Source organism: Semicossyphus pulcher, unplaced genomic scaffold (assembly GCF_022749685.1).
Source record: "Semicossyphus pulcher isolate SPU_LCO1_2020_fin unplaced genomic scaffold, fSemPul1.0.p SCAF_13, whole genome shotgun sequence".
Classification (NCBI taxonomy): domain Eukaryota; kingdom Metazoa; phylum Chordata; class Actinopteri; order Labriformes; family Labridae; genus Semicossyphus; species Semicossyphus pulcher.
The window spans coordinates 12,882,549-13,126,341 of NW_027211637.1; the positions used below are offsets into that span (position 1 = coordinate 12,882,549).

At 41.2% G+C, this 243,793-nt stretch overlaps 7 protein-coding genes across 10 annotated transcripts; 2 read left to right on the top strand and 5 right to left on the bottom strand.

Annotated features, from left to right (window-relative positions):
• Positions 1-11,281: 11,281 nt before the first annotated feature.
• Positions 11,282-14,025, bottom strand: LOC138590160 (chymotrypsin-like elastase family member 2A). Of its 2 annotated transcripts, none has more exons than XM_069660736.1 (8): positions 13,980-14,025; positions 13,687-13,775; positions 13,510-13,607; positions 12,976-13,095; positions 12,691-12,827; positions 12,069-12,214; positions 11,802-11,954; positions 11,282-11,368 (listed from the first exon to the last, which is right to left on the bottom strand). In XM_069660736.1, exons 1-8 carry the CDS (start codon positions 14,014-14,016, stop codon positions 11,351-11,353), a joined length of 798 nt encoding a protein of 265 aa, XP_069516837.1. In that variant the 5' UTR covers positions 14,017-14,025; the 3' UTR covers positions 11,282-11,350. The 2 variants fall into 2 exon arrangements, with proteins under 2 accessions (XP_069516837.1, XP_069516838.1); XM_069660737.1 differs by having other exon boundaries at positions 12,976-13,098.
• Positions 14,026-15,234: 1,209 nt separating this feature from the next.
• LOC138589353 (chymotrypsin-like elastase family member 2A) lies at positions 15,235-18,234 on the top strand. Its single transcript, XM_069659616.1, has 9 exons — positions 15,235-15,274; positions 15,408-15,496; positions 15,924-16,021; positions 16,373-16,495; positions 16,615-16,751; positions 17,198-17,343; positions 17,715-17,904; positions 18,064-18,120; positions 18,224-18,234. Exons 1-9 carry the CDS (start codon positions 15,235-15,237, stop codon positions 18,232-18,234), a joined length of 891 nt encoding a protein of 296 aa, XP_069515717.1.
• A 296-nt stretch (positions 18,235-18,530) lies between these two features.
• On the top strand, positions 18,531-21,397 carry LOC138590161 (chymotrypsin-like elastase family member 2A). Its single transcript, XM_069660738.1, has 8 exons — positions 18,531-18,570; positions 18,828-18,916; positions 19,122-19,219; positions 19,891-20,013; positions 20,188-20,324; positions 20,813-20,958; positions 21,065-21,217; positions 21,341-21,397. The coding sequence occupies exons 1-8, from the start codon at positions 18,531-18,533 to the stop codon at positions 21,356-21,358; spliced, it is 804 nt and encodes a 267-aa protein (XP_069516839.1). The 3' UTR covers positions 21,359-21,397.
• A 306-nt stretch (positions 21,398-21,703) lies between these two features.
• On the bottom strand, positions 21,704-27,339 carry tmem51a (transmembrane protein 51a). The gene is made up of 3 exons (XM_069660357.1): positions 27,195-27,339; positions 25,143-25,598; positions 21,704-24,533 (listed from the first exon to the last, which is right to left on the bottom strand). Exons 2-3 carry the CDS (start codon positions 25,547-25,549, stop codon positions 24,128-24,130), a joined length of 813 nt encoding a protein of 270 aa, XP_069516458.1. The 5' UTR covers positions 25,550-25,598; positions 27,195-27,339; the 3' UTR covers positions 21,704-24,127.
• A 3,463-nt stretch (positions 27,340-30,802) lies between these two features.
• On the bottom strand, positions 30,803-35,303 carry kazna (kazrin, periplakin interacting protein a). Its single transcript, XM_069660123.1, has 7 exons — positions 34,920-35,303; positions 34,678-34,796; positions 33,334-33,565; positions 33,113-33,214; positions 32,373-32,539; positions 32,036-32,177; positions 30,803-31,770 (listed from the first exon to the last, which is right to left on the bottom strand). Exons 1-7 carry the CDS (start codon positions 35,019-35,021, stop codon positions 31,612-31,614), a joined length of 1,023 nt encoding a protein of 340 aa, XP_069516224.1. The 5' UTR covers positions 35,022-35,303; the 3' UTR covers positions 30,803-31,611.
• A 4,163-nt stretch (positions 35,304-39,466) lies between these two features.
• On the bottom strand, positions 39,467-206,900 carry LOC138589710 (kazrin-like). Of its 2 annotated transcripts, XM_069660121.1 has the most exons (10): positions 206,849-206,900; positions 161,453-161,639; positions 89,854-89,961; positions 58,097-58,288; positions 45,990-46,126; positions 45,266-45,436; positions 44,892-44,975; positions 43,682-43,871; positions 42,515-42,651; positions 39,467-42,158 (listed from the first exon to the last, which is right to left on the bottom strand). In XM_069660121.1, the coding sequence occupies exons 1-10, from the start codon at positions 206,894-206,896 to the stop codon at positions 41,988-41,990; spliced, it is 1,425 nt and encodes a 474-aa protein (XP_069516222.1). In that variant the 5' UTR covers positions 206,897-206,900; the 3' UTR covers positions 39,467-41,987. The 2 variants fall into 2 exon arrangements, with proteins under 2 accessions (XP_069516222.1, XP_069516223.1); XM_069660122.1 differs by lacking the exon at positions 44,892-44,975.
• A 25,834-nt stretch (positions 206,901-232,734) lies between these two features.
• prdm2a (PR domain containing 2, with ZNF domain a) lies at positions 232,735-241,002 on the bottom strand. 2 transcript variants are annotated; one of them, XM_069660711.1, is made up of 5 exons: positions 240,915-241,002; positions 239,373-239,432; positions 238,842-239,130; positions 234,845-236,630; positions 232,735-234,616 (listed from the first exon to the last, which is right to left on the bottom strand). In XM_069660711.1, the coding sequence occupies exons 3-4, from the start codon at positions 239,059-239,061 to the stop codon at positions 234,877-234,879; spliced, it is 1,974 nt and encodes a 657-aa protein (XP_069516812.1). In that variant the 5' UTR covers positions 239,062-239,130; positions 239,373-239,432; positions 240,915-241,002; the 3' UTR covers positions 232,735-234,616; positions 234,845-234,876. The 2 variants fall into 2 exon arrangements, with proteins under 2 accessions (XP_069516812.1, XP_069516811.1); XM_069660710.1 differs by having other exon boundaries at positions 234,845-239,130.
• Between the last annotated feature and the right edge of the window lie 2,791 nt (positions 241,003-243,793).

Below are 243,793 nucleotides of genomic sequence, written 5' to 3' on the forward strand. Positions count from 1 at the left end.
AGGGCCACTGAACAGCTTCTGCTCTGTGCTGTGTTTAGACTCCTTTTACCAACAGCAAACCCACAAGGACCAGGGAGCCCTGACTAAGACCCTGGTGGCAGAGAGTAGCACCTAAAATTTATTATAATTATATACTGATTAATACTTTCAGTTATTAATACAATAAATTGATGGATTAATGGAAATATACAGGCAATTTTAAAACGTGTGTAACAGTGAACTGACTCGGCCAAATATGTTGCATTTACAGTTGGATCAACTGTACTTGAACTTGAAAGGTCCACACAAAGGCCGTGCCCTCAAAGTTCATCACAGCATCCAATTCACACTCAAATGTTTTGCCCACACCCCGAGGCCATCAACATGTGTAGCCTTCAGTACTCCTCTAACCCAGGACACGGTAACAGATGGGCGAGGGTCAAAGCCAAGTCAGAGAGAGCCATCCAGGAATTCTTCAGAGTGCCAAAAAACTTCTCATCGGAGCACAGGAGAGGCGAAGAGGTTACATTTGTTCAACATTACAGCTTGCTGGGTTCAGAGCGTGGACTGGTAATCTCACACCTGCTGGTGTCTGAGGCTGTGCAAGCCATCGCTGCTAAAAAGGCTATTTTATGTCAAAGAAAATGTATTTTCCCGGCAGCACAGATTTTTTTCTTTGTACGGAAAAAACAACAGCCATGTTAACGCATCATATTACTAAACATACTGCATCTGATTGGGACAAATAAGTAATAAGTAATGACATGAAAGAAGCTGTCATGGTTATTCCTAATGATTAGGTACAGTATATATAAAAGAATATCCCAGTAACAAGAAAATAATAGTGCGAAATGTAGCTGTATGTCACCAGAACTAAGTGGACTTACTAAAGGTAACCTCATAAACGTGTTTGTCACAAATCACATGATATCTGAATGACAGAATAAGGGTCTCCAGTTCTATATTTAAGTCTCTCAACTATAATGAAGATTTTTACATAATACTGCCCTAAATGAATTCAGACTCAAGAGCGCTGATTTGATTATAAAATAAATAAACTCCACCTGATAAATGACCTACATGATTTTTTTTTTCCTTTGTGATTTAGGTTTAAATTTTTTTATTCTTTTTGGTGAAATAAGGCTTCGAGCAGAGTGTGGCAGGGCTACAAAACAGTGATCTGTCGCCATCTTGTGGCATGAGAGAACAAATTTCAGACTCAAATCTACCATTGAACCCCAGCTAGGTTTTGTAAAAGGACTTGCTTTCTGGTGTCAAGATTTTATGGAAAGGGACACACAAGTATTTACTAAGAAACACTGTATGTATGATAAATTATGTGCATTTTTCTCTCTATGAAAGTCAACAAGCAAATCAAAGCTTAACTTGGGCGGCTGTCGAAAAATCCAAAAAGTTACCCCCCCATCTCTTTTCCGAACCACTTTTCCTTGACCTCGAATGTAAAACGTCATGAGGTCAAGGACAGGTGTGAGGAGAATTCAAAAGGAGTGAGGAAAAGACGGCCGCAGTGCTCAGCGAATCCGAATGTACAGATATGACTGATGTCATGTGCTTCTGCCGAACAAACAACTAGAGCGCATCTATGGCCCGGTGCTTTCTTGCCGTGTTGATCCGTTAAGTCATAGAAATGTGGCGAACAGGTGATAAATCTGACCTCATTAAGATGTTTACAGTGTTTGAAGCAGTACGACCTGCCAGGATGAGGCTTTTAGCAGCAAGAGTCTGAGGACCTGAGAACACCTTAAGTGTTCATATATCTATACGTGACTTCAAACTTCTGCAGCCTGTTTAAGATTAAGAAATATTAAATTAATCATTTTATGAATGTTTTTTAAAATCTTTTATTGTATTTATATTGCAGGATCATATTCTGTTTTGTTTGTCTTATTTGTAAAACAACCTCATTCTATCTTGTATTATCTTTTACCTTGTTTGTATTAACATTACTGTAGTCTACACTTGTTCATGAGCCTGTAAGTATGTGAAGCACACAAAAGTGCAGTCTAACACACTCCATCATCACAGATGAATATTTATTTATTTATTAAATTCATGACGAGCAAAATAACAATCAAGTTTTAGATATAAAGCTCATCAATATCATCAAAACAGAAGAAACAACACTTCATAGAGGCACATGGGTTTTGAGCTTTAAACAGCATTAATCTATATTAAATAAAGTAGAGATACAAATACAGTTTGATTGATTGATTGGAAGTGGGAATTAAATAAAAAGGAAAATAAGTGAAATGTCATATTTTGAATATTTCCTCTTGTATTTATCCACATGAATCATAAGTTTTATTGTATGAAAATAAATAAATGTCATGTTGATGACAAGTTTTATGACCGCCGAGCGGTGCATCTATTTAAATGTTGCTGCCGCAAGGAATTGTGGGTAATGATTTCAAAGCTCATTTTATCCATCACATATTTATGAAAGATAATACGCTGTCTTCGATTTAAGTTTATGACCTACTTCATTAAAAGAAAGCATCTCACTTTACAACTGCAGGTTCACGTTCACAAACAAAGATCTCCCCAAAACAAAACTTCCAAGTCCCAAGTGCTTTAAAAATTCACATATCAAAGTCCTGACTGACAAACCTTTAATAGCTACCAGAAAGAAAGAATGGCTAATTGAAAGCATGAACCATCTTCCCAGCAGTGTTTGTTACTACAAATAAACTGAACAAGGGTTAAAATCCTTCTACATTAGCACCCACTTGTCTTAACAACAGTTAAGGTCACTCATGTGGGACGGCTGTGGCTCAGAGGTAGAGTCGGTCGTCTCTCAATCAGAAGGTTGGGGGGTTCGATCCCTGACTGCTACAGTCACATGTCGAAGTGTCCTTGGACAAGACACTAAACCCCAAATTGCTCCAGATTTCAGACGGTGTATGAATGTGCATAGAATCCTAATTGGAGATGGCACTTAGGCCTTTGCCATAAATGTGTAAATAAGTTAATGTGACATGTAGTGTGAAAGAGCTTTGAGTGGTTGGAAGACTAGGAAAGCACTATACAAGTACAGTCCATTTACCATTCATCAAAGCTCTGTTGGCAAATTGATCAGGCTAATAATGTATTTCTTTTACAATTGATGTTCAAGCATAACTTGATACATTACAATATGTATAACAGAGATTGTGTGAAACGTATAACCAACCAAGGTGAAAGCTTTTGATGTTACACATAAACACAATGGAAGTTACCTGAAAACATAAGAAGAAGGGCGAAGAAGGCATGAAATATACTGCTGCTTATCTGACTGCCATGACTTGTTTTTCTGTGTTGCTAATGATAATTAACATGCAAATGAGCCCTGGGAGCAGAAAGGGAGCACAGTTGTTCTCTGTTAATAATTACAGGGGAACATCGTGGTTATTAATGAGATCGTTCCAGATATAAGACAGGACAGTAATTGGGGTTGTGACTAAAGAACCCGTAACACAGAAAAATAGTATTTGAAATTGGGTATATAATAACGGTTTCTGTTCATTTTATGTGTGTCTGTTCCCAGGGGACGTTGGATCATAGAAGACATGGAACATTATCAGAATCTGAATTATTGCTCTTCTGCGTTCCGAATTTTTAAAAGCCGTGTCGTCCTTAATTCTTTACTGGATGAAACGTAAGATCAAGTTAGTTTTTTGTTTTAATTTCTTTATTAATGAGTGCAGGTTTAACATTTCAGTTCTGGAAACTGTCTGAACATACCCTAGCAACGCTCTTTATAGGGACGGCCTGCTATCGAGAAATTGCAGACCATTGCTACGCATAACTGGCCAATCAGAATCAAGTACAACGTTAGTTTGTGGTTTGTGTTAGGCTAATGCTAGCTCACTTTCAACATCGCCCTATGCAAACTGCAAGACATATCTAAATAAATTGTAGCCTCAACTAATGTTTAATGTTAGGGAGCTGACTAGCTGACATCCCCAACTCTGTTGAATTTTCCCTGTGGCTCCCTGTGTTTCCCGTTTCTGTTGGATTTTTGGTTGTACCTTTTTGTTGGACTTTATGTTGGACTTTAGTGGACTCTTAAACAGTAAGCCTTTGTTTTTGCCTGTTTTTGTGTTTTAATAAATAACAATTAGTCTGCACCTGGGTCCTCTACCTTTTTGTTTAAACCATAACCCTGACAGAGACATGTATTTAAAGGAAAGGAAGGCAGAGAAGGAGAAAAGGAGTGGGCCAGAAGGAGGCAGTCGGAAGATGTGGGAATATATGGCAATTATGTCATTTCTGGAGCCACATGTCAAGGAGAGGGCAACAATATCCAACTAGAAAATGAAATTTCTGAATAAATTGCGTTGTGAATGCTGACTGCTGAATAGCTGACACTAAACTGCTAATGCTGTACTTAACTTTATTGATCCCGTGTAATTATCTTTAAAGGGGCTATATGTAAGATTTTACTCATCAATCACATATCATTTTTTATTGCCAATGTGTGAAGGGATACTAGGAATACTAGGAGTACTAGGAGGAACTGATAAATTGAGACCTTCCCCAACTTCCTCCATTGGCCCTAACAACCTCTGGGCTGATTTTTATGTAAAGCACTCAGGACGTTTTTTCCGGGAACGAGGATGTGGCGTATCTGCACGTTCGCGAGTACCTCTGCCGAGAGCTCATTCTACGCCACTACAGTCAACACTGTGCAATACGAGACAACACCAGCTGTGAAATGCAGATGTATAATGCCAACAAACGACAGCACCCACAACGACACCAACACAAATTACACATATGAAGAAAAACAAAAATAAGTTAGTGAAGCACGCCTGACCAAACAGGAATGTGATCGACGTCAGGGGGAAAACTAGAGTCAACATCGGCAGGGCATGCGAATCATGGGGATCAAAACAGACCCTAATTGTTGTCATAGAAACAAAACCCGCGTGCAACGTTCTCTCAACGGGTACAGCGTATTTTCTCTCACAGCACAAGTGCTTCATCCCAGCTTTCCCCAGCCACCCTGCCCTGCCTGGCTAATGTTAGCTAATGCGTGTGAATTTGCCGTTTGGTTACGAAGCACAATGCCAGATCCATGCAGTGTAGTTATGTTAGAGCTAGTTGGCTAACCTTAGCATGCTCGCTAACGTTATGGCAACCAAAATAGTATCTGAGTGTGTATGTCAGTGTTGTCAGTCTAGCTTGACAAGTAACTTCGCTACCTAACATGATACTAACTGAGGTATTATGACAAACAGTGTTTTTGGACAACATGATGCCGGTCAACATGATACCGGTCAATGAACACGTCTCGTCAGTGAGAAGTAAACGGAGCCGGGGAGTTCCGAGACTGAGCATGCAGGCAAAACCCTGGATGACCGTGTCGCTAGGAATGAGGATTTTCTGAAAGTTACATATAGCACCTTTGAAGGTGTCTGTTTGTTACTAATTTTAATTCTACTGGATTATTATGATTTGGCAATATTGTATTAATATTAACACTAAGCCAGCCCTTGCTCTCTGAACTCTATTTTATTTTATAATTTTTTTTGTATTATCTGGAAGACACCATGCTCTACGGTAGCATAGCAAATGCTAGCATTACAGCATCCAACAAGCTGGCTTACAGTGTTGTCACCGAAACTAGCGTCAGAGTTACGTTAGAATCAGTCAATATAAAAGCCAACCAACACTCACAGGGATATTTTTTGTAGAAGGTAGCGTTACATCTACCTGTACAAGGAGTTCAAAGCAATGCCGCTGCAGAGGAGCAGCAGCTGCCCTACCCAGACCTGGCCCTAGTTGTTTTCTGCTGCTTAAGACAAACAACAAGACTCCACTATTGGTCTCTGAGAATTACCCACTGCCCATATCCTTTGCTTCTGCCTGACAGACACCTAATGACATATACAGCCAGCTCATAAGCTGAACTAGATGTCATAACACTATGTGTGGATTTCTGATTTTATGTGAAGGACTTTGTAATATGATCTGTGGTCTGTTTTGAACTTAACCTTTTCCTCTGCATGGCTGGATTGTTTGTTGATACTGGTAGCCCTGCTCACCTGTGTGAATCTGTGCATGTACAAGCCCCATCAAAAGCACAATGATTACATGGAGGTTAGTATGACCTCCTACCATATGGGGGCACTGGCAGTTAAATAACCATTTACTAGCAGAAAAAAAAGCAGTTAGTTATACACTGAAGTTGCAGAGGGCCAAATGACACTGTCAATTTTTTAACTGTACTTTTTTATCTCTATGAACGGCCAGGTTTTAGAGGCATTGATCTTTGCATTCTTCATGATGGAAATGCTCATCAAGATATTGGACCCGGGAGTCTTCGGTTATCTTCAGAACAACTGGAACAAATCTGACTTCCTTATCAACTCTGGAGAGTGAGTATCTCTCAGGGCCTTCTCTCATGCTGACAAATGGCTCTATTTGCTCTGTCCTCTGCAGATAGACAAGTGCAGTTAATGTTGAAAATCCTAGTCTTTAGTTTCTCTGAGGTTAGAGATAAAAATGTCATTCTTGAACAAACACAGCTCTTAGTTTCAAAGCAGAAAAACAAAACAGTTTGGACAACAATTTTTTTGACTACTTTTTAGAGATGGTATTTCCCAAAAAGATTTTTGTGCCATCCGTTTTCATATTCAGTGTTGGTGATTATTTTTGTACGTGAAAGAAAATAAAATAAAACTCTTCTTCCGACTTCTGTCTGCAACTATCCCTTCAGGGTGTTGGACTATGTTCTGGCCTACTACGGCATTTGCTTGCAAATCTTTCAGGCATTCAGGCCAATGCGACTGTTCGGCAGAATACCAAGTAAGTCCATATTTGAACATTTGCTACTTTGCACTCCTCAACAGATTTCAATTTCAGAGATCTCCGTTGTCTTCCAATTGTGTTCAGGTGCCTCCTTTTGACTTTCAGGAAAGGCTGAAAGGCTGTTAAATGGTGGGGCGTAATAGAGACAACGGTTTTTGCCTGTGTGTGAAAGTGTTTTTCAAAATTGAAGGGGTCATCTTCTGTTCATTTGTGTAGGTATGCAAGTCTTGGTGGGGGTGCTTGCAGACACCGTGCCCATGCTTGGTATTATCCTCTTCTTCAACGTGTTGGTCATCCACATCTTCTCCATCGTGGGAGTCCAGCTGTGTGCGGGGCAGCTTCGCAACCGCTGCTTCCAGGGAGAGGATATTTCTACATAAGGAAAGGACTACTCTTCTAGTGTATGCATTTTTTTCCCTACCATTTTCCTTTAAACTAGACTTCCTCTAAACTATGCAACAACAAAAATGGCCTCCAGGTAATTTTTTACATTAAAAGGAAACATTTTAAAAGAGCAAATCCTCAAAGAGAAGCTTGAAACAGAAAATTCCTGGCATTTTTAATTCATTGATCTCCAAATCATATTCTGTCAATTTGCTAATAGATTAACATAGTAATTGTTACTGCAATATTATGATTTGTTGTATTTGCTATATGACCAACCTTCCTTAAAGGACCAGTTTGCTGATTTTCAACCTCAGTCCTATCATGCTATTATGGGAGCTAATGCCATTATGGTAGGAAAAAATGCAATTTCGCTCTGTGCCTTTGGAGGACGCTATTCGCTTCGCCAATGGGCCCTGGAAAACCTCCACCACCTTACAGAGAGGATGGGGAAACCTGCTCATTGGCTGCTCCCTACCATTCATCAGCTGCAAATGTGTTAGAGCCTACAATGGTTGGAAACGGCGCAAACAACTTTGTCAACTGGAACCTGTACTACAACATCTGTCGCGCCGGGGACAAAAATCCTCACATGGAAGTCATCAATTTTGACAACATTGGCTTCTCCTGGATAGCCATATTCCAGGTAAGAAGGGCTTATACAAGTAAAAAAAAAAACATAATACACTTGATTATGGACAGAGAGAGAACCTTGAATAACTAAAGTACTGTAAGTTATCAACATTTTTTTCATCAAAGCCTTATTTAATTCCTACAAGTGTTTACAGAGAAATATTACTGTTAATAGTATTGCATAACAAGCTTATGTTTGAACTTGTGATGCACATGGATTACAAACTGAAGAAAGAACTGACAACTGAATTGGTTATTAGTGATTTTCACCTGAGTTTTGAGAATGCAGAACTCAGACATCATCTGTCATTTCATTAAAACATGGACTTGTCTGACCTGACCTTTTCTTATTGTCTATCTTTCTATGAATGTATGATGTATCATCACAAAGTCTTCATCTTAAAGCTGCTCGCTCTCAAGTGGGACTATTTTAAGGACCGAGACAACGTCTTTGACTTTGTCATCGTTATCGTCAGGTAAAATGAGTTTTTATGCCTCTGCACCAGTAACAGCTGTGGCCGGAGGTGTTGTGTTTTTTTTGTCAATTTTCATTCCATTTGCAATCTCATTTAGCAGACGCTTTTGTCTTAAGCGACGTACATCTGAGAGTTAATACAAATTATATACGATAAGTTCTTATTCTTTTTCCCTTTATTGCATGAAAGCTAAAGTTTTTCCAGACTTTGGTTTTGAACTGGGAGGGTGCAGCTCGAATCTCCGCGCCTACCACATCATCCGCCATGTTTTCTCTTTCTTTAAGAAGATATGACAAATATGTTTCTCATATGACATCGCCATTGTGCCATCTGCTGGATAAAAGCGGGATTTGATGTGATGTAAAACGGTTATAAACTTTAACTTGTCTAGTTGGCGTAGGGATTGTACCGTTAGGCTGTAATTCTAGTTCTTGTTTCTAGTTTTGTTGGTGACCATGACACACAACAACTGTTAAGGTAAATGTTTTTGGTTTTTTTTCAGTTTGTGGGAGGTCATTGGTACATTGCTGCATTAGCTCCATGAACGAGAACTCCGGTCATGTTAATGAGTGATTAGCTTTCATTAACACGAGGACTGAACGGAGAAATGCTATAAATGAGTGTTTAATTTTGCATTCAAGATATATGGGGCAAAGTGTGCTAAAATAATAAAGTAAAAATGCACCTTATATTGATTGGGTTAAAAAAGTTGTACTGTTGTCATTATGTGGCAACACAATTTAACAGCAAGCCACACTGTCCAATAAATGCAGAAGAGTCAGGGAACATCTTAGTTGTGCCTTTTAATAAGATGCCTTTGTTGTCACATTTATGAGTCAACAGTGAAACTGTAGAAAAACGTGAACGGTTCAATTGTGAAATGACAAGGTATCTATGGCTTACTGCATCATACTACATGCATTTTAAACCAAAAATGTTTTTATTTTGACTATAGATTTGTATTAAATTATAATATTGCACTTGCACCTAGTTCTCACAACAGCATATATTCTATTTTAGCTAGGGTAGCTCCATTCATGTTACATCTCAGCAATAACAATAAATGTCCAACAAAGTTCACAAAAGCATTCTCCTCAGAAATATCAACAAATATGATTAGAATATAAGGGTAACATAACATAGAAACTTGGAGACGATGCTTTCACGAGCTTAAACGAAAGGATGGCAACGGATGAGATGCGTGTCTGCTCCTAAGTCTGCATGAGGAGAAAATGGCCGCCTTCGGGTAAACTACTTTCTGTTTAGACAAGTAACTTCCGGCTCTAACAAAACCACCACTAGGAGGTGCTAAAACACTTTTAAAAGGACTGAAAAGCTTGAGGCAGGACAAAGGTGACTACTTATTTCATATTTTGGTTAACATGCAACTCAATTTGAGCGTATCTTTTAGTAAAATAAACAGTGAAATTCATAGTTAAATAAATAGTAGCATAAAGTTAATTCATATTTAACAACAAGTAAATGGGGCTCTCTGTATCAACTGTCCACAATAGACAGTTCTGAAACACTTAGCCTAACAATGTTAAGCACAACAATTGCAAAAAAAATGTGAGAATAGAGAAAATCTCTTTATCCAGTTAAAAAACGAACTGATGAACCCGTTCTCTGTAAACAGTTAAACAAAAAGCAATATTCAATCAGGCCTGTGTCAAAACATGGTAGACCCAAGTGCAAACAAGGAACTTTAACAACTTTAACAACAGGCTCATGTGTGTTGAATGCCTGCATTGGGTGATCTCATCTAATTGTACTATGTCAATGACGTATTTATTTTTAACAACAATGGAAAAAATATTAAGTCGTCCTTTGATAAATTAAAAAACTGAGTGCGATCTAGTAATTTTAAGTCATTCACAGCCCTGTCCCGTTGGTTGAGAGTGTGTATATTAACCATTTATTTTTTAATGTGTTAAACAGACTGCCGTCTTTGGAGCATGTCTGTGATCACTGTGGGTCACAGAGCGGTGACGCTGCACCACTGGAACAGGAGGAGCGCATGCTGTGGGATTTCCTCCTTGTAAAGTGAGTGCTTACATCCGTTGAGTGAATCTTGCTAACTTCTAATCACTTCCCTGGGATAAATGTTGCCCGACTTCTAAACTTTGGCTGAAGTGGTGCTGGTAATTCCAGCAGAACGCGGGTTCAGCAGAACGTGAGATGTTTTCTGTCCACGGCAAAGACGCAAAACCAAATGACTATCTCCTCTCCAGCAATCTCCCCTGATTACAAGTGAGTGTTTTATTTGCCTTCACTGTCACTGCGGAAAAAAATCATTAATCTGCTTGGTGTGGTGCGCGAAAGTGGATCATAATTTTTACGTCACACGATTGGCTGGAGTAATCGGCACTTTGAAAGGTGATCGGCCGATCACCAATCCCCTAATTAGAGCCTACATCGGCCGATTTTCATTGGCGTCCGATTGATCGGTGCATCCCTACTTGAAATGTTTCAGGCTTCAGGTCTTGTCGTTTTATTCAGTCTTTTTCCTTAGTGTCAAAATTTCCTTCATGTTAGTTCAAGTTCCATAAAAAATACTAAGAACAAAGTGCAAATTAAATCAACTATTCCTCAGTCAGATTCCATATGACATGTTTCCTACCACCCCTTGGAACGGCAAATTATCCACAAATGCAAACTTCAGAACTTCCAAAATAAGTTTACAGGTACAAAAATGTATTATGTAAAAAGTACCACTACAGATACAAAACCTGTATTCAAGGGCACCTTTTCAATGACATAAAGGCTATTCTTCTCTTCGTCCTCCTTGTTTTCAAAATAAGTTTAGGACCAGTTCACATTAAAAAAAAAGAACGCACTATTTTTGACAAATAAAATCCAGAAAATGCAACTCTAGTTAGATTCTTGTTGTTATATGTTGCATGAATGTGAACAATGGCATGGAGGACATGTGATAAACTAATTGACACACAGATACCTTTTTTTGTCTGATTCAGAAAACACAGAAGACACTGTATGCTCCACTAAATGTTTTTTATTTGATGGTCATGTGAAAAAACCTGCAATGACTTTAACCAATCCACACCTTAGTTGCTGGTCATCACCTGAAAAAGTGGAAAGAATGAGGAGAATGTTTTAAAATGCTCCACCAGGGGGCTGCAGAGAACATTTACACTGAGTAGTAGTAATGTACTGAGTAGTTCAAATATATTTAATTCCAATTCTGTGGTATTTCAGAACTTGTATATCTTCTAACTTTTTGTGAAAAATTAGAGAAAATAAGAAATTAAAAATGCAAAAATACATCTTTCTTCTCTTGAATTTCAATAATACCTATTTTGTCTATTTAGAGCCATATAATAAGCAGCAATAAATATCTGTACAACTACTATCAGTAGTTTAAAGTGATTAATCTGTAAATTCAGTAAAAAATAAGTGGCACTTGTTTTATCTGCCTGAGCAGAAAATAAACAAATGTATCTAGTGTATCGAGCTCTTTTGGAAGAACATTTTACAACACGATTCTTTATCACTTACGTTGTTGATCCAGGGGATGTAGCCGCTGACCCTGGTGAAGACAGAGGGCTTCTTGGGGTAGTTGCAGCCCATGCTAGAGCCGAAGCTCACCACACCGTGGACCTCCCAGGAGCCATCAGAGCTCTTACAGTTCAGGGGACCGCCAGAGTCTCCCTAAAGGGGAACAGAGACCAGTGTGTTATATGACACAAAACAAGTTAGATCTGACATTTTACTGGAACTGTTAAATATTAAATACGGTGGTAAAGTAAAATGAATCAGACTCACGTTGCAGCTAGCCAGCTGACCATCTCCTCCAGCACAGACCATTTGGGTGGTGACCAGGCTGCCCCACCAGTCAGACCTGCTGCAGGTGGCGTGTCCAACCACGGGGAGGAGGGCCTGCTGCAGGATGTCAGCAATAGGACCGCCGGCTTTATACAACAAAACAAAACAAAACGGGGCATTCAGACTCAGGTCTGCAGAAAGGTAAAGTCTTTTCTAAAACAAGGCCTCATTTCTATTTAAAAAGTTGTTAAAAAACAGTTTATAAAGATCAGAACGTTTGGGAGGGATTAACTGAGATTATATGTCCTGTCCACTGTATGAGTCTGTATACATTGTTTGCATCTTATCAGTGCATAGAATTTTTGACTTATTCAGTGGTGAAATGATGAGAAAGTGTAATTGTTTCTATAGTGGGGTAAGGGCCATGTTAAGCTGCAAAAATAGCTGTAACTCTTCAAGCGATGCAGAGTTAACATTAAAATGTTATTCAAAATTATCTCTGACTGGAATCAACCACTTAATCTCCACTTAATGGTATTTCAGATGATTATTATGAATTTTTTGAGTCCTGTTTAACTGAAGGGACAGTAATGATGTCGGTCTTGATTGACAGTTAACTCACTCCAGAGACGACCCCAGCCGGTGACGTAGCAGGGAGCTCCATGATTCTGGAGATCTCCATTGTTGGGAAGACAGGCAGGCATGATGGAGTCAGACAATTTGACAGGGGTCGCCAGCTTGATCAGCGCGATGTCGTTACTAGAGCGTGAAAGCAAATAGTTTGGGTTTAAAAAAATAAAATAACACATCTACAGGTGTCACAAGCAGTAAAGACACGTATGAAACATTGAAACCAGAAAAAGTCGGTATTCTTTCCTACAAGACGAAGAGTCAAGACTGAACCCACCGGATTCTGTAGGAATCCCAGTTCTCGTGGACGACGATCTTGCCGGGGCTGATGGCGATGGAGCCGGCTTCGTTGCTCTTCAGATTGTGTTTGCCCAGGAAAACTCTGTAGGTGCGGCTACTGCTCAGCCACAAAGAAAAGAGGTTCAGAGATGCTTTTATCTGGGATCTATTTAAGAACGCTTATTAGAAAAAAGCTTAAAACGAGTAGCTATGCAGTTACCTCTACTACCATTATATTGCTATGAGATACTGTTGCTAACACACAGTATTCTTTTAACTCTCAAAGAGTTTAAAATGAACCCCAGTTGAAAATCATTAAAATTCCTCTTAAATGATTTAATTGAATAAAAATAAGACGATGACCACAGCTCTTAAATGACTGAACTGATTAAACTGAATTGTTATTTAAACTGTTTGTATTTTGTTTGCTAAGTATTCTTTTCTAAAAATAACACAATGACCACCGCAGGCCTTGCTCTCTTTGTGCTCTGTGCCTCATGTTGATTTAAGATGCTTTAAGTTTTTGCCTCACCCGATGCAGTGAGCAGCAGTGAGGACCCACTGGTCGGAGATCAGGGTGCCACCGCAAGTGTGGTAGAAGTTGCTGCCACTCTTGTACTGCAGAGACACCTGAGGAGGACCAAGACAGCATATAAATATTTTAAACACAAGACTAAGAATTAAAGAAAGAGGTCTTAAAGCGGCATACCTGCCAGGGCCAACTGTTCTCACGGACATCGTCTCCACCGACCACCCTGCTGACGACGGGAGGGTAGGTGGGCAGACCACACCCGTAGGCTACGGAACAACATTACAGAATACGGTGATTCAGGATGTGTTAAATTTAGCAGTGATATTAGCAGTTATAATATAAGGCAAACATGTGAATTTGATAAACTCAGTGAACTGAATGCTTCATATCAAATTCCAAAAGCATTTCATGTAAAAAGAGTGTTGACTGTATGAAGCAACACATTTTATCAGAACAGTATCAGAGCTTACCACCAGCGACAAACAAAGCCAAGATCACGAACATCATTGTGACTGTCTTCAGTAAAGGTTCAGGGGGACATGCTCCTCCTTATATACTCAGCTGAAATGTGTTGCTTAACATTTCCCTCAGAGCAGCCAGGAAAAGTTGTTTGGAAAAAATAATTCAGCCTTGGAGATAAGTAACCACAGATATCCCCAAATACACCTTATCTCCCCAGCTCAACCTCTGTGTGAACCTCACAGGTGTCTCACTGTGACCTAGCCTGATCAGGTCTTTCACTGGCAATAAGAAATTATATTCACTCTCTATGGTCACATATTTACTCATACTTCAAACTTTAGTTTCAAGTCTTTTCGCATTGGAGACGGTCTCTGGTCTGGGCAACAAATATGCTGCTTTAAATGTATCTAACCGTATATGTTTGTTAACAATCTCAAAGAAATGTAAAATATGTAATAAAGAGTATAAGAAATATTGGTGAATAAGTAGCCTGTATACAACAAAGCATGTTTATTCAGTTAATGCCAGATCAGTGTTTTATCGGCAGTTTAGACACATAAAGCACTAAAGCAGCAAATAACATTGTTTTGCAGATGTAAATATTGGAATAAGATATAATTTAACACTCATGTTATTTTTTTGCAATGGGGAAATTGATAAACATAAGTCATGAAGAAAATCTGAAGTGTTATAAAGTCGCAATTTAGTTAAAAATGTCGTAAATTTGAAGCACTAACATGGTGGTTTCTAAGCTGATAACACTGCACTTATGAAAGCATAACATGTTGGGTTTTTTTTGCACCACTCAAACTTTTTATTCTGAAAAAAAAAGTAATGCAGCCGTTTATACAAATTGGTCAGCAAATATTGTAACCAAACCTTGCTGCTCAAGTTGTGCAGTTCAGTCAAAGGAAACATTCAGTGATACCATGAACATTTCAGCTTCTACAGGAGGCATTCATTTGTAAAGGTGTTCAGAGTAAGGAGGACTACACTTGATAAGGACTACAAGCTCTCTGATATAATATATAAAAAACCCTTCACTCCATCGAGCTGTTCAACAAACAGGTCCAACAAATACTTGACATTAGAACACGCTGGCCTTGGCCTTGAATTCCAGGGCATTTTCATATTAATTTAGCTCCACCCAACCATGGGTTTGTCAAAGGGAAAACATTCCCAGAATGTGTACCAGTTTTTGTAGGTTGCATAACCTCATGGAAGGTATAAATATGTCTGAAAGTTAACTGTAGCGATACGGACATGATGAAGTTTGTGGTTTTCGCTCTCTTTGTTGCTGGTGGTAAGAATCTTTCACACACGGCACTGATGCATCCATCATGTTCACACACAGTATTTTCCTAGAAACCGAATTCAGGTTATCAGTTGTTCGCATTCGCAATTTTAAAGAGTCTGTCTCTGTCTGTTCCCCTCAGCCTACGGGTGCGGCGTGCCCACCTTCCCCCCTGTGGTGACCAGGGTGGTTGGAGGAGAGGATGTCAGTCCCAACAGCTGGCCCTGGCAGGTAAATCAGGCTTCTCTAACAAAACAAGAAATCAAGTCTGTAAATGATTTTCAGACTGCAGACTTTAAGAAAGTGGAGTAGATAACAGGCTATAATAGGCTTAGACTTGTAAGTAGACATATAAATCATACAATGTTCAGCAATGTGAAGTCAGAGATGATAAAAATGGTAATTATTAAAGAGGAAAAGTAAGAAATGCTTATTTAAAAACACTTTTAAAAGTGCTTGACACAAGGCAAAAGAATGCATACGTTAAAATATGATGTATACAACATATATAAACCAGTACAGTATCAGATCAGTGCAATAAGTTGCCCCAATTTTAATGAAGGAAATAAAAGTGCAGGAAAGAACAGAGACGATTAAACACACAGGAATAAAGGAGAGTTTCATGTAAAAGCTGATTGTGTTCGTGTGTGTGTTTTAGATTTCCCTGCAGTACAACAGAGAGGGAGAGTGGAGACACACCTGTGGAGGTACTCTGATCTCTGACCAGTGGGTCCTCACTGCTGCTCACTGCATCAGGTATGAAACTGTGGAGCCCAATACAATTCATGGCTATTATTAGGCTATTATCAGTGCAGCACTGACACAAATATTTATATAAGAAATCAGAAAGAGGGAGAATCAAGGGACCAAAGTTCCAATAAAAGTGTATTGTATGGGAAAACTATTCATAAGATTGCACACTGTCGGGTAAATATTCTCAACCCACAAGCACATTTCTTCACTTTTTCCCTTTTAGGACTTAACTGTAGATTAAGAGGCTTGTTAGGAGGACCATATTTCCATATAGAATCCACAAAACATTGTAAGGTTAGGACCCAACTAACCTAACCTTCAGTGCGTCATATTCTTCTATCTGTCAATTTGCAGCACCGGCAGGGAGTACAGAGTGGCTATGGGAAAGCACAACCTGGTACAGACAGAGGAGAATGCTGTGTTCATGGGCACCGCCAACATCGTTGTGCATGAGAAGTGGAACCCCCTGTTTATCCGGTAAAAATTGACTTGGCTTTGAAATGTGAGACTTCACACAAGAGGGCCAAAGATAAACATTAGAGGCGATAACAGCAGCTGGACTGTGATGAATCGAAATATGTGTGTTTTGTCACCAGCAATGACATCGCCCTGATCAAGCTGGAGTCCCCCGTCAGCTTCTCTGACACCATCATGGCTGCCTGTCTCCCAGCCGCTGGCTTCATCCTCCCTCATAATGAGTCCTGCTACGTCACCGGATGGGGTCGCCTCTACAGTGGGTACACAATCTCCTCCCTCTCTTTAAGACTAAGTCTGTTCCTTGAATTTCTCACTTGAAATATCTTGACGTTGATATTTTTAAAGTGGTGTGCAAAAATCTGTCCATAAAAACTATGTAAATATGGTAGTTGCAGCAACACATAATTTAGTGCAGGTTTAATTAAAAATTATACAAACTGTTAAATAGATTAGTAAATGGTATCATCTTGTGGACTTTTAATTGATAATCAACAGCTACTAAGGTGTATGTACTGTACAACATCTACATGTTGCAGATGTGACTGGATGGATGGAAAATACTTGTTTGCCTTATCCTTTTAACAAGATGACTTTCCTCAAAGCATCAGTCTGATGAAACAACTGTCTGGATAAAACTATGTTTCTTACCAGTCTTGCACCTGAGCTGAACCGGAGCCTGTGTGCTCTCTCTCCTCCTCACAGCCGGAGGTCCCATCGCTGACAACCTGCAGCAGGCCCTCCTGCCCGTGGTGGACTATGCTACCTGCAGCAAGTCGGACTGGTGGGGCTTCCAGGTGAAGGACACCATGGTCTGTGCGGGTGGAGATGGAGTCGTGTCTGGCTGCAACGTGAGTCTAAAATAAATAACAAGCTTTTGGAAATTGTGATTGGCATTTTGTATGACTCTTTTTGACATATTTCAGACCAAACATTTCAGCCAATAATTGAGAAAATACAGTACCATGTTAATGGTAGTAATGTTACACTTACAAACAGAAAATGCTCTGTTCCTTCATTATAGTCCTTTAAATGGGATTCCTTGTTTGATGTATGCTATTCACCCAGAAGTGTGAATAACTATCGTTCTAAAGAATAAACTGTGAATACCGTTTAGTGTCTGTAAGGTGTCATACAAAACATTTGTTGTCTTTCATTGACAAGAAGTTACTGTTACTGGTGGAATTTGCCCACTGATCACGTTTTCTCTCACATGACTCAGGGCGACTCAGGCGGCCCTCTGAACTGTCAGAACAGCGACGGGGCCTGGGAGGTTCACGGCATCGTCAGCTTTGGCTCCGGGCTCAAGTGCAATTTCTACAAGAAGCCGACTGTCTTCACCCAAGTCAGCTCCTACTCCGACTGGATCAGCTCTGTAAGCTCTGAACCTCACACTCAGTGTCTTCATGAAAGTCATGAAAACTGTTTTTCATGTGTGTTATTTCATTTGGGTTTAAATAAGGGTTCAAATAGTTTTAAAAAATGTGATCATTTACAAATTATTTTGTGTTTTATTGCTGAAAACAGGACACTGTGCTAAGTCTAACTTGTCTCTATCATCTCTTCCACAGACAATGCTGGCCTATTGAGGGGACAGGCTTTGAACGTCAAGACCAAGATGTGCACATGTAAAATAAATAAAATATGGAATTATAAAATAAAGAAATAAATTGTTTGGGGTTTTTTTGGACACATTTTTTTCAATTTGTGCCTTACTTGCTGGATTGGTAGTTTCCCAGTAGAAGTTATCTTGAATATTTTGGTACTTTAATTCTGACAAATATATAATAACAATAAAAGGTGTATCAATGATACTGATATTGGAGAAAGGGATTAAATGTTCCCCAATGGCAGCAGTGATGGGAAAGTCCTATCACCCACCACATGCTGTGTCCTCAGTCTCCACCACTTGTTTGTCTTTCTGCACGTGTCCGCCAGGTTTCCCAGAAAGAGTCTATATACAGGACTTGGAAACATACAGTATAAATACAAGCCTGTTCTTAACAAGTTTTAGGCACACCCAACATATTCTACAGTTATGAGGAGCCTGGTGGTTCTCACTTTTGTGGTAGCTACTGGTAAGACAGTTTGCATCTTCTCACATAAGTTACTTGAAACTCATTAGCTGTTATATAACCCAGAAGAAATTCCATATGTCTTGTAAAGAGTACCAATAACAATCACAATTTTCTTTTAAAACACAAGAACTTTCTAGGAGTCTCTGAATGCAGATGTTTATTATTGCCTGTAAGCTTGCAAGCGTAATATAATAAACTCATTTTTCATGCCTAGCCTGGTGCGAAAATGCTAATATACATAACTATCCTTGTCCCAGCCTACGGATGTGGTCTTCCCACTTTCCCTCCTGTGCTGAGCAGGGTGGTGGCAGGAGAGGACGTCAGGCCCCACAGCTGGCCCTGGCAGGTAAGATCTGCTTCAAATTTTTAGAGCAGCACAAACACTACATTATTATTATACCATTTTAACACATTTACTCTCTGAATTTTCTCCAGTATAAACTTTGATAATGACTCCTCACCTGGGCAGATGAAGAGTGATTAAAGATGAAATGTAATGGTAGTGTTTGATGTGACATTTCAAAGTGTTTTAATGCAAACTGTCCTGACAGATTTCGCTCCAGTCAGACAGCAGTGGGCGCTGGAGGCACGTCTGTGGAGGAAGCCTCATCTCTTCTGACTGGGTCCTCACTGCTGCACACTGTATCAAGTATGTTAAACTCAACACTAGGGGGAAGTCTATCTGTGCTATTAAAATAACAAACAGCTGTTCCTGTTGAAAGGCCTACAAACACAGGATTGCAATGCTTCTGAATTGTATATGTATATAGAACCATACAAACTAATATATATAATATAATATATATAAATAATGGTTGCCCTACAGATCATTATTTAATTGTCTGCTTAAACTAAAATAGTAATTAAGAACTTTGCTACTGTTTATCATAGAGTTATCCTCAATAAGGTCACCTTATGAAAGCATATATAGGTTAGTTACCATGCAAAACCAAAAGGTCTGTAACAGGAAATAGCTCTCTAACAAACAGGAAATGATCAATTTTTCTTTAAATGAGACTGTAAGAGCTGTGTAGGAACACAAGAAGAGTGAAGTTCTTCGAGTGGCACGCAGAGATGTTTAAATTTCATTAAGAGATTTTGTAGTCAGAAAGAAACCCTGCTTACACACAATAGGAGATCCTAAATATTACAGCTTTAGAGCTGTTTGGTCACCTCAAACACCATGCATTACCTCTACAAGGCTACCATGCAAACGCAATCCACCCTCTACTTAATCACAGTTTAGTCCACACCGGCAGAGAAGTCAATACTACTTTCTGAATCCACCATGGAAACACTGTGTCATCTGCTGTCCCACAGTGACCGCTACAACTACAGAGTGGAGCTGGGTAAACACAGCCTGCAGACGAGTGAGCAGGGCTCAATGGCTCTGACGGCAGCTAAAATCATTACTCATGAGGATTACAACATCCTGCTCAGCCGGTAAGAGCAACAGCCACCCACACAGCTCAATATCACCTCACGAGTCCAGGTGAAGAGCACACTCAGCACTCCTCTATGTGTAAACACAGTTACAGTGATTACATAACTTGTATAGAATAGACTCAGCAAAAACTGAACAAAGCAGAAAATGTGTTGTTTTTGTTAATTTTGCAGTAATGACATCGCCCTGATCAAGCTATCTTCCCCTGTCACCTTCTCTGATACCATCATGCCCGCCTGCATCCCAGACGAGGGCGTCGTCCTGCCCCATGGTGCTCCCTGCTACGTCACCGGCTGGGGTCGCCTCTCCAGTGAGTGAGCACACCTCAGCTGAACAAATCACTGAGGAAATGCAGTAGACATTTCTACTTTGGACTTTGAATTCCTGCTTTATTATGTCTAGACAGTGTTTGTGCATCTATCAGTTCAGAATGAATCATGTTTTAAAATGGGAAAATCACAGCTGACTCAGGAAGGCTTGATCAGACACAATAACAAACCCTGCTTTTACTAGATTTCATATTACATTGTGCAAATGTCAAACATATAGACAGGTACAAGTGTGTTTAAACTCAGTGAGATGTATAATTAGTTGACTATTGTGCATCTAAATCGATCATGAGGCCTTCCATGTATAGTGCTTGTTATACCATTACTGTAAGGTATTAAAATCACCCTTCCAACTCCCTATCCTGCAGACCATATGTGTCTGATCTCCATTATCTCCATCCAGCACCCCACCTGTTCCTCAAGCCAAATCTTGTTTCTCACTTAAGTTAAGAGCGTTTTTTCCTCTCAGCCGATGGTCCCCCTGCTGACACCCTGCAGCAGGCTCTCCTGCCCGTGGTCGGCCGTGATACCTGCTCACAGTCCGACTGGTGGAGCGTCCTGGCAACAGACAAGATGGTGTGTGCCGGAGGTGACGGCATCACAGCTGGTTGTAATGTGAGTTCACACAGGGTGGGGTTATTTGTAGTCCGACAAACGATGTTATCGATGGTTGCCATACATCTTTAGTGTCTGTACCTAAGCTGCAATCCAATGTGTGTAGGGAGACTCTGGCGGCCCCCTGAATTGTCAGAACCCTGATGGCTCCTGGGACGTCCACGGCGTGGTGAGCTTCGGTTCTGGTCAGGGCTGTAACGTCTTTCAGAAGCCCACCGTATTTACAAAAGTCAACTCCTACATAAACTGGATGAACACAGTAAGGGACATTTTCATTTGTGCATACCTTGCCAGCATTAACAATGAAACCTGAAGTGAACAAAAGCTCCGCTTTAAAAACAGGAAGTGTAACATAATTGTGCTTTTTGTTTTTACTCTACAGGTTATGACCAACAACTGAAGAATATTGTCAGGTGCTGTTGACAGCACTGTTTAGTGCTGCAAACATTTGAAAAGCCAGTTTGTTATTATAAAGTATAAGCCCTTTCCATGTCTTAAAAGTACAAATGCGTTTAACAACTAGTTAGCATTTAGATGTTATTCTCACTTCAGCTTTCAATATAGTAGCTAAATATTAACCTTGAGTTGTTGAACAGCAACAAAAGTATGTCTTTAAAATGTTCAGAGAATTCTGACAAACCAGTCAACATGGAATTAAATGCACAATTATTCAGTTAACAGCAAAATAAACTTCTTAAAGACAAAAAATTATCTTTTATTTCTCATAAAATATTCATGAGATACATTTGTTTTCACTCTTCTGAAAAAACTCATTTACAAAAAGCAAACTGGAGTTATCATAGAAAAGCACAGTTTCACAGTACATAAGAAAGGAATACAGGTTTAGTAATAATGAAATGATACATGACACTGATAACAGACAGCTTCTGTGTTTTTGTAAAAGTGATTGCTAAATCAAAACACTCAATGTTTTGCCAATGTAAAACGTTTGGACTGCATTGTAATACAATTATTCATGTTGTTAAACTGGTCCTTTGGTAATGTGGTCCAACAACCAAGTCAGAAAGTGTGAACATAACTGTTGTGGATTCTAATGACAGACCTGAAGTGACTCGGTGACCCTGTTACCTTTCGACAGAAAACCTGGACATACACATAATATGGTCAGCAGATATTGACGAAGAAATTCTTTTGCATTAACTCCACTGATGTTTTACTTAAAACACAGTGAAGAGGTGGGTTATGAGGTCACTAATAAAAAGTGCCTTTTGCCCAACCAAACAAAAGAGGGAAAATCTCTGTTGTGCAATATGTTTTTTATGTTTTATGAACAACTGATACACTACAATCTGATTCCAGCTGTTTATATTCAAATAAGTCTAAGCTGAAGAATGAAGGAGAGTCTTTTGACAGGAATTGATAAAGTAGTTTAAGTGATGGAACTCAAACTATTTCCCTGAACAGAGCTTAGAGCGGTCTTTCTTCTCTGCTCATTCTCTGCATATTTCTAAATGACAGCAGGGCTGCAGCAGGTCAAGTTGTGGTTGGAGGAATGAAAGAGAGATGAGCAAGCGAGTGAGCAATAGTTGCTGTTATTGTGGCGCAGCTGCACAGTCAAAGAGTCTTTCTGTTGGATATCTAGAGTAAGAACCAATAAAATGCCCCGAGGGAAGCGGAGACTACACTAACTGCCTTCACAGCTCAACAGTTTTCACCATGGCTACAGGGCAAAGGCTTCAACTATTCACAGGCTTCTTCCATCACGCTCTCACACTTCTCTACTCAGTGTTTGGAAGAGGAAGCAACACTGCATCGGAAGAGCAACTTTGGAGCTCAGGTTCAGTCATATGTCTTTTGACATTATTTAGGAAGAGCAACAATGTCGCACAAAGGCACTTAAGTGTTTCTCAGTGAATAAAAGTGAAGGGCTAACTCAGGGCCAATTCAGAATTACATTTAGAAGTTAGCCAAAAACATTATTGCAATGGTATGCTAAATTCTGTTCTGTGGATACAAGTTGTAGCTAGCCAGCTGTTGCTAACTCAGTAGCCATTAAATTGATAAGACTATGGCATATCAGGGCTGTGTTTAGGGGGCCTGTTCTGCTAAAATTGTGCCCTCAGTCTAGTACTAAAGGAAGTTTAAGGTAAGTAAAGATACTATTTCATAGCAACCAAATGACACCAAATGCTATACTGTTGTATTAAACATTTCAGTGCTTTGATATTATGAATAAAATTAAAGACATTTAACAACAACAACTACATTTATAATTAGGATATTTTTAGAGTGACTATGGCTAAGAGCTGTAACTGTTAAATGATAACAAAGCTTTGCTAAAAACAGAAGCTCTAAATGGTGCTTTCCCTTAAGAACCCAGTCTAAGAATATGGGATGAAAACCCTGGTTCAACATTGCAGATTTTTTCCCCAGACAAATTACTTGGTAAAAACCTGTGACCCAAAGGCTAGTTAACATTTAACCAACACAGAGCCTTCCTCTCAGTAAGAACAAATGTAGACTCTTTCCAACAGCAATCAACAATATCCAAACTGTCTTTCTTTGCTGCAAATCTTCGGAGGACAGGGACAGGCAGTACTGTGGCCGGTGAGGAAAGCTAGTAGTAGTAATGTAAAGCCTCCGAAGGTGAAACGCTGCCTAAACAGCAGCTACTTGTAAAAAATGAGTGCTTTGCACATATCTATTTAAGACTGCTCGCAAATCCTCACTATGACCGCCCAATGATATCCCATGATCTCTTCCAACGTCAACTCACGTGTACAGTCAGCAAACAGTGAAGGTTGGGCACATAAACATAATGCACAAACAGAGAAGTACTTCGAATAGTTTCCCTAATGTCAGAGTGTGCTTTTAACCCAATGAGCCACAGTGTGACAGAATCTGTCACGGTGAGGACGAATCCAGCAACCCTGCTCTTCATGATCTGTCTGTATCTGTTTCAGAGATGCAGTGAGATCCAATATTTAAAAAAAAATAAAGGTTTCTCTGTTCAGTGCTTTGGATTGATGTGGCGTAAGTGATTACTTGAACAGATAATGTGTCTCATAACAAAGTGCCACAACGAATGTTTTGCAAGAGGAACCATCTTCAAGTCTTGGCTTTACAATGCAGATCAAGATCCACAAAAGGTGATCATGGTGGATTTCCAGTATTTCAGTAGATTGTTTTAAACATGATCATCTTGATCTTAAATTGGAGGCACTTTATCCTCATACTGCGGCGGTGGGGTGAGGGGTTCTATACTCATTCCAGCTGCTGGCTGACAGTTATCAATGTTTTTCATGTGCAGCTTCTCTGATTTAATCCTGCGGATCTTGATCGGGAGAAGCTTGCGGTTATTTTTTCCAGGTTTCCGATTCGATGCGGAAGCAGCTGCAGCAGGAGCACCAGAAGCAAGAGCAGGCTGTGATCCAGCAGGCGTGACCTCTGACCCCTCGCATTCATACTGTATTCCATCCACTTGGACCAGGTCATCATAGGAAGGTAGCTGGGAGGTGCTTGGGCGAAGGTTGCTCTGACGGACAGGGTACTGGCCACTGCCTACTGCCTCTTCATAGGAAGGTACAGCGTAACGCTGGGCTTGTTCCTCGGCACTGCAGACATTTATAGAAAAGTACAGATATCAATCATAAACATAAAACTGCCAGGATGGGCACTGGAGCTTATAAGTGGGGGAGATTGTAGATTTAAATATGGCAGAATTCTCATGTTTCATGTAAAGTGTATTGCATGCTTTACCACAATTTACCTGCTTTGATTTCTCTCAAATATGCCCTAGCAAGCCTGATAGCTTTCTACCAATAGTTATGATGACATTTAATCACAAAATTAGCCAACAAAGATGTTACTAAATAGATAATGTACATGTGTTAGCTCCTTCAATACAAAAGGCTGCTTTTAGGCTGCCAAATGGTCATCTAAGATATCACAACTTCAAGGCCATGGTTTAAGCATGGATTATCTATCAAATCACTGAATATAATTGTGTTACGTCATTCTCTCTAACAGTGGCCTTTATAACCACTGTTAAGATTTTCTGGTAGAAAGAATAGTATTCCAAATAAATAAAATAAATCCCCCAGTAGATATTGGTAAATGATTTAATGATTTAATCAGTGTTAAGCTCACAAACATAACAAGAAGTAAAAGGCATCACTTTGGTAAACAATGTATTTATTCCTAAGTTCCAAATGTTTACTTACACTTCTCTGTCCTCCTGCTGCCTAGCTGCCACTCCTCCGCGGTTCTGAGCCTGCTGCAGCCTCAGCTGCTCCCGCTGTTTGTTTCTCATTCCCAGACACAGGGACAGCAGCAGCATGAACACCCCGGACCCCACCAGGACAAAGGCGATGGAAGATGCTTTATTTTTCCTGCCACCAGTATCTCCATGTGATCCTGAACTACTGCTGTTGTTTCCGGCTGCATCTGCAGGTACCACGCTCCACACGATCATCACAATGCCGAGGGCGACGAGCCCAACCCCCAGAGCACATAGTGCATACTGGGACCCTGAGTTTCCACTGTTTTCATTGCTGTTGTTATTGTTATTGTTATTGTTACTCCCGCCAGTGCCTCCTCCACCAAGGTGTCCGTCCACACTAGAACGCATATTCTTAGTCCCTAATCTTCAGTCAGAATAACTTCAGCGAGGTCAAAAACTGTAGAGAGAAATGCATATGAGGTGAGATACAAGCTAATAAGCTTAAAATAATAATCTAATTGTCCAATACAGTCGTTCCTGGCCTTTCTGTAAAATACCACTCAAACTGAAAATACACAAAATACTGTTATGAACAGGTTTCTCTTCCCATCTGTGAAGAAATTCACTAACACTGTAAGGATTGTTCTTTATGAGAGACCAAGCCCATTTTAAAGGGAAAATGACAGAACATAAAAATCACTGTAGTAAAAATACCTTTATAGAGGAATGGGTGGGCTGTAAGGTAAAGGTTTACAGCAGCCTTGCCTTTAAAGCCACTCATTCCACAACACATTACAAGAGTAGATAAGGATGGTTATGGCCACTGTTAATCATTGGCCTCAAGAAATATTACAATATCTTGGCTATACATAATACAGATTTTAACAACATTTTTCTTAACGTTACTTAATATGGAGTAAAACTAAATCCAAAATGATACATTATTATCTTAGCATCTATTAAACTGTAGGCCTACAAAGTGAAACGACGCAAGAGAGGCAATGAGCATAACCAATGATCATACTGTAAGTCTCATGTATAGGCCTACTAAGCACATGCCTTTGATCATAAGGATACTCAGTAGTGCAGCAGGCTATAACTTATTTTAAATCTCTACTAGATCTGACAGTACATGAATGCAGGGGACAATACATTAGCTCAGACTACTGTCCAAGAAATTAAATACAACCTCTGTGACCATTCAAGAATGTCATCATGAAATAGTCATAGCAGAGATTTGCACTAACATACACCAACTAACTTTGTCAATGTCTAGTCTGTTAACATGTCTAAACATGCTGGCAGTGAGGGGGACAGCCTAAAGTAGGTAAACCCAGCCTCATTATACGAGCACCCTCTCAGTAAAGAATGCATGGCATGAAACTGAATTAAACTCATCATGACAGCTGGGCACAGACTAACTGGCCTGCTAGCTTAGCATACACATACATCCACTCACAAGCTTGGTACAGCTGAGCAATCCAGAGGTGCAAAGGGGATTTTATGTAAAGATGTCACAGACCAAGGGCGTGTGTGGGGCTTGTTAAAGTCCAGCCTTAAGTTTATATTTTACCAGAAGGTGGGTTTTACAGTAAGCAAATGAGACATTAACTTCCTTACTCATAAAACCTCTACTTTACAAAGCTATGTCCAACATGTTGTAAGTTTGATCTTGTGCTTGAAGTGGAATTTAGCCACAGTCGGAAATAGTTTAGCCAGCTGTTTACAGACGCCATTAAAATTAGTTTTTTTCTCTCGTTTATTCTGTAGTTCGAAGGTAACGCTTCACATACAGTAGACTGTGACATTTTGGGTGTGTAAGTGTAGCGGTTGACCCTGCTTGAGCATTCAAGTCACAAAGTAAACGACCGTTGTTTGATGAGCACGAGCAGCGTCCGTTAAACACAGGGCGGGTTGCTTACGTTGACTCCGTTACGATACGTAATGCAATGCACCGTTTCAGGAATTAAAACTTTAAAAAACTTCAACAATTAAGTAACTTTAGGTAACATTTTAGCAATATTTTAGCGAACGAGTATTGACTTGCACTCACCTTTGCATCTTTTCACAATAAGTAACTCTTCGCTGGGTCTTTTCAAAGTTTGGAGGTGAAGAGTTTATTCTCAAACTGTGCCGACACTGACAGCAGTTTCTGTGGCCTAATATGTTGACAAATAGCTTTTAAGGGTCAGACAGGAACTTTTCTCTGAGACGGATAGGCCCAGACTGAGAGACAGAGCAGGAGGGAGGGGTCTCAACGCTGCACTTCCAGTTTCATTAACCCTTTCGTTCTCGGCCCTAATGAGTGATGAAAAGAAAGTATGTGAGAAGGTATTTTACGTATTTTACCTTCGCTATTTGACTGCGGCCCCGTTTTCTTCTGTCTTCGGCATCTTTTAGACGGAATTACAAGTTATTGCTTGTCTCAGAACACGCTACATAATTTCTATTGAGTCCATTTTTCTTGTACTGGTCCCTTTATTTGTGCTGAGAGCTAAACTGCCGGGAAAATTCACTGCAACCGTTAAGATTTATATGTTAAGATAAGTAAACCTAATAATAATGATAATGAACTATCCTGGAAAGAAGTGAATGATACAGCACCAAAGGTTTAATGTTTGATACAGTGTATTCAGAACATTTTTAATGAGATGGTTCAAATTATGCTAAGCTACATGCACCACATGCCAGCTGAGCACACAGTTGTGGCAGTCATGTAGGCCACAGGGAGTATACAATTAAACATATAAAGAACAGGCTAAAGTTTGTAATAATACATTATAAACAACAATAGTCCCTTTTCAAACAAGATTTACTTAACCGCCTGTCTTGTCAAAGTAGGTAAAGTACGGGTGTTGCTAATAGTAAATCATGACAGTTTGCCAGCTTTCAAGCACAATATCAGGACCCTAAACAGGAAGCAGCTAAATGGAATTCAGCCATTGGTCATTTTACCTTTGCCTGTTAAATTAAGTCATAAATCTAATGTGAAAATGCATTTTTGGAAGTTTTCCTAGTGTGAATGTCATTGACATATGGTGTCGATATTTTGGCATTACTTGGCATCTGTTAGAGGTTCCCAGCAGCAACAGAATGACAATTTGGGATGCAGCCTTTTTCAGTTATGGCCCAAAACTGTGTAATTCACCACCCAGAGACATCAGGAAAGCCAATTCGCTAGATATCTTTAACAGCTCTAAACCTTATCTCATTACATTGGCCTTTGACCAGCTATGATTTTCCTTCTTTTAATATGTTCCTGCACATATTTCTAAATGTTGTGGCTAAATGTTGAAGGGGTTCAAAGAGATCTTGTGGAAACAAAGGGGGGAGATTGCTTGGAGAATAGATAACAGTAACTTTCACTTGATTACCACAATAAGAAACATTTATAATTTATGTGTCAAATCTTACCACAGCGTGTTTGAAAAAATGTGTTATGTCCACACAACGTTATGTGACTATCTGTCTTATACCATGGATACCAACTGTCACAGACTCATTGCAGTTTCTTTACCTCCCCATACAGGACACAATCACAGGTCAATCAGTTTTTAGCAGCCTTATTTGATTAGATTTTCACTTCCTCTTTGTAAATTTACCACCTACTCACTCTCACCCCTTTCAAGTCGTTCACACAGAACTTACCAACTGCTTCCCTGTTACTGTGTCCTCCTCTGTAACAGGCAGCCACAAACAGGACTGGACTATTTTACAATAATGACAAAACCAGCCTTTACCCTGACCACTCTCTGTATTGTTCCATTTAGTTAGGCAACACTGTTGTTCTGGGCTCTTGGGAGGTTTTCTTCCTCCTACATTTTTGTCGGGTTCCTCTGTATTAACACACACACATCCACACACACACACACACACACACAAGCGCACACCAACACAAAGGGAAAGATATAACCCCAGCGAACAAGCCCTTGATTACACCTGGAAGTCTGGCCTGAGCTCTTATCACTGTCAGCCTTTAATCGCAGTAAGTGATGTGTGGGCAGCTACAAAGGAAAGATGTTGCAGTAAAATATAGATAAACGAGTGTTGCCTTATAGCCGTAAGTGTGGCAAGTTAACTAGGGCTACTAGTATGATATGTAGCATTAGATTACTATGGGTGAGGTGCATTTCCCTACAAATAAACCCACACATAACTCTAATAAACTTACCCTCTCTGGATTTTGTTGCAAAGTCATTCACCTCCACAGAACATGTCATTATTGATCTTGGGTTTATGGCTGCTACATTTGGATTTCCCCACTAAATGTTTCTATAATGAGTACTTTCAGTTCATTTCTGTCTGACATGCCTTCCCTCATCATACCGCTGATATCCCAGAGTACAAAGGGGCAGCATATTATGGATGGCATGTGTTATATTTTCCAACCATGTGTGGATTACCAGGAAGGCTTTAGGTGGAACAGTGTTGCTAGATAGTAATCAGAGGGTAGCTGTCTCATTGCTTTGTCATCGTTAGCTCGCCACAACGGCCGAGACACTGTGAGTAAAAGAGGATGTTGGTTGTGGAGTTCAAGCCATTACGCCATGCTGTATTGCGTAGTGGATGCTTGAGTTAACATGCCCAGCAGAGCAAAGAAAGGGGGAAATGGAGTGATTCAGCAAAATACTGACGCACCAAAATACTATTGAGAAATCGGTCGTGTGTATAACCACACTAAGGCAATCACTCAGTTCAATATTTACATTTACATCATAGAGGGGATTGTGAATGACTCGCCACCCCTTATGCAAATTAGCTCTGGGTCGTTTCACTCACAAGTAATGGGTTAATGAGTATAATCTAATTCCCACCCCCTGTTGTCATCCTTTATTCCTTTATTGATAAATCTACACCTCCATCATTCCCTTTTTTGTCACACAGTCAGGGATCCTCTCATTCTTACACTTCCTACTCGCTCCAAATGTATCAGTTGGTAAATGTTTGCACTTATTTAACCTACTTTCTATGCAACTAGCAGACTTAATAGCAACCTGACAGACACAGAACCCTTGATATTAAGACCTTATAAAGTTCCTATGCTTTCTTGTTAGCAAATAATTACCTGTTCAAACGTCTAGCAGAGACAGTGCCCCATTATCACTTTAATTTAAATATTCTCTTCCCCTCCAGCTCGGGTTTGGCATCCATCAACTCCTCTGCTGCTTCATGTGTGACTAGTTAGCTAGTTGCTAACCTTGCTGTTTGGTCATGGACAGGTAGGCTCCAGTAGGTTTAGTGGATCTTTGTTGTAAAAACATGGTTTGTGAGAGCTGTGCACAGAACAGTACAGTATATCTGTGTGTAAAGTAAACAAAACACTGAACTTTAAAATGTTTAAAAGCCGTGTAGAGCTGCAGAGTTGGCTGATAACTCTGTACTCTTTCAATTGTGAGTAATCCCTTTCACATTACTTACTAGTTTTCTTAACAGAGAAGTAAAGATATGCTTGTTACTATGCTTTATTCTATTTTCATAGACTAAATGCTCCGCCTCCTCATCGCCTTATTTCATCCCCTTATTTTCCTGATTATTCTAGTATATGCAGTTTTTTGATGTCTCAGGAGGAGGTAGGGGATTGGACTTGATTAGTTTTGTTTAATGGAATATAATCCCCAAGTAGGGGATTGTAGTTATTCAATTTCACAATACATATTCAGATTATTTTAAAATGGGTTTTATTGAATTTTCTGCTGGAGATGGGGGTCACAGGACTCTCAAATATGAGATGTCATCTTTATTTCATTCATATGACATATATGCATCCACACACCTTCCATGGACATACAGCTCTGCAGTCATCTTTTGTTTGCATTGTTCAAATATTTTTCATGTTTACTGCACAGTATAAAACATCGGAAGAGGGTGCTACATTTGTTTAGACACAACTGTGTGAGTGTGCAAGATGAAAAATGACTATCAAACATAGACTCTCGAATTTAAAATTCAATTCAAGTCTTTTTTTTTTTTTGTCCGTTTTCCTCAGCTACATTGACAAGGCATCACAAACAGAACTGAATGAAACAAGTACAATTTACACTGATATGACTTTTTCTTCATTTCTTCATCAAGTACCCTGTATGTCTTTTTTTCAAAATCTGATCGCATAGAAACAGACTGTCAATAGTGACGAGTCATCAAAAACAATATGCCAAATCACATCCCGGTTCACAAGGAAACATTTACACACACAGAATAGAAAAATAATCATCTAGCTTGAATCCTTCGTCACTTGATTCTGGCGCTGGAGAGGGGAAATTACTTTCATCAAAAACATCAAAATACATCTGCCCACAAAGTGTCTCACAGAGTTTTTTTTAAAACCAGGAAACTTGTAAAAAAGAATCCTGTCCCATTTAAAAAGTGCAAACTGTCCTGTAAAGGCTCATCATTAGAAAAAATAACCATCACACGGAAGACAAATGTCCATGATGTAACTGATGTCTGGTGTTTGTCGCACCCTGATGACCTCACACGTTGGTGACCTCGATGCTGGTGTAACCGCGGATCGGGCTTCCCTCGGTTCTGGGCGGAGTCTGGTCTCCAACTTCACGAGGCAGGGAGCCATAGCTGCCATGGCAACTCAGGTCCCGCCCATTGCGTGCTTTGGGGCTGAACCCTGCTGGAGGCTGGAACACAAACAAAAATACACTTAAAAAAGCCCCCCCATCATGTTAGAAATACTCTCTGTGTGGGGTAATTTAAGCTCTTTTTCTATTTATCAGCTTAGATGTGATTTTAGATGGAAGTTTTATTCAGACTGCTGCAATAGAGGTTGCTTGTATGCACCGTTACACATTCGACAATATCGAACATCCTGTTTTGTCAATTTTGTATTGTGTAACATTTGTGTGATGTCAACTGCTCATGACTATGTCCAGTTTTTTTCCATACTTTGACTGCCCTCCGTCTTAGCGAGCCTTCATCATCAGTGTTTCGGCCTGCAGAGCTGGGGGGTCTACCTAGGGAGTTCTGGCGAAGGAGGGTTGGTGGTGTTCCCAGGCCGAGACCCTCGTAATCCTGCTTGGCATCCGTCCTGCAGGTCAAATGTAAAAGGGCAGAAAGTTGGGGACAGGTGCAAAGAGCATTAAAAAGACACTAGTATAACCTTTGTTCAACATTCACAGACTGGTCCTTTTATGTAAATCATTCTTTTTAATCTACTTAGAAATTAACAGGATTTACAGTTAACGAAACTAAAGTCTGTCTTAATGTGAATGTGTCCTCTCACCTGGCCGGGCCAATCAGCGTTTTCATCTCCTCAACAAGGTGTCGACGAACCATGTGCTTGTTGCTGGGGATGCCCAGTGCTGATGCCATGGTGTCAGTGTTAAAAGTTGGGTCGAGCACCATGACAGCACCATGAACACCGCTGCTTAAAAGATTTTCAGCAAACTCCTGTACAGGTGGATGAAAAGAAGGCAAAAGAGTGACTTCTTTCATTCATAACACCAAATGAGGCAATGATTTCAACAGCCTGTCAGGAATGATGTCATATTTGCTCTGAGGTAAAGAACATATTCATGTATTTGTTGATGTCACTTTAAATTCACACTCCCTGAGGATATTAACAGGATGTCAGTCCAGTCAGGCCTTATCTCTGCACACCCTTGATGTGGTCCTGCCTTATAATGGGAACATGTTTTCCTGTGCCAACACAGTGGACAATGTACACCAAGGATGTTCATATTTCACCAGCTTAGAAGTGCAATAACAAAGGCCTTCAATCACTCTGTGCAGATAGGGAGCGCTGAGTATACATAAGAGCCTCAGTTATCTACAATACCATGTGATACAGTTAAAGATCAATACGTTACTATATTTGGATTATTAATATTTAAACAAAATATTTGCTTTGTGAAACAGCTGAAGGGCAACTTTTGCTTGACAATTATTCATCTACAGTTTCTGTTTATAAAAGAAAACCTAGTTTGAAAAGAAGTACGAGGTGTTTATTTTAAACGGGTTCACCTTCAAGTCGATGTCTTTGATCCATTTGACGACCCGGTGAGAGGTCCATACCAAAGGATCCACGTTCTGATGCTCGCACTGTACCCGGCGAGCCTGCAGTGCCTGGAAACCATATTTTAAAAAAACACTTTTATACAACAGATCCAACCTGCTGCTAAAGAATATCAAAGCATGTTCAAAGTGTTTCTCTGCCTCAGGACGTGGTGCAGATTCTTACTTACCTCCTTGTCGAAATTGAGTAAGTGCAGCAGTTCGATCCCCAGCAGCAAGCTGACCTGGTGGAACTTCTTGGTGATGTTGAGGTGACGTTCGAGGTCTCGACGAGTCAGGGAGTTCAGCATGCGCCCATCTACCAAGTGGTTGTGAAAGGCCTGAGAGTACTGAGGCAAACCGATATCGCTTAACCAGGCCTTGGCCACCCAGTGGTGGTCCATGTCTGCAGCTTTGGAGAGCCTGCAGACAAACAGAGAAACCATTGCTCAAACGGTAACTTACAGAACACACATTTACTCACCTACTCTTTGTGGTATTGATCTGTGGCTTGGCTTTATGGATCGGAAAAGTCTGTTGGTCCTCTCTAATATCTTGTTTACATTCAAGCTCCACAGACTTCAGCAAGGTTTGTGTTTTATTTATTTTTTTAAACTATTGTATGGATTGCAAGCAAATTTGGCTCAGAAGTTCGTGTTACTTTAAGCATGTATTGTAATAACTATGATGATGCCTTAACTTTCAATAGGCCGCAATAAGATCAAATTGCCAATTAATCAAAAACTAGTCAGCAGCAATTTAGATTAAAAAATGACAAAATGTTTACTGATTGGTTTTGTTATTCTTTTATGATAGTAAACTGGACTGGACTGAGCCAAAAAGGCTGCTTGAATATTTTCAACCTAAGATTTATAAAAGTTCTGATTAGACTTAATTACAATTTCATGATAAATTGTTAAATGAGAAGTTATCATTAGATTAATTTTTTTAGCAAGTCCTTTTAAGGTGCAGCGTGTAAAATCACATTCAAAAAACATCCAGAAAAAGCGTCTCTGAAACACAGGACAGAACTTCAACAGGGACTATTTATTTATCACAGACAGTGACTCTGGAAAGGCACTTACAGTTGAATACTTAAAGGTGCATATGTAAATGCTTTAAGTGTGCATTACTATTAAAACGCCTGTCACATTAAACCCAAACGACAGTAGCAGCTTCGCAAAATACTACAAATATTACATTTTTATTTTTGGTGAACTGATCCTTTAATTAATTTATTTGATGATTGTTGTTCATGTAGGCGGGAACACATATAAACAGCTCATTTCTGTTTGAACAGTAGTTATCAGTTCTGTGTTGTTGGATTATTTCAGATTAGTTGTATTTTTAGTGGAACTGTTGCATTTTTTTTAACATCTCTCTATTTAATACCAATATTAAGGACTCTAGAGACATAAGGAATGATGATGCCACTGTACATTTATAAATGTTGTTACCATAAATCACCAGCAGATGGCCCCCTTACACCACACAACACACAGTTTATGCAAGCATTCTAAGCTTTCCTTCCTCACCCTCTGCCGTTCTCAGCATCTCTGTAATCCTCAATGGCCAGGCGGAGTTTGCGGCGATGCATGATGCTGCTGACACCTAAACCCAGCTCCAGGTCTTCATCTGTCAGCCCAAGTAAGACCTGCAAATGGCAAAATAGACGGATACACTTTACTGCGTTTAAATGTTCCATAAACAGACACCAGGTGAATTCAGAATAGTGCACTGAGTCCACCTGCATCATTATCACTAGATTTCATCCTACCTTTCCACTCTTGACATTTTCTGAGCAGGTGCGGATGTACATGGGCATCGCCATGACAACCTCCAACCAGGCCTGTACAGTGCCCGCCCTCCACAGGGACATGGGCGTGGTCCTGGCCAGCTCCACCTGCTGAAGGCGGTCCAGCTGGTCCTCCGAGCCGTCCGACAGGCTGAGGCTGTGACGGGTTGGGCTGGAGAGGCTGTCCGAGTCTGGGTGAGGGAAGGGGGAAGGGAGGGGGGAGGAGATGTGGGTGATGTAGTTGAGGGAGTGAGTGAAGGCAGAGGTGGTAGTGGGTATAGTGAGCAATGAAAAAACAAAATGTTAATAACATACTGCAACAAATTAAAATCCGTGTAGCAGAAAATCGTCCCAGTGGGGGGGGGGGGGAGGTAGCCTAACTACATGGTGAGTGATTTCTTAAAAACAAACACACTTTAAGCTTTTGGCTGCACGACAACAAGCCAATCTTGTGCCAGCGATGCAGTGAACAAGTTGCTGCTTTTATAAACAAGCTCCTCACTTAAGAAGTCCATTAACCAGGCATCTGTTTGAGCTGCTGAATTAACATGACTCATCTGTCTAAATTATCCTGCAGCAACAGCTCGATGAAAACAGGACGACTGCCATTTGGAGAATCTCAAATTATGTTATGTTCAGATACATTATGATGACATGAAATTTGCTTCACATTATGATCATTTTCTGTGGCTAAATTCTGTCTAAAAACGGTATTATATCATTTAAATGCTCCTTTAATTACTCCCTTTGGTCGTGTAATGCTTGCTCATTATGTTCCCAAGTCGGGCCAAATGTTTCCTGTTTAGAAATTTCTGAAGATTTCAGTGTCTTGTGAAATCAGGCCAGGATAATATTAGCTAACGACCAAGTTCACTTTCAGTTCACTGGGAGGCATTTCTCTGTCTTAACCAGCAGGGGGCAACCTAGTACCAGCTTTAGGATCAGCAGTTGGTAAAGCAACACTTCCACTTTTAATAGTGAATTGTTATTGTTCTGATAGCTCTGAACACATGCTTGTGTCGAGTATAATGTTACATTTTGTTTATATAAATATTTTTTAAATAAGTATACTATTGTAAAAAGAAATGCATGTTTATTAACTATTTGGGTTTCATGACCTACTGTTAAGTTTTCTGTTTTGGTTGGAATATAGCTCTTTGCTACCTAAATGGTTTCCTTTAACTTGAACTTGTGAATTGATCATTTGTTTTGGATCATGTCTTCAACATTAAGTTTGCTTATGTTATGTTAACTTAGTCAGGAGGCTGTTGTTGGTGATTTATTAATTTGTTTATTAGTTTACTTATTGTGATCACACATGTTGGTTGGCTGCAAACACGCAGTTGGCCAGCCCCTGTTCACAAACTGTTTGCCTGATGAAGGTCGAGTACCAAAACGTTGCAAGCAACCGGACCGTGTGCGGGAGTTACTTGATATTTTGACTGAATTTTTCCTCTCCTACGCACCTGGCCTATGAAAAGGATGTGCTAAATGTTTTTCTACAGACAGAATGCCCAGCATACAAATAACCCTGCCTGTGCATCAATGCTTAATTTTATTCAATTGAATAACAAAAATATCATACATAAAAGTCACCGGTCTCATCTAGTACTTTCTGAAAACATCAGCATATAAACGGACTGAAAGCCATGAAAGCTAAATTGTTCAGGGCTCCCCAGAAGCTAATGAGCCTCGGACAAATTGTTGGACAATTTACTTGCAAAAAATCAATTATGTTAGAAAAAACAGGTAAAAAAGAATGATGCTCTCCTTAGGAATCATAAAGTTTGAGCCAAAAGCATAAAAAATAATAAAATCCACTGGTTCTTTGTTTCCTCTGTGTCTCCTTCTCTTTGTGTCTCTTTATCTCCAGCCAATGCAAAGTACTTCCTACCAGGCTCTACTGTGCCATGTGTGTTTATTCAAAAAGAGTGAGGATTGAATGATTGTAGGTTTCAAATAAACATTCCTATTATACTCCACCTCAGTGACTCATCTCAAGCTGGATGCTTTTATGTGCCCTTCTAAGAGCTATGTATAAACTGAAGGTGCACTTGTAATTCTAAGTGACCCCCTAAGAGCAATCCATATCAAGGTGAATAAATGTGCTATTTGGACAGGAGTGCACTCTCGTCCAGACACAAGGTCTGTTTTTTCACTGCAGACAGAGTCCTCTCAAAGGCAGCCACATTAAGAGCTGCAGAGTGGACTGTCTGACATGCAGTTGAAGGCTAAACTGTTGGAGACTGGACACTCTGACCTAACAGTGAGCTCCCCCTGTGGTGCTGACTCTCTCACTTCTTCTTAAAAGACACTGAAAGAGGAGTGGGTCGGGAGAAAATCCAACATCTATTTGGTAGTGTCACTGTGAAGCGTTTGTGTTCTTTATCTGAGGCCATGGGTGTTAGGTTTGTTAGGTGTAAACACTGATGGATCGTTAATCCTTTTGTCTGGGGAGAGTAGCAGAATGTAAACTTCACTAAGGACACAGGAGACTTGTGTAAGCAATCAGTCCTAAATGTGCCATTCAGTAGCTCGTGTCATGGATGTTACTGCTACAATACAGCAACATTTCTGATGGTGTCATGCTCCTGATGGGAAATTGAAGAGCAGATAGTTTTGTATTAAAGATGTACATGATACATTTGTAAGATTTTTTTTTTTAGATTTTCTCATGGTAGGATAGATTTAAAGCTACAGTGAGGATCTTTCGGTTTGTGTCGATTTTGGCACCCCCTGTGGAGAAAGCCGTGCCTCTAATCTCTTTGCTGATAGACGTTTTCAGGAGGGGCGCTGTTGTGGTTCCCTGAGCCAATCACAGCCTATAGGTGAGTGTGGGAGTGGTTCAAATTAGCAACTGGGCCCCATTCAGGCCGGCGAACATGGCGAAAGAGTGATGCAGAGTTGGCCTTCTTTCTGTTGGACAGGTAGGTGCCTCAATCCGGGTAGGACAAGCTAACCGGCGGTTAGCAAGTTGGGCAAAGGTAACCGGCGGTTAGTACGCTAGCACAAAGGTAACTGTGAAGGAAAATTCCTTCTTATTATACCTTTACGTGGTGCTTTTTAACAAAAAATCTCATCCTGCTTTCTTTAACAATCATATATACCCACTCACTTTAATTTTTTGCCCTGGGAAATGTAAACAAAGGCAGCATGCAGTTAATCGCTTCGTTTGACACCTAACCCCCGCCAGCAGTTCCAGGCATTGAAAATAACTATATAGAAAAAATCAATCTTGTTGCTGATGGTTTGGTTTGCTTTTGTAGGTCATGCAGAATAATCAGAATTAATTTCCAACTGTTTCTAACCAGCAAAAATATCCTCACAGGAGCTTTAAGATTATTATTTATAACCAACTAAAACCTCATCTTTTAATAATAATATGTACCATTATGAAACATTTTCAACCAATTCTAGAGTGGCCTCCCGACTGCTCAGCTATGTTCTCTGCTGCCTTTGCTACAGACCGTGCTGAGTGTATTGTGAAAAATAAAGACACAAAGTTCTATAAAATGTTTCCAAATTGTCTTATGTTGAAAATAATTGCCCCAAAAAACGCTATATCTGTCAGCCGACTTATGTATCAGTCGGGTTCTAGAAAATACATGCATTTGCTTTCTTGCTGAGAAATTAGAAGCTTGTTTCTCTTATTTCTGTATGATAAAATGAAGCTATATCTAGTCCAGCTCAGCTAGTATTTCCAGTTTCTGCTATAGCTAAGCTAAGCAGACAAGAAAGCAATTTACTGTATTTCTTAAAATGTAAAACGACTCCTTTGACTGCTAAATGCAAGCTGTTATTGTTGTAGCGATATTTGGACATTGTGAGTCTGTGAAGTCTATATGAAGTATATGTTGAACGAATAATTGTAAGTCATAGAAAGTTCCATGAAGAGACTGCAGCTCAGGAGGGTGATGTTGGAGTTATATCAATAAACAAAGGGAAAATAAATCCTCTTTGCTCACAAATCAAAACCACATGATAGCACACAATTGATTTTGTCAGTTTTCATCAGAATCAGTTTGAACTTGAAGAAGTGCTAAATTCAAAGGTCATTTTGTCATGTTGTTTGAGGGTTATCAGGCATCTGCAAACACAGCTCGCAACCCAGCAGATCGTTTTCTCAAATGCAATTGGGACTGGTGTACCTTGGTCTCATCGAGTCTGATTGATCACTTCTTGGGTCACTTCACTGTGTTGAGAGTCCGGTGGAGGTCGGAGAAGAGGGGTCGGTGTTAGAGGTCAGGGGTCAAATCAAGCAGAACATTATTGACACCATGTGCTGACACATATGAGTTGTGTTCCAACAATCTGACATGGCTTCCTTTCCCCTCTATCGCCTGATTGATGATTTCAGTATCACAGGAAGAATATTTCTGAATGAATAAGGATTTAATATCGTCAAAGAGAGGAAAGGAGGCCATTTGGAAGCGTTTGGGATGCAGTCCTCTCACAGATGGACTCGCAGGGCTGAGGGAGGCTCACGCATATGTTAAAAATGGCAGCCCCCCCAGCATAGAGGGACCAATCAGGATTAGAGCCATACCACAACAAATGAACACATACACACACAGACATTAACACAGGGAAAGAGAGGACAGCCACATGGAAATTCAACGTTATTCATTTTATTTTAAAATAATCTTATTCTTCTCATTTAGTTATTTTGAGCGAGATTTTTGTTGCCATGCCTTTAAAAGTTAAAAGCTACTATCCACTTCTAAACATCTCAGGGCCTCACAATAGAAGTCCTCCACTGAGGCCTACATCTTTAACTTTAAATAAAACTCTTTAATAATAATATTAATTTGATTTCTGTAATGTTGTCTCATTTACAAAAAGTAAAATATTTGTGGAAAATAAAAAAACAAAGAGACCGTGGCTCAAACATATAAATCATACATGTTTTTCATTTGATATGTTTTCCCCCAGCAGACGAGGATCATAACTGTTGGTTAAATGTAAAAATAAAAATAGCCTAGGTTTTCATACATTTCATTGCATGTTTAATGAAATAAACTGGAGCTGTTGTTCTTATACATACATTTTAATACATAATGACTTAATTTTGAATTACCTCGGTGATTCACCTCTAAATCCAATATCTGCAAGCCCAAATGTAGGTTGAGCTAAGGGTTAAGCGATAATCCCCTCGCTGCCTACAAGGACGCTCTTTTTTGACGAGCGCTGTGCTTAAATACAGCTCCAATGTAATCTGTGACTCTATAGTGTTCCAGATGAGGCGGACAAATACCCAGTGTTAGTTTAATATCAGGGAGAGAAAAGATTTCCTGGGGGTGGCAGTGCAGACTCCGGCTCAATTCAATGAAAGGGCGAAAAATAATCCAATGACTGTAGTTATTCTTTTGCTTGGAGAAATGCTATTAACCTTTGGCACAAAGTTAATTGCTTTTTTCAGCAATCGCCTGAACTCTGCATCTGAATTTTGTGGTGAGTTCATGGGGTCATGGGAAAAGGCATGCATTTACGTCACTTCAACCTGCTGCTAAATTCTGATTTCTAACCTCCTGAGTTGGCACTTTGTATTGTTGTAACAGTTCACTAAATGTCTGCTCCGTGCTCAGGCCTCTAAATTTGAGCTCTTTTATGCTATAATGACCACCAGTCTTGTATCTATTATGTTAGCGCAATTCATGTGTATGCTATCACAAATTTTGTGATAACAGCTTTCTTTTTTAGACCAACTTCTCCCAGAATAAATTTACTCCTAACAGCCTTTTAAGTATCATAAAGGAGAGCTACGAGCTGCAGAACGACAATGGTTCAAAGCCTCATGAATAAGTGCAATAATTCCTTGATTATCTAAAGTGAAGCGCTGGAATTTCTTTGTGTCTGTTGACCTGCGACCTTTTATATTTCAAATGCTACTCTGCATAAAGATCCATGTAGGTGAAGACTAAAAATGTTCTGTGTTTAATTCGGGATGTAAGCTCTTGAACATAAATCAGAGTGTTTTCTGAATAACAAATCTAACACCTTCCTTTGAAAAGGAGGAAGTCGTGAATAAATATCATGAAATCAGTAACTGACCTCTCTTTTTTTAAACAGATCTCCTCGACAACATACCCAGAGCAAAAACATTTCTGTTTAGTTGGGTTTTGTTCAACATGCATTTGGGAGCTGGGGCTATGTGCATGCATGTCACACATGTACCTTAAACATGTACCTTCTATCTTAACAGATAGAAAACACATTCTCTACATTTCCTGTTTGGCTTCATGTTGTCGGGGAACAAACTGTTCAGCACAGAAAGTTTGTTCCTCACTTAGCAGCGTCTTTGAAGTCTCATTTGAGCAAACATCAAGGGATGCGCAGTTTTCTTGGTGGTTTGAGGGATGTTTTGTACAAACCGAATTAGAGGAGGTTTAGAGGAGTCTGCATGTTGCCGACAGGAAACTGTTCTCATCATGGCAGTGTGGAAGGAGGGGGATGGACCAGGCAGGACAATCAACAGGGAGGAGTTTAAGTTAAAAGGTAGTGAGAGGAGGGGAGTACATGTCCAAAATAACAAAAGGCATTCAGGACAAGGAGACATTTACACGCACAAAGTGCACATCAACTGTTGTTATTTACAAGTACAGCAGTCCTTCAAGTTTCCAGTTTAGTGAAAACAAAAAGTCAAAGTGTAAAGAACAATTAAAAGATCCGATAACACAGCTGTTTTGGAGGGCAGATCCAATAGAACATATCCACATGGTCGCTGTGTCACACCGTCCACTCTATTTACAGGACTGTACATAAATACAGGTGCAATTTGCTCGTTAAGGATTACACTTCAGCGAAGCAAGACCCGCCTCCGGCTTCTGACATGGCCTCTGACCATGGACGACACACACATGCACACACTCCCACACGCATACACACGTAAGTATGCATGCATGTGAGGCTGCACAGGCACACACATTATTATACCTATACACACTGACATCAAACACACACCCATCCTCTCACACGCGCGCTTCAACACAATGCTGTCTTCTGATAATTGCCACAAAGGCTCTCCAGGTGGCTCGCTCGGACATGTGTGCTTTACCAGTCTGCATCTTCCTCTATGTAATAATCAGGCGTTGAAGTACCATCAAACAAACCAGGGTCGAGGGATTTGCGTTGCTTTCCTCGGGCAAAGACGCGCGACAGCGAGCCCAGCCCCATCTTCTCTTTCTTCTTCTTACGCTTCGCCTCCTCCAGATCTTCTAGGGACTGAAGGAAGAAAGAGAGAGCGGAGGAGAGGAGAAGATGAAGAGATGGGCAAAGGAACAGAGAGATGCAAAGGCAGAGAAGTCAGTGAAGGGATGCAAAGTGGGCGATAAAGACCAGCAAAGATAAAGATCACAACACAGAGGGGAAGTGACACTTGACATGCTGCCAGGCATGCACTTATTCAACAACCACAACTGGTTTTCATGTAAATCCAAGTTACAGCTGCAGAGTGAATACACAACATGACAAAGTGCGTGGGAGAGACATGAATTCAGCCAGAACGATGGCGGAAGGAAACAAGAGCGGCCCGGGAGCAGGAGAGCCGGCAGTTACTACAAAGTGATTGCAGCTCTTACATTGCAGAGGGAGTGAGTCCGATGGCGTGGTGAGTTGATGTCGCTGGGTGTGGATGACCGGTCTCCCTCCAATGCCGAGGCGTCAGAGATGATGGAGGGCTGACGCGAGTGGCACGGGCTCACCCGCACGGCAGCCACTAAACGGGGCGAGAGGGAGAAGAGAAAAGGCTTGTTTTCTTTGGGGTGTGTTTGGGCACCAATAGAAGCTTACAGGGATAATCGGAGTCTTCTCGACAATGCCACAACAGCCTTCAATATAAATATATACTTCAAAAGTCCCTGACCAAAGCCGGAAATTATTTGCAATCATCTGCAGTTGCTAAGCAACAGTGAAAACAGCTTCACAGAGGTTGAGCGAGTATGCGTGTGTGCGCGCCAGTGCGACTGATACATACAGTACAACCAGTTGAATAGCAATGTGGGGTTTGTGAGGAATTAAGTGTCCGTCTGTTCCTTCCTCCAGATGTCTCCAACCCGGGTCGACAACCTGTTTCAACCCATTCCTGCTCTTGAAACAAGCTGAGAGGCGCAGGAAGTACAGATTTTGCTATTACTGGTTTAGATCTGTTTCCTCTCATGTTGTTGGAAGAATAGGTAGAAGCTCTTAGGCTAACAGCGAAAGTGCAGACTGTAAGGGGGGAGAATATGTTGCCTGAAGACTATTTACTTCATAATAACAATATTTCTTACATGATAATGATAATAATTACAATACTGGTTTCCTTTTTTGTATGTTGCTCACTTAAATCATCATAATCACCATAAAGCTCTATCCCTTAAAACCTGGTAAAGTTACGGAACAACAGCCAAAATTCATTATTTCTCCTACATTTCTTAGTCTAAAAATACACTGAACACGACAGAAACAGCTCTGAAAAGCCAACTGATCCTCAACTGCCACCATTCTTAGATACAGGAGACACATTTCTTGCCGGCAAACACATACAGGAGCTGTAAAGCCAAAAATACATTCGCTGTAACTTCTGCAGAAAGCGCATGAAATGTCACGATCAGAGCATCATCAGAGGCCAACAATGTGGTCGTACTGAGCAGATGGCTGAAGGGAATGTGTGTAAGCAGTTCCACATGAGCATGCAGAGGGTAAAAGACGGTAACCCCCCACCCCGTTGCGCGAGTCAGTTCATGATGATGAGGGTGTTACCGTACCTTGTCTGTCAGTGGGATGTCCCGTGTGGACATAGAGTGTCTGCTGACTCTGTCTGATGGCAGCGGTCAGGGGAAGGTCGGCCTGCATCACCCACTCCTGGTTGTTGCCGTTTACGACTGTTTCCGTGGGCATGGCCAGAGAGTGGCGCTTGGGCACGTCCTTGGTCAGGGTGGCTAGTGACTGTTTGGCCTTTAGAAGACAGATAGATGCAATCAGTCACAAAAAAACATCCTGGGGAAACATTTCAGTTTCTAAGTTTGTGTTTTTTCCATCCCTGTTCTGTCTGTTGTTCTGTTCGCATATGTCATGTGCGCACAAATGTACATGTCGTGTTTTGCAACAAGAATCAGACAGCAGGTCTCTGAGTGCATGCGGACATGTGAGTTCTCCCCAGGGCTCCTCGTGTGGTCCTCTCATGAAAAATGCAGCTGTTTTCATGTTCGTCTTTTGTTGTGTGAAATCTCTTGTTACCGCTTCTGAGAGCCCGGAGAAAAACACAGACAGAATATCTGGAGGAGGTGTTGCTCTTTGCTTCCTTTCAGGCATGGAAGTTAGCTATTGGTGTGGTGTAAAAATGGAGAAACTGAAAGTTTTGCAAAATATGTTAGATGTGATTTTTATCTGTAGAGCTTCATCATAAAGCACATTTTACGGCCTTGCAGCAGGAACAACATCGAGCTTTCAAGCCTTGTTTGCTCAAGTGTATTTACTTCAGTCAAACGTTTTCTTTGTGTTTTTCTCTCATCATCCTGACATATTGGAGTTTTATAAATGCTTGAAACCTTATCATTTTGGGAATCATCATGCCAAGCGACGGCAGGCTGCAAATCAACACCAGCACAATCAGCTTCATTGCAATCATCTACCAGCGGTCAAACGATTATCAATCACAGTGTTTGACATGCAAAACAGAGTCCAATCGCAAACCTTGGGAGTAATCATTAGTTGTCAGAATATTGATGTGTATTTCCCCAGGCATTTCTTTGCTCAATTAGACTTAAAACATTCATATCAATCACAGTGGGGAATCTGTGGGATCACTCATGTTAGGATCACTTGAATCAGTCAGGGTCGGTTGAGGGTTAGTCAAAAAAACGTGCAGCTCAGGAGGTGCTTTCATAAACCACAATTACGTCACAGGTAGGAAAGATTTCCAGGGAGCGGGGAGGTCAAGAAAGGTCAAAATTTAAAGCTGGGGGCTCGTCTTACCGCCATGACCCTAGGAGAGTAGTCCCTGTCCGCAACCCGCTCAAACACCCGGAACTCCACTCTCTGATTGACACAGTTACTCATCTGGGGGGTTGGAGACATGAGGGATGGCTATGCTGTACATTTAAAGGATTTTGGTGCTTGATATTATGCAGTGTAGCCAAAAGAGTGCAAACAGCATTCAATGGAACTTGTATGTATTGCAATTGTTTGGCATAAATGTCTTATTTCCAAGTGTTCTTGTCAGTAGCTGGATACATTGAGTGTCATTGTTTTATTTCTGTATTCAAGCTCCTTTATTGGTGACAATTTCTAAGTTATTCTTCATACACAAAGGTGCCTTCTACATTTGACAGTCTATCTCTCTGACTCACCATGGCCAGTTCAGCCTCCAGCTCCTTGATGCGGTTCTCCTTGAGGTCGAGCTGGGAGCGCAGCATCCCCGTGTGCTCCGTCGCTTCCTTGGTCTGCCGCCGCAGGTCCCACTTTTCCCTCTCCAGCATGTCCTTCTCTTTTGCCAGTGCCTTCACCGCGTCCTCGCTCTCCTAGTACACACAGAGATCCTGATGGAGCGATTCACATAGCAGGCATACCTTTGACGACAGCCTTTTAAGACCTGCCGTATATGTAACTTTGCAGATTGTATGACATGCCATTTAATGTCTGTGCTTGGTCATTACAACATATAATACAACAGTAATACACATAACCAGAACATTTAATCCTGATGCTAACAGTTACCTCTTATTGGCAGTAATCTAAGCATACAAGCTCCAAGCTATATGCAGAGAGTCTAAAAATGTGGCTATGTTTAAGTGAATATGGACATGTATGCTGCACACAACCAAATAATATTCTTCTCCACACATTTCACTTTAAAGATCACATCCAAAAAACAACACAAGCGCTGTCTGTTTTACAAAACCATCTGAAGGTCTGAACCAAACCCCCTTTATGCTGTCCTGTTGTTGCTATGACATACAATATGTTTTCCTAACAAATGCTTTTATGCTCGGCGCGCCCGACCGAGCGGCTGCAAAAAATCACTTTTTATGGATCCTTTTGTGCATGCACTTGGTCAGATCATTGGCATCATACTTTTCTGTGCTGCTCATAGTTGCGTATGAAGTCTCGGAGCTGCTCCTCCCGGCTCTCCAGTGTGGCATAAAGCTGCTGCATCTGGTTCACCAGGTCCGCTTTCTCCGCCTTCAGACGCTTGCGGTCCGACTTCATGGCTGTAAGGAAGAGAAGAGAGAAAAAGAAAGAGAGAGAGAGAGACAGAGAGCGGAGGGTTGGTAGTTTGCATCAGAGAACTAGCAACATTTGGTCGTACAATGTTTTTGTGTGTTAAAGAGAAGACATATACGAAAAGAAAAAAAGACAATGGGTAAGGTAACGCATTGGTTTGGGGTTAAGGCATATAATTTATCAGAAAAATAAAGTGAACAGTTGTTTAAAGACATAAAATGCTCTGCTTCAAATAATAAATTGTGTCTGATATGTTTTTTTTGCAAAATATGTTTAATTACAGTCGTAAACAAAACACATCTCTGCCATCGTTTGGTGGCAACTTGTTGAAACGTAGCTAGCTTGAAATTTAGTGATTAGTAGTAACGTTAACTTTAGTAGTCAGTAGTGCGTTTGCAAAAATTACGACAGCGGTCACAGCTGGCTCGCACATCGCCAAAGTGGTTGCCATAGGTTGCACACAATGATATGCATAGCGTCAACCGGTCCATTAACGGGATTGGCTCCTTAGGTTTGTGACGTCTCAAACCTGCCAATCTGAAAACATGTTGTTCAGCCTGTCCTTGGTACACTGCAGTTTAAAAGCAGACAGGCCCAGCCATGGAGATGACTGCTGATGTTGTCCCTGATACGTCTTGTCGCACATGAAAAACACCACATGGAGATGTTTCACTGGAGGGGGTCTTTAATGAATGTCTATGTCATGAGTTATTCTGTTTTAGCCTTGTATTTAATTTATATTCCTTGTTCAAAGATCATTTCCTGTTTGACTTTGTCACATCCCTTGTGTTGATCCACTTCCTGCCTTTGTGTGTTTACCCGCTTGTTTGATTAGGTGCTCTGCCCTTATTGTTTTCACCTGCTCCTTGATTGTCTCACCTGTGCTTTATTACCCTCACTTTCCCAGTGTATTTACTCTTTGTCTTCCCCTGTCTCTGTGCCAGTTTGTCATTTGTCAAACCTCCCTTGTTTTTTCCCTGTGGACTCGTGTGGATTTGTCCTTGTGTTTTCGCCTGTTTCAGATGGATTTTAAGTGCGACTTTTGTTGGATTTTGTTACCCGGACTCTTTAAAAGTAAGCCTTTTGTTTTTGCCTTGTTTTTTTGTCTTTTGTGTTTAAATAAATATTCTTAGTCTGCATGTGGGTCCTCTCCCTTTTTGTTAATCCTCCAAACGTGACACATACTGAGGATACTGAGGAGTGATTTCAGCAAAACCCTCACACATACAGACGTATTAACTACAGAAATGTAAGGAAAATTACTGCAAAGGGTTCATGTGATCAGACCTTGCATCTGCTTGAGGACAATTGTATTGTATTTTAATATATTTATTATTACATATCATGTTATTAAGCGCGCTCACATATTAAGCGTGTCAGTAAAAACATTAAACACACCTGCTGTTGCCGGTCTGATGTGGCGTGGCTGCGTGCTGATAAAGAGGTGAATCACACATGAACCCTCCTGTCAATCTCCTCTCCGTTAGAAGCTGGCTCGCTCTTTTCATCTATCTCTCTGCCACACACTCTCTCTAATCCCCCGGCACCTCACCCACGCATCATGATAAAGAATGTGGCTCAGTGTAGTTATTCACAGAATGTCTAATTTTCTCAAAGACAACGTACCCCTCTTTTTCTCTCCTCTGCATCTGCCTCCTGCTCTCCCTGGATTTTCTCTTCCTCTTCATGCAAGCCTGTTTTCCAGAAATCTGCTGAAAGCCGTCTCTCCCTCCAGCTATCTTTCCAAGCTGACAATTTATTCTTTATTTACATTTTATGTATTCTCGCTGTGTCTGTCCACTTTTGTCTCCTTCACTTTAAAATCCATCACGTCCGCTCTCACCGTTTCATGACATCAAACGCTTCTCTGTCTCCCTTTTGATGCTTCTTATCATACATTCACCTTTTATTTTCACTCGTCTTATTTCCCTCCTCGAGCCAGCTGTATGTCATTAATTAACTTATATCACATCCTCGTTAATTGCTTGACATTCGCAAGTTGCATCTGGGGAGCCGGCTCAGGCGAAGTGGAATGGAAGGATGGATTCACCCTGTCGTTTCCTGCTCTTCATTTCTCTCCTGTCACCCTTTCATACGTCTCCTTTTTGCTCAGGAATCCTAAAGCAAAAGGGATATTCAAGCCAAACTAGCCGGCAAACCAAGACAAGAAACATCCCTTATTGGCCAAGAGAAACAGGAAACCTCCCAGCACCTGCCTCAGGAAGTGAAATCAAAGCCGTCTTTGAGATGAGCCAAAAATGCTGCTGCAGCCTCACATCCTGCACCTGCGACCGTTTGGCAACATGGACCACGGTGTCAGATACAAGAAAGCTCTCTCTGTGCCTCGCTAAAAGGCTCCATTCAGATCATTTTAACACTGTTTCCTAACATGTATAATCATGAACAAACACTTATAGTCCTGTGGCTCATTACAGTCACGTTGCACTTAAGAATTTACAGTGGATGCGATGGGGAAGCAAGAGCAAATCCTTCTGCTGACTGACAGCCTTATAAACGACTTAGATTCTCTGTGGCTCAGTCCAAGCCTCCAAGAGTTATTACCAGATGAAACAAGAGGGAACCACCTGGGAAGCGTACACAGCTGAAGCTAATGTGAGTTGCGCTGGAGGAGGAGGAAGACACGGAGAGGAAGCTGTTGGAGAGGCTTCAATTCAGAGTCTTTTCACGGAGGTATTATATCCATGCGAGCAGCTATTATCTTTCTTGCCACGCATTTTAGTAATACGTTTTGCAGTATTTCAATACTTTTTAGATTAAATCGACTTTTCCTCTTTGTCTAAACAGACCACAAGCAGTTGTTTTGTACCAAAATGTGTTTGGCTGCATGAAAAATCAGACACTAAAAGCTTCTCCAGCCTTAGTACGCAGAAGATGAGCGGATCAGGACGTGCTGAACAACTATTCTCCATCAACAGTTCTGGGCACTGTTCCCACTGCAAAAAGTTGAAAACAAAAACACCTGCCTGTATCTTCTCACACATTCTGTTAAATCTGCATAAGTACTTTTTTTTTTTTGGCTCAGCACTTTCAGGCTCTTCCGCTGCCAAGGCCCTTGTGTAGTAAAGTAGTTTAATGTGAGCACATATTACTGTAGTGGGCTGAAAGCATTCATCCGCTGCACTCTGCTGTGACACCTTGCTACTGGAGGGCTAAGATTGGCAGCCATGAGAGAGTCAACTCATCAGCTGTTACACAGGAACACCGGTCTCCTCAGGGAGTTCCTGCTGGATGGAGGCACGCTTGTGTTAAAATAACTTGAAGGAATAGTTGGAAATCCACTTAGGTGGATAGAGACTGATGCCAATCTCCTGTCGCAATGATAAATATTAAGTCATAGCAAGTGGCTAGTTACGTTAGCTTGCCTTATATTTAGAAAAACTGCAGTCTCTGTTGATTGTGCGCCAGCCTCATGGTTACGTATAGCCTTTAGTCATTTCAGAGTTAATAATAGGGACTTTTAACTCGCCTAAAAAATATATTTTCTCCATTGTTTTTACCAATGCCTGGTTGTAGTGCTATGCTCCAGTCAGACGGTGGCTGTAGCGCATTTCACGGCACACACATTAACGTGAAATTAAAACCAACAGAGCAAATCAGTCTCTCTCTCTTCTTGTTTGCGCGCACAGGGGGAGGGGGCGATCTTGGAATAGTAGTTGAATAGTTCCCAGTGAAAATCGAATAGTATTTTTGCTTAAATGCCCATCCCTAGTTAATAAACAAGATAAAATGTGTTAACTATGAGCTTTAGAACTACTGGCCTGATACACTGAAAAGCTATGCTAACCAGCTGCTAGCTGTAGCTTCGCATTTAGCATAAAGGTATAACAATGGTATCGATCCTCTCCTGTTACTGTCGTCAGAAAAGTGAATGTACATACAAAATGTTTGACTATTCAGTTAAATATGAATGAATATAAAGGCTAAAGAAGATATAGTGAAATGTACATATTTACTGCAAATACAGCAGAAGAAGAAGTAATAACTGGATTTATGGTGCTCTATAAAGCAAAGGGGAGACAACATGGGAAGATGGTGAGCACGTTACTAACAGATCAGCTGTATAATTATTTCAATTATTCCTACTTGTGTTGAGCTTTTTAAATCATTTGAATAGCATTTGATTTGTAATTTGGTTTCCACTTAATAGCAGTATTAGGGTCAGGATGTTTTCCACTCACTGCTTTATGATGTGAGCGTGTTTGGACAGTAAAGGGTTAGATTATATTGTTGAGAAGAAGATATTTCTCTACTGTATGTTTTCAAACTTTCTTTTTGTCCTGCTGTGAAAACATGTCGCCGCAGGAATCCCTTTATTTGGAGGGGACATGAATTTAAGTTGGACCAGAGCTGCTGTTGTGTTTACAGCTTCCTTTCAAACCTACAGGGGGGCCACTGTCTGACTCTCAAAGGAGAGATTTCTGTTGAACTATCACTTTAAAACACTACAGGAATATGAATATTTTATATCACGTTAGCTAACCAAGAACAAACACTAACAAGGCACAAATACTTTCTTACTGTAAGAAGGACTTTCAGGTATTTTTTCTCAGAACTTTTTACCTTTACACTCTTCGTTTTAACACAAATATCTTTACTTTTGTAGGCATTACATTTGAAAGCAGGGAATTATAATCTTAAAATCAAGTATCTGTACTTCTAAGGGAGTTAAAAATCTGTGTAGTAATGCCACCCCTGCTGTGTTAAGCTTTTACATCCCATCTTATACCTCCTTCTGGTTTAGTAATATCAGAAGATCCCAGCCATGATTTCTGCTAAATGGATGGATTTCTAAAAGAATTAAAACATTACAAAAAAACCAAGGGTGATGGATTTAACGCTCAAAGAAAATGCACATCTAATATATTTGAATCAATTAAACATTGACTGCTATCCAAGCCAGTGCAGTAGATCCTTCACGGCATACTACAGGATCACAGAGAGAGACTCACTGATCAGCGACCCCTTCCAAAATGATTTTGTTCCATTAATGAATGGAACCACTTCACACTGACATTACTCCGTATAACTTCAGTCCTAAAGAGAAGGGACAGGCTTTTAGTCGGCTCTTAACATAATTATTTGGGGAGAGAACAAAAGAGACGTCGGCTCATTGGAGGGAATCCAGTGTTCACGGTTTGGATTTTAAATCTGCCAGCTGAATAATGAAGTACGAGTGCGGAGCAGCACAGTGTACTCACCTCCTCAGTAAGAACTAAGTCGTGGGTTATACGAGGTTCATATCGTCATTGGTGCTATTTAACACTGATATTCAAACACCTTAATAAACGCTAATTAATATTTAATCATAAATCTACAAACCTCAGTGACATTTGACCCTTGTTATAGGTTTAAGCACCACCCATGAGCTAGCCATTAAAAATAGATCAAACGCTGCTCGCTAATAGGTGATATGGAGGGGCGTGTGTGTACGAGCTATTTAAACAGCAGAGCCGACACATTAGGGAATAAAGAGGAGAATCACGCTTTGATCCCATAACAGCAGCTCATTACTCGGGCCCTCTGTCTTCACTGCGTCAAAACAAAGCGGACGCTGTGAAAGGCTGAGTGTATAGCTGTTCAGGTGCGAGCTGTGAAACACACCGGTAACAGGAGAGAGCAAAGAGTAAGTCAGCTGTAACACGCACTCTTGATACAATAGTTCCACCACAACGTCTCTCTGTTTGAGGTATAACGGATCGCCACCAGGGGCCACTGTAATCCAAACACATGTTCACGCTTCACATCTGAATAGATTGAGTAGCAAATTGAGGAGCGAAAGCATCCTCATTACCTGTTATGATGAAGCAGCTGCCGGTTTTGGGGAAATAAATCAGAAAACACACCAGCCAGCAAGGTTCCCATTAAAAAAGCCATAACCAAAAGACAGCACTAAAAACTCTGCAATTACTTTAATGTGTCAGGTAAAGCCGCCTGATGAGAGGAGTGTGTGTGCCTGTGTGTGTTTAAATGCCTAAAGAAGAAAGAGGCCTTGTAGTGAAGGACAGAGCTGCTTTCTGAGTACGGTGTAGCGTGAAATGACACTAAACAGAGCAGGCAGACTGCGCTTTGATGATACATAGCTGCTTTCATTTGAGCTCGGGATTGACTGGGAGTCCCTCAGTGATAGTAATTATCCAACATGGAAATAGCTAATTAAAAACAGCAAAGGGGGCAAGCTTTACTTTGAGAAATTCATTTAAACAACTTTGACGGGAAGTCCAAATAAGAGTCGGGGAACCTTTGGACAACTTTCAGGAACAGACCAACTGATAGCCAAGGACTGGACCTTTAGTTGAGGCTTTGGAGATTGCCAGGGCACATTCAGTTTATAGTCATTTGTGTACTTAAAGGCAGGGGGGAAGAAATGACTCAAAGAAGCAGTTATGGGGTTGGACAGAGTGCCCACGGGCATCATAACAAACCTGCAATTGTGAGAGGTTGGCCATTACCCACATTAGCAATTATAGTGCTCACAGAATGATGTCTGGCACCCATCGGGAGGGAGCTCAGGCCTTAACAGTGACACAGTGTGGGCATCACAACATACACATGCAGAGAGGAAGACACAGGAAGAGACAGTGAGGGGGGGGAAATGATGAATAGCTGCAAAGAAAACAGACTGAAAAGTAGTGTTGCTCCCTGTGTTCTCCATTTTGTATTCATAGGCAACAGAAAATCTGCATATAATTTAGCCACAAAGCGTCTGAAGTGAGGGAGGAGTGGCAACACAGTTTGTGTGAACCATTCTCAAAGTAAACAGGTATTATCATAAGCGGCCGAGAGCAGAGGAGGGGGATGATGCATTAGGTTCAAGCTACTTCATCACTCCGGCATTTTGCTTTCTCATCCAAAGCAGAACACGACACGCAGTTACTCTGCTTTGCAATAATTGTTGGTAGCACTTTAGTAAAAACCCCCATGGTGCTTAAGTTCTCCAAACATTATTCTCTTTCTTTTAGGAAAACACACCCGGAGCATCTGGTAGGATGTTCACAATATGCCGGCCCTGCGAAAACCGAGGGAAATCAAATAGAATCGACATCTTGCATCCCAACAACAGGCAGGCAGTATACGGAAATTGCTGTAGTTAATGAGGTTTGCGCTGAAACATTTGGCCCGTGTGTTTTATTTGTATTAGAGGCCACTTTAAAAACAGCTATTTCCAAACTCCAACAACTAATGAATGTTGAGAGCTCCAGGAACATCAGAAATATACACAACCAGGTATCTGTTTCTCTATCGGAGTGATGCAGTATGAACAAGTTTATCAAATTTGTATATGCGTCAAATGCAAGGGGCTAAGGATTCCCTGTTATACTGAAAACTATTTCCTGTTATTTCATGAAGTAACAAAAGTTATCTTTCCCACAGGAAGACAAATTCATCAAGTTAATAAGATAAAATAACGGCCTTAAAGTGGTAATCTTGAAGATCTAAGTTTAGTTCTCTTTGGCGGCACCTATGGTGATAAATGGTAATTGCGGGAGGGATGGATTTTCACCTATTTTGAAGTTGTATCTGTAGTCATCGATCTATTCTTTGTTTGTTCAGCCATAGTAGATTACTGTTTACTCGCAACACGAGACCGGAAAAGCAGCCGCTTAGCTCCGCCTACCCTCTCTGGCAGATCAACCACTGCTTGCTGATGGAAAACGCGTCACTAAATGGGCGCTGCCTGTGATTTTTTTTCGTGAAAGTCGCACCAGACACCCAGTCCATAATACTACAAATGCAAAGGCTTTCATCAGTGGGCCATAGGCTCAATCACCATTGTGTTACCTCATTAAGCGATAGATAGTGACTTAACAGACATTAATTTGAAAATCTTCGAGATTATCACTTCAATAGGCTTGAAATTCTTGAGAAATTGTTTGTGGATTTGAGCTTCTGAAATCACCTTTCAAAGAGAGACAAAGGGGAAGCGACAATTTCATCTTTCCGAAACAGACAATCCAACATCACATCCACTTTAATCAGAAAATTACAGAGGTATTAAAGTACAGCTTCCATCATTTCTTCTGTATTGCAGTCAACACCACAAACGCCTTTAAGAAAAGACAAAATGTGTGCACTGTAATCCCCATTTCGTACGCTTCACTGCGTCTCATCTTTCGGTATGACAGCCAGCTCTTCGCCGTGCCCTTTCAGGTGGCCACTCCAAACCGGTATAAACACTTCTGACTTTGGACGTGGGCTGACTTGGATGTTGTGGATGACCTTTTAAAGCTGTTTTTCAGGCACAGATGTGACGCATTGTATTCCAGAAACTTGTTGAAATCTGCCTCAGATGTCTTTGTACACCTGGCCCACAGTGCACTATCACTGCGCTACTTTTTAAACCTGTACTTACTAACTATGCATTAGAAGAAGAAAAAGCATTCAGTCAGTATTTGCTGATATTTTTTGCTTCCTCACCTCCAGCCCAAGCGTCTTACTGTGACATTCGGTTATTACTAACTGCCTTTTTTTATTCTCTCTTTATCGTCCTTCATGGCTTGCAGGCCTTTTTGTCCATATATTAATGTTCAGAAAATAAACATGACTTTTCTGGACTTTAACGATGTCAGAGTTACATTCTCGCATGCTTTTCTCTTCAAAACAAACCCACACATTGCAATAATGACCAGTCCTGTCCAGTTCAACACAAATGCATGTGGTGAAAGTTGTTAAAAAAGCACCACAACCAGGAAAATGAGATGGCAAATGTGTTTCCACTCCTTGCTTGGAAACAACTGTAAATATTGCCGCGGAAAAGCCTCTATGGCTGCAGCTCACCACATGCAAACAGAGCAAAAAGCGAGCTCATACTGTTGCTGGCCTTTCATAGCTGTCTTAAGAAATAGTATCCTTGGAGATGAAGTGTGACAACCGTGGACTAACAAAAGGGCTGCGAGTCAGCCACTGCTGCACGGGCCAGTTCATGTGGAAAATAACAATAAAAAATATAAATAATTCAGAAATCTGGCTGCTTTCGCCACTGAATGCAAATGTATTGTTTTCATAGGTTACTCTTAGACCTAAAGGTCTACTTGAAGCACAACTTCTGCACTGTTGAGCAAAATAAGTTTAAGAAATGACAACAGTAGTTCACAGCAGCTTCCTCTGCCTCTCTGAAGCGACTCCCACCGAATCAAGCTTGAAAATGACAAGAGCCAATTTCCTGTTGCCCTCCCACATACCCCGTCTTAATTGCAGACCAAATCCTCCCTGCTTAACGTTCTGGACATTGTAATCCAACCAAGTCCTTCTTTATAAAGCTTTCATTAGACACTGATTGCTGTCAGTGCCTGCTGGGCTTGGTAGGCTTTGGCCTCCATTAACAGGCCTGACTCATACATATGTCTGTACGAGCCTGCGTGCAGCCTGTTCAGACAGCCAAACATCCAGCAGCAGAAGAGATAAGTATTTATTTGATGTGTGCTCTATTGTACTCTGCCCCAGTCCATTTTGTTTTTGTTCTTTTCTCCCGAAAAAACGCGTAGGCTGCAAGTGTCAAGTGAAATGTCGCAGCAACAAAATCCCCTGACAGCATGTCATGCGTTTGTCTGATACCAAACGGTGGTTTTGTGCTCTGCCTCGTTCCATGGGCGATAATTCATTGCAAAGAATGATTCAGTGCCACGCTGATGACATCTCTGCTTGATGCCCTGCAATCCTCTGTGCACCGCCTGGCAGAACTTGTTCATTACTTCACCCTGTGCAAAGTCTGTTTGAAGCGTAATGTAAGTGTAGTGCCATTTCACACAGTGTCACGCATAAAGCAGATACCGTGGCTGTCGGTCATCAACAGAGGAGTCTGTGTTATACATCTGTACTTGATTACGTCTGAGAGGATTGAGTGTCATATTAAGACAATAATCAAGATGCTCTCTTGTCCTAACAAACCTTTCATAGCAGCTGAGTTATAAACTTTGCCTTTTTATTAAACTATTACTCAACATATTTGTCCTATCAGTGCCAAAGAATAAAACATTAACATCAAGCAGCATTCATTTCAAGCCTTCAGCCTTCAAACATGAAAGCTTTACTTACACAGAGATGTTTAATTATTTTCCAAGTAAAGCAATAAATCTTCATAAAAAAAAGTGAAGTCAGGATAAAAGTCTAACTAATAAAAAACATTTACCTTTGACATCTGTGAAGAATGTTTCTCAACTTCACTGAGACCTTTCAATGCCTCGCTCAGTAATCAAACATTCAAGGTGTGTGGCACAATGAAAGATCTGCTTATTACTGTCTTGAATATATATTTTATTTTTTATCATATTCTTCATTGACAAACATGGGATTTCAAGGTTTTTGCTTTTGATTCAAATCTGTTGCGCATAAAGGCTCAAGGAACTCACAGCATTCAGTCACTTTCTCTTCTTAAAGCTCCTGTGAGGAACTCAGTTTGTGTCGATTCTGGCGCCCCCTGTGGACAAAGACCTATGGTCTCTTTGCTGATCTTGTCCTGTACATGTGTAACCCCGGACTTCCACTGGTTGCGTGTCCGTTGCGTAACAGCTATGCTGCGGTTGGACTCCGCATTGCCGCACAGCTGGAGCCGCGAGACCAAGGAGTTCCCGCAGTAATTACAGAATCATGTGCGATCGTGCGACACAATACGACATATGTGCTATAAAAACAATTACAAACACACGTGAGGTTATTGTTCCTAATAGAAGGATTTGAAAAAGGGTGGACTCGCTTGGATTTGTCTCTTTTTTTAGTTTTTTACAGCTTCCACCAAGTAACATATTCATAAAAAAATGCGCTTAATTAATTTTGTTGATGCAGTTAAGTGAAATGCGACTTGGCGTCAACATGGAGTATTTTATTCTGAAAATTAAGCGGCCGAAATGATGCGCAGTGCTCCGCCATCCTGCAGAAATAGAAGCCCTGCGTATCTCCAGCGGAGAGCTCCGGACTGCCGGAGCTGTGACACAGCAGAGACGCTGCGCAGCAGGGCAGGTGGAAGCACTCTCGTTGACTAAAGTGCCATAATGGAGCGGAAACGGACCAAACACGCATCTGGTGGAATTTAGCCACAAGTCATGTTGTCTGGTGAAAAATCTTCTCATGCTTTCTTTCATGATTTAAACATATCACTTATCGAGAATCTTTGCTGTGAAAAATGTAAACAAAGGCTGTTTTGCCCAGCAGTTACAGGCACTGAAAATATCTACAAAGAAATAATCAATCTTGTCACTATAGGTCTTGCTTACTTTTGTAGGTCATATAGATGCATCAGTATTAATTTTGGTCTGTTTCATAACCACCAAAAAACTCCTCACAGGAGCTTTAAGTTCTGAACAACAGAAGTAGTCTGAAGTCTGCAGCTCTGGTAATGTATATGACGCGCTTTTGATGTGTAAATTGTAATAAGCACAAAAAAGAGAAATGAACAAAGACCTGAAGGGTCTGTTCTGATGATACAGTGGAGCGCCTGCCGTACATTGTACTGTAAGTTGTAATGGAGCAGCGGGATTGTCCTGCAGCATACAGCAGCTTTTTAAAAAAAAATAAAGTCAAAGCATCAGTGTCTCAACCTGGGAAGCCACTCCATCCCTCAAGTGGAACACATGCTAATGGACTATAATGCAGCTAATGGGCAGCATTAACCACATTGTTAAAGGCACTCATGTTAACAATGTGGTAACAAGAAAAAATGCACTGGTTGCAAGCACCGGGAGTGAAATGATTACAGGATGTCTGAGCAGGAACGCTGCAATTTCACTCTGCTTTGCCTGTATCAGTACAGCGACTTTGTTGTTTTCACCAAATTTCTCAATTGAGATAAATGCAAAAAAGGTTGACATCATTTGTCTTTATTCATTACTGTGAGTGTTACTGTAACAGTACTTGGCCTTGCAGCATCGTAGTCCATCATTTATTATGATAACCATGTTTTAACAGACCACACACAGCTTCTTTGTCACTGGCGAGTTCTTTACCTTGCAGAGCCTCCTTGGCTCGGTCCAGCTCCTGCTCCTTCTGGGCCAGCTGCACGCGCAGCTCGGTGGCGGAGAGCACGTCGGCCGAGCAGCCTCCCTGGGTCTCCTCCAGGTCCTTACTCAACATGTCCTTCATCTGCCGCAGCAGGTGCACCTCCTCTTGGAGCTGGGCCACCTCCTCGCGCAGCAGGACTACAACACAAAGAGCAAACAGGGAGATTTAGCTGATACCAAAACATGGCACAATATATTATCAGGCAAAACTGTGTGTCAGAAAGCCAACATGCAAATGTGATTCTTGTAGCTAGAGAAGGGCCATGTGCATACTGATTCCATCTGACAGAGGTGGGTTAGCTTTGAGCAGCTACATGAATGCAGGAACATTTACGTCTGAAATGCAAAGTCGATTTAAAATCACTGTAGGAGGTTATGGTTCCGTTTGTAATTGAGATAACTGCAGTGCCAAATTACCACGGGTAAAACGCCACACAGGGGTAATGTGGGGTCCAGTAGATGAGGAAAGACATGATAGTGATATTATAATGGAATAGGCTTTGAAGCTGTGTGTTGGACCTGCTCTGCGTTGGCAGGAACAGGGTGTATGCATTTAAAATTCAGTGACTTGTGCTTTGAGTTCCTCTCGGCATTGTCACAAAGGAGCAAACAATAAAATGAAAACAGCAGCAGAGACGAATAGATTTTTCCTCACAATTTGACTCCCTGAAAATGTTTCAGAGTGTTTTGAAAGTAGCAGCAGAGAGAGAACTCCTCGCTTTAAAAAAAAAGACTTTGTTACACTTCAGTTTCTCACATCAAACCTCCAGAGAAATATTTAATCCAAAAATATTCCTTTTCTTACACACTGAATGTGCTGTTTTAGGTGGAGCATATGGAGAGTAATTTATATAAGGATGGGAAGAGTCATTCTGCTCAATTTCATGCGTCCTCAGGGCAGAGGGTGTCAAGTGCCTGGCATAAATCACACTTCATACTCTCATATCCCAGCTCCAATATTACTTTCAGAAAAAACAAAATCAATCAGAGATGAATGGGAGAAGTGGGAACGGGGGACTGACAAAGTACAGTAAAAGGAAAGGACAGATTAAAGACAGAATACAGGATTGCTCTTTAGGCTGTTTAATAAAGGGCGAGGTGAAAATGTATAATAAGGATCAACATGGAGAACTGGAAGTGGATCCAGCAGTGTGAGCTAATTCGGTAAATGCTTTGCATTCAGTGGAAATAATCCTCTCATACAGTGCATTTGCATTTACTGCCCATTAAATGCGTGTGCTCTCTTTCACCATTATTGCACCAGCATCCATAAGATGAAAACATGTGCAAATGATCGTTTAGAAAACATTAAGCTACATTAGCAGGACAGATTTTCAGGCCTAAAATTAGCAACAATTGAATGGGAAATTGACGTGTTGTTGTGGTTGTATGTTGCTGGCTAACACTTACTACACTAAATGAAGCACGTATCTTTAATTCTACCATGACACTAACAGTTCATTCCTCAGTCCTCTTACCGCATCTTCCCCTCCTGCAACCATAACTGTGATTGATTTGATACAAGAGGGAACTAGTGACTGTTCAACGCTACAACAAACTATAAAGCAGGGTATGTGGTGTTCGCAGCCTTGCTCAGCATCACACGGATCACTTCAGCTCTCACCTTTCCTCCCCTGAAACTAAAATGAACCTTTAACACCAGTTCACTGCTCGTACAACGTGCACCTGCTTCCCGGGGCTTCTGCACCCTTTAATTTGTGTTCACTGACTAAATGTAAGTGGCTGAGAAAAAGGGGGCCGCCCGCTAAATAACGAAAATGAAATGTAAAAGAGGTTATTAGGAGACGGGTCGAGAGAAAAATGTAGGCGCGTGGAGTGTCATTACACAGAGGTATACTTAATGGACCCAATAATAGAACCACATTTTACAGAGCAACTCAAGCAGCAACACGGCTATTGGCAGAGCAAAGAGCTGGCCTGTTCTAGAAACAACCCGCTGCATGATACAGTTCATTGGTGTTTAAAAATCCTATAATAGACACAGACTCGATTGCTTATTCATTAAGTTTGCATATATTGATTGTGCAAAGGCAGCGACGGAGGGAGTCATAAATAAAGAGCAAGGACACTGAAAACGTGTCTTTTGTCTTTAATAGTCAATAAAAACTGACTCTCTTTCCTTATAATCCTTATAAAAAATATCTCCTTGTTTTTTATGAGAACTCGAGCCTCAAATGTTTAACATTTTGCAGATAAGATCGGAACAAACCTTTGAGTGCAAAATATATATATTAAACACTGCATACGCGAGCCCTATGTGCTGCTCATTGGGTTTTTTAATTGATTTTGATGTAGGCGTACACACATCATTACCTCCCACAGCAAGTTATGAATACTAAAAGTTTTATACACAAAATGATTGAACCTCTGCAACAAAGAGGAAACGTTTTATTGAAAACTACAAAGGTGTTCTTTTGCACACACAACTCTGAAAGAAAACCATTTCATCAAGGTAAATTGGCTGACAGAGGAAGCTGTCTGTTTACCGCTCACAGTACAGAGTAAAAACAGGAAAATAACAGAGCAACTAAGAGTTACACAAACATACAAGACTCTCTGTAACCTGACCAGACATAATTCATTTGAATGTGTTATGTAAAGCACTTTAAATTACCTGCAATTGTTAACAAAATGTGGTATATTCACAAACTTGCTTTTTCACACTCACCCTTTCAAACACACATTCACACACTGATGGCAGAGGCTGCTGCGTAAAGTGCCCAATTGTCAGTCACACACCGTTGGCTATGCCACCGGGAGCAATTTGGGGTTCAGTGTCTTGCCCAAGAACATTTTGACATGTAGACTGTAGCAGCCAGGGATCGAACCGCCAATCTTCCGATTGACAGATGACACATTACTCTGGGAGACACTTGTAGAAAGTGACTGCATTTAACCGCTACAGGGGAGCATGAGAGAGACAGTTGATGTCCTCAAATTGTCTGTGAATCCTCTACAAACATTTATCAACAGGTTTAGTTGAATGTGTTTCTGGTGTGGCAGTATGAAACCAGGTTTGGATGTGTTTTTACTATAATATACCATGTTTTTGTTTTTTGGGGCTTTTTGGCTTTATTCATAGGACAGCTGAAGAGAGACAGGAAATGTGGGGAGGAGAGAGAGGGGAGAGACATGATGCACCAAATGATCAGCAGACCAGGAGCCTGTGATCAGTGTGTCGAGGACTGTGCTTCTGTACATGGGGCGCCTGCTATACCAACTGAGTTAAACCAGTGCCCCTATAACATACCATATTCACAGAGTAAGTGTTATAGTGTCACAAAAACTCGGAACAGGTATTAGTTACACACATGTAAGTTACAGTATGTAACTGACCTGTGCTCAGTCAAATCCCTGCCTTCAAACTTGCACCTCTACTAAGACCACTGAGGACACAATTGTTTCAAAATAAAACCTAATTAAAATAAGTAAAATAGATTTTACATCTTCATAATGCTGCATTTTGATTTAAATTAAACCCTCAGTGACTCAATTGTGTGTCATAGCGCTGAATAAGACAACCAAGTAAGGCGCAACGCAAACTGTTTGCAGAGATCAAACTGCTTGCAAGAGGACCCTCAACATCTGTGATAGCAACTGCAAGATTAACTGTCTAAGTATGCCACGGTAGTTATTCGAGGGGGGAAACAGATATGTTACTGTCTTCTCTGGCTTCCTGCAGGGCGAGCACACTCCTGGAGCACTCTAGATAAGACTGGCAGAGGTTGGAGGGAGGCTGGGGTGGAGGGGAGTGAAGACAGCCTCCTATTTTTCAATGTCCGCATCGTCTCTAGGTTGGCAAGAGGCACGAGCTGTATGCATGCGCTGCATCTCTAATGACAGAGTGAGAGCCTCCTGATAAGTGCAATCTCTGCTGCTCTGCCCTCCAGGACTCGGTGCAGCTAATTCCCATGGAGATTCCTCCCTGCAACGCTTGTGTCATGGAAAGTCTGACACTCATTATTAAGCACGCTAATGTATGTAGTCATCAACACATTTTTTTATATTGTGCAAAGTAATCAACAAATTGAAACAAATTCTGTAACCCTGAGCGAGAGGAAAAGACTATAAATAAGTTCAATAAGTCTCTATATGTTTGTCAGATTGTGTGTTCACCACACTGAGCCACAGTCAAACATTTCACATCTGTACCAGGGCTGCTGCTTTTAGCTGCACTCCTCCTCAACTGTCCACAAAAAACGCCCGTCCTTAATTACTCCTCTACTCCACCAGACACAAAAAAAGCGAAGCCAAATACAAAAAGAGACGTTTCCTTCAGCGACCAGGACTCTGGGCACACAGGAAGTTCGACAACACAGTCCTGCGTTGTGGTTTGCAGTGCTGTGAGTCTGCTGGTTGCCATCACAACCTCAGTGCTAGCAGGGATGAGAGGATGTATCAGGGTCGGATGTTTGCTTCCTCTGTGCTGTTAGCTCAGCCTGCAGCACCACCTGTTCCCCACTGTCTGGCGGAGGCAGCTGATTTTTTTTTTTTGGTTCTAACAGATATTCTTTAAAACAGATATTTTTACCTTCCATTCAAAAAAAAAAAGAAAAAAAAAGTTGTTTCCATGACCTTTGTGTTAAAAAATATATATCTTGTCCACAGATAAAAAATGAGATTCGACTACAGCTATAACGTTAGAGTGTAAAGCCAAGGGGAGCTACAGAACCAGGAGAAAAGTCTCTGTATGTTCAAGGCTGAAACAAACCCTTTGATACTGTCACAACGTTCTCTCAAATCCCCTGTATGATATTAATATAATAAAAATATTGGTTTTAGTGACACCTAAAAGTGGCACAGCAAAATTCATCAGCATGTTTTTGTGAATAAGTGGTGGTAGATGCTTACTGTTACAACTTGTCAAACTTAATGTGTCTTGCTCATAGACTGTATAAAAAGATGGACGACATGACAGCTCCCTAAAAGTGAAGCCAAAACATGTTGAGCCCCCCCCCCCCTGCTGACTGGCTGCAGTATAGGTCATAAAGCCCGCCTCCTCCATGTTAACAGATGGGACATGAGTCAAACTACAAAATCAAAATACACGCCAAAAACATTTTTCCCAAACATGGTTTCTGTCATTATAGCTAGTTCTTCTCATGCTGATATACCTCCAAGTGTTTATTTTTTTTGACAAGTTGACTTTTAATTAGTTATTTGATGCTATGAAAATGATGATTGACAGCTCTGTTGACAAATACGGCTCCTGCTGGCGATCTGTTCTGGATTAGCAGAGTAGAGGAGGAACGGCGAGAGGAAACGTAACTAAAACAATCACTCATTGAAGTTTACATATCTGTGAACGTTAGCCTCAGACCAACACAAAGAAGCTGTTCTGCTGTTAAATACGCCGATGTGCGGGATCTTTGCCGTTTTTTTCGGTAATTTATGTGTGTGTTTTGGTTAGTGGAAGCGGCAATGGCGGCTCCACCCGCCGATCTCTACTGCGCAGCTCTGGCTCCAAATGACATCACCAGCGCAAGACGGCAGCGCCCACCATGGGGGGTATTTCGGCTTCAATTTCGAACAATGAGAGCAGAGGGAGACGCGTTGTCCATCTATATATACAGTCACTGATCTTGCCCCATCTGACTTCTATTTATCATTATTTTTCTCCTAGAGATCAACAATACACTTTGTAACCAGAAGAATCTTAAAAAAAATCCCCTCATCCACACACTAACACAACCTGATTTAGCACCAGGGTATCTGAGAAGCACTCAAATTGTCTCTTTTCAGTCTAAAGGTACTAAAACATATTGTAGAAGAGCTGACAGTACAGCAGAGTGAAATCAAATAACATATTTAAATAAAATGAAGCAAATACAACAAGAGGTGACACAGTAATTTATCATCATAAACACTCTTGTATTGTAGCATTTAATGAAAGTTAATAGAGAAGCAAATGTATAAACTGAGAGCATCTAATATCCCAGCTAAAGCATTAGCAGTGCGGCTAGTAAACACATTAGCTTGGTGTTGCATTTTCTGGTTCTAAAACACAGAAGTCCACAAAATAGTGAACAGAGAGTTCTTTAAATAGCCCGGGTCTAATGTGTTTCTCTGACTGAAGTCTTATGCAACGTTGAAGTACCACAGGGATTAAACTGAGGCTAATGACAACTGATCTCGTCTCCGACTCGATCTGCAGGAAATATGTGCATTCATTGACCCTCCCTCCATCTCAGCCTCCGTTCCGTTCCCATTCTCTAAACGGGCTCGCCTCTAGTTATTATGATTCATCGAAACAGTAAATAAAATCTCCATCCTCGGCCACTGATGTAAATGGCTGCTTAAATGTGTTCATTTGCATAATAGCGGCCATGCATCAGCTGACGTGCAGTTGGTGCCGGTGATTTATGAATCTGATCAGTGTCATTTTCTATTTGTATGATTTAAGCAAAATGGCTGAAACCGTCTTCCTAAATAATCCGGCAGCCTTTGTGTAACAGCTTCGGTACGGTGGAAACAGGTCATAAAATCGTTTCAAAATATCAGCTCTTCTCTGGGGACACAGAATCTGTCATCCTATCTGCTGGATTTAATGGTGCAAAAAAGAGATTAAACTTTCCAAGTGAAAAATAGACTTTTTTTCTCAGAAATGACAAAGGCTTCTTCCTGCTGTGTACCAGAACTTTTCAGAGCAGAAGCTTTCACCTTACGTCTTGAAATCTGCATGTTTTTTTGGTCCACAAAGAACATTCAGACATTTCAGATCTCATAAATACATGTCTCTCTGAGCCCCCCTTTTGATGATGATCCTACTTGTCAATATGGGTGCCTTTTTCTGTCTGAGTGTCTACATCAGTGCCTCCCACCCAAACAGAAGGACTCAAACGAAAGTTGCAAAAGATCCAAGGATCTGTCAGAGAGTCCAGTGGCCACGAGGCAGCTGAAATTGGACTTGGCTGGAGCGGGATTGGAGGTTGAAAATTGATGGGGAGTGACAGTATGTGTCTGGAGGGGAGAAATTTTTAGATTGGTTCTCCCTTCTCAGGCTGGAAAGATGGGGTGGAGTTCAATTTTTTGCCTGATACTGGAGACAAAATCAATTAACGGGCCTATTGTTCCCACCGAAGTTTTGTTCAGCCAGCTGGCAGAGTGAGGACATACAGCACAGGCTCACAGTAAGGAGCAGAACAGGCTGTCCTTCTCCACAATACATACTTTACAATGGGAGCACTGTATGCAGACCGCGCAACAATCTACAAATAATAGAGCAGACACAAAACCTGTCACCGTAAATCATGATAGGAAATTTCTTCCACATAAGAACTGTGATTTGGGAACATTATGTGTATGTTCTGCTTCCATTACTTCGGTTTAATATCCCTTGGACACAATCAACACCTCACGACACGGCAAACAAGCTGCAAGGCTACACAACCGATTCCCTCCGAACATACATCCTCATGAAGAATGTCAAAGGACAACGCTGTAAAGAAGTGCAGCAGCAGCCGGGCTCCGACATCATTTATCCATTAAATGTGTAATGTGAAAAAGGAACAGCCCAATTCAGGAATGTGTTGAATAAAAAAGGGAATAAAAGAGCAATCGGGGTCAAGAATGCGAGCAGCGAGTGCTTTCATGACGGGAGGCCGCAGCCCACATCCTCTTATTTGTTTTGGACTTAACAACTCATCCGCGGCCCTGCTTGAATAATTACATTCAAACAGATTCTAAGACCCATTCAGAGGTGCCATGCTGGGTTAAAAGCTTAACCCTTCACAGTTCTCGTTTGGTTATACTTCAATTAAACAAAATATTAATTTTAGCACATTTTAAATCATTCTTCTTTAACTGTAAGATGCACGTAAAGGCATCAAACTCTCCTCAACATATGTCAACTTCTATTTTGGGTCAAATTCCTTTCATCTGTAAAGACATACATTGTGTTCTCACCTTCTTACATGCACATGCTAATCTGTGATATTACTGGGGTCATCTGGTTTGGACTCTCTGCGTTCCCTGTTGCCTCATACTTAGAGACATAGCAACCGAGCCAGCACTTCACCAGCTAGACTCAGGAAATCCATGAGAATCAGCAGTGTTATTCCACAGGAGCTACATGCAAGAGAGCCCTCAGGCTATTGCAACCCCGCCAACATATATTTCATTTCCATGTAATGAGTGTTCCCAATGAATTTCATTGATTTAATTCACAGATTCAGAACATTGACACAGGCAGGTGTTGAAAATGTCTATGCACTCAGTAATGTTATGGATGCCTCACAGAAATAAAGTTTATTTAAAGGTATTAACTGTCAGTAGGATTATTATTTAAACTCAGCAGAAATACTCCATCCGAAACATTCTCCTACACACGCGCGCTCAGATAGTTCTATGTGCACACGGCCACACGTTACTGAATGCATGATGGGATACTGATTAATGTTTGCCCTTTGCAGGCATGTACACAAACAGCAGCCATTATCTGACCTTTCACTCCCAAAGGATTCTGTTTGTCCTCAGGACACAAAAACTCACCGGACAAACTGGATTATAAATGATGTTAAACTTGGAAACTTTTCTACTTTGCCCTTCTGAAAGGACCACACCACTGATGTCAACCTTTTTACTACAAGATATATACAGTATATATACATGAAAACATTTACATTTTTTCTGTTGTTAGGTTCATTGGTGACTCTAAACTCTAAAATTGCCCATAGGTGGGAATGTGAGCGTAAAAGTCGTCTGTGTATGTGTCAATTCTGTGATTGACTGGTGATCAGTCCAGGGTGTATGACACCCAATGACAGCTGGGATCCGCTCCAGCCCCTCTGCAACCCTGAACAGGATAACCTTTATAGATAATGGATGGATAGATGTTAATCCACATAGATGATAATCGTAATATGTGTATGTTATTGTTATTATTGGTGTTGCTGTCTGTATGTCTTCCTCTGTCTCTATCTCTCTGGTAAAAGTTTCCCCTTGCTGTTCTTGCCATGTACTTTCTCATGGTGGATTTAATCAGGTCTCTGTAAATAAATGATGGTAAATGTACTCTACTTATATAGCGCTTTTCTAGTCTTTGCGACCACTCAAAGCTGCTTTTCCACTACATGTCACATTCACCCATTCACACACACATTCATACACTGATGGCAGAGGCTGCTACCTAAAGTAGCCCAACTGTCAATCACTTATCACATTCATAACTGTTGGCTATGCCACCCGGAGCAATTTGGGGTTCAGTGTCTTGCCCAAGGACACTTCGACATGTAGACTGAGGGAGCTGGGGATCGAACCTCCGACCTTACGATTGAAAGATGACAAACTCTACCACTGAGCCACAGTTGCCCAAAAAAGTTGTCTAATCATGCAGTGGAATACATTTCAACAACTAAATTAAACGTAAATATTTAAAATAAACTATGTATATCAATGAATTTGATATTGGACAACACTACCCTACTTTTTATTAAAGAAAGTGCATCAATACCAATGATTCCACTCTATTGTTTTCCTGACTCATCGCAGTAGTTACTGCTCTGCTCCAAATGTAGCTGTATGTGTTGGATTTCTCAGCTTTTCTGTGTCGTTTCAACCAGCTGACTTTGCAACGAGCTGATTGGCTGTTGTAATGTGTATTCTAAATATTCTAAAACTAGCCGATGACTTTACAAGCTAAGTCGCTGGCAGTGATATCAGATAAAACGGTTTCCTCTCATTGCAAATGGTTTTAAATGTGCCATAGCTGTCTTAAAAGGGTCTCTAGCACAGGATTGCGGATGTGTGTGGGGGAGGATCTGAGCCCCGCCCTTGGTGAAACACCACCACAGAGACCAGAAGACAGAAGCAGTGTGCCTGTAGGTGATGCCAAAACAGATTTATAATGTTAGGGAAAATTGATTTGAGTTTTCTTAACAAATTCTGCCATTGTGTTATTTTTTTTCCGCATCAGGGAAATCATAGGGTACTGTAGTTTGTGGGACTGAAGTGTAGTCGACTTATGTATGTAATCCATCACGGTGAAACGTGCATGTGCCTTAATTTTGTTCAAAGTGCTGCTCATTGATTTTCACACCGTGAGCATCAATCAGCAAATATTAACAGTTGCCTTCATTTCTGTCCCCAAAAACTGGACAGGATACATTTGAAAATGGTCAGCATAGCTAAACACAAACGTTGACTTTGAGGTGACTGGCTGCCTCAGATTTCAGCTTTTTCATAATATTCTGGAGTTAAACAGAAAAAGGAGTGACCGTCATGGGTACAGGCGAGGTGTAAAAATCTACCAGAAGGGCAGCTGAGGTGAAACACGTCACTTTAACATTGCAGGTCCTTTTGAAAGTGAACGCTCATGTGCACTGTCCCCCAGCTCATTCAGGAGGGGTTGAAATATATTTCATAGTCTTTTATGAGCTGCTGGAGTCATTAATAAAAGTCAGAGTGTGTGTCTGTCTCTCTGTCTCTCACACGCACACACTCATCTTTATGGCCCATTGATAGTGAATTCATCAGTGGCTCATGACGGTAGCAACGCCTAAGCTCTGACTGATGAAGGCTGCCTGCAGTGTCTGCTCGGTCTGGGAGTGCTTGGCTCTGGATTAGCTAGTCAATTCTCATGAGCAGAACAATCTCCCTGCGTCGCCCGAGGAGACGACAGGGTCACGCCTGATGAAAAGGGGAAAAAAAGAAAAAAAATACACACACCTAGCCTTGGGGCACTCCATCATAGAAATCAGGATCTAATACAGTGTATTAACAGAGACAGTGATGAAGAGAGATTGGTATTCAGGGTAACACACGCGGGGATGGATTGCAATTTATTGATGAGCGCCACCAGTGCGAAGTCAAGCCTCCAGTCCCCGTGGTCTTTAGCCTCAAATAAACTCATGATTGCTCGGAAGAGGGGGGTTATAAAGAGGAGACTATGAAGATGTCACTGAAACTTAAAGCATGCTAGAATAAGCAATGGATTTTTTAAGTCTGCAAGAGAGAGAACTCCCGTACCTGATGAGGCTTTAAGGACTGAAACGTTGTATTTCTAATCAAGTTTACTGCAAGTAAAAGGACGGTGTGCAAGAGTTCTCTCGTCTTGTGCTTTGAATATTTCCTCCTACGCACCTGTCTACAAGAAACTTAAGGTGTAAATGGTTCATTACAGTCAATCTTTGAGTCGTTAAAATGTCAGAGAATGCCTAATCATTTTCACGATCAAAAGTTGATGTCTTAGATATTTTTGCTTTGCCTGACTTGACAGAGAAAATCAGAACCCCGAGACATGCAAAGATTTCTTCCTACTAAACGAGTATCAGTTAATCAATTTATTATTTAGACCCTGGTGAGGTTTCCCAGGCATGCCCTGATGCCGCCACTCCATACGCTACATCCAGAATATGAGGCCGTCACCGTTAATTCACATCAAAGGCATTTAAATGGGGATGTCACTCACTGCATGACTCCCTCCCTTCCAGTCAGCCAGTGTCGATCAAGAAGTCTATGCTTTAACATCACAGAATCTGACATCCACATGCTGGCAAGCCTATTTCATGCTTCAGGTCCTTGGAGTAATGGGGGCTGAACTTGTGCGAGAGTGGGGTTAGAACAGAGCTCGACAGCGAGCGAAAAAAACGGATCAAAGAGAGAGATAGGCAGTAATCTCAGCCGCATTCCACCACAATCTGCGTCCACTGGCTTAAGACCCTCTCCAGTGTCTGCGGATGGTATCAGCCACGCTCGCCAGAACTTACATCGCTGTTCGCTGAAAGAAGCAAACATGCAAACAGAGCTCTCTTTTATACATACATACATACAGTTACTTTCAGAAAAAAAGGTGTGTTTTTTCTTTGGTGGACAAACCATAAAAGATTTACAACCATCTTCATTTTAAGTGTCCTTTTAGAGAGTTACATAAGCAGCCCTCTCTCATTCTCACAGCCTGTACTCGTGCAGAACTGACAGTAATCCATCCAAACACAGTGTTTGTTTTTAAGTCTGTCTCCCGTCTATGATGCAAAGAACGCCAAACAGATAGATTACTGTCTCCTCGGGCTGCAGATGGGCAGATACACGGGACAGATTTTCACATTTCTCCGGCATTGAGATTAGCAGCGGAGTTTCCACGAAACTAGAAGCGGCTCTGCTCAGGTCGTGAGGGACGGACAGCCGGGTGGACGATAAGATTGCTGCTAGATACAATGATGGATGGATGGACCTATTATAATACAAGCGGGGATGCCGTGACTGCAAATGAGCCAAAATGGCAACCCGTCCACAGATTTGATAATGACCAGGCTGGAAACTATCCTCCTTCAGATATTAGCTCCGTGCTATTTATCCACCTCCATTATTTTGTGTTAGCAGACATTCCAATGCTGCTCGAATAAACACAGAGCCAATTCCAAGACACTGTAATTGCAGAATCATGCACTATTTGCTTATTATGGATAACTACTTATGTGCGCATTGCTGTGTGCGTGGTGTAATAATAAATTGGTGTTTCGCTAAGGTGATTCCTGCAGATAGAAGCTGCTGTTTGTGGTTGTATTCTACACAGCTTATACATGAAGGAAACATGATGAGCATGTTAATTGGTTGCATCCGGGCAGGCAATTATTGCTGCCGCGGTTATGCTTGATTAGCTGGTATTATAACGTGAATAAGAACATGTCATTCTCTCAGTCATAATATGAAATGAGAATACAGAAGCTATTAGCATTTAGCTTGTTTTGTAACATCTATTTCCGTCCATTATATTTTTACACCTTGTCAACACTGTGCTATTATGTTTACCTTATTTTCCTCTGCAGTTCCTATCAAGCATATTGCAAATAAATATGCTGCTATTTTCAGAGAATAGTCTTGTTGTGCATGAGTGGGAGTCAAGCAGATAACAAAGTAACAATTTGTGATGCAACAGCATCAATGAATAAGTTCTGTTTCCAAGATATTTCTGTGAAAACATTCAAATTCAACAGATTCATCTTATTAGGTGGATGAACTGATTACCTGAGACAGATAGCTCGGAAGATGTGTGTGTGTGTCCATGCTTGTGTGACAAAGCAGGTGTCTGTGAGCGTGTGTGTGTGTGCATATAGTTGAGAAATGACCTTTGGTGCTGAAGGCTAACAGTGCTGTTATTTTTAGTCCGGGCCAAATGGAAGGGCACACACTGTGTCACTATGGATATTTCATCAAACCGTAGATGAGTCCACACACACACACACACACACACACACACACACACACACACACACACACACACACACACACACACACACACACACACACACACACACACACACACACACACACACACACACACACACACACACACACACACATAATGTACCTGTGTAAGGTGGCTTCTACCACTGTGATGAAACCCTGTGCTGCTTCAAATCAACCGTAAGCAAACATCAACAAACAAGCTCTGTTGCCAGAAACAAACACTGTCAACTAGAAAGGGCAAGACAGGACGACAATCATTTCGCAGAGAATTTAGAGTATGCCAGGGTTTCCCCACACATAGACTTTACTTGGGCGGGCCGCTGAGCAATCTCCCCTCATTCTAGCCCCTCCCCTACCTGTTCCTTCTGATATCGTGGGGAGGTTTCGCCTAATGAAAGTCGCACATGCTCCGCAAAGACACACAGAGAGACGCACACGCGTGTATCGGTGCGTACCATAGACTGTATAAAAAGATGAACATGACAGCTCCCTAAAAGTGAAGCCAAAACATGTCGAGCGCCCCCTGCTGACTGGCTGCAGTATAGGTCATAAAGCCCGCCTCCTCCATGTTAACAGATGGGACATGAGTCAGACTATAAAATCAAAATACACGTCAAATACATTTTTCTCAAAAATGGTTCCTGTCATTATAGTTAGTTCTTATCATGCTGATTTACGTCCAAGGTCTCATTTTTCGGACAAGTTTATTTTAAATTAGTTATTTGATGCTGTTCAAAGGATGACTGACAGCTCTATTGACAAATACGGCTTCTGCAGCCGATCAGTTCCGGATTAGCAGAGTAGAGGAGGAACGACGAGAGGAAACAAAACTGATACCATAACCCTACCACTAACTATCACTCAAGTCAAGTTCCCATATCTGTGAACATTAGCCTCAGACCAACACAAAGAAGCTGTTCTGCTGTTAAACATGCCGCCGTGCAGGATCCTTGCTGTTTTTCCGGTGAGTTAAATGTGTGTTTGGATTAGCGGAAGTGGCTACTGCTACTGATCTCTACTGCGCAGACTCTGGCTCCAAATGACGTCACCATCCATCGCAAGATAGCAGCACCCGTCATGGGGGTTATTTTGGCATCACTTTCATACAGTGAGAGCAGTCATTGGTGAACTGAAGTGCGTGAACTGACGTGGCTGAAAATTCGGCCCCATTCATTGTGTATTGCAAATGGCCGATTTGCTCCTGAAAAGCATGCTGGGATATGTGTACCAGCAAAGCGGCACCTCTTTCTAACAGCTTTACTCCCTCATTATGGTGTAATCATGCATTTAAAGAAATCCATGATACATTATTTAGTAAATAAACCTTGCAGGGCGTTGGTTTGATTGAAAAGACTCAATTTGCCCCAGTAAGTGACAAGTGAGGCTGGGCGGACGTGTGTGTAGACAAATTGGTCGCGTATAGTCAGTCTGCACCGTATTGCGTTGAAGACCTGCAAACGGTGGATATTTTTCAAGCACAGACCAGGTAAAGCAACTCACCTTCTCTTTATTGTGTAATTGTTTCCTGACTTTGGTTGTAGCTTCGAATTCTATGAAAGAAAGCGGCAGCTATGCTGAGAGTGTAACACACGTAACTTGACCAATGCATCCAGCAAAGTTGTTTACATTAGAGCACTCTGTTCTGATTGATTCAGCAACTGTATTGCCTATTTCTCGTCTGAAATTTATTCACAATCAGATTTCAGTCTGCGGCTGAGGAGAAATTAGTTTTATTTCATGGTACAGAGTGCAGTGGTGACATCTAGTGGCTGAATCTCAAATTAAGATCCCTTAAACACGTAAACAAAAGTCCTTGTTTGTGTTGTTGTTCAACACATTCATTTCAGTTGATATCCCCCTTTTAATTCACATGGTTTTGTCCTGTATTTGTTACAGAGAATGTTATGTGAAATTGATAGAAATATTGAATAAATCGAAATATTGTTAACGGTCACATGTTACCATTTTTGGTCTTTCTGCCGGTAAAGTGCATTTCAGACCTGTGGGAAACACTGTATGGAAACCTGGTGTCTTCTTGCGATTCTCAATAAGATTCTGCGACTGAAATAAGCAGCAAATGGTTGTGGAGTTACATTTGTTCCAATTTTCCAAAATGAGTATGCAGTCTGCCGACCGTTTCGGAAAATAGAGCTGTAAGACTGAAAAGTCTGTCAAGGGAAATGTGGGATACGTTCAATGACTCACAGACTGCGAGATCTGTCATCCATCCGTGTATATTTGATGAGATGCAGAGGAGAAATGGACAATATGCGAGTAGAAAGAAAGCAAAGAAAGCAGCCAAATTAATCTGAGATTTCTGTCATTAGAGTACCTCTGATTGGGCACAGGTCGTTCAGACAGAGGGAGATAGATAGAACATAATAAAGGCAAAACAGTCCATCCTCAATAAACCACAAAAATATGAAAGTAGGGGATAATCTTGCTAATCATTGCTCACGATTATTACAGTTGCTTTACCAGATTCCGACAGGCAGCTGATTATCTTTAACTCGCTCCAAATTGTCTTCTGTGTGTGCCACAACGGGAGGAAACTAGCGGGCACCCAAGGGAGCTGCTTGCTGCATTCACCTGCAGCACAGTCTCTGAAAGAAGGCAATTACGCAGCCAGGCCCAATCTCAGCCGCTCCTGCAATTACGCTGTCAAACTGAGCCGCGTGGAAACACAGGTGCTTCCATGTGTTGAGTGACACACATGCACAGATGGACACACACATGCATCTGGGTGCATATTTAAAGCAGGTACGTGCATATAGCCCTGACCTGATCCTGAGTGGGTGTCACATCAGTCACACAGTAACAGGCTGTTCAGTGGAAATCAGCTTCAGTTTTATGGCCTGGTTCACAGGAGGTGTTGATCTGAAGGGTTAAGCATTCTCTGACATCACGTCACTCATCTGAAAACACTGCTTTCTCTCTGAGTGACAGCCGTGAGACATAAAGGAGCAAAGTAATCTGAACTGATTTGGGGTGTCTGTTCTTGATTGACAGCCTGAGAAACTGGGGCTTGATGTGAATTGAACACAGAGGAGAGAAAAAACAGATCATTTTTCCATTATTCTGCTTGGAAATCATCAACAAAAGCAGCAGCTGTGATTATACATTATCTGCTGCTATGGTTACAAGAAGTAATGGCTGCATGGCTAATGTTGTCTACTGTCAGTTTGCAATAGCAGGACATAAATGACCTCAGCGGTAAACACAGAGCCTGTCACAGAAATGTGAGACTGGAAGACGTAACTGTGCACAATTGCAACTACATAACCACGCCTGGATAGTAAGGGTTAGGCAAAGACAGCCATCCATAGCCTCCGGGTGTTTGTTTTGCTTTGACACCACTAATTGTGTCACAACCACACCTTGAGGTTAAGCTTGAAGGATTTCATATGACGTGCTAGAAAAACATACTCACTTTGACTTCTTTTGTGGCGCATTTCTAGGTTTCTACAAAGTTTGGAGTTTGGAGTTTGTACAAAAAGAGCCAGAAAACACAGGTTTTATCTGTGCTATGTGAACTTTTACCTCTGTGTTTGGGCTATTTTAAGCCTGAGGTTGAAGGACAGGTGAAGTACCAGCATGGAGATAAAATGCAGGTGTTTAGAGGCAAAATAGCAGAAAAGAATACCCACAGCTGTTCCCACAATCGCAACATTTCTCAGCTGCTGAAATGTAATGCTTTTCAGTTAAAAAAGAGTCAAACCAGTCTGGCCTACGCAGCAAAAGAATCCTGTGTGAATGTAAGCGTGCATTCAGGCAGCCAACAACCCCAGACCACAGTGTTTACAATAGAAACAGAACACAAAGCCCTCTTTACTTGACCATAAAAACACTGTTGTCGGGAGACAAAGTCGTAGTACAAATCCTAAAGACTGATCTAGTCTTTGACAGGAAGCAAAACCCCCACAGATCCTACTCGCAACAAAAAGTGGAATTAACAGTGACGCATCTGTCCTGAAACAACTAGGAATACAGCACATAGCAGCCCTATTTTCTGGATTTGGAGGTCAATGGTTCGATCCCTACATTTACAGTCTTTACAAGCTCACTTCTTGCAAGTCAGCTGGTCAGTCTCATCTGAAACTAACATTAAATACAGCCGACTGCAGAATAATCAATTATTAGTGGAGTCTCTGCCCCCTGGTTCAGATAATAACAACTGCTCAGAGGTCAGTGCAGGTTAAAGTCTCCCAACGGCTCAGCGACAAGACAGGTGACTCACTTTCAAACATGACACCTGCCAAGACGTGAACATGTCGCTCCTCAAACTCGCAGCACACCAACATTATCTCCCCTACATGTCCAGAAAGACACTGAACAAGCCACTGTCCCCTTTTCACTGTAAAACATTTAAACATACAGGACTGAAACTTGCATCATACGATGGTCAGGTAAGGCACAGTGTGACAGCTCTCTCTCACTCACCAGACTTTCCCTGCTCCCCGTCTGACTTCATCCCCTCGTCCGAGGGGAGTTTTCCGGAGAATTCCAGGATCTGTCAGGTGTGTGCCGTAGACTTTCAGGACAGACACAAAGACAAAATCCCCCAAAAATCCTCCGTTTTCAATCAGTCCTCACTCAAAAAACAAGCATTTTTTATAATTCTCCCACTAAATCCAGGTTCAGTTGACACCAGGAAATACATCCAGGAGCTGCCGCTGCGTCTTTCCCTCTCTCAGCGTACCTGTTCAAAGTGCCTCCCACAGGTTCAATGATACAGTACACTCAGCCCCTCCCCCTCTGCTCAAATGGTTTTCTGGGTAAGGAGGAGGAGGAGCTCGGCGAGGCTGTCAGTAGGATTTTCCCACATTACTCAAACATACACACAGACATGTATGCACACACACATAAGAGGAGGAGCCCTGCCTAGGTGTTGGCTTGCAGTCAGGTGAGCGTTAATGTGTGTGTAGTCTAACACCAGCAGGCAGCACAGCAACAGGTCTGCCAGCTGTTGCCTTGCCTGAGGGTCTTGGTAACCTGATATCTTTAAAACACAGCAAAGGGTATTGTGGAAACCTTGACCACTGCAGAGGGAAACAAGAAAAAAACAGTTTAAACTGGTTTATGCATGCATTTATAATCAGCCAGGAAAAAAACATAAGATTAATGTTTGTTTTCTTCGAAGGCCAATGGTCTGCGTTTGTGAGTAACGTGGACAAATTACATTGAGGGACTTATACAGAGCAATAAAGCTCGAGCATGCAATAATGTGTAGATTACAAGCGACAAACATAGGATACACACAGGATGTTGTTGTAATTTTGTGGATTATAATACAGCTCTCTTCATAATTAAAAGACACCGGCTGTGTTTACATTTCATTGCAAAAGTGATCTTTTAAAGCCTTTTACATTTTACCTTAATTACAACTTTTTTATGTCTCTGATCGGTAAGGAAACTAAGCAAACAAACTTCCACTATAAGTCCTATTTGTTCACACGATCTCTGCATGCATGTTTTAATCAGCTACCGCTGCAGTGTCATGTAGCTGGAGGCGGGCAGGTGAATGAAGGATTGATGATGTGCGAGTGGTCCGACTGAAGAAGCTCTGATTTTAAACAAAGGTGATAAGCCTCTGCATTAATGAAGCTCTATTCATCTGCCTGCAAGGACAAAGATAAAACCTTTTATAAAAGCAGAATGGTGAGTCAGACTATAAATGTTATCCCTGCAACTAAAGTGCCCGTACAGAATTAGTCATAAAAAAGCCAAAACACCAGTAAAAAGACTCATCAAGGTATTGAATTGAAGTTATTTGCTTTTATCCTTGTAGTAATTTATTTAAAGCAGCGTTCTCTTTAAATGCAAGTGTGAAAATAATAAATAATTTATATGCTATCAGGTAATTAAGTCGCATTCAAATGGAAAAAATTATCCATATGTGAATTACTTTATATTTACACACAGCCGGTGTGCCGCTGCAAAGATAAAACGAGCCCACACTTTACTGTAGCAGCAGCAGCAGCCTTCAGCGGCCTCCTGGTGGTCTGTGCCGAGTACAAATTCTCTCAAGCTCCATTAATCAACGAGGCCACTTTAGACTCAACCTTACACAATGATTCTTTTAGAAACCACTGCCATCAGAGTGTGGTATAACAAAGCGGTTTAAATTTAATTAAACTCGAGAATTGTTAATGTATTTATTAATTAATCTACGATCACTAACTGCTGAACTTTTCCTAATTACAAGGCTCGTTGAAGCCTCCATAACTCTACACTGACCAGAAGTGCATGTTAGAGGTTCAACAAGGGCAAATCACAAAACAGTAGACTTGCATATTCATTTGATGGTTTAATATTAAGCTTTTATTGGTTCAGACGTAAGAGGCCTTTCTGTGTGTTTGCATGTTCTCCCCGTGCATGTGTTGGCTCTCTCTGGTTACTCCTGCTTCCTAACACAGTCCAAAGACATGCTCATTAGGTTCAGTGGTAACTCTAAAGCTCCTGTGAGCGTGATTGTGAGCGTGTCAGCCCTGTTATTGACTGGCGATCACTCCAGGGCGTACCTGGCCCTATGATGGCTGGGATAGGCTCCAATACCATCGACCCTGAACAGGATAAGCTGTATAGATAATGGATGGATGGATGGTATCAAAAGGGCATGTGTACTTTTCAGGGATCCAACATGGTGATAATCATTCAACGCACCATTTCTCTCTCCAAGACAAGAAGCTAACAAACAATCTCTTCTTGTCTATTGTGTCCATGCATAACGGGCAAAGTGAGGAAAAGGAATACTGCCATACTCAAAGGGGAGTTTGTGCCCCTCAACTGATACACAGATTAACATCTTAAAGGAGCAATTAGCCCCTGGAAAAAGCCACTCTCAGTCAAAAATTGGCGCCATAGCTGTGGAGAAAGTTGTACAAGGAGCTTGTGGTTTCGGCCATTCTACATTCCTACAACACCCAGCGTGCATTGCGCCCCTCCCTCTGAAAGGAACGGCCCAGCGAGAGACACTGGAATGAAATACCGTTTTCCAGTCAAGGACAATGATCACTGCAGGCAACGGCTCAGAGCGGTACAGAATCTGAAATACGACCAGAATATACCAGTGGATCGTCTAAAAAATCTTCAGGTCTGCAGTCTACATTTCAAACCTGACGATTTTGAACGAGACATGACATCGGAGGCGGTTGGCCTAGACTGAGGAAGTGTAGTTTAGCTAGCTCCCTGGCCTCCGCCAGATGATGCATTTTACGTAGTATGGTGGATGTTTTCCAGGGCCATAGGAGAAGCGGATAGGGTCATCCAAAGGCACAGAGCGAAATTGCATTTTATTCTACCATAATGGCATTGACATAATGGCATGATAGGACTGAGGTTGAAAAAAAGGGCAAACTGGCCCTTTAAGGCAAAGGCACAATATACGACTAGCTTGTTTTTTTAGGCCAGGGAACAATGTAAGACTCTGTGTTGAGTTTATGATGATTACCTTTCATGATAATCACCAAAGGATGCTCAGCAGATCACAGAAATAATTGTTTGTACTGCACAGTTGAAATCCACTACAAACCTTTGTTGGACCTTATTTTCCTCTTGCTGTCACAAGGCCATCTCATGAAATAGTAGCATATGCCTTTTAATGCCACTGAAGAGCCGGGCTGCAGTACTTATATGAGCCATAAAGAACATTGTGTGCCTCCGTCTGGTACCCAATGGCTTAAGATAACAAATCTAAGGATGAGAGATGACTCAGCTATTTCCCCATTCTGGAGAAAAGAAAGAGAATGTGAGGAAAATAAAACCGTGTCATTTATCACGTGGAGCAGTGGGTTGTAAAGTTATTTAAGGAATCATGCTGGTAAAACTGTAACTGGAGTGCATGAATGATGATTGCAGTGCACTTCCCCAGATGCTAATCTGGAAGAAAGTGGTGTTATGACAAAGGACTTTTTCCTTCTAAAACAAGGTTATATTAGCAGCATAACACCGTTACTATCAATCTGGGCTAGCAAGCTTTAAACTGTGCAAAAGTAAGAGAAGCCTCTACACTTAACAAAAACAGTAACTTACAAGCAATACACCTGGAGCACATTAACAAAAACCATCTTTGCTGGCAGGCTACATCATATCAATTATGCTACTCTAGCTCCAGACATGTTGAGACATGCTAGCTGGAGTGTAAGGTAACCAGGAAGTGGTCCAGCTGCAGCTACAGCTCAGACACTTATGAAGATAAAGTGCTAATCAGCAGGCCTGTTGGGTTTCCTAATTAAAAGAATGTACTTGGCATGCGCTGGCTATTTACACTGCATTAAGACAGCATCAAATCACACAACAGGGAGAGGGGAACAACAGGAAATTAGCTTCCCGATACACACACGGCTTGGAGTGCATGATGATACTGTGGAAAGATAAGATTTACATGAAAAAGGGAGTTCACGTGAACGTGCTGATGCTCGCTTTTATGAAAGAAGCACACACGCGTTTCTTACTTCTGGGTTGTCTGGAGGTGATGAGCTGAGAGCACTATTCCTTAAATGAAAATCAATGGAAGCAGCCTCTCTCTCTCTCTCTCTCTCTCTCCTCTCTCCTCTCTCTCTGTTTCTCTGCAGTCAGTTTACACAATACCTAAAAGGACAGCAGCACCATCTCATACTGCCAAGAAAACGTCAACCTTTCAGTGTTTATGTGAGAAAGAGATGAGAGTAAAACAGAGACAATGAGAAAAAGATTAGAAATCAATTCGACTTGTGTGTGTGTGTGTGTGTGTGTGTAGATGTGGAGGCTTGAATGGAAGCAGAGGGTCAACTTTTCATCACTGCAGCTCTTTTCTGTGCCTTGTAAAAAAGAAAGGTGGTGTCCATCCGTTTAATGCCCGTCTCCAGCACCGCCTAACTGCCCATTGTTACAACACACAATGCATGTGTTAATGGACACCCTCTCCTCCATAAATTCACACTTTTTCCTGTTCCCATGATTTCTTTCCCGACGCTTCAGCTTGCGTAGCAGAACCTTGAAATAACCCTGCACAAAAGATCAGCCCACGACTCACAAAGTGTGAACTAGAAGGGGAAAAAATATTCAGTGAGCTGTGAAGAGTAGAGAGGAAGAATGGTCCGGACCAGGAATATATTATTACCTACACCACAAAAGAAATGGAGGGAAATGTCCCAGGCATGTAGTGGTAATAGCAGCCCGAGTCATTGTGAAACACTGTGAAGGGTGAACCATCTCTGGATCACTTACTGCACAAAGCTGCTCTGATGTTCTCAGTTGCTTGAATTTTCGAGCACATTGCACTTCGAGGCAGATGTTTTCCTTCAGCTGTCAAAGGCAGAAGCACTTTTGTGCTCTTTATGATGCAGTGATGCTTATATTTAAATGCACACTGTAGACATATCGTCAAAATGCTATTGGTGTGGGTGGTTTATATAGGCACCAGTGAGAAGAATATGTAATATAAATGAGGAAGTCTTGTTTAAGTAGTACATCCATGAGTATGAGGGCTTATAGGTGTCAAAACATTAAGAACTCTGGAAATAAGTATTTCCAGAAATCAATCATCTTCCCTCAACTCCTGCATGCTAAATTGCAACTTCACTTTGTACTTGCACATAGACTCATCAGCCACTTTATTAGGTACACCTTTCTAGTGCCGGGTTGGACCCCCTTTTGCCTTCAGAATTGCCTTAATTCTTCGTGGCATGGATTCAACAAGGTGGTGGAAACATTCCTCTGATATTTTGGTCCATATCCCAGTAGATCAGCAGTTTCTGAAATACTCAGATCAGCCCATCTGGCACCAACAACCATGCCACGTTCAAAGTCACTAAAAGGAGCAATTTGCCCATGGAAAAAGCCACTGTCAGTCAAAGCTGGTGGTCTCTGTAATCGATGGAAGCATTTGAAATTGGCGCCATAGCTATGGAGAAAGTTGTACAAACACCCATTTCGCCCATTTCTACATTCCTGCAACACCCAGCGTGCATTGCGCCCCTCCTTCTGAAAGGAACGGAGTGAAATACTACAGTTTCGCTGCAGGCAAGGGCTCAGAGCGGTACAGAATATGAAATACGATGAGACTAAACTGGTGGATCGAAAATCTTCGGGTGTGCAGTCAACATTTTAAACCTGACGATTTTGAATGAGACACGACATCAGAGGTGAGTGTCCAAGACTGAGGAAGTATAGTTTAGCAAGCTCTCTGGCCTCCACCAGATGATGTGTTTTACGTAGTCTGGAGGAGGCTTTTCAGGGCCCCCTAGTGGCCCCCTAATGGCATTAGCTCCCCATGATAGCATTATTTAAATCACCTTTCATCCCCATTCTGATGCTTGGTTTGAACTTCAGCAGATCGTCTTGACCATGTCTACATGCCTAAATGCATTGCGTTGTTGCCACGTGATTGGCTGATTAGATATTTGAGTTAACGAGCAGTTGAACAGGTGTACCTAATAGCTCAGTTGGTTGAGCAGGTGCCCCATGTCTACAGTCCTCGACGCACTGATCGAAGGTCTCCCGGTCTGCCGATCCATTTGGTGCATTTGGTGTCTTCCCCCACTCTCTACTCCCCACATTTCCTGTCTCTCTTCAGCTGCCCTATACAGTAAAGGCAAAATGCCAAAACAATAGTTTAAAAAAAAAATTAATTAATTAATTAATTAATTAATAAATAAAGTGGCCGGTGAGTGTATTTGGTTGGTCAATGCAGTGTGTTGCCAGAAGATGTTGAATTTGGGTGCTGAAAAAGTAGGCCGATGCTTTTTGCTTGACAACCCTACTGTTTTTTTTTAACCTCTGCCAGGACACACTTTGCAGTCTTATGACATGACACAGTTCTGTTTGTAAATCTTCCTATGGCATGAGACAAGTAGCAAAACTACAGAGACATGTGACTGCTGCATTTTTGAAGTTATGACATGTCAGAGCATACTTTACTAAGTGTGTCACCAGCAGGTAGCTGCAGCAGTTTGAAGAGGAATGTTGAGCACCCAGATTTGACCTTCAAGAAGATGTCATTTCCTCTCCCATAACCCCTTTCACCCCCCTCACCTTTTTTCTCTTTCACCTCAGGCAAAGCACATATATAAGTGGAGGGTGGGTCAAAGTGAAAATGTCAACTTTAAGTCTGTTTGAAATGAGACCTAAGGGGGTGCAACCGTATATTGTTGATCTACTGTGAGTCTTAAAAGGAGTCTGTTTGGCTGCATTCATGCACTTTTGCCTGACTGTCTGGATTCCTCAGTCAACTACTGGCCATACTACACTTATACAGCCCCATGCACTCAAGCAGACTGGCTCCTTCCATGTTTGTCTCCACCAGCGGATGTTATTTGCCTCTCTTCTCTCCCACCTTCCAACATCCATGTTCAGTAGTCAGTGCAAAGGAACCGCCATCCACCAGGTGCCACTCAGCTCCCCTACAGATCTGCCAGCCCCAACAGCTACCGTCCCTCTCCACCATCACCTCCGCTGCCAACTCTTTCCTGCCAGACGCCAGCTCAGATTAGCTGCCCGTGGGTCTTTTTAACAGCCATTTGAAGGGCAGGCTGAAGGTATTACATCCAGTGACCGGTTGTACTTGTTGGCTGTTCGCCTCGTGTCAAGACTCCAAGGTGGAATTCAGAAATAGAAAATACACCTCTAGTAGCACCTTGGCGAAGTGCTGCACATAGGTGTTAATCCAAAACCTAATGAGGTGTTGGTCTTCTCTGAATATTTTGGAATGCTTTCTTAGACTGCAACACAAACATGAAGTGACAGAGAATATAGAGAAGTGTTTCATCCTGTGTTGAAGGGTGCTTTATTTTGGAATACCCTGTAGTGTAAAACAGCTCTCAGCTCATTCTTCATTTTAGCAGCACATTACAAACCTGCATCACTGCATGAGCCTGTAAAGCTCATGCATCATATTTGCATTAGACCCTAAAATAATGAAGCCCATACATGTAATTTTGCATCCAGCTGCAAACCGACCCAGTGATTACTGAAGGTCATGGCCAAGCAAAGCAAACAGAACTACTCCATTGCTAATAAGCACAAAACCCCATCCAGTAGAACAAACTTACTGTAATAGGCCCTTTACAAGCCTTTAAACACATGTGCTGGATGAGCAAGCTCCCTCCAGAATACCAGTTAGACTAAAAGCTGGTCTACACTTAATAATCAGGATGGACTTGGCAAAAAGCTTACCTCATAACAGCTTCCTTAACTGCTGGTGTCCAACAGACAGTTGGATTTAATTCAATTTAAAGGCATTTTTGGCATCAAAGTTTGGCCAGAGCATCAAAGGGCAAAATAAGCAAATAAACCAAAACATTAAAAATAGCAAAAGTCAGTTCATGGCGTTCGGTTGGGGATTGCAGATCATTAAGACGAGGTTTGAATTTCTAGTTTTAATGGGAAATATTTAAATACATACATTAAGAATTTAAGTTATAATCTCCAAGATCTCAGTTTCGTTCTCTTCGGTGGCACCAATGGCGACAAAACGGTAATTGCGGGCAGCACACCTTTGGAGGTTTTCCGGGCACGTCCAACTGGGAGGAGACCCCAGGGCAGACCCAGAGCTCGCTGGAGGGATTATATATCCCGTCTGGCCTGGGAACGCCTCGGAATCCCTCAGGAGGAACTCGAAAAGGTTGCTGGGGAGAGGGACGCCTAGGTCACCTTACTGAGTAGGCTGCCACCGCGACCTGGCCCCAGATAAGCGGAAGATAATGGATGGATGGATGGATGGATGGACGGACACTTCCCAGATATCCAGACAGTGTTGCGTGTGTGACGTCCACGGTTGGCTCCGGTTATAACTCCATGATTTTCCTCGCTAAGACTGTTTGCCTTCATCTGAGCATCGAATATGTTTCTTTTTCTTTGGATTTCCACTTATTTTTGAAGTCGTATCTGTAGTCATCGATCTTTTCTTTGTTTGTTCAGCCATAGTAGATTACTGTTAACACTTGCAGAGACCGGAAAAGCAGCCGCTTATCCGCCTACCCTCTCTGGCAGACCAACCACTGCTGGGTGATGGAAAACGCGTCACTAACTGGGCGCTGCTTGCGAAGACGCCACAGACACTCAGTCCATCATTCTACAAATGCAAAGGCTTTCATCAGTGGGCCATTGGCTGAGACATAATATGGACACTTACAAGGTATTAAGTACTAATTATATTTTTGCTACAAATATATTTGGTGAAATCTTTTGTGAGATCTTGCTGAGCTATCAGACTGCCGTCTCAGAATGCATATTTTTTTGGCCCATTTGCAGAAGAGAGTAATGAGCTAAAAATAAGAATTTCAGACTGTCTGGGACCCAGCAATTTACGATGCATTGATACTACACTTCACACACATGCACTGCTTAGCAACTGTCAGTGCAATACAATGAATGAAGAGACGTAGCGTGTGCTGGACTGATGTTTTCTTAGAATTATTTTTAGACCTGCATTTGTAGTATGAAAATGTGTTAGGGTACGTAAAAGAGCCTTGGTTGATTGGTTAAACAGTACAGCTCCAGATCTAAATTTAGACCTTCATGTAGTAAGTAGTTAAAAGTCACTCTTTGGATGCTAGTGTTTTTGTGCACATAGGTGTTGTTTTTGTATTCCAAGGTGGTGAGACCTGAACGGATTCTAGCACTGTCATCTCTAGTTAAGTCTTTCTAATCTAAACCTCTTGAAAATCTACTTTTTGACTTTATGACCTTTGCGTCGCTCTTGTCTGCTGCCTTCTTTAATGAAGCACTTAGAAAGTGACAAACGCTGCAGATAATCAGACTGCTGCTCTGACCCCCTAGTCAACTTCAACGTCTCAGAAGCCTTTCACAAAAAGGCCAGCGGACAGAGGTACTCAAGCACACGGGAGACAACATTTTCCATTAATATTTCAGAGAATTATGAGATTTCAGGAGATCACATGTGGATACACGGTGTGAAACTAGCATTACATGTCTGATGATGATAATGCCACCTGCGATCATTAGTCTGTATTACCTTTTGTCTTCTTCTCCTCTTAGCAGACTGGCTGGATTATGTTAATTATCTGCAGGATTTTGATCACAAAATGAGCAAAATCACTACCAAATCTGATTTTGACAACACAAAAAATATCCAGTCATTTAATTCTGGCATAATTAAATTGAGTGTTGCTGAAAAAAGCTACTGCCATTGTGTCTGAGAATTTCTGAGCAGCTATTTTTGATGTGTCTAAATTACTGTAGAGAGGTCTTGATATTGTTGCTGGAGGCAATTTAAGTGCCACTTTCCCAGTGGCTATAAGAGGGCGTCGGTGGGGGCAGGTGTTTTGGAAAGTGTCAGCACATGAGAGAAATGGAAGTGCCCAGCAGAGACCACTCCACACATCCACCCACACCCACAAATACACCTTCTAATTCTCCCTTCCTTAATTCTTTTGTCTCTCCTCTTCACGGTGCTCTTCAGTTTTTTTACCCTCTTCCTCTCTGTCTCTCCTTCCCCCCTAATCCTATTTTTTCCCTGGCCGTCCTGTTTGAACTCTTTGTTCTGACCTTCCTATTAAAACCAGCCTGCATGCCAGAATTGTCACCCACCTAGTGACATCATTGCCAGTTAATGTGCAGAAGCAGCACCTGTCTCCATAATGATACAGTGCTCACTGCTGTTTGTTTCCCCTCTCCTTCCCTGTCTCTCTCTGTCTCTCTCTCTCTCGCTGCAGACCTGAGATGAATTTGCTGATAACACACCCCCTGACTTCCCTGCTCTCATTCTGATGAAACTTGTGGGTATACACTTGGCCTTGGCCACTGCAGTGGTTGTTAGTGTGTGCGTACTCGTCTTTCCTGAGTCTGCACATTTACAGGACCCAGGAAACAACCACAGTTCTCCAGCTGGCAGCTGCTTTGGGCTGAAGGGGAGTGTGTTAGGATGCACAAATGTGTCAATTTAAAGATGTGCATGAATACAAATTATTGACCTCATTATGCACTGTATCTGCTCTCTTGACCTTCAAACAACTCTGAAAGAATACAAATGTACACAATTGAAATCAGATCTTTTCGAATGTTTTCCAACTATCTAAATTGATCTTTGCTAAACCCTTACCCCCCACAGCGATTGTCCAATCACAGCCTAAGCAACCGTATCCAGGCATGGCAAGTCAGTAAAGCCTGCACTTGGTGAGGCGGTGTGTGGATAAGGCTCTAAAAAAGATACTACACAGTTTAGAATTTGGAGGGTGGTGAATTTTCCTCATCCTTTCCAAAACCAAACACGAGAGCGAAAGTGAACGATATGAATGAAGCAGTGTGTTGTTCTTCTCTAAAGCAGGCTGAAATCGATAGCATTTCTGGCTAACTAGCTTACTAGTTAGCTATACAAACATTGCCTCCTAACCCAACAAGCACATCACTTGCTAGGTTAAACTTTGAGGGGTTACAATATTACTTCTTAAAAGCCCTGTTCACGTCCTGCATAACCATTGTGTTAGTATTTTCTTCTGTGTGAAAGCCCGTCATGGATGTTCACTCCAGCAACTCTAGCTAACCTTATTCAAGATAGCAGTGTGTTAGCTAAGCATACTCTTACTGAAGCATTAAAGTGCATAAGTATGCTAAAGCTAAGCAGCCCAAGAGTGTAAGTGAGAATAAAAAGTCTTACATTTTCCCATATCCAAAGTTAATAATTCTAGAGTCATAGCTCAACAGTGTGACACAATAACAGAGACGTTTATTTTCATGATTTCTGCATAAAACAACAACTCGTGAAAATGCTAGCTTTTCCACCAGGTGCAAGTATCTTTAGCCTCAATCTTTTAGTATGAACATATCATGTATATAGCTATTAATGACAAATTAGAGGCCCTTCAACAGAGCCAGTAGTAAACATTCAGAAAAAATCCAGCCAGGCTGTTCTCACCAATCTGATGGAGCTAACTACTAATTCTGCCACCAACTGTCTGTCTATTCACTTGTTTGTTAGCTAGAAATGAGAAGACTGCTTCAAGTGGCAAGTATTCGGTAACAAATAGCTTTACATAAGTGGCAACCGTAACCAGGGGGCTGACATGGCAAAGGGACAATTAGACGGACACCTGCAACAAAAAGCTGACCAAGATGGAAGGAGTAGGCTACTGAGGTTTTTCACTTAAGTAAAGCAGGAATACCACAATGAATAAAACAAACAAACAAAAAATACTTGCTGAAGTAAAAGTAAGAAGTACCGTAAAAAACGGAATATAAGACGCAGTCTGTTTTTCAATTAATCAAATCAATCAAATTTTATTTGCATAGTGCCAAATTATAACCAAAGTTATCTCGAGACTTTACAAAAAGAGCAGGTCTAGACCGTACTCTTTGTTATGTTATTTAAAGAGAGGCCCAACATGAATCACCATGAGTATCACTTAGCAACATTCGGCACATTGGCAAGGAAAAACTTCCTTTTAACAGGCAGAAACCTCGAGCAGAACCAGACTCATGTTGAACAGCCATCTGACTCAATTGGATGGGCCCAAAAGTGGGGGTATGCCAGAGGGGAAAAAAGCTTTCTACAGCTATGTATTCATAAAAACATGTATACAAGTTATTTTAACACCATTTCAATTTATTTTCATTTGAAACAAATTCAAAACACTCACAAATTACAGCCTACCATCTGTTTTTCGCCATGTCGAATTTGCAATCCTGCTACTAATGCCGTAGCTAGCAGCCTACGTTAACGCTGATTGTTGAGAGGGTAGCGGCTGCACTGGCTGTCATGATGTCGCATGTCTGTGACGACGCATGTCCAAGTCGAAGCGTTAGCTAGCTCATAGCACCATCGTCTGGGTAAAAAACTGTAACAAAATAAAATACCTCTCTGGGCAGTTGATACTGGATATTGGTCACACCGGTATAGGATGCAGCCCACTTTTCATACACCGAATTTTACAGCAAAATGCACATATAATATCAACAATAAAATTACTCATTCTGTAAAATCTATTGATTCTCATGAAAGCAAAACAACTTTATAAAAGGTTTGGTACTTTAATTGATGACATTGCAACAGTTAAGAATTCATGTTTTTACATGCAAAATCTGGAGCAGGAAAGTTCAGTTCAAACTAGTAAGTCGCTATATGCCTCAGAATAATGTAGTGACGTGAAGAGTACACCTTTTCCCTCTAGAATCAAGTGTACAAGTTGTCATTAAATGAACATTACATTCAATTACCTAACACACCATTGCTCGTTAGTACCACATGTGGCAAGTTTTTTTTTCACACAAAAATCATAGTAACCAAAAAGCTAGGAAGAAAAGTCCCTATTGTCTTTCACACAACGACCTGTTAGCACTCTCAGTATCATCACATCGACAGACGGTAATAGGACAGAAGAGACAACTGGCAGCCAAATAGACCTCTAAGCAGGACACTCTAATGAGGAAAGGGCCCCTGGGGGCTCCCTGACTGACACTTGAGATCCATACTGGAGCTGGCAGCCTTACAGGATCCACATTTGTACTGGTGCCACTGTTAGCTGCTTTGATCCTATCAACAAGTCTACAAGAACTCCTTGAAAGAAGCTTTTGTCATGAAAGGGACATGGAGACAGACTACAGATAAACTGCTGTAACTGTGTTTGTCTGGAGAGCTGCTGACGCTAACGTGAGACCAGTCTGACCACACAGTGAGAGAGTCGGGAATAACTGAAGATTTTAAGGGTGGGATGGTTAGAGACTAAACACTAACAGCAGGATTATAAACACAGATGACAGCTGGTTCAAGAGCCTTAAAGACAAAATATGTCCAATTTGAATGTGGTTGTTGAAGAATTAACCCCAAAATTTGATAAAATAACGATGATAGTTCACAAGAAAACAGACTGAACTTTAAATTACACCTTTTTGTAACAACATTATATTGCTTTTAATTCTTGCACCAGCTATTATCCCGTTCCCTTTAAACATGTTTAAGCAATGATATTACACTAACACCTCAAGACACCACAGCTGTTGCTTCATCCTTCCTACAAGAAATAATTATTTACTCAGTGTATTATATATAATGTATTATACATTTCTGATCTGCTGGTTCTTTCAAGAAAGCAACAAGAAGCCAAATGCACACTGCACATCTACATAAACAACCAGCGGTCAGTTACTGGTGTGTTCCTGCTTCAGCACCATCGTCTGAACAGATTAAATAAAGAGTCAGCCTTTGTAACAGTAGAGAAGCTGTCAATGATGATTTTTAAAAACACTTGCTGGGTTCATTAGCAGCTGCTAGCTAGAATAACATGTAATGAATGACCATTCCTCCGATGACAGGTGCAAGCAACAGGGCTGAGAAGGGAGAGGAATAGATGGTCGCAGAGGGGCCACTATCCTCTATTCTTGTTATCTCCCCATTAGGGAAGTCCTGGTTTTGTATAACTCGTTATCTCAAAGGCGAGCTCTTGTGGGTTTTATATTCGCTGGTGCAAGCATGTGTGTGTATTCTGCACAATTGCACTTGTCGCATGTCACAACATCCTTTCAAGTTACCCAGCTCTGGTTCAACAGAACGGGTCAGGTCTTACCTTTGTCCAGGGAAGCATCCGGAGAGTTGAAGTCCATTAAACTGCTGATTTCAGTCTTGTAGCAGAGGTCAGTGGCCGGCGGCTTCTGCCTCGGCTGAGAAGCGGGATCTGGGAATAACACAAATGACAAACAAGGTTTACTTGTCAGACAACTGACATGAGAAGGGATTTAGAACGGTAACAAAGACAAGGAAGTTTGACTTTGTCTTTGTCAAATTACGATTTACAATTTAACTACTGTGTTTGGATTATGTTTGTTAAAGCATGAAGAACTCACTCCTTGCACTGTACTAACTCCACAGTAGCTTAGCATTCACCAGCACAGCTACAGTCTCTGAGACGAGCGGGAACACAAGCTTAAACACATGCAGGCGCACAAACACAGTCGCAACTTTGAGAGACTGCAGAATATAAATATTAGCATTTTTATGACCTGAGTGAAATTTGATTTCTGGTGAGGTTCAGTGGTTTCTAATAAAGTTTTGGCCAGCCTCACTAGTAGTGAATGCATACTGAATGCATACTGAATGCATCGCTCCAGGTCAGCTCACATAAAAGTGTTCGCTAAAATGGCTTTGAAGCTTCGGCTTGTGCAGTCCACTTCTGCCATCCTCCTCGTCCAGCCCACAGACGCGTGGAGAGTTTTATTCATAAGTTAAGTTTGCAAAAGGTCACACAAATGTTACAAGTGCCACTTTTTGAAGAAAAGTTGTGTGTGGTTGGAAAAAATCAACACACAGTTAAATTCCAGCAAAATCTCTTTCACATCACTCTTTAACCCCGGCCTCTTCCTCCTCCTCCTCCTCCTCCTCCTCGTCTTTCTTTCATCAGTATACCACCCACCTGCTAAGAAGCTGTTACTGGTTGAATTATTTGCTCTAATTGAGCACAGATGTGTCTGGGTGAAGAGCTTGAGGTCTAGGGCCCGAGCTGTTATTATGGTGAGATTAGTCATCACACTTGTCGAGATGGACTTTATAGAACTACAAATAACAGCGCGGCTGCCTGTCCCCCAGCAAAGGTGAGCGCACAAGGGCTGCTTTTTAAAACTGTACATAACACTCTGCCACCCAACACCTTGTAAAAGTGTAATTTTTCAAACTTGCCCACAGTGCAGCCTTTGGCACCAGGAACACAGTTGTCACTTCTCTGAATAATGTAAAAATTCACAGCGCATACTTATCTGCTTTAGCTTCAAGCTGCTGCCCAGTAGCCTCATGAAAATGTTTTATCTTCCCTGCACCATGCCCTTGACAGGCCCCTCACCAACATCGAGAAACTTACCAAGGGAAAAGAGGCAGAGAGGGGTGGATTAAATGAAATGAGGAATAAATAAACCATGATGGTCGCTTGATGTGGATGGAGAGGAGGAGTTGAAAGGAGGAGAGCAGGGGAGTGTGCTACATACTGAGCTCAGGTTAGACTTGACATTTTGATAACTCTATATGCAGTGAAGTCAGGCGGAAACTTATAAAGAACTTTGAGAAATGGCCACTTAAACCTAAATGAAAACTGCATTAAAATGTCAGTGGAACATGTTTTCCTATTAGCTCCTGCTGAAGCCGTCGCACTTGATTAAAGCGTCATTGTGTCAATGGAACATTAATGTGATATTGTTACCGATACAACAACCTATTAGTAAGTAATCATTGTCTAATCAATTTCACATTAGTTATTCAGCCCTTTATTTTTTAAATAATGTAATGACAAAACCAACGACATCATGGAGAGATGGATGTTTTTCTCCACTGAAACCCACTGATAAGTTTTAGATAATATATCTTAAGTGGGGTACACTGAAGCGGGCAGATTTTGGGCCCGATTCCCCCCTTCCAACAACATATTAAACATGCTTAATATTTTCAATCTGTTATCCTGTTGTGTGAGGGGAACCCCAATGATAGCCGAGCACGCAGTCTGTGAATTGTCTCGTAGAACGAAACAGAAGGCAGTGGGGAAGCAAGCTGACTGAAGAACTAAGCACAACCACCGCCGCCATGACGACACAAGCAAGCGGGGAGCATAAAGTTACAGCCCGTGTTCACGCCGTCTCGACCACTTCATCCACAGTTTTTTCTTTTTTGTCCAAAAACTATCATTGCCCGTCGTCCACAATGTTTGTTTACTCTAAAGTCTTGCTCGACCGTGAGAGTTTTGCGAGATTTCCAGTCGGACTCTGGTTGTACGTGAATCTGTTAGTGTGTGGTGTGCTGTTTTTGCGTAATCATTGCTCTACGCACACTATAGGAGCAGAACTGTTAAATCTATGATGATATATTATCATGTGCTGGGTCTCTAACGTTTTCAACATCTGTTAAGATTTGAAAAATCTTTTAGTGTGGGCCAGGCATTACAGAAAAATGGATGTTTAAGATACAACGAGAAGTCAGAAATCATGTTGGGTCTACATTTTTTTTAAGCTTTTTGTATGAGATGTTTTGTTTTTAACAATACGAGGTAAGATAGAGAATGTCAGACTGATAGACTTAATAATGGTTCAGCTCTAAGTGATGTCTGATGTGATGTGTGTTTTTGTCAATGTCTAAAAAATGTGTCCTTGAATTCCGTTTTCAGGTCGGTAATTGTGATGTTTTCACTGTCTATGCTTCTTAATCAAAGAGCCTGTAATCACTTGGATTTAGTAAAGTCCAGGTGCCTCGGAATGATCTATACATCATCACCTCAGCACAATAAAGTCCAAGAACTAGTACAGACAGTGTGTGGGAGAGTAAGTCTGCATGAGTGTCTGATAATACAGAGGAGCTGTAGAAACAATCAAAAACATAATCTCTTCTGTGGCTCCGGCTCCGTGCCTTTCCTACCTGCTGCACTGCACCTGGAATGAGAGTGAAGCTTTCTGTAAATCTTTTGTTGTTTAAAACGCGTTTGGGGTGATCTATGAAGGATTTAAGATAAGAGCATCATTTCCGCTCGCTGCTTCCATCTTTCCTCACATGCCAGCAGGAATACTATCAGACAAAACTCCTCCATCATCTCGCTGCATGTTTGGGTGTCTGCCCGCACAGAGATTTCATTCTGGCACATAATCAGAGAATCTGTATGTTTGCAAGTGAAAGGATGCATTCATTATACGCTGTGATTAAAAGAGAAGAGGTTGGTATAGAAAGATGTCTGAGAGCTAAATTGCAGAACACATTCCAGGTATCTGAAGCTACAGAGAAAAGAGAGGGCTAATGGGGGAATACACTGATATTTACATCACTTGTATTAGCCCTATCCTTTCTGTTTCCGTGCTTTCAGTTGTTTGTTCTTTGAAAAGTTTATGTTCACACAATAGCTGAGAGAGACTGAAGAAATCTTAGATATACAGCTTTCATAAGGAAACAATGAACTGCACAGCAGCAGAAACAGCCTTTTTAAACGCTGATGAGGATTTATCACACTTTCTGGCTTTTCCTCACAATCAAGCTTCCTCTCTTCACTTTATCAATAATAAGCTGTTTATCCAGCCGAGAACACAACTGAGGGAAAAGGTAATTCTGCTGTGATGGAATAAAAAACGATTTTGCCCCGGGACTAAAACAACTGTTGTACACTATGCGGCTGTGTAATGATGTAATTATCCAAATCACTGTATCTTGCCAAACATGGTCTACTTGCACTGAAAGAAATGTGGTTGCAGCAAATGTTAGACGGTTACACGAGACTTAAAACAGCTCCTGCTCAGAGGACAAACAACTTTAATCTGGGTATTAGTCCTTCTCATCATATCTAGAAAATAATTTCCCCTCCACCTTTTTGTGTCTATATCTCAATTTTTACAATTTATTGCATCGATACCACAAATAAATGCAGAAGACACAGTGAGGGACACATCAGGGAGGCTGTGACATCATGACATCACACATCCTATTTGGTTCAGTTCTATTTGTGTATTGCATATCTTTCAGCATCTGTGTATATGTTATTTATATATATTACACGGCTGTGTTAAATACTTGATTCTGATTGGTTAATTACGTCATTCTAAGGTCTGTTATTGAGAAATAACAGACCGTTGTTATGAAGAACAGAACGTTGCTAGGCATGCGGCTCTAATCACACGATCCAGAGGACAAACAGCAATCATATCAATCTGCCGAAAGAAGTCGAGGTTCCATTCCTTGATAACAACCTGCTCACTACACATTATCCCTCACGTGCGGATGCTTTTCCGATCTCTGCAAGCGTTGCAAGTAAACAGTAATCTACTATGGCTGCACAAACAAAGAAAAAGATGGATGACTACAGATACAACTTTAAAAATAAGTGAAAATCCAAAGAAAAAGACACAAATTCGATGCTCAGATGAAGGCAAAAAGAGAGTTACAACCGTTACAACTGGAGCCGACCGTGGACGCCACACACGCAACACTCTCTGGATATCTGGGAAGTGTGCTCGTTAATTACCGTTCATCACCATGGGTACCGCCAAAGAGAACAAAACAGAGATCTTCGAAATTACCACTTTAAGGGTATGATAATCTGAGTTAAACATAAATCAGAATAATTTAATGCAGGGTGCTGTAATGCTTGAAACCTTTTGGTCACTTTAAAATGGTAAATAAACTTCCGTCCCTCTGTGACCATGAAATCTGTTGTCTTTTTGAAGGCTACAACAGATGTGTTGTCTTCAGTGACCCTACCTGACTGCTGAGTCCTTTGGGAGTCTGATGCAAAACTTTACAATGTTCCAGTAAAACTTAAATGGATGCTCAGCCTTAGTCGACAAGAACCCTTTTTGTTCTTTCGTCTCAGCGGGGATGAAACACAAAATCGTTGTCAGCGAGGGATGCATCTCCCAAAATAAACTATTCCCTCAAAATAAAGGCAGCCGAGCCGTCTTTGACTCACCGACTCGGATATTTACTTTAAACTACAGACTTTATTGTTTTTGTTTTTAGAGAACTCGACACTTTCTTGTGGGTATCAAAATACTTCGTAGTCCGTCAAAAAATAATCCTTGAAACTGAGGGAAATATGCAGGCGCAGAGCCTCAAAAGCACTTTGTTGCTGTCAAAACTTTAGTGCGAATGTTATTATTGCTGTTACTGTGAATGCCACTGAAAATAGGTCTCATTAAAATTTTATGCTTCCCAGTGAACTTTATGACTGACTGTGGCATCATCTCCTGAAAACTGAGCAGAGGTTAGAAATATTACAATTTATTAACATAAGCCTGAATGTTCGTCTGTTTCTCATATACAGTGTAATAATGACCTTTGCAGGCATTATATCAAGGCCACTTAGCTGCTACGGCTCGCAGTTGTTGGCACAAACTAGCAAAACATTCCTCTTCTCTCTTTTCCTCTCTGTTTGGCCCTGACAAGTTCAGCCGCTCAGGGTGACATTAACCTACTAAAAGGATAACAGACTTCATCACGGGGAAGACCTTGATACCCTTACACTGCAGAAAGAGACTCCAACGCTCTGTTAAAGTAGAAAGACTGAATAAAACTACCAGTTAGAACGCAGCACTCTACGTTCACCCAGAGTTTACAGGTTTGCAGAGGTTATTGTGTTGCAGTAATTCAACAGTAACAGCTGACATGAGCTAAACGCTGTGAAGTTATGATATTAACTTTCCATATCGTAAGCCTCTTTTGGTTGAGTGTTCTAAAGGGAGGATCGAGGAGAATTACTCGTCTCTATGGTCGTACAGTTCACTCTCTCTGTTCCTCACCTTCCTGTCACCACCCCTCTCCCCTGAGTCCTCTCTTCTTCCGTAGCTGACTGACTCCACCACTCCAGCGTCACCTCTCCTCATTTTTTATCCTTCCTCTGTCACCGTTTTAATGGGGTTCCCCAAGCTCTTCTCTCTACTAAGCAGGCTATATTTTATCTGCTGGCACAGCGCAGGAGAAGACGACGGCTGGAACAAAAGAAGGCCCTAATGAGTAGTGGAGGTGATTAAGGAATGAATAGGCCGTGTTGCTGGAACCTTCACCGAGCCGCCCGTGTTCCCCGGCTCGGTCTGCAATCTGCAGATAGGCACTGCCTCTCTTTTCTTACATCTGCCACCCGCCTTTAATTGCACTGACATTCTGCTGTCTCGAGGCTGCCGGACTTGTGATAAAGCTTGCGTATTCATGCATTAATCAACACCAGCCAGGATGGGCCTTTCCCTCTTTGCATCACCTGCCTCAAGACCCCAATTCAAGGTGCCCTAAAAATATTCTGCAAATAAACTAATGGACCAAGAGTGTGATTGTGTGGAGCTAGCTCTTAGCGTTAGCTCTTAGCCGCCCCTCCTAACCATCCCCATTCTCAAGACGACTCGTTGTCAATTCATATTGTAATGACAGTCTACTGAATGGACCAGTCTGTCCATTCAAAAGGAATAAGAAGGCCGGGGACGTTATTAGCCGGTGTAAGGAGGGCATGGGATAAAATGAGCTGCGGCCTGAGAGACTTAAACGGAGGAGAAGCGAGCTTTTGTTAGTGCGTGAATGTCATTTCCACTGTGGCCATCAGAGGACTGAACACTAGCTAGTGTATGCAGTGAAAAATGGCCCATTTGCTGAGCTGCATGACAGACAGGAGACAGGTGCCTGCGAGTAAGGTTTAAAATGGCCCGAGCATGGCCACTTCAACAAGGAATTTATCACTGGAATCAAAGCACTTCAGGAGATGGAGAGCCGTGTGACAGCTCAGATCAGGAAACTGAAGGGTGATGAAACTTGCCGCCTCTGACAGCACGCTGCATTCAGATTTCATTTTATAGGCTTTAAATAATACATGGATTCAACATCCCAAGTATGTTTTTATCTTTACTGATACTTTGAGAGATTCTGAGTGAATACGTTGACGTGTTAGCAGTTAGAGGCTGAGACATATTCATTTACATTTTGTTGCTGGAAAATCTAAAGTTTTAGAATGAAAAGGAGAAGTTAGTAAATGTCAACTAAATATCAGCACTGCTGTGATTCGGTCGTAGGTAATGTTAATTAACGGTATTCAGAACACCTGGCTAAGACGGAGTGATACACACAGTGGAAAGTCCCAGTTATATCAGCACTCATGGAATGCCTCTTGATCGGATTACTTAGTTGTAATTAAACTTTTGCATAATAAGAAATAAGCCTTTATTTATTGCCGAGAATGGTTGAGATGATCCATAACATCCTCTTATTACAGGGCTGTGTTACATACTTGCTTCTGATTGGTTAATTGCGGCATTCTGAGGTCTGCCCTTTCTCGATAGCAGACCGTTGCTATGAAGAACAGACCGTTACTAGGGACGCAGGTCTAATCACACAATCCAGAGGACTAACTGTAATCATATCAATGAGCCGAAAGAAGTCCGGTAAATTTGAGGTCGGTCTGTTTACAGAGGGAAAAAAGAAGAAGAGAAAACAGCGGAAAGAAAGCAATAAAGGTTAATAGACGCAAAAATTGTAGACTGACTGACTACAACTGCATTAATTTAATTCATTCAAACCATAGTCTTCCTGAGACTCAGCACTACACAACATTACTTTAACAAACCGTGTTCTGATAGAAAACAGACGAACTGTACATATGTAATGAAAAATCTGCCTCGAGAATAAAGCTGAAAATATCTGAATATTTATCCAAAAGCAATTATGCAAAAAAAAAAAAGAAGGTAAAATTGAAAGTAAATCCTCTTCAGCACTCCTTAGTATAAGGAGGAGCGGTTCAGAATAACTTAAATAAATACCATCACTACAAATGTGTTTCATGAGCAGCTTTTAGAAGCAATTATGACTCAAAGGCAGAGTAAAATTATTCAAGTGTAGTATTCTCCAAAGGACCGTGAGAGGCTGATGTTCTTTTCTATCCCATTGTCTTGGCAGAGCATAATAGACGATGTGTTGCGTGCATTGTTTGCAGCTTATCTCTCAGTGCTGCTGAGTGTAATACTCTATACTGTGGTATTCTGCAAGCATTTCATAACATTACATCTAAAAGCCACTTATATTCCTAAGTTTTTGGGTTGAAGATGTAATATTATACTTTTGGTACTTTAATGTGTTTCTAATTGAGCCTCCTGCTTTAGAAGGCAGGTCAGACAGGAAAAGGTTCAGTCTAGTGGAACCACTTAAATGTGTAAAACTGTGATGAAATATTGCGTGAACAAGGATAAAGTCCAGATTAACTGAAAGGTGTGCCAGTGAATCAATCTATCCATTTTTATATACCCCCAAATAAAAACAAAAGTCATGACACTTTACATATAGAGTAGGTCTGGACAGTTATCTGTATAATAATGTTTGTGTGTCTGGATTGAACTAAAACTTGATGTTACATGTAAAATATGATTTAAACAAGTCTTCATGAGCTTGAAGACTTGCACAACTTACAAGGCTGTCATCACTGGATGTTTTTAAGGTGCTCTTGAAGAACTTGGAGGCAGACACATCTGGCTGAAGATGTTCTGCTTGAGATATTTATTGACTGGTTTCACTTGTTTTTTTATTGTATTATAGTCACATATTCCGTGTTATGTTTGTATGGCTGCTCATTGTTTGTCTGAAACTTTGTTAATGTGTGCTGCCGGTCTTGGCCAGGACACTCTTGAAAAAGAGATTTTTATCTCAAGAGTTTTTTTCCCTGGTTAAATAAAGGTTAAGTAAAAAAATAAAATACAGTCAATAGTCAGTTTTATCACAAAAGTGCAAATTTCAATGCTGTTGTTATTTTTCTGTTCCTAGTCAGAAATAGGAAGTAGTTGGCAAAACTAACAGCAAAATATTTCTATTGTATGTACACAATGGAAGCTATTCGAGGTGTGTTTCACAGCAAACACTCTTAAACTGTGTGAGAAAGTTAAATTAGAACCCCCACCATGAACACACTAAATAGCTCCATCTTTAAAAACTGCATAGAAAATGCTTTCTTTTTATCCCAATACCATGAATTAAAAAAGTACAACGTCTGTGAGATATTTGAAATGTTAAATGGACTGTACTTATATGCACTTATATAATGGAATGTACTTCCAACCACTTTACACTACATGTCACATTCACACACACTGATGGTAAAGTGCCAATCTCCAATCAGTATCTATGCCCATTCATAGGGAGAAATTTGGGGGTTCAATGTCTTACCCAAGGACACTTGGACATGTGACAGTACTCAGGGAACGAACCCCCAACCTTCTGAGTGAGTGATGACCAACTCTACCGCTGAGCCACAGCTGCTCGAATGAATGAAAGTATGCAGACTTATTAAAGATCACATGTATTCCTTGAGAACCAGAGAGGGTTCTCTCGCTCTCTCTCTCTGTGCCTGTCTCCAGCAGACCATGTGGTTCTCAGTACAGCTTTCTTGCAGCAGTCGAACAATCAGCTAGTTGAGGGGTAGAGTGAGGGGAAGTTTTCCACTAATCATTCTCAGATGGAGTGATTCTCTCTACATTTTCTCTCGGACTAATGAAAAAAGAAAAAGATGTAATAAAAGTACCGTGGGGCATTGCAGAGTTCATGAAAAAGGGAGGTCAGAGGAACCTTTGACCATCAAATATAATCAGTTCATCCTTCAGTCCAAGTGAATATTTGTGCAGAATTTGAATATTAATTCAAGACATTCCTGAGATGAAGCTTTCACAGGAGTAAGACAGGAATAATTGCCAGAAAAACTGATGATTGATTGAGTTATTCAAATGAAATTTTTGGACGGATCACAGTTGTCTTGAGCTTTGACCTTGGACCAAAAAATACTAATAAGATCTTCCCTGAGTTCAAGTGGAGGCTTGTGCCAGATTTGAAGATTCCTTTAAGGCTTTCCTGTGATATCGTGTTCACAGGAATGAGACTACCAGACAGACGGATGGATATTGCCTCTGGCCGCGGTTGTCACAGCGCAGATAGATTTAAATCTGTCCAATACTGAGGCCTAACAACAGAATTCGAGGAGGACCTCGCTGTTTAGCTGCTGCTGTGTAAGGAGCCATTTGTGGCTGATTGTGCCGCTTTAAAGCTCAGCCAGTATTAGCACATATCATTTAAAATAATAAGTATAATTCATCTTATTTGAGCACTCGTCCATGAATCCACAGCCTGTGTTTATAAATTCCGCGGTCACAAAATGCAACTCTGCGTCAGCCTCTCCTTAAAAATGATGAAGTCTGTTCACATGGTGGAGGGCGGCAGGGAATCTTCTCCGAGGCTAAGTTGGAAGTGGACAGACAGAAGGAAGTGAGCAAGTGAAAGAGATTAAATGAGAGCGCATATGTCGAGTGAGAACGTGAGAGACGGGAGCTAAGAGAGAGAAACAGAGCGTAATAGTGCCAAATGATCATGTAGGAGGAAGGTTAAGAGGGAGAGATGGCAGGGAATAAAGACAGTAATTGATGAAGTTTCATCTCGTCAATCAAGAAATATTGTAATTGCAGAGTGCGTGGGAATGATTGAAGGCGCTCAGCTAAAAGAGATAAAAACTTAAGAAAAGAAAGATCACAATAGAAAAGACGTTAAAAAAAAACTAACAAATTCTCTCATATTTATCTTCAAAGAGAGAAATCAGACTTTTACTTGAAAAAGGATTAATAGTCCTAACAGGCCTTTATTTCCACACCTTTATTAAGAAGCCTCCTTATTTTAATACTCTGTCATCTATTCATTACTTCAAATTAATTCTATGTTACAGTTCCTGGTTCTGCATCTCTGTTGAAACGCAATGCTTCCTGCTATTTCAAATGAAAAGCCTCCCACCAGCTCAAACAGTATTACCCTTCCCATTTTAACCCATCGCTTTCATCCAACTGAACTCATACCGACAAAGTCTGCCTGGAACCTGGGCATTAGCTGGTCATAATTGACGACCAGCTAACCTTTAAGGTTCACTTGGCCTCGATTGCTCGGTCATGTCGATATGCCCTGTGCAACATCAGGCAGATCAGACCCTACCTGTCAGAGGATGCAATACAACTGCTGGTACAGGCTCTCTTGATATCACACATTGACTACTGCAACTCCCTACTGACCTTCCTGCATGCACATTCAAACCTCTGCAGATGACCCAGAATGCAGCAGCGAGACTGGTTTTCAATCAACAAAAAACGGCACATCACTCCACTGTTCAAATCCCTCCACTGGCTCCCAGTCACCACAGTGCACTGCCTTTTAGCACCAGTGTCTGATTGCACTTGAAGGTGTTTGTTGGCACTTATTGACTTTGTTCCCTCCTGTCTCGATCGTTGCTTGGGCTGTATTAACTCTCAGATACGCCGCTTTGGACAAAAGCATCTGCTAAATGAAAGTGTAACAGATTAAAATGTAATGAAATTATGGAACAGTACAATTGATTGTAGTGAATTAGTGACAGAGCCGAGAAACTCAGCAAAATATGAGAATATGAGATACACAGTTTGTGCACATAAGAGTGAGGTGATACAGGAAATGTGCTAACTCTAATGGTTAGTTAGTTAGTAGCTCTCAACTTAGCAGCTGGGAAAACGCACACACACACACACACAGACACACACACACACACACTCACACAATCTTCCCATTATGACAAAAAGCAGCCACTCCTCCGGAACTCATCCCAGGCAGTAACAAGTCCTCTATCCCTCTCTGATGAGAGGCTATCAGCTGAGGGTCTTCTCTGTTCCACTTTCTCCCTTCACTCTGAGACTCACTAACACCTGACAAATACCCGTCTCTGTTTCCTCACTTTCTCTTTCATCCGCTGGCTGTACATCATTTCTCTCACAGCCTCTTCCTCTCCAATGGATCCCTGCTCCCACCTTTAAATCTCAGCTCGCTCCCCGTCTGCTGGTCTGTCTGCTTCCCTTCACCTTCTGCCCATTCAGCCTTTCCTGACCTCACTCTCAGTTTATCTCTGCAGACGTTTGCTGACTTTTCTGCCTTCTTCTCATTGGCTAAATGTAGGATACCATAATGGGGTGAAATTGAAGCAGATTGAACCACAGAGGCTTGTAGGAGGCCATTCTGCTGCGCCTCCTAACACACAATGAAGCATGCACACAAATCGTGTTTCAGTCCGTTTATCTCCAACCTTTCACACTCCCTCTGTCTCATGCATTTTTTGGCAAATGAGTCGAGCATTAAAAGCCAATATTGAGTGATGACAGTTAACTGCCATCCAGGCACAATAGCAACACCAACCCAATATGTGAACGAGACAGGAAGAGAAAAGCTGGCAGAGTGATGGACTCCGTGATGTGTGAGCCTTTTATTCATGATGCTCATCTGCAGAGAGAGAGAGATAGAGAGCACTGTGTGGTAAATGTGGTCAAATGCAGAGTTTGTGGACAACAGAGAACTTTCAACGGCCCGTGACACTGTTGCTAATGACAACCACATCTGTGTTTCCGCTTGTTCTTTTCCTGCATGCAACACAGCGTTCATTAAATGCCCCCTAATCTCTAAATTGACTGCTGTGTTTGCAAAAAGACACACGCATTATTGCATAAGAGGTAAAATAAATGGAAGCAAAGTAGGTCTAAATATGGATAAAAAAGCAACTAATTCATATTTCTTGAACTCAAAACCTCATTTGCATTCTGCTAGCATTTTTTCTAATATAAAACCACCACATGGGTGAGTTTTTTTAGACATTTAAAAAGTTAATTTAAGTCGAATTTGAAGAATGTAGAATGTATTCGTCTTCTCGTTTTGTTTTCCTTTCACTCAACTTGTGGTTCTTAACTACTTAGTCGACAAGATTGCAAAGCATTTTTCTAAATTGTCCACATTTTGCTTCGTGTTGGTTTACAGGTCAACAAGCAACAGTGAACACAACAGCTGTGCACAGACAGTGTGTTTAAACCAGTGTGTTCCCACTGCTGCTCATCACATCTGAACGAGTGGAACAGATGGGACTGGGTCACTTCTCTGGTAAAACTGTTTCTGCAGTGGATTTATCGCTAAACTGTGTCCAAGTGTACGCACATGGTTATATTTGTTTTTGTTTAAAACTCATGCAAGCTCACAGGTAGAAGTTCTATGCAATCAAGCAGCATTTTTATACAGCATTTGGTCCTTAACACGTGTGCTGTGTGTTTTACTGAACGTCCAACATGCAGCTACATAATACAGAGAATTACTGATGTACTTTATTGCTTTTAACAGACATGCTCATTTATAGACTGCTTACTACCATATTTTATACAAGATTTTATACACCTTTATTACTTTTTTTATACGAAATTGTATAAAAACTGTCTGATATCTAAGCATATCTAATATCAAAACTTCTGCCCTGCCAGCTTCGGGCACTGTTTTTGTTTGGATTGGACTGTAAGTGAAGCACACCATGAGATGACAGGGAAAACCGAGGAACACCCAGAAAAACTGGGCTGGAAACGTCTTCTTCTTCCCACTGATGTGGCTGAATCTTTGGAAAGGGGATTTAGTGCCATATTGAAGACATTAAACCGCCTGCTGTGTAATTTCCCTTAAAGTGGTGAGTCTGGACATGTCCAGGCAGAGCATGCGGTTATTGTCCAACAGGGAGTTTTAAACTCGGCTAAGCACTGCATGTTTGAATGATGATTAACCATTTGGAAGTGTATACTTCTATTCATCCAAATCTGTGTATTGCTAACGTTAGCCAAAGGGGGTACTGTTAAAGTCGGTGTATAAGACGCACTTTTACCGGTGCGGCCAATATACCAGTATAAAATGCAGAGTTATGTTATTGTGTTACCGTATTTTACCCAGACGAGGACGCTATCCGGTTATTAAGTGGTGTTTTATTTTGAAATTACCGGATGCTCTAAACTGTATTCGTGTCTGACTTCCTCTTTGGAATGGTCTGCTCTGTTCAGCTTGAGGTTCCAGCGCGAGACGGGCAGAATTTGTAGCTGAGATGAAAAAGAGCCGCCAACGTTTTATTGATCAGTGGGAAAGCGGCTACATATATTCCAGATTTTACGGTAAATGTTATGTTGTAATTGTTGCTATATAATTATTTGTATCAAAATGTTTGAACAGGGCATTAAACATTTGTCTCACTATTAACGCCATACTCTGGCTCAGTGCTCCTTTGATCCTTAGACACCACAGGTCAGAGGTCACTGACAGTAGTTGGAGTTTGCTGTTATTGTGAATTCATTCAGTTTAATTACAGCTATCTGTGAGCTTTTATGCAAACATAAAAAAAGAGTCAAATTAAATCAAAATCTGAGGCATCAAAGAACTCAGACTGAGAAATAATAAAGCTGGATTAGGGCAGATTCCTCCGTGCTGTGGGGGATGCATTTTGTCCATACACACAACAGAGGTATGCACTTCTGAATTGGACTTTTCTGTCTAATTAAGGCTGCTTTGAAGGCAACACAGGAGTCTCTCCATCCAGGGATTATGATGCTTCAGCATACATGTGTGTCTGAGTGGATTTGTCTGGCACGTGGTGTGATAGATGAGCCGCAGTGATGCCCGGAAGCAGGTACAAATGTTGCCAATTATAAGACATGTGAATGTCACATGTCACCGTGTGAAAACTGACAAGGAACAGAGGAAATGGAGAGCGAGATAGAACAAAGTCAGATGGAAGTATGTAGACTGATAGATGCCTTGTTCATCCCCCTTGTGGAAAAAAGTATGGAGGAAAGGTGCATGTTTCATGTGTGTGTACTGTAACGCGTGTACCATGGTTTTACTTTGATAAGTGTGTATTGTGTTAACCTAAGAAACCACTCTGTACCACAGAATGATGTGAGGTAAGTGGGCTAAATGAAGCCTGATTTCCACAGGATCCCGCCTGGCTTCTAAAGGATCCGTGTCTGCTGCATTCCGTGTGCGCCGTGGTTCTGGTCCATTGGACGGTGTGCGCCCTACCCCACAGGAGGCGTTTCTGGTCCACAACGCAGCAGAGCGCTGGCCCAAGCAGCTGGATTTTGCGGGATCACGGGAGAACTACAGAATCACGTGGGATGTGTGAAATCACGCGATAACATCATGTTAAAACAGAGCAACACATACACAACAGTTCAGTTTGCACCTCTGAGGTTGATTATCTGCTCATTTGGATATCATTCAGTGATTTTAGCACTTCTACAATGGGTGAGTACACGGTGATAGGATACATGTTAATAGGATATAAAAACCGGAGTCTGTACATGGTGTTCTTTTTTGAAATGACCGGATGCTCTATGCTGTATTCGTGTCTGACTTCCTCTTTGGAACGATCTGCTCTTTTCAGTTTGACACGAGCTTGAAGCGGCCTTCGTCAAAAATAGACTCAGCACGTATCTTTAGCGGAGCAGAGCGGAGAGACGCGTCGGAGACAGAACACGGCGCTTGCTGTGGAAACCCGAGCATAGACGAGAGTGGGCGCGATCAACTCCAGAGGTCGCGGCGCACACAGATCCTGTGGAATCCAGGCTTGAGTGGGATCTAATTTTTTATCAATTCAACAAAATGTTTATGCATGCATGTCTGCACATGTAAGGTAGAAAAACAGAGGTATGTGTCATCTTGACACCATAATATATAATAACATGCTCTCATCTCATGTACTCTGTAGCAGTGTTCTCAGAATAACGGGTTGATGTCAGGTGATGTCTGCTGCCCTGTGAGCTGTTGTTGAGAAGATTTAAGTTTTATATTTGAGTTTAAAAACTTGATTAAAATGTAGTTATGTAAAGCAAAGCACAAATTGGCTCTGATTGGATTAAATCAATTAGAGAAACCATTTCATACAGAATAAACAGCAGCAGGGCGTAATTACAACAATGACCTTTTTTTTCTCCACAAGACTCTTTTCTGCAAACAAGTGTATATATACGGTAAAAGCGACATATAATTGTTTATAAAATCAAATTCCAGCATTGTTCCACTCCACTTCACAGTCTGAAGGAAGCGAGCTGGACTGGTCAGATCCTTAAGTTTGTCTTGCTTACATAAATAGATTCTGTGTCAAGATGTTCATCAAATTGGTCTCTGAAGTAAGGAAGCACGCACCACCTCTGAGAGAGCAGAAAGCTGTGCAGATCAAACAGGCAACAAATCAAACAGGTTACCAAAGTTCCATGAAGCTCACGGAGCATGACGGCGCCCAGTGCTACACTACTTATTCAATAAGTCACACAGCAAAACAAATTGCCAGTAAACCATCGCTTACCCTCCCTTCAAGGCCAACCGACTGTCAGACATAAACCTCGGCGGGCTCTGAGGCATGTTACACATCGAGTAAAATCTTTTCACAAGTCAGCACTTCAGCCATCGACGGGGGAAAATCCAGCATCATGAATACCAAATGATGGTGGTGGTACTCCCTCACAGTCCTGTTATGGATTGCGAGTCATGCTGTACATTGGTACAGACAGTTTATGTGCAGCCTTAGAGCTCATAGGTATCAATGTGCTTGTTATTGTAATAGTTGTGGTCACCTTACACTAGCAAGGTTATAAGTCATATTAAGTGTTTCTGATAGGTGCAAAGGAGGAGACGAGGTTTTGCTGGGAAATACACAAACACTCCTACACACAACCTGACTGCCATTAAAACACTCATGAGCAGAAAAAAACAAATACAGCAACTCTTCACTGTAACCTTGCTCAGGTGTGAGGTTCAATCCAGTGAGATGAAATATTCAGAAATATTAAAAAAACAACGCTGCACACGTGTTGGCAGCTGAGACGAGAGCGGGTCAAGGGGTTCAGATCCCAGTGCGGTGTGGGAAATGTTGGTGTGCAAAGTGAACACGTTCCTCCTCCATCAACAGTTACAGCTGAGGTTGTGTTCGACAAGCCACTTAACCCCTCGCTGCTCCAGTGGAGAGGTTCAACAGCCAACTGTGGATAGCTGAGGAAGCACTGGGCTGCTCCCAGATGCTTGTAGACGAGGGGAAGTGTAAGAGTGGGAAACAGGAAGAGGCCAGGAATGAACTAATGTATCTGGGGAGACATGCCTGCATACTTTTTTCTTTATTTTATTAATTAATTATTTTTACATTATTATCTATATTTTTTTACTTAAATTTTTGGTGGTTGGAATGTAACTCATTATATACTTTATTATTATCAAGACGCCCTGATAGCACAGATAGACTCAAAAGGTTAATATATCCCATTGGCCTGTGTTCATTATTAATGTGGGCTGACTTGACATAAAAAATTAAAGCGATCAGATGAATATTATGAATGAATTGGGTCATGGGTATAAACTGTCCAGCTGGATTTAAATGATGACTAATTTGGCTGCCTTATTCAGCCTTTATCTTCTGACTCACTTACTCCAGAACACACACAAACACGCATAGAACCACAAGCACACACACGAAGAAATATTGACTTAAAAGTTTGCCCATAACCACACCGCATCTCCAGGTGCTCGTGTGACGACTGTTGGGTTCTATAAAGCCTAACAAACCCTCTTCATCACTCCACCAAAGCACTCAGCAGCAGCAGCAGCAGCCGTCCAGGTGTGCCTTAGAGCTTTATCGATCGACTAATGGGGGAAAGAGGGGGCTGGAGGGGGGTCGGTCTGGGGAAGGCTCGGCAGGGGGCAGCAGGCTGGGACGGTCAACAGTCAGCGCAAATCGGCGTCTGAGCTTCAGCAGCGTTCTCATGCATGATGGATCAATCCTCACACAGCGTGGCCACCAACGCCGCTGACATTTTGCTTTTATACGTCTGTGTTTATATTGAAAAACAGATAAAAGTGTAAATAAATCTGCCTATTCAAACACAAATACTCCATGTTCCTTTGGATTTATTTGCTAATGTGTGAAAGCAACTAAGAGGTCAACGCCCAAAGTTAAGTTCTCCAATCCCAAAGAGGAAGTGGAAGAAAAGTTAATGTGTAACTTTTTTCTGCTTTGAGGGAACAGGCGAGGGCGTCTGGGTCACTGCAGGTCCGTGGCTAACAAGCTCCTAAGAGACATATTGGTTGGGGGGTTGGCACTGGAGCGGTCACATTAGTCAATGTGCCATGAGAGAACGGAGTGGAAAACTCAGTGGCTGTAAAACCCTTCCTTCCAGCAAGACGAATGTACAACAAGACCGGGCATTAACCCTTTACTCTGTGGCTTCCATTGTCCCAATATAACCCTTAAACAGCGCTATGCTTATGTCTTTGTACGAGCGTTGACAGAGTAATGGCTTCCAGAGGGGTAAAAATATACATTATTACAGCAGCCCATTATACATGCAACTCGACTGACTTCTCTTTGTGTGAGCAGACGATTGGCTGTAGGGCTCAGGCCTTTAGATGAATATGTCCCAATCACAGAAACATGTGACATTTTCAACCCAAATTAATCATGACTATTATTCACATCTCGGGTTTTAAAAGGCAAATAGTGATTCATTCCATAACCCACAAGGAAAATTCTCTGCTCAGAAAATGTGGGCTAACAGTCTGACTTACTAATAGGGTTTATATTTAAATGGGCCATATGCATAGGTTTCGCAGTTTTGGGTGTTTATTGTTCACAGTGAAAAAGTGAAAACTGCATAATTCCGTTTTTTCCAGAATCACTTTTTTAAAAAGGTTGCCTCTGACATGGGCCGTTCAGAACAGCTGCAGGTTTCTACATAGAACCTTGCTTAAATCAACCAATCGTCATTCACCTCAGGCTGCCTTCTTGCACTAGCTTGTAGTCAAGTCGTTGTCAAGATTTTCAACTTACCATTCCAATACCTCCTGGCGATTCTTGCTCGTACATATAAGGCCGAATAACCGATCCTAGAGCAGCCATGTTTTCTACAACTTTGGAGTGACAGTGCAGTGTGGCCGCTCCCCCACGTGTGTGATCCTACGCGGTCACTCTAAATACTGTCAGCCAATCATGGCTAAGGTCTAACCTTTGAATGGCAAAAAGGCTTGTTCGTTTCAGGAGGAAGGAGAGGCTCCGAAAAATAATTAAATTCAAATATGTATGCAATTTTTAAAAAGAAACAAACTTTACCGACATGATTCATTTCATAGCTAAAATATGTCCCCTTTAAACACACTGCAAACACCTAATATTTACTGTTAGTGTAGTTGGGAGTTGTGGGATCATTAAGAAAATACAAATCCTTGAAACAGACAAACTTAACACAGAGTTGTAAAAGATATTAGGTCATTGGAATAACTTAACTGAATAATGTCGCTTTTCAACATTCAGTGGACTCATGTCGTATTGATTTATTCATGTTATCGTTTTACAATGCGTGTACAATTTGACACTAATAACCACACCAATTTCCCAGTTTGGGATCAATAAAGTCCATCCATTCATCCTTTTATAACTGATTGCTTTATGTGATTTCTACCTTATACCACACACCAGATAACATTACTTTATGTTGTTCTGGGCCGACACTGAGTCATATATTCATGCTTGGTATATACTCTATATTAACATCAACAGAGAACCCATTTGATATTTGATATCTGATCTGCCCACTCTAAAGTGTGACCATGTATCATTTAACAGCTGCGAGTACCACAGTGTGCTTGATCATATTTTGGATTTTTATGTGCCTACATCTGAGTGAGTGAGGCTGTTAAATTGCCAAACCTAATACAGTAAAATGTTCATCATTCATGCCATCCAGGAGTCATATAAGAGGAAGGAGAAGAAAGCAGGTGGCTCGTTGTGCAATGTAAACCAGAACAATGTAAAAAGACAAATAATACTATAGAAAATTAGATACTGACTGACAACAAAAAACATCTGAACTCCTCACTTTTATCTTGCGTACAATACATTGTGACACAATGGCAATTAAAAGCAGTTGCAGGGGTCGTATGCAGTATAATTAGGCCCAACTAATGTAATACATGACACAAAGCTGCATGCCTATAATAAATACACGTCTCTAAAGACATGTTACCAATGGAGAAGTCATTAACAATAAGAAATGTCATTTACAAGAGAGAAAGAGCATGAAATTCAAGACCGCTGCTTGGAAGTGAAGGAAATTAGATCATTAGCTGTTTGGCATGAAGGCATACATCACACCAGCACACACAGGTTAACCAACTGTCTGAACGGCTTAAACATAAGAAAATGTTGACTGGGTTTATGCAGTTATAAGTGCAGACATCACACACCACACGCGCACCATCAGACACAACCTCCAATCACAAACGGGCCTAATTGTTGTCGGTGGGAGGCCTTTTCAGCATTTACTGTCACATTTTCCTTTTGGCTTTTCAAATGTACAGATAGCCGCAGAGAGGATTGCAGCACAGGACGGTGCCAGCACGCTCGGTGATGTAAGCTGTCACTGCAATGTGTTGCTAGGCAAAGAAGTGGAGGGAGTTTGTAAGTGGTGCAGTTACTGGGTGTTGACATTTCTGTCTGCCTGCCACCAACAAGAAGTGCTGTTTTGAGTAAACACTGCCAGCAACAGCAGGAGACAGACAGGCAAAGGTTAGTGATCTTTGTGACATGACACTGCCAGCTTTTTCACCCTGCCAAGAACCTCTTTTGCTATATTTGCCCCCGTGCTATTCTACAACTGTCCTTGTCAAGCTGCTGCTGTGTCCTGCCAATTATTTGACTCATTTCAGCCACAGCTGACATGTAAGTGACGAAGAAGCTCAGGGCTGTCTCACCGATAACCACTTGTAGCTACACATTTTATGTTTCAATCTGCCTATTTGCACACTAATGAGACTAGCATTAGCTTACACTGAACCAATAATGAGAGATACGGAAAAGATTAGTCAAATAACCAATTAGGGGCGGCTGTGGCTCAGTGGAAGAGTTGGTTGTCTCCCAATCAGAAGGTTGGTGGTTCGATCCCCAGTCTACATGTCGAAGTGTCCTTGAGCAAGACACTGAACTCCAAATTGGACTTACTGGGGTATGAATGAGTGTGAATGGTTCAATGGTGATTGGAGATCGCCACTTTACATAGTAGCCTCTGCCAACAGTGTGTGAATGGGTGAATGTGACATAGTGTAAAGAAGACTAGAAAAGTGCTATATAACTGCAGTCCATGCAGTCCATGGCTGGTTAGCGCTGTCACCTCATAGCTAGACTCTCAAGTCCCGGTTGCGCCACAGGGGCAACAGGGCCTCTCCTTGTGCATGATCTGGCTTCCCCAGACTTATTGGTGTCTCTAAAATTGCCCCTAGGTGTGAATGTGAGCACGAAGGGTTGTCCCCCTGCGACCCTTAAAGGTTAAGGAGTATAGATAATGGATGGATGGAACTTGTGGTCCATGTCATCCTGCTTCCTGTTAGCAATGATTCGTATCAGCTTTACATTTTGATATTTGGGATTCGGACTGCTGGACCAATAAAAACAAGCATTTCTAATAAATATCTTTGGGTTGCAGGAAACTGTGATGAACATTTTTTAAATCAATTTCCTACATAACCCATTAATACCAGAAATAATGGAAAGATTTAATTACAACGATAGTAATGATTAATTCTGTGACATTTCAGGAAAATACACAGTCATGACAGCCGGCCTTGTTCTTTGACCGACTCCAACAAAACCTCACATTTAAAACTAGCTGGAACATTTTGGATATTGAACATATAGAAGTTGTGCTGGGAAGTCTTTTGGCAACTTATCGGTGGGAATAAAAGAAGAAAACCTCCAAACAATAAAGACAGATCTTTTGTTAATGAAATCTGCACAAACACAGAAAAGGACAATCCTCTTAGGACTTAAAACACACAGGATATATTCACCCTTTCAGCTAACAGACATTTAAAACAGAGAGTGTTATAGAGGTGTGACATCAGGGAGCCGACTGAATGGACTTGATCTCGTCCTATATTTAAAATAGCTCAGTGGAGCAGCCAATCTGGCAGTTTGGTCACAGGTCACCTACAGCAGCGTCTTAGCTAAATTAAGGAGCCCTCTCGGTTAAAAACAGCGTGTTGTAATGGATACTACGCTGCAGCATCTCTACTGAGGTCAGTGTCATTTACACAGACTACATACTGGAGTGTGTGGGAGGTATGCGCTTGTGCTTTTTGTGAATAAAGAAGCCTCTTGTGTTGAAGATGGCATTTTCAAGCATGTTTTTGAAAGAGAAAAATTAGCTCAATCTCACTAAATAACTTTGAAACGATGAGTAGGACATATTTGGTCAAGGTTACAGAGCAGGCAAATCGCCCTCTTTGTGCTCTCCAGCTCTGTGGCCTTCATTTAGTAACACAAGTCTGTTTCTACCCTCACTACACCTGTGTCCTAGATGGTAGCCCTAAATATGTCCGGTGAATAAGCCCACAGCACCTAACGCAGAGCCACAAGAGACATCCCTTCGTCTCCCTACAGTCCATCTTTCTACCCCGTCTTTCCTCAGGTACCACTCTATAGCTGCATTCTGGGAAGTGTAGTTGTCTAGTTTGTGCCCCCCAGCATAGCGAAGGAAGCCACAAATAGTGAAAACATCTGTGTGTCTTTGTAAACAAGCTAAGGGTCTGACCCGGCATCATTAATCCCTCCGCAGAAGGTTGGAAGGCCTGGAGGCTCTCCTGCCCCACAAACTGTCTCTTTTTAGGTCTGTCGTACTCTCTGTTACTGTGTCACTTTGCCGCCCTCCCTCTTTAGATCTTGTTCTCCTTTACCGTGTCGCCGGCTGTCTCTCCACCTCTCCGGCTTTAGAAGTGAATCCTGTGAATCGTCGCTCTCTGCCACTCCGGGCTCTCCTTCACTTCAAGGATACTCTTCCAACAAGTCAGCATTTTGTGGCAGTCAGGGGTTTCTGTCTGTTTTTTGTTTCCTGTCTGTTCACCCTTGCCAGGAGATGATGTCTTTCACTGTCTAACCGTCCTTGTGTCTTAGATAGTTTCTTTTGTCTTAAGTTGTTGGGGTAAAACTTGGGTGTACAGATTAGGTTAGTTAGGTGGATGTTTCCCAACATGCGTTCTTTATTTTATTTTCTGTATGACATACAGTAATGATTCCGTTCATCCAATGATTGACTAATGATTGACTAGTTAGATCTAGATACACTTTTCATTCATTCAAGGCACATATGCGATGCCATTAAAATAAGTGAACTACAACTTGAGCTGCGTACTATTACCATTTAAATACATATTCTGTACCTGCCCATGAGGTAAATGGAGTAATGGTTATGTTAAATAGGATCCGTTCCTCAGAGGCTCGACAGCAGCTTCACTTCAGACTTGTGGATTAATGAAGGGCTTTGATTCCAGTTCAATGGGTGATTTCAGAGCAGCCGTAGCTCGAATTCCCTTTTCATCAGCTCATCATCTTCACACAAAACATTAAACCTTGTCAGCAGAGGCATTGTGCTGCCTTCAGGTTCAGGCTGTACTTTAAGGAAAGTTTTTCCCTTGGGGATCAAAGTAAAAAAAAACATTTTTACATTTTTTCAAACTCAGATTTTCACAGTATTTCTCAAGATATTTTCAGATCATGATTTGGTTATTTACCTTTTGTTTACCCACTAATGATACAGTATGAACACCTTGAAATTTCTGCTATATGCTATACGGTAGGGGTGGGACAAAATATCGAAACGGCAATATATCGTCGTCCTGACTCGTGGAATTATTGCTAGTCTAGCGCAAAATATCAATAATTAAATTTACAAATATTTGGCGCTCTCAACAGGTTTCCCTGCGATTTTGACTCACCGTGTCACTACATCATTACTCCTCGTGGTGGCGCTTATGACATGAATGAGGGTAACATGAATGGAAATTAATTCGCAGAAGAAGAAGAAGTTGACAGCAGGATGAAAGAAGAAGAAAGTGTGATAATGTGAACAGCGGTGAAAAGAATTTAGATGCGTGAGCCACTTTCAAATCCAAAGTCCTAATTTGTTTTTACAGTTTTCCTGTAGTTCTGCTAATTTAATTTACAGGCTGAAAACATTGTTTAATCTCAGTTTGTGTCAAACTCTGTGAAACAGACACTAAATTGCAGTGAATAAGGACATTAATCCTGCACTTTACCCTTTTAGGGGCATGTTGTATTCTTCAGTTAGTCAGATATCGTGACGTCTTGCAACGTATGAATTATCGCAGAATCGCTGTATCGTGATATTGTTATCGTGGGCCATGTATCGCATCATATCATATTGTGAGTTGCCCGGCAATTCTCACTCCTACTGTACAGTCTTATAAAATATCATTTACAACTCCAGCTTATTATGAAACAGAAGGGTTGAGGTCAAAATGTGTGGTGTTTTCCAGTGTACTGCATCAAACCACATGTTGTTGAGTTTAGTCACAACACCACATAATATTAACAACCCAACTTTCTGACACAGTTTCAACAAAAACTGTTCATTATGGGCTAAGCTAATCTATGATTGCATGAGCCTTTAATTTTAAAGTGATAATAATAGTGGCAGAATGGGCAAAGAAAACAAACAGTGAGTTTGTCCAGACAAAACATAAATTAACTCTATTTAACGCATTAGAAATTCAACATGCCGCAGTGACACATGTTGTCACACATGTTTAATGGACATGCTTCATCTGATCATTATTTTTTTCTATAAATTGTGGTTCATAAAATAACGAAAAATGTGTATTTTTCACAACAAAATGCTTTCAAATTTCCCAGAATACCAAAATATAAAGTTTTCCATAATGTAAGAAAATAACTACTTTAAAATATATAAAACAGACCCATAGATGTGGCTGTCTGAATTTCAACACATTTGGGGTGTAATACACCTTTAAACAGCCTTCATTTATAGTATCCTTTTCCTTTGTTTCACCTCTCCATCTGACTGGCATCTTGAGTTCTCATATCTCTTCTCCTTCCTCTGACTCTGTTTCAACTGATCCTCCATTGTCCCTTCTGTCCACCGTCTCTTATTACGCCTATGTCCTCCCTCACTAAACAGGAACAGGCTGTCCCATCCGGCGTGTGTGTGCTCGTGTCAGGCAGGTTACCACACAAATTAGAGGATGATAGCTTCCCCCTCCTCCTCTCACTTCTTTTCCCAAAAGCCATGCAAAAACTGCAATTAGCCCAAATCAAATGATGGACGCCAAATGAAAAATCTCAGCAGACTACTTCCACAGTTGCCCTGCCAAAGGATGACAGTGTGCATAACAACACTTCAATCGCTGATATACTTACACTATCCTGTGCCAGCTAATGATTCCCCAACAAACTCTGTTAATAACCCGAGCACATCTCATCGTGCATGCCCTGACAGTGAATTCCAAAGTGGAAAGTGTGAGAGATTTACAGACAAAACCGACTTTGTACCTCCTCATCCTCAGCAAGTCATCATTTAGACAAACGGATGACAGTTTACTCCACTTCAGGAGATGTAACGACTGAAAAGAAAAGCCTGACTGAGCTTGTCGAAAGTCAATCTGACGTCTCGTGTGAAGATTCTAATTACGCCGGTGCCAGCTGACACCTTTTCACAAAGAGGGGGAGAGACAGAGGGTGTCCGGAGACAGATGATTTGATGAATAAAGCTCTGTAAACTGTATACCAGCTTTCAAGATGGTTCATAATGGGGCAAAAAAGGGCCTTTTATCTGTTAAGCATCAAAATCCAACATCTCGGTCGGAGAACTCTTTTTATCTGTTACAAAAAGATCTATAAAGTAACTATGAAGTTAGATTGTAGAAACAGCTGGTTGCAGCCAACAAAAGGCCGCCATGTTAAATTGGGGGCAAGCTGTTGGAGAAAAAAAAGTGTTATTTCAGGAAAAACAAATGTGTCTGATCATTCTCTCAAGCAAATAAATTAGCATTTATCTCCTAAACCAGTCACACTGTTGTTTTTCTTGCTAATGCTCTCCTGACAGTTGAAGGATTTGTGATGTTTTTTGAAGAGATACGTAGCACTGACAAGAACAAGGACATCAGTACAAAAAGAAGAAGCAGGAAGCTGAGCTAAATTCTAATGGCTTTAAGCTAATCTGCTCACAATGAGAAAGCTCATGTAAAGTAATAATCTCAAAGATTTTAATTTAAATAAATATCTGTTAAGTCACTATCTATTGCCAGATGAGGTAACACAATGGTGATTGAGCCTATGGCCCACTGATGAAAGCTTTTGCTGTATTATGGACTGGGTGTCTGTGGCGACTTTCGCAGAAATAAATCACAAGCGGCGCCCAGTTAGTGACGTGTTTTCCATCACCCAGCAGTGGTTGGTCTGCCAGAGAGGGTAGGCGGAGCTAACGCAACGTAAAGCATCTGTTTTTCCGGTCTCTGAAACAACTTCAACAAGACTAGGTCAAAACCCAGTATGTGGCTGAATGCATCAGGTCAATGTGCGCTTTTGTGGGCAATGTGTTACAAGGACTGTCCTTATGAGGCTGATGACAACATGTTTGAAAGCAGGTGCGCACTGTGGACGTAGGTGAGGACAGCGGCGGAGCAGCCCCGCCTACTCCCTGAACAAAGTATCCAGGGCCGTATAGACAGAGAGTCGCGTCAGTGGAGTTCCAATATGCTCCGTGATTCGCCAATGTGATGTCGCAACTCTATCTCTCTATGGCTCTGAAAGTACCGTCACTCACTCAGTCAGTCAGTCAGTCAGTCAGCTACTCAGTCAGTCACCTACAGACCCATGTGTAGGGCTGACCCCTTGCTATTACAATTTCCTCTGAATTTGGCATGAATATGGAAATCAAGTTCAAGTAGCATATCAGAACCAAATCTTTTCTAGTCTTCAAGACCTCTCTTTTACACTATTGTCACATTCACAAAGGCAATGGTTACCATGCCAATTTCCAATCAGGATCTATGCACATTCATTCACTGATTTGGGAGCACTTGTTTGGTCTTGCCGAGGGACTCTTCCACATGTAGGCTGTAGCAGTCAGGGATCGAACCACCAACCTTTCGATTGAGAGACGACCAACTCTAATGTGGTGGACAAACTGACAAACAACCAACCTTTCTTTGGAGCTACACACACACACACACTCACACACTGTGGCTATAAATCATGAGCACCATTATCCATGTAGCACAGTATAAAATATGTTGGTACACCGCTGTTTACTGAAACAACGTGATATATTAGGAGCCAGTTAGGGAGTAAATGCATGATTACGTTTTGATGTGAAAAATGAACACAGCTCCTCAGTTTAAAAGAACACATTATCATCACACGATCCCGATCACTTTAGGTGATTACAAGAATGATGACAGAGAAGAATAAGTACAAAGGACTCATGGCTGAGTAGGCTGAGGGTTATTAGGGGGGAGAACAGTGAGTAACCCTAAACCTGTATAGGTGACTCTTTTTTCACAATCTCAGATACAGTATACTGCTGGAGTGATTTTGCCCAGAGAGCATCAGCAGGTAACCAGGAAATCTGGAGTCTGCGAGTTCAGTGCCCAGCTTTGTTGTAACAGTGTGCCATTTGAGTCAATCACGTATCAGAGCGTGACTTAAGGCTAAGGCTCTGAGGTGAAATCAAAGCGGAGCAACTGTGCCATTTTTCAAAGTGGAGTAGAGGTCAAAGCTCCGTGTCTGACCCGGGACAATCCTATCATCGCCTCAGCTGCTGCCACAAATCGATGAGTTCAGGGTGAGGGGAAATTTGGGCAAAGCATAGAGAAAGAAACTGTATTGATACACCTTTTGCATGACGCTAAATAGTAAATGCTGTTGCCATATTACAGGCGGGTATATCAGAGGATGCTGATTAACTTGATATCAATATCTTTTCATACAAGCATGTGTCGCAGATGGAAGGGCGAAGGACGTTAAAAAACAAGCTGAAGTAAGAGGAGCAACAGACAAGAACATTAATTAAGAGAATTCAGAAACACAACAGCACAAGCATAAAGTAAATACCTGAAGCTGACATTTGGAGAGAGGGAAGAGGAGAATACAAAAGCACATTCCTATGAGAAAGAAATCCCCAAGGGGAGAGACAGCTTGAAGGAGAGAGGGGAAAATGAGAAGAGGACAGAAAGTCACTCCAAACACTCTGTTGTCTTCAGAGGATGTAAAGATGAATCATCTTACATCACAAAACCATTGACAGTGTCTGATAAACATGGAGCTGCTTTATATTTCTGAAAAACAAACAGGGCTCCAGAGGGTTTCATTAGAGAAACAAACAGCAGAACACTGCGACTGACGTGAAGGTTAGAATGTCTGACTTTGCCAAAGCAGCTCAATAACTGGAAATTTCCATCATCAAATAAAAACCTCCACCTTGCACAGAGGTTAAAATGACAAAGCCTTCGGATTATGCACTACTTCCCTACTTTGCTGGAGCATTGTTTCACCGGTTCGTTGGTATTAATCACATTATGAAACTGTATATGCCGGAGCAAACACAGTTTACGTTTCCTCAGTAATCCCAGAACAAAAATGGATTTACCGGAACCCAAAGCTCGCTCTCACTGTGTGTTTGATTTGCCGAATATCAGCGATTTGTTCTTCCCGGAGAGATAGCATTGAGGTAATCAAACAATAATTTGTAACATAACTCTGCCTGTTTGTATTTCATTTCCAAATTCATTAGGCGGCAAATATGTTCAGCAAATTGCTTCTGGCAATACCAACAAAGATTGTCACTCAGAGTTACACCTTCACTCCTGACAGACAGAAGAAAACACTTTCAGCCTTGAAGCCGTAAATTATTTGCAGAACTCAGGTTTGACAGTTAACTTGGTGTGAATATTGGCGCCACGGTTGCTGAAGATTGCCTTTGTTTGCCCCAGTTTGCTTGTTAAAAGGATGGCGGTGCAGGCAGTGTGAAGGGCCGGATACATGCATGGGAAACCAACCAGCTCTGCAAAGGTGGGACAATGGCTGCCTGATACACGCTATCTTTTAATGGGGTTATAATCAAATGCTTTTTATCCACTGCCACTAGTGAAGCGGAGTAATGTGACACTTTGCCGATCAATACCAACACAGGCAAGCTACGCATGGAAGATACATGTATCGGATTTAATTAGTCATGTGCCAACTTCGGTAGTCCAGAGAGATTAGCACAAGTTTGATAACAGGATCAATAAATTAAATAGTCACCATAGCAACATACTGTATCTGTTGTATAGTGTATGATTATGAACTCATGGCTCTCCCTCTCAGCATACCGTAGCTGTAACAAGCAGCCTCGTAGATCCATCAGCACCAAATGTAAGAGTCTGTGTTGGCTGCTGAAGCCGTTTCAGACTATAATAACGATGGGATGGGGTGAAAGTAGAAGAGAGCAGTTATGCTTTATGAGATACATTATGCACTTACACAATAATAAAACAAACTGAAGCTGCTCGCTCACAGTCCACAAGGTGGTTCATACTGTTTGGAGGCCAAAAAATGGGATTAAAGTGAAATCACTCAACAGGACAGCGTGAGCGGCTAAAAACTGCAGGTTGGCTATGAAACAGGAACTGTAAAAAGTGTGTGTACTGTACTGATTGTCACAGTAAATGTAGGTCACAAATATTTAATAGCTATGGCTTCTTAGCCAATGAGAATGCAGGCTACATTGGACCATCTAAGCCTTCTAATGTCTTCTAGATACACTCACAAATAAATTATTGTGACAAAAAGAGGACAGGTCAAACTGCTGAATTCACATCATGCATCATCATTAATGGTAAATGTCAGCTAATGCTATTAAATATTTACCCCATGCACGTGTCACATTTAAATGCATGGCTTTCTTCCTTTATGTGCACCTTGCAGCCGCTAATTTCGAACAGTCATCTGTTTCAATAAGGCAGCCGGCATGTCCCTTGGTGGGGGAGGTAATGTTTGCAGAGAAGACCCAGCTGCAGGCCAGATCAGAGCCATTGATTTGGCCCTCAGCTCGACAGGGCAGTTCGGCTCCCAGAGGAGAGATGGCACAAGGGCAACGGCAGGCCTCAGCTGGCCTCTTGGCCCCCTGCATTAATAATTAGTCCAATTAGAAAGAAGATGTCCAGATGCTCGTCTGGTTACGTAACGTTTCATCCCTCCCTGCTTGTGCCCCCATGTCGAACTTAACTCACAGGCACTTGGGGTTTAGATGCTGCATATTCTGAGGATGCCATTTGCAGTGGATTTATTCTAATGGTCTATTTAATTCACATGGTTTGGCACATATTAATTCAGCCCCTCTATCAGCCAGTTTAAGTGAGAATAAAAACAGATTACCTGCTGCTTCGCAGCCGGTTTCTCATCACAGGTGGGAGGAGATGGACACAAAGTCCTTCAAGTTTAACTCTCAAATGTCTTTTCTGCTAAAAAACGACTCCAAATTCCCTGAATGCCGGATCTTAGAGAATGTGAAATGGGGTTGTTTATGACTGTTTCTGCGGAGGGTAAGGTCCCCTTCTAACTTCAGACACACTTTTTGAAGTAGGATTCCTCCTGTGTTGGGAGGCTGAGACGGTGGCAGTGTTTACATTTTCTATACATCCTTCTTTTTGCCTCACAGGAAGCCACATCAAAAGCCCTTTACAGCCAAAACATATTTTTACATGCTTCAGAGGACCAGCAAAAATACTTCTCTGATACTGCGGAATGCTATAAAGCACCTGTGCAACAGCAGGATTACAGATCTGCCTGTAGAAGCAGGTTGATTTACTGAAGTTTGAAGCGATTTTTGCATTAAGTTCATGCATGCCTCAGTTTAACATCTGCTCTGCTAGTACAGAGGGAAGGCAAGACATCATTGTGTACATAATAAAGTGTAATCTTCAATCATCTGTTCACAATCGTGCACCCTACTGGTTCATCCTCTTAACAATACCTCCATGCTGTTAGGCTCCACACAACAAAAGACATTCTTATACCACAGCCCATTCGTACTTTTAACACTCATCTTTCTGTGCATCAAAATCTAATGAGACAGTTGATTTTAAGTGTCGCAGGCTTATTCTGATGTTTTAGTGTTGAAATGATTTTGAACTGGTGGTCAGACATAAAATGCGGAAAACACAATATTGATATCCATTATCTATACCACTTAAGCCGCTTTCCCACTGGTCAAAAAACCCACTAACACCCGGCTTTTTTGCTTAATGGTAAAGGCTACAATCAGCATTCAGATCCGGGTCAAATAACTCTGCAGTAGACCCCGGCAATTATCGCCTCGGCTCCGATCGGCATTGATGGGAACACAAAACCTGTGTCAACACGCTAATCTCCGCCCCCTCTCCAGCGCGATGCTATGCTTCATCGGTAACTTCTGCGACTTATCTCAGCTACAAATTCCGCCAGTCTCTGTCCGAACAGCGCTTGAACATCCATCCAAATTTCAGCACCGAGTTTGATAAACAGACTGATGAGTAATAGATACAATAAAGACCTAACCACGGTAACATCTTCACTGTTTACTAAACCTGTCTCCAGCGCGTTTGTGATGTCAGGCGGTGACGCAGCAGAAAAGAAACCGACAGGAACCTACTCCACTGTCAATGGGAACAGAGACAATCAGCATTTACAAGTGGGTCTTTCCGGGTCTGAAAAACCTGGGAAAGGAATAATATTCTGTTCAGCACGAGGCGGTGTACACCCTGGACAGGTCACCAGTCAATCACAGCGCTAACACGTAAAGACAGTCAACCGTTCCCACTCACATCTACACCTACGAGCAATTGCAGACTCACCAATTAATCTAACAAGCATGTCTTTGGATTGCGGAAAGACGCCAGGGTAGTCGGAGGAGCCCACGCATGCACAGGGAGAACATGCAAACTCCAAACAGAAAGGCCCCCATGGCCAAACCAGGATTCCAACCAAGCTTTGAGGCTACATGGCTAACCACTGCACCGTGCAGACACAATACTGATATGCATATATATATATATATATATATATATATATTTAAAAAAATGGGCCCCCATATTTTTTTGCACTCTGCAGCCTGTGACTGCATGTCTGAACTAATTTCAGCCATCACTGTGTCATGGCACTCTTCTTAAAATGATTTGGGTTCTGATAGCGGTATATATGTGCAGCAGTACTTCTCCAGCCTGATCCCAGCATTAGCCCTTCATTCGTCTGATGTCTGCAGCCTTCTCCATGTAAGCTCTGATTAATCCATTCGTTACACCCGGGCCCTAATTTGCACAGCACTTCCCTCAAGTGCAATTTGCGCCTACTTTTCAAAAACTGAAACATGAAGGCTAGATCAAAAACAAAACTCTTGTTTAGTGAAGGGAAAGATGCAGCCAGTATAGATCAGTGTTTATCTTTGATGTGAGGTGTTTATTCCTTTTCCCGTTGAAAACATGAAAACTGTACTCCGGGCCAGGTTTATGCTTTAAAAAGCGTCGGCCTCTGTATTTTCACTCCAAGACTTGGGAGTGATGAAAGGCCTGTTTTCATTAGTGGCAGCTGATTCTCTCTCAGCTTATTGGGGTGATGTTTGTTATCTTGTCGGAGACAGGCGGCTGGAGGATCAGATGGGCTGCCTGTCAACTGATATGCAGATTGCCGCCTTTCTGTCCAGTAACAATGGCTTTTTGACTGATTAACTAATCATCAAGTCTCAGCTTGACTACTATAAGAATAAAAAGGATTTTCCCTCTAAGGTTTTGAAATCATACTTGGACTATGATAGCTCTTAAAGCCTATATACACACTCCATATGGCTGATATAAGCTATCGTTGCTACTTAAAGGCTAATTTGTGTAAAACTTGCCTGTTTCTTTTTGACTGTTTTAAACAGATGATAATATCTGAGAGTCAGCGTACATGCAATCACCAGTCCTACCCTGGAAAATTCGCTCTACAACTTGACTCGTGCAATATTTCAGTTTGGCTTTTTTTCAAAATTAAATGTCAACCGACTTGACTCCGAACTTCTAGTGCTTTGAAAAAAACGTCCTTCAGCTCCAAACCAACATCAAGGTCAATAATAATATACAGTTTGTTTGAAAACACCATCAAATTATAAAAAAGGCTTCTGTTTTCCACTCAGGAAAGGGGCCTATTCAGACATATTTGGCTTCATCCCACCACCTCTTATCCTTCATGTGTGGCAGCAATTCATGTGAAGCATCTTTTGACAGCTTGTGCATAAAATCCAAGCACTTGGCTCTCTGCAAAGTGTTATGAAAAACAGCCTCCTTTCAGTATTTAACATATTCTAGTGGAAGCTACCAAAGGGACCTGAGAAGAGTTAAGACGGGCGGAAGCATTGGCACGTCCCCGGTGCATGGTATCATTAATGCTTGGCTGCAGCATTGGCAGCTGGGTATTGATGGTCCATTTCAGGATGTGACTGGGGAGTTGTGGTGAGGCGGGGGTAGCTGTTTCTGTGCTAATGTGATTCAAACACGCCCTTTTTATAATGGGGCTTGTCCCGGTGCCAGGGGAAGTGTGTGGCATAAACTAGTGGGTGATTACGTTAAACAAATGACTGCCTCATTAGCCAGACCCCCAGAGTGTCGCACGCATGTATACAAACAGAGACACACACACTCGCGCTGTCCTATGATTTCGCTCTCCCTCAAACACACACACACACACAGTCAAACATTTACACTGACATAAGCATTAGGTTGGCTTTGTACACAGAAAAGGGCAGCACACAAAGGCAATACTCAGGAGGGTACAAGCTCCATCCAATAGACTAATTAACATCTCCCAATTACACCAGCCAGCCCTCTATGGTGCTCCAGTTAGCTTTGGATGATACTACACAATACAACAGAATGTGTCACTATGAACGTCCATGTCCAAACAAACATCTGAGCCGCTCCCCTAAAGCCAAGCTAATGACTGCAATTAGCATCATTAGATTCCGAGCTCGAGCCTCAGCTGGTGGAAAGTTGGACGGACATTTTGTTGTTCTGGACACTCGGCTCACTGTGTGAAAATAAGGCGGAAATGATTCAGCTTGTTGTTTATGCAACAGAATAATGAGAGAGGCCAGAAGATAACTCAGGTCCGTAATTACTTAACCTGATTTGCCCTGAACTGTCTACCTCACACTGCGGGAATCAAAGCACACGGCTCTGAGGTGCAAGGCCAAGCGGGAAAGGACAAGTAAGGCTACAACTGCTTTGATTATTGATAATGGAGATGGTAAGATGGTTAAGAAAAACAATATAAGCACATTTGATGGACCAGCAAATACTTGACCATTAATTGATATGGCTGTGAATAAAATAAGTCCATCATGGTACATGGTAAACAGGCTGCATTCATATGGCACTTTTCTAGTCTTCAGACCACTCTAAGTCCTTCACACTACATGCAACATTCCCTCTTTCACACACACACATTCATACACTGATGGCCTAGGCTAAGTGCCAATCTGCCCACCAGGATCTAACTAACCACATCCACACACAGTCACACACAGATGGCTCTGCCCTCAGGAGCAATTTGGGATTCAGTGTCAATTTGGGATTCAGTTCTGGGTTCAGCGTCTTGCCCAAGGACACTTCGACATTTAGATTGCAGCAGGCGGGGATGGAACCGCCATCCTTCCAATTTAGGAACTACCAACTCTGGCCACTGAGCCACAGCCGCCCCATCATCTTAATAAAATATTTGAAAACAACTCTATAAACTGACTAACCAGTTTTTTAACCAACCAACCAGCCAGCCAACATAATTTTACTACTGTAGTATTACTTTCCTCTTTGCATTGACCTGACTTCTTTTTAGGCTATTTATTTATTTTGTTTTAAGAACACAATGAAATGACAATCAACATATTTGTGTTTGCTAACAGAAATAAATACAATTCAATGGAATAAAACCTAAATATTCACAATGAAAAAAATTACAAAAAGACAATTATAAGGAAGAGTTAGACAGAATAAATGTCAGTGTTTAACCCAGCATGTGATTAAAGGCTGCCATATTTTAAAGATTCTGGTGTCAGGCATGTAATTAGCAAATCTGATGTTTTCTTTCCATTTCTTTCTTTATGCAAAAAGATAAGATTAAAATACAGAAGAAGTAGACATTTACCCATATAAATGCACAGGTGGGATTTAAAGGAACCTAACATTGAAATTTAAAGCACCTGCAAAGTCTTTTAAAATTCAAGAGCTTTAAAGGTATAAGTAGTAGGATTTTCCTAGTAAAAATAAGAGACCATTCCCTCTGCATTTATTCTGTTGTTTCTTGTATAGGTGAGTTTGGGAGTGGTTCAAATGAACAACTGGACCCCATTCAGGCTGGCGAACATGGCGAAAGAGCAATGCAGAGTTGGCCTTCTTTCTGTTGGGCAGGTAGGTGCCTCAAACCGGGTAGGACAACCGGATAAGGATAAACGGCGGTTAGCATGCTAGCACAACAGTTACCACAGGTTAGCATGCTAGCGCAAAGGTAATACTTTATACCTTTAAAGTATTCAGTGTTTAAATTTCCAACCTGTTATTTAATGTGTCATAACACATAAATGTTTAAATATGGAACGAAATGTAACTTGGCTCACAGCTAGCTTTACCTTAGAATGAAAAGCACACCTCCAAAGTGCTTCGGTGTCCTGGTGTGGCCACTCTGCTTCGGTCTTCTGATCATGTAAATGTGATGGGTATTTCTGCACTCTGAGCACAGTTATTAGGCCTTAAAACTGTGGGTGGTGGCAAGCTTTCAAACATAAGGCCCTGGGAGGCCACATTAAGCACTGGGTGGATACCCAGAAACGCCACAGTGAGCTCGCTGACCGGCGGAGAGGAACAGCACTGATCTTATTCAGAAAAAAATGAGGTGAGTGTAGAAGGGAGGAGGGCAGCCTTTGCCCGCAGGGACGCTGGTCTCAGTACAAGCACTCCAGCATCTGCCACCTGACCATTATCTAAATAATGCATGGTGCTTGTGTGAAGTCTGTCACAACTGGCGTCATATTGGTTACCAATGCTGAGTAGTGTGAAAAGCCAAGTCAGCAAATGCACTGGAGCACAGGAGCACGGAAAACATTCAGAAAGCAACACAAACACACATGCAGAGAGTGGTTTCATAGGGGCTTATAGGGAAAGCTTGCAGACATCCACAGATTAAAAAAGGTTCTTGAGATTATGTGGAAAAGCGTGGGCAGATTAAACCCGCCAGCAAGAATGCGACCAAAGTTTATGAGCAGTTCATCCGTCAATCTCAATCCCAGAGGCGGGATTAAACAGTGTCTATATCAGAACAAGAGAGTCGGGATGTGTCGGGATGCATATTTGTGTCTATATCTGTTTGTTTAACAGCTCACTCAGGCCCTTGAACATTAAACAGCAGGATAGACGTGCAGTCTATCCGCATCTCTGCCGGCCCAAAAGTCACTATGACCCAGGGCTCCCTCTCCCTTCAGGAGCATTTCCCATCAGAAGCCTGTTACACCGCAAAGGCCATTTTCCTCCCAGAATAGCAAATCTGGGGAAATGTAATCTTTGAAGCCTCGGCTAAAATAGCCTGACAAAGCCATTTTCTGGCAGAGCAACAGAAGGGAAAGCTCAGACACCGGAGCTAAATTTCAAATGACTCACTTTTTGGCCAAATGGGGGAAAAAAAAGACTTTTAGATTATCGGTTTGACATTACTGTAATATTGGTCGAGAGGAGCGCGGGGCTTGTTGAGAACATAAAAGTCTCTGGCTGAGTTTCAAAGTCAAGAAAACAGTTGGTTTGTTATTATGGGGACATGAACCACTAATGTTTTAACAGCAAGCAGCCCAGCCAGTGTCATAACCAGGTCACAAGTCTGATTTGTTTTGATTATTTCTGCCAATAATGTGTTTATTTGATGCCTCACTCTCCTGCAGGACTCCATAGTGGCCTCCCCTGCCAATCATCCCACCCCCATCGCTTTCATCAACACTCCCATGTTCTGGATAATTTACAATTGGGTAAGGCCTAATCATTTGGACATGGGAGTTGATTCGATTTAACCTTGGTTTAACTGGGAGAGCCTCCCGAGACACTGACAGGAGGTTCACAGAGCGGACGTGAATGGTTAAGAGACTGACAGAGGAGCGGTGGGAATTTAATAACCACCATCAGCTGCTCTCCCAATCTGGCACAGTGAAGGCACGAGACGACAAGCCCGCTGCTGCCACAGGAAGAGGACCCAGCTTTGTCTACAAATACACATGTACACTTACACATGCACAAACACAGACAAGAGGACACAACAAAAGAGCACATGTGCAAACAGGTACGGACAGCCATCTGCACCCACAGACATCCAGCTTCATCGGAGCGGCATCATTAGGCAAACCATCTGCTCAGGACGTTTGAGTTTGTCCGATCTGCACGATGTGGTCCTCATTCATCATTCAGTAACATGACTGTATGAAGCTTTCACTTGTTTTCCTCAGACATGAATGAACAATTGTTCTCTTTGACTGAGACAAACAAGTAAAAACTAGATTTTGATTGAGGGATGTAGGAGGATGCAGGTCTGCTCTGCCAAACCATGAGCATACCTACTATCCCACAGACCCCACCATGTGCGCCGCGGTTCTGGTCCATCAGGCGGCGCACGCCCTACCCCACAGGCAGCGTCTCTGGACCGCAGCGGAGTGCTTGCCCAAACAGCTGGAATCCGGGAATTGCGAAATCACGCGATAACATCAATGATGGAGCAAAGAGAGGCAGAGCAACACACAAACAACAGTTCAGTTTGCACCTCTGAGGTTGATTATCTGCTCATTTGGATATCATTTCGTGATTTTTGTGCTTCTGTCATGAGTACACTACTTAATGAAAAACGACTTAAAAACGGGATTCTGTACATGGTGTTTTATTTTGAAATGACCGGATGCTCTATGCTGTTTTCGTGTCTGACTTCCTGTTGGAACGACCTGCTCTGTTCAGCTTGACGTGTGCTTGAAGTGGCCTCCGTCAAAAATAGTCTCGGCGCGCATCTTTAGCGGAACGCGACGCGTGCTGTGGAAACCCGAGTATTGACTACAGTGGGCGCGATGAACTCTGGAGGTCGCAGCGCAGCGGACACGGATCCTGTGGAGTATGCGGGTTAATCCTGAACTCAACTCTAAAATCACATAGCACAATGAGCTCACAGCGGACTACAACTGACCCTCTGAATCCAGGCAGCAGATTGTGTCGACATGAAGCAGCAGTAGTCAAAAATAACAACTGGCTGAAATCATCCAACCAAATGTCTCTGCATAAAAGACTGTACGTTGTGTGTCTTCATACACAGAGAGTCTCTTTGGACGTCAAGAGTTCTGGACATGAAAGGGAACAAACGCTGAAAACCAAACAAACAAACTCTTTTCATGTCAGAAGATAAGTAAAGAACAGTGAACATGATGTCTCTCGAGACTTTCAAGTCAATATTCCTCTTGAGGCATCGTAATTTTTTTCAGTACATCCCTTTGAGGGTTTTTTTTTGGTGCTCATGCAGTTTTTGCACAGCACGTTCAGCGACAACAAGTCCGTCCCAGAAATGTCAACGTGCCAAAACGAGACTGCGGGATCACAGTTAATTTTTCGCTTGGTAATTCCTAAAGCCTGTAGCGACACTGGAAAGGAGGTTGCAGTATGAGTAAATTGAGTTGGGCAACAGAATGGGTTCAGAAGATGACAACCTCTGAAAGCTTTGAGACGAAAGTGGATTTTAAGTGTCACAATTCAATTTGCCAAATGTACTGAGCCTTACCTATTAGTTTAGAGTCTTCTGTGTAAATAGATGAGGGACGGGCAGATGTGTCTGACATCACAGTGGTTTGAATAAAGAGTAGAGAAAACATTTATATCATCTTTTCTCCAGTAAAAAATTAAGCAAGATTAACATTTGGTTGTTACTCCTGCAGAATCCAACCCCTCAAGTCAAGAGCAATCTCAGCATCAAGCAGTGACTCAGCCAATTAGGTCAGTTACTGTAGTTCCCTTTCATCCGCACAAAGTAGTGGAGGATTAATGTGGCAGATCACTGTTATCTATTCTAATGACACAGGTTTCATTGGTTCATAACTGACTATCAGCATTAGGCCATCTGGCCTGATAATGTACCGTACAGCGAGGGTGCATGTCCCGGCGTAATACCTTTGCTTGTTCCATCTACAACAACTCACTGTGCCACATCTGGAGCGCTGCGATCCATGTCGCTTCCAACGAGAGATTCTGCTTAAAATGTAGACGTAAAAGTGTTTGTTTTCTCTCTTAAGTACAATATTTTCAATCTGAATTTTTCAGATCACATGGTTGATTTTATAGAAGAAATAGTTCCGCTGCTGCCAGACTCTTCAGGGGAAAATATTAAGATTTATACATATAGAATACACCTGCAGAGGCACCTGTCCTCTATTTCTCACTGTAGAAAAGACATCCTAATAATCTCCCTCCTGCAGGGCACAGTGAACTTCTCCCCCTGCACTATTTCCATTTGCAGTGCAGTTTGCCCCAGGAAAACTACAAAAAAAAAAGCACATTGGCTGCTGACTGTAGTATATATGTGTGTCTGTTAGCCATTACCTCCACTGGTCCCCATTCTCCCAGGTTCAGGGCTGATGCATATCCAACGTGGCAGCCGGTCGCCGACACTGCGCCGGGATGAATAGTTCGTCATCCCTGCCTCCCTCTCTCCACTCTGCTCTCTGCCTCTTGCCAGAGCTGTTTGCTCAGCTGTTCCCCTCTCTGACCGCATTTATCCCAGATGAGCGGCACAGCTTACCCCGCTAATCTGTGTGTGAGTGTGTCTGTGCGCCTGAAAGTGTGTGTGTGTGTGTGTCCGTTCCAGGCATCCTCTCATTGGCCCCCTGATCACCATCTGAAGACACGCCCTGATCGAGGGGCACACACACAAACACACACACACACGCAGGAGACAAATGCAGCGCTCACGGGACGGGGACTGTGCTTTTAGTGGAGCTCATTTGCAGCATATTCACGGAACAAAAAATGTCACAGCACATATTGGTCACATGAATCCTCTAGTCAATGATGTTTACTCCACCAGTGCCTCTCTCTGACTTCACTCAGGCTACAATAATAGTCCCTAAACAGGGTGACAGCAGGGAACGTGCATGCTGATGCTTGATTAAAGCGTTGACATCCACCTGAATATTGAGTATTATTAGTGTCACAATTTATTCTCCAACATGTCCCCCATCCCGATGCTAAGGCAATAAAACTATCCAGAATGGGGGAAGAGGGTCTCAGCCTCATTATACAAACCTGTTTTATTTAAGTGAGTGTTTGTTTACATGGTGAAATAATGATGACAGAAAACAATGAGAGTTGCGCACAGGGAAAAACGGTTTAAGGCAATTTCAGAAGATGTGATATTGGAAATGTTTCCAAAAGGTATTATAAGCAGCGTAATGGGGCGCATGGAAAGTCAAGATTTAAGCGGATAACAGTGTTCTCAATTGGCTCCCAAACTGAGATTCTGTGCATAAGAGACTGTATACCATGTCATGCTGCAAATAGTTTTATGCACTTTTATTGTGTAGCCTCCTGGGAGCAGCAGCACCTTCATCTATCTATTGCCGAATAAGGTAACATAGTGTTTGGCCCGCTGCCACAGAGTTATTGCCGCCGCTGCTTCAGTTACGTATCCTGAAGTTCGCCCGCTCTCCTCGTTGTAGAAGAGCACTGAAACAGTGACAGGAGTCACTGGACGTCAATCACACGTGAAGTCGTGGCAAAAGAATGTCCGCTCAGCATCGCTGACCGCTGATCAGACGCTCTATGTCCACACAGAATAATGCAGCTCTATTATGCAATGTAAACAATCCACGTGCCTATGTCAGCTGTGTGCTTAATATAAAACTTTCAGCTCCCTGGCGATCTCCCTGCAGCCAGCTGCCACAATACTGTACTAACATAAGTACACTGTTCATAAATGCATTGATTGTTACTGTTTATAAATCTTATAAAAGGTGCAGATGTCATTTGGTAACAATCGATCGTTTAAGACGCTACGTCATTACTAACGTCCCTCGTCCCTCGTGCCCATGTGCGCTGTGAGACCTGAATTGTGAGAGAAAATATTGAACTTTTGCGACTTAAACAGACTGCTGATTAAGACAGTCAACAAAGCAGACAGAGAGACAGACAGAAAGATAGGGGGGCGGGGCCAGAAGCTGTGCAGAGAGCAGAGGTGAAGGTGTGTTGGGGGGGCTGAAGCAAAGCAAAGTGATCAAATTAAAGTAGATTGTGAATTAATACTTAATAAGGTGAAGAAGAGAGTACAATTAAAGTGTTAGAAATAACCGTCTAGAAAGAGGGTGATCCAAAGTGAGTAAGTCTAAATGTGATGTGCTTCTCACAGAAGTCATTGATATGTTCTATTAATTTCGATTAATTAATTACAAAGCCTGTAATAAATGAGATTATTTTTTTAATCACCTGACGGCAATAGTTTTGAAATGATGTGCGCATGCACACATACCTGGGTGGTACAACAAAATCCTCTGCCCCTGCTGCTGAAAATATCCCAGAGGAAACACTGGGTAACATGGTGATGATTGAGCCTATGGCCCACTGATGAGAGCCTTTGCATTTGCAGTATTATGGACTGGGGGTCTGGTAGTGACTTTTGCAAAAAAAAATCATAAGCGGCGCCCAGTGACACGTTTTCCATCACCCAGCAGTGGTTGGTCTGCCAGAGGGGGTAGGCGGAGCTAAGCGGCTGCTTTTTCGGTCTCTGCAAGTGTTGCGAATAAATAGTAATCTACTATGGCTGAACAAACAAAGAAAAGATTGATGACTACAGATACAACTTCAAAAATAAGTGAAAATCCAAAGAAAAAGAAACAAATTTGACACTCAGATGAAGGCAAACAGTCTAAAAAGGAACGCGATCGTCAGCGAGGAAAACCAAGAGTTACCACCGTGAGCCAACGGTGAACGTCACACATGCAACACTGTTTGGATATCTGGGAAGTGTGCTCCCGCAATTACCGTTTATCGCCAAAGGTGCCACCAAAGAGAACGAAACTGAGATCTTCGAGATTACCACTTTAAATCATCGGGCACCTCAGGTGCTCAGTGACCTTGTGGTTTCACTTAGAGTATCAGGCTCTGTAAACATATACTGAGTAAACATTAAATAAATAAATAGAATATTCAGTGGAATGACTTCAAAAGCATTCAACTGGACGCACTTTCACCTTAACTTGTACCCGCAGAGCTACATCTGTTCACTTTCATTTGCATGTTACATTGACTTTGCTTGAGCGCCACCTCTAAATGTCTTCACACCGTGTAACAGCTGAACAGCTGCATCCATTAGAGTTTTAGAATTCTGGCTGTGCGCCAACCTAAAGATGTCTGAAGAATATTTTCGTCCAGCCTAGTGTGTACATGTTTACAGTATCAGTGTAGTATCTGAGTGGAGCGGTTATTTCCCACAGGGGATGAAGGGGATTAAGAGAAGCTGTATCTTAATGAAAACATTTTAATTTAGAAGTTATTCTTATTTTATGAGATAAGTACCTGTTTTTTATTAAGAAAATGTATCGTGTTGTGTCCTACTAAGTGCATTTAACATCCAGAATGTAGGTTAAATGTTTAAGGAAAGTTTTAAACACTATTTTCTTATGGCCAAGAAGGAATAAATGAAATCATTTCTGTCTGTGATAATGTAGTACAGTGTGTTGTACACATGGAGACCCCTATAGAACCTGTTTTTAACTTGTGAACATGGCTGGTCATGCTTAAATATATTTAACAACGAGCTTTTGCACTGTCGGCCTTTTGTCAACAAAACCAAAGACAGCAGATGCCCTGCTTGGCTGATGGCAACACTGAAAGTTCCCCAGTTGAGTGTCTCTCACAAACTGTCTGAATGTTTATTGCGGTCTGAAAGTACGCCGTATGTTCATTATAAAAAGATAATTTCACATGTATTAAAAAAAGACAACAGGAATTCAGTTTTATCGACTGTGGTTTTAAAGCTGAGTACAGGAAACACTGCAGCTTGTTTTATGAGTTGAAATATGAACCCTGCATTGTGTCCTGTTCCTCAAGCTGACTTTACTGCCTGAATACATTGACAACTAATGGCAAGCTATCCCATTCAGAGTCCCTCATATCCATGTTGTGTAATAATTAAGCATTTTTGAGAGTGTGCTACAAACACAGCACATGCTTTCATAGTTAAGCCATACAGTCTGAGTCTTCCAGTCCACTGACTGCATGGTTGGCTGCGGCTAACGAGGAAGTGGCCAGACATGAGCAGCTGCTGTTGTGGTTGAACCAATCCCCAGCTACCTATTTATCTGCCAGTGTGAGTGTCTGTGTGTGTGTCTGTGTACATGTGTGCTCAGAAAGAGAATATGAAGCATGCAGTCGTATTTGAGCAACTTCACCAAGTTTTGCAACCGCACTTCACTATTGCACAGAACAGAAAAACCATTCACTCTTTACAATGTATCTTATCTATATGCCCATATATACATATATATGTACACTCGCTATCTCAGTAGGCCAACACACATGAAGCATTCCAATCCAAGTGTGTTCAAACATGCAAACTATAGCAAAACACTATCATACATCTACATCTATACAGTACTTTTCTATTGCCCTAACTCTTTCATCAGGCTCCAACAACCTCCCAATCACAAGGTGAAATCTCCACCACCCACCTCCAACAGACTCCCTGCAAAGTGAAACAAATAACCCCTGTGGCCGCTCTTAGAGGAAGCGCTCTGTTCGCCCTGACTGAGATTTATGCGACGGACGACAGAAAAGAACAGTGGGCAGCTTGGGAGCCTAAATGCAGGCTTTGTTTTTCTAGACACTGGCTGTTTTGCGATCCATCATGTGAGCGAGGGCGAGGTGAGACCGGGCTGCTTCTGCGACTCCAAGGCCTCCCACACAGTCAGAGGTGAAAATGGTACTCTAGTCCTTCTAAACAAAACAATCAAGAAAAATAATAATCCAAATTACATAGCCGCCGCAGAGTTCCAAGGAAATCCTTCATTTCTATCACATAGAAAGTAAAACAATTTCATATTTTTTTATTTCTCAAACAATGGCTCAGTTGTATAATTATATAATATTGCTGAAAAATAATAAAAAATAAATGTGGGAATAAATGAGTTCATTTTGAGAATATTTTTTTGGACACATCTCCCTCAGAGTGGAGCTTGTGTTTTATCAGCTGAACAGCACTGAAGGAAGATTGATTTTTAAAATGAAAATGCTTTATTCAGTGCTTTTACCAATTTCATCTTTACTAAAGTTTGCATTCTCTGTTAGCACAGCACTTTTGATGTTGCTCATCATCATGTGATTAATTACCTGGAAGTAGTATTGATGCGGTGGTTAGCGCTGTCGCCTCACAGCTAGAAGGTTCCTAGGTCGAATCCTGGTTCAGACATAGTCTCCCTTTCTGAGTGGAGTTTGCATGTTCTCCCTGTGCATGCGGGTGTTCCCTTCAGGTACTCCAGCTTCCTCCCACAGTCTAAGTCATGCTCGTTAGGTTCATTGGTGACTAAGTTGCTGGAAGGTGCAAATATGAGTTATCTGTCTCTTTGAGTGTCAGCCCTGTGATTGAATGGCGTTCAGGGTTTACCCTGCCTCTTGCCCAATGACACCTGGGATAGGCTCCAGCCACCGGGACCCTGAACAGGATAAACGGTATAGATAATGGATGGATAGTATTCTTTTTGCGGCTCTAAACCATGGATTGTATAAAAACATGGACAAGATGACAGCTCCCTTAAAGTGAAGCCAAACATTCCGAGCTCCCCCTGCTGACTGGCTGCAGTATAGGTCAGAAAGCCCGCCTCCTCCATGTTAACAGATGGGAAATGGATCAACTATAAAATCAAAATACACAAAAATTAATTTTTCTGTCATTATAGTTGGTCCTTATCATGCTGATTTACTTCCAAGTGTTCATGGTTAGCGGAAGTGGCTACAGCGGCTCTATATGGCGTCGCCATCGCAAGCTGAAAGGGCCCACCCCAGGGTCTAATTTGGCATCAATTTCATACAATTGGAGCAGATGGAGACGCGTTGTCCATCTACATATACAGAGTGCTCTAAACAGTAACATTGGTTGCCGATGGCAGCCATTATATTTCCATTGCGGCAGCACAGCAGACCTTGCTGTGAACGCTACTTTTTTTGGCAAGGCTAAGAAGAATATATTTACAGTTAAACAGGGAGATTTTCTCAAGGACAAATGCGTAACAGTATTGGAACAGATGAGTAGCTGATTCCCGATATTGATCTCTGGCTGTATTGGAGGCATTTCTGATACATGTAACGGTATCAAAAAAACTTCAAGATATACATGTATGTTACTGTAGTAGGAATCCATATGCTACAAATAAAGCCACTTCTAATATTATGTATTCCCCATACTACCTATTTTCCGTACTACTATATATGGTTAAAAATACAGACATTATATTCCCTTAGTTTTGTGCCCTGTAATGCCATTGTTTTCACACTGTCCACCCAAATTGAGTTCGAAACCTACATGTAAAAACAGACAACAATAATCCTGCATGCTCATGATCACATTTTTGAACTGTTACCTGCACTCAATCATAGAAGAACAAAGATAAAGATCAATTTGGCCCAAAGCAGAAACCTAAGAGAATCAGAATGCAGTTAGCAGCTTCAGCAGAGTGAACACGGAGAGCTGGATAAACCAGTGATTCAAAAACTTCTCTCAAATGTGCCAATCCTTCATAGTGATTTTAGCTTTTTTGTCTCACAGCAGCCCGCCGCCACACACTGCTATTTTGTCTCAACATGTCTCTCGAGCTCACTCTGGACCATTGCCGCATTTAATAGCTTTTCCCTGCAGATATACAGTCGATCTCCTTCAAATTGCACCATATACTGTACCACAATTTTCTCTGGCTTGTGCTATACTTTGACATTACATCGTCTGAGTGAAACAATCGAATTCACACATGAGCGTAGAGTCTGGAGAAACAGCAAAAAAGGAGAAGAAAAAAAAAGGCAGTCAAATAGAAAAACATTCATCATCTGAGCTGTCCATGATGAAAGACAGAGCAGGAGGAAAGATCGCCCCGTGTGATGAATTGATGTATTTGTGAGATGTTGTGTGGGCTGGATTCAGAGGGGACTTTATTGTTCGGTTCATCAGAGAATTCCTCTCTGAATACTTTTGTATTTCATTGTAGTGAAAATGAGGGATCTGGGTCTTATTTTGTGTGTTTAAATTCTGAATGCAGAGATGCTCAGAGCAGAATAACGTGCCTCTGAGGGATCTTAGAGGCTGTCCTGAGATTTAAAGAAGGAAATGTGGATGCTCTTCAGTTCCAGTATCTACAGCTGCTGTTCGACAAGTTGCAATCCACTCAGAACATGTAAACATTCACATTAATCAGAGCTGACGATCATTCAAAAAGTCTGCAGGACAGTGGCTGTTCATTTTCAGCGCGACGCTGAGGCTTCTTGTCTGTCCGAGTATGCAGAGCGCTCCATCTTTTTAAGAATCCCCACCGCTAATAATGCTATATTGAGATGCAATGGCCAGCTCTCAGTTTTAATGGTGACTGATGGAGGGCACGGACGCATTATTGCTCGCCGTTCATCAAGTTAACTTTGCACATTAGGAAGTTGAATGAGTTTCCAGGAGATTCTATCAGCGGCAATTAAAGGATGAGCTGGGATTTGAAGGTGGGGGTTCGAGTGGGTTAACCCTTTGTCCTGAGTGGTGGGTCCGTAGCCGGTATGTGATTATGGTGTTTTATGTGAAATTGTACCATGGGATCTGGCTTAAAATATCACATAGATACATTGCGGTTTCAAGCAATACTATAACTATAACAAGCACCATAACCCAATGACCAAAAACAGCTAAGCAGAGCCGTACACTGGATTTAAGATGTTTTTTTATTCGCTCCTTCGTCCCCTCTGTGCATCCCTGCCTTCAATCTCCTCCCCGAACGTTACTTACTTTCTGTCTCAGCTTTCCATCTCCCCCATTTCTCTTTTTCAATTTCCGGCCTCCTCGTCTCCCCTCTCCTCCCTTAGCTGCACTGCAGATTGCAGTAAACCCAGAAAATCCTCTTCATCACACAGTGCAAATACCATCTGTATTGGGTTTGCCCTCAGCCCCAATTAATGTTGAGATATGTGCCCTGTAGCATCTGGGACAGCGTTCGGACACGCTAACTTGTGTGCTGCGCAACACGGCATGTCATCTACCTGCACATGCACAAGGCTGAAATGTTGCAAATGCTGCCAAATGTTTTAGTTACACAGCTTGTGCACAATGTGTGAAATAGAAACTGTCTAGTCTCATCACACTAGTCTCAAAGCGGTTGTAACTTAGACAAAAACATTTTGTCTGACCTTTACAGAACGGATGTGAAAGTGCTGTGCACTAATTAATCCCTAAAGCCGATGTGACCTTTCATGATTTGTTATTTTATAATTATTGGACTACATGCTATTCATAAAAATAACTTTAATACATATTGCAACAAAGTTTGAAGAACACAAAAACTTTCCAAATATTGGAAGTTTGTTTTTTGGATGGTTTTCATGGGAATACATTGGAAAGAAAGTGTCGACTTGTGGATTAACTGAACTTTTTAATAGTTGGAGCAGCCGATTAGAGCAACTGGATCTTCGATTTAAAAAAGGTTTACTTATGATGCTGATAAGAACATTACTATAGCATTGCACTCTCCAAAAAGTTAAAAAATATCAGTCTTGGAAACCATCGGCTATCGTCTCAGACGATCTAGCCTCTGGGGACTACGGTGAACATGTCGGGCTAGTTTGGTTTAGCCAGCGTTTAGTGCTCACTTCAAAAGTGAAGCGAATTTCCCCACTCTAGATACGTCTGCAAAATAAACAGCGTTATTTCATGTTTCATTAAATCCCACGGAGAAGCGCCTGATCATCTGTTTCTGGTGAGTCTCAGTTTCACTGTAAATAGTACACAGAGGCTGCACTCTGGCTAACTACAGCGGTATGAACCTGAAAAAGAACTTGTGATTTAATTTAATTTAATTTTTAACAGGTCTTACTTTTGCCGAAATTACAACATCATGACGCAGATTAGTAAAAAGTAAAAATTAAGTTTCATCAAGTCTGTTCTGAAGAGGAGAAGACAACTGCTTTTAAAATGCTCATGTGTTGAACAGAGGTCAGATCGATCATTTCTGATGCATTGGAGGAAGTCAGGAAATCTGAACGGCTTTCTTGACACAGCGTCAGGCAAATTTGTCTCAAGTTGAATTTTTGATCTAGAACTGACTGTAAACTTGTTAGGTTGTTTTTCCTACATACGCCGCAGCCTGCTGATACGTGATTGGTCAATAATACTCGGACTACAAGCGTACTATAATCAGAAACCAGAACTAAAAGTCCCCGCCCCTGCCTAGAGATTCTACATTTCTCTGTAGAATCGAGTAAATAGAGATCAGCATTATAGAAATGTAACTTTTAAGACAGACGGTTGTCTAGTATTATTGCGCAGTTCAGCAAGAGACAAGAAAGGCTTGTTTATTTCTGTTTAGTTCCCATGTTTAGTCTACACTGTAGTAGAAACACTCTGGTTGTAACTTGGCTACAATGACCACTGTGTTGTTATGTCTCCCGCTTTGAACACAGCAGTTCCAAACACGACCTGAAGTCCGCTCAGAGCTCACAGTGCCAGAGAGGCTGTCTTGACAACCAAATGTGACAAAAGCACCCACCTGTGCTTTGCGTGTGGGCAGGTGTCCCTGTATGTAATTAGCCAACTAGTAATGACTTGTGACTCTGCAGCAGAAGCAACTGTGGAAGCGAGTGAGAGTGAATGAGTCAGAGCTCAAAGGCATAAATAAACAACCAAGCAGCTTTGTTCCCTCGCCTAGAATTAAGAACATTAATAATTAAATTGAACAATAAAAGGAGGTGGCCCGCAGGAGGAGGAGAGGGGGAGAAGAAGAAAGAACAGTACGCAGCAGAAGAACAAAGAGGGCATTTAATAACACAAAACGTAACGAGACGAAGCTGAAAATTATGACTTAATATGAACCTTAGAGCTGCGTATAACAAAGGAACACACACGGAACAAGTTCGAGGAAATGTAAGGAGCTGTTTATCACTGCCTCGGAAATAAAACAGGTTTAGAATTTAAACTTAAACACATGGATGGTGGAAGTTAAAGGTTGCATGTGAGAAAAAACAAAGTGAGCTGGGTGGTAAGTGACGGTGAGGGTGGTCTTGTGAGTCTAATAAAAAGGTTGTGCATGAAAAAGATGACAAAAAAAAAACTCCAACGACATCCTCAAAGACTGCGGCGTGTCTCTGTGGTCGCAGATGCTGAAACAGACCTCTGGAAGCGTTGACCTTGGCATTGTTTACTCAAGCCGAGGGCCTTCAAAGACACCAGGCTGCAGGCAGTGCCAGCAACTTTACCTCAGTCTCCATGGAGACGGTGTGCTTGTGACTGGGAACTTTCCAGGCTCATTACCAGATGAGGCTGTGGGTTCTACCTCGCTGCCTCGCTTTATTTGCTCCCATTCCACTCATGGATCCACGGAAATACAAGAGAGGGAGGCAAACAGAGAGAGACAAACAGAGAGGGAGAGAGAAGCAGAGAGGGGAGGTCTGAAAGTTAGGAGGAGAAAATCTTGCCGTGATGAAACTGCAAGTCACAGAGGGACCCGAGGAGAGGACAACAAAGGAGAGACATGAGAACGTAGAAGAAAAGAGGAAGAGAGAAAGGTTAACATACAAGAAGGATGAAAGACTGAAGGCGATGTTTCTTAAATGTCGACCATCCACAGAGCTCCAGAGCGGCCGGCAGAGTCCTAATGGTCTGTTTGGAGAGAGGGGGCGGACGGCAGAGCATCCCTCAGTAGAACGGAGGCCTTACTAAACTAAGGGTCACATTCATAGCCCATGCTGAAATGTTTAGAAGTCTTCCTCTTGGTAAATCATGATAAGCCACATTTTAATGAGCTTTGAAACATCTGCTAATGACCTCTCTCACACTGTTTCCATCTTTCAGACATCACAAACACCCCGGAAACTGAAATGCACTCAAACTTTGCAGAGCATAAGCAGCACTATAGATCTGTGCGCCTCGTCAGATGAAAGGCCGAGGAGCGAGAGGCCTTGAAAAAACAGAAGGAAGATGAAGGAGGCAAGAGGACGAACAGCCACTTGGCCACTGACACAGACCAACCGCATGAAGTGAGTCAGACTAATGGAGCGGAAAATAGAAGAATCATGAGCCTCTTATCTCTCCACTAATCACAGTCAGAACAGCAAAACTAAGAGGAGATAACAGGGGGGAGGAAAAAGACGGAGGGGAAGAAAAGGGAGAGCAGAGAAAAGCTTGAGGGGTTCTATAATCTTCATCCTTGCCAATCACAGCCAAGAACCCTTCTTACTTTTATCAGCAATCCTAAATACTTCCCATCATTAGCAGGCTAGCTCGTTCGCTATTGCTATCATTCTCCTGGGCGCCTCTCTATCTGCAATCCAGTCAGACAGCTCCATTTAGCGTGGCCAGCCTTACAGGGCCGACATTCCTTCCCTCCCCGTGCCCACAAGTACTCTGGACTCCAGTTTGGTTTTGATCTATTTCTGGCCCTCCGCTGCCTCTCCTCTCATCAGTTCTTCTCATCTCAGCCTCGTTGAGCGGCCACAGCAGAATCCTAATGAGCAGAGGAAACTCGCAATTCTTCTTTCAGCGCCCTCAGCGAGCACGCTGCCACGGACTCCTATCTTACATCTACATACACGCCGTCACCGAGCTTCCACATAAGTGTTACCGCACCTCCAGCGAGAGGACACAATTAAGCTGGCAGGATTCATTTTATCAAGCTGTTAAGATCTTGAAAGGGTTAGAGCAGTTGGTAGCGGAGTGGTAACAGTGTATGCCGCGTAACCGCAACGTGGACGCTTGGCTTCCAGCCAGTGACCTTTGTTGCATGTCACACCACCCCTTCTGTCTCCCTGTTTCCTGTTTTCATATTCGCTTGAAAATGTTCCAATAAGGGCAAAAATGCAAAAAAAAGATCTTAAAAGGGCTGCGTGCACTCCTGCTGAGGCGTGGGCACGAGCTTTGATAGTGTGATCATGGCGCTGTGATAACTGGTGCTGGATTGGAGGCAAATGCTTAGAAAGTGACTTTAATCTTCAAGCAACGCTGTGATCCGGGGCAGCAAGGCAAAGCCCTCAGCAGCCTAAAGAGTGAGAGATTGGTGTAAAGAGATCAGGGAGTCTATAAGGCCGCGCCACTAATGAGGTTATTTTTATCAGAAGTGAGCGTTTTGCATCATAATTAACCTGAAATTATGTCAACAGGCTGAGACTGCACAGAACAAGCTGCCTTTATTTAACTTCAGTATATTAATTCTGCATACAATTAGATAAATATAAATAAAGTTGAACATCAACTTACTGTACAATGAACACTAACACTAAACTGTAGTATTTTCCAGTGTAACAGCGTGACTTTAGAACGGCAGCATGAATACAAACACTGTTAAACAGCCACAAAGTTTCTTGTCTCATTAGAGTTTGAGAGAGGAAAATTGGACATCTCGCCTTTGCTCTTTCCACTGCATGGTCACCAATCAGTTTCCTTTTTCACAGCCACTGCATACTAACCTGCCTCCTGCTGCTGATTTAAATCAGGAACTATCTGATCAAAGATAAAGTAAATGTAAGTAAGGGTGCTTTTACTCCTAAAGTCCGTTTGCTTGATCCAAATCAAAGACCAGATTGGTACAATGTTGCATTTTCCCTCGAGTTTGGTTTGTGTTCAGACGGCAGCTTTTACCAGCAGACCAAAAGTTTTGATGCGTGAAGGTACTGCTCTCTGATTGGTCAGAATTACCACATGGGAAAACAAAGAGAGAGAGAGAGAGCAATCACTCCTCAATCACACTCAACACGATCGCATAGTTTAATGTGTTATTGGAGTTTATTTACTTAAAACCGACATTGTTCGACAGTTCGCTTAATTCCATTCTCCTTTAGTTTATCAACACTTTTAACAGTTTGAATATCTCTGTATTCTTGTGCGTTTCCACAAGCATTTCTGAATTTTTTTTTCAGTATTTCTATAAGAGCCCTCACCTCGTCGCTCCCCACGTCTGTCCTCTACTCATCTTGTTGCCTGTCTGTCTTGGCAACATCCACTAACTACCCACAATGCACAGCTTCTTGGTTTGCCTCCTATATTAGGTCCTACCTTAAGTCCGTTTATGTTCTCACCTGAATTAAACCGGACCGTGGTTCATTTGGAAATGGGCCGAGTCCCATCTTATCTGGTGGACCATGGTCTGGTGGTGGAGTTTGAATGCGCGTTCTCACCTGTCCAACAAACAACACTTTTGGAGTAAAGTCCAGAGCGATGCACAGCAAACTGAATCTACAACTTTAAATGTCAAAAGCGCTCCTTACCATATAACTATTTATTCTTCTCTGACCAGCTGTAGATATTATTGGCCAGGGTAACTAAAAAAGCATTTATTTCTCCTGTAAAACCCACAATTCTTTATTAATTTAACTTTAATTTAAATATACTTTGATGCAATTTTGTTCTGGAAGTGTAGTGTATGTTTCTCACTCTCATGAGGATACAGCACTGATTAAATTACAGTGCTGATATTATCAAAAGTTCATAGCCTAAGGAAAAGACTGATGTAAGTACTGTAACATTCATAAACTCTGCACCACACTGACAGTGAGACTTTGTGCAGCAGATATACCAAAAAGCAAGAACTCTAAGAGGCCGACAATCAATGAATCAATGATACACTTTGGCATCCTGGTGTGCAGCATAAGCCGGGGAATCGCCCTCTGACACCCTGAGCAGCAGAGCAATATCTGAGCGCTAAGCCTGATGTAAGTCAATGTAGCGGAGGGAGACAGACACAGCACAGGCTGGCACGTCACCCCTGACAAAGATCGATTGTCTAAGAGACTTTATTCCTCCTCACAAGCCGTTTCAGCCAAAACCGAGAGCCGCCTATCCATCCATTCAGTCAAGTTATATATGCAAAGGGAAAACATTGATCGCATTACAGGCTGCAGAATTAGAGCGCGTTAAAAGGTTGGGAGCTTTGGCAATCCATCAGTGAATTTTGGAGCGAACAATTAAAGTTTGTGTTATGGATTATGGAAGGAAAGCCAAGATGCTGTTTGGTGTTCTGAAGGATATGTAATGTTACATAAGCAGCTTATTGCTTTGGATCCAGATACACACAGATGTCAATCTCAGGGATGTTATTACAATAAAGAGACATGGATTTAAACATAGATACAGGCACATGCATGCAACATCATATTCCTTGGAGTCTAAAGCCTTTCTGTATTTTAATCACAGTACTGATAATAAATTCCAGGGTATTAGGACTTTAAATTTGGGGATGTACGATATTGGATTTTTATGCTGACTGACGATTTCGATACCTATATATTAGGCTTGTTTTTTTCCACCTTATTGCAGAGAACATGAAGTCTCCCCTGTACTGGAAGTGATATCATGCCTACTCTTATTGTAGTGGCCAAAAACTGCCACACATCTTGCACCCTTCTTCACGCTTGACAGAAAAAGGCGTACAAAAGGTCACGTGTCCAATCACTCACATTTCTGAGCGCACCTGAATGCAGCATCCCTCCGAAATACGGCAGTGAGGGAGACATGTCCGGACTTGTTTACCACACCTACTACATTTTATCATACGTGCGCCCATGAATATGTAAGTTAGATTTGCACTGATGTTTATGTTACACTCTGTTAGCGTCGGCTTTTGCCGTGAGTGTATTTTCGGCGTGTTTGATGTTGTTAAGTCCGGTAAAATGACGAGAATGTGTGAGCTGCCGAAGCCGATATGACATATCTACCAATGCTGATATGTAATTTAAAGCCTTTATCTGCAGATACGGATAATGTGCTGATAATATCCCTCTTTAAATTAGTTAGCAACATATTTACTGACTGAAGACCTCTCATGAAAATAATATACACAGTCCTGGCAACATCTTTATTAGAAGGAAATCACTGGAGGGGATACGTGCACTTGTTGCATGATCTCTTTGGCTTGACTTTTCAAATATGTGTGATCATATTCAACTGTAATAGAGCATTGCACTATACACTACACAAGAGAGGGTAGTAGAGCTACAGGATAAGATATATTGTTTTAGCATCAAATGATTTAACTTGTAGATTCATGACAGCGTGCCTTTAAGGTTTGATTTTAAAAATGCAGTTAAGCAAGAAATCATGGAGCAAGAATGCAAACTTTCATGGCAAAGAGGATGGTAAGGAATCAACCAGAGTGATAAGAATGAAAGATTTGACCCTCACTGTAGGAATAGTGCAACTTTTTGGAAAACAAACTTATCAGGACCTCCACAGGGAGCCCTGATGTGTCTTAGGCCAATTAGAGCGTTTGGCTGAAAATCCCTATTAAAGGATTAAGATTACTGTCCAATATACATGCAGTAGAAGTACGAAGGAGACACAGTAGGGATAGAGTTGAGCAGTAGTAGGTAAGTAGCCCAGTAGGTTATAAATAAAGTTGTTTTTTCTATATCCATTATATTATCCATGAATCTGTTCAACGGTGGCATCAGTTTCCTTTCAAGGTAACGGCCTTGTAGGATCCGACAGCACGAAGCAGTCGCATTGTGCTTTATGGCCCGTTAGAGGAATCAATTCTGTCTACACAGCCAGCCACATCAATTAATGGCCACAAAGCATGCCAACACATGGATCACTCACTACATAAAGCACATGGCCCAGCATGGCTCTGTGCGTGTACCGCCTTTGTCTGTGTGCACGTACATGTGCGTAAGGCCTTAAGCGATCCTGAGATGCTCAGCATCGTAACTCATCATGTTGTCGTACCTTTCTTCCCTGAATACATTATCGGGAACTCTGCAGGATGAGCAAGTTGTGTTTCGCTCACCCACACACTTTTTTAAAAAACTATATAACCTGTATTTTTCTTTGGCTAGGTGGATTGTGCAAGCATTTCTTTACAAAGTGCATCTTTGATAAGTAAAAGTGTTCCCCTGGGGCCGGCTGAGTCAAAGATTCCTCTTGATATTCCCTGAAAGATGACAAACCCTCCTGCACAGAATGCTTTTTTTTTTTCAAACAGGAGACTGGTAGAAAGAAACCTCCCTCACATATCTGCTGCCTACCATCACTTCCAAGCACTTCTCATGCCAGAGGAACAAGACCAAAAAGGTTGGGAGTAACTGACACAGGGGGAAAGCGAAAACCTCGCTCTCCCTCTCAACTTCCTTCTGAACTCTGGCTGAACTCTGCTTGTTTGGATGGTTGATACGAGACAAAGCCTCTTTGCTCGGGAGAGTTGAAGTGTCATGACTACTTCTAGAGTGACGGAGCAGCTGGCAGTACCTGTCCCTGTGTTGTGACTGAGATAAGAGACAACCTCTTAAGTACAACTAGGACGTGCCATAACATTTTAAAGGCTTTTTCACATTTTCATGACTTGTGCTTAAGTTAGTAATTTAAAGCTTTTTTTGGTGTCTGACTGCGGGGAAATGCAACAGGAAGAGGTCAGGTAAGGGACAAAAATATATCTGTACATGAAAGCTAGCAAGCTACAGCAGAGATGTAGCACAAACACTTCATAGTATAACTATGCACCATAAGTTAATTAGGCAGGGGCAGACAATCCTCACGTCTTCAATCTATCCTAAATTCCAATGAACATTAAAAATCTGAACAAGTTTCAGTCTCACATGAAGCCTGACATTGTTCAACAATGGCCCAAAAAGAGGAGGTCAGAGACTTCCTTTGGGGGACTGTTTACAAAAGACACATTTGCTTCTGTTCCTTTTCCTCTATTGATCAGACATCTGCCTCGCTTCCTGCTGATAATGATTCAATGGGCCTTTAAACAGGCACGGTGACGCATTGATCACTTTCCAATGACTAAGTGAGGACATCACAGCCTCAGTTTGGAGGTCATGCGGTCTGTGGTAAAGGGTCATGTGGGCTCAATGGGAGTCAGAGGATGCCTTCAGATGCATCGACCCCAAACTAACACAGAGGCCGTTCACATCGGCTGCTTCGTGATGCGCTGCAGTTTAGTTAATCAATGGCAGTTAAATTCAATTAACAATGCAGAGAGCAAGTTGCCTTCAACATATCATCTAACATCCTCATACTTACTGTGTAATGTTTTCATTACCTAATGAAAGTTGCCCTACATTAAGCTGCAGAGATGGTTATGCAGTGTGGCTCTGATCAATACAATGAAAGACGATGACAGGACAGATCCTTAAGTGGAAAAGGCAAATGCAGATCTCCGTCTGCCAACAATCAACCGAGACCCGGCCTGTTTCTATTTTTTGTCAAGCCAATAAATCAATTTCAATCAACAAAGTCGTGCATATGTGACGAAAAGAGGTTAGTCTTTGCAACTCAGGAGTAGGGCTGTCACGGTAACCGCATGACCGCAATAGCGCGGTAATGTGATGCCAACCCAGGCCAGACCCAGTGACCTGGCTGTCAGCGCACCACACCACCACGGCGCAGACGAGCTCGTGTGCAGTCTCGCGACATGCCGCTACAACAAAAAATAGCCCGACACCACAGATTAGGGCTCAGTGGTAGAGTCGGTTGTCTCTCAGTCGGAAGGTTGGTGGTTCGATCCCTGACTGCTACATTCACATGTTGAAGTGTCCTTGGGCGAGACACTGAACCCCAAATTGCTCCCGGTGGCAAAGCCATCGTGTATGAATGGGCATGGATCTGATTGGAGATTGGCACTCAGACCTTTGCCATCAGTGTGTGAATGGGTGAATGAAACATGTAGTGTAAAAGCAGATTAGAGTGGTTGCAAGACTAGAAAAGAGCTACATAAGTGCAGTCCATTTACCATTTCATTTCAACAATTAAGGATAAGAACTTAGTCGTGTTTAATGAACTTGTGTTTGCACCGCTCATGCTATGTCCACTCATGTTGATGACGTTTAACCGTCTGGGGGACGCGCTGTAGTTAAATAAAAAAAAAATACGCGGCTGTAAACCGCCGAACCGCATAGGGGCGTTAGTGTTTCACCGCGGTTAGAAACATTTAGTAGTGTGACAGCCTGAATCCTCATTGACAACACACCACGGGCCGGCGTTTCTGAGGTGAAACCACCTGCAAGAAATCTGTAAGTGCTTTCCTTTTTTAAATTAGAATTTTGCGTCAACTCGCTAATGAAGGTCCAACATTATGCAGAGTAATAAATGCACACCTGCAGTTTCTTTGACAGTTAGCCACCTGCTTTTAGCTTTGAGTGGTGTGATAACTTCCTAACAGCGAGGTACACTTTGAAAATGATCACTTTGACTTATAGTGACCTATACACAAAATTAGATTGCCGAACATAAAGTTTACAACACTATCCATTAGAGAGCACTTGTAGTCCAACAGCTTCACAACATAACACTAATTGAACTGCATGTAGGCAATTTTATGTCGCCAAATTTTCTTTGACAAACATGTTTCTTGGTAATGTTGTCGAGAGAACACCTCCTCTACCTTCAGGCAACACTTTTGTGTTTTCTAAACAGTCACTCTGCAGATTGCTGTGTGCTGTATGGTCTGTTTTTCTGAGGGAACAAACAGTGCAGCCAATCTGACACAGCATGTCTGCGGGCATTTTCAGAGCAGAAATGCATCAGCAGGTAGAACCTGACTTTCAAGTCATTTTTCAGACTCGGTAACAGGAGCAGAAAGGCAAAAAATAATTTATGACGGGAAAAAACTAATGAGGTGGAGAGTGGAGAGTATGCCCAGACAGACATATGTGTAGAAATAGCAGCAGTATTATTTTAGCCTTGTTATAGAAAGGCAGGTCCTCTCCTATCTCTCATACACACACACACACACAACAAAGAAACAATCCCATCACTCATTACTCTGTGCGTCTGTGTGTCTGTCTGCTCACATCCATTAACGTAAGCAATGCCTCCTCTCCTTCAGCATGATGCCAGGGTTGGAAGGAGACACACATCTGCTCTCCGCCACCCTCCTCCCTCCCACCCTGTGCCCACTCCTCCCACTGTGCCAGTCCTCCTCATATGTCAGCCTCACACTGGCACTGCCCTTCCTATCCACTGGAGGCTTTATCCAATTTGTCAGGGCTGGCATACACACCGCTCAAGATGCATCCCTCTCTCCTCCGCCACACATGTCCAGTCCCTTTCCCATCGTGCCGCTCTGAGACGGCCCCGTCTGTTCCAGTGGGCATTACGCTACCTGATGACGGGGCCCACCTGCCACCACAGTGACATCCAGGCTTTCCCAATCTGCCTCTCCAACCCAGCAGGCACCAGCTGGCCCGACCGCCTGCATGCTGGTAGATGGACCACTGTGGGCTGGACGATCACTCATGTTTCAGCCAACAGCCAGGTCTGACTAACCGACCAGAACAAACACAGACACAGCATTGTGTGATTGTTGATATGCCAATTAGAAAAGACAACCATAGGTAACAAGAGCTGGACGACGAGAAAGCAGAGTTCTGAATCAGTGCCTTTGTTATTTTAATTTGTTTGTGGCTCTTCCAAACAAAAGGATTCATTGGGGTACACTTCTGGGAACTCAGAGTAAAAAATGTGTCAAACTTAACTTTAATTTATCATGTGGATAATTGGCTTTACCTAAACAGATGTTAGACAAGATAATAATACCGTAAATGCACACAGCCTTCTTCGTCACTCCACATCAGGTTTCCATCGTCATGCTTTGACAGCTTATCCTCAGTAAGAGCAGCACTCTCTAACTTTCATTACTCTGAATTACTAGGCCCTTTTACTAACTCTAATCTATCTTGGGTTTAACACCAACTAAAATGATTATGTTGTGTCAGTACTCACTGTTCTTTTGCTGTTGATCGCTAGCCACACTCACAGGTGCTCATTTGGTTTTAACAAAAGTATCCACTCAGAATCAGAATCATTGGCTTCGTACATACTGCACGCTGGGGCTGCACGATATTGGAAAAAAGTGACATTGCGATAACTTAAAAATACAGGAAATTATACCCAATAAATGGAGTGTTTTCATGTCCACAAACAGTTAAAAGTTATACTTTTTATTTAAGTCTATTTTTTTCTAACAAGGCAAACCTACTTTTATCACACAGAGTGCACAGGTGGAGCGACGCGTTTCTTTATAAAATAAATACAAACAGACTTGTGGTCTGCAGTTGTGTTACTTATACAGTCATCTACCATTTCTAACAAGGTTCAAATCTATGATTAATCAGCGTGATCGGCCACTTGATGGTAACTTTTGGAAACGAATGCTCAGCGTCTCCTACTTCCCGTCAGCACACACAACCTCACACCTTGTGTGCGCTGCAAGTGTAGCTGCTAAAAGTAAACACTCCGCGGTAACCGGTCCTTTTATATAGGCACAGCGTTAACCAGCAACGGAAAGAGCGAGGTGCTGTTGATAACTGGAATATCCTCAATTATGAGCCACCTCACGTAACAGCGATCATCTACATGATCTGTGACAGCAGCGGCGCCGCGTGCATGTTTACAGTTTACAGGCAGGTGACTCACAGACTCTGCAGCTCGGCGGTCACTTCACTCAGTGCTCTGGTGAAAGGGCTGCACTAATGTGAAATCAGACAGACCTTTTCTGTTAATTTTCATGGAAAACAAGTTTTCGTTTTGCACCATGCAACAATAAAATAGCAGCTTGACATGGTGCAGTTAATTTGCCTCACAATCGCACATCCTGCAATGTGACTATTGCACATGCGCACATCACAATTGCGATTGTTAAACGGTATATCGTGCAGCCCTACTGCACGCACATACAAGGAATTTGACTCTGGTTTAATGTGCCTTCCATGTACAGACACGTTATCAAACACGCTCAAGATGAGAGTGACAAGGTAACACAAAGATTTAACATTAAATGACTATGTACATACACATTAAACTATTAAAGTACTATTTAAAAGCCAACAGATATAAATAGATTTTTAACATAATAAAACACAACAACAACAACATTTGCAGACAGTGAGACAATAGTGCAATGTTGAGTGATGATAGTGCTAGAATAAATATGACAAAATAGGTTAACAGGTAGGTTTAAATACAGGAGGTAGATATGATGTGATCAATGTGTCATCCATATAAAGATCGACATCCACTCGTATATCTGGCCTCAAATACAGGCGAGAGTCATACAAGACAACTGTACTCCCCAAATCTTCCAACCTGAAACTCCATAAAAGCCTTTATAAAGTCAGCATATTGAAACCAGTAAATGAATTAGCCTAAATGACATAAAACACATCACTGTTGGAGGGAAAGTGTTATTAGTATGCCTCGATGGTGAACTTATCTTGAACTGACACCATCAACAAGATTTAAGGGCATCATTCCAAACAGCATGTCGAGTACAAAATGTGGGAGGTGGGAGGAGTGTTTTAATCTCAAATAGCTACGTTAGTGTCTGCTGTGCATGAGTACCTCTACACTCCCGCAGATCCTTCTCTGTAAACACTAAACGTCACTTGTTTGGGCCAAGAACATAACATCCTGTGTGCTGTTGCAAGAGCGATGGAGCAATTTCAAGGCAATGTCTGACAAAATCTTTGAGACACCTTCACAGCTCCCCTGACTGGTCCTTGTGAGCTGGTGGAAGCTGTTTGACACATGAGTTGTGGCTTTGCAGAATCACTGATCCGAGGTCCCACTCTATTTGTCAGCTCCTAAATGGTCGCAGTGGGATGTGTGCAAGGAGAAATCTGACCCAGGACCGGTGCATATGTCTGGAAAATGCTCGGAGGCAAGCCAAAGCCTCTGCAGAGCTATGCAGTAATTCTATTCTGCTATACCTATGCCTAAAATACCCTTATCATCTCGGGTTGCACACACAACGTACCCCCCAGCTAGGATCCAAAATTAACACCCTGTTGTGGAAGGCGACCAAAAGAAGATGAATATTGCTCTGTATTCAATGTCATTAAATTATTTCCATTCATGGAACAGTATATAAATGTTTAATAAGTAATGCTTCCTGGGAGGTTTTATAGTCAGTAGGCCCTACAATCAAGCAAAGGCCTTTTTTGACACACACGTTAATGTGAGACCTGCAGAGAAAAAGAAGGATGACGTCAAGATCCACACCGTCTCCACACACTGCTGCAGCACTTTGTAACGGTGAAACAGAAAGTATACTGCGCCGCATCAGCTTCACTCAAGCAGAACAGAGGAGAGGAACAGCCAAACTCTCATCCTTTCAATCTAGCCCTTCCAGAAATGTGATATGAACACGGAAAATGTCATTTCATCATTGCTTCTGCCACAGCTGATCGTCTGACGGCACCTCATTGTGAATAATTGCTGACAAAATCTTAGGAAGCCCCGCAGTGGACCCTCCTCCTCCTCCTCCTCCTCCTCCTCCTCGGTCCTCTCCTCTTACCCCATTCCCCGTCACATCACATCATTCAAAAATCACTTGGGGGGGCTCGGTGCGTGAGGAGCACACACTTCCCTCATCTCCTATCTCAGCCTATTAGGAGCCATTCTCTCGGGCAACAGAGCGGACCTATCGGCTTCCACTTTGCAGATTTCTACACCAGAATCCAATCGGATGTAATTGCGGCAAAGCTGCGCATAGATTCAGTTGTTCTAATGTGTCATTTTATTTCCCTTCTCATCACTTGATTACAGGCAACATATTGGTTCCGAATGATTCTTGCCCACATTATCTGGAGGAGCAAGTTTGTTCTAATATGTTTGAGCTGGGCCCTGTGGCAAACATGTAAAATACAGTCCATCTAGAGACTAATGCAGGGGTTGTAGGGAATGCTGAATGAAAACAATGATGCCCACCACCCACTATCACCCACTAATGAACCTTTCCATCACATTAATGAGAGTGTTAATCATTGTACACAGTGGTGTATCCACATGGTGCCCCATCCATTATACTGGCCTGTCACCTTCATGAGGCTGCAGAATGTGTCAAATGTCTTTCTGTGTGAAAAGTGACATTTTTGTTCTACCTAAGCACTTCTCTCACCCTCTGCTTCCTCAGTTTGCACTTCATGGCACCTGAATATGTGCAATGTCACTGATTACCGAGCGCCCTCGCTCATGCCATCTGCCGCCGTGCATGAGAGTGCTGTTAGCATCAGTTTTCAGGAAAGGCAGGCTGAAGGACAGAGGGCAACATTCATTTACATACCCGAGAGCCACTCAGACTCATTAATGCATACGGTAACCAACCCAAAACATCAAATATGGACTACAGACCTGACCTACACAAATGCAATGAAGGGCATCAAATTGTCTGTTCAAAAAGAGGACAGATAATATGTGTGTAGTCGTGAGGGCGCAAGTTAATTAGTGGTAGAGATGTGATGTCAAACAAAGACACTGCTGTCTGGAAGAGATTTTCCTCCTCTGCCCAACACCTTTGACAAGGCCACAGAGAAGTGTGTGTGTACGGCAGCGCTGTGAATACACAGCTCAAATGTGGGATACACAGACGTAAGAGAGGCCACACCATATATTTAACTTCATCCTACATTGTCATCAATCAAAATCACAAGGTTCTCTCACTCAGTTGATGACTACATGTGTATGTAAATGAATGACCTTTAAACATACGGTAACAGACTAACATCACTCATCATTAACATGCTTTATAGGCAAGTAATTACTACCTTCAGCCACATGTTCAGGTTTCAGCCTTATTAATTATACCGACATGGGTCGTTCCATTTGAAAAACAACCTCCAGTGGGCTGTGATTCCGTCTAAGCTTGGGATTCATTAGGAAAGTTACCGCCGATGACGCCAGGAGAGGAGCTAAATGAAGTTTGCCAAAGGCAATTGCTGCGTTTCCAGTTTTTGTTGCACTTTTGAGGACTGCCTTGATGACTAGCCATCTGTTGGGTGACTTTGTCAAATAAATGTCTATAAAACGTGCTATAAACATGAAACCTGAGGAGGACTATCATTTTTCCTCACACAAGTCATTAAGTTTCTCATTGCAATAGACAGAGAGGGAGTCACAAGCCATCTCCATTGACGGAAAACACTAATGAGATTTGGTGCCATTTCACAGCTTGTGGTAATTCATTGCAGTCTTTTATGACTGTATTACCCCGCAATATCTTTGCTGTCTTTTTGTTTCTTTGTTTTTCAGTCTCTCAGCCTGCATTCTGCACCAAAATGCCTCTCTGAGCGACAGCAGCTTTACACCTATCACTCTCAATCAAATCAATGATAGGGAGTGCGAAAGGGTACAATGGTAATGGCATGTTGGGAAATGTCAGGTTTTCCAGACATCGTCTGAGCAGACAAAAGACAGCAGGAAAATGCAATGATGGGGAAACCTATAATCTACATGAGGCGTTCTACACCTGAATGATTCTTCTGGGATTTGACAGAACTACAACTTACAAGTCAGAGAAGACAATGGTGGAAGTTATGTTTTTGCCCCAGAGCTTTTTACAGGCAGTGAAGAAATGTTTAGTGCTTTGGTATCTGCAAATGTGTCGGGGGTTTCCAAAAATGTTCCCATACATATGACAAACATTGTGGGGCAGTCATATGTCATTCAGAAGTTGCTATATTTAATCATATTTATTTGGATGTATTTTATGTTGATATTGCCTTCAAACCACAATGTACATAACTAAATAAATATGAATGCAAACACCCGAGCACTGAAATCATCTCTCAAAAAGACAGCGTGCTTCAATCTACTCAGGGAGAAGCCAAAGATCCCTTTTGCATACGTTAACTTAATTGAAGATGATGGAGCATAATGTGACAGTCTGTTGACATATTCAAATAGCCGATGTATAAAAAGTGTCTTTCCAAATTATTCAAATCAAGTCTTTCATTCATGAATGAACTGTCAGTCTTTGCTTATAAAACAGCTGCCTTTGAAGAGATCATCTGCAAGTGATTTCTTATGAATTAAATGTAAAAAAAAATAGTTTAGCAGACAGATAAGACTGGAATTAAGTAATTTAACAGTTTAATGTTTAATGTACTGTACACTAGCAGGTAGTAATAGGTATACAGAGTAGTTGCATTTTTGTTGTACTTTTTTATATTATGTTGGTTGAAAAAAGGCTGTTAATTGAAGGCATTGTAGAGAGAATGTGTTCTTCTTATGCAAACTGCACAGATGTCAATTAAATCAATTTGATTGGTTAAAAAAAATGGGTCGCTATCCATCATTGAGGAGTTGGTGTTGGGTCCTGAGGCTAGACCAGTCGAGAACCACTGCTCTAACACACCTGATTTGAATGATCTGCTCGTTATCGACCACCTGAAGCGTCTCAGGGGATTGATAATGAGCAAAACATTCCAATCACGTGTGTTAGAGTACGGAGAAACCTAATACATGCAGGAAGGGAGCTCTCCAGGAACAGGGTTGGAGACCCCTGCGCTAAACATTAACATATGAATGAACTTTTACTCCTTTAAACATACTTTATGTTACACATTTTACTTAGAATAATTATGCAAGTTTTTGAAAGAAATAGTAATTCTTCTTGTGTTAAATATTCTCATACTCTTTCACCTCTTCTTCTATATAAATATAGTTGTTATAGCGGGGATTAGAAGTGCATGTCACACGTGTCATGCTGCAATCTGGAGGAAAACAAATGTCAGTGCTCTTCCTGATGTTAATGAAGCATTTTCTGTTCGAATAGTGTCTCTAATTTACCGACAACTGGATGTTCGCTGTAAACACAATAACTGGAGCCCTGTAGAGCAGAGAGGATCTGCACTCACGCATGAAAATTGTAATCATAGGGCAACGTAATTTCACTAAATACCATGTCACCCTAGTAAGCCTAAGGTGTGATCAGGCAAGTCAATGTTGGAGACAGGTAGTGTGTGTGTGTTTGTTTCACAGCATGTAAAAGAGACATTGGCAATCTTCTAAAGTAGTTTTTGACCTGTCTGCTCACAGGTACAGGGAGAGGGCCGGAGTTTGCTGGCCCTCTCCCAATTTAAGGTGCCAATGGGTTCAGGTGGAGAAAAGCTCTTTCTAACACTTTGAAAATCCTCTATTGATGAATGAATGGCCTTTACAACACGGCATCGATCTGAAAGCTGCATGTGTGGATCAAGTCTGAGAGAGAGAGGTGCGTGACAGCTGACTTGCTTTAAAGAGCTTAAGAAATAGAGGTTAAACATAAAAACATCCAATATGACATGCTGTGCAGATTCTGGTTCAGAGTAATGGTTTTCATTCTAACTCAAGCCCTTGCTAATAGTTTTGAAAGCATAAGTAGTCCTGTCATGTCTCCATTCCTCTCCTCTTCACCTCCAAAGGAGCAACTTCTTAAGCAAACAGCCTCCTGATATTCTTAATCCTTTTTAATATCTAATGTCAATGACCGAGAAGGCTTTCCGTGAACAGAATTACAGAGCACCATCTAACTGTGGTCAGAGCCTGTCTGCTCATTAATGATGCAGAGAGACACCAAATCCTTCATGCCAAACGATATAATAGACCTAACTCCCTCCTGACCTTCTGGATAACCCTTTCTTCAAGATTCATCCATTTCTGTATTTTTAATTATCACGAGGATAAAATCCCGTGCGTTACTTGAATCATCGCCCCAAACTCGCTCAAAACTTTTTGATGAGCTTCACACAGAAAAGCCTGCTCTTTGTGTTCAGGCAGTAATGTGGTCAATAATTTTGTGAATGCTTGACAAACCGCACTTAGCTCAAACACTTCCACCCTCGACTACAAGAATGGATGAGTCATTAAATACGAAAGGGCTGACCTTCTCTCATAACCTTTGAATACTGAATATATAAACACTATCATCCCTCATGAGAGGCGGTTAGAATACAATCAGCTGCTGCAAACTTCAGGGATTATTCACATTCTGCAGAGCTCTTTTCATTAAACCATGTCACCCTACATGTTTAAACACTATGACTGTAAAGCAGATCGAATCACTCTTTTGTTACAACTCCATTACAGATGGACGTCTATAAGCCTTCTCTGTTGGTGAAGGATTTTCTGAGGGTCATGATCAGTACTAGTACATTATACTGTATATCTAGGTCAGATCATTTCAAGCTGACACTGATGCTAACTGACATTAGCATGACACAGTTAGCAATCCTTGAAGAAGTTTGCAGAAAACAGCAGTTAATATTGAGAATTCTGCTCTGTTGTGATCTCTCTCTGCCTGACAACTTTTCAGGTGATTTCACCGTTGCAGACAATTTTCCAATGTGGTCATAAAACTCAGTCCCAGCTTTTACATCATTCTTAGTCCCAGCTTTTACATCATTCTTTTTCCCATCTTGACATTCTGATAAAATCAAACATGTTTAATAGTATTTTAAGTTCTTAGTCTCGGCTAATGCAATTAGTGAAGTTCAGTGACGTGAAAATTGTCAACAACCGATAAGAGCGCTTTCTGCAGCATCAAACCGGAAGCAGCTAACTGGGTAGACATAAACATGGAGGGGAGGCGCAAGACATTGCACACACAAGAGCTGTTTACTTAAAGGTATAATAAGTAGGATTTTCCTTGAAAAATAAAATATAGACTTTTACAAATATAATATAATTTAAATCATCACTTATGGGCCTCTGTACATCTGTGTTGGTGAGTGTGTGTGCAGACCCACGTGAGACCCTTCCCTCTGCATCTATTCTGTTGTTTTGCTTTGTATGGGATGTTTTCAGGAGGGGTGGTGTTGTGGTTACCTGAGCCAATCACAGCCTATAGGTGAGTGTGGGAGTGATTCAAATCAGCAACTGGGCCCCATTCAGACCAGCAAACATGGCGAAAGAGCGATGCAGAGCTGGCCTTCTTTCTGTTGGACAGGTAGGTGCCTCAAACTGGTTAGCATGCTAGCGCACAGGTGGGTTGTTCCCACCTCGCACGAGAGAGTAAAAGTGAGCTTCTGGTGATGAAGAGCCCAGGAGGAGGGGCCCAGTTTGAATGTGTAGTTGACAAAATGAAAGGAAAAATCCTGCTTATTATACCTTTAACTAAAATTATTTTTTCAATGGATTTTTAAATACTTTCAACTTATTTATAGTTATTTGTAGTTTAATGTGGTGCTTGGTATTCTAACCATAGTATTATATACGTTGTAACATGTGTCCCCATAGGCTGTTACAATCACCCTTTCATGTGGAGATAGATCTCACAACTGTGTTCTAGTGTTTCAATCAAAAAAAGCATTTCTGACTGTTAATATACAAAACACAGATAGTTGCCTAAAGTGGTGTCCCATTAATCAGAGGGATTTAAAGTGATGAGATTAAAACCAAAAATTGTTACAATTGCCCTCAGTCTCCCCTAGAAGTAGTCCCCAAATGTAAACCGTGAGCGGACTGCACTGATGGAGCGCTTTTCTAGTTTTCCGACCACTCAAACTGCTTTCTGCTTTTAGATGTTACTGCTAACATTCACACCAACATTCAGACACTGATGGCAGAGGTTGCCATTTACAGTGCCAAGCTGCCCATCAATATTGAACACATTCACACACATACACACTGATGGCTATGCGTTTGGGAGCAATTTTTGGTTCACTGTCTTGCCCAAGGACACCTCAAACTACCAACTCGAGGATGAGCAGCTCTACCTCTTAGCCACAGCTGCCCCACAATGCCCCTTGTTTCTAGTTTCACTACAAGGCATTGAACTAAAGGTTTGTCACGATAATGGGAGGAAATATGGAACAGTTGTGGAATGTGGAATGGTTGAACAGAAGCAGAAATGTTACACTAATAGCATTGTAGATAGCAAGCAACTAGCAGAGCCAGGTCATCTTCATTAGCAATTACAGCATGATAAACTCTTTTTAATTGAAAAGATTGAAAGCATTAATGTTAAATTGGTATTAATTATATGGTTATATGTATTTTAATCTATTTTGCACTGGGCTTAAAAGCAGTGATTAAACTGCTGATAACATCTTAGATCATGTGATGAACTCTGAACCATCTCCATGACAACAGAGCCAATTTCTTCCACTGATAAACACAGAGAGATGCAGCTGAAAGCTCTGACAAAGCCTGTAAGTGGACCCTGTCAAACTGCTAATGACTATGTTTACGATATGTCCAAGTCTGTCAGAATGAATCGGCTGCAGCCTGGTAAATTACAAGTGTAAAGGAATGTAACAAAAGAAATACAGAATCTTGTGTTTGTGTAGCTGTATTTTACATATTCCTTATAAAGAACAGTTTTGTGTTGCTGGTTACACTGCTGTGACATTAAAACAAACCTGAGGATGTCACCATCTCTAACACTGTAGATTAGCACTGCATACACTAATGTTGAATACAAAAATACAACCAAGCAGTTAAATGTAAACACCTACATTTGTGTAGTTACTTTAAAATAGCTCTGCGTTGGTTGCGCCACATTTAATCAAGGTAACAAGAGCAGATCTGGTGTATGTATTAAAGGTTTGACACAAACTGGAGACTGCAGGCAGAGGAGATTTTCCACCTGTATGCACCTCTGTTAAATGAGCTGTGAGAAGCATTTTATTATAAGAGGCAATTAGAATAAAAAGCCTCTTGTCTACCAGGACCATTACCGAAGACTTTACTGAAAGCCCAAAATACCGGTAAATAAAGGTAGCCAAAACAAAATACACGGCTGATATATGAACTAGAATGAGCTGGATGTGGCAGCCCCACAGCACCACAACACAGCTAAATTTACTTCATTTAAGTCCAGGGGGAAGCTCATGAACCACCACAAGAGGATAGCAGCGAGCTTAAAGAATAGGAAGATAGTTTACGAGACAGATGTCGAGACTTGATCGCGTTACGGGCTGGGCAATAAAACGATTTTGATAGGGCAGGGTGATAAAAATAACGGCGATAAAAAATGATTTATTAATATGACTCGACCAAACAGCAGTTTGAGCTGCCGGAGAGAAAAGTTGATGATTTCCATATGAGAAAGCGACAGTGGAAGTGAACTCCTGTTGTTTTCAAAATTGTTTTGAGTTTTCTTTTAAATAGTAGAACAAAAATGACCAATTATATGGAAGAGAGAGGCAGCTCAGCAAGCAGCCCCCTCACCGCACATTCTGTGTCCATCAAAGAGCGTTGGAGAGACACTGATTTTTAACCTGAAGCTGGTTTTTATTACTGCTTTTGTTTGAAAAGGAGGAAGCTCTGCGTGTCATTTGGCTCCCGCTAAAAAAGCTTGTGAATAAACACAAAGGCAATCGTTACCTAAGATCAAGCGATGATTGAAACAAGCAGGGCTAACCTTAGCAGCAGATCAGTTTCCTGCCCCCTCCTTACATAGAAATCAACTCATTTTTGCATTAATAAAGATTTTACTGGTTTTAATTACCAGGTTCATTTGTTTTTAAGAGGAGGAGACCTTGGCGTGTAATAAAACTCCTGTTAAAAACCTTATGAAGAATGACCACTGAAGGGATCCTAACCAAATACCTTGAAACAACCTGAGATACTGTAACCAGCAGCTCACAGCCACCACCTGAAGTATGTCCACCGAAGAGCTTTGAAGAGAGACACTGATTTCTAACAGGAAACTGTTTTTTCAGTGTATTGAGTGTAACTCAATTGAGTGTAACTCAATACACTGAATAAAGCGGTTTCGTTTTAAAATCAGTGTCTCTTCAAAGCTCTTCAACAGAAACAGTTTTCGGTCTGCAAGCTGTCTGGTGTCTTCAGGCCTCCAGCATGCAGAGATAGTCCACCAGCAGCATTATAGCATTATACGCATATCATGATTAATAGCTGTTTTTGTAAATATGGAAAACATATTCTGATCATATTTTTCATCAACATCCCCCGGCCCTACTTGTGTGCGCATGTGTTTTAGAAAAACAATTGCCTGCATACTGTTTACTTCCCCACACAAAAAGGAAATTACATGAAGTATTCCCACTTATTCACAACACAGCTCGTGTTGGGATGAATGTAACATGCAAATACAAACCCCCAGGCAGTAGAAAAGCAATTAAGGTAAGCTATCCTGCTAGCAAGGTTAGCGCTGCTGGAAGTGTAGTGCCAGGTAGCTCCCCCCAAAGACAACTTCCCCCAGGACTCCCACTCTGCCGGCTGCGCAATGAACCAGCGACCCCCAGCACACACCTCCCTTTCCAACACAACCGCTGGTGATAAATTACCTAATCCCCCCTATCCCCAGCCGTTTCTATTGTACACCCTGGGCTTGTAAAGAACAGCTAGCAGGAGGAAGGGGGTGAGAACAGGCAGTGGGAGGTGGGTGTGTGATGAAAAAAAAAAGACTTATTGACAGAGACACAATGACAGTAAAGATATACAGCCCAAACAAAGGCAGGAACCAGCAACCGTAATTTTAGTATCATAGGGACACGTGTGTGTGCCATGTTTGATGTTGGAAAAAGGCGCACTCAGAAACACTTAGCACAGTATTCGAGACAATTACCAGAGAAAAAATCCATCCAGAGAGAGATCTCCACATAGGCAGCAGTTTTTCAAAGTATGTCATTTCAGACTCAGTGTGAACATTGTAAGAATGGACCAGTCGGAAAGTCTTTTTCTGCCATCTCTGTTATGTAAATGTGGTATTTATGAGGGTCTTATGAATCCTTCTTGTAGATGAATGAGATTCCACCAGTGAACATGCACATCGCAGGCGTAATTTCAGTTGAGCAGAGCAGCAGCTACAAGCGAAATGACATCAGTGCTCAAACCCTCCCGGAGGAATGCTTGTCGTCACTCACACTGGCACACACACTGCTATGGAAACAGCAGGAGTGTTAGCGTGCATCAGGGTTAAAGGGATACCGCAAGGCACAAACACACACACACACAGTGAAAGGAATAACTGCAACACAAAGCGACAGGGGCAGTCCATTGAAAACAATGCTGACACATGATGGAACTGTCCCTGACCAGCTGTGTGAGGCGGCCTGTGTTCACATTTTCCTCTTTAAAAAAACACCCATCAGGGGTCAACTGAGGACTAAATGACAGTCTGTCATCGCAAAGGAAAAGTTATCCAACAGTGTTTCCCCGTGGATGTGGGAGAGGAAACACAGCAGACCTTTCCCAGAGCTTGATCTCGGAAGTATCTGAGAGATATGCGGTTTCAAATCTGCCGGAGCCAAGATGGAACATATCCTATCAGACAGCTCAGTGGACCAGCTGACTGCTATGGAAACAGCGAGAGTGTGAGAGTATGTGAGTGCCAAAAGTTGAAAGGACATGACAAGCATGGGCACGCATACCAACACATGCTAATGCAGCCACCAATGCTTATGCATGCAAAAAGACACATGTATATGTCAAACTGAGTGTTAAAAAAGTTGGAAAAGGGCAAACAGTGCAGCTGCAGCTTCACTGACACACACGCATACAGACACACACACACACAGGCACACAGAGGACAGCATTCTACAGACTGGGCAGCCATTCAAACAGCTCTCGGTAACAGTAACCCACAGCAACCCCTTAAACCTGCCCCCTTTCCCTTCCTCCTCAAGAGACACAGATCCGTTGCCCAGTTAAGGGAGAAGCGAATGAGCGAGCAGACAGACAGAGTGCCCGAGAGTGAAAGGAGGTTGTAACTTTACCCACTCTGCCCTTACTAAAGTGCAGCACTACCCCCCTCTTAAAGGTTCAAGAGGTTAATTATTCAACATGAGAAGGGATTTGTGGGGGAACTGAGAGTGGACGCAAGCCAGCAGAAACCTCCCGGCTCTTTTGTCCAACTCATTCACTCGCTCACTGACTTTTAAAAATGCACTCCCATGGACAGAGGCATGAACTCTCTCTTACACCCATACACACGTGAAACACAAAGACACACTTGGGAACACTTTGCAAGACTCGACACAGCTGCATCAGAGTGAACTCATCCTGCTACACATGTTCAACGCTACTCTCTCTCCACTCTCTGGAAAGGTTCTCCTACCGTTGTGGTTGTGCTGCAGGGTCTCCAGCATGCCGGCAGATTCGGATGCCCCCAGCTCGGCCAGTCTGCGGCTGGTGGCGCTCAGCTCCGAGCGCAGGTTGGTCACCTCCTGGCTGGCCGACTGAATGGCCCCATCGATGCGCTGAGCCAACTGCTTGTTGTCATCCATCATTTTCAGGATTTTTGCCTGAGGAGGAGAGGGGAATCCAGACAAGGTGTCATGCTGATAAGTTGACCATTTCCTGTAGAGGAAGGTGTCCCCGAATAAATCCCTCCTCTTTCCCTCCTCTGTCTGTTCCTGTTCCCTCTTTAAGAGAAAGCCAAGTTAAATCCTCAGAGCAGTTTGTCCTCTCCCTTAAACAGAGGCATCCGGCTCAGGGGGGAAACGGTGGTGTATATGTGGTGTCAGTGTGCGATCATGCCTGTGTGTGTATGTGTGTGTACGAGTTCCGTAACAGTATGAGCGCGCCTGTGTTTATGTGTGTTTGTGTGTGTGTGTGTGTAATAGAGCCCGCACTGCCTCTGTGAAATGTGCTCCCTGCAGCTGACTGTTGAAAGGACACAGAGCATTGAGAGATGACAAGCACCTTTTTAAATGGACTGTACCATTTGGAGAGAACGTAAGGGGGGGAGGGAGCCAAACCATCTGAGCACATGGAAGTCAGAGGTCCTGGGCACAGCTGTCTCCTGCAGATACTGCTGTAAGGATCTGGGATTTTGTGTTTAACTGAACTGACACACAAGGAATGTCACTAAGCCTGTGAAAAGGACTTCAATGAAACACTGCAGCTTTTTTTCTCTGTGTGCTGCATGCACCTCCCTCCATGGACTCCTGGGCAAAGGAAGGAAATCATTAGTTTGACAAAGAAGCAGTTGTGGGTTAAAAACAATAATGGTTATGCAAACAAAGCTTTCATCACAGTATCAGAGGGAGGTATTCCTTCCTGCAGTAAAATACATTTTTAAAGCACCGCTGTAAAGTTCAACAAGTTTAACATCCTGGCTTACTTGTCTGGCTTAATCTGATGAATCTGAAGGTTTACATATGGGCATGCATTCAACAATGCACTTAAATCCTGCAGCGACTGCCATTAAACTTAACATGTTGAGATCCATGGACAACAATAATGTTGATGTGACGAGTTGATTAATCAGTTTGGTGAGGTGCAATATGTTTTTTCATTAAAACAAACGAACAAACACTAGTTTGTTCCAGTATTTTAAATGTGAGGTCTATATGTTTAGAATTAAGACATTTTGTTTTTGGGTGGACAAAAAAAAAAATGTAAAGATAGAATCTCGAAGTTCTCTGTTTCGTTCTATTTGACAGCACCTAGTGGCCATAAATAGGAATTGCGGGCGCAAACGTCCCAATTTAGCCAGACGTCTAGCTTTCTTTGGATTCACTTATTTTTGAAGTTGTATCTGTAGTCAGCGGTCTTTTCTTTGTTTGTTCAGCCATAGTAAATTACTGTTTACTCGCAACACTTGCAGAGACCGGAAAAGCAGCCGCTTAGCTCCGCCTACCCTCTCAGACCAACCACTGCTGGCTGATGGAAAACGCGTCACTAACTGGGCGCCTCTTGTGATTTTTTCCGCGAATGTAGCCAGAGACACCCCATTCATAAAAATACGACATACTGTAAATGTTTAGGCTTTCATCAGTGGGCCATAGGCTCAATCACCATTGTGTTACCTCATTCGGCGATAGATAGTGACTTAACAGACATTTATTTAAATAGAAAACTTCTGCTGGCTCTGGGAAATTGTGATGGGTACAACTATTTTCTATCCTTGCATAGATTGAAAAATGTGTCTAAAGATTAACAGTTGTGATCAAACCCAAAAAGATGCTCATTTTTATGTTAAGAAGGCTCTGGGTAGCTGAGCACCGTGAAATGAGGTAATTAAGAAGCATGAGCTGTTTAATATTGACTTTAGGAAAAGAGTGGATGTTTCTCACTCATACTTACTAACAAGACTAAAAGCAGGGTTGGAAATGTAACCAGAGACAATGTAATGCATCTTTCAGTATCTCTTTCATCTAAACCTACCTAAGTTCTGCTCTTCTAGTCTCCCTCTTTCCTTCCTTTAAAGTCGAGTAAAAGGCTAAAAATAGCCTATAGGCATCAGAAACACTGTCAGCTACCTGTCTACATATAAGGCAAATGGAACATTGATGTTTCTTCTTCACTATGCAGCTCCACACAGGGGTACTGCTGAAAGTGCAGTCTGGGTGTGTAAAAAGGTTGCTTTTGTTGTAGTTATAGCAATGCTGGCCAATAACATTACTTGGAAATGTCAAATATACCCTGGAAATCAAATAAGAGGGAGATGGATACTCGCAAGCTTATGGGATAAAAATGGATTTGGTGATGAATCCAAAGTAACTCAGGAGAGACTGAGACTGCAGAGCTGACAGAAGATGTTCTTCAGCAAGCATTAAGTAAAAGTGATATTAACAGGACTTAAAACTGTGTTTTTTTTCTTGTATATGATGCATCATCTTAGTATGTTTGTATATGTGTATGCAAATATTCAATCAATTAATATTTATTTATATAGCGCTAAATCATAACCAAAGTTATGAGAGACCCAACATGAATCCACCATGAGCAGCACTTAGCAACATTTTTCAACAGTGTGAAGGAAAAACTTCCTTTTAACAGGCAGAAACCTCGAGCAGAACCAGGCTCACGTTGAACAGCCATCTGCCTCGACTGGATGGGCCAAAAAGTGGATGCCGATGCGGGATAGAGACAAACAAACAACATATGTTGTTGTCTATCTTTTGCCCGTTTTGAACAATATTTGCTATTTCACAAGAGATTTCTGTATTTGTGATTCGTCTGTGCTGTTCTCGCTTATTTCAAGGGGGCAGGGAAAGTATTGGGAAGATGATGCAATCTATAAAATTTAACAACATGAGAATCTGATAACAACTGTGTGTCACAGAGACAACAATGCCAATCAAATCTGATCCGATTACAGTTGCTTTAAATAATATCTTAGGATTCTTTTTCCTAACATTGACTTTAATTGTTGGTCAACTGGTCATGAATATTAACTGAAATGCAAAACAGGAATATTTGAAGTTTCATTTACTATTTGTAAGAATTATAATATTTCTTGGCAACTGTAACCCACTGAACTCTACCTGAACAGCACCAAACAGCAGACAGAAAAAGTTGCCATCGAGCTGTTGGATATGATTTAACATTTAAGAGACAAAAAGCCAAATATTTTTTCAGGGGGTTGGTGGAGACCAAAGCTGAGCTAAAAATGTGCATTCATTTTTGACTTACATTGGCCAAGTTGCCCCACACACAACTGTTGATAAATGCTTTGGGTGTTTTGTGCCTGCTGGATTGGTGAATAGGAAACTGTCATGTACTTAAAGGTATAATCTTGAACTTTTTCATGTCTTTGAAGTCACTATCACTTAATGAGTTCAAATTCGAAATTCGACTCTCAGATGAAGGCAAACGAAAGCGAGGAAAATCAAGAGTTAGAACTGTGACAAAGGGAGCCAGCCGTAGATGTCTGGTTAAAGTGGGAAGTGTGCTCCCACAATTACAGAGTGTCGCCAGTGGATGGCGCTCAAGAGCACTAAACTGAAATATTCCAGATTGTATCTTCAATGTGAAAGATTTTAATTTTTACAGCTTGATGCGCTGCACCATGGTGGCCATAAAATCAAATAAGGAACATTTAACATACAAAACAAAGCACTCTGTTTTGGAGTTCTTCTCTTCACAAACCACAGGACCAGTACAAATCAATATCAACAGTTAAGTGTCTGGTAAAAGAAATGCTAAATACACAATACTGCTACATCATCGAGCGCTGGAGGAAAAAGTTCTATAGGAAGGAAACGACTCTGCTCAATAACCACTCTCACAGCCCAGAAAAGATGTTTTGACAGCATCGTCTCTAATTGTGGGTTGTAAAAAATAAGCACTTCAGATTAAAAACTCTGTCTAGTTGTCTTTGGGCCCTAGTTCCCACCCAACACCCCCACTCAGTCCTGAAGTTCTCAGCTATAATCCGACATTCGGGTGTCAAAGCATGCCCACTCACTCAGCAGTACAGCTGTGTTGTTATTGTTTCTCAAGGTTATGTGAACTAAGACCCCCGACCCATCGTGCGTGTGGTAAGCAGAACAGCCACCACGCTGCAGCAGCCCTGGCAGAGAGCAACTGCTGTGTACTCGCAGAAAATGTTACCGTAGCCTCAGGCACTATGAGTCTGTGTGTGGGCCTAATATTGAGGGCCACACTGTTGTTTCAAATAAAACTTTCTGACTGTCCGCTACAGTATGCAGGCAAGGGGACAGGAAACAATACACACACATTCCACCCGTTCATCCATCTGCCCAGACACAAGTCACCCCTCCCGCTCTGTAAATGAACATCATGTTGTTATTTATAGACGACCCTGCTGCTGTATATGATACATTAGTCACAGGGGAGGGCGGGCACAGACACACTAATACTGTATACTCATTTACACACACACATACACAAGAGGAGGTAATAATCCCAAAATCCTTTGATGTCCATTAATGAAATTCTTCTCTTGTTAGGTGTCATAACAGCCTATTAGAGCCATGTTGGATAAGCAGGGATATATTTTATATTCTACATTATGTATCCCGTCAGAAAACCTGCATATACTCTATGTTTGTATACACATTTATCTAGGGCTGCCACCTAAAAGAAAACTCTCTGACTCTGGAAGAACCTGTTTAGGTGAATCAATGCACTTAGTTATAAATAACCAGTAACATTAACCCCACTGGTAAATGTGAACCTAAATTTCACAATTGACCAGTCTCAGATCCCACCGGCTACAGTCTGACGATGATGGAGCCTCTGGGGAACATTGAACATGTCGGGCGTGTAGCCAGTGGTTAGCGATAAACGACTTCCAGTCAAGACTTCCTTTTCCGCGTGCTGCCTTGTTTACAGAAAAGGAAACCGTTTTTCTTGTGATTAACTTTAATTAACGGGTCTTACCTTTGCAGAATTTTCAACATCATGATGCAGATTTATAAAAAGTATAGATGAAGCTTTTTCAGGTCTGTCCTGAAGAGGAAAAGAACGCTACTTTTAAAATGCTCATTTGTTGATCTCATGCATTTGAGGAGGTCGGGAAATCTGAACACTGAATGGCTTTCGTGACAGTGTCAAGGGAATTTGTCTCAAGGTGAATTTTAGATCTAGAGCGGATTGTTAGCTGAACTTGCTGAAGATGTCTGTTTAAAGAGATGAATAAGAAGCTAAATCATCCTCAGATAGCCGCTGATGGGAGCCCGGATGTCTTTACGGCGCATTACGCTCCGCCTGCTTTTGTCCTCCACACGGACTGTTTTTCCTGCATACGCCGCAGCCTGCTGATAAGTGATTGGTCAATATTACTCGGGCTACAAGCATAGAGCAAACAGAAACCAGAACACTTGCCATCTCTAAAATCCACGTCCCTGCCTACAGATTCTGCATTTCTATATAGAATCTGTAAATAGAGATTAAAAATTATGTGACTTACCTGGAAAAAAACAAATTAGAGATTTTATGAGTAGGACCAAATCTGATGTCTGATTTTGGTTCCTAGAACTAAGGTTGAGAATAAAAATCGTATGAACTTATCTTCTCAAGTCTGCTCACCAACCAAAACAAGAAAAAAAGCACAAAGCAGATCCGTTCAGACTGCGCCTGCCATTAGTTATTTTTGTATTAATTTACATGATTTACTCAGACAGCACATTGTAATGTTTTGTGTGTTGTTTTGAGCTGTTGGTTCTTAATTTATTCCCCATCTTACAACTCAACATCTACGGGTGGTTGTGGCTTATTGTGATTAAAGCTGCAAACTTGAACATGAGTTGTAAACTTGATTCATGTCTGTATGTACATCAACATTAATGACCTGTCTCAGTGAAGTGAATGAGGGCCCACTGGCTACAGAGGATCAGTAATCAGTGGGCGTGCAGTGGGTTGGATTAGCATAAGAATTGAGACAGTGGGGAGTGGGATCAGTGCTCTCTGACCATTCCTCATTGTGCCACAGCTCAGAGTCCGTCCACACTGTAGCTCTTTTGCAGCCAAGTCACCAGATTTAACTTTAAATCATGCAAAAAAGCTGCAGCACTGAGGTCTGTATACAGTAGCTTTTAAGCCTCACTAATTAAATTTTACTTACTATGGCAGAACTTTGTTGCTTAGCAATAACAGTCAAGTACTTTATACATTGGGATGGTATTTGTTGCCTGGCAACCATTGGCGTTAAAGAACTCCAGGAAATGTAAACATCTTTCACTAGTTCAAAGTTTGCCAGTGTTTGCTTTGCTTTGTCTTGTGTTTTTAAGCCAGTCTCATTGTTGTGTTTCTATCCAAAGCATAACATGAAAAACGACCATGTTCTGAAGATAATGCACAAATTGTAACTGTAAAAAAGAGGCATTGTTTATCTTCCCACAGGACACTTAGTTGTATTATTTAAGAAGAAGCTGCCTTTTGTTCCTTATGAAGCAACAATAGCACTTTTCCCTCCTGTCGGCTCCTCCCATTACTACTGGTTACTACCTCCGACGCCGGCTCAGCAGTGGACCAACTTCCCCCCTGTATTAAGCCTCTGTACTATTTACGCAGACAGTGAGGCATAACAGAGGTGTAACAGTCCCTTCTTGAACAGGCCGTATAAAAGTGGCTAATGTTTCTCCTGTTTACAGTGGCACATGTGTGCAGAAGTGTTATTTCCATATGCCTTAGGTTTGTCAGACCTGTCAGCAGGTGAGGATGGGCAAATTATTTTTTTTATGTAGAGTCTCCAAAAAATATTAAAGACAGTCAGCTAGGACTGTGATACCTAATTTTCTTTCTTCCCCGAAGTTAAGCTTCTTTACTCAAAGCACATGCCATGCATGCAGAGGACAAACAGAAACGTGACTCTGTGTGTGTGTGAAACTAAAGAATAAATTGAGCATGCATCTTTCATAAGGGCAGAAACATAAACTGTATAAAAAGATGGACAACAGCTGACTGGCTGCAGTATAGGTCATAAAGCCCGCCTCCTCCATGTTGTGAGATGGGACTAGAGTCAAACTATAAAAATCAAAATACACGCTAAATAAATGTTTCTCAAACATGGTTTCTGTCATTATAGTTAGTTCTTATGTTGATTTACACCCATGTGTTCATTTTTCTTTTCAAGTTTATTTTTAATTAGTTATTTGATGCTGTCAAAAGGATGATTGACAGCTCTGTTGACAAATACGGCTCCTGCAGCCGATCTGTTCCGGATTGGCAGAGTAGAGGAGGAACGGCGAAAGGAAATGTAACTAAAACAACCATGGAAGTTCCCATACCCACCGATCTCTACTGCACAGCTCTGGCTCCAAATGATGTCACCATCGCAAGATGGTAGCGCCTATCACAGGGCTATTCATCCATACTTACAGTCATTGGGCAGAAACATTAAGTACAATCGAAATATGATTTTCCCTGAGATGCTTTGCACTGAAATGCATTTTGGCATTTGCTCTGCCTCTAAGTAAGGGTTGCTCCTGTGCACACAGTCTAAGTCAAATACAATGTAAAGACTCCTACACCACTTTCAGTGTTTAGTGATTCAGACAATGCCCCTGCAATGCAGAACTTATGGGCTGCACCAAAATCACCTGCTCATTGATAGTATCAGGAAAGGCCAGCCAGTGAGCTGAAAAAGATGCTGTAATGCAGGGCCGTGCTCATGTGGATTCTTAGGTTGCTTGGCTTTTATTTTTTCAGGCAAACGGAAATGGTTTAATGTCTCTCGAGGTGTAATGGAATGGGGTTTTTGTAGCTGAACGCTATCTACATCTCTTATCCAGATCATCTTATCTTACGGAGAGAATGGGGCTCAGCAAAAGTCCTCCTCTGCAGAGTCAGAACTCACAGTACACACAAACAACAAACACACCGTGGTGGTGGGGGGGGAACAGAGGGGGGGCATTGTGGGAAAAACACATGTGGAGAAAGAACTGAGAACAGAGAGATGTAAGTGAACAGCATCATAACATTTACCAGGTCTGTGTCATTTCTGTCCACTGTTGTGAAGAAACTCTTACATCCTGTCCCTTGTGCCTCGTGGGTAGAGGCTGCAGACAGCACCCAAAGGAGAGAGACGGAACATGCCCTCTGGCTCCTTTTACAAATAGAGAGCTGACATTGGGGCAACAGATCCTGCATGACAGAATCATCAGTAACTATTGTGTCTCCTCCTTGTATGAGTCACGTCTAGAACCAAACAGAGAAGTATTTACAAAGAGAGAGTTTTTGTTTTTCAGTTTCATAACCGAGCCTGATACTCGAGACATCTTTGTTTGCTCTTGCTTGGTTATGACTTTGTTGACCTGTGTTGTTTATATTTGAAAAAAATGGTCTTACTGGATTTAAAGTCAATCTTACAGTAACAATAAACTGCATGTGATGAATTAGCTCACACGTCCCATATACAGAGGCTCAGTCCTCTATGAGGCGCGTGTCATCCCCACTCTCTCTTCCCCTGTTCAGACACTACCCACTGTCCTCTCTCTCAGTAAAGGCATTAAAAAAAGGCCAAAAACAACTTTTAAAAAAGGAAAAAAAAAGTTTGTGACAGAGGAAAACAAGAGCTTTGCAGACCTACTCCCATGCAATATAGTAACTTGGCAACTACCCTCTGGTCCTCCTCTATCCAGCTGCCTCACAATAAAATCAATAGAGGCCTGCAAAACAGACAACTTGAAAATGTTTCAGTGTCTTAGTAATTCATCTGTATGTACAGTAAGTTCAGTTCACATTTAGTAAAAGTGTACAAGACTTGAGTTATTCCAACAAAGACCAACATTGATAATGAGGCGGAATCCACAGGCTTTACTCATACAACACACCCAGATGACTCAACTTCAATGTGACCGCATGCTGCTTTGTGCCAAAGTTTCCTTAAAGCAGTCTTACAAACCATAATCGAGTTCACTATCGCAATTATGCAAAAAAAATATATATTTCTGCAAAGAGGTAGAGGGCAAGATACTGTGTAACGCAAGGAGAGCTGAGAATGAGCATGCTCCTCCGGGGTGGGTCAAACCAAGACAAAGAACAGACAAGAGTCTTATGAAAACAAAGTGATGTTCACTGCACTAATCTGTTTATATTCCACCCTCCTCCTGCCTCGCTGTTTAAACTAACTGAAAAAGGATAACACTGAGCAGCTGGAGGATAGCAGAGAGACAGATCTGAGCAGTGGCAACTGTCTGTCTAACCCCCGGGGAACTCCATACACAGTTGTGTAACTTAAAGGGTCACCAGTGTGACACAAAGTGTTTGTCCAAATTGGCTGATATCCTGACGTGTTACTGAAGGAGATATATTTCACATCTTTATCTCTGAAGATAAACGCAGTGAGGAACTAGCCAGGCAACATTGCGGAACATTTAACAGCTAAACAGCCAGATATCTTTCTCAGGAGTTAAAGACAAATTCCAGTGCTAAAAGCAGAGTTACTACTGGACAACTCAAATGGTTGCTAATGTGTCTGTAAATACGCATTTTGTTTACTTGTTCTCGTTAACAACTTTCTAAGAAATATGTCAATATTGTTCTTTCAGCCTGTTCTACTGCCCCCATGTGGCCAAATAAATAATGCAGGTTTAGATATTTTTTTTATCATCTTGTAATTAAATGTTGGGGTTTGACAGGATTTTGTTAAATTTTTATCCATATTCGAATCTGCTCGTCTTTCCTGAAACATTTTGTATTTTTATTATGATCTAAATACCGTAAAATCTGGAATATAGGAGGCAGTCTGTTTTAGGGGGGTATGCCAGAGGGGGAAAAAAAATTCTGCGGCTATTTATTATTAAAAATGTGTATACACTTTATTTCAACACTGTTTCAATTTATTTTCATTTGAAACGCATTCAAAACACACACATAGCCTACCATCTGTTTTCATCATTTTTGCAATCCTGCTAGCTAACAGTGTGATAGTTGTGCTCAGCCTTCAATAACATTGAATAATAAACCTCTTTCATTAGCTACTTTCTCCAAATGCTGAGTTATCATATTGATTAAGTAATGTTTTAGAGTTTTCTTTTTCGCTCATCTTTCCCTTCCTTGCTGCCAGATTATTTTTCTATCCTAAAGACTCTAGAGTCTATAAATCTAGCTCACTGAGATGAACGAGTCATGTCTGGTAGCACACTTGCTCCCAGTCAAAGGATGTCGATGCCTCAGCTGTCCTTCCCACCATCAGCACTGTGTGTACTGCAGGGTAAGAAATAAAATACACAGATGCAGCCTGGTAAACACAGTTTGTTGACACACACAGATAAGTTTTCCATTCTGTCTGACAAGGGCGGAGAGGTTAGAGGTGTGGAAGTGTGCTATTGGAACATCCTGTGTCCTCGTCCCAGCTCTCCCAATTCCTCTAATCTCTCCTTCCATTCACGCTAAGCTCTCCCTCACATCCTCCGCCTTCCACATGGCCGCTGTCAGCGTGAGGCAGATCCAGACAGAGATGGCAAACAAACATCTTTTCTGTAGGCAGGCCAAACAGCCAAATGGACCCTGGCTCCGTGGTAAACGCTCCAGGCTAATCTCAGACACATTCAGGTTTGCGGGCTTTGATGGGAATTTTGATACATGCTTCTTTGAAGTGAGACAAACCAGGAACAAAGATCTAACACGGGTTTATAGGCAGAAGAGGTAAATGCTTTCATGTCGGCTTCAATATGGTTGTGTGATATTATCGATCGTCCTTCCGCTGAAGGTTGTGAAGATTGTGTTTGTGTTAGAGATGATGGAAGTGGATTTTGTGCCCTGGCAGATATCATAACCTTCAAACACAAGACCCAATATTAAAAAACCTTTATACTCGCACAAGGTAAAGGAGGATTTATTAACAATTCCTAATACATTTTAAAGGTCATTTTTCATCATGGACTCATCTTGGACATTTTTAGTAAATATAGCAGGATGCTACCGTGATTAAATACTAAAATCTATTTGTCTTGTAAAATCCAACATTATTACTACACAAGGGGTCGGCCATCGGTCTATTATTCATATACTGTATTGGTTTGAATGTAAGACTTTTTTTCCCCTTGACATACATCTGAAAAAGAGGGATCGTCTTATATATTATATATACACACCAGTAGACAGTGCCACTTATTTGCAAAGCGAGTGTACCCCTCATGACTGAGGCCAACCATCACTCTCAGCTACAGGGCCAGGGGGATGAAAGATGGAGAAACACTGTGATCGTCCGCAACGAAGAGGTGCATAAGTAGGCCAAGTTAACCAACAACTGAGGCAGAGTTATGATACTAATTTTAAGATAATTGTTGTCACTGAGTGTAATGTCCGAAGATGGCGAGTCCAAAAAGATCACAGGACACCATAGCGGTAGCCACAGAGCTCTGTGCCCCGTCCTCCTGCACTCTCAGCGGGCTTAGCCTGACCCTCTGCACCTTGGTTAAGCTCCTGGGAGTCCCCCAGGACAGGGCCTGCTCTCCCTGGCCCGGTTAAAAGCCGCAACGGGACACCGTACCGACGCATCTTATAAATGCTAACAGTCTTACCTAACAGATGATAACAGAGAAAATCGTACCGTGGTCTTCAAAAGCGGCCACTTCCAAGAAACTGACAGGAGAGTGTGTGAGTATGTCACTGAAAAACAGAACGAAGGTATGCCCGTTACCAGAGCTGTCATCCAGGTGTTTCAAGACTGCTCTACAAATAGACCTCACTTCAATGGTTAATGATTTATTGAAAATTTGAAAGGCTCTTATCATTTATATGTGATATTTTAATCTTAAAGATATTGAAAATGGATTTTATTTAGTAGGTAAAATAAGATTGTTGTCTTGAAAAGGGGGGGTCATCTTACAATCAGGGACCAATATGATTAACGTTTATAAGCTACATACGTTTGAACCAGGACCTCCAGTATTTGGATCAAGTAACTCATGAAAAACAAGGCGTGTCAAATGAAGAAGACTGCAGCTATTATTATAATGTGTCAAATACATATTTAATCAAGATTTAAGTATGAGCATCACAATAGACTTGGATTGTGGTTAAAAAACTCGGATCAGGATCACGGCCAAAAACGCTGGACTGGTACATCCTTTGTCAATATAAAGGAGAGGACGTTAAATTGCTATAAAATGTTTCAAACTAAACAGTTTGCTGACATCAGAGGACTACAGTTTCTTTCAATTCAAAATTAAATCATAAAACACAGTATCAGAAAAAAAACCTCATTAGCATTATAACTGTGTTTTTTGCCGCCCCCGTAAATTAGTTCAAAGACGACTTTAGTCAGTAGGTACGAAATGTGTGAAGCTTGGTGATATTAAAGTCTCTTTTCACATCCACACACAGATGTTTGCAAAACAACAAGAACAAAAAAGGCTTTTCACACACCAAATGGTAGAGACGCTGAACAAAGACTCAAAATGCAGTTCACGACTGCCGTTAAAATGAGTCCTTAACAATGTCATTGGCTGGTGGCCTGAAGAGCTCACAGATGGTCCATTTTTCCCGCTGAAAGGGAGTGTGTGCTCGCACGTCTGATGCTCTTAGTGTTCTGTGAACTATAAACCCTGCGTAGGTGTGTGCTGTTTCAGTAAGTGTAGTTAATTTCACGTGTGTATGCGTATGCATGAATGTCTGTCTTTGTGTGAGACCGAGAGAGAGAGAGAATAATTATGTGTTTCAGGTTGAGGGGCAGCTCCTGTCTCTTCTGCTCAGTATTCAGCAGCTGTCGTCTCTGTGACGAGGATTGAGAGAAGCTCTGTTTAGGTGCTGTAGGGGGGTTGAAGCTGGCTCGCTTGATGCATCCTTTCAAAAGCACTTTCCCTCAAAGGCACACCACATGGATGACAAGTTTCTCTACACTACAGCAACAAAGGTGGTCAAAAATACCAAAAATATATTCTTACACATGTAGCAATATGAGCTAAAGAGATTCATACTACAGAATGCCTCCTTGAAAGATGCAGGTTAGAGCTATTAAAATAACCAACATCACCTCCACCCACTAAAAAGAAATAAAAATGATATTTTGCTGAGAATTGGACTGATAAACTTGTAATTAAATCCCCCAGCTAAAAAGAGAACATTTGTTAAAGGTGTTTTTTCCCTTAGCCCGTTGTATCTGTAGTTTCAGCATTGCATATGTTTGAATCATGACATGAGTAACACCCAGAGTGCTGCGGTCAAAGGAATACTCCTTGCTGCGAGTTTGTTTTAACAGTCTGCTAATTTGCTACGCTGCTTTCTTTTTATAATTCAGGACAAGTACAGCAGTGAGTTTGCAAGGTCTGCGGATGACTCAGCAAGTTCTGAAGTAACCTTAGTGGGAAGCAGTGCTAACTTTAGCCAGCTAAGCTAACTAGCTTCCATGTACAGAGTAGAAAACAAACTACACACCTTGACTAGTCCTCCTAAATGTTAATTAGGCATGTAAATGTAAAGCAACACACAGGAGTTTATAGCTATTGCTACGTTGGCTGAGCTTGTAATTGTGTTGTATCTATGTACAACAACAAGACGTCTCTAGTCAGTAGCAATCCAGCGCATGTCTCCAACCACCCAGACTCACACAAAACTGTGTGCTTCAACAGTATTGTCCTTGGAAATGTGAAAAGAGCTGTATCATCATCTGTATTTGTACTTCGTAACACAAAACTCAGTTTGGCTAAGCAGACACTGCTTTGCAATGCTTTATTGAACAATGTATGCGACGTAACGTAAACAACGTTTGGTAAAATCCCCAGTTTCAGTTCAAGTAAATAAGGGCTCCATAGGACAGAGTCAGGTAGGACTGTCGAAGGGGAATGTATGGTCGAAGTGAGGGCTGCACAATATATCATTCAAGCATTGGCATTGCGATATGTGCATGTGCAATAGTTACATTACAGGATGTGGGACGTCAGGCAAACAAACTGAGATATGTCATGCTGTATTCTTTTGTTGCTTGATGCAAAAGAAAAAGTTTCTCGTTTTCCATGACTAGTCTAAAAGAAAAGTTAATCAGAAACCACATAAGGGTAGCCCTTCACCAGTGCACAAAATGAGCTGACCGCAGTGCATGTACAGTCTGCGAGTCGCCTGCTTGTAAACATGTGCAAAACGCTGCTGCTGTCACGGGTAATGTTGGCGGGAAGATCGAGGCAAGTGTTCACTTAGGATTGGCTGCTTTTGCGTGAGTGTATTCCCACTATCACTGGAAACTTTTCCCAGTACTGCTTAAGCCCTTGCCTCACTACTTGTCCATGCAGGGGTCAGAGTCACTAGCAGAGGGCTGAAGAAAGTGTGGTAAAAGTTGGAGGGCAGTTTTGTTTTGCCAGACTGAAAATAGAAGACAATAGATTTACCGTCCCAAAAAATAAAAAGTACGATTGTTCATACTGAATTGTTTGTTCTGATATCAAGCAGCCCTAATAGAAGCCATTGTTCAGGGGGAAATGTACTCATTTGATGGATTTAAAGAATGTTTTATCGTATCCTTTGGCCACTTTAGGTTCAATTACTTTATGTTTTTCCCCACTTTAGTGTATATTATTTGAAGGTATATTTTGTGAACTCTGAAAATAATCTATATACATTTTTCTGGGCTGACATGGTGGACTGGATATGTGGACAAAGGAAAATCCTTGGTTAATCTAATATTGGTACAAATATGTTGAGGTAAAACTGCAAAACTAATGAACATGATGATATTTCACTCACAATCCACATGATTAAATCAGTCAAACCAACATCAATTAAGAAGGTATGGCAGCAACAGTCTGCAAAGACACAAATTAAAACACTGAAATGATGTTGGGTTAACAGTTAATACACATATCTGGATTCAGTTCAGTGCTGATGAGATGATCAAGAGGAGAATACTAAACTTCATTTTATAAATGACTGCTATTCATTTCAGTAACTAATGATGTTTACACTTGATTCATTTGCAGCAGAATTAAGTAGGCTCTCATTGTCGTTGTGATTACAGAGAGGAAACAGGAACCAGTTAAAGGAGTGGGGAGAAAAGCCCTGAACGCACCGGGGAGAATCAGCTTCTCCATCATTCCTGGCATTTTACTTTGTGCCTCGCCTCAAAATATGCAGATTTTTGCAAATGAACTCATTACCTCCAGTATTAAATTAGTGAAGAGCGCTTGCCAACAGCCTAAGAGCTGATTATGGGAACAATGGGATGAGGACACCTATGGGTGCTTTGTGATTACAGCATGAGCTGAGCAGGCTGGGATAAGCCAAAAGCAGCACCTGTTTTGTACGAGGTAAAGTGTTAATGTGTTGTTGAAGTCATATTTCTAAAATAAACATCCCTTCCGTCACAGACCCTTAATGAGATCCTTGGTGGGCTTGATAATAAACTAAATATTGCAATATCTGCTGTTTGTCAGCTAAACAGCCATCCTTTATTATTGAAAGAACATACACTTGTTTTAAACATGGACGGAGCAGCTGGTGGTCTAAAACATTTTTTCAGCACAGAGCAGCAACATTTAGAAATTATTAATGTATTCCTCTCTATTGGTCGATGCAGGGAGGCGATCGATGGGTCACAGCCCTGAGAAGTGAACGGCCATGCTGTACACGCTTACATAACACTGTCCCACCTGCTGGTATGAAATCACCGTAGTAGATAAACAGATTTACTGGTTGCAGCTTTACAGTAGAAGGCACCGAGTTTGTTGGAATAGACATGCAGAGACTTGTACACAACACTAGACCTGCCTGGTCCAATGTGGTAAAACACTGTAGTGTATTAACTAGAGGACAATAGGCTAGAGCAGGGGTTCTCAAACTTTTTCGGGCCAGGGACCCCTTACAGGGGAGAACATTTTCCAAGGACCCCCTCATAATCGTAACACCGATTAAGCATTAGGCGGACCACCATTTGCACTCTTAGATGCCATTGGAACTAGTCTATTTGTATTGTAAAACCTATAAACCTAAATACTTCAGACCCGTTTCATAGGGATAAACAGAAAAACATTTCAATTTGAATCATGTTAAACCCCTTATATACTTATAAACAGAGGGTCATTTGACAGAATTTATACTGTGGTCCTAAATGGTCCTCATCTGTAGACATGCAGTTTTTAATGACACAGCACAATTTTATAATTTATTATAAATGTATTATACTTATTTCGCAGACCCCCAGAGGTCCTAGGACCCCACTTTGAGAACCACTGGGCTCAAGGAGGAGACTAACAAGTCAACTCCAAAACCCACCAGAAGCCGGAATGGAAGATTAAGACTGGGCTGGGGGTAGGACTGTCACTTTATAATAAAAATGTACAGTGTATTAGCTTGTGATCCAGCTGAGGGGGTTCTTTAAAAATTCACAATGTGAATGCCCTATCAACCTATCAGTAAACTAATATTATGTATCAGCAAAATATGATTTAGTTTGCTTTGAAAATAGGATTCAAGCTAGCCAAGCAGTTCTGAATGCATGTGGATCTCAACATCAAAACATATGAAAAGGGTTGTACATCATATTTGGCGCAGACAATATCAAATATTAGGCTGCGTATTGACTTTGTTCAAAGCAGCTGTCTGACTCTACATCAACAAAAAAATCTGAGCAGCTGAGGCACCAAAGACAAGCGTGGCAATGTTCAACAAAAAGATCTTGTCTGACTGCCTCCTGTTCAGATTTAGAAAGCCTCTTGTCGGAAATCTCATAAAAAAATCCTTAACCTATACATAGCAAGATTTCCATGCTGGGACATGCAGTACGTATTTTTATTACTTGTATTTTGGTGGGTTTAGTACAGCTAATGAAAAGTTAGCATTCAATTGATGGATGAATTTGGACAGGTGTAATGTATTGTTAAGCACTGGGGAGGGCATTGGAATACATCTGAATATTTGAGGACAAACTACGAGCCCTAGCTTAGGGTTAGCAGCTCCAACTCGTATAATGCACACATCAGAAAAATTGATGGGGGGAAAAAAAACAGCCTTATAGGGTTGTCATGACAGCAACTGGATCCAAAGACTGAGGACCAGAGAGGGCAGAGGGGTTACGTCAATGCTATATGTTCCTTAGGGAATACCAATGCCAAGGTGAGTTGGTATGTACTAACGTGTCCATTTTAGAAGTCGAATCAACCAGTCTCTACAGGGAACTATTCATTATTTTAGTACTGTTCTACATGACAGGATGTAATGGATCACCCTGTACAATACTGTACTATGTTTGAAATGAAGCAGGAAGTTAGGAAGAGTAAATTTTATTTATCTCAAGGTGAAGATTTTCACAGTGTAAGAAAATTAAATAAGTTATGTGTCGTAAACCGTATAATTTTTGGGGGGTGGCAAGTCAGAAAGTGAAAGTGACATATAGTGCTGTCATGGAAACGTGTCTCACAATCAATCAAAAGTTCAGAGTGATTCTCTTTATTAAAATCAAATCTCAGTTACGGTTTCACAGACTCAAACATCTGCACCAGGTGTGAAGGACTGCCCTGAGGAAATTTTGTGACAAACAGATTAATACAGGTTTCATTCCTAGCAGCTCTGCCTGTAAAGGTTACTCACATATGGATGCTGTAAGTAATCCCCCCTGTCTATGCAGAGCCAGATAAAAGGTCATCACTGTTTGATCCAGAGCTGACAGAGCGGCACATGGCACAACATCCTCCAGCACTGTAGCTGGGTTTGAAAGCAGATGCAGAAAATGGATGCGTTTATCGGGAAGTGAAGGATGAGCTCAGAAGTGTGATAAGTTAAAAAAAAATGTTTTGCAGAGACTAATCTGAGTTTTGCCAATAGGGAGATGAAGTCACAGTGTTTGAGGATGCCTTACAGTTGTTACCAGTCTAGTCCAGAGTTGGTGGTGCGGATTAGTTCACTAGCTGTTTATCCAAATATGATTTTCTAACTCAGTGAGCACAGTGAGCTCCGCTGTGAAGTCAATTATAACAAGAAAAAGTGGAGTCTTAAAGAAGTGAGATAAGAAGGTGGGGCACATATTAACATTCAGCTTCCCAGTTGTGTGTATGTATATGTTTTAGTGTCTGAATGTGGCTCTCCTTCAATGTCAGAGGAGTCAAATGTGAGGAAAGTGCAGAGGATATAAAACTGCACCATTTGAGGATCATTTCTCACAGTTAGGGAGGCAACGATTAGAGATTTAGATTACAGTCTGAGGAATAATCACTATTATCACAATTTTTATGCATTAATTAATTTCACAACATTACTAATGTACACATGTAATGACATGAACATTCTTTAGAAATTGTATCGTGTTATTTATGGCTGCCTTTTGAAACAGAAACACAGAAATCAAATAACAGGTAAGCAAAAAGTCTTATCTTTGGCTTTTGAATGGGAAACACAGATGATAAAATATCTAGTTGGCTTTTTGACTTAAACTGTTGCTGCCCCTTGAAGCATAAATAATACTTGACAGACTATTTAACAGTGATAATAAAGAACGAAACAGTGATAATAAAGAACGAAACTAATCTTACACGTTGCCCGAGAAAATACTGACTTCTTTTAAGTTAACGTTAAAATGATTGAGAACACCTCTCATGCAGTGTTTTTAATAACTGAATTGCAATTAATTAAATCCCATAGTATAGTGCTGAAGTCTACAAGCTCCTGATGTCATGTTAGTGTTTAACACCTGGTATAGTAACCTGCAATGCCTAGCGTTTACTCCACATTGATGGTAGAATGTAACGTTAAACGGACTGTAGCCCTTGAGGACTATTTTGTGTTCCACAGACTACATGCTGCTTTACTGCTGTTTGTTTACGTTGTACTGAAAGTCCAACTTTCACTGCTACGCCATTGATTGTAAGTGACACGTTTATATTTCATTCCCTACCAAATCAATGTTTCATCGTAATAGCCTCCATGTCTATTGATAAACACTGCACATTAAGCTGGTGCACCAACACAGGTGTCAGGTGTGGCCCCTTTTTGACAGTGAAAACTGTAACACCGTTTTAAAGCGCAGTTAAAGAGACAGTTTAACGATTTTCAACCTCAGTCCTATCATGCTATTATGGGGAGCGTGGACGCCCGCATCAATGTCATGTCTCGTTCAAAATCGAAAGGTCTGAAATGTAGACTGCAGACCTGAAGATTTTTTAGACGATCCACCGGTATATTCTCGTCGTATTTCGGATTCTGTACCGCTCTGAGCCATTGCCTGCAGCGAAACATTAGCATTTCACTCGCCGTTCCTTTCAGAGGGAGGGGTGCAGTGCACGCTGGGTGTTGTAGGAATGTAGAATGGGTGAAACCACAAGCTGTTTGTACAACTTTCTCCACAGCTATGGCGCCAATTTCAAATATTATTGCTTCTATCCATTACAGAGAACACCAGCTTTGGCTTTTTCCAGGGGCCAACTGCTCCTTTAAGAGTGAAACCGGGCTAATCGCTGAATCCCTACTTACAATATCGTTGTATTGAAAGTCTGGCATGTGCCACCTGAATAATTACATTCTTTTCCAGTGCTAGTACATATTAATACAATGATTGTTGTATATTATATTTATTGACATATTTCCTGCATAAAACAATGATAAATAAGAAAGTGTCATGAGTTTTTAACTGATGCATTACAATTGGGCATAAAAAATCTAAGAAAATAATAAAAAAAAAGAATCTGTTTTTATGTGACAAATATCCAAAGTAATTTTAAAAAGCTGTGAATCCACACATGTACGGCAGAATATTCAGACACACAAAATGGCTATTGTGCACAATTCCCATAGTTCTACTTATTTCATATCAGTAGGACAACACTCACAGGTGGACCTCAAAGGCTCAAGAGTGATCAATCAGGATGAGAGGTCTGGAGGAAGAATTACCATGATTTATGGCCCTACTCACTGTTATTTACTACTCGTGTCAAAAGCAGCCGCGTAGAAGCTAACTCGTGGGAGCACCCCGATGAGGGCAGAGGAAATCAAAGATAGCTAAAGTGTAATTATCTGAGGGGGAGCGAAGAAGAGGAAGTGGGAGAGAGGGAGGGAAATAAACAGTATTGAAATCCTATCCTTAAGTCCATATAAGAGTGTCTACAGCCAAACACAATGGTTCAATAAATGCGTCAGACACATGGTGGAGAAACACTGTGAACAAACATATTTCAAACAATGCCTCCTTGTTAATTTTGACAGACGGAAAGAATGTTGAATAAGAAATCAGCAGTAATGTGTGTGACGCACTCCTTCTTTTTCTGTTGTCTCCAAAAAGGCAGAAGAAAGGAATGGAAGCGTACTCAGCAGGGCTCAGTCAAGTGAATGATCAATATTCACAAACACTCTTCTGTGATGAGTCATTCAACTAATGATACCGCCCCGATGCTCTGCTGCTGCAAAATTCAAGCTATTCTTATTCTAAACTTAATACGCACCCACGGCAAACATAATGAATATTTCATGACAGTGGCACACATTCTGGCATCAGAGCGGCGTCTGACTGTGTCGCTCTCTTTCTCGACATTTAAACTGGGAGAATTTGTCAACATCATTTAAAGTGCTGAGGCAGAATCTCACAGTTCTACATGATTGATGAGGGTAAAGAGGAAAAATGTCAGCAGGGACACTTTTGTAGCTCCTTTGTCTTTAGTGATATGCACCGAGAAATGTCCAATGAACTTGCACGTTTTATTGCATGTGTTTTTTGTTGGATTGTAATGTACTAGTGAAATACACAGTGAGGCTAAATTAATTATTTTGTAATTCAAAGTCTTGAATGACAATCTAGAAAAACATAGTCCATCCTTTCTGAACCGTAACAACCACCGCTGTGCGATGCATCAAAGAGAGGCAGGTTCTTTCATTACAGCGTTTCTGTTTACATACTGTGACCGTCTGACCTTTTCAAACAGAGCCACAGCACTGCAAACACAGGGAGGAAGTCAGACGTAGAAAGTCTGACCTTTTTTTTAATAAGGCCGGAGCTCAGCCTCGTGGTGAAGTTATCAGACTTTTCCAGCAAAATTAATATGAATGGACATCAATCAGAAACAACTCTGCATACTTTCTCTCCCCTGATTGAAGCTAGGTAATCGACCCCTGCAGAACCTCACACGGATCGTGCTAATTCCACCTTAGCTGGGGTCATTTCCATTTCCTCAAGTTAATTAATACACAAAACGTATTAATTCATCCTGCAGTATTTATTGCAAAATGTCAATCACTTTCCTGCACAATTCATCAGCTCATGTTTTGCATATGTGTAATTTCTAATATAGTATCTTGAATTGAAATGTAAATTACTGCAAGCCATTAATATCCATATTCAAACCATGGGAGACCCCTCGCTCACCTTATTTGATAATGAATGGCGCTGTATTCACAGAGAGGTCACACTGCAGCTAAATGACTGAGGACAGATTCTGCAGTGCTGTGCAACATTACCCAGCTCTCTCCAGGTGAGCACTCTTACTGTGGATTTTTCATGCTTAATGCTTCATGCTGAACACTCACTCTACAAATATAGCAATTAGCAAACAGTAAGCAAAAATAATCAACCACCTGCTGCATTTTCAGATCAATATGGTTCTAGGCAGAGGCTTTGCAGTAGCATTTTTTAACTGCATTGCAGATGTGCCAACAAGAGACTTCATACTGCAGGAAAATGACAGCATTCTTTCAACAAGCACGTAACAACCCATTTTTACGATCAATGCCAAAGCAGGACGAGTTGTTCAAACTAAACAAGGGCTCTTTCAGTTTAGTGGTTTGTTTGATTGCCATATGAGTGCTTCACCAGGAGGCACCCAAAGTCAGGACAACATTCAGACACATCATGCACATACAAACGGAACATGTACCCCACAAGGCTTTTGATATACAATTGTATCTACATATATATAAATATTTCTTATAATATGTAATAAGTATAATATTGTATTTTATTAGTTTCATTCAAAAATTGCAGGATGACATCAGTTCCCAACAGATATTAATGCACACAGACGGCAGTGTAAGGTTACGGTATAGTGCTGAAGTGGTAAGTGGAGGATCAATACCCTCTTAAACATGTGAATGAACCCAATTAATTCTAAACACCTTTTAGCACAGTGGTGTAAATATTTGAGTGGTTTGAAGAGTAGAAAAGTGCTCTGTGTACAGTCCATGTACCATTTACCACCAGCTGAAGTTTAGCCATCACTCATTCAGGTTGATTAGCCCTCTGGCGTGCTACTTAACATTAACTGTGGACTGTTGTGATAACATAACACCCTATTTAATATTGATAAGGAGAGCTTTTCAACCTCTAAATCATAGTTTTTCAACCTCTAAATCAAAGATAATGGTTTACAAAACACTGATTTCCGTTTAAAATTTCCAGGTTGGGTTGGTTGCAAAGGAAAAACTGTTCCTTCTAAGAAGAAAAAATTGCAGAAAGCAGTAATTGAGTGATTCAATCACTAATTTACTCGATTGAGGTGCTTAAGTATTGTAAAAGTTAAAGTTGCTGATCTGTGTGAAGAAGTAAAGTAGCTAAATGACGATGACCCAACAACCTGCTAAAATAAAAGCTAATAAAAGCCGTAGTTAAAAAGGGTAAAGTACTTCGTAAGAGGCAGTTAATCAGTCCATTTATTCTTGACCCTCCTGCTTTTTGTGGCACCCAGAATTTATTTGGGCTTTAATGACGCCAATGACAACATTGGTGATGGCGGTGTAATACTAGACGACGAAAATATGTATTTTAAATAAAAACGTTTCTCTCTTTTCTTTTATTTGGGGGGGGGCGGGGCTCTCATCATGACAGGTGCTTTTCCATGTTCATTTCATGTTTTTTGCTTAAGTAGCCTACAAGTATGATGTAACAGTTACTGATTGAAGCAAAGCACAGAACTTGAGTGAATGTTACTTTCCACCTCTGATTCTAGAAAAGCCATGATGTTAGCTAATGCTAGCTATTTTAGCTTAAAGGTGGGTCAACTCTAACAGTTTGCAGTGTTATTTATGTGGCAATGCTCTGTGAGCCGGTGGCTACTGTGGCGTATGCACCTGCTATATGGAACTAAGTTCCCCTGTCATTCAGGGCTAGTAGCTGGACGCCTCACAGTTATGGTTTATCTGCTGCAGCTGCAGATTATCTAACTGGATTCATGGCAAACTCTGACATGCCGCAGGAATCATTCCTTCCATGACGGGAGAAATACACGTATAAGATTGCTACCAAAATAAAAGCTTACCATTGCCAAAGATAATTAGAGGACTTCTCAAGCAGACGCAATGTAGCATTCAAGATCAAGCTCTGCGTAGTCCATACAAATACCAAAGAAATTGAATACTACACTGTTGCGACATGACTCACATTAATGTCCTCTTTAACTTTGGCTTTTCTTTTTAAGTAATTTGATGTCACTCCTCTCGCCTTTTTTCTTCCCCACATTGATTGCACACATGGCCTCTGGATTTCAATAAAATGATCCTACTGATCTGTTGTAGCGATGGAGAAGTTTAATCCCAGAGGAAGTTGTGTGGTGTACTTGTAACACAGTGGAATATTGATTTGGGTCAACATTCAGTTTCATACTGACAGTCAACACAGATTTCCACTCCTGTAATTTCAAAAAACCTTCAGTAACATGAATGCATGCTGGTCTTTTCTTTTGCTTTGCATGGCTGGCCATGACACAAAATCAAATCCCAGATCAAAGCAAGCGTTTCTGCATCGTAATCCAAACATCACTCATCTTCCCAGATGTCTTACTTAAAGACTAGGATTTAAAAAGAACTGTGCTGTCCCGCAACAGTGAAGGGACAAATATATGCTCTGTCATGGACATTGATATCAGTGGGCTCCATGTGTCTTTTTTTCTAAGCTTTAATTCCACAGACACAATGTGTGAGCAGGAGCATGACAGCTGTATCCACCCATACTGTCCTCCAACCACAAGGCTTTAAGGAGAGGACATAACACAAAAAGTGGTTCATAATGGACCGTATGTGTTAGTTGGGGTTACCTGGATTCACATTGCGGCTGGGACTGGTTACTATAACAGGAGTATGAGTTTATTTACAGTATATAAAGGTGCACTTATACTGCACAGTAATTGTAACACTTACTTAAAGAGTATCTTAATTAAAAAAGGTGCAGGATTTGCTTGATGAGAATTCAGGGGAAAAAATGCATGGGCCAATAACATACGAGAGAAAAACTAGGCCAGCTGACAGAATGTACATCAATATTACAAAGATGGATTATTACCCTGATATAGCAAATTGCCTACTTGCTTCAGGATATTGCTGTGACTGCTCCACGCTGAGGTCTTGCTGCTGTTACACAGAGAGATATGAGCCATCTGCAGCAGCTTTCAACCTGGCAGCACGTCCTTGTCACACAAACCATCTAATAACTCGTGCCAGATCGTCAGATGCTGCACAATATTACCTCCATCCAAAAGTGTTCCCCCGGGAGCGACACCCAATCAAACTCGCTTGTCTTTTACCATCCAAATCATGTTATACTAATAATGTTACACACTCAAACAGGCTTACAGGATTACAACCTTCTCTGGAACCTCGAATCTGTGCTAAAAACAAACATGAAAAGGATTTGTAAGAAGAGTATTTCAGTACATGTGTATGAGACACTTATCACGTAAAAGTAAAAGCATTCCAGCAAATCAAATCTCGCTTTAATTCTAAAAGCCCATCTGAAATCCTATCTTCCACATTAATGAGGAATATTCATAAATGCAGATACAGTCGCAGAAATGTGGTGCATTAAGCCAATTTGTGTGTCCCCGCGTGAATATACAGAGCTCATCTGAATAATGTCCAGGTACCAAGGGGAGGCAGCTGGGTAGTTACTATCGATAATGCAAATAATGTTTATGTAGCAGTCCAAATGTGATGATATGAGTTTTCTTTTTCTCCGTTCCTTATTACAGATACCAGCAACGCTTGTTTAGCTGTTGCCAAAAGCCTCGGGGGAAGAGGACACAATTGCCTGCAGAGAAAGTGAGAGTCATTTGTTCTAATTTAATATTTATCTATTGGAGGAGGCTGTGTTATCAGAAGGAGCTAAATTGAAAGACGCCCAAGCGTGCCCAGAGAGAGTCAGCAGAAAAATACAGAAAAACCGCCAGCGCTGATGACCCTTACACACAAACAGAAAAAACGATATGGGAGAGACAGGGACATTGTGTGTGTGTGTGTGTGTGTGTGTGTGTGTGTGTGTGTGTGTAAGAGAGATTGTTTGGGAGCAAGAGAAAGATGCAGACTTTGCACATATGATGATTACAGCAGGGCTTGAACATTTTCCAAGACTATCAGTATACATTTTGAAACTGAACCAGCATACTAAGACTTTAATGGTTTAGTTTATTGGGTGTAACAAACTGAAACCTGTCACATATCTTGACGAACCATGGGCTCTCTGAAACACTGCTTTGTTTCTCATGATTTTTGCAAAGGCCACTGTATTTTGTTTGCCTCTGGTACCACAGGTCTTTGGTCATGAAAGTATTTCTCAAGTCAGACTCAAAGCTCACTGAACCACTGCTCCATGTAGTAACGTCACAGGCTACCAGCAGCTGTCCTCACTGAACTCCCGCAATAAGATATGTGAATCATTGTTCTGCCCAGGGACTTAGAAATCAATTTAAGCTATGACAAGTGCACTTAAATGCAAATCCGGTCTACTATCCAGGTTAGTCCTTTGGTAATGCCTCAATGAAATTAGAAGACATGCACATGCAGTGGAACTATATGCAAAGAAGCGGAGCTGTTATCTGTTTGCTTGGGCAGCAATGTGTTCATCTTGAGTGTGAAAGATTCATAGGATGGCTCAGCAGAGCTCATGGGAAACCAAAAACGTAATCCCATTTACTCTGGTATTTAACCACGAGGAGATCTATCCTGTCTACTTTAACAGTCTGTAATCGCTGCCCAAGATCAAAGACAAGACTGATATGACTCTGAGTTAGACAGAATACTTACAGCATCTTCCAAAGCAGAAGCTGGTAAAAAGTGAGCAGAACAGCTCAGACCACTTGTTTTTAAGGGTGCTTTTTATCTATTTGGAATGTGGAGTTTTAGTCTTCAGCTATTTCCAGCTGCCTTGAGTGTCATTGTGGTGTCATAGTTGTGAGAGGCTTGAAAGACAAAAAAATACCAAATGGCTTCTTAAATGCTTAAGAGAATATGATTTTAACTATGAGTCAGGAATGTGTTGCATTAAGACTGAATGAATGAATGATCTTAATAATTATTATAACGTTTTGGTCCGAATATAAGACAACCCTAATTATAAGACGGGACCTTAATCAATACACAGCGAAAACAACCGTATGAGCCGAGACGAAGAAACGGAGAGTGAGCCAGGGGGAGAGAGGGGCAGTTTTTATTATAAATAAAATTAAGCAGGAACCCCAATAAGGAGCCTGTTAATGACTTTATTGATCAAATCACTTCCTGGAAAAGTTACAAATAAAGTTAAAAAAAATAACAACAACAACGGCCCCGCAAAACACTTCAAAATAAAAGCATTGTGTACAAACGAGGGGAGTCAGAATTCCAGATCAGGCTTTTACTTTGAAGAAGCACAAGTGCTGACCTACTTTACTCTCAATGCCTGTGACTTTTACTACAGGAAGAGATGTTAATATTGCTGTCAGAGATCAATAGAATTCAACCACACGCCGTGAACCGTCACGCCAGCATTGTGAAGACTCATCTGTTTTTATGCATTTCAAATGAAAATTAACACGTCACGCAGCCGTCACGCACGCGCCACGCTTCAAGTGTTGCCCACAAAAGAGCACATTGACCTGATGCGGTCAGCCACATGCTAGGTTTTGACCTAGTCTTGTTGAAGATGAAATGGTTTTTTTAAAGAAAATTTTATTTTACCTTTTATAAATAAAATCATGTTTTCTATATATTTTAGATTCAATTGTCACAATAAGAAAATTAAGCATCAAAGTGAGGTCTATTTATAGAGCAGTCTTGAAACAGCTGGATGACAGCATACCTTCGTTCTGTTTTTCAGTAACATACTCACACACTCTCCTGGCAATCTCTTAGAACAGACCACGTACAATTTTCTGTTTCCATCTGTTAGGTAAAATAGTTTTTTAAGATTAATTAAAATTATTACCCCGCCTCCGTTGTTGGTTAACTTGGCCTACTTTTAAGCAGTTTGTTCCGGACAACCACAGTGTCTCTCCATCTTTTATCCCCCTGGCACTGTGTGTGACGGCTTGCTTCAGTCACGAGGAGTACACTCGCTTTACAGATAAGTGGTGCCGTCTACTGTTGTGAACGTACTGCATATTGGACTTTAAAACGCAAGACCCAGAATATAAAACAACCCCTAAAAACCTTTTTTATATTCGGACCAATAGAGTATTGAAGTTTTTGTTGTTGCGGTGAGATGATACTGGACTACATTTTGCAAGCGGTGGTTTCATTTTGTTTTCTTATTTGGATGGATGGCCGATTTGTCATGAGGATAATACCTCCATTCAGTCGACTGCCATTGACCTCAAGGTCTAGGAACATAGAAGAATCTAAATTAGAGACATGAGATGTACAATGTCATATAGTTCTGTGTATGATTGGATGAGCAAACAAGAAGCAAACCTTTTATTTTTCAATCTTCTATAATATATACTGTCGTGTGGATGGCGAATTGAAAGGAATGGAATTCTAATTAAGTTTCCCCAATGGCAAGGTTTTTTTGTTTTTCTATGGTTGAAGATTATAAAACTGTAAGTCTGGTTACTAAACACTGACTTATTTTCTGTGTCGTGCCTTCATCGCAGGCTCCCTATGTGTTTCAAAAGACAGGTTGTATTGGAGAATTCAATCCACACAATAATGGAGAAAAGAAATCTAATTAATTAAGGACAATTAAAACCCAAAGTTAAAGCATTGCACTGGCTTTTCTTATCTCAAGTCCTCCAACAAGATCCAATAAGCTTTTCCCACAGCTGCACTACACAGATTAATTCCTTAAAACTGTTAAAATGGAGAGGGCTGGCCAAAATTCATGCGTGAGCACGTCATGTTAGCGATTCCAAAGATAATACAGCCCTTAATTATTTTTTAACTATGAGCCACTGAAAAAGTGATTATTACAAAACTAAGTACTGCTGAGCCGTGTATTGTTAAGCTGGCTCTCTATTTATTGATTCCTTTAAACCTCATTCAAGAGAGAATAATCCAAAGTGAAGAGGGCTTTGATGGCAGCACCAGGGCTTTTCAAATCTGGGATTAGGTCAGTATGAATTGTTCTATTTGTCATCTCCTGCTGACTAGCCTAGATGTGTTTAATTAAGTGATATGTGTCGGCACTGTGGTACCCCCCTCCTCAACTTTACCATATATTTCATAAAAGATTGATCATGAGCAGGGCCTTCACTCTGTTATATTTTACATCAAGACCAACATGAAATGAGCAGCTTGAGGCTAATCTATTTCTGTTGTGTAGAAACATCTAATATGAGGGAAATGTGTTTGTTTCAATGTTATAATTTCATTTAGCAGACGCTTGTGTCCAAAGCAACGTACAGAGTTAATACAACACTAGCAAGGATCAAGACAGGAGGGAACAAAGTCAGTAAGTGCCACAGCACAGCTTCAAGTGCGATCATCATCTTCAACAATATCAACATGGTCAATATCATCATCATCAATAGCATCAATATCATTAAGTGCAGAGGTGTTCATTAAAGAGCTGGGTCTTAAGCTTTTTCTTAAAAGTGTAAAGGGACTCTTTGGACCAAACAGAGTTTGGTAACTCGTTCCACCAACGGGAAACTACTGTGGAGAAGAGTCTGGCGACTTAGGGCCCTGTTGTGATGGGAGTACCAAGCGCCTTTCATTGGCAGAGCGTAGAGGCCGGAAGGGAATGTAGACCTGGATGAGGGCATTTAGGTAGGAAGGAGACGCTTTTCTTGCTGTTGTGTAAGCGAGCAACAGGATTTTGAATTTGATGCAAGTGGCAACTGGGAGCCAAGTAGAGGGATATGAACAGCGGAGTGACGTGTGCTGTTTTGGGTTGATTGAAGACCAGTTACGCTGCTGCGTTCTGGATCATCTGCAGAGGTTTGAATGTGTATGCAGGAAGGCCTGCCGGTAGGGAGTTGCAGTAGCCCATGTGTGATATTACGAGAGCCTGTACCAGCAGTTGTGTTGCATGCTCTGATAGGTAAGGTCTGATTTTCCTGATACTGTACAGGGCAAATCGACATAACCGAACAATCGAGACATGAACCTTAAAAGTTAGCTGATCGTCAATTATGACCCCCATATTTTGTAGGGTATGATTTCAGTTTGTCCAAGCTGGATATTATTCTGTGGTTGTATAGAAGAACTGGCTGGGATGACAAGGAGCTCAGCCTTGGATAGGTTGAGCTGAAGGTGGCGCTCTTTCATCCATTTAGAGATATCGGCAAGGCATGATGAGATCCGTACCGAGGCTGTAGTATAGTCTGGTGGAAATGACAGGAAGAGCTTGCTATCGTCCACAAAGCAATGAGAAACCATGGGAGCGAATGATTGCACTAAGTGAAGTGGTATTGAGAAGAGAAGGGGACCGAGCACTGACCCTTGAGGCACCCCTGAGGATAAGATGTGGGGTTGGGACACTTCTCCCATCAAAGAGCTCTCTGAGAGGTAGAACCAGTGGAGGGCAGATCCTGTGATGCGAAGCTCAGAGAGAGTGGAGAGGGTGATTTGTCAATGAATCAACCATTACAAAGCCAACAGATGGCAGGTTTCCCATAAAGCTATTGATACTTTTCTGTCTGATGAATGTAGTGTCTGTCTATGCTTGTCAGCCTGATTGATTAGTTATCTTTTAAGGAAGTATCCTGCCTGCTGCCCAATGTATTCCAGGCCCTCTGCATTGTTTCCCACACTTTGAGACAAAAAAGCTAAAACCTTCTGAAAATGCTGATTTGGGCTAAGGGTGGGTATTTATTTGTTTGCCACAGCACATCACTACATGCTATATACTGTATAATGGTTGATGACCATGAAAGTGACACTGCTCTTTACAAGTTTTGAACGTGTCACTGTAGCAGCACTAAAAGAGGTCTTAAAACAGCTAAATTGAGCTAAAGGCTGCCTCAAGTTGGCAACAGTGTTGATATAAATTGTTTCTGGGGTTTTTTCTGAAATTAACTTTTTTTTTTCCAACAGTGAGGCCTACCTCCCTGGGGGGTTGTTTAGGGAGCGACGTAGGGCAGAAATACTGCATTAAGTGAAAGCGGCAGGTGGCTCCCAGAGTTCTTAAAACAAGGAAGTTAGTTATTATAGTTTGGCCCACATTTCACTCACTTATCATCACGGTGAGCAGCTGCAGCAGCAGAAGAGGCTGTGTCAAATACAATTCACATCAAAGTGCTTATAAAGCATAAAAAAGCTGCTCCATATAACTCCAGTACTCGCCTGATAATGAACCCATTTTCACTTTCCTTCAGTATAGAAGTAAAGCAGTGATAGTGGTCTGTACATCCATGGTCACATAGTGAAAAGAAACCGCTAAAACGAGCTCAAAGCTAAATCATTGAAGCAAAGCAATACTTTCCATTAAAATTCTTTAAGGCCCCCAAATTATGGAAACTGAAAATTCAAAGTGTGATTATCTATCAAGCATCTCCGAAACTAAAAGCAACTCCCCCAGGGGGCGATCGAGAGGTTTAAACTTCACTTTTGGGGGAGCTGGCATGTCATGTCATGAGCACCTACCTTGTACCCAGTTTAGAGTGGAGGAGTAAACAAACCAGTGTTTTGGTTCAACAATGGACCATGTTAGATTGGGACGGCCGTATTGTGTCTGTGGTTGTCGTAGTTACAGCAGCAGTTGAAAACAGGAAGAGAATACGTAGCTGTCTGTGTGAATGCCTCTTTGTATATTTTTCAGCTCAAAAAATACTGATCTGTTACGTCTTTGAAGTGTCATTTGTGCAGACATGTCATGTAGGACACTGATGCTTAGTCATTTTCTGAATACTGCCTGTTGTTATGCTCAAACTGGAAGAGAGCAAGTCACTTGTTAATCCGAAACACCGGTCCCCCAAAACGGCTCGCCATCGGTTGTTTGGAGGTATTTGGGGTTTATGGCAAGAGGTGTTAGCAAGAGAAAATGATACGCAAAGAGTGCATAAAACGTGTCTGCACCGCAAAGCAACACAACTAACTTGCTCAACAACCTCAGAAATCACCACAAAGAGCAGTATGATGAGTGTTTGAAGGCCAAGAGAAATAACGTCACACCTCCCTGTCCTTGTCCAGCGTCAAGTCAGACATCCAGAACAGCGACACTGTACAGTGCGAAACATTATCCACCCAACTCCCAAACAGACTGGAATTACCAATGCATGCTGCTTTACATTTTGCCTCAAAAATATGCACCAAATTCAGGTAAAGAACCTTGTTGAGTCTTAGTTTGATGCAAATTTTGTGCATGAGCCAGAATGTAGCTCAAAATGCATCTGAAAGTATAGCTTTGTTTCATTAAATGTGAAAGGACAATAAAAAATGTTAAATGTAAAATTATACATAATCCTGTTATCAATTTGACCATAATCGTTCAGCCCTAGTGCCCGACATGGAAAACCTCTGCAATGTAGCAATATTATGACCATGTTTTCATCAAATGGTTTCAAAAAGTATTTATTCACAAACAGACATGGCAAAATATTAAGGGTTGACCTGTGATGAGCATCATCTAATCTTACCAATAAAACTATACTGTGTGGGACGTGACACCCACTGTGCAGGGGCAAGAGAAGATGCAAATGTAATGTCATCAGCAACCTCTCTCATAATGTTGATTTCAAACAATAACACATACACTACACTCTATATCACCTTCTTCCATCATTAGTTTAATTTATTTTCAATAGTTTTACAAGCTTGATACGATCTGCTTTTGAAGGGATGGTGTGGAGTCAGTATCCCTTCCAAAAAAATGAACTCTGCAAGGTCAAAGTTATTTTTGGGCGACAAAGATGAGGAAACATGTCACCTGTTGGGCAGTTCACTTGTTGCAAGATACAGAAATGGACACAGCAGTGACTAAAAATGCATGTTTTCACATAAATATATACCTGAGACCAAGATGTATCACATTTTCATCTGTAGTAACACCTGAAAGTCAAGAGTTAACCTCCACTAAAACGTGTCGATATGGGCCAAGCACATATGTGTCAAAAGCGGCACTGATATAGCACTGATATCCCATTTCAAATTGAGGGCAAAGCCTTTGATCTTGGGAGAAGCTGTTCCACAAGGATATATGAAGGAAAGTAATACAAGAAGGACATGTAAACAAGTTATGGCTATTAGCCTACCTCTCAGCCTATATCTCGTCTATATGTGATTAAAGAATCTTCTGATGTCCAGTTTCTATAGCAACTTACTGCCATTTGTACACATACACAAACACACATCTGAGGCAGAAGCCCCATTGACAGTTGTTCCCACAGCATCAAAGGATGTGCAGCCTAGATAAGGAGACCGGGCATCATGTATGGGGAGATCACTTAGCCATTGTGACTAGCAGGGTATTAAATGAATCATTCTGCCATTTGCATCCTTCTCTTTGTTTGTGTTCTTCTAAACTAACCCCTAACGTACAGTGAATGGCTCCAGGTGAGCTGGCACAGTGCAAAGAGTCTGCCGCAGAACACACACAGACACTAACACACTTTATTACATGTTCCAGATTTGTTTTTTTCCATGAAAAGCAAAGAGAATCAGAGCTGATGAAAGAAAAATCCAGGTTGCTTAGGTATGACTTTTGACTGACTGCAAATGTTTCTATTTAACATCTAAAAGAGTGTCACAGTCTGGGTCATTAGACACACCAAGTCGGGGAGTCTTAAGGTCTAACAGTGTAAAATACTCCTAAATGAGACTTCAAAAAATACAGAGGATGTATCTGATGTTTGTTATGTTGAATATTACACAAAACGTATAGGTTTCCCATAGTATTTTGCCTGTAAACAAGGTCATGTACGAGTCATTTCAAGCAATGAGGCGGATGAACTAAATCTGGTTATTAGCTTTAGTCGTTATGATCCTTTTTTATCTGGAACAACTTAAACCCTAACAAAAGCCGAGTATCTCTTAGAATAAAATCCCACATGGCGTAGAAGCAGATTTCTCACTCAATATAAAAGTCAAACACAACTGATTCTGGAAGGACACGTCAGTCGTTTCAAACTGCCGTCTTATCTACCATCTGAAAACATTTTGTTGAGGATTAAACGCCTTTTCTGAACTGTTAGCTCAAATCTAACCTCAAGCTAGCGTTTCACCTTGAAAAAGACGCATTTATCTTTTCCTATCCCTGGAGGCTGGAAAGGACACTTAGTCATTGCCCCAGCGTTGTTCAGAGACCAGCTCAGAGGGCTGCGAGTCACAGAATCTTTGAAGCATTGCGATCTGGATCAATGCAGACTATTAACCAGGTTGTGCTGATATTCCCAGTGCTTGTGTATGTCTTTGTTAGAGCCAGACCTTGACCTCTGATGGAATGTGTTACTAAGATGTAGAGTGGGGCTGTGCGGTGCACAATCAGTATTATTTATTCCCTGTAATTGGTCTTTAGATGTGAGGTGAGGGTAAAGATTCTCTATTTCCCCTAAGACTTCTGCTGTGGGAGAGCATTGACTGATTTAGGATCTTTAAGGTTGTTAGCACAACACAATGTGCAAACACACAAATACTAGCTTAATGTAACAAAGAAAATATTTCAATAATTGTGAGCAGGTCACTGTCACTGTCATCCACTTCTTTTGATAACAAAAACAGAAATCCAGCTAGATAATTCATGTATCCTAGGCCTAATTCTGACGTTATAGAGTAACTAACAATATAGTATTAACGCAGAAGTAGTGGGGTATGTCAGTGTGTCGTTGCTATGGAGATGGTCAGCTGTGTCTGTGTGCGTTGCGTTGCTTTGATGTGAACGGCCCAGTTTTAGAACGTTAACAATCGGATTATTTTGGCAGTTGCATCCAGTCTTGTTGCAAATCATTGATCTGAACTGGCCTTTTGAGAAACCAAGGCGAACAAGTATCCAGACTTCAGAAATACTGGACTGTCTTCTGTGAATGACGACAAACGCCCAAAACGTCAATTTCCTAGACATTTAAAGCCAATACATCACAAAGGAGCCACTCAACACAAGACCTTCCCAAATTTATGGTACAAGACAAGTTCAAGACGAAGAAAGCAGAAGAAAACATTTATCGGTTCCTGCTTTTAAAATAGGTTTCTACATATTACAAATCTGTCCCGTCCCCTTTTAATAATAATAATAATAATAATAATTAGAACAACTATTATTATTATCATTATTATTTCTTTATTTATCTATTTATTTATTTATTGTTGTTTTTGCTATCGATAAGACCCCCTTCCCTTATATTAATAATAATTATAGTAACTAATATTATCATTATTTTTTTCTTTCTTTCTTCATCTGTTTATTTATTTATTGTTGTTTTTTCCATTGATAAGACCCCCTTCCCTTATAATAATAATAATAATAATAATAACTATTATTATTTATTTATTTATTGTTTTCTTTCTTTATTTCTATATTTATGTATTTACTTATTCTTGCCCACTTTCAGCCCATCCAGTCGAGGCAGACGGCTGTTCACCATGAGTCTGGTTCTGCCTGAGGTTTCTGCCTGTTTAAAGGAAGTTTTTCCTCACCGCTGATCATGGTGGATTCACGTTGGGTCTCTCTCTTAATAATAAAAAAAATGAACGGATTTGATTTGATTTGTTGGAAAATAGATTTGTTGGAAAACGAACATGGATTATACAGAGATGGTCCATGTGTGTGTGCAGTTCACAGTTATTAAATAATAAAACGTACTGTTTCTATTTAAATGTAATACAGATGTGTTGTCACTATTGATTCACTTATCATGTTTTGCATATGAATCTGTTTATTAGACTCAAGAGAACCACTCAGAACAATGCTTATGCTTGTTTTGTGTGTGTTTGTGTGTTAAAATAAATAGTAACCAAGTGCATTTTTTGTATGCTATTGAATCATTGTAATGATGAAATGTTAATGGTGTAATATTATCGGTGTGAAAAGGTAGAATTGTTTAAAACTCCAGATGTCAAGCAGATAAGTTGAAGACAGGTTGAACCTTTATTGCTGAGGTCGAGGAACAAGGTGATTCTCATCATGGGGGAGAATTCACTCTGTTGTTGTCATTTAAAGGAGCTTTTAACCTTGCAATAGGCTTAGCATTATTTCTGGTCCTCAGTCAACACAGATCATTCTACTAAAATATGTGCAGGCTTCACACTCAGTGGAAAATCAAGAATCAGAACTGTTAACCTTTGGAGAGCAGAGCCCACAAGATGGGTTTTTAAGTTCAAGCAGATTGTTGTCAAAAGTAGACGTATAGGTCAGCACAGATTAAAATTGCAGCCTCCACTTTTGGTCGATTAAATAGGTATCAACAGCTTGAGGTAAACAACTTTTCAAGGAGAATAAAAGGTGAAAGCTTACTGTTCAAGATTGAAAAACTGATCATTTATTCTCTTTCAAAATCAAAGTGTGGTCTTCAAGGTTTTTATAATCCTCAAGAAGTCATTGTAATATCGACATTTACCTCTACTTGATACCTGTCTCAAGTGTAAGGATCTGATTACTTTCCACATCTCTGGTAAGCAAAGTAGCTTTTGACCACACTCCAGCTGGTTCCATGGTTATACTCTGTTTTTAAACCACACAGGGACCTGTGTTTTCCATAGTTAAACTACAGATTATGGTTTAAAATCTACTTTATAGGCCTATTTTCATCATTTGATGAACCATTGAAGTTTATTTAACTGTTTTGTTTTTGTAGCCCTTTTTAGCGTGATAATGTACAGTGAACAGGTTGTTATGTCAGGGATAATGTATAGCGAGCAGGTTGTTATCGCAGAATGGAACCCCGACAGGGTGAGCAGGACTTCACGGTCTTCTCTCACCCTGAAGGGGTTACTTGCAAGATCAAATATTTGACACAAAATACTGATTTGGAAATGATTTTATTAATTCAAAAATGATTATATTTCCGATTTCAGTTTAAAAATAGTCTGTTACACTCATAGTGAGAGCTGCGTCCATTGCAGCGGGGAACTCCCTAGCCTTCTTAAAATGAGCTAACCGAGCGAACATTACTCACATGAAATTGAGCAAACTGAGCTGTTTTTACTCACATTAAATGAAAACATTTCCACTGAGTGTGAAGTAAGACAAAGTGAACGGGACAGCAGGAACCAGCACATCTCCTGATAGAGGTTTTCTGTCTCGTCACTGTCAGTCTATTGACATTTTCTTTTTCATTCATCGTCTTTATTCTCTGCCGAACCCCGTACTGTCTTCCATTTAATGTTTACTTCATGTGTTCAGTTCACATCTTTAGTTTTGCAGATCTCTCTGTAGTAGCCTTCAGTTTCTAAGTCTTTTAACCTTTACTGCTTTCTCTCTGTTTCCAAATTTACCGGATTTCTTTTGGCAAATTGATATGATTACAGTTAGTCCCCGGGATTGTGTGATTAGAGCTGAATCCCTAGCAACGGACTGATTGAGAAATAGCAGATCTTGGAATGCGGTAACTAACCAATCAGAATCAAGTATTTAACACAGCTGTGTAATAATCTGCTATAACAACCCTCTCACTGTACATTATCCCTCATACAATTGTTTTGGCAAGGATTTTATAATTTTGCTTATAAAAAAAAATGTGACCAACAGCTGTACTTCGCAGGACAATCTATAGTAGAAAACTAGTTTTCATTAATCATATAGGCTACTGTCATACTGTCTAATATCAATAAAATACAATCATTCGCTAATGTTTAATATTGTTTAAGCTGTGTTGTATGTTTGTGTATCTTAAATGCAATTTGTGCACCATATAGCCTATAAATACTCTGTAATTGTGGTCTGTTAATGGCAGCTCAACCACTTATATTAGTGCTGACACTAATATAATGCAAATCTCAGAAAGGGTGTTTTTGGTCACAAGCTGAGAGAACTAATCATCATGCATGTCAGGTAACAGAAATTGTAGGGCAGTAAAAGTTAGTAGGATAATAACAAGTCTTCCATACTCACTATTTATAATGTTTGTGAATCCAATTTAAGCCCGTCATTAAAAATCCTTCTTCAGTATTTTGAATTATGCGCAGTGTTTTGGCATTTAGGCTAAAATGTTCAAATTAATGGATCAAATATTCAAATTTGCTTTCCTAAATGATATGCAGCTTTTTCGCACTTTTTAACACAGTGTGTGTTTGGTCTAAATGGCTGGTAACGTGCACAAAGCAACATGAAATTAAAAATTCATATAGTAGAGGTAAAAAGCTCGATATATCGAACAGTGAACAAAGCATACTGCTGCTGTTCCTCTCTTTTTACAACTGTTTTAAAAACAACCAATAATAGGCTGATTGCTTTCATTTACTTATTAGCAAGCCTACACATTCTGACACAGTAGGGGGCGGTAGCGATGCGAAGAAGAAGAATTCCCAGTGTACAGTATATATGTTTTACTGTTTCAGTAAAACAGGATTACACACGGCAAGGATTCTGAGAGAAGGAAAAATGTCTGCAACTTTTAACACAATGAAAAGTCACCTGAAAACTCATCATCGCAACAAAGGTGTATTTAAGGAATATGATGCAGCAGTAGCTGCAGCTAGCATTGGCATCAAAAAAGAAGATGAGTGCCGTAAGCCCATTCAACAGTCATTTGAAAACTGCAAAAAGTTTACCAGACAAATAGTGACAAAATCGCACACTTCATGGCACTTGACGAGCAAGCTTGTTCAATGGTAGAAGACCAAGGATTTTGCCAGCTAATGGCACATTTGGAACCCCGGTACAGTCTCCTGAGCCGCCGCTATTTAGCAGACGTATCTCTACCTGCACTGCATGTTGTCGCCACACACAAAAAGTGACATAAGTTTTATGACAGATATGGACTTCTGACGTTAGTCCAGTGAATATGATTAGTTTGATGGCCCAGCGCTTAACATGAAAAAGACATTACTGCATGCACAGGAGTGCTTCAGTTTGCATACAATAACAGTGATCTGTGTAGCTTTGAAACCATGATTGGGCAGTGGAACATAAAGTAGAGGGTGCATGTTGTGCTTAAAGACAAAGCACGCAATATGGCCAAGGCTATGGAGACTTGGTGGTGTAAAAAGCTTGGGTTATAATAGCCTTACACTGTATTGAGGGGTGCACTTTCTTTTTTATTTCAATTACTTCTGATATAATAATAATAAAACAATTTATATGGCGCTTTTCATGATACTCAAAGGCACCTAACATTTTAAAACAACTAAAGAAACATAATAAGATGCATTTTTTTTTCATTCTTATGCTAAGCATAGGCTTTTTTGTGTTTTACGTTGACACGTCTGATTTGACAGTTTGTCAAAGCATTTACTTTGTTAAAGTGTGTGTGTGTTACCAATAGTGATGTCAGTTAGAATTGGTAAGTATAGAATATTAATATCCATCTTTGCTCACTGCATCTTAGCCTTTCTTACCTTCAGGTGTGCATAAACTATACATTATGAACTTATTTTAAAAATACAAAATGTGAAAAAATATCGGTAATCTTATCGGTATTGGCCATCAGGAGCGTGTAATTATCGGTTATCGGTATCCACTCAAAAAAATCCATATTGTGCATCCCTAAGGAGTATACAGATAACTTGATTAAACATTTTTTTAATTATGATAATGTGTGACTTTCCCAACATGGATTATCAGAGTTTAAGATAATGTTTAAGGAAGCTAATAGGTAGAATACCTCATCATTACATCATATCATTTACCCCTGACTCATGACAGTTCCCATACCATCACTGTTTCACTATGGCACAGAGCTCGTTTCTTCGCAGGCAGCACTCAGATCTGTATTCCAATAATGAAACGGTTTTCAATTTATTCCTTACAAGATAAGCCGTCATTTTCAATCTGCTCAACATACAAGTCCACCAGCTAGAGGAGTAATATCATGCATCTCTCACCGATAATTCAATTTTTGGGTGGCCCCTTGCGTAAAAAAAAACTGATAGCAAGAAGCAGATAAAGAGCAAAAGAGCTCCTTTTACATATTCCTTCTGGATACGATCCAATCAATAAAAGAGGTATCCCTGGAAATTTCATTAAGTGCAATACTCTTGACTGCAGAAGTATTAAGAATGACAAGGGTCTGACCTTGTCTGTAGAAGTGCCTTCACTGTGAATAGCATTCACAGAGACCTGGCAATTATAACTCTGAAGAAAGGCAAACTGAAATAGTATTTAAGTATTTCAAAATATGCAATATAATGAGACTTCTAAACAAATGACCTGAAGTTCAAGCTTGCTTCCTTTGATGTGAAAGAATCGTTTTATAATTCAAACAACACACTGAAGCCGTGAACTTGGGAGAGCTAATTCCGGTATATTGTAAAAACACTGCTGATGTTTAGACAGTAGAGCAGAACCCAGGAAACACTCTGCCTCTTTCTAACGCTAGATCAAGACAATCTCGCTTTGAACCAAATTACCCAATTTCCATTCTCATTTGTCACACTCTGGGATTGAGCTGGCCCACAATAAGCCATCAGCATGGCAGCACGTGGCAGCGTATCTGGCCCTCATTGAAGCCTATTAGACAGGCCTGGTGGAGTCAGAGGAAGGGTGGAGAGGGCAGATGGGACCAGGGTGATGTATTATGCATGGGGAAGAGCCGAGCAGTGGAGGGCCAGCTGAGGCCCCGGTCGGAGAGGGACAGACTGACACAGTGCAAACTCACTCCCTCATCAGCACCTCCCCCCGGTCCTCAGAGACCGTCAGCAGCCTCTGCTCTTCCATGACCCTGGGCACAGGTCCAGCACTATTGGCTAATATATGTGGAAGTCAATCCTTTGTGTTGAAATATTAATTTTCACCTCTATGATAGGCTGATTTGACACAACTGATTTATGTATCCAGTCTACGTTATCTGTAGATAGAGTTATTATTACCTTAGCATGTGCTGACTTGAGCAGTATGATCATTCTTTTACTCCCTTACAACAAATGTTTTAAGCCTGAATCCATGACTCGGATTAATGCACAATACTTTATGGCAAAGTTTGTGCGCTTAAGAGTTATACAGTATTGATTGTTTCTGAATAGCCAGCAATGCTCGGAATTTTGCTTTGCTCTGTGTTCAATACAGATTACAAAAGGTGACAATTTGTGGCTTTTTTTTTTAAACTTCACAACATTAAATATTGATTTTATATTCTTCTTTTGGCAACTTGGATGCATGAGAGTGCTTTGCTTTATCTGTAAGAGTGACAGACGTGTCTCCAGCCCTCCTCCTCTGGTTAGAGCAGAGTGGAGGTCTGAAGGAGTCAGGTGGATCTTATTTATCAGTGTCTCCTCTCAGTCACTACCAAAGTCACCTTTGCTGGCCTCTAAACTGCGTCCACGTCACCCCCTGAGCTTAAACTCTCCCTTTCTTTCTCCTTCCCCCCAATTCCCCCTCACTAATGAGTGGCAGCTCAGCTAATGTAGTCACAGACGGGTACGGCACGGGGAAGGGGAGATAGAGGGAGGGTCTGAGGCAAAAGCTCAGCAGCCAATCTCCTCCCAGCTTGACTGCAGGATGCACACCAGATGGGCCTTTGGAGGCAAGGAAGGATGCACACGGAGCGGCGCTGCAGTGAGCTGTGTCATGCAGGACAATGGTAGTTGGTTGGTAAAAGTACTATGTTGTAACAATATGTTATTGAAAATAACAACCATTTAGATTTAATGAAGTCGTTAAGTCAGTGTGTTCTCAGCTGGTGTGGTGCGCCGCACACAGTCACTGCAGAGGTGCTGGAGACACGTCAAAGCGGAAGTGAAATAAATAACAGTCAGAAGCTCATTGCAGGAGCATGACAACAAGCTAAGTATCAAATAGTAAGTATCAAAATCATCAACATGTCAACTGGTAACTTTTTTTCTACAGTGGCCCAAACTAAGTCTAGGATACTACCTTTTGCAACATGGACTTTAAAGTGATATTCATTTAAATACATTTCTGTTAAGTCACTATCTATCGCCGAATGAGGTAACACAATGGTGATTGAGCCTATGGCCCACTGTGAAAGCCTTTGCATTTGCAGAATCACGGACTGGGTGTTTGGTGCGACTTTCGCTGAAAAAATCACAAGCGGTGCCCAGTTAGTGACACGTTTTCCATCACCCAGCAGGGTATTCAGAAAAGGACGTAAAGCACCTGCTTTTCCGATCTCTGCAAGTGTTGCAAGTAAACAGTATGTAAACAGTAACATCTACTATGGCTGAACAAACAAAGAAAAGATCAATGACAACAGATACAACTTTAAAAATAAGTGAAAATACAAAGAAAAAGAAACAAATTCGACGTTCAGATGAAGGCAAAGGTTGCAACCGGAGTCGACTGTGTACATCACACATGCGTCAGGATATCTGGGAAGTGCGCTCCCGCAATTACCGTTTATCGCCATAGGTGCCGCCAAAGACAACAAGACTGAGATCTTCAAGATTATAACTTTGACTTATAATACTTGTAATCATCTATCTTTACGTTACTCACATACGACATCATAATGATATAAATAGGGTTTTTTTGTGTTTACTGAAGCTTTGCCTTCAACAGTTATTCTCAATGTTGAAATAATTTGAACCACCTACATGTGTACGTCTCCATCCAAATGGTTTCTTTGTAATTCAAAATGTCATTTTCATTTTCTATTTCTGTGATGTCATGAATACGTTTCCACATTTGGACCTGACAAATTAAATGCTCAGAAATATGTCTTCGTACATTGCCACATCAGCCACTTAATACTGCACGGAGCTTTAGAAAAGGCTACAGCAGCCCACACTGACAGACACCTGCATCCTGATATTTTACTTGTGCTATGACTAAAACGGAAAGAACAACGTTCAAAAGAGTGCTGACAGAATGAGATGTACCCGGACTGTGAGTAAATTAACAAGACAGAGTCAGTTGTTGAAAGAAAGATGGCTACCTGTCATTTAGACGGAGAACGAGAGATAAAGTGATAAAGTGAAAAAATAAGGAGAAAGGGCCGTTCAATGTCAGTCAGCAGTCGCTCAGCAGTCCCTGCGTCGGCTGTCCTTGCATGCAAGTGAAATTTCCTTGGGCTTTGTGCATTAAACAAGCTGTCTCAGAAAGAAATAGACAAGAGACTGAAGGAATCAAAGGGACAAAAATGCTTAATATTATGCACTTTGTTTGGCTCAGTCTGGGAACCAATTTAAGCTTCCCATTATGATGATGTGTAACATATGTCAAACAGAAGGGCGCTGAAAGCACTGCAACATTCCTGTAGACTAGAGATCATACAAATGTATGTTACGTTGTAGTTGCACAGTTAATGAATTGTGGATCAAGAAATACAAATGAAACTGCAACAAATTAACATAACAAGCATATCGACAATAAATCACAAACAGCTCAATCACACACTTGACATTGTCACTTCAGCTTGCAGCAGCCTCCCTCCGCTAATTAGAGCTCGAAGGAATCCTCCCCGCTCCTCCTCTTCCCTCACAAAGGTTACATGACATTATCAGCGAGAACATGAGCAGAGCAAGAGGAGAAAACTGAGAGGGAGATAATACATGTAGGAGAGAGGGTGCCGATGATGTCACGTCCCCATGGTCTCTATTTGACGCAACAATAACGGTCCAGCGGCAAATTCATTCATTAGCAAAAGCTGCCACGCGAGCAGTCCACAAACATCAATCGTCAGACCTTCTCACAGCTGCTTACTTGGATGATTGATGCACTAGAAAATTCATTTTTAAAAGGACACTGGGGTCATCTCTGAATAAGAGGACATGGAGGAAGATAGAGTCAAAGGAGGAGGAGGCAGGAGAAACCAAATTAGAATACTTTCCCAAACTACATATTCAGCTGATCTGTCAGTGCAACGAAGGAATCTAAGTGGCAATGGACCCTGATGGTGGAAATGTCACCTTGTTGTTTCACCCCTATTACACACAGTCAATATTTTCATTTAATCTGAAGCCCTTTGCCGAAGCAGCTCAGAGACAGCCTTCTGTCCTCACAGACAATTTGCACTGGTACAAAATGAAGCATGAAGTCGACTCCTACACTAGAAGACTGCCAGGCATTGGCACAAACTACGTTTCTCTGTAGTGATTTGAATTCAAGCGATTTTATGACCTTTAAATTATTAAATTATTCAGAAAGGTGGGTTAAATGTGTCTTGTTTAATATGAGTCCAAGATTATTCCACAGCACACAGGCCTTTGACTAGTAATTATTTTCAACCTGTTTTTCTTTTTTAAATTTTCAAGTTTAATCAAGCAAGTTATTATTTTTAAAAAAAAAACATCAATAACTTTGCAGAGCCCAAGGTGAGGTCCTTCAATTTACACTGAAAGGAAATAAAAAGAAGCAGAGCATCAAATTAAAGAAGCTGGAACAGGCTGGGACAAAGGAAAGTATCGATTAATCATCTAATGTTGATTTATTTTTCTGTTGACTGACTCCTCAACTGACTGATGTTTTTAGAAATGTTTTCAACTCATCCCTGTTCTCTGTTCTTGGAGTTTAAAAGATAAATGTGTAGGCCACTTCGGAAATAGTTTTCTATTTTGCTCCCCAACTCCGCCCTCCTCGATCCGTCTGCTTAGTCAACCAATTGCCTGCCGTCCATCTCATCCAAGGCATCTTCAAAAGCCACTCTGTGCACTCGCCGGGATGACGGTGATTTTTTGGAAAGCAGATCGCTGGTGTCTCTCGCTCTGATGCTAACCTCGTTCTCTGTGAATAACTCACATTTGTGTATTAATGTTTACCTGTTATGAGATCTGTTTAGTTTGGGAACTGAGCATTAGGATGAGTTGGTTTATTTCTTTTCATATTTCGGATTCGCACTACATTAAGGTAATTTTCTTTGTTAGTATTACAATAGTTTATGGGTGGCTGCTACTATGTATTTTGGTTTTGAACAGGTAAGATTAGGGTAGGGTTTATTTCACTACATCTAACTTTGCTATTAACGCAGCAAGTCAGTGCGTAAACTATGAGGTAGGAAGATGTTTTGATTTGTTTGTTTCATGATTTGGCGCCTCCTGCAGCCCTCTCCTTTTGCTCCCTGCCTCATTTGACTCCTCTTTCTGACTCACCTGACTCTTGCATCTGTTGTTGGAGAACTGTTTATAATATGTGTGTTGTTAAATTGTTGGCTTATGAATAATAAATGGCTTGTTTGCATGAATACGGCGGCGCCATGTTGCTTCCCTTACCCCAAGTATCGCAACAAGATTCACTCAAAAGAGGTAGTGCTAGAAGGTGGTCACACTGTGACCTCATTTTAGATGTGAGACAGAGCTAAAATGAAAGTTTCTACCAATTGCAATTCAATATCAAGGTGCACCAAAGCTGAAAACAGAGGCGCTGACTGCACTAATTGACTTCACCACCAACACGATTTTTTGATTAATTATAATAAACTGTATCTCAGAGGAAGCTTCTATGGCTGCCCCATAAAAGTGGATCATTTGGGTCGAGCAGACCACAAGTCAACTTTCATTTAGTCAAAATAATCAGTGCACTATACTGCATCATTAGGTAATGCAGTAAGTCAACAGCATGGCTGTTAATTTTACTACCCTAGTCTCCTCATTGCATAACTTACTATGATTAAAACAGAGAAGGGTGCTGCACATCGCTACGTAGGGCTGCGCGACTCAAGTCTGTCCGCTACTCCGACGCTCTCAGCACTCGTGGTGACTGTCAGGTAAGTCTGCTGAACTACCTTTGAACCAAACGCCGGAACAACCTCCTCCACTGCCGTCCAGTGTGACCGATTACTCTACTGACAGCGCTGTCAGCAGCCAGGCAGGAGAGACACTCCGGGGGTGCTTTCATTTTCTCTGAACGGGTGGACGTCTGATGTTTTCACAACTCAGATGACGAACAAAGGCTTTCAAACATTGGTCTAACAGGTGAAACATGAGACTATTGTAGGCTGGGATTGAAGCTCAGTGTGGGTCGGTGCACATCACTGACACTCTTGGCAGGAGAGTGAAATGTATTTTTAGATACTAGAAAAATATCCGTTATAATATAGTGTTTATAAAAATGTAAAATATAGTAACATAAGAGAAAACATGAACCAATTAAAAAGCACATTATAATTTGTTTTATACTGAACCAGGACCACCAGGAGCTGAATTCCTCCACAGGTATCCAGTAACTATTTTGTGTGCTCTAGGTCTCTCTTTCCCTAGCTCCAACTGTTTAATTGTGAGTCAATAAAAGTACTGTTTCTCATACCTGAGCATCCACGAGGAGGTGCCTCATCAGGGTCATGGACTTCTGCATGGACTCCTTCTCGGGAGGGCGAAAGGCAGGCTCCTCCGGCTCTGGGGGCTTGGGTCCAGTCACCATGAAGTTTGCAATCTGGTCATTCAGGCTGTTCAGAGACTGCACAGCTAGAAGGAGACACAAAAATAAATGTCATTACATGTGGGCTGCTAACACAAAGAGCATTTGTTCAATTTGGATAATGATATCAGTGAGTGCTGTAGTGAATATAACTCAAACCGCAATCATCTTGACTGCCAAGGAAAACGATGGCATTATAAAAGACAACTAAAAAGTAGAAATAATGGCGTTTTATATGTCCTCCCTATCAGAGCGCAGGCAGGCTTAAGTGGATCATAAAATGCTTTCAACACCGGAGCAGCACAACACACACACACCCTTATTTCTTCTTCCTTTATGGATGTACTGCCAGCTTCTTTACCGAGCAGGAACAGCAGAGATAACAGGGTGAAAGTTTTCTTACTGTCACATTGTCACCAACTTTCTCCGTCACCGCCCTTTTTGCTCCAGAATGTTCCGTGTCGGCCTGAGAGCCATCCTGTTTTTGTTTCCCTGCTCTTGCCCTTGTGCGTCCCTGGCACAGCTCTCCTTCCAGGTTTCCTCTCCAGCTACGCTTCCACATTAAAAACTAGCCCCCCTACACTGCATTTCCTCTTTCTCACCGCACACACAGACTTCCTCAACCGTCTTCCATTTATCCCCCTTGGCCTTTGAAAGGTCGACACAACTATTTCCGAGGCCACCCACAAGGTGGAAGTGTTGGATAAACGACAGAGTCGGTGAAAAAGCAATTTGCATATTTTTGTGCCTTTTTGGAAAAAGTGTCTTTTGTATTTTTCATGAGCTGCTACGCTCACCCCTAATGTCTCATTATCCATCATCGCAGCATTTAAACCTCACTGAAACCTCAAACAGCTTTGTCAGTTAAATACAGGAGACAGAGGCGCAGCGATCAAGGACCGACCCTCTGTCCAGGAGTCATCTCATACACGTTTTAATCCATTAAATCCCTTGTGTTCGGCTGGATTCACGCGCTGACACATCTCTGCCAAATAAAGAAATCAAACCTGCTGAATTCATATATGGGGATGATTTTAGGACCTGGATACGGTCTTTTCAGGATATAAATATAAAGCCCATTTCACACACAAAAGCCTACGCAAAAAAGAGAGAGCATAGATTAATGTGTTACATAACCAACAAATTCTTTCACTGTGGCTGACATTTCCAAGCAAACAAGCTTTGAGAGGGAAATTTGACAAGCCGGCACTGAAGGCGGCAGAGATAAGAAGGGAGAGAGGGGGCTGGAGAGGAAGACTGTGTCCCCTCGAGGTGAGAGTTGAGCAGACGTCAGATGTTTGAATACGTGAGTGGGCTGCTTGTCGCCTGAGTTCACAGACGCTGCAGTCAGTTCACCTCTCTAACCACAGTCTTATTACAGACGTAGATGAAGTACAGTGGACTGGTGAGGGAGCAGCAGTCTGTTCTTACCAGTCCTTCACTTTGTATTTAATTATGTTTGATTCAAAGGCCACATTTCTCTCCCTGCTGTTTTCTGCATGTATTTAAATAAGTGAAAACCAAAAAGTCTGAAGCACTTTTATGTATGAAGGCTCCTTTTTCCTTCAGTGGAGCTTTTGCAGACGTGATTTCAGCAGCTTACTCTTACTGCCCTCTACTGGCCAATAAATGAACATGCAGGCACTTGTGAAAAGTGTGCAATGTGTTTGAGGAATAATGCAGGAGCAGTGTCGGCAGGTAAATTTGGCTGTAGTCAAGATATAAAGGGCAAAGCAGATTATTGACACAACTGTAAGTACTGGTAATTTTTTTAGGTGGTAAATAAGCTGTTTCAATCTAAATGACCAGAGGCATGTTAGTTTGGCCCAAAGGAAGATTATGTACGTCACAAATTGAAATGTAACCGTCTTGTGTGATCATCTTGACAGAAAATCATCTCATTATTAACTGCAGGGGAAATCAAAATGTTTAATGTAGTACAATTGATTAAGATTTTTTTTTGACACATTGCAACTGTACTCCAACCTTCATTGATCAATTAAAAGCTACAACATGAACTCAAATCAATATACACACTTTGCTGCAGAGAGACGTGCTCACACACACACTCACACACACACACACATTCACCTTGGCCCTGTATATTCAGCATTAAATATTGATTGTCCGGTAGCCAGTACCGCAATCATTAAAGCAATGAAGCAACAAGGTACAACATAATTGTTTAGAGGTAACACGCATCATTGCACAGACAAACTACTAAATGGTTTAATGATGCAAACATTCAATTCTCCTTTTAATGATGTTTACTCAGAACAATAATCATACACACATTAACACGTCCAGGACACCTCTCTCTTCCTACACTCTGCACCTTTGTCAACAACAACCGACCACACGGCTACAGCTATTGATTATTTCATCACAGCAAAGATTATATAACTTGTGTTTTGCTCGCTTTAGCTTCAGTTGTGACATAAACTCGGTGATGTTCTGGGTTACTTTGCTGAAACAGAATATTTGATTAAAAGTAACTGTGTGACGCTGTTACCAAGGATAACGACGCAGAATAAACCGAACTACAGGGGTTTTCATTCTGTGTCTTCAACCGCAAACGGAAATAGATTTCACCTGCAGGTTGCCTTCAGCAAATCTGAAAGCAGATGAAACAGAGGCAAAGTTCTGGAGACTGCAGTCGTTAGGGTGAAATGGGTGCAAAGAAAATAAAACTGTCATTCCATCTCAGCACTTGCTCTTTTCCTGTCTCCCTTCCTCCTCCTGTCGTCCTCTTTTTTCTTTCCGTCTGCGTCTCGCCGGTGGAGGCAAATCTCAAAGTGCCTTACATGTCCCCCTATAGAGCAGGAGCAGAACAACAAATGAGGAGAAGGGAGACGCAGCGGTACGTGTCAGATCTTTATCTGTTCAGGAGGGAGAAGTCCTGAAATAAGATCACTGCCGATGAAAACTGTTTGAATGAGTGTATGCAGAAAAACCAGATAGGATGAGGTAGCAGCAGTCGTCATGCTAAAATCGAGATAAAAATGTTTATTTCATGGGAATTGTTGGCGAGAAACATGGAGAATTGATGGTCCAAAATCCATTTTTGGATGTCAGACTTACATTTTGCCACTATGCCCCGAGCTGTGTAGGGTCATACTCACCTACGCTTTAGAGTGAGGTATAAATCAACATAATCATAACCTTTAAGCAGTGTGTGAAATTATTTATAGTTGTAGTTATAACTTTAAATTGTTAGTCATGTTCAATAACTAAAATGCACTTTGGAAGAAGGGACAATTTATATTTGTCTTATTCCAGTGCAGACATTATTGTGTGTATTTGTATTCCACAATCTGTGGAGTATACTAGCATTGTAGTTCTTAAACATTATTTTAGATGGTCTACTTATTTCATCTTGCAAGATGCTATGGTGTCTTTTTTTTCTCTCTGGAGAGTCCTCTGCAAAGTGATTGTGAATGTTGTACCACTTTTAAGTATTTACTTCTTGCAGCAGTCGTCAATGAGAGTGTGAAACAATGTCACAGCCAGTCATTAAATGTGTATCTTTAAAACACCCGAGTGCTTAGTTCCCTGTCTGACTTTTCACAGGTTTCAATTTAAAAAAAGAAAAGAAGAACTCGCTCACTTTTTCTGTCCTGGACACACGGGTCTGGTGGAGCTAAAAAAATGTATTTGTCCAGCTGCATTTTTAAAAAATCAGATATTCCAGAGTGGTCCTCATCAAAGTGTGCAACAGCCACTTAACTGGACACAGATATGGCTAGGAAACACTCCTTTTGTGCTCATATGGTAAAACTAATTCGTTTGGTGCTTCACTGGAAGCCTGACATGTGGTTTAGTGTGCACAATTAAGCACAGTATAAAATATAACACTTCTTAAACATCTTGTAAACGGAGCAGATGGGCTATAAGAGCCGTAAAGATAAAAATTAATGAATTCAAAGAATGTGTGAGATTATAAACAGCATCATTAACATCACACTAATGGAGTTATTTTAGGCGACGGTAAACGCTTGTTAGGCTCTGGGAAGGAGGTGAAGAGAATCGGGGTTTTTTTCTGATTTCAACACATAAAATATTTAGATTTTCATGAAGAAAATGTTATGTCTGTATTTGACAGAACAGAGAGATAGTAAACTCGAGGCGAGACTGTGACACCCACCATGTCAAACGGAAATATTTAAAACCGATTCATCTAGAAGCCAAAGACATCTGCCCTGATCTCATTAGAGTGGTTTGTAAACATCAGAAAATCCCATGGCACAGATTTTAGATGGGGGAACGCAGCATCAGAAAACATTTCAGCAGAGTAATGCCTGATAGTTTTACTGTACAACACTGCCCCCTACTGACAACACTTCAGTATTGAACTCTATCTAATCTTAATGCCTTTAAACCAAAGTAGTCTCATGATGTTTACAGCGGTCCAATTAAAGTTGATTACCTTGTGAAATAAATGCAGATCAGTGAAATCACTGGACTGAGAAACACTCCCAGGCTGAAGAGGAGCACAACAATCTTTAAATGAACATCAAATTAAATGCTGTCTATTAGTGTCAGAATATACGTCCTTAGAGAAATGTGCTGTGGTTTGGTTATGTTTCATAGAGGAATCTCCATTACGGTGCTGAGATATTTTCAGTATATTATAGATACTTGCTGTTATTCCTGCTGTGTGTACTGTTCTGTGCTGAGGTTGATGTTTGCAGAAGTTCTCTGTGGGATTTAAGTGTTGCAGCTGGTGGGAGATTATGAAGGCGAGGCTTCAAAAGGAACCAAATACCTTCACTAAAAAACAGGCACAATAAGCATCTGCATACAGTATGCATGAAGACAGGCTGAATAACGTGCAAGAGATACGTGAATCGAAATATATGAAAGTAAAACAGTCACAAACACATACAGCTTAAAAATGACCTCATGAATCACTGACCTTTGAGATTTCTCCCGATCCGTTCCTAATAAGTTTCAATTTACCAAACAGTGTCTTAAATTCTTGTGGGGTTTTTTTATGGTGTAATAAACTTCACTACCTAAGAGGAAAAGTTACTGCTGTCTGGTAAAGGATGTATTATATCCTCCTGAGCCACTGGGACACGCAGGCTTTGGGATATTGTGAATATCATCTTGAACAATCTTCCAGCACATTTGCAACAGCTAAATAATAACAGCAGCTCGATTCTGCATTCATTCTTCTTCGCTCTCATAAAAAAAAAAAAACACAGAAACATTCATAAGTAAACCACACATATCATGAGTTTAACATAAACAGGTAGACTGCACCTACGCTCACACATAATGCATGTTTACAAGCGTGCACACATGCACATAATGCAATCCGACTTCCTATCCGTATCAGATAAACATGCTTACGATCAAGAGACAGAGAGGGCGCAGGAGCACACTTCATTCGTTCGGAGGAGCAGAACCCCGGGGGTTCTGTAGCCGTGAAGCAGAGAGCAGCAAGCACAACTCTCATCTCTGCAGAGCTCATTAAACCCCACTAATCGTGTCTGTTACCGCTGTAATGGGCGGAATAAAGGGAAAGCAGCAGAAATGGGATGTGGTTTCCTTAAGGAGGTTTAGCTGTGCACTTAAAAATGTTTGTGTATATATTTGTGTGTGAGTGTGGGAGTATTTGTGTGTGTTGTAGAAAAATCTGGCTCACCATATCTGCCTATTTCTCCCTCCAGCAGAGAATGCATCCCCCTCGATTTTTCCCCGCTGTTTCTGCTGAGCTTTACATGACTGAATCTCCCTTCTTCTCCTTGCCCTCATTCTTGTGTTTTTCTGCTGCAGTTGTAACAACATCCTCAATTGTTGAATGGATTACAGAGCAGCTTGAGCTCTCCATTTCAGCATGAGAGACAGAATAATAGAAACAGTATCTGATGTCTGGGCACAAAGGGACAGTAGCTGGAACATAATTGGACTAATGTTGTCTGTGCATTAACTTCTTCTAATAACGAAGCCTCAAACACCGTCGGCTCATAAACAGACTCGGGGCGCTAAAGTTAAAAGGAAAGCCTCATGTGTAGTGCTTTGTAGTTTGTGTTGGTCACAGCCAACACAAAGCTCTGCACAAACAGGAAGGATTCAACACGGAGAGCCCGCTGCCAAATATGAGATTAAACTGTTATGTCAACTCCAAACTGTCTGGCTTTTATGCTTGGAGAAGTTTTTCATATATGCTGGGTGGTCGGAGAGTGTGCTGTTCTCAGCGCATCTCTCAACTGTAAGAAGTGTCTTTGTAAGTACTGTCAAAGTAAATACTGTCAAAGTTTCGATCTAGGCCAAGTATCTAGAGGCTCAGGGAATCTTCGCCTGTGTTTGGTGTAAAAACAGACTTTCATTTGTTTATTGAATCTTCCCCGACTTTGACGATCAAAATGTTGATAGCAGGATAAACATCTCTAACTGAGGTTAAGAGTTGAACTTCGGAGCGATCCCAGACATCTCACATCCACAAGGCAGGATTTTTTTAATGCGCCACTAATATTTTCTCAGCGCGCTGCGAGAATATTAAAGACAAAAATGCTCCCACAGTGAAATGATCTCATCTGCTCTCTAACAGGATTATGCACTTTGCCTGAACTCACGGTTGAACAGTTAAAGGCTGAGTGATTGCATTAGCGAAAACATTATGGCAAATGAGAGGGAAGGAGATTAGAATCAGACCGGCCTTAATATTTTTGTTCGTTTCGATGAGACAAGCTATCTCACACACTCCACTCTCACACATTACGAAACCCCCTCTTAATGTTTCAATCACTTCCATTCATACAAGTGTTTTTAGTGGCAAAGGTGTTGGTCAGCTGTGGATAGAGGTATGGAAGTCTGTAACGTGAGTCGATGTATTTGCTGTACTGCAGTTTTTCAAAACTACACTTGAGAAGCACCAGGAGAGACGAGGGGGGTTGGGGTTGAGGGGGGGTCATGAATCACACTTGACAAGACCATTTCCTCTCACTGTCATTCCTGCTGATTTGGCTGTGGGGGCTGGAAGCTGCTGCCAAAACATAAACAAGAGGGGTCACATGTATGCAGACATCACGTTGTCAAGGTTTAGAGTTTAAATGTGAACGTAGCGCTTCAACAGAGATCTTCCAGTTAATTAACTGCTTCTGTAGACCTGCGTGTCATTAAACACCCCCTCCAGTGAAAATCAAGTGTTTAACCTTGTACACATCTCCGTACGGTGTTTCCATGTGCTACAAGACATTTCAGGGACAACATAAGCAGTCATCTCCACGGCTGGGCCTGTCTGCTTTTTAACTGCAGTGTACCAAGGACAGGAATCTGAAAATGTGAACAACACATTTTCAGATTGGTCGGGTTTGAGACGTCACAAACCTAAGGAGCCAATCAAATTAATGGACGGGGTGACGCTATGCATATTAGGGATGGGCATGTCCAGTAATATCAATATTCGAGTGATCTAATTACCTTATGAATGAGTAATCGAGTACTCACAAAATATTTTTTTTTTTTTCTGTTAAAAAAAACATATGTCAGACACGGACCGCTCGGCCCGGAAATAATAGGTTATATGCCTGTAAGATAACATTACTATCTAACACTTTTACATTCATGTAAATAAACAGCCAACAATGGAAAGCAAGAGCAATTTTAAATGCACTGAAAAACCTTAACAGGCCCTTAAATTAACATTGTTGTAACATTCTGTTGTAAAACGTCACAGCGGTAGCAGACTGTGTGGACTTCTGTTCTGTGTTGCTTAACACGTCACTCTTTTTCCACTCTCGTAGCTGTTGTCAGGCGTGATGGTGGCTTTCACTCCAGTTCAACAAATGCCATCAGCTCAAGGAAGCCTTCTCCTTCCACAACACTTAATGGGAGCATATCTCCAGTCACCATTTTCGTTATTAGCAGGACAATCTTCTCCGCTCTGGTATCATCACAACGACGTGTGCTAACAGGGCTAGCAAATGGTATGATGCGAGACTGCCTGTTGTCTGTCTCCCCTGGCTTCTCCCTGTGCTTTAAGAGCATGTATTTCTATGATATACAAGTTTAACACCACATATCTTGCACAGCGTGTTATCAACATTTTTTTGCCAAAGTACTTGCAGACATCACTTTTCCTGGTCACTGCTGTCATGGTGCATGTAACTGAGTTAAACTACTTTAGCCGAAAACGACGCATGTACAGGGGCACGAGTAGTGTAACGTTGCGCGAATAATAACGTCAACAACGAGTACTTGAGTACTCGATTATTCGTCCCCATCCCTAATGCATATCATTATGTGCAACCCATGGCAACCACTTCGGCAATCTGGAGCAAGTTCCCTCATCGTAATTTTTGCAAACTGACTATTAATGTTAACTTTACTACTAATTACTAAATTTGTTTCAACGCGGTTGGAAATTTGCATAGTGGGCGGGGACTATGCAGATTCTCAGATTTTTGAGGGAGAAGGAGGAGATGCCTTGGGAGGATTTTTACAAATTGTTTTGCAGAAAAAACATATCAAACACAATTTATTATTTCAAGCAGAGCATTTCATATGTCTTAAAACATGACTGGAGCTGGTCTTTAAGTGAGATTTAAATAGTTTCAGAGCACTTACACTCAAGGAAGTGCTCATTAAACTGCTGTGTTGTAATGCTGTTTTGTAAGTGATCACCAGTAGAGAAAAACAAGAACATAGATCTAGTGAAGACTGACTTTTAACAATAAAGGACTTGAATATGAATATTGTGTAGAATTTCGCACAGTATGTATTAAGAGTTACGCTACAGCATAGATATTTTGCTGTGTAAAAATAAACTTGTCTCCATTAAACAAATGACATTGATTTTATCCAGTGAAATGTTTTGATACATTAGGTTTGCATCAGTTAGTCTATAAATATATTTTCTGTTTTAAAATCTTCATCATGAATATATGCTGTTTCTTTAAGTCTCCTATCATAATAAAGCGAGTATTTACTGTTGGCTGGACTAAAAATAAGCACTATGAAGACGTCCATGAGAGGAATAACATTTGTAACATGCTGTTAAGTTTGTTTTCTTTCGAATGTTGTCACACGCTTTGCAGTGGAGTCAACACTACTTAAATGTTGAGGATATTCGGGGTCAGCTCACTTTGACGCCGCTCTGTGTGGGTTTTGAAGCCTTGCTGCGCTCTGCCATTCTAACACCTCAGCTAGAGTGAGATTACTCCCTCAGGCAGCGTGGCCTCTGATAATTACAGAGGAAGGTGAGATTTTAAGCCTCTCCACACCGCCGCAGAATGAAGCATTCTCCTCCAACCTTGGTAAGACGATAAATCATTTTTATAAGGTCTTTGTCTGATAACTCGCGAGTGATAAAAGCTATTCAATTAGCCCTAATTGAGTATTCAGCTTTAATTAATATTTAACATTTAATGAAAGCATAATTTCTCCACCCATGTTGATGTTCTCATTAAGCAATAAGAGGGTAACAACATGTGTGAGATTTGTTTTGGGTTTTTTTGTATTGACTTTAGTATCTTCATTCTTTCATTAGCCTCTTCATGCACTCAGCGAGGGATTATGGGAACTGCTTAATGGTTGCCCACGTGCAATAAAAGCAATCAGAGGGGTTTCTTCTGACACAGACTCCGAGCTTCTTTTCAGCCTATTTTTCTTGTCAAGCTCATGTAAGCATATGTGATGTTTAGCACCAGAAAAGAGACGTTTCTGAGCTACAGTAGTATCGTACTTTATGTTTTTGATTGCACAGCAGGAAGTTAAAAACAAGGGCTGAATTAACAAGCTAATTGAATATTTTGGAGGGCATGGTTTTTAATTTTCATTTGTAAAATGAATTTTCATTCACTGTGCGCTGCACTAAAATGTCCCAGGATTCTTTGTCGTTGTAGTTGAAACTCTTATAAATATTTTACACATCCAAAGCATTTCAGAAGTCGTGTTTTGTGATGTGCCGTGAAGATAAAAGTCATCTCATTATGGCGACTGTCCTGCAGGCGGATGTTATCAAAACTATTTAGTATGGTTTGGTATTTTTTTCCCACCTTGTGTTCCAAAAGTCACAGGAGGCATTATTGCTTAACTTCAAATGTGCAACACTTTCCCTGTAATCCTATATGTGTTTAGGATTAAAGTCTCAGCTGTTATCACTCATCAATGATCTCTCGTCTCAAAAAGGAACGCTTGGCGGAGATGAATTGTCTAGATGGGAGGGTACCGACGCCTGAAGTGAGGATTAGGAAGCAGGAAAGTGAAGGATTAGACACTTGGATTGACATGATTGGCAGAAACATTGCATGCTGCTGCTGACGCATCATCCACCTGCCTCTGCAGATAAATGCAGCCAGCAACAACAACAAAAAACGTGGGGAAAGAAACACGTCATCTGAATACTACAGAATACAGAACAGGCTGCGAAACAATCACAACTGCAAACATAATCAACTTTGGGTGATTAGTGAGGATTACAGTTGCCTTGCAGATGAGCCAGAAGAGAAATCATTTGTCCTGAAACACGCCATGACGCTCGATGATCCCTCACAGAGTTAAACCGACACTTTGTCAAGTTTTAATCTGAATCACATAATTCTATTGTAAACAAAGATGGAAAATGTTACATAACATTCCCCAATGCACCCTCAAGACTACATCCCTACATTCTGAAAAACATTGCCAGTATTTGTCAAATGAGCAACCGCCTGAGAGCATACATTTCAATATTACTCCAGAATTAAATTAAAAAAACATTACGTTCTTCTTTCTAAATTATAGGATAGTTCATCTGCCGCCGAGATATGCTTAAAGGGACCTTTTGCAACGGACCGCAAAGGTATTATATACTTTTCAATAGCATGCATTTATGTACAGGTATAAATTCTGTGTTTTAGACTATACATTTCCATTTTTAATTTATTTGTTAGCGTCACTTTAAACACTTTATATGACCTCTTAAAAATAATACTGTACATACATAAGCTATGGAAGACTGTAAACTTGGAAAAGTAAAACAAAGCAGGTGGACTCTGAGAAAATGCCTATGGCTCTAAAAAGAGGCAGCAGATGATGCTGCTGCAGCCTGGCAATTGGCTAACATCCAGCTCGGCCAGCCTGTGGTGCTGCCGTGCATCGCTTCCAGCTGATATGATAATCAAAGAACCACTGAGAGCCAACTGCTAACTTGTACACCAGTTGGAAACTAATTCCAATAAAAAAAAACAAGCACTAAATGCAGTTAGTTTCAGCAGGGACTAATTACTTTGGATTCTGCTGGTACCTGTGCAGTTAGAGTGGTGGAGCATGCTTGTGTCTATTAAATCCTTATATCCTCAGTTGCTGTACAATATAATAGATGGCCTGTTCACCTTATATATCCATAGTCTCTTGGATTTTCTTTAGTTTGCACTCCAGGGACATGCAGCATCTCTATTACCCCCTTTATCCCAGCGTCCATCCCTAAAAGCCTAATATCAGAGCTTTCAATCGATCACAGAGAACTACACACATTAGAGACCCCCAAGCCCATAAATCCTACCGACCATAAACCATTAATATGAGATGCCTGGTTCAAAAACAGAGCTGCGTTTAATAAAGAGGCAAAGGCTAGCTTTTCTCATTACAGCATGTGTAACTGTTTTTCATTAGTAAAATTAAATGAGCTGCAAAGGAACATCAAAGCCTCCGTACACACCTGTGAACTCACTACTGTTCAGTTCACATCTGGTGATAAATCACGAGAAAATGGGACTCTATTGGGACGCTTGCATTAATTTGCTAACAATTTAACACACACTGTTGCACTGTTAATGAACTAACAATAATCATTAGCATCAACACTTGGTAATTGAATAAGCTCTCTTACCTTAAAGCAGGTGTTTGTTTGTTTGTTTGTTTGCTTTCCTCTATATTGAAGCAAACTGCACATATCTCCAGGCCACTGAGCTGTAGGTGAAGTAGATGCAGGTTAATTGAGTCATGTTGCTAGCATGGGTAATTGTTAGCTAACTAGCATCCAAATTGCTGTAATTATCGGGCAGCCTCGTGGTTTCTACCCCCAGGGATATCCTTAAGATGTCAGCTTTCACCATCTTCCTCTGTGGTTTTATTGTACTTGCCAATGACTTCAGTTTATATAGAATTTGCCAGTTTCCCACCAACTTGAGTTAATGCTAAATTCGGAGCTCGCGCGTTACTATTTCAGCAACAAACAATTCTTCTGTGACTGGCTGTGCACAAGCATTACATGGTGAGGTTTAGGAAAAGAGCATGGTTTGGGCAAAAGTCAACTTGAGGCATAGCCAGACAGCGGGCTGCTGTACAACTTTCGTATAGAAAGCTACGAAGGCAACGAGTACTGGCCAATCACAGCACAAGGAGGCGGGATTTGCCAGTGTTCTCCTTAGAGGAAAAAAATAATGCATAATACATATGTGCAACCGTGCCACAGTGTGGCGTTTCGTATTACAAACAAGATGTTTTAAAGCCTATAGGCTCACCCAAAATATTTAAAAAGGAAAATGAAATCAAAAGATAAAATAACAGTGTGGGGAATTCTGGTTTAATCTTCCTAAGTTATAAAATATCCATGTCTGAGAGATCTGCCGCCACTCCTATACAGCAAATATCTGTGTTGAATATGAATAATGTATATCTGGTACTTACAGAACTGAAAAAAAAAAAAATTCATCAGCATTATTCCTTTCCAGAGATTATGGGCTTGTTAATCTTGATGATCCACAGGAAATTTCTTGATAGAAAGTAGTTCCAAGAATCAAGAATTGCTAAATGTAATAATACTTTCTTTACAGTTGTCAGGTAGCAATTTACACTGAATGTTGAATAAAATGTATAAATAATAAATAAAATGTTGAGTAAAAAATGTATAACTTTTGTGACCTTTATTTTGAAAAAAACATATCAATTGGTTATTATTACCGCAATTTTAGATCCAAAAATGTTTTGGAAATAAATTACACATTCATCAAGAGCTGCAACCTACCGTATTCAAACAGCTTCAGATGCAGTGAAAAAAGGTATTCATGTATTGATTTCCTGTTAAAAATGTATGCACACATCAGAGATGATGGTATTGAGTGGAACAGGAGGCAGAGAAAAGCCAAATCCTCCAAAGCATAGATTCAGCCCGGTGTAACGTCCTTGAAGATAATGTTTTGGTTCGACTATTCCAAACTCTCTGCTGCACCAAATCTTTACAAGATCAAACATGTTATAGTTTTATGACTTTCATTTCACTGTAGATAAAATCCGTGGGCTGAAGGTTTTTTTTCTGCTACCCAGATCCTGGTCCTATTTCTTGTTAATGCTACCGAGGAGAATGGCATGGAAAAACGCCACAATGATTTTAAAAGAACACATTTAAAATGACCTCTATGCTGTGTTTGACAGACGCCCTAATTGACAAAGTTTATATGAGAAAGGTGATTCAGTAGAGGATAGAAGAGAGGACAAGTAGGATGAGGCGAAGGATATGCAAAGAGACAGAGCCTGCTGACCCTCACTCTGTTTTCAATAAGGCCTCTCTGGCAGCGCGTTCATTCATCTGAAGGTTAATGGAAGTTGGAGATTCTCAATTCTAAGCACAGGATCCGATAGGTGGGGGTGCATTGTAAATTTTCAGAAAGTGCCACGTGTCCACCACTTGAACTTGAATGACTGCCCTGACAGCAATTTTCCTCGTGTGGGAGTTTTAAATAATAAACTCAGAAGGTGTCTGCCATAACAATGGTTCCCAGTGCAACCTCGCACACAGTGTTTTGCTGCCACTGAGTAAACATTTCAGGAGTTTCACCCATCATCTTAGTGCATAATTTAAAATGTCTTCTTCATTCGTGGCTGGGTGAACACTGGGATAAGCTCGATATTTCACATGTGATTCTGTTGCCCTGCTGGGATTGAACCTTACAGATGTCCTCTCGTGAGTTTTAAACTCATGAGAGGAAGAGGAGGCCCACTGGCGCAGCCGCATGACCTTCGCTCATCTTTAACTGACCTGTCAATAACAGGTCTAGACATAAAGCACGCCAAGGTGGGTTATGTTAGTGATAATGCACAGCTGGTCGTTATTGCAGAAATAATGGGGCTTTGTAAACAGTGTTATGGCTGTTGTCTCAACCTGAAGCATAGACTGTATAAGATGATGGACAGCATAACAGCTCCCCAAAAGTGAAGCCAAAACGTTGAGAACGCCCCCTGCTGACTGGCTGTAGTATAGGTCATAAAGCCCGCCTCCTCCATGTTGACAGATGGGACAAACTATAAAATCTAAATAAGGATCAAATACATTTTTTCAGATGAATTTGTTTGTTAATTAGTTATCGTGCAAATTTATGTCCATGTGTTCATTTTTGAGAAGTTTGATTTTAATTAGTTGTTTGATGCTATAAAAAGGGGGTGTAACGCTATGATTGACAGCTCTGCTGACAAATGTGGCTCCTGCAGCCGTTCTGCTCCCGAATAGCAGAGTAAAGGAGGACAGTGAGAGGAAACGTAACTAAAACAACAACTAAAGTCAGTGAACTTTCCATAGCTGTGAATGTCTGCTTCAGACCAACAGAGGAAGCTGTTCTGCTGTCGACTGTGCCGACATGAGGGATCTTTGCCCTTTTTTAGCTTCTGTACAACCAGAGGGCAATGCATCTCTGGTTCATCCCCCTGTTGAGGTTTATTTCTGCAGTAATGGCCTGTTCGCTGTATGTTATCGCATACATAAGCTCTTTTTTTCCCACTGAGGTAAACCTTAGTACTTTTATGTAGTTATGTTTGGGGTCATAAAACTAGTGTTAATCCAGTCTTGTCCAAATTATTATTACAGTCACCGTGTTGTTATCTAGCTTATGCTGCAATAACCAAAAATACTGCAGAGAAGCTGCTGTGAAAACACCACATTCCTTACCATCTTCCTGAATGTCTGGCATTATATATGCTCTTTGTAGACTGTGCACTTGGGTCGGCATTTTATTATAGAGATTTAATATTCCCATAGGTTTGTAACACTGAATATATAGAAATAGTTCATTTTAAAATATTGTTATGGAGTATTCAAACCTCGATAAAGTGTTGAACAAGGTTACATTAGTAAGGTGGCCCTGTACCAGCCATCTCTCTGCTGCTTATTGGATAAGTGCTAATCACCACAATATGCAGCTAAGTGGACCACTTCATTTTATTTATCTGTTAAATTGTATAGCATGCTCTTCAATCTTTTCCTATAAAACAAAAAACTAGAGCAATAATTAGCAAAGACTGCCAGCATAGGGAGCTAAAACTGAAAGCCAAATGTACCTGAAAGCACTGCACAGCACGTTTCGGCATCAATCAGGATTCATGGTTGGGGTCTCAGTCAGACCTTCAATTATTTTCTATTGCAGTGAAACATTTTCCCTGACTGACTGAGACTGTTGAATAATTTTAAACCGAGCTCAGTGATAATGTGTCTCCCGCGGCTTCATTCAGTCAATTAAGAGTCTTGATTTTATTCTAATTCACATCAAAATGACAGCAGATGGAGTGCGAATGATAGTATCAATGCACGGATCTTTTACTCACAGCAAGTGTAACATTTCATTCTCACCAATCAACTGTTTCCGCCTGAACGCACAAATGAAATAAAAGATCGACTCAAAAGCAGTCCAAATGTGTGCCTCAGCATGTGAAGGAACTGATATGGTACCTTGCTGAGTGCACACACTGACTGTAGCTGCGAACCTCTTGCAACGTGACTCTTTCTACATGATTAGCAACACCAGGAGCATGAAGCTAATCTCTTACTGCAGGAAAGCCCACCGGGTAAGGAGGTGCGAGGAATCTGCGAGTGTGCTGGAGCCGTAACACAAGTGGAAGAAGGAGAGGAATTAATCACTTCAAAGGAGACCCAAAAATATGTTCTACACCTTCAGTGGTCACGTATTAAAACTTCAAATCACGTCCACCTCTCCTGAGCAGGGATTTACCGACGGTTTATGGAGGCATTAGGGGGATATTCAAGGTTAAAGTGGTAGGTAGGAAAAGAAAGAGTCTCCAACTTTGACTGCTCAACTAAACATATATATACTTTTCTCCTTTTTAAGTTGTCTGAAAGTTATAATGTCATTGAGGGTTTATTGTTCATGCTTTCATCTCCTCATGGTTGGACTACTGTGATGGTCTATTAAAAGGTATAAAAATGTTTTAAATCGGAAATCAGGATTTTTCTTAGGATTGATTTCAAGGGTTTTCTTTTAAAGCACAAGCAGATCCTGAGGCGGGAACCATCCTACCGTTCCCACCTCACATTTAAAGAATAAGTAGGACTAAGTGTTTGCTGTGTGAAGACCTGCCTGAGGAACTTTGACTTGCTACATCAGTATCTTCTCTCAAATCACGTTTGAAGACTTATTTTTTATCAAAAGGCTTTCTTGCATTTTTTATGTTTTATCCATGTTGTTCCAATAATTTATTTATTGTCTTTTAGTCAACCATTGTTTTAAGCTGTTTCTCTTTTATTCTCTTAGTCTTACTACTGTTTTATTCCAACATTGTTGTGTTTGTCATTGTTGGAATATTGTGTAAAGCACTTTGTAACAATGGTTTTACATAGTAAGTTTACAAAGTATTGTGTTTTTGGTTGTTTTAATTGTGTCATGCATCTCGACATCATTGCAAATGAGGGAAACCTCAATGATTTTCAAGGCTTAAACAAAAGTTGGAATGAACTGAATGAACATAGATAGATGATGATAGATGAAGTACTTTATTTATCCCAGAGGGGAAATTAGATTGTAATAGCAGCTTCACATTCAAAGTCACAACTGATAAACTTTATTATTATAGAATTATTGGAAAAACTCATTGTAATAGAAAACTGCAGTAAGCATGTTTATCTTACAGCTGAAACACAATCCTTTTTTAGATACACTGTAAAAACAATTATTCATAGTGACTTATAATTCATTTTAACTATAAGTTACTGTGATAATGTCATCTCAACAAAATGTTAAGTTTTCCAACTTACAAAAATGATTCAGTTGAAATTAAGAATGTGAGTCAAAAGGATGTACATTATTATAAAGTTGACCCAAATTAAAACCTATACTTAAGTTGACATGAAGTGGCTAAACAGTGCAGTGGTTAGCACTGTCGCCGCACCGCTAGAGGGTCCCTGGTTTGCATCCCAGTTTGGCAATGAATCAATCAATAAATCTAATTTTATTTGTATAGCGCCGAAGTTATCTCGAGACACTTTACAGAAAGAGCAGGTCTAGACGGTACTCTTTGTTATGTTATTTAAAGAGAGGCCCGACATGAATCACCATGCGTAGCACTTAGCACATGAATGAAACTGAAAGATTGTGTTGACAAAAAAAATAAATTGTAATTAAAAGTTAAGTAAACTGAAAGATTACAAGTACAAGTTAATTTAACTTGGATGTTCAGTCAACTTAAAATTGTAGGGCACACCAGGCACTAATTTCTTTCAGTGATACAGGACAGGGAATACAGTTGGAAATGTGGGAATGTGTGCATCTTTGAAACATTTAACAACAAAGAAATACAAAACAGAGGGGAGAAAAAAATGGCAAAATTAGTGTTGGACAATACTTAATGTGATGGTACATCTTCAGACTGAGATTTTATATTTGGAATTTGGTCCAAAGAGCCCAGCAGACATCCATCAGGTGTTTTTTTTTTGTTTCAAATAACTATTTTATTTTATTGAGCAGCAAACTTGTTCCTATGAGCTTTTTTAACCATCAGCAAACTTTGCTGGAAATATTTCCTTGATCCCAAACATGGACAAGATCTATTTCCAATGAGGAACACATATAAGTGTATTAAATAGCACAATTATAAGTGATAGATGATTGGTAGACGTCTACCTTGAATGAACTCCCCTTAAAAAGTTATACACATAAGAAATAAACTTTCCACATAAACTTCGACGATTTCAAAGCCAAAGAACTCCACTGTCACACTCCCCCGTCAAACGTGAGCCTCGGCTGCTCGGGGATTTTTTTGACAACACAACACATCACAGAAGTGAACGCAGAACAGATCACAGCTTCAGTGGGGAGTAAGAGAATTGTAGCAGGATTATGCACCTGGCTCTGCCACGTGAATGGGATTCATGAGAAAAAAAAAACCCCGTCAAGTGTTTATTCTGCCGGGGTACCACCAGAAGGTTGTTAATATTCAAGTCTTCGGGCATGTGCAACACTCATGTAATGGATTTTCTCTCTGCAATTCAGGCAGGCCTTTGCATATAGCTGAGGGACTTCTGATCCAATGATGGGTGACAGCCAAAGATAACAAAAAATCCTCCTATAATTACTGCTCACATATTGCCAGCCAGCGCTACTGTGGATTAGTCTTCCAGCAGCTGTGTAACAGTATGTAAGGTTGTTGCTAAAAATAGAAAAAAACACCCATCTCTTATTCACACAATTTGCAGCTTGCTCACTTTCTTGCCCCCATCCCCTCCCTCGCTTCTTCTCTCCTTCCATCCCCCCCTTCCCTTCCCTCCCCCCCCCCCCCCCCCTCCCTCGCACATCCGAAATCTCAGACATGCAGCACAAGCTTCAAAGAGCATAGATAACTTGGGGGATGCAAGACTGACTGCAATTCAACACAACACATGCAATGATAATGTCATTTTCACAACCGGAGAGTGGCATTTAGGCTTTATTCATCTCGAGCTCTTACCTATGCAGTGACTTATACGTCACAGCATTGGAGGAGAGTCACCGGGAATGAGCTCTGCAGCTTGGCCTAAAGTTGTCTTTAAGTTTACTTTGAATGGGGGAAAACAAAAGAAAGGGAATACAGTAATAGCCCTTGGGCATATGTTAAATAAATGTGCAACAAAGACTTAATATATTCAGAACAAGAATATTTCCAGTAGTCTGCTCAAAGAGAGCTTGACGTGCATCCAAACATTTAAACACTTTTTCTGTTTGGCTTTCTGCTGTGTTCACTGCCTGCTGCGTTCCCCGCTCTGGTTTGATGTGAAGTGAGTAATCATTTCAATCTTTCAAATCAGGAAAGCTATCAAATCTAAGCCAATCTGATTACAACTGAAGACTCCAACAAACAAACAGCGGTTAACCTACAAGCAGAGGAAACCACAGAGGAGCAGTTCCTCGAAAGGAGCCGTTTAAGAAAGTCTCTGTTCTACATTGAGAGAAACGTTTCAAAATCTGAGGAAGGCAAGCAGCCTGAACGCAGTCCATTATCTGCAGGGGCGGCTGTGGCTCAGTGGGAGAGTTTGATCCCCATGTCAAAGTGTCCTTGGGCAAGACATTGAACCCCAAATTGATCCCGAAGGCATAACCATCAGCGCATGACTGAGGGTGACATGCTCATTGGAGATTGGCACTTTGCATAGCTGCCATCAGTGTATGAAAGGGTGAATGTGACATGTAGTGCAAAAGCGCTTTGAGTGGTCTGAAGACTAGAAAAATGCTATATAAGTGCAGTCCATTTAACCATTTATTTATTGATCAATAACAAAATCAAACCAGAAAAGCTCAATCAAGTCAAATATACCCACAATCCTGCCTCATATGGTGCTAAAACTGGGAAGAAATAAAGGGGAGGAACACGCCCAGCAGATACAGGCATCATCTATCGTGTAGCAATCATCCTGATCTGCTGCAAACCTGCGATAAATCAAATCACGCTATGCTTCAAATCAGGTCAGCCATGGCTTAAAGGTGCTATTTTCTGTTTCAGAACTTATGTGACACCTTGTAACAGAGCTCCCCGGGCGGATTCCGTCATGCTGTGAGGTTTGATCCTGTAAAAAAGGAAGAGCACAGAGCTTCAAAACTGAAGCATACACAGTGACGCCAAGTCACATATATACAAATAATGCATGTATGCACCCACAGAGCAGAGAGGTTGGTTGCAGGCTGTGGGTGTCTGGCATCAATACTACAGAGAATCCCTTCAAATATTGATACAAAATAATTCCCATGAAGTGCATAGCATCATTTTAAGCAAACATCATCTATTTTTTATTGCCACTCAGCAACCGGAGACATGTTTGCGAAGATGAGAAGTACAAAATGTAATTTGTAGAGTTGTCGCAGCTTTTAATGCAGAAGCTGTGGAAAATCAGGCAATTAAACATGCTAAGTACGTGCTTAGTTTGCTGGGAATCAGCACTGCAATCTGTTCTTCTGTCAACCAGGTGGACCAACAAATTGCTCTCTTATATAATCAGTCTATCAAAAATCAGTTTGGCCCGTTGATCATTTGATTTTTCCTTTTTTGGTCCGTGGTATGTTCGGCCAGTCAGAGATCAAAGCTTTGCACTCATACGCATGAAAAGTAAGCTCCACTCTTGCGCAACCTCCTGCACACACACACACACATGCACACACATTTTCACACCTGACATGTCTCTTGTGCATGAAAGGAGCATCACAGTCCATCAGCATTATCACTTTGCCGTGTCAAACTGCATTACACCTGAAATGATTCAATAATGATGTTTACTTCACTGTCTGACACAAAGTATTAGGCTGTTTTTCTAAGGCAAAATATAAAGCTGGATAGAGGAAGCCGTAATGAATGATTCTGTATGAAACAGAAATTGCGTCATTTTTCACAGTCATTTCACAGCTGAGAAGACAGAGAAAATACATTATAACCCCTCACAAAAGATAAAAGGGAAGCATGATTAGAAAAAATTGAAAGAACTGAATGAAAAATTGCACCAGAGGCTGCTTTGAAGGGGAAAAGTTATCAGGAAAAATATTATTTCCAGCTGATTTTAGGTGAAACTAGGACACCCATCTTCAAATGTTGCCTGCCAAAACTCCTTCATTTTGCACCAAAACTGATGGATGTCATTCTATATGTCATTATCAGAGCAGCCTCTTTAAAAGTCTCTCTTTGATGGCTGCTAAGTTTTTATGTTTAGCATTGAAAGAGTGGGTGCAACAATTACTGAAACATGCAATAAAGTGAAACTTTAAGTTGCACTCACTGGCTTGCATGAGCTGCCCCTGACGCCCAAACACCTGGGAGAAAGGGCTGCGGCTGCAGGTGAGCGTCTCCTCCATGGCTGAACTCCTGCAGGAGGGGAAAGGTCCTTCGTCTTCAGAGAGAGAAAGTGCACAGAGAGTCAGCCTCCGAGTGTGGAGAAGGTCGGCTGTTGCACCGGAGCAAATCCTCTTCCTCTCACTCTCTCAAAACTGACTGCCTATTTGCCGCTGAAGCCACCTCACGACCTCTCCTACGCCTTTCCCAGGGCTGTGATTTGCTTTTTCCCACAGCTGCCTCCCTGCTGACTGCAGATCAGTCCTGTGTCTGGTTGCCTCAGATGCTGTCAGAGTTGCTGTTGCCTCTCAGCTGATGGGAGATCTGCGTTGGGTTGCCTCTCAGCCTGCTCATTAGTGCTCCAGTGTGGCGCTGCTTCAGACAGAGAGCACAGCAAACACAGCATGAACAAAGCCAGAGAGGGAGAGAGAGAGAGGGAGAGACGGGGAGAGTTAGCGATGTGAAGGAGAAGCCTGCTGCAGAGAAGACAGACTCTCTCCCCTGACAGAAGTGTGAATAGAGATGACAGTGTGTGCGTGTGTGTAAGTGTGTGCACAGACATACTGTTGCTGCTTGTACTTTGTGGCTCCTCGTCCTCTTTTTATCTCCTTCTTTAAATCCATTCTGACTCCTCTGTGGTGAGTTGGCAGGATTATGTGTTGGGAAATGGACAAGATACACAACAGATAAGAATGATAACATCTGTCTAAGGCAGAGGAAGAAGAATGCTGTCAAATAGGCAACATTGCACATACCAGGATACTCTTGATGTGGCCTGGGGTCTGTTCGTTCTGTGGCATCCATATTTGATGGGAGCTTAGGCGGAGAAAAAAAGGACTTGCCGTTCCCTAAAAAACACAAGCTGAACACAAAGATTAACACACTGAATCATGCATTTGTTGAGCTGCAGAGAAAGGTTGACTTTAATTCTTGAAAAGAGGAAGAAACCAAATGCAAGGTCGCATACACATCAGTGGATTTTGATTTACTTTTCTTTACAATCTAATGTGTGCCTGGCTCCATCCCAACTTTCCGTCAGTATAATAAAGTTATTTCCTCCCCCTTCCCTTACTTCCCTGCCTCAGTTTGATATCCCAAATATAGACAGAGAAGACAGCTCCTGCGTCTCTCCATCTCTCACTCACAAACAGTCAGGTGTATGCAGGTGTTATGCAGCACTTTGCTTGCGCAGGGAAAAAAAACCAAAAAAACAGCACATTTGTGAGTCCCTCTGAAAGCAGAACACGGATTCTGAACAAAAATACTCAACCACGGACGTGAAATTTGGTTTCAAACTAAAGGGGCCAGAGGATCATTAAAAATGGATCCGCATCCGTTATTAATGTCCTCATTAGCATGTCTATTCTGCTCCTGCATGAACAGCATGCAGAAGATGAAGAAGAGACATGTACAGACGTACTTTATCCTGGTATCCTGTTTATATTATTAGTTTCACTCTGTGCTTGTTACCTTTATAAAACCAGAGACGGGTCTTAGTTTTAAATAAGTTATTGGAGGCGTTTTTACCTGGTAGGTAACTCTTGAGATTGAGAATCCATTTTTAAAGAGAGACGTGGTCAGAATTGTTCTGACTGCACACAAAAAAAAAACATGCAAGAAGAAAGTTAATTTCCAGTTTTGTTAAGACTTTATCAAATGTGACATCTGAACTATTCAGCCTCAAAAAAACATCCCCGTCATGTCGGCTAGAATAAGCAGAGCCAGAGGTTTTGTGACTCAGCTCTCTCGTGTGTATTCACCTGAAATTCTGTGATCCTGACAGGTCCCTGTCATCATTTCATGCACCGTTCACCTGGACACATGCAAACTTAATCTGTGCCTCCAGATGACATGCTGCATCATTCAGTCTACTCATCCTTTCGCCTCTCCACAAACCAGGTACAAGTCAGACCTCCAACCCACCCAGGAGGGATGGAATATCTTCCACTATGTCTCTGGTTTTTTTAGTATTAATACTGTTTATCAAACTTTAATAAAGATGAAGAAATTAATGAGAGGAAGATCAAAGTTCCCTCCTCAGACTTCAGGGATTGATGTTTTTGTTTTTCGATCATCTCTGATCATGAGTCCTCACTTCTCATCATAACTTCCTGCGAGAATTCAGCATGGCCCCGGGCTAAGATCCTGAGCCGTGTTCAGCATACAAATGCAGCATCGCAGTTTGAAGTTATTGCCGAGCTATCGCGTTCAGAGCCTGTGAGCTCTGGGAGATCCTGCACCTCAGAGCTGTGGTTTGTCGCTGTAGGTACGCTGTCAAAACTCCTAACTAAAAATCATCAGCTCGGCACTGCTTATTAAAGCACCTGAAGGCTCATTCCTTATTCCCACAGACTCTAATTAGACTTTTTGGGATTCTTAATAACTAAATGGACATAGGGTGCCTTAAATGGCTTTTTATACTCACGTGCAATGAACCTTAAAAGATACATCATCCAACATCTTCTGCTTTTCTTCAGTTAAACTACAAAGTACGTTATAACATCTGTTCTCAACCTTGTCTGTTGATTCCCTGGAGCTTTTAACCTGTGTGAAAAGGGGAAAAAATCCAAACCACTTGTGATGATTTGTCACAGAAGCACTAAAAGCTTCTGCAGAGAGAGAGAGAGAGAGAATATAAGCGTCACAAGGGAGAGAGAACAAGCCTTTACATAAGAGCACACCGCAGCCTGAACCTGCTCGCTCCACCTGCTGCTGCTGAGTCGCTTGAATCTGCGTTTTATTACACTGTTGGCTGCAGACATGACACAGGGGGATGCTGGGAATTATGTCAATGTCACAGGCGGATGTATGGCACAGATACTGTTTCCACTGCTATCTCATAACACATGAAGAATCATAAAAAAGTGATCCTTCCCCTGGAGTTATATTAAAATTTTTTATGAATATATATTTGGCTGCAGAAAATAAAAGATCGTGCACAACTGCCAGATTTTTAATTAAATTTGTGCCCATTGCGCTGCATGTTAATGAACAATTTCAATGACAGAAATGACTGTTCATGAGTTAATGTTTGATTGAGCACACAGACACAGGCGAGGCCTCTGCAGACTGTATGAGCATCTAATAGCTTTGTTTTTACTAAAATAAAGTGACACAGTACCGATCCTCTCAGTGGTTTCTCACTGTTCTACTAATCTACATGTAGAGATGAAACACCAGGAAATGCACCAACAAAAGCAGGGAAGAAGAAGACTGCTAACAGACTGCAAGTACACATGTCAAAATATGCAAATATTTCAGCTTTGCAAATGTTTTATAATAAAGGGAATGCACTTTGCATATCGTCATTGAACTTTGTGGGACCCCTTTAAGAATACCTGGATATCCATCCACCCAGTACTTCAAGAAATAGTTCCAACACGAAAGTCCAAATGAAACCGCCAATGGTTTCTTTTGTATCTATATTATGTGCAGGGTGAACGCAGAGATAAAGTGTGCTATGTGCACAGTTACAGTCTGCTAAACAATGAATATTGATTCCACAAAAGTTGCAGTTTTGCAGGTCTGCTCTATAATAACTCATGGTAATTTCCCCACTCTTTGCACTGCTATTAAGCTACTTATATAGCCCCTAATTTAAACATAATGCATACATATTTTATATCAACTTGTTCAGCAACACACTGCTGACTGAAAAATGTTATATGAAGGGGTTTTTTTTGTTAGTTTTTAAATGATGATTCGTTGGATAAGTAGTGTGTCCTACAGGGGAATGCATAGTTTGGCTGACTTGTCCTTTTCCATCACTTTGGGTTTGTGCAGTGTATTTTCTGAGGGCGTCATGGTTCAGTGTTTAGCACTCTTAAATATCCTGAGTTTACTTCCCCTGAAGCAGATTCTTTTTCATTAGCAGCTTATCACGCAAGCTTAGTGCCTCTGCCCCCTTCATTTTTTTTACCAACAAACTCTTCTTTACTTTCACTCTTAACTCGGTTATTTGAAACTTTTTCCACCAATTCTTCATTCCCAGCTTCTCCTCCACCTGCAGATAACAGTTAATTAGACTTTACTCCACAAAATTGTGATTGTGCCCAGTCAGCAGGTTCTTAGTTTGACCTCCAATAAAGGCAGAGTTGCTCTTGGATAATTAAGACACCCCTGCTGTTTCTCCTTACCGAGACACTAAAGCACCTCCTTTCATTTACAGCAGGTCCATATGAATATACAGTATTTAGCTACTTGCTGCATATTTTGGACACTCACTTGGTGAGGTTTCCCAGCTGCAGAGGTCAATAAACAGTTGCAACTTCTGACATTCTGATGGAGCGATAACCATCATTAACAATAATCTTTGTACCTTTTGCTGTACTTAGTCTGTAGGATAAAAATGGAACAAAGAAATGTTAACAGTTAATAGCTACTCTGTTCAAATTATTCACTTCTACCCTAGAAAACAGGTCACAGGTTGGCGGCTCTGAATATCTATGCATGGAGACTCTTTTGCACCTAGATTTAAAATGTTACTATCCTGGGGGTGGAGAGGATGCTTCAGAGACGGTATTCAAACATGTGTCACTGTTAATGGATGTGGGAGTGAGAGGTGCAGTTGTATTACAAGATCCACTCTGTTGAATCCACTTGTGAGTGGTTTAAGTAGGGAAAGTGTGCCACCACCTGGTCATTGTTATAACTACAGATCTGGAGTAAAGCCTGTTAAAAATGATTACTACACAATTTCCCAAAATGAAAATACACTTTCTACTACATAAATAAAAACACATTCATGTAATTAATTTAATTTATTTATCAAAGAAAATTTCACACAAACTTCACATATGACCTTGACATTCACCATTTTTAATAGACGCTTGAAAAACCCTTAGTGCAAATCATACAGACGATCTGTTCAGAGATTGATACCATGATTTTAAATTATTAATAAATATACATGACTCAATTTACACTTTGAAATGCTACAAGCACTTTTCACAGTTAAATAACAGTCTCCTAAAAAGTCCTGTACATCCTACACTTTGCCGCCAGTCTCAACGCAGAAATATTACCAGCGAGGTTTGAAAAGGCAAACATGTAAAATAGAAGTACTATCTCTCTCTCTCTCTCTCAGATACAGGCCGCTGTCAAGTCTTAATTAATATAACTCAAGTCAATCACAATGACAGAACTACCCTGTATAGCATCTCAAATAAAGAAGCTTATAAAATCTAAATCAAACAGATACAAAGCATTACACTCGCTCTTTGAGATTAGTGACAACTTGCCACAAATATTTTTAAAGACTTCCAGCTAAATTAACCCTTCATGTATTTTACATCTCTGTGATTTACACATTCTGGAATTCATTATACACACCTCAGACAATAAACGGTTGACAACTGTTACACAGATTATAAGTTATGTTGAAGTGCTTGGACACTACGGATGACATAGACCTAAACAGACTGTACTTCTTATATGATTTCTATAAGTTGAATGGAAAAGAACACAAATTCATATATCTGTTGTCATTCTGTGAAACAGGAGCAAAATAAAGCCAGCGAACAAACTGGACTACTTTCAAGAAATGCAGAAAATGTAGAGAGGCCGAGCACTGGAGCTGGCTCTGAGAGTTTAGTAAAGAATTTTTTTGTGGTGGTCCATCAACTCAAACCCCTGACATATGGGATCGGGCTGCATGGGGAAGCCCTTTCTTATAATCTGCACTTTTAGCTTTACAATACACATTATTTTAAAGAAACACAAATCATTCTATTGTGTGTGGCCACCAAAATCAATTCTGCAAGTGGGACACAACAATCAATGCTTCTTCCTGATCGCCTTTATGACACATTGAGTCATATTAGACACATTTGATGGCACTCAAAACCTTCATACAAATACATAGCATCATGGCCAACTAAATAATATATCATTTGGATTTGCAACAGGTGTAGGATTAAATCTACCAATGTTACATTCACAGCAATAATGACACCGACTTCAGTACAGTGCTGTTATCCTTCACAAGAATTTAGATAGGTAGCTTAGGTTAATGTGCAATGTTACTCTGTTACACTACAGAGTGTGTTAATTTGGAGGTTGGAAAAAGTCTTCATGTCTCTTTCAAGTAATTACACTTGTTATTGTCAATAAGACCAACAGAGCAACGTCAGTGTTTAAGGCCTAATTGCATCAAAAATAATCCGTCCTTAATAAACACAGGTGTGGTACAAGTTCACAGCATGCAGTAAGAGTTCAAAGCAAAAGGCCACAGACAACAGAAAAGGAAAAGTGCAAATGCATGCTGAAAATGATTGCCACCTGCCATCCTCTCTGAATAAACCCAGGTTTGAAGTGAGAGAAGCCTTCCAGCTCCATTCCACCCACTTCCTCTCCAATTTTTGACATGTCGCAGTCAGATTAACTTCAAAGTGCAAATCCAAGCCGGTGACAGAAAGTTTACGGAAAGAAGGAAGAAGAAATTTACAAAAACTTCAAGCTGCTACAAAAGCATTCAAATACTCAGTCATCCACTCGCTGCAGCATCCTCAGACGTCTGTTTTATCTGTCCTCGATTCAGTCGTTCATCGTACAGTGTGATGCAGTCGATGAGTACAATGGGTTTACAGTGTGAAAAGCAGTTTTCTCCCTTTAGTATCACTATGACACAAGTATGTGGGTGGGGTTCCAAACAGCAGGGTCCTGAAAGCAAGAAAACATAACATATATTTATAAGGACATGGTGAGCTTTTTTTCACTAGTATTTTGACAATAACATCAGAGCAAAACTAAGTGCCAACTCATACACAATATATCACCTTTAGAGGATTATAACACCTTTACCTGTAGAGTTATAACTATCTATTCTATTATTGAAATGACATCACTTGATCATCATTTTGCAAGTAAACTTAAATGTGCTTTAACTACCTTACAATCCCCGTTGGCCTGCTCAGTAGTCTTCAAGCAGTGGGACTCTGCTCAGAGCTGTTGGTAACTGCTCCGGCTGCTTCCTCTCGGCTCTGGGCCGAAGGCGGCTCCCCCATCTGTGGCGCAGTCTGTTGTGGTTTCACTATGGTGATTTTAATGGGGATACCTTTGACGCTGTGCTGCACTCTGCTGTACTGACGCATAGAGGGGTTGAATGTGCGAACAATGGGAAGTTCACCCAGAGTTGATGTCTCTTGTTTTGGCTGCATGCTCTCTTTTATAACTATTTTGCTTCTTTTGTTTGCAAAGACAGTTTGCACTGGGAGGATGGCGGGTCTTTTAGCAGGGGCAGAAGTCTGGAGTCTCGTTTTATGCTGAGGTGAGGCTTGTCGTTTCTCTTCCACCCCTCTATGCAGGTGTCCATCGTTTTCCTTTGTCACAGATATTCCTCCTTCTTTCCTCTTCTTCACCTCTTTAGGTTTCTTGGGGCAGACTGCCATGTGTTTGGTTCTGCTGCGGCGCATTGTGAACTCCCTGCTACAGTGCGGACAGACAAAGATCTCCTGCTGCTCGTCCACGTGTGCTGGTGTCATTTTATTTGATGAAGAGACGGACTTGTTCCTCTGAGGCATGACCCTTTGAACCAACTTTTTCTTCCTTCTGTTCAGAACCTTAAACTTCATCTTTACTGTTGACTCTTGGTTAGGTTTAGACCTGTTTGACTGGCTGGGTCTGTTTGAAGCATTCAGACCATTAGTAGAATTAGTGGTAGACAGAACTCCATTCTGAGTTTTTGCAAAATGGCGTAGTGGGATGGGATTCTTTTTGGGTGTGTAGCGCCTTTTATCACTGGCATTAGCACAAGCAAGGATGTGCTTGTGCAGCTCTGGCATGTTGTCGAAACTTTTTCCACACTTGGTGCATCGGATAGCCGTACTAAAGGTTTGTGGGATGTTGTGGGTGGTGAAGTTTGTGGCTGAAGCCACTGAGCCAGCAGGTGATCTGTTATGGTAAGGAAACGGAGGAGGCTTAAAGCTGGGATAATGTTGATTAATGCCAAGACGAACATCCGGCCCTTTAATTTTGCCTCCATCTGAAGCCAGGATTTTTATGGTTGTAAACAGTTCTTCAGCTGCGACATCTGCTTCCCCTTCCTCCTTTTTCACCTCTTTCTCTGGCTCCTCTGAAGCATCAGGCTCTAAAGGCTCCATGTTGACTTTTGTTGAGTAGTTGTAGTTCTGAGGTCTCAATTTCCCCTTTTCTTCTTCTGTGTATGTACACTGCTGGCTGGGATGCAACTCTTCCTGATGCTGTTTCAGGTTGCAAAGGTAGACAAATTCTTTTGTGCACGCGCTGCAAACATAAGTCTTGCCGACACCGTGGAGACTTGATCGATGGTCGAGCAAAGTGGAGGGTTGGTCAAACAGCAGCACGCAGAACTCACATTTGTAGGGCCATTCATCAGCGTGGTCGCCCACGTGATGGCTCAGTTCTTTCATTGAATGAAAAAGCTTATCACACACATTGCAGATGAAGTTTTTGGTAAAAGCCTGATGTTGTGCATCAGTTGGTGTGATAATTGGAGTATCGTCTTCTTCAGTTTTCTCAGAAGAAAGGGGGGTGTTATTAGATGGGATTTCTGGTTTGGAAACAGTAATGTCAGCAGCTTCCTCTTCTTTCATAGTCGCTGGCTCTGCATCAACAACCGGCTCTGGGTCAGGACCTGATTCAGCTACAGCAGGACAATCAGGTTTCACTGAGGTGGTGGTGGATAGAGTAACTGATTCTGCAATAGATGACACAAGAACAGTTGGATCCACAGTTTGAGGGTTGGGCACTGAAACAATCTGTTGCTGCTCTATGTGATTAACAAGCATCTGTGAGGGTGCAGGAAGCTCAGCAGTGTTTTCTTGTAAGGTAATTGCAGCAGGGACTACACTCCCTGGGGCTTCAAGAGCTATTGTGCACTCTATCAGCACAGTGTTGCTAGTAATGTTGTAAGAGTTGATGAGGGAATCATTTAAAGTTATAGTGGGAGGGAATGGCACTTCTGGCACAGTGTTGGACTCAATTATAGGTGGATTGAGAGCTATTTGATCAGTGAGAAAGACGTGGCCAGGTAGATTTAGAGTCGGGTCAAGGGATTGGGAGAGAGTGACGAGGTTTGCAGAATTTGTAGTGGCAAATGCGGTAGTTAAATCACACTCTGAAGAATTTAATGCATTTTCAGTGCAGATTACCAAGGGCTCAGGAGATATATTTGGGGCTAATACCTGGACTGGTTGGCTTGAAGGGTTAGAAATAGGGTGCGGTGGTGCCAAAACTGTGATTAATGAAGGAGCAGAAGGGAGCAGTGTGTGTGAGGTTGGGGAAGCAAATGCTATAGTGCATGGTGAGGCTGGCTGCAAGGCGACAGGGGTAAGAGAACTAGGGGGTAGGGCAAGTCCATAAACAAGTCCTTCTGCAACCGGCTCCACCGGGGTCATTAAATCTGGACCTGTAACTAAAGTGAAGTCTGCAACTAAAGCGGTCTCTGGATTTCCTAGACCTACATTTTGCTCTCCAATTTTCATAAAAGCATTCTCTAACATGCATGTATTGAATTGTCCTTCTTTTAAAACTGCTTCTGAAACTAAGTTTAATGTTAATTCACATTCACCCAGGGTCTTTTTTTGCAAACTCAAATCCAGAGCGGCATCAGCTAACGCTACATCTTCATTTCTTTTGACTGTGTTTGAGAGATCCAGTGGTTGCTGGTTACAAGAATTACCGCCAGTGATGTGGGGCCAGTTTTCTGAAAAGACAGGATTCACTGCCGGAGCCTCCATGGAAGGCGTTGTGTCGTCCTTCTTGTTTGCGGTTTGTTGTACAGGTGAACTTTGTGAAGTCTCCACCTGTGCTCTATCGACTGCAACACAATCTGCGGCATCTTGAGTCGGAGTTTCCTCAATACATGTTGGGATTTCTTGTGGAGAGTTTGGAGGCGATCCAGTTCTTCTTTTAAACCTCCCTGTTCCAGCAGGCAGGACAGACAGAGAGACAGGTGAACAGGGCTTCTGGCCATCTGCAATGAGGGCAAGTGTAGGTTTAAGGCCATCCTGCTTCTCCAGGAGCTGCTTAAGCTTAGGTGACAGGAACACAGTTCTTTCCTTCTGCACTATAGTCGACTCTGTATTCTGAGGAAGTAGGTTCTCGATTAAAGAAGTTACGAGGGAGGACGAGGATGAAGACACAACCACCTCAGACTCAAGTTCAGTTTTAATTTGTGGTAGAAGAGGTGGTGTCGCAGTTCTTCTTTTGGCCAATGGTTGACCAGTTATCTCTTTACCTGTAACTAAGTCTGTATTTAAAACCTGGCTTATATGTGTGGGGTCTAGAATCAAGGCATCCAGTCTAACTAAAGACCCAGATTGAACTTCAGCTGCATCACAGTTACTGACTGTACTTGTCGACACTATCTTTCCATCAATGTAAAAGCTGAGATTCTCTGATATATTGCTAGAGACATCTAGCATGTATTGTTCTGCATGTTCTCCTTCATTGCTCAGAACAGCTGCAGGTACTGATCCGTCACCGAGCTCTGTTTTGGTTTGAGATGATTCGCTGAATATCCTCTCGGGATTTACCTCCTGGTGGAGCGGGGTTTCTTCTACATGTGTGAGTTGCAGGTTTTCCTTGTGAATCCTGCGCTCATGGCGTCGTTTGTTGGTATGTGTAGTGAATATCTTTTCACAGTACTTGCAGGCGTGATGGCCTTCTGATGCACCCTGTTTCTCTGTCTGAGCAGTGTGGTCTCCAGCTGACAAAATGGAAGTATTAGAGCTAGTGGGGGATGAAATATGAAGCTGCATGACTGAGCCCTCTGAATCCAGAGGCTTCATCTTTTCATGCTGCATCTGACCCAGATTTGAGCCAAAAGACATATTGATGCCTTTGCTTTTATAACTGTGTGCCTCGCTGTTTGCCAATGTGTGGATGTGCATGTGTCGTTCCAAACCTTGTTTGCTTGTAAAACGTCTCTCGCAGTGCTGGCAAGGAAAAGAGTTCCAGTCTTTCTCAGTGTCCTGATTGGGATTTTTAAGGACATCTGGGCCCGGTGACTTAATCACGCTTGGTTCCATGTTAGTCTCTTCTTGATAAATGCCCTCATCCTCCCCCTCCTCCATATCTTCATTGTCTCCAAATTCAGAGATGTACAAGTGAGGAGAGTCCTCCATCTTTTGCCGAGGCTGTATCCAGTTGACTGAAAGAAGTCTGTCACACAGGACTGCTTATTGATGTTTTACCTATTGAATACATAAAAAAAGATAGTGATGTAAAAGACAGACACATATAATGTAACAAAATGCCCTTAACAAATCGCATTAAATTAACATGAACATTAATCACTAACACTTTAGCAGACTTTTTTTTACATTTTGCAGTATAATCTTATTCCATACATCACAAATGTTAAGTGCCGTTCAAATTGTCTGCTTAATTTAACATTAAAAACATAACATGTAGAATTGTTATCACACAATCTTACCATTTTAATGGTCAGTGATGAGTAGAGGGCATGTTTTGTTTAACACAGTGGCTTTTCTTTCTGTTGGAAGAGACAGAAAACAGCAGAGCACATGTATTAAAAAACATGGAAACCAATTCCAGTATATAGCGTGGCACTCATGCTCATATTACTGAATGATCAGAAGCACAAAGTGATCAGAGTGAACAGCTGTGGCGTGGGAGTAGCTAAACATTGTACTGCGTCATGCTTTTGGCTGATGAATAAACCTTAGGTCCCGTCTTGTAAACTGGTGATTATGTCTCTAAAGCATATCAAGGTTACATTATGAACCAACAAATACAGCATAAGCTCATTGGCCCACACTCTGTAGCCCTGGTTATAAAATGTCACAATCAGTAAGTGTTTGAATCTTGTTGACTTCAGGAAGCACAGTCCCAAACTAAAGGTAATCTGTCCCCATATAAACAAATGGCTACCTTATACAACCTTGTGGTTACCTTACACCACCTGCTACACTGATTGCACACATTCACAATAGTATAGCTACTTCTGCACAAAACATAATACTTTAGATTTTTTTTGATGGATGCCTTGTTGTTATTGATAGAAATGTCGCAGAAATGGTAAAGATTGGTGAAATTTGACTTTCATGTACTGCTTGGTAGGACAAAATGGCAGGCTCATCATGAGTGCAAGGTTTGTCGTACTCTTCCACCTGCTCCTCACAACTGCATCCGCATCAAAATCTGCTTTAATATATTTCTTACTTCATTTATTCATGTTCATTATTTATTTGCGCTGCACAGATATTCCTTTACAACCAGTTTTCATGCACTTGTAGACACGAGAGGAAATGTAAACAAAAGACATTAATATATCATTTTTATACACGTAATCTTGCTATTATTTTGAAATAATAACGTGGTGAGTTCTTGCTGCACAAATTGAACTGAATCAGCCACGACATTATATTACCAGAAACGAAAAATGGTCAAACACCATCCAGGGGCCTAACTATACTGAATTATTACAGCCGGTTTATTAAACTTATATTTCATCCATCCGCGCTGCAACAGGCTTAATAAACACTTGTCAAACATAATATAGTTTTAGAATAAAAATACGACTTTATTTTATATTATTACTGCAACTCGGATTAGCTTTGGGGTGCGTTTACGCATCTGCTTCACCTGGTTTGATGACGCTCCCTCCCTGTCCCTGCACCATAGCTCGCTGCTCTCACAACACGTCGTCACATACTGTTTTGCTACAGAGGCTGCTAGCTCGTCCACTGAAAGGGTAGCTTATTAAGCTATAACAGCCCTTCAAATAAACAAGAAAGGCGCTTGGAAATTACATGCCTGTCACCGTCATAGTCCCAAGATAATACTTCACTTACCAAGTGAAAGAAATCAGCTGTTATCGCCATTTAATCATGAACATTATTTAGCTAGCTGCAATGCTAGCTCGCAAGCCCTGGCTATATTTAGGTTAGACTGTTTGGCACGACCGTTACGAACCTTATACATTAAAAGTGCACGTTACATTTTCCATACATACTTCTGAGCGCAGACAGACAAACTGTCGTACAGCCGTTTGAAATATTCCTCTTCTGCGGGTTGTGGACAGTTGAGTGTTTTCTTCCCTAATGTACCAACACGTTTTTGGCGTTCTGATTGGTCAGAGAATGTGGATGTCAAATTTGGACCAATCAGCAACAGGTTTGTTAAGGTGCCGGAAAATAAACCAAAAGCAGCTGTCACCTCAGACTAAGGTGAGAAGATTAGACATCATTATGCCTTATCGTTTCATTAACATGTACAGGGCTTGTGCTGGAAGCGTACATATGATTTATATTTATAAGTCTGAATCACTTTTTCATTAGTTATGCTGTGTTCAGTTATGCTGTGTTCAGCTAAGTAAATTTTTAGACTAAATAAATGTTGTATTAATATAAAATCTTGGGGGGGGACGACTTCAAAATGAAACTCGGGACCAAGCATAACTACAGGCTACATTTGAACACTGAATGTTGTACATTGTACATTTTCAAGTATGATTATCTACAACATCTTATTAAAAAAAACAAAAACATTTGGCTTTTCCAATAAACTAAATGGATTTAAATTATTAGCTTTTAGAAGTGAAATGGAGTGACAAATACACGTAAAAATGCTAAAATTTGGTCAAAGCACAGCCATAAGACACTTACTTCTTAAACCCTACAATGCAGTGTATTAATTTGACCGGTAGAGGGCGCAACATAATAAAGTGTCGATAAACACAATTTTGATAACAACAGCAGTGCACTTCTTTGGATACACTCTAATCTTGGTTATTTACATCAGAGATCGTTATAATTTTATTATCAATTATAATAATGACAGTAGTAGTAGTGACATTATAAGTCCTATAAACAGGCAAAATGTTTTATGTGTAAAGGTTAATTACAAGAGAAAATTGTTTTATTGAAATCTACATATATGCATACATATAGTACTTTGTCCTTTGTATTCTATTTAATTTTATCTTACAAAAATATGTGCTAGTTCATTGGCAAATTTAAAACTTATTTATAGCCAGACCATATGTCAATATCTTGAATTCCCATTGTCAAGTCTGTTAAACAGCTGCTGAGCAAACTGAAGAAAACCACGCTGACAAGTAGAAGATTTATGCTGTGTTAGTGCCCCCCCTCCCCCTGATCCCAGTTCTCTGTTATCCTCAACAATTGTCGATTGAATCACAAGGCACTAGCTCATACTTTATAGCCTATGGCCTACACCTACACTGATAGAAAGCTACCCCCTGGTTTCACATGTCGTTATTTCCACCTCCAGAATCATGCAAACATTAAAGACATTCATTGAGAGGATCTGTAGGAGTTCACCAGATCCCACATGTACTTCTGGGACATTGCACAGTACATGGGTGGTGTTCTCATGGCACATGTATGGTATGTCTCTTGTAATGTATGTGGGTAGAGTGGTGTTTCACTATCACTATCAAACTGCATGCCAGTTATGTGAGCCGTTATGAAAGATTGCAAACAAGAGGCCTGTCTCTACTCAGGCTTTTCTCCCCCTCTGATTCTTACTCCTAAACTTTGCACAAAAGTTGCTAAAACATTGTTGTGTTTCAAACTGACTTAAAGCCTGAGGAACAAAATGTTTTCGTCTGTATAAGATTCTCACGCATAGTCAATTTAGTGGCAAGTTGACCCTGATCAGGTTTATTTATAGCTTTCATAGTGAGTCACGCTGGACATGCCCTAGGCTCCAGGATGTCTTTCACATTTGATGGTAATTGCAGCTGTTGAATTATGATGAGCACTTCACAATTGGGTCCACTGGTCAGACACATACGTCAAATCATCGTCTAAGCAGGTGTTGAACGCCTGGAAGCCATGTTACACATGTGTCTAAGCAGTCATATCTGTCATGCCATAGGAATGAATTTCAGGGTTCATAAAGGTATACTTTTCAGAATTTACTTTTCCCCTTTTACTCCTGGTTATTACTTGTTGCATTTGTTGCAGACTTAGCATTCACATATAGGAACTGTGCAATGAAATTTGCACATTTCTCAGTGTTTACATGGGAGGTTATGTCTGCAGGTATATGTACAGTATGTATGCACATTATACAAGTCAAATTTTTATCCAAGTTGGACATTTAGTTAAGGTGAACGCTTGTGTTTCTGCAGACAAAAACACATTACAAATGACATCAGTAAAAATTTAAATCCAAAATATAAGATATGCACAACAGAAACTTTTTATTTAAACACACCGCATGTCCAAAAGGTTATAAATTAAAGAGGACAACTTTAAAAGCAGACAGGAAACTGAGTGATTGTGAGAGTGAAAGCGTGGCCCAGATTACATGTAGCATGCACAGTAGCGTATCCTGTAGCAGTAGGCGCTGGTTTGTGCCAATGACTGTGTGCACAATGAAACATTCACCCTCCGCATGAACATACAGAACAACAGGGACAAAGAGGGAGAGAAGGAGAGGTGGTCAACAATGTCTATCAGTTAGCCGGGCTTTGGCATGAAACAATAAGGGCCCCTATAGAAGATGTGTGCCACACAGTGCACACAAAGCCTCGCTTGTGATAAGACAACAGGTCATGTCACTGAAACAAAAAAAAAAAATCGCTTCATGTCATGGGACGCCAGCTGTGCGGGGAAGATGTAAATGTGAACATGTTGGAGCACAAATGCAAACTGTTCAGTGCAAAAACACACGTTACTTTACATAAGTGCACACAACTGTAGCCTACTGTACTGTATATTTATGGACTGACAGTACATGCACACGCACGCCACACCACACCCATGCTAATAATCCCCTAAAGTCCAGTAAACACACTGTGCCCTCCAGAATGGCTGCCCCTTCTAACTGCTGCACAAACACACACGTAAGGAGATGCACCCT

Bases quoted from the DNA above. Each gene is read 5' to 3' on its own strand.
- LOC138590160 (XM_069660737.1), bottom strand. From the start codon at position 14,016: ATGATGTTCGTGATCTTGGCTTTGTTTGTCGCTGGTG. The intron at 12,828-12,975 runs GTGGGTTCAGTC...TTCACGCTCTAG, and splicing joins TGGGATTCCTACAGAATCCG to TAACGACATCGCGCTGATCA. The intron at 11,955-12,068 runs GTGAGTCTGATT...GTTCCCCTTTAG, and splicing joins GTCAGCTGGCTAGCTGCAAC to GGAGACTCTGGCGGTCCCCT.
- LOC138589353 (XM_069659616.1), top strand. From the start codon at position 15,235: ATGATGAAGTTTGTGGTTTTCGCTCTCTTTGTTGCTGGTG. The intron at 15,497-15,923 runs GTAAATCAGGCT...TGTGTGTTTTAG, and splicing joins CCAACAGCTGGCCCTGGCAG to ATTTCCCTGCAGTACAACAG. The intron at 17,905-18,063 runs GTCATGAAAACT...TCTCTTCCACAG, and splicing joins CACTCAGTGTCTTCATGAAA to ACAATGCTGGCCTATTGAGG.
- LOC138590161 (XM_069660738.1), top strand. From the start codon at position 18,531: ATGAGGAGCCTGGTGGTTCTCACTTTTGTGGTAGCTACTG. The intron at 18,917-19,121 runs GTAAGATCTGCT...CTGTCCTGACAG, and splicing joins CCCACAGCTGGCCCTGGCAG to ATTTCGCTCCAGTCAGACAG. The intron at 20,014-20,187 runs GTAAGAGCAACA...TTAATTTTGCAG, and splicing joins TACAACATCCTGCTCAGCCG to TAATGACATCGCCCTGATCA.
- tmem51a (XM_069660357.1), bottom strand. From the start codon at position 25,549: ATGCGTTCTAGTGTGGACGGACACCTTGGTGGAGGAGGCACTGGCGGG. The intron at 24,534-25,142 runs GTAAGTAAACAT...AAATGTCTGCAG, and splicing joins CAGCAGGAGGACAGAGAAGT to TGCCGAGGAACAAGCCCAGC.
- kazna (XM_069660123.1), bottom strand. From the start codon at position 35,021: ATGTCCCTGTGGAGGGCGGGCACTGTACAGGCCTGGTTGGAGGTTGTC. The intron at 32,178-32,372 runs GTGAGAGGACAC...TTTGACCTGCAG, and splicing joins ACGCTGATTGGCCCGGCCAG to GACGGATGCCAAGCAGGATT. The intron at 31,771-32,035 runs GTATGGAAAAAA...TTTGTGTTCCAG, and splicing joins TAAGACGGAGGGCAGTCAAA to CCTCCAGCAGGGTTCAGCCC.
- LOC138589710 (XM_069660121.1), bottom strand. From the start codon at position 206,896: ATGCAGAAGTCCATGACCCTGATGAGGCACCTCCTCGTGGATGCTCAG. The intron at 45,437-45,989 runs GTATGATGCCAA...TGTGTGTACTAG, and splicing joins ACTATGAGCAGCACAGAAAA to GAGAGCGAGGACGCGGTGAA. The intron at 42,652-43,681 runs GTACGGTAACAC...CGCCCCGTTTAG, and splicing joins ACATCCCACTGACAGACAAG to TGGCTGCCGTGCGGGTGAGC.
- prdm2a (XM_069660710.1), bottom strand. From the start codon at position 239,061: ATGGAGGACTCTCCTCACTTGTACATCTCTGAATTTGGAGACAATGAA.